General features: G+C 45.9%; 1 protein-coding gene across 1 annotated transcript; it reads left to right on the top strand.

Moving 5' to 3' along the window:
• Positions 1-22,594: 22,594 nt before the first annotated feature.
• Positions 22,595-256,125, top strand: LOC106580990 (protocadherin-16). Its single transcript, XM_045703726.1, is given in 29 exon segments — positions 22,595-23,063; positions 48,569-50,404; positions 211,465-211,653; positions 213,824-214,055; positions 214,767-215,003; positions 218,635-219,254; positions 219,793-219,936; positions 220,137-220,413; positions 221,435-221,622; positions 221,781-221,877; positions 222,112-222,269; positions 226,209-226,694; positions 228,855-229,218; positions 235,154-235,393; positions 236,413-236,538; positions 237,790-237,999; positions 238,124-238,419; positions 238,686-238,936; positions 241,393-241,525; positions 241,643-241,829; positions 243,867-243,980; positions 244,402-244,613; positions 245,579-245,730; positions 245,990-246,120; positions 246,786-246,916; positions 246,918-247,073; positions 247,335-248,002; positions 248,126-248,312; positions 252,057-256,125. Coding segments are annotated over 28 exon segments (9,933 nt in total). The 5' UTR covers positions 22,595-23,063; positions 48,569-48,589; the 3' UTR covers positions 253,989-256,125.
• The last annotated feature ends 8,406 nt before the right edge of the window (positions 256,126-264,531 follow it).

Genomic DNA, 264,531 nt, shown 5'->3' with positions numbered 1-264,531 from the left:
TATTCCTTAGAGTCACACAGTTTATAGTGTTACATTTCCGTGGTGCAAAAGAGCACAGATCTGTGCAAAAGTACTGTAAACCATACTATAATCTGGCATTGAGATTTCATTTGAAACTTCTTTGGAAATCTGCAATAGAAGGAGGTTAATGCATTGTTCAGTTTACAAAACTAGTTAAACAATCACACATTTTGTGAAGACATTTTTTTGATGAAATTAAACAGCCAGTTTACTTTGAGATTTACGGTAGTTTTTACACAGATTTGAACTGTTTAGCAGCATGAAAATGTTGCCCATAATATTGTCTGTCTGGCAGTAGAGGTCTGATGCATTGAGACGATGCAGCTGTAAGGCCACAGAGAGGCTACACCACGCAGCGGAAGACTATGGCCCACTAACATTAAACAAGAGAGACATTGAGGCCCCAATAAGAGTCATTTATTTTCATAGGCTTTATAGAATATAAATGTCGTCCATTCAGATCGTGTAGCTATGTGCCACAGAGGAAGCCCTTTTAAAGCTAGTTAATAGAACTTAGTCGACATTTCCATTTTCCTGGATGTTGTCTTTGACTACATCCCAAATGGCACCCTATTACTTGTATAGTGCACTACTTTTGACCAGACACCTATGGGCCCTGGTCAAAAGTAGTGCACTACATAGTGAAAAGGGTGCCATTTGGGGCACATACTTTGTCCATGCCCTCAATCGGGGTCAAACTAGAGGCTAGTGATGTGATTTATTTTTCAAGGTAACATGAGCAGTATTTTGGTTAGGCTCCATTGGGGATAGAGACAATAATAATTATACTACAGCTTTAAGGAGTGATTTCTTTGCCATGTTTAAAGCAAGGAAAACTGATTACTGCTATTTCCTTTAAGAATTGTTGTGGAAATGGGGAAATTGTTATTTATATTTGTGGTGTCAAATGCTCATGATATGCTGTCACCTGGAGAGACAGAGAGGGAGAAAAAGAGAAGGAGAAAGAGAAGGAGAGAGACAGAAAGAGATTAACAGTATTATGGAGAAGATTACCATTACCTGTCAATTACTCTGTATAAGGCCTCCAGTCTCTGCTATCTGTAGACAACCTCCAGACATTACTTTACCATCTGTAGTTTCCTTTACCTTACGTTGCTGGAGTCAGAGACACACACTTACACTCCCACAGTTTACTATATCATTATATAGTAAACTGTAGTATACTGTATACTACACTATATATACACAAAAGTATGTAGACACCCCTTCAAATTAGTGGATTTGGTTATTTCATCCACGCCCGTTGCTGACAGGTATATAATATCGAGCACACAGCCATGCGACCTCCATATGAAAACATTGACAGTAGAATGGCCTTACTGAAGAGCTCAGTGACTTTCAACATGGCACCGTCATATAATGCAACCTTTCCAACAAGTCAGTTCGTCAAATTTCTGCCCTGCTAGAGCTTCCCCGGTCAACTGTAAGTACTGTTATTGTGAAGTGAAAATGTCTAGGAGCAACAACGGCTCAGCGTAAAAATTGTCTGTCCTTGGTTGCAACACTAACTACCGAGTTCCAAATTGCCTCTGGAAGCAACGTCAGCACAAGAATTGTTCAGTGAGAGATTCATGAAATGGCTTTCCATGGCTGAGCAGCCGCACACAAGACTAACATCACCATGTGCAATCCCAAGCGTCGGCTCGAGTGATGTAAAGCTCGCCGCCATTGGAGTCTGGAGCAGTGGAAAAGCGTTCTCTGGAGTGATGAATCACGCTTCACCATCTGACAGTCCGACGGACGAATATGGGTTTGGCTGATGCCAGAAGAACGTTATCTGCCCCAAAGCATAGTGCCAACTGTAAAGTTTGGTGGAGCAGGAATAATGGTCTGGGGCTGTTTTTCATGGTTCGGGCTAGGCCCCTTAGTTCCAGTGAACGGAAATCTTAATGCTACAGCATACAATGACATTCTAGACGATTCTGTGCTTCCAACTTTGTGGCAACAGTTTGGGGAAGGCCCTATCCTGTTTCAGCATGACAATGCTCTGTGCACAAAGCGAGGTCTATACAGAAATGGTTTTTCGAGATCGATGTGGAAGAACTTGACTGGCCTGCATAGAGTCCTGACCTCAACCCCATCAAACACATTTGGGATGAATTGGAATGCTGACTGCGAGCCAGAACTAATAGCCCAGCTTCAGTGCCTGACCTCACTAATGCTCTTGCGGCTGAATGGAAGCAAGTCCCAAGAGCAATGTTCCAACATCTAGTGGAAAGTCTTCCCAGAGGAGTGGAGACTGTTATGCAGCAAAAGGGATGCCCATGATTTTGGAATTTTGGAACGATGTTCGACGACGTCACGTTGGCATAAATGGTCGGTAGACAGGCGCAGGAATGCGTAATAGGGGCTTTTATTTCCCAAATGACCACGTGCCGTGTAAAGGTAAAGGGACGAAGACCAAACAAACACTATACAAACACAGGGTTGAGACCCAAACAAAAGAGCGAGGAGCACCTCAAATAAATACACAATCGCACAATGATTAACACACGGGACGAGACTCGTAATCATCAACACAATACAAGTGGCACGAAAGCCAAAACAACACAGCACAGGTACTCACACGACCAACAGACATTGTAACAATAATTGACAGGACAATGATGAACAAAAGGCACACTTATACAATTACTAATCAACTAGGAATAGGGACCATGTGTGTGTAATGACAGTTCCGGCGTGTAGAATCCCTCGATCATGTGTAGTACTTACTATATAATTTTGTAGTATACTGTAGAATACTATACTACACACTGTAGTATCCCTCGGTCATGTAGTGCTTACTATATAATTGTGTAGTATACTGTAGAATACTATACTCCACACTGTAGTAACCCTTGATTATGTTTAGTACTTACTATAAAATGTTGTAGTATACTGTAGAATACTATAGTAAGTACTACAGTATTATCCACAAAATAACACTGTCGTAAATAATACAGTAATGTCTGCAAAAACACAACAGTTTTAATTATATTAATACTACAGTATTTCATTTGCATATACCCCATCCATTCCTTTCCTCCATATCTCAATTTATGCCACCCATGAGTGTAGTATAGACCATGTATTGTGCAAAAGCTCTAAACTACTTACCTACACTCTTAGAAAAAAGGGTTCCAAAAGGGTTCTTCGGCTGTCCTGATAGGAGAACCCTTTTTGGTTTTAGACAGCACCTTTTTTTCTAAGAGCGTACAGGTTATAGAAAATGTGCTCTTTTAGTATTTGTCCAGTAGGTTTCTTCAAGGAGAAATAAAAACACTACACTATACTACGGTCAAGTCCACAAAAACACTACAGTGAATGCTATAGTATATAAATCTAGTAATACTACAGTATTTATACCATATTATAGTATAGTATTTTTTCATGGGGGGAATGTGTGTTTGCTAGTATGCGTGTTCATAGCACTCTTGGAGGACGTCAGTAATGGTAATAAACATTGAAATAAACATAGGGATATTTCGTGTATTTGATGACAGGTTTAGATGAACTGTAACCACGGACAGAGCTCTTCCTTCCCAGAAGCCTTTGGAGTGGTTTGTTTTGATCCTTTTGAGTGGGCGGGACATCATCTGTCTCCAAGCCAGGATTGGACCACAGTACTGGTACGTAGTCTGTCATACTCAGCTACAATAGGTCCCCTGTTGGATTGTTGGTTCAGTCCATATTGTACAAGGTTTCCATTCCAGACCCAGATGTGAACTTCCCCTAGACTGAGGAATAGCTACATGCTCACTAGCATGCTCACGGGACACTTGTTTCTGCCGCTGCGCTCTTTGTGTGTGTGTGTGTGTCCGTGTCTGCATGCGTGGGTGTGTGCGTGCGTGCATGTGGTTTCACACACACTCACACCACTGAGAATGAATGGTGACAAGCTACAAAGGGTTTTCAGGAGAGAAGTTTGCCTCTTGTGCTTTCAAAGGCAGATGGTGTGGAACGGGCACCTCCTAACACATACATGAAGGATGGCTTATTTACTGTCTACGCTGCCCACACATTGCAGGCCTACATTGTAGCTCTGGAACATTGAACAGTTCTTTTTTTTATGAACTGGAATTAAATGAAAGTGTAATTTCCCCTTGGTATTTGACTCTGGGATTAAATCAGTCAGCTAGGCAGACATGGATTAAAACATTATTTTAAATCATTTCAAATACTTTATCTGGGCTTGATTGAGTTTGCCTAGCGAAATGGAACCAATAGAGTGGTCATAATCAATAGACAAGTGCAAACCCTGCCACCCTGCACCCCATGCAGGCTAAAGCAATCGCTAAAAGTATATGAAAGAATGCAAATAGTATTTGAGCCCATGCAGGTGTGAAGCCAGGCTGTTGTCCCCAGCTGCTCAGTAAAGAGCTATTTATCATTTCTCACCATTCACTCCTTTCATCTCCTCTGTTTCTCATTATGTTAATGTATGACCATGACCATGTGTGTATCCCAAATGGCACCCTATTGCCTATAATAGTGCACTTTATTGTGCACCCTGGGGGCCCTGGTCAAAGGAGTACACTATACAGGGAAAAGGGTGCCATTTGGGATGCAGGCCCATGTGTGTCACGTGACCTGAAAAACAATGTGTTGCTTGGTGAGGTTAGGAAAACAACCCTTCTAGAGGGCTGATGTGTACGTCTCCTCTCCCTTCCGGCCAGAGACGAAGAAATCCTCATGGGCATTTCTTTCCTTGACCATAGTCAAATAATTAGCACTATTCTGGGGTTTTATGGTTAGTATTGATGGGATGTTTGGCTCTTTTTACTGACTCTGATCTTTTTTACTTTTTCAGTCAAAAGAACGAATCTTTCAACTAATTTAATTCATTTGGGTCAGTAATGCCCAGAGCACGTAGGATACCCTACTGGCGAACGACGAACCGAAAACTGGAAAGAGTCATGATTCTACGAGCCTCTTGTTCACATGTCGTTCACCAGGGGGCTTTTTTGAGCTGTCATTTGTGACTGAGACTTGTAAAAGTGTGCTTTAACCAATATACATTTGTTGATTGTTAGGCATGCAAATAATAGCATCTACTGATGGACTAAAATAAAGTGGGACCGCATACACTGCCTCTGCTCAACAAACTCCAACTCGAGAATAAATCATTTGGGGGGGCTACAGTTTGCAAATTATATTGTGCTTATCACTCTCACAGCAGTTTTGCTGACGAAACCACTCCATGGTGAAGGCAGTTTCTGATTAACTCCACCAACGCAGAGGAGGGCCCTACCCATCACAGACTAGGAATGTCCTGGCCAGGACAAACTCTGGGCCCTAGTCATGGTGAGTGTAATTCCAGCAGATGATCCTGAGTGCTTTAGATAGGATGATCTGTCCAGTAGCGTGCTCATGATAACTGAAGGGATATCATATTCAGCGATGGCACAGGGAGGACAGGGAGTTGATGACTTTGGCTGGGGCCTAATGTCTCTGGGAACACACATCAAAACAACTCCAGCCTCCTCTGTCTGTGAACGCACATCAAGGCTGCGTCCCAAACCCACCCTATACCAGCCAACCAAACCATCACAGCAATGACCTCACCACTCCACTCCACTGCTGGTCAGGGCCATAACTACATACGAAGAGACCGAGGTCCGGATCTCAGTAATTTTTTTGAATAAAAATAGTGAACATAGTCTGAGTCTCAACTTACTGTTGAGACTTAGAATAGTAGAATACACAAGGTGCAATTTCAAAACTTAGTTGTGCTTCAGCAGTTTTCCTCTTGTTATGTAGTTGAAGTCGGAAGTTTACATACAGTTAGGTTGGAGTCATTAAAACTCATTTTTCAACCACTCCACAAATTTCTTGTGAACAAACTATAGTTTTGGCAAGTCGGGTAGGACATCTACTTTGTGCATGACACAAGTTTTTTTTCCAAAATTGTTTACAGACAGATTATTTCACTTATAATTCATTGTATCACAATTCCAGTGGGTCAGAAGTTTACATACACCAAGTTGACTGTTTCCTTCAAACAGCTTGGAAAATTCCAGATAATGATGTCATGGCTTTAGAAGCTTCTGATAGGCTAATTGACATAATTTGAGTCAATTGGAGGTGTACCTGTGGATGTATTTCAAGGCCTACCTTCAAACTGCTTGACATCATGGGAAAATCAAAAGAAATCAGCCAAGTTCACAGAAAAGGAATTGTAGACCTCCACAAGTATGGTTCATCCTTGTGAGCAATTTCCAAACGCCTGAAGGTACCATGTTCATCTGTACAAACAATAGTACGCAAGTATAAACACCATGGGACCACGCAGCCGTCATACCGCTCAGGAAGGAGACGCGTTCTGTCTCCTAGAGATGAACGTACTTTGGTGCGAAAAGTGCAAATCAATCCCAGAACAACAGCAAAGGACCTTGTGCAGATGCTGGAGGAAACGAGTACAAAGTATCTATAGCCACAGTTAAACGAGTCCTATATCGACATAACCTGAAAGGCCGCTCAGCAAGGAAGAAGCCACTGCTCCAAAACTGCCATGAAAAAGCCAGAGTACGGTTTGCAACTGCACATGGGGACAAAGATCGTACTTTTTGGAGAAATGTCCTCTGGTCTGATGAAACAAAAATAGAACTGTTTGGCCATAATGAGACTCGTTATATTTGGAGGAAAAAGGGGGACGCTTGCAAGCCGAAGACCACCATCCCATCCGTGAAGCACGGGGGTGGCAGCATCATGTTGTGGGGGTGCTTTGCTGCAGGAGGGACTGGTGCACTTCACAAAATAGATGGCATCATGAGGCAGGAAAATGATGTGGATATATTGAAGCAACATCTCAAGACATCAGTCAGGAAGTTAAAGCTTGGTCGCAAATGGGTCTTCCAAATGGACAATGACCCCAAGCATACTTCCAAAGTTGTGACAAAATGGCTTAAGGACATCAAAGTCAAGGTATTGGAGTGGCCATCACAAAGCTCTGACCTCAATCCCAAAGAAAATTTGTGGGCAGAACTGAAAAAGCGTGTGCGAGCTAAGACGCCTACAAACCTGACTCAGTTACACCAGCTCTGTCAGGAGGAATGGGCCAAAATTCCCCCAACTTATTGTGGGAAGCTTGTGGAAGGCTACCTGAAATGTTTGACCCAAGTTAAACAATTTAAAGGCAATGCTACCAAATACCTATTGAATGTATGTAAACTTCTGACCCGCTGGGAATGTGATGAAATAAATAAAAGCTGAAATAAATCATTCTCTCTACTATTATTCTGACATTTCACATTCTTGAAATAAAGTGGTGATCCTAACTGACCTAAGACAGGGAACTTTTACTAGGATTAAATGTCAGGAATGGTGAAAAACTGCGTTTAAATGTATTTGGCTAAGGTGTATGTAAACGTCCGACTTCAACTGTATGTCACTCACTGACATTCACTCAATTAGCCTATGTCAGTTATTATTTTTTTTAATGATAAATGAGTCTTGTTAGACTAGCCAGCTATCTAAATGTGTAGTAGGCCTAAATGTTTAGTAGGCGAAATTACCGACCGGGCATGCAGGGCATGTGCCCAGGGGCCCTGAGCTCCAGGGGCCCCCCAGTGATTTTGTTAGTCACTCTCTCAGATATCATATTAACATGGCATAAATCATGGCAAAATGTGCAGAATTACAAGAAATTAGCTTAAAAACTGCAAAAATGTATCTCTACCCAATAGAAAAATGTGTAGAATTGCAACAACAACAAAAATATCTGTAAAGCAAACTAATTTGTTTACTTTTTGTTAATGAAATACTTTCCTGCTAACAGATCCCTCTGTACGTATTACATTATAGTTTTAATCCCGGTGCTGAGTTAATGTGAGTTAATGTGAGTTAATGTGTAGCGGCTAATTGTATAGCTAATAGGCTATGTGTTTGTAGATCGACTGAGGTGAAGGAAGCTACAGCAACACGTGATAATGGCTGGGCAAATTTTTGCTTGTTTTTTTGCAGTTCTCCAAATAGCATTTTTGAGTTTTTAAATTGTATAAAAATGCAGTAAATGAGCTTAAACTTTCTAAACATTTCTTGAATCACCCCCTTGTCCGGACCTCACTGAAACTCAGACCCTGGTTACAGCCCTGCTGCTGGTGAAAATAGAGTTTCCATTGATGCATGCTTATTATTGCAGAGCATCCTCTTCCTCCTATAGAGTCATCCTCTTCATCCCTCAGCACGATGCACATGAACACATATCCCAAACATTAGCTGTGCACCACTTGTGTGGTCTGAAGGTGGGATGTTAGTGAGAGCATCACTGTCTGGAGATCCCCTTGTCTGAATGACTGTAGGTTAGGTCTGTCTGTCTCTAAAGATTAAAGGATGGGTCCAAACAAAGGTGCGTCTGAAGTATCCTATTCCCTACATAGTGCACTATGTATTGAATAGGGTGCCATTTGGGACGCACACCAGGTCTCGGGGGGATGACCTCATAGGCCAAGTAGTGGGTGTTCATTACCATGCCAACTCCCGTTGTCATGACTTTGTTCTTGCTGATTGACTGAGGACAATCAGCACTTTCCAGACTCTGTGGAGTGACGTTTCAAAGAGTCTCTAGTAATGAGATTAGTGCCATCTTTCTCTCTATGTTCTCCCTGTTTTGGTCCCTGGCAAAGAAATATTTGCAAGAACAATTTAATTGTTTTGTTAGGGAATTCCTAAGCCAGTCTCTGAAAGGGGACTGCATTCCAGTGCTAGACTGCTAGACAACAGAATACATTTCAGTGCAAGACTGCTAGACAACAGAATACATTCCAGTGGTAGACTGCTAGACAACAGAATACATTCCAGTGCTAGACTGCTAGACAACAGAATACATTCCAGTGCTAGACTGCTAGACAACCGAATACATTGCAGTGGTAGACTGCTAGACAACAGAATACATTACAGTGGTAGACTGCTAGACAACAGAATACATTCCAGTGGTAGACTGCTAGACAACAGAATACATTGCAGTGGTAGACTGCTAGACAACAGAATACATTGCAGTGGTAGACTGCTAGACAACAGAATACATTACAGTGCTAGACTGCTAGACAACAGAATACATTACAGTGCTAGACTGCTAGACAACAGAATACATTACAGTGCTAGATTGCTAGACAACAGAATACATTACAGTGCTAGACTGCTAGACAACAGAATACATTGCAGGAGGAGAATAAAAGGGATCTGCATCAGAATCGTACTCAGACTCAGAACAAAGTCCCTGGAATGTTAGTGTCAGAAAATATAGATATTTGATTTTGTAACGCCCAGGCCATAGAGAGGGGTTTTTGTTCTTTATTTTGGTTAGGTCAGGGTGTTACATTGGGTGGGTGTTCAATGTTCCTTTTTCTATGTTTTTGTATTTCTTTGTTTTGGGCCGTGTGTGGCTCCCAATCAGGCACAGCTGAAGCTCGTTGTTGCTGATTGGGAGTCACACATAAGGAGCATGTTTTTCCTTTGGGTTTTGTGGGTAATTGTTTCTGTTCAGTGTGTTTCCTGTCAGTACTGTTTGGCTGTCGGTTTTCTCATTTTGTTTTGTATAGTGTTCTCTTTGTTTGAATTGAATGTCAAGATGAACACTAACTCCGCTGCACCTTGGTCTCTCTCTCACGACAGCCCTTACAGAATTACCCACCACAAAAAGACCAAGCAGCGGAGAAGAGGGCAGATGGAAGTCAAGGAGGACTATTGGAAGCAGCGCGCTCGGGAGGAGATGGCATCCTGGTCGCTGGAGGTGTTGGAGTCAAGGATTGACTGGACATGGGAGCAATTGCGGGACCATTGTGACAACCTGCCTGGGAGGCAGGTAGAGCCCGAGAGGCAGCCCCCCCCAAAATGTTTTTGGGGGGGGCACACGGGGAGTGTGGCAGAGTCAGGTTGGAGACCTGAGCCAGCTCCCCGTGCTTACAGGAGGCAACGTAGTACTGGTCAGGCACCGTGTTCTGCAGTAAAGCGCACGGTGTCCCCAGTACGCGTGGAGAGGCCGGTGCGTTACATCCCAGCTCCTAACATCTGCCGGGGGAGATTGGGCATCGAGCCAGGACGGGTTGTGCAGGCCGTGCGCTCTAGACCTCCTGTACGTCTTCAGGACCCGGTCTATCCTGTGCCTGCACCCAGGACCAGGCCTCCAGTGGGTCTCCCCATCCTGGTCAGTCCTGTGCCTGCTCCACGGACCAGGCCTCCAGTGGGCCTCCCCATCCTGGTCAGTCCTGTGCCTGCTCCACGGACCAGGCCTCCAGTGGGTCTCCCCATCCTGGTCTCTCCTGTGTAGCCTCCACGGACCAGGCCTCCAGTTGGTCTCCCCATCCTGGTTAAGCCTGTGCCTCCTTCTCGGACCAGGCCTCCAGTGGGTCTCCTCATCCTGGTTAAGCCTGTGCCTCCTCCTCGGACCAGGCCTCCAGTGGGTCTCCCCATCCTGGGCCGTCCTGTGCCACCTCCCAGGATTAGGCCTCCAGTGGGTCTCTCCATCCTGGTCCGTCCTGTGCCACCTCCTAGGTCCAGGCCTCCAGTGGGTCTCCCCATCCTGGTCCGTCCTGTGCCTCCTCCTAGGTCCAGGCCACCAGTGGGTCTCCCCATCCTGGTCCGTCCTGTGCCTCCTCCTAGGTCCAGGCCTCCAGTGGGTCTCCCCATCCTGGTCCGTCCTGTGCCACCTCCCAGGACTAGGCCTCCAGTGGGTCTCCCCATCCTGGTCCGTCCGGTGCCACCTCCCAGGACTAGGCCTCCAGTGGGTCTCGCCAGTCCGGAGCCGCCAGAGCTGCCCGCCAGTCCGGAGCCGCCAGAGCTGCCCGCCAGTCCGGAGCCGCCAGAGCCGCCCGCCAGTCCGGAGCCGCCAGAGCCGCCCGCCAGTCCGGAGCCGCCAGAGCCGCCCGCCTGTCCGGAGCCGCCAGAGCCGCCCGCCTGTCCGGAGCCGCCAGAGCCGCACGCCTGTCCGGAGCCGCCAGAGCCGCCCGCCTGTCCGGAGCAGTCAGAGCCGCCCGCCAGCCCGGTGAGTCCTGTGCCTACGCCTAGGGCCAGGCCTCTTTCATGTCTCCCCAGCCTGGTGAGTCCTGTGCCTGTGCCCAGGGCCAGGCCTCTTTCATGTCTCCCCAGACTGGTGAGTCCTGGGTCAGTGCCGCCGGAGCCGCCAGGGATGCCCACCAGCCGGGCGCAGCCAGGGACGCCCGCCAGCCATCGCCGCTCGCCAGCCAGGCGCAGTCATCACCGCCCGCCAGCCGGGCGTAGCCATCGCCGCCGGGCGTAGCCATCGCCGCCCGCCAGCCGGGCGCAGCCATCGCCGCCCGCCAGCTGGGCGCAGCCATCGCCGCCCGCCAGCCGGGCGCAACCAGGGTCGCCCACCAGACCTTCGGCGCGGCCAGGTGCGCCACCTAAGAGGGCGACGCCAAGGGTGGAACAGAGGCCACGTCCCGCACCTGAGCCGCCGCCGTAAGAAGGCCCACCCGGACCCTCCCCTTCAGTGTCAGGTTTTGCGGCCGGAGTCCGCACCTGGGGTGGGGGGGGGGGTACTGTAACGCCCTGGCCATAGAGAGGGGTTTTTGTTCTTTATTTTGGTTAGGCCAGGGTGTTACATTGGGTGGGCATTCTATGTTCCTTTTTCTATGTTTTTGTATTTCTTTGTTTTGGGCCATGTGTGGCTCTCAATCAGGCACAGCTGAAGCTCGTTGTTGCTGATTGGGAGTCACACATAAGGAGCATGTTTTTCCTTTGGGTTTTGTGGGTAATTGTTTCTGTTCAGTGTGTTTCCTGTCAGTACTGTTTGGCTGTCGGTTTTCTCATTTTGTTTTGTATAGTGTTCTCTTTGTTTGAATTAAATGTCAAGATGAACGCTAACTCCGCTGCACCTTGGTCTCTCTCTCACGACAGCCCTTACAGGTTTATCGTTGCTAAATTACCACCAAAGCTTATCTAATTGGACTACAAGCATCATTTCACTAGCCTGAGTGCCAGTCTGTTTTTGCTATCATGCAACTCCCTGTCACTCATTGTTATGCCAAACATGGCTTGACAATAACAGCAATGGAGTTGGCAAGAGCACAAACAGATCTGGGACCAGGTTATCATTTTAATAAGAGTTCGATTTTGACTGGACAAGTTGGAGGAGCCTGGTTGGAATTGATCCTGGCTGACTGAATGACTGGCTGTTTTCTGCATCTGAAAACCCCCACAGCCAGTCTGTCTGCCTCCAGGTGCATCACATATAGCCACTTCCCTGGACGAGAGAAATGGTTTCCCAGTTCCCACTGATAGTTGGATATCCTCATCCTTGGCGAGGTTCGTAGTGTATAGATGGATAGTGTAGCGGTTCTGCCAGTCCTTGCTGCTGCCAAGAGGAGGGCACTGACTGAGTGTGAAGAATCAGACCTCAGCAGACTAATGGATGTGCTCACTACACCATATTCTCTAAATAGTCTACTACATTGGTCAAAAAAGTAGTGCACTATATAGGGAATAGGGTGCCATTTGGGATGTAACGGAAGACTGAAGGAGGGTGTGTGTTTGGGGGATGGGGAGGTGGAGGGGGTTAGCAAAAAGGCCCAAGGCAATTTCCTGGTTCCGCCTGGCCTCCAGCCACCTGCAGTCTCCCGTGGATACGGCTGGTAGCAGCCCAGGGTCGCAGACACCATCATGACGCTAGTTCAAGGCAGTGGCAGAGACATAGACATTGTAAGTTAACTTCTAATTGTTTCTGAGAATAATAGCACGGTCCAGTAGTACATAACCAATTTACAGTATATTGTATGGTGGTAGGTGTCACTGATAGATCCAGAGAAGGAATTGAACACAGTTAACACCCTGTCATTAACAGGTAAATGAGGGAGTAGGATATAGATGAAACTTTGTGAGGGGAAATGGGGAACACTGTATGTCCGGAGGGAAGCAGAATAAAGGGCAGAACACAGCAGCTGACACAGTGTTTATTTATATAGCACTGTATATCTTGTATAAACAGGGAGAGGGTGTTTCATGCATGTATTTGATACTGCAGTCTATAGTCTTTGAAGCCATGCTGGCTGTGGGGCCTGGGGAGACCAGTGGTGGGGTTAAGAGGAGATCTGTGTGTGTGCAGCATGTGTGTGTTTGTGTGATCTCCATATCTTTCCAACTTTAAGTCAACCCTGACTTGGCTCACAATGAGTGGTGCAGCAGTCTAAGGCACTGCATCTCAGTGCTAGAGGCGTCACTACACACCCTGGTTCGATTTCAGGCTGTATCACAACTGACCGTGATTGGGAGTCGCATAGGGCGGTGCACAATTGGCCCAGCGCTGTCCGGGTTAGGGTTTGGCCGGGGTAGGCCGTCATTGTAAATAAGAATTTGTTCTTAACTCACTTGCCTAGTTAAATAAAGGTTCAAATAAATAAATAAATAAATAGTCTCCCTTTTTCTCCATCCCATATTAACAGATAATACAAGAAATGAAGTTAGCCGGCTAGCTGGCATCACAGAGCTATGGCTTCAGAGAGGGTGTGTGTCTGTGAACGATTGTAGTACCACCACCCCAGGTCGTGTAAAAGGATCTTTCATATAAATCTGACTTCCTTTCATGTCCTGCTCTGCTACAGCAGGCTGAAGGAAAGATACATATTTAGTTTGCCCAGGGCAGACTTAGACAAACATTATGGGTATGTCCCAAATGGCACCCTATTCCCTACAAAGTACACTGCACCATATTCCCTATATAGTGCACTAATTTTGAACCCTGGTCAGAAGTAGTGCACTATGTAGGGAATAGGGTACTATATGGGATGCAACCGATGACTCATATGATGATGGACAGCTACTGTTTTTATCCTCTCTGAGGTTAACCACTCTTCAGGGTAGGATGAGGGACTTTTGCCCTAGTGAAGAAGAAGAAGAAGACTTGAGGCCACTGTTAGTAAGAGATCAGACTTCTCAGAAATGGACAAACAAAACCAATTACCTTTGTTTTTTAGTGGGTTGAATTGAGGTATTCCATTGTTTTGCTGTGTGCACAGAGTTTGTATGTCTAGCACGCTCCTCAGTCAATGGTCAGTCTCCAACATTTCAGCACGAGTTTAGTAGCTTTCTGTACACATTAAAAGAGATTTATTGTAGTATTTTCCAGAGGAAGGATCCAGAAACCCTAAACAGAGACTCTTTAAAAGCACTTCTTCCTGAAGATGATGAACCAGAAGATGATGGAGAGGCAGGAATGATACGCAATCTAATGGAAACCACCTGTGAACTCTGTTTCTGTCTGTGCCCTCCTTTTCCCTATTACCCCACTCTGAACGCCTACACACACACACGTGCAAAGCAAGCAAGCAGGCACACATGCACACACACATACAGGCATGCATACGCACACACGCACACGCACACCATAAGTCTACTGATCATGCCATTCCAAAATGAACCTGCTCTGGAAGTTTACCCACACAAACGTGTCAGACTTCATGTTAATATATTAAAGATCCAATTTCTACCCATGCCTATATCCTCGCCATGTGTGTGTGAAGTGTTTATATTTCACACACCCCCCAAAAACAGAGATGAAAGAGCAAGTGTGTGCTGTATTTATCCACACAACCTGCCACACCAATACGTCTGAGAGTGCATCCCAAATGGCACCCTATTCACTATATAGTGCACTACTTTTACCCAGAGCCCTTTGGCCCTTGGTCAAAGCAGTGCACTATATAGTGAATAGAGTGTTATTTGGGACACAGCCCACATGGTTCTCACAGCTATTAAGAGGACAATAACAGACCCAGGCTCAGGTTACCTCATAACCAACAGTGTTCTGGGGGGAACCAACCGTCCACCCCCTGCTTCTGCTTAGTGTTTCGTCTTTGTTAATAAAAGTCTGCATGCACGCACACAAAATCACACACACACACACGCCACGGTACCCCAATAGAGCGGATGGGGGCCCCCAAAATCAGAGGGATCAGGAACTAAATGGTCCAAACCTGGACTGGGACTTCTCACCGTAATAGTGCTGTAGCTAGTCACTGGACTGGGACTTCTCACCGTAATAGTGCTGTAGCTAGTCACTGGACTGGGACTTCTCACCGTAATAGTGCTGTAGCTAGTCACTGGACTGGGACTTCTCACTGTAATAGTGCTGTAGCTAGTCACTGGACTGGGACTTCTCACCGTAATAGTGCTGTAGCTAGTCACTGGACTGGGACTTCTCACCGTAATAGTGCTGTAGCTAGTCACTGGACTGGGACTTCTCACCGTAATAGTGCTGTAGCTAGTCACTGGACTGGGACTTCTCACCGTAATAGTGCTGTAGCTAGTCACTGGACTGGGACTTCTCACCGTAATAGTGCTGTAGCTAGTCACTGGACTGGGACTTCTCACCGTAATAGTGCTGTAGCTAGTCACTGGACTGGGACTTCTCACCGTAATAGTGCTGTAGCTAGTCACTGGACTGGGACTTCTCACCGTAATAGTGCTGTAGCTAGTCACTGGACTGGGACTTCTCACCGTAATAGTGCTGTAGCTAGTCACTGGACTGGGACTTCTCACCGTAATAGTGCTGTAGCTAGTCACTGGACTGGGACTTCTCACCGTAATAGTGCTGTAGCTAGTCACTGGACTGGGACTTCTCACCGTAATAGTGCTGTAGCTAGTCACTGGACTGGGACTTCTCACCGTAATAGTGCTGTAGCTAGTCACTGGACTGAAGGAGAGTAGTGGGCTTACTAATCACAACACACTCATAAACCCACAGCTTTCAGTGTCTGCATCCCATGTGGCACCCTGTGAGCCCTGGTCAAAAGTACTATATATAAATTCTATATATACAGAATAGGGTCACATTTGGGACACAACGCTAAAAGCTGTTGGTTTATGAATGTGTTCTGACTAGTTATACCATAGTGTTTATAGGACAGTTTAATGAACCTCCGAAACATTGAGAAAGAAATCCTCAACATGGACAGACTGGCTGACCCACCACCTCTATGGACCAATGAACTTGCTATAGTTAACCACAGGAAGCATGGAGAAATATTTGTGGATTGTGTAAATATTTGTCAGTTTGTGTTAAGGCTGTGTAAGGGAGGCGAAGTCAGGTGCAGGAGAGCAGAGTAGAGTAAACAGGCGCACTTTTATTCCGTTCAACAATAGGCACAAAAAATGACATAAGTACCCAAAACCACGGAACATAAATTATAAAAGTATCGTGCGTGAACATACACCATTAACAATGAACAATTACACACAAAGACATGATGGGGAACAGAGGACTAAATACATGTAGATTGATTGGGGAATGAAAACCAGGTGTGTATAGAACAAGACAAAACAAATGGACATATGAAAAATCGAGCGGCGATGGCTAGAAAGCCAGTGACGTCGATCGCCGAACGCCGCCCTAACAAGGAGAGGAGCCGACTTCGGTGGAAGTCGTGACAGTTTGTGTTCAGCCAGGTGTGTGGGGGGTTATAGCAGAGATAGTCCATCACCAACCTTCTCTGGTTGTAGTTATGGTGGAGAACCAGAGAGTGCCATGTGTTATGTTTATGTAGACCCGAATCAAAACTACGTCCCAAATGGCACCTTATTTTGTGCACTACTTTTGACCCCATGAGTTTAGTCAAAAGTAATGCACTACATATGGAATAGGGTGCATTGTGGGACGCAAGCACTGAAAATATTGCTAAATCCGGAATATGCTGAAAACTACTGTTTGCGAGACCTGTTTTATAGTCATGTTTGGTATTACCCCTAAAGACAGAACTGATACGATGTTTGTATACAGCAGGATAGAATGTCAGACAACCCAACAACAAACAGATTTAAAAATACATTATAATTGGGTCTTTTCACGCAAGATTTGCTCTGATACTGTCAGTATGTGTTTGTATTTAGATTTATTTTATACGGAACACAATTTAATACATTCCGTTGAGTACTGTCAGCACTGGTTATTTCCCAAATGGCATCCTATTACCTATATAGCACAGTACTTTTGACCAGAGTCCTATGGGCCCTGGTCAAGAGTAGTGCACCAAATAGGGAATAGAGTGCCATTTGGGACACAGCATTGCTAGATACAATGCTCAAACAGCGCCTGCTCTGTTTCACAATAAACCCAGTTAACAGAGAAAGGCTGCATGTCTCTGTCTAGTTCTGCCAAGCACAGGTTTCCAATATGTGATGATGATCACAACAATCTTTGGTCTATTGTGTGCTCATACCCCTCTCAAATATAAATATGAGATGACTCAAAGCAACGCTCTGTGGGTTTGTTATGAGGACAGTGATACCGTATGTACAGAAGACAGACTCCAGTTGCCTCCCAAATGGCCCCCTTTTCACTATAAAGGGAATACGGTACCATTTGGAACATAGCCTCTATCTCATTTTACCGCTCAGTCTGAAATCAGGGCTGGTCTGCTGCATGACATTTCCTTACTGTTATGACTCTCTCTGCCAAGCGGCCTGTCACGAACTTATTAAAGGTACAGTCAGCTATTGGTACATCCATTTTTTTTTTAACTTTTAAATGAATTATGTATAGAGGTTGATTGTGAAGAAAATAGGCTAACTACATGTCTCAACTGTCTTACCCATCAGAGCTCAAAATATAAGCTTGTTTTGCAATTGTAAACAAACACTGTAGAGCTTTAAAACATGCTTAAAACTATTATTTTGAGCTCATGGATGGTCATTCCTGACATCCATAGCTCTGTCTATGAACTTGAGAGGGGTTACATTTCTTACATCCCTCAGCTGTTTACCAAAATAAGTTGCAGTGCTGCCGGATTTATTCTTCTTCTAATCGTCTACTGCAGTTTTAATTTCCTCTCCTGATGAAGCTGGCTAGGCTATTTCTCTCTGGTACTTCCAGATAGTCCATAGGAACCAGGCTCTGTGGTCTGATGTCTAACCCCTGGTCAGATGTTACAGAAATAGCCATCACACCGTCATTACCCCAACCACAGCCCTGTGATGTGGACAACACCGCACTAAAGAGTAGAAAAGCAGATCTCTACTCTATTACATTATAGCACATTGATCTTCCTTCCAGAGTGTGTGTGTGTGTACATATGTGTGTGTGCACGTGTGCATGTGTGTGTGTGTGATCCTCAGTGATGCAACACACAGCCCTCTGCTCTCAATACATCTCTGCCTGATAAGGACGAGGCTACCACTATGGTGGCCTAGCAACCGTCGACCACTAAGGAGCCACCACTGTGTATGAAAATGGAACAGAATATTTATCTTATAGAAGTTGCTGTGTGACAGGGGCATCACGTAAAACACGAGTTGTTATGAAAGATGGAGAACCCATCAGTAGCAAAGTGATTAGGACGAAACTGCAACGGCACTGACTGTCCTATGTTTATACATTATAGTATGCGTCCCAAATTGCATTTTTTACCTATATAGTACACTACTTTTGACCAGGGCCCATAGGGCATTATGTATGGAATAAGGTGCCATTTGGGATGCAGTATAGTTTTAGGGAGGCAGAGCCACAAGATTCACTATTGCAATATGGGGAGCATGTTAGTGCAATAAATATTTACCCCTTAAATGATGGTAATGAAAAGATGGTCATTGTTGTAGGTGTATGGAAGGTTGTCAGTGCATTTCAATAAATGCTATTGAGAATATTTGTTTTGGAATTAGTCAGGTCTCAAGGTGTTTACAGTGTTACTGGGAAAACACACTATTGAATGATTTGACAGGATAGCAGAGAGGAGAGAGAGAGAGAGGGTAGAGAGAAGGAGGGAAATGGAGAAGGAGAGACAGAGATAAATGAGAAGGCAAGAAGAGAGGGGCAGACAGAGACAGAAGAGTGTGTGAGAGAGAGAGTGAAAGACACAGAGAGAAACAGAGAGATATTAGAAACGGAGAGAAAGGAGAGCCAGACAGAGAGACAGAGAGCTGATACTATTTGGTTGCATTATTGCCCTCCAGTGTTCAGCCACATTCAGGCACATTGTAAACATCTGTCCTCCTCTATCTACTGATAGATGTCTCCAATCAGATCGCTGTCATCTTACAAACTAACAACAAACCCAACAGGAGATGTATCTGTTGCTGCTGTTGCTCTTTTACACCAGCTTAGTTACCTCCAGTTCTAACTGAGGCATGCAATAGTCCTCCCTCCTGTGAGGAGGAGGGTAGTCCATTAAGGCCTCCCAAATGGCACCCTATTCCCTACATAGTGCACTACTTTTGACCAGGGCCCACAGCGGCAGCGCCAAAGGACTCTGGTCAAAAGTAGTGCCCTATGTAGGGAATAGGGTGCCATTTAGGATGCAGACCATATAGTCTGTATGCAGCCCAGTTGTGAGTCTGTTTTGAATAAAGGTCCCCTCAGTGCAAGGCTCTGACAGGTTGTTGGTAGAGACTAGAGAGGAGGAGCACATTAAAGAACTTGGCTGGATACTGGGATTATTAGCCAGGTAATGTAATAGAACACATGTGCAGTGATGTATGTGTGTTTAAGGTCCAAACCCATCACAGCTAGCTAGGAAAGACCCTCGACCCAGTTATCTAAAGAAGAAGAGTATGCAAAGGAAGTTTAGATGTTATGTTGTAAACTGGTGCAAATGTGATAATGTGTTGATGATTTTGTAACGGCGATGTTTTGAGGAACTAAGTTCACGTGATGAGCTTTGTTTGTTAGCTTTCCAGAGCTACTGCCTAGCTCAGTGGGCTAACAGTCTTGAGGCATGCAGAGGATCTGGGTTCAAAGCCAGTCCGTTGGTTTGTCTATTAGAACAGGGAAGTAGATGACTGTGTAGAGTGATATAATGTTTTGTTGATGAGGATAAATGTAGGAGGATGTTATTTTGTTATTACCGAGTTTAATTTGACAGATGATCTGGGCCAGATTCCGTCTGAAATGTTTATTATTTTCCAACTTGAGTATTAACAAAAATGTATTGAAATATATTTAAAAGAAAACCCTTTGAGTCATAAGGAAGACATGAATACAACAGCCCTGCATGTCCTGTCCAGCAGAAGACACATCCAAATCCAATAATTTATTTTCTTTTATGATCCAACATTTACTATACCGCTGTGCGTGACTCTCTCTGTGTGTGTGTGTGTGTGTGTGTTTGCGGGTGTGTGTGTGTGTGTGTGAGAAAGAGAGTGCCTGTTTGTCGTTGCCAGCTCCTTCTCTCTTCCAAACACCGTTCATATAAATAAACTGAGCGGTGTGTTTTTCAGGATAACTTCATCTTCTATTTTAATACCCCTAAGCATATACCATCTCAATCTAGTAAACACATTGAGACATATCCTCTTGATCTCTCTCATGATAAAACATAGTTACCATCTGCAGACATACCAGGTAGACAGCTGTAATAATTATTTAAGCCTTTTAGTTGTTCTTGAGATGTGGCCAAGCGCAAACTGATCTTCAGTTTCTGTTTTCAGACGGCCAGATAGTGAGAATACATTTCATTTGAATGTATAGCGCCACATAAATGAATGGGAATATATGGATGTGTCTCCATAGTAGGAAATAACTGAAGACTATGTTCACAGTATTGGCAGCTAGAGGAGTTAAGCTTGGGACACAGATGAAAACAGATGAAACTTTTGTGACTATTCAGACCTGGATGTTCACAGTCAAGACATGTCAAGCAGCTGTCACAGGAAGGGAAGTGAATGAATTCCAACCCACGGTTCCTCGTCCATACTCTTATGATCGACAGGTTGGGATTTTAAAAGGACTGTTTCTACTGATTGATAGTATATTAAGGACCCAAGGCGAGACACAGGAAGCAGATGGTTGAGCTCCGATATTTATTAATCCAAGGGGTAGGCAAAAGGTAGGTCGGGGACAGGCGAAAGTTCATAAACCAGGTCAGAGTCCAAAACAGTACCAGACAAAGGGCAATCTCGAGGTCAGGCCAGGCAGGGGTTCAGTAACCAGATCAGTCCAAACAGTACAAGGGGATAGGCGGGCTTGAAGACATAACAGGCAGAGTGGTCAGGCAGGCGGGTTCGGAGTCAGGACAGACAAGGGTCGAAACCAGGAGGACTAGCACCAAAAGAGACCCGGAAAAATAGGAGCAAGGAAAAACACTGGTTGACTTGGCAAACAAGACAAACTGGCACAGAGAGACAGGAAACACAGGGATAAATACACCGGGGATAATAAGCGACACTAGGAGGGGGTGGAGACAATCACAGGGACAGGTGAAACAGATCAGGGTGTGACATAGTACCAGGAAGGGATTCAAGTGATCCAAGGCCATGTCTCTGGCTCTGGAGAAGATAAAATCATGGCTCTTCCAGAGAGAAGACTGGATTAGCAGTGGTGTAAAGTACTTAAGTAAAAATACTTTAAAATACTACTTAAGTCGTTTTTTAGGGTATCTGTACTTTACTTTACTATTTATATTTTTGACAACTTTTACTTTTACTTCACTACATTCCTAAACAAAATGATGTATTTTTCACTCCATACATTTTCCCTGACATCCAAAAGTACTAGTTACATTTTGAATGGTTAGCAGGACAGGAACATTTTATAATTCACACACTTATCAAGAGAGCATCCCTGATCATTCCGACTGCCTTTGACCTGGAGGACTCACTAAACACTGCTTCGTTTTAAATGATGTCTGAGTGTTGGTGTGCCCCTGGCTATCTGTAAATAAATAAAAATGAGAAAATATAAGGAATTTGAAATGATTTTTACTTGTACTTTTACTTTGATACTTAAGTATAGCAATTACATTGACTTTTGATACCTAAGTATATTTAAAGCCAAATACTTTTAGACTTTTTCTCAAGTAGTATTTTACTGGGTGACTTTCACTTTTACTTGAGTCATTTTCTATGAAGGTATCTTTACTTTTACTCAAGTATGACAATCGGGTACTTTTTCCAACACTGTGGATCAGGAACCTAGAGTGGTATCATAGTCTGTGTCCCAAATGTCACCCTATGCATAGTGCATAACTTTTGATAAGCACCCTATTTCCTTGGTAGTGCACTACTTTAGACCAGTAGTCCAATATATAAAGCATAGGGTGCCATTTGGGACATAACCCAGTAGTCTGGCTCTCTCTTCTCTCTGTTCTTTATTTTATAACAGGGATGTGTCTGTCTGGGCATTCTACATATTCTATTGAAGTCGTTCACACCCTTTATTGTCTGAGAGGGAAACCCCTTCTGTTCTCATAACAATGTCAAACTTGTCATGGAGGTCTACTGTAGCATAATTTTGGTATGGTCCAAATGCCCCTTTTCTTTTTCAGTGATGATGTGTAATATTTGTTGATGACAAATATGTTGTTAATGACAAATATTTTGCTAATCAATTACATAATTGTGTTTCTGAAACATTGAATTTACTTCACTATGCCAAAAAGGTCCTTTACCGAATAAAGCTGGGTCAGAGTAGCCCAATCAGCTCATCAGGTTTGAGATATTTAGAACCCAAAGACATTCTGATGATATACACTTCCCTTTTACATAGCTTGGTGGCACCAGAGTTCAGAATTCTCCACCTCTCCTCTCTTCTCTGCTCTCTCCGTGGCATCTCTTTAGCACAGCGCTGTCAAACAACATAACCGTACACTTCTTCACTTGTTGAGTAAATTAGCCCAATCTGAAGGAGGGCCGTCCATAGCAATAGAGAGGTGTCGGGTTTCACTCCGTGCACCGGGAGGCAGCAGCTGCTCTGCAACTAGACGCTCCAAGTAACGGTTAGTGTGGATGCTGTCCCGATGCGGAGAAGTTGATAACGTTCTGACTACAACATTTAAACCAAAGAAAGGAAACGTTCGCGTAAAAAGTTATTTTGAATTGCCTATCCCTCGTTACCTGACAAGGAATAGGGTACAGAAGAAATCACAAGAGGAGGTTGCTGGAGAGAAAACGCGTTCTCCACCCAAAAGGATACTTTCTGAAGGATAACGCTGTCTTTCTGAAATGGATATTATTTAGGGGGGTTTTGACTTTAATTTAGATTTGTACTCTTGTCTTTTTTACTCCACAAGGGATTTGTTTGAAGAAGCGACCGTTAATAGTTGGGATATTTGCTAACAGACGTGCGTGCGCTCAAAGAGGCAGAGAAGAAGCAGATGAATGTAAGTCCCTGTTGCGGTGTTTTACTACAGTCGAATGTCTGTCTCACCTCGCTAGATGAAGACAACGTGGTAATAATTATACATTGTTGAGATACATTTGATACATTGTTGCGATACGTTCATACATTGTTATACACTGAACTAGTTGCATGGACGTTTTATTAGGCTAAAGCTTGAGAGTACATCTTAGCACGGTTGTCATGTCCAGAATAGAGACTATTTTCAAGCTTGGAGGCTTTTAAAGCTGAATAATTTATTTTGTCTTGTTCTTTTTCTTCTTTTTAATACACTTTTTGTACTCTTGGGTCCAAAGTGCAAAAATAAGGTTTGTAGAATTGACTCCAGGAAATTAGTTTAAACATCTTTATTTGGGGTATTTGACGCTGATATTTTATACAGTTATCACGTTTACTCTCAACTTAATTTTTACACTTAAATTGATTTATATTTGAAAACTCAGCAGGACCTATGGACGGGACAGCTCTCAGTGATGTTTAGGTCTTGTCACATTATGTATAGGCTGATGATTATCCCGACTAGTGAAACTGCTATCGACAGGCAGGCAGAACGGTGGAACCGCTGCCTGAATAGTGATTCTCATTTTAACCCAAACCATCTGGCCCTGACAGAGTGCTCTCCTCTCCTCTCCGCTGCTCTCTAACTCTGGGATTTTGCTTCCCTCTGTGGGGGCAAGCACTTATTTCAGACGGCATAACACTAGGCTTCTGCTGCCAACTCTCCACGAGGGGGGAGCTTTAAGTCTTGGATGTAGAATGGAGAAAAGAAATATGCATATGTAGGCTATTTAACAATAGGCCCTACATTATATTGCATTGTATGCGAGAAAAGAGAACACGAGGACAATGTTCCCCTATCATAGACTGTAGGATCTATAGCTCTAGCTGAGGTCCTAAACTGTAGGTTATCATAAACTGTAGGATCTATAGCTCTAGCTGAGGTTCTAAACTGTAGGTTATCATAGACTGTAGGATCTATAGCTCTAGCTGAGATTCTAAACTGTAGGTTATCATAGACTGTAGGATCTATAGCTCTAGCTGAGGTCCTAAACTGTAGGTTATCATAGACTGTAGGATCTATAGCTCTAGCTGAGGTCCTAAACTGTAGGTTATCATAGACTGTAGGATCTATAGCTCTAGCTGAGATCCTAAACTGTAGGTTATCATAGACTGTAGGATCTATAGCTCTAGCTGAGATCCTAAACTGTAGGTTATCATAGACTGTAGGATCTATAGCTCTAGCTGAGGTCCTAAACTGTAGGTTATCATAGACTGTAGGATCTATAGCTCTAGCTGAGATCCTAAACTGTAGGTTATCATAGACTGTAGGATCTATAGCTCTAGCTGAGATCCTAAACTGTAGGTTATCATAGACTGTGGGATCTATAGCTCTAGCTGAGGTCCTAAACTGTAGGTTATCATAGACTGTAGGATCTATAGCTCTAGCTGAGGTCCTAAACTGTAGGTTATCATAGACTGTAGGATCTATAGCTCTAGCTGAGGTCCTAAACTGTAGGTTATCATAGACTGTAGGATCTATAGCTCTAGCTGAGGTCCTAAACTGTAGGTTATCATAGACTGTAGGATCTATAGCTCTAGCTGAGATTCTAAACTGTAGGTTATCATAGACTGTAGGATCTATAGCTCTAGCTGAGGTCCTAAACTGTAGGTTATCATAGACTGTAGGATCTATAGCTCTAGCTGAGGTCCTAAACTGTAGGTTATCATAGACTGTAGGATCTATAGCTCTAGCTGAGATCCTAAACTGTAGGTTATCATAGACTGTAGGATCTATAGCTCTAGCTGAGATCCTAAACTGTAGGTTATCATAGACTGTAGGATCTATAGCTCTAGCTGAGGTCCTAAACTGTAGGTTATCATAGACTGTAGGATCTATAGCTCTAGCTGAGATCCTAAACTGTAGGTTATCATAGACTGTAGGATCTATAGCTCTAGCTGAGATCCTAAACTGTAGGTTATCATAGACTGTAGGATCTATAGCTCTAGCTGAGGTCCTAAACTGTAGGTTATCATAGACTGTAGGATCTATAGCTCTAGCTGAGGTCCTAAACTGTAGGTTATCATAGACTGTAGGATCTATAGCTCTAGCTGAGATCCTAAACTGTAGGTTATCATAGACTGTAGGATCTATAGCTCTAGCTGAGATCCTAAACTGTAGGTTATCATAGACTGTAGGATCTATAGCTCTAGCTGAGATCCTAAACTGTAGGTTATCATAGACTGTAGGATCTATAGCTCTAGCTGAGGTCCTAAACTGTAGGTTATCATAGACTGTAGGATCTATAGCTCTAGCTGAGGTCCTAAACTGTAGGTTATCATAGACTGTAGGATCTATAGCTCTAGCTGAGGTCCTAAACTGTAGGTTATCATAGACTGTAGGATCTATAGCTCTAGCTGAGGTCCTAAACTGTAGGTTATCATAGACTGTAGGATCTATAGCTCTAGCTGAGATCCTAAACTGTAGGTTATCATAGACTGTAGGATCTATAGCTCTAGCTGAGATCCTAAACTGTAGGTTATCATAGACTGTAGGATCTATAGCTCTAGCTGAGATCCTAAACTGTAGGTTATCATAGACTGTAGGATCTATAGCTCTAGCTGAGATCCTAAACTGTAGGTTATCATAGACTGTAGGATCTATAGCTCTAGCTGAGATCCTAAACTGTAGGTTATCATAGACTGTAGGATCTATAGCTCTAGCTGAGATCCTAAACTGTAGGTTATCCTATTTCAACATTTTGAACTTTTTGAAAAAACTTTCCAAGCAAAAACGAATTATGTAACAAAAAATGACACATCGATAGAACTACATATTTCTAGCTGCCCTTGCTTTGCCAGTTAATATCATTTAAGACATTTTAAAAGAAGTCAAAGAGTCACACAATCACACACCACTAATATGATTATAACAAAAACACATCAAACCTTTAAAGCGATCGGTCGTGGTTTTCCAAAATGATTGAGAAAGTAATATTATGTTTTAGATTAGAATTCAAATCTGTGGTAGGCTACCCGTCATGGTCCATACTGTTTTAGATTAGAATTCAAATCTGTGGTAGGCTACCCGTCATGGTCCATACTGTTTTAGATTAGAATTCAAATCTGTGGTAGGCTACCCGTCATGGTCCATCCTGTTTTAGATTAGAATTCAAATCTGTGGTAGGCTACCCGTCATGGTCCATACTGTTTTAGATTAGAATTCAAATCTGTGGTAGGCTACCCGTCATGGTCCATACTGTTTTAGATTAGAATTCAAATCTGTGGTAGGCTACCCGTCATGGTCCATCCTGTTTTAGATTAGAATTCAAATCTGTGGTAGGCTACCCGTCATGGTCCATCCTGTTTTAGATTAGAATTCAAATCTGTGGTAGGCTACCCGTCATGGTCCATCCTGTTTTAGATTAGAATTCAAATCTGTGGTAGGCTACCCGTCATGCTCCATCCTGTTTTAGATTAGAATTCAAATCTGTGGTAGACTACCCGTCATGGTCCATCCTGTTTTAGATTAGAATTCAAATCTGTGGTAGGCTACCCGTCATGCTCCATACTGCTTTAGATTAGAATTCAAATCTGTGTTAGGCTACCCGTCATGGTCCATCCTGTTTTAGATTAGAATTCAAATCTGTGGTAGGCTACCCGTCATGGTCCATACTGTTTTAGATTAGAATTCAAATCTGTGGTAGGCTACCCGTCATGGTCCATACTGTTTTAGATTAGAATTCAAATCTGTGGTAGTCTACCCGTCATGGTCCATACTGTTTCAGATTAGAATTCAAATCTGTGGTAGGCTACCCGTCATGGTCCATCCTGTTTTAGATTAGAATTCAAATCTGTGGTAGGCTACCCGTTATGGTCCATACTGTTTTAGATTAGAATTCAAATCTGTGGTAGGCTACCCGTCATGGTCCATACTGTTTTAGATTAGAATTCAAATCTGTGGTAGGCTACCCGTCATGGTCCATACTGTTTTAGATTAGAATTAAAATCTGTGGTAGGCTACCCGTCATGGTCCATCCTGTTTTAGATTAGAATTCAAATCTGTGGTAGGCTACCCGTCATGGTCCATCCTGTTTTAGATTAGAATTCAAATCTGTGGTAGGCTACCCGTCATGGTCCATACTGTTTTAGATTAGAATTCAAATCTGTGGTGGGCTACCCGTCATGGTCCATACTGTTTTAGATTAGAATTCAAATCTGTGGTAGGCTACCCGTCATGGTCCATACTGTTTTAGAGCACATTTTCATTGGCAGCGTCACCATAACCAACAGCATCAATCTCAACCAATTAGTTTAATAATACTCTCTCCACCTGTCAAATAATTCCCTAGGGTGTCACTCCACTGTATTTGGTGTCCTTCCCAAATGGCACCCTATTCCCTATATAGTGCACTTTATAGGGCACTGGTCAAAAGTAGGCTAGTGCACTATATAGGGAACAAGGTGCCATTGGGTCTTTTTTTCTTTCCCCTCTCTCTACAAAACATTCCTCTCAAATTGTTTTATCCATGTAATTCTATTGTTGGCTGGGGTGTAATGCTGTGCCATTGTGACATTATTCAGTGTTCGTCCTGTACTACAATCTGACAGTCAGAAGGTTGTAGTAGGTTATGTTCATTACAGTGTCAACAGGGCTCTGTTTATTAGGGTGTGAAGGGAATCACTGAGTTCCTTGCAATCCTTTCACAAATGTCTAATTAATTAATTTGATCTGAATTGGGTTCCATATCCCTAAACAGGTTGTTTGCACTTGAAATGGCACCCTATTCTTTTATAGTGCATTACTTTTGACCAGAGCCTACAGGTCTCATCTCATAGGCTCATAGCCCATATTCTCTGACCATAAGACTCTGGTCTAAAGTAATGCACTAGATATGGGGAATAAGGTATCCTTCCGGACTCAGCCTCTATCTGTTAGTATGCTGGTTTCCATGGTGCTCCTGAGTCATCCTCCTTCTCTATTGTCCTGGAGCACTGTCTGGAAGACCAGTATGCTGACGTTCCTCCCTTCTTTTCTCTCTCTCCTCCCTCCTTCCCTCTCTCTCCACCCATTCATCAGTTAAATCACTATGTTGGGGTTTTCCCTCCTGGGTGTCAGTGTTGTGTCAAAGCACCCTGCAACACGTTGTGGTTGTTGTCACATCGTTGTCACATCGTTGTCACGTCGTTGTCACATCGTTGTCACGTCGTTGTCACATCGTTGTCACGTCGTTGTCACATCGTTGTCACGTCGTTGTCACATCGTTGTCACATCGTATCCATTTTGAGGGGAGGGCCAAGGCACATTCCTGGTCCTCATCGATAATAATAATAGTTGAGGTAACAATGACAGTCATTAGCCCCCGCTGCTGAGGAATGCCAAATATATCTCATATCAGTGAAGCTCCATGTGAGATAGATAGCTCATTGTATCATTTGGTGTTCTCTTATAGAAACAGAGGGCATGCCAAAAGTCTGTGCTAGCTCACTGAGTTAAAGCCTACAGGATCTTTGGAGGCATGAGTGCTAGGTGCATCGTCTAAGAGTGCTTTGATGATGGGCCATTCATTTCCTGAATATGATTTTGCAAGCAGCCATTGGTTACATCTGATGTGTTCCAATCAAAGGAGACTAAAGCCAAGGAAAGAGTTGTGCTAAAGCCAATCACAGTAGAGTGGCTGGACTGAGGAGAAAAACTGTATACAGTTTACAAAGAAAACAGTGATGGAAATGATGCAGAATTGTTGGATGAAACCGCAGCCGAAATCCTCGGAGGGGCTTTTATGACAATCCAATGATTATGTCATCAGTCATGTCCCAGAAGATCCATGATGAAGTAATTATTTGACTCTATTTTCAGTGTGCCTGGGGTGATGATGAGCATGAAGGGTTTATAACATACTGTATGGAGGGAATGAACACAACAGCATGCCAGAGCCAAGACTTTCTGATTGATTTCCTGGTTGTTGTTTTTTACAGCCGTAACAGAGAAGTATATATTAACATCGTGTGAAGGCTAACTACAGTAATAACAGAGGTATGCAGCTACATTGTACTTTGAAAGTGTCTAGCTCAGTCTTTGATGGTCATATCTACTTGGCAGTCTCTAGTCTTGGTCTGACACAGCAAAGCCAATCATTTATGGGTGTTCTGGTTGTTTTTGTCAGGATTGTTGTAACAACACAGCCAGAAAACGTTCCTCTAAGACTGACCAGGCAGGCCCTAGAATGCATCCCAAATGGCACATAGGTCCTGGTCAAAAGTAATGTACTAGATAGGGAATGGGTGCCATTTGGGACGCAGACCTTGTTTTGGCTCCTGGTGTGGTTTGTCATAGTTTTACTGGCCCCTGGTGTAACAGAGCATGTTTCCCCCAAGACAGAGAGTCGTGGAGCATCTGCTCAGTAGACGAGTTGGCCAGTGGAGCCAGTGGAGCCTTTGTGTCTCTGGACTGGCTTTCCCATCATGGACCAGGGGTGAGGGGTGTGTACAGTACACACACAAACACACGCAGGCTAGTGGTTTCAGGAGACTCTACCTACCTACAGTACCTACAGCTAGGTGTTTATAGGCCCATCATCGTCAGTGTTTCAGACACTTAGATTGAAGTTAAGATTAGACAATGATTTCACAAGGCATGATCTGCTTAGCATGTGTCTGTTATGATAGTATGATGCCAAACATCTGTTAGTATGAACTATGAATGGTTGGTAGTAAGTTCATCTTTAGAACATCTACCTCTCCCAACGTCAGCAAAACAAAGGAGTTGATGTTGACTTCAGGAAGCAGAGGAGGTAACATGCCCCGATTCACATCAATGGGACTGCAGTAGAGAGAGTCATGAGTTTTAAGTTCCTCTGTGTCCACATCACAGAGGACTTGTCATGGACCAACAACACCACCACCATCTTGTCAAGAGGGTGCAAAGCATCTCTGCTCGTCCTGACCGGCTGTATCACGGCCTGGTACGGGAATTGCTCCTTCCATGACCTCAAGGCCCTCCAGCAGGTGGTGAAGACGGCCCAGTTCATCACTGGGACGGTGCTCCCACCCATCCAGAAAATCTACTTGAAACGGTGTCTGAGGAAGACCCACAGCATCATCCAGGACCCCACACACCCCAGCCACGAGCTGTTCACTCCCTTACTGTTGGGCAGACTGTATCGGATCATGAGGTCTGATACCAACAGGCTCAGAGACAGTTTCAATCTGCAAGCCATCAGACTGCTGAACACTTGAACTGGACTGACCACCTGCTCTGATTCTCCACACCTTAGCACACATGCACTCACTCATGCACACACCCACACAGACATACACACACAGACACATACACTCATGCTACCAGACTATTATTATACTGCTTAGTTATTACACTGGCCTCCATCCCCCCTTCCCCCAAACACTTGTAAATATTGGACTATACATTGTGTATTATACTTATACTAAAATGTTTATTCTATTCTACTGAGCCATTTACTTTATGTTCGTATTCTTATCTTTTATTATTTATTGTTGTTGCATTGTCAAAAGGAACCTGCAAGTAAGCATTTCATTGGACGGTGCATACCATGTGTATCCTGTACATATGACTAATACAACTTGAAACTGAAACTGAGAAGATGCTAGAAGATAAATAACAGACCTATCTAAGATGTCACAACAGATAACTTCGGTCAGTTGCGTTTAACATCAGTTAGTATGACACAGTCTATTACAGTAGTATGAATTGCACAGTTTATATTTGATGACGAGATTAGTTCATCTTGTGATTGTGTTAACTAGGGATAATAACAGACCTATATGTTGACACAACAGATAACTGTAGTAATAGCTAGCTAATGAAGCTGCCAGTTGAGGACTTGTGAGGCGTCTGTTTCTCAAACTAGACACTCTAATGTACTTGTCCTCTTGCTCAGTTGTGCACCGGGGCCTCCCAATCCTCTTTCTATTCTGGTTAGAGCCAGTTTGCGCTGTTCTGTGAAGGGACTAGTACACAGTGTTGTACGAGATCTTCAGTTTCTCACATGGAATAGCCTTCATTTCTCAGAACAAGAATAGACTGACGAGTTTCAGAAGAAAGTTATTTGTTTCTGGACATTTTGAGCCTGTAATCAAACCCACAAATGCTGATGCTCCAAATACTCAATTAGTCTAAAGAAGGCCAGTGTTATTGCTCCTTTAATCAGCACAACAGTTTTCAGCTGTGCTAACATAATTGCAAAAGGGTTTTCTAATCATCAATTAGCCTTTTAAAATGATAAACTTGGATTAGCTAACACAACGTGCCATTGGAACACAGGAGTGATGGTTGCTGATAATGGGCCTCTGTACGCCTATGTAAATATTCCATAAAAAATCATCTGTTTCCAGCTACAATAGTCATTTACAACATTAACAATGTCTACACTGTATTTCTGATCAATTTGATGGTATTTTAATGGACCAAAAAAATAGCTTTTCTTTCAAAAACAAGGAAATTTCTAAGTGACCCCAAACTTTTGAACGGTAGTGTAGGTAGTCAATTGGCCCCTTGACCTGCCCCTTCCCTGGCCCCTTGATCTGCCCGTGTGGAAGCACTTTGTCTGCTGCCCAAATTGCACCGTATTTGTTTTATACTAGTGCACTACTTTTGGTAAGAAATTGTGCACTATAAAGGGAATAGGGTGCCATTTGTGACACATCCCTGACTCTCTGGTCTCCATTGCCACAGTATACAGAAATGTGGCACCTTCGAATGTGGCTCCAGACAGCTCTGTTTCAGCTCAGCCTCAATATACAGTATTCAGAGTGTTTGTGTAGTTTTACTTCATGCATGTCATGTTAATATCCATTCAGTCCGGATTAACAATTCACTCTGTGGTTTCCTTTGTGGAGAGACTCTGGCGCCCCAATTTGCCCCATGCTCCCCTCCCAGCCAAACACTCGGCTCTTCAAGGCTCAGAAGTTTTATTGGAATTAGCTGGTGTCTTGACATGGAATTTGAAGATCATTTTCAGGATTTGTGATCATACTGTCCTGGCTGGTGACTAGCTTTGATTATTCTGTGTCGGCATCCCAATTGGCACCCTATTGCATATAGTGTATCCCAAATGGCACCCTATTACCTATTATATATGGTGCACTACTTTGAACAGAGCCCAATCAGCCCGAGTCAAAGTGTAGGGAATAGGGTGCCATTTGGAACACTGCCTGAGTGTGAAATCTACTCTGAGTTTAGACCTACTGATAAAGCACGGTTCAGAAACAGACCTGTACTTAGTTGGAACAAAGTGTTTTGAAGAGATACGGGGATAATCGGGGGAATATCTTTGAACTTGTGCTTTGACTAGCTTTACTTTTGTTTAACGGAAATATCTCTTATCAAACATCTGTTATGATGAGGTTTGAGTTTTTCCAAGATTAAAGGAAGTTAAGATTAAGATTTACAAGATTAAATGAAGTTCTTATATGAGTCTCATTGATCATCTTATTCCCAAGCACTGCTTTACTTCTGCTAAATATTTCACTTTCTTCTTCTCTCCTATGAATTATTCACAAAACTATGAACAAATATTGTATTTACAGAGATAAGCCTATATCATATCTCAGTAATCTCTGTTATGTGATTGCAGCATTGAGAGGCTTAATCAGTAATAATTGCATGTTCTTACACTTGGAAGAATTGGACGCCTCTCAAGTCGTTGTCTGTTCGCACATTCTTACACTGATACCCCAACACACACACACACACACACACACACACACACACACACACACACACACACACACACACACACACACACACACACACACACACCCCTACCTATATTTACAGTACTGTACATAGCTACTAGAGGTCGACCGATTATGATTTTTCAATACCGATACCGATTATTGGAGGACCAAAGGCCGATACCGATTAATCGGACGATTTTTTAAAATTTTGTTTGTATTAATGACAATTACATCAATACTGAATGAACACTTATATTAACTTAATATAATACATCAATAAAATCAATTTAGTCTCACAAAATAATGAAACATGTTCAATTTGGTTTAAATAATGCAAAAACAAAGTGTTGGAGAAGAAAGTAAAAGTGCAATATGTGCCATGTAAAAAAGCTAACATTTAAGTTCCTTGCTCAGAACATGAGAACATATGAAAGCTGGTGGTTCCTTTTAACATGAGTCTTCAATATTCCCAGGTAAGAAGTTTTAGGTTGTAGTTATTATAGGAATTATAGGACTATTTCTCTCTATACGATTTGTATTTCATATACCTTTGACTATTGGATGTTCTTATAGACACTTTAGTATTGCCAGTGTAACAGTATAGCTTCCGTCCCTCTCCTCGCTCCTACCTGGGCTCGAACCAGGAACACATCGACAACAGCCACCCTCGAAGCAGCGTTACCCATGCAGAGCAAGGGGAACAACTACTCCACGTCTCAGAGCGAGTGACGTTTGAAACGCTATTAGCGCACACCCCGCTAACTAGCTAGCCATTTCACATCGGTTACACCAGCCTAATCTCGGGAGTTGATAGGCTTGAAGTCATAAACAGCACAATGCTTGAAGCATTGCGAAGAGCTGCTGGCAAACGCATGAAAGTGCTGTTTGAATGAATGCTTACGAGCCTGCTGGTGCCTACCATCGCTCAGTCAGACTGATCTATCAAATCATAGACTTAATTAGAACATAATAACACACAGAAATACGAGCCTTTGGTCATTAAAATGGTAGAATCCGGAAACTATCATTTCGAAAACAAAACGTTTATTCTTTCAGTGAAATACGGAACCGTTCCGTATTTTATCTAATGGATGGCATCCCTAAGTCTAAATATTGCTGTTACATTGTACAAACTTCAATGTTATGTCATAATTAATTACGGCCTTTGTTAGGAATAAATGGACTTCACACAGTTCGCAATGAGCCAGGCGGCCCAAACTGCTGCATATACCCTGACTGCTTGCACGGAACGCAAGAGAAGTGACACAATTTCCCTAGTTATAAGAAATTCATGTTAGCAGGCAATATTAACTAAATATGCAGGTTAAAAAATATATACTTGTGTATTGATTTTAAAGAAAGGCATTGATGTTTATGGTTAGGTACATTGGTGCAACGACAGTGCTTTTTTCACATGTGCACTTGTTAAATCATCACCCGTTTGTCGAAGTAGGCTGTGATTCAATGATAAATTAACAGGCACCGCATCGATTATATGCAACGCAGGACACACAAGATAAGCTAGTAATATCATCAACCATGTGTAGTTAACTAGTGATTGTGTTAAGATTTATTGTTTTTTATAAGATAAGTTTAATGCTAGCTAGCAACTTACCTTGGCTCCTTGCTGCCCTCGCGTAACAGGTAGTCAGCCTGCCACGCAGGCTCCTTGTGGAGTGCAATGTAAGGCAGGTGGTTAGAGCATTGGACTAGTAACCGGAAGGTTGCAAAAACGAATCCCCGAGCTGACAAGGTAAAAATCTGTCGTTCTGCCCCTGAACAAGGCAGTTAACCCACCGTTCCTAGGCCGTCATTGAAAATAAGAATGTGTTCTTAACTGACTTGCCTAGTTAAATAAAGGTGTATAAAAAAATATATATATATAAAAAAATCGGTGTCCAAAAATACCTATTACCGATTGTTATGAAAACTTAAAATCGGCCATAATAAATCGGCCATTCCGATTAATCGGTCGACCTCTAATAGCTTCCTCAATTACCTTGCACCCCTGCACATCGACTCAGTACTGTTTTTTTACTCTTTATTTTTATTCGGTATTCATGGTGTATTTATTCCACGTGTCACTATTCAAATGTTTTATTTAAATGTTTATCTTATCTTTAACTCTTCATTGTTTGAAAAGTAAGTAAGCATTTCACTGTTAGTCTATACCTAAAATATTATTATTTGAAATAGCACCCTGTTCCCTAAATAGTGTACTACTTTTGACCAGGGCACATACCCCATAGGGCTCTGGTCAAAAGTAGTGCACTATCTGGGGAATAGGATGCCATGTGGGACACAATCGTGGTTCAGGAGATGAAACAGGCTGGTAGTAGATGGATCATCTGGGATTGTTTCATCTGTGGGCAGCGCTGCTGTTCACTCTGTTTGACAGTGGCCTTTATTTCAGATTGTTTAGCTCTGAACTCTGGCACCCTTCTGTGACGTGGAGACTCAGGCTAATGGAGGACGGCAGCAGCGTTTGTTTAGACAGATTATGTGTCTCAGATCTGCTTCCCAAATATCACCCTGTTCCCTATTTAGTGCACTACTTTTGACCAGGGCCCGTCAAAAGTAGTGCTCTATGTAGAGAATAAGGTGCTATTTGGGACGCAGCCAGAATGTGACCCCTCTCCCACTGAAGGACTGCGGCACAGTAAAGACTCATTCTGCTTTCAGCGATGTGAAATCAATTGGTGCAAGCAGGTTAATAACACTTAAAGGTTATTTAAAAAACCTGCTTTTATTTGAAAATGAGGCATGTTTTCCATTCACAGTGCAGTCCAGAGCAGATACTGCGGCAGTTAACAAAGTAGCCGTGTCCATATTTTCTTTAGCCTTGAACTGGGCCATTTTCTATAATTAGGGGCCACATGTGCTGTGTGTGTGTGTGTGTGTGTGTGTGTGTGTGTGTGTGTGTGTGTGTGTGTGTGTGTGTGTGTGTGTGTGTGTGTGTGTGTGTGTGTGTGTGTGTGTGTGTGTGTGTGTGTGCGTCCGTGCGTATGTCTGAGCGTGCGTGTGTGTGTCTGTGCATGCGCTCGGTAAGTGTGTTGCTTTGCTGTGAGATTAGACAGCAACAGTTGAGGATCACCTGCAAAATAGGTGGTCATTATTTAACAGTACAGGTAATGTTCAAGACTGAATCATGATACAAAATACATTGTTTATGAAAAATAGTAGACAAAAACACTTGGTTGAAAAACAATAAACCTAGTTGGCCAAAATAGTAATATTATCTTGAGGACAAAGGCTATGCCCATGAACTCACATACCCGAGCATAATATGTAAGAGCTATTTATTTATTTTACCTTTATTTAACCAGGTAGGCAAGTTGAGAACAAGTTCTCATTTACAACTGCGACCTAGCCAAGATAAAGTAAAGCAGTTCGACACATACAACAACACAGAGTTACACATGGAGTAAAACAAACATACAGTCAATAATACAGTACAAAAACATGTCTATATACAATGTGAGCAAATGAGGTGATGTAAAGGCAATAAAAAGGCCACGGTGGCAAAGTAAATCCAATATAGCAATTAAAAAACACTGGAATTGTAGATTTGCAGTAAGTGAATGTGCAAAGTAGAAATACTGGAGTGCAAGGGAGCAAAATAAATAAATAAATACAGTAGGGGAAAAGGTAGTTGTTTGGGCTATTTATAGATGTGCTATGTACAGGTGCAGTGATCTGTGAGCTGCTCTGACAGCTGGTGCTTAAAGCTAGTGAGGGAGATAAGTGTTTCCAGTTTCAGAGATTTTTGTAGTTCGTTCCAGTCATTGGCAGCAGAGAACTGGAAGGAGAGGCGGCCAAAGGAGGAATTGGCTCTGGGGGTGACCAGTGAAATACACCTGCTGGAGCGCGTGCTACGGGTGGGTGCTGCTATGGTGACCAGCGAGCTGAGATAAGGCGGGACTTTACCTAGCAGGGTCTTGTAGATGACCTGGAACCAGTGGGTTTGGCGACGAGTATGAAGCGAGGGCCAGCCAACGAGAGCGTACAGGTTTCAGTGGTGGGTAGTATATGGGGCTTTGGTGACAAAACGGATGGCACTGTGATAGACTGCATCCAATTTGTTGAGTAGGGTGTTGAAGGCTATTTTGTAAATGACATCGCCGAAGTCGAGGATCGGTACGATGGTCAGTTTTACAAGGGCATGTTTGGCAGCATGAGTGAAGGATGCTTTGTTGTGAAATAGGAAGCCAATTCTAGATTTAACTTTGGATTGGAGATGTTTAATGTGAGTCTGGAAGGAGAGTTTACAGTCTAACCAGACACCTAGGTATTTGTAGTTGTCCACATATTCTAAGTCAGAACCGTCCAGATTAGTGATGCCGGGTGGGTGGGCAGGTGTAGGCAGCAATTGGTTGAAGAGCATGCATTTAGTTTTACTTGTATTTAGGAGCAGTTGGAGGCTACGGAAGGAGAGTTGTATGGCATTGAAGCTCGTCTGGAGGGTAGTTAACACAGTGTCCAAAGAAGGGCCAGAAGTATACAGAACGGTGTCGTCTGCGTAGAGGTCGATCAGAGACTCACCAGCAGCAAGAGCGACATCATTGATGTATACAGAGAAAAGACTTGGCCTAAGAATTGAACCCTGTGGCACCCCCATAGACACTGCCAGAGGCCCAGACAACAGGCCCTCCGATTTGACACACTGTACTCTATCGGAAAAGTAGTTGGTGAACTAGGCGAGGCAATCATTTGAGAAACCGAGGCTGTTGAGTCTGCTGATGAGGATGTGGTGATTGACAGAGTCGAAAGCCTTGGCCAGGTCAATGAATACGGCTGCACAGTATTGTTTCTTATCGATGGCGGTTAAGATATCGTTTAGGACCTTGAGCGTGGCTGAGGTGCACCCATGACCAGCTCTGAAACCAGATTGCATAGTGGAGACGGTACGGTGGGATTCGAAATGGTTGGTGATCTGTTTGTTAACTTGGCTTTCAAAGACCTTAGAAAGGCATGGTAGGATAGATATAGGTCTGTAGCAGTTTGGGTCAAGAGTGTCCCCCCCTTTGAAGAGGGGGATGACCGCAGCTGCTTTCCAATCTTTGGGAATCTCAGACAACACGAAAGAGAGGTTGAACAGGGGTTGGGGTTGCAACAATTTCGGCAGATAATTTTAGAAAGAAAGGGTCCAGATTGTCTAGCCCGGCTGATTTGTAGGGGTCCAGATTTTGCAGCTCTTTCAGAACATCAGCTGACTGGATTTGGGAGAAGGAGAAATGGGGAAGGCTTGGGCGAGTTGCTGTGGGGGGTGCAGTGCTGTTGACCGGGGTAGGGGTAGGGGTAGCCAGGTGGAAAGCATGGCCAGCCGTAGAAAAATGCTTTTTGAAATTCTCAATTATAGTGGATTTATCGGTGGTGACAGAGTTTCCTATCCACAGTGCAGTGGGCAGCTGGGAGGAGGTGCTCATATTCTCCATGGACTTTACAGTGTCCCAGAACTTTTTGGAGTTTGTGTTGCAGGAAGCAAATTTCTGCTTGAAAAAGCTAGCCATGGCTTTTCTAACTGCCTGTGTATATTGGTTTCTAACTTCCCTGAAAAGTTGCATATCACGGGGGCTGTTCGATGCTAATGCAGAATGCCACAGGATATTTTTGTGCTGGTTAAGGGCAGTCAGGTCTGGAGAGAACCAAGGGCTATATCTGTTCCTGGTTCTAAATTTCTTGAATGGGGCATGCTTATTTAAGATGGTGAGAAAGGCATTTTTAAGGAATAACCAGGCATCCTCTACTAACGGGATGAGGTCAATATCCTTCCAGGATACCCGGGCCAGGTCGATTAGAAAGGCCTGTTCGCTGAAGTGTTTCAGGGAGCGTTTGACAGTGATGAGTGGAGGTCGTTTGACCACTGACCCATTACGGATACAGGCAATGAGGCAGTGATTGCTGAGATCTTGGTTGAAAACAGCAGAGGTGTATTTAGAGGGCAAGTTGGTTAGGATGATATCTATGAGGGTGCCCGTGTTTATGGCTTTAGGGTTGTACCTGGTAGGTTCATTGATAATTTGTGTGAGATTGAGGGCAACAAGCTTAGATTGTAGGATGGCCGTGGTGTTAAGCATGTCCCAGTTTAGGTCACCAAGCAGCACGATCTCTGAAGATAGATGGGGGGGCAATCAGTTCACATATGGTGTCCAGAGCACAGCTGGGGGCAGAGGGTGGTCTATAGCAAGCGGCAACAGTGAGAGACTTGTTTTTAGAGAGGTGGATTTTTAAAAGTAGAAGTTCAAATTGTTTGTGTACAGACCTGGATAGTAGGACAGGTTATCTCTGCTGTAGATTGCAACACCGCCCCCTTTGGCCGTTATATCTTGTCTGAAAATGTTGTAGTTAGGGATGGAGATTTCAGAGTTTTAGTATAGTAACAGCAAGGTCTGAGCATCTAACTTCCTACAATTCTGCACATTGTGCCATGGGGCAAAGACAAACATTTGCAATTGTATAACTAATCATGCTATTCTACACATTTTGCCATGAGGCTGAGAGAAAATGTTGCTGTTTTAAAGCTAATTTCCTGCATTTCTACACATTATTGCCATGGGGCAGAGAGAAAAATGTGCCGTTTTACAGCTACTCTCATGCTATTCTAGGGGCAGTAGGTAGCCTAGTGGTTACAGCGTTGGGCCAGTAACTGAAAGGTTGCTAGATCAAATCCCCGAGCTGACAAGGTAAAAATCTGTTGTTCTGCCCCTGAACAAGGCAGTTAACCCACTGTTCCTAGGCCGTCACTGTAAATAAGAATTTGTTCTTAAATGACTAACCTGGTTAAATAAATTAAAAAAAACATTATGAGAAGAAATCCAAGTGTTACATAAAAAGCAGTTTCCATAGATAGAGGACTCATCTTTATATAGGTGACATTATAGCATCTGTAACAGCATTAGCAGCGCCATTGAGGCTGCAACCCATAGGAATCACCACCCAGTTGACTACTTTAAAATGGCGCTGACCATGCTAAAATTACCTTTAGGCCACTAGAGGACTCTATCATTCTCTATGGCAGCTTCCTTGATTGAGGAGACTGAGCATCCTAAAAGGACCTGCCCTATCCTCTCATTTAAACCCATGCATCACCTAAACAGGTACATTCTCAATAATAGTGATTAACACACTTGCAATGGCAATAGTATGGCACTTGTTTTACATAATAATGGGCAACAATTAGCACGTCAAATAATGACATAATATGCATAGACACTAGAGTTTACAATAAACAATGAAAACACCCCGAAACGGGAGAAACCAACTAATGAGCAGGGTTGGGTAGGTTACTTTCTTAATGTAATCCGTTACAGTTACTGCATACCTGTCCAAAATTGTAATCAGTAATGTAACTTTTGGATGACCCAAAATCTGTAACGTAATCTGATTACATTCTGTTACTTTTATATTACTTTCCCCTTAAAAGGCATTAGAAGACAACAAAAATGTATGTTACCAATCGAATGGCATATATTATAGGATAAATCAATGTTAAAGTTTACATAGCTGGCCATATACAGATGTAAAATGTTACTTTATGGGTTGGTTATGTAGGCTTATTCTAACCCATCGCTTTCTACTACATATAATAAAACGATTAGTCTATCAGAATTCCAGTCATTCCAATAAATGTTATTCCCCTTGATCTTCAAGAATAGGACCTGGAAATATGGAAGTATAGGTTAGCCAAATTGTTTTACCTGAGTATAACCCCGAAACTAAGGACTTATTAGCCAGCCCTACTCTGTTGTTTATGATTTTGTTGTCATGGAGGACTGATTGGGCTCATTGATTCGAGTTGAAAATAGTGATCTCTGACTTGAGGTCAGACTCACTCAGGTGGAACAAACTTAAACTTGCACCTTTTTTCAATGCTGATTTGAAGAAATGCTGTCAATGCTGTCATTGAGATAACAGAGGCGTGTCAAAGATTTTTTTTCGCAAACATCCTTTCGTCATTTAAAAGTAACCCTCGAAGTAATCATCTACTTTTCAAAAGTATCTGTAATCTGATTACAATATTTTGGCTGGTAACGTAATGGATTACAGTTACCGTTTTTTGTTGTTGTAATCCCTTACATGTAACGGTTATTCCCCAACCCTGCTAACGAAAGTGGCGCAACCTAAAGCTGTAGGAAACCAGTTCAGCAGCCATGGTGAGTAGGCCTAGAGAAGTTGGTGATACCAATCAAAAGAAATACAAACACTAAACATTTATAAATAAATAAAATGAAAACCAGACTCTTGCTTTTGTGTTCTTATATAATACAAAGCATAATGTTTGAATGAATATCAGGTTAGGAAATGTTTGTAGGCTACCAACAAATCTGAACATTTGTGCGGGGAAACTGAAGGGAAACGTCCCCACCTGGGGATAGCTCTCAGGCACATCATCACGCTCGTTAAGTAATACATCAGAGGTAACGTTTTATAAAGTTTGGAGTAGCTAAGTGTTGTTGGTGTAAGATAAGTGGCTTTAGCTAGAGGTTGATGATTGTAGGCTTTTATTCCTGCATGGTGCTTGATGCGGCCTCCAACTACTTCCTGCTAGGGATTCTGTGGGTGATTTGATTAGAGTAGGCCTAATTCCTCCAGAGTAAACACCTCCTGTGAACTCAGAGAGTGATTCTGTTTAGCATATATGCCTACTAAGACCCAGAGACTATAGTAAAGCAGGAACCATAAAAGTAAAGCTCTGTTAGAGGGAAAAACAGAGTGCGTTCCAAATGACACACCTATTCCCTACATAGTACACTACATTTGACCAGAGCCCTATGCACTATATTGGGAATAGGTCTGGTCAAAAGTAGTGCAGAGTATAGGGAATATAGTGCTGATATGTAGCCAGGACCTGCTGACATGCTTGGCTCAGTTGAGGGGATTTAAAGGGACCTGGGTTAAAACAAGCCTGACCATGTAAAACTGTAAACAAACTGAAACATAGTACATGAAGTATCAACATTAGTAGGGTTTTTGGGCAAAGTTCACACACTAATGCTATTAGACATGATATGAGTATTGAGTCAGTGTATTATTAAATTGGTTGGTTTGAAAGGACATACAGTGCCTTTGGAAAGTATTCAGATCCTTTGACTTTTTCCACATTTTTGTTACGTTACAGCCTTATTCTAAAATGGGTTAAATAGTTTTTTTTTCTCTCGTCAATCTACACACAATACTCCATAATGACAAAGCAAAAACGGTTTTTTATGTTTTGCAAATGTATATAAAAAACAATGAAATATGACATTTACATAAATATTCAGACCCTTTACTCAGTACTTTGTCGAAGCACCTTTAGCAGCGATTACATCCTTGAGTCTTCTTGGATATGACACTACAAGCTTGGCACACCTGTATTCGGAGAGTTTCTTCCATTCTTCTCTGCAGATCCTCTCAAGCTCTGTCAGGTTGGATGGGAAGCATCACGGCACAGCTATTTTCAGGTCTCTCCAGAGATGTTCGATCAGGTTCAAGTCTGAGCTCTGGCTGGGCCACTTAAGGGCATTCAGGGATTTTCCCCGAAGCCACTGCCGTGTTGTCTTGGCTGTGTGCTTAGGGTCTTTGTCCTGTTGGAAGGTGAAACTTCACCCCAGTCTGAGGTCCTGAGAGCTCTGGAGCAGGTTTTCATCAAGAGTCTCTCTGTACTTTGCTCCGTCCATCTTTCCCTCGATCCTGACTAGTCTCCCAGTCCCTGTCGCTGAAACCATCCCCACAGCATGATGCTGCCACCACCATGCTTCACATTAGGGAGGGTGCTTGGTATTCAGGCCAAAGAGTTGAATCTTAGTTTCATCAGACCAGAAAATCTTGTTTCTCATGGTCTGAGTCTTTAGGTGCCTTTTGGCAAACTCCAAGCGGGCTGTCATGTGCCTTTTACTGAGATGTGGCTTCCGACTGGCCACTCTACCATAAAGGCCTGATTGGTGGAGTGCTGCAGAGATGGTTGTCCTTCTGGAAGGTTTTCCAATCTCCACAGAGAAACTCTGGAGCTCTGTCAGAGTGACCATCGGGTTCTTGGTCACCTTCCTGACCAAGGCCCTTCTCCCCTGATTGCACAGTTTGGCCGAGGGGACAGATCTAGGAAGTCTCTTGGTGGTTCCAAACTTCTTCCATTTAAGAATGATGGAGGCCACTGTGTTCTTGGGGACCTTCCATGCTGCAGAAATGTTTTGGTACCCTTCCCCAGATCTGTGCCTCAACACAATCCTGTCTCGGAGCACAATCCTGTCTCGATTTCAAGTCTCATAGCAAAGATTGATGAGGATTTGTATTTATTTAATTCATTTTAGAATGTGTTTATTTATTTTTATTTAACCTTTATTGAACTAGGCAAGTCAGTTAAGAACAAATTCTTATTTACAATGACGGCCTACCCCGGCCAAACCCTAACCTGGACGATGCTGGGCCAATTGTGCGCCGCCCTATGGGACTCCCAATCATGGCCGGTTGTGATACAGCCTGGAATCTAACCAGGGTCTGTAGTGACGCCTCTAGCACTGAGATGCAGTGCCTTAGACCGCTGTGCCACTCGGGAGCACCAGAATAAGGCTGTAACGTAACAAAATGTGAAAAAAGTCAAGGGGTCTGACTACTTTCTGAATGCACTATATATGTAAGGTATTTTTCTTAGGTTAGGTCTCAAATGGCACCCTATTTCCTACATAGTGCACTTTTTTTGACCAGGGCCTGTACACTATATAGGGAATAGGGTGCTATTTGGGACACAACCTTAGTGATAAAGATGAAAGGGGGGCACTTTTAACTCTGGCTCTCTGTGCGCTTTGCTTGCCAACCTCTGTATTAGACCATCAACATCTTTATTACTGTACTCTGAAGTCGTGTGGTGCCAGACAGACTTCTCTTTCCCCAAGGCTCAGGCCTGTATTTCTTTCCTCCCATAAGGCTCCTAGCTGGCTCCTAACTGGCCTGTATTCTGGATTCCCCTTTGGCGTGTTTCAAAGCCCCTGGCAGCAGCATAGCTACGTTGTCCCCCCTCTGCTCTCTCCCTCTGCTCTCCAGACTACAGGGAGGGAGAAACATCTTTGATCAGCTAGGTAGCTCTCTGTTTGTCTAGCTAGCAGCTAGTAGAACCCAAACCCCTTATCCCTGCCAGTCAGCCAGTGGGGGAAACCATAAGTGTTTTCCACATACCGTTATATATTTAATTGAGCATTTAGTAGAAGAATAAGGAACATTGTTAGAGCTATAAAGCCATAGTACTATGCTGAGTTAGTGTGTCGTTTGTGACTTTATGTTGTGCTTAATCTGGCATCATACAGTTAGAGCTATAGTAGAGCTGTAGGACCCAGGCTGGTGGCTGGGCCTGCTAGATCTATTAGGCTGCAGCAGAGTGGTCCTCCAGCCACAACACACACACACACTCACACACACACACACACACACACACACACACACACACACACACACACACACACACACACACACACACACACACACACACACACACACACACACACACACACACACACACACACACACACACACACACACACACACACACACACACACACACACACACACACACACAACCAGACCAAGACCAGAGCCTGCATTAGTTCTGCCGTGGCATTCAAAGATTCCTGTCTCCTTAAAAGTCATAATTTGTGCCTTTGAAAAAACACCTAGAAGTCCTGCCTCAGCTTTTCTATAAAGTAAATCATTATTGCTTGAAAGTACTTCCATGTTGGCAGCACAATGGACATCTCTGTGGACGTGAATTGTACCTAATATATGGAGCAACTCCAGACTCTGCTATTAGTGGAGAATTAGTAGAGAAAGCTTTTAAAATCCTGGCCAACTAACATCGCTGTACCCCATTGTTGAGCTTCAGCTCTACAGTAGAAACCATTGAGATTAGGTCTCTGGTCATAGTGCACTATGTAGGGAATAGGGTGCCATTTGGGATGGAACATAGGCAACAGATACAGTGAACAGATCCTTGTTGTGAACTGCTTCACTGTCTTCGCAGGCACTCAACTAGATGAAATTACAAGCCATGCAGAGATAAAGGAATGTAAAGCAAAGGGTTCAGCATGTCAAATGTAATATCTTAGCCATAGAAAGAGGGAAATAAACAGTACGCTACAACTTCATAACTCTGCTGTCTACACACAAAAACTGTCACTGAAGAATGCCCTGACTGTAGGTTTTCACCACAGAACTAGAATGAGTTCTGTTTTTATTTCATTCCAATTCCATGGTTTTCTTCTATCTTTAGTGTGTACTGTGTTTTTGTATGATGGCTCACAATCACGACTGACTGAAATTAGTCTTGGAATCCCATCTAGAGGAGGAACGCTTCCAGCACCCATGATTAGAGCCAAGCCAAGAGAGGAGAGAGGGGAAAAGAGGGAGGAGATGAGAGGAGAGGAGGGCAGGGGAGAGGGCAGACCGCAAGGAGCCCTACTGCTCTCCTCTTTCGCTCTCCACTCCTCCTGTTCTCCTCTCTTCTGCTCTGCACTGTTCCCTCGCTCACTCTGTCGCACTGTCACCACCACGGACCAGACACACACACACGTACACACACGTACACACACACAGACACACACACGACACACAGATAGGCTACTCACACGCACCTGTGTGCAAAGACACGTATGCACACATACATGCATCCCACATGCATGCACAAATCCACTTTCCAACATACATTCTCACATGCTCCTAGTCACTCACAGACACATACATGTAGTACTCAAGGATATTTCCCTCAATATTACAATACTGCCACTAGGGGGAGTCTGGTAGGCCTCTACTAATATTCTCCTACAGTAAAAAACTTGATTCCTCAACATATAATAAAACTCCTGTTTTCATGTTCAGAGTTTTTCCGGAGAACACTGAAGTTGATTTTATTTTTGCAGGGCAAAATAAATTAGTTGTGAATTTGATTTACTTAAACAGAATCACTGACAACTAGAAATGATCCTCTTGTTATGAGAAACAGACAATAATGACTTGTTTTCCAGAGACACATTTAGTGGTTTTGGACTATTCTGCTCATTCAGACAGCCCACATTGCTTCATAGTGTCTCACAACAAATTACAGTCATCAACAGTTGGGATATTCCCTGCCAAAACTGTGTTATCTATAATGTGAAACAGTGTCGTCGTCCCAAATGGCACCCTATTCCCTATATGGGCCCATAGGGTTCTGGTCAAAAGTAGGACACTATGCAGGGAATAGGGTGCCATTTGGGACATAGCCGGTGTAATTGCTCAATTGCACAGTATCTCTTCTTCAGTGTTGTAGAAATCTTCTTTTTGTGTGGCAATCCATATCATCCTCATTCTCACTGTTACACTTTGTGGTTGTTCAAATGTAGTGCTCTCTTGGCTGTTATGTCTTAAATAATCAGAGAACTACAGAGAGAGTCAGGACTTACTGTTAAGGATGTCCCCCTGAACAGTTCACTGTACTATCAAAAGTTATTTCTGGCCCTTAGACCTCTTATGTATACATTAGAATATATCTGATGACTTTCCACAATTTCTAACTTCCACTTTTCCACCTTTTATGTCAAGAAATGCTCAGCTCAGAAAACAGACATTTGGCCCCTTTTTACCTTCCATGCACTTTATTTAACAATATTTCTTTAAAGTATTCTTTGTTTTTATTCCATACAGAGCCACCATGGAGGTAACCATTGAGTCTTGTAAAAAGGTTAGACCCATCACAGAGACTAAGGCAATAGCAGAAAATGTGCTCTCAATATCCGCCAAATGTATGGATTCAGAATCACTTGTGTGTAGTGAAATATAGGTTACAGGAGCCAAGAAGACACTTTTACTTCTGACATAATTACCTGATTTGCCAAAGGTGTAATTTATAAAAGGCGGCTGACGGACATTTCAGAAGTTTCATGAACCGTTTTAAGGGCATATATCACAGGGAAATGGCAGGAGTTTTATGCTTTCAAAACACCACCTGTCTCCACTCAGCTTCCATTCTCCATTAAGACAGGGGAGTTTTACACCTCTCAAAACAAGTGGATAAAGTAGAGTGTTTTCTCTCTGTCGCTATAACACAGCTTTACTTTTTCAGGCCCCGGTTTACTCTCCACACATTGAGCTGGGGAGGACATTCCTCAAGTTAACATCCCCATAGAAATATGGGCTCAGGGACCACTCAATATTGTAAAGAGCCTTTCAAACACGGTCCCTCTATAAGAGCTCACACCCAGTCTGTCTGTGAGTACTCGTCAACGTTCTTGTAAATCCAGCAGTCTCACCTTCCCCAGAATTGGTTTCATACAGGCAAACATATACCCTGGTTCAAGATGTGCATGTGCTTTAGCAAACTGTTTAAATAGAGATGATTCGCACACGCGCACACGCACACACACACACACATGCACGCACACACACACAAACACACACCAACACACAAACACAGAGTATCTCTAGAGGGTAGTGTTACAGACCAGAGAGCCTGGCTGGACCTGTCTCTCTCTCTGATTACGCTGAATGTTGAGACCATAAACCGTCTCCCTCTGTGGTTCTAACGAACGCCTGCAGGAGATCTGGCTTCAAATACTATTCAAAATCATTTCAAATACTTTATCTTCACTTGATTAAGCTGGCCTAGCTTACTGGACCAATAGAATTGCACCATAACTGCAAACCATGCCCACCTGCTTTTCAAGGCAGGCTAGATCAAACGCTCAAAGTATTTGAAAGATTTCAATCCATGTGGTCTGGTCTGTGGTTTGGTCTGTGGTCTGGTTTGTGGTCTGGTCTGTGGTCTGGTCTGTGGTCTGTGGTCAGGTCTGTGGTCTGGTCTGTGGTCTGTGGTCTGGTCTGTGGTCTGGTCTGTGGTCTGTGGTCTGTGGTCTGGTCTGTGGTCTGGTCTGTGGTCTGGTCTGTGGTCTGTGGTCAGGTCTGTGGTCTGGTCTGTGGTCTGGTCTGTGGTCTGGTCTGTGGTCTGTGGTCTGTAGTCTTGTCTGTGGTCTGTGGTCTGGTCTGGTCTGGTCTGTGAGCTGGTCTGGTCTGTGGTCTGGTCTGTGGTCTGGTCTGTGATCTGTCTGGTCTGTGGTCTGGTCTGTGGTCTGGTCTGTGGTCTGGTCTGTGGTCTGGTCTGTGGTCTGGTCTGTAGTCTGGTCTGTGGTCATGTCTGTGGTCTGGTCTGTGGTCTGTGGTCTGGTCTGTGGTCTGGTCTGGTCTGTGGTCTGGTCTGTAGTCTGGTCTGTGGTCATGTCTGTGGTCTGGTCTGTGGTCTGTGGTCTGGTCTGTGGTCTGGTCTGGTCTGTGAGCTGGTCTGGTCTGTTGTCTGGTCTGTGGTCTGGTCTGTGATCTGTGGTCTGGTCTGTGGTCTGGTCTGTGGTCTGGTCTGTGATGCAAGAGATCTATTATATGCACTGTGGTTGGGACCACAGCCTGTAGAGCATATGGAAAAACGGACCTTAAGGCATTTTCCTGAATTTTTACACAGCTCACCAAATATACAGAAAAAGCCTGTCCCCTTCCTTTGTTAAGCCAATAAAAAGCACTCAGCTTTTGTTGCTGGATCAGGTTATAAGAGGAGCCAGGAATGTTTCCTGATTACATGACCTGACCAGGACAAACAGTCGAGAGGTTTTCTTGGGCTGACTCCCAAATGGCACCTTATTTCCTACATAGTACACTACTGACTCTGGTCAAATGAAGTGGACTATGTAGTGAATATGGTGCCAAATGGGACGCACACATTGTCAGGAAGTAACGATCAGTACAGCACACGCTAACATATTTCCCATCTCTCTGTGTCCCTCTCAGGTTTAGGAAGAAGCCATCAGAATGAAGACCGAGGCCAAGGGTTTGGGGCGGTCTGTGTCAAGGTCGCTGCAGGATGAGGGCCGGTGGAGCCGAGGGGTCCTGCTGCTGGCCTACATCCTCCTGGAGCTGATCACCGTCCACTCCTCCACCGTCCTGGGGAACCTGGAGCTCCAGCTGGATGAGGAACAGCCAGCCGGGACCATTGTAGGGGACATCAGTGCTGGGTTACCGCCTGGCGTCACCGCAAGTCTTTACTTCATATCAGACCATGAGGGCACCGGGGTGGGGAGTGACCTGGACATAGATGAGAGCACAGGCATCATCAAGACAGCCAAGGTGTTGGACCATGAGCTGAGGGACCGGTACAACTTCATTGCAGTGACTATGACGGGCTTGACCATTGAAGTGACAATCACGGTGAATGACATCAATGACCACGCTCCCACGTTCCCCCGGAGGAGAGCGGCGTTCAAGATCCCGGAGATGACGGCAGTGGGAACCAGGTTCCCCCTAGAGCCGGCGGTGGATGGGGACAAGGGTCAACTGACTACCCAGGGATACCTTATCAAAGACGGGAACCCCGGCCAGGCTTTCCTCCTGGAGACCCGGAGAGGATCCAACCAGGTTCTCTATCTGGACCTGGTGGTCAACACTCTTCTGGACAGTGAGACCAGACCGTCTTATACTTTATCCCTGGAGGCGTTCGATGGAGGCTCCCCTAAGAGGACTGGTCAGATGGTGCTAGATGTGACGGTTCAGGATATCAACGACAACGCTCCAGTCTTCAACCAGAGTCGCTACCACGCCATTATCTCAGAGAATCTGCAGCCGGGTAGCAACATCCTCCAAGTCTTTGCCTCTGACGCTGACCAGGGAGACAACGGCCTGGTTCTCTATGAGATCAACCGCAGGCAGAGCGACCCGGAGCGCTACTTCGTCATCGACTCGCGTATGGGTGTCATCACACTCAACAAGCCGCTGGACTTTGAGATGCGGAGGGTCCACGAGCTTGTGGTCCAGGCGAGGGATAACGCCACGCAGCCCGAGGTTACCAACGCCTTCGTCACAATCCACGTCCGGGACTACAATGACAACCAGCCCACCATGACCATCATCTTCCTCAGCGAAGACGGCTCCCCACAGATCTCCGAGGGCGCCCAGCCTGGCCAGTACGTCGCACGCATCTCCGTCACCGATCCGGACTACGGAGAATACGCCAATGTCAACGTCTCCTTGGAAGGAGGGGACGGAAAGTTTGCCCTGACCACCAAGGACAACATCATCTACCTGATGTGTGTGGACCAGATCCTGGACCGAGAGGAGAGGGACACATACGAACTCAGGGTGATGGCTACAGACGCAGGCACCCCTCCTCTCAGGGCTGAGTCCTCCTTTACGATACAAGTCACTGACGTTAACGACAACCCTCCTCTGTTTGATCAGCAGGAGTACAGGCAGGCCATACCTGAGGTGGTGTTCCCAGGGAGTTTCGTATTGCAGGTCACGGCTAGAGACAATGACCAGGGGCCCAATGGAGACATCACATACAGCCTCCTCCAGGATGGCCAGGCCGGCCAGGATGAGAACCAGGCCCAGTGGTTCACCATAGACCCAGTAACAGGGATCATCACCACGCTCTCCCAGCTGGATTACGAGTCGCAGCCCAGGCCAAGTGTGACTGTGGTGGCTACAGACGGAGGGAGGCCTTCCCTGTCCTCCACAGCTCTGGTCCATGTGGTACTGCAAGATATTAACGACAACGAACCTGTGTTCGGTAGCAACTTCTACAACGTATCCATCAAGGAGAACACGGCCGCTGGGTCCTGCATCCTACAGGTAGGAAGGACATTGTCTATTCTGTTTTTCTAGTCAACCTGTCGACAGGTAAATCTCACATGCGAAAGTTTCAGCATTTTTAATTGCGACGACTAAAAGTCTTGAAAGCCTTATCACCTGCATCTTGATCATGTGAAGTCCTATATCTGTAACTTGTATTCAAGCTGCTAGTTTTTTCATATACGAGCTGGGAAATACCAAATACCAAATGAAGACTATATTGGAAAGAGAACTACCCTTGAGGGTTGAGAGCGGTCTGAAGTTCTGAACTCATTTTTAAGGGAAATGGAGAGACCATTACTTAGAGGAGAAATATTACACAGATAGAAAATCGTTTGGTGGATTTTGCTGAAGTATTGTCAGCCATTAAGTGTTATTTTAATGTTCAATCTGTTTAGATTGGATTGTAGAGGATAAGAGAGTTTAGAGTGGAGAAAATGAAGTGAGGGAGTTTAGGTTGGAGAAAGGCTAAGGATGTGTCCCAAATGGCACCCTATTCCCTATTTATAGTGCACTACATATAGTACCCTACATGGGTAATAGGGTGCCATTTGGAAACATACTAAGTGAGGCGTTTACCTGGTGTCTGCAGAGCTGGAGGATCTCTTCTCTTCTGGCTGTCCTCTCCTTCACCTCTCCAAGGTTTCCAAGGTAACTGAGACAGTGTAAAGCCCCTCTGACAGCTGAAGACAAAAGATGTTTCCACTTTATTTACCTAATTCAGCTGCAGGAGGACAGGGTAGGGCTTTATCTGACAAAAAGACATGTCACATGTCAAACCTCAACAAAAGACACCCCCAAAAAATGGGTATGGTAGACAAAAAAAGAAGCAAACCATTGACAATTCGCTACAGGGCCTCCAGGCCAGATCCCACCGCGGGGTCAAAACCGTAATTACGCCTCATTAAGAGGTATCGTTTTCTCAGGTTGTTGTTGCGTCTGTTATGAGAAAAAGACCATTCGTTTTTTGTTTTCTGCTTTTTATCAGTGTCTGTTTCTTCCAGACTTCAAAGTTTCTGTTGCTGCTGCAGCAATCAGACACTAACACACAGGAGGTCTGGGGGAGAGAGGGAACTGTTCATTTAATTCCTGTTTCACAAGCATCTGTGTGCCTGAGATGGGGCTGAGACGGCCAGGGTTTGGATGAGTTGGGGTTGGGTTTAAGAGAGAGGGGCTGGGGCTGGGGCTGAGACGGCCAGGGTTTGGATGAGTTGGGGTTGGGTTTAAGAGAGAGGGGTTGGGGCTGGGGCTGAGACGGCCAGGGATTGGATGAGTTGGGGTTGGGTTTAAGAGAGAGGGGTTGGGGCTGAGACGGCCAGGGTTTGGATGAGTTGGGGTTGGGTTTAAGAGAGAGGGGTTGGGGCTGAGACGGCCAGGGTTTGGATGAGTTGGGGTTGTATTTAAGAGAGAGGGGTTGGGGCTGAGACAGCCAGGGTTTGGATGAGTTGGGGTTGGGTTTAAGAGAGAGGGGTTGGGGCTAGGGCTGAGACGGCCAGGGATTGGATGAGTTGGGGTTGGGTTTAAGAGAGAGGGGTTGGGGCTGAGATGGCCAGGGTTTGGATGAGTTGGGGTTGGGTTTAAGAGAGAGGGGTTGGGGCTGGGGCTGAGACGGCCAGGGATTGGAAGCTTTACGCTGGGCTGAGTGATGTGCAAACGGGATCTATGCCCAGTGACTGCCCCAGGGAGAGGGAAGGGTGAGGGGGAGAGGGAGTAAGATTTGTAAGGGAGAGGGGGAGATGGAGGCAGGGAAGTGTGGGAGAGAGGGAACTAGAGGGAGAGAGGGGAATAGAGGGAGGCCCAGTGCTTGACTTGAGCAGGCGAGTACTGGCACCTTTTCTACTGCTTGAGCTCCTGTTTCTCATATATCATTTTAGCTCAAAACGTATTGTGGAGGTCCTGCACCTAAAGATAAACAGTACCGGCACCCAACATGAGAACCGGCACCTGTTTCAGTCCAAGTCAAGCACTGGGGCACCAGAAGAATAACAGCTGAGACAGGGGCAGTGGTTGTATGGGAGGTCTGTATCTCAATTATACATCTATTGGCAGAAAGGATGAGAACAGAGAAATAATGTACTGGTATTGGTTATGGGTCAGAATATTTATGATGTCAAGCACTTCTACGTTATTCTATCATCTTTTCCTGCTCCATCAGCAGCCTCCAGGCTCCCAGCATGCAACACTTCTTCAAAGCCAGCCACTCTCTGGCCTGTCTGTTTGTGTGTGTGTGTGTGCGTGTGGTGCCTCCCTGGCCTGTCTTAGTCCTGCTTGGCGGCTGTAGACGTGTAGTTGGCGTGCCATGTGAGGCCAGACGGCTTGGCTCTGGGTGTGTGTGTGTCTGTGCATGTGTGTTCAGGGTGCCAGCAGCTTCACATCCCAGCGTCTCAGCGAGACATCTGACGACCAACCGACTGCATTTTCTCTATGTGCAAGAAATTCCCATTGCACATTTTTCCACACACTCAATACTGTCCAACAGTCGTTACAATAGGGGTATTGTGATCATCAGTCCAGCATTTTGAAGTGGGTAAGGTTTAGGGTTTCTGTTCCCTCTATGTTTCTCTAACAGCAGTTCATGATTAGTCATAACACACTCTGTCTCTCTCTCTCTCTCTCTCTCTCTCTCTCTCTCTCTCGCTCTCTCTCTACCTAAGAGAGGTTGTCACTTACTCTCTGCGTCAACTATATAAGGAATACTTATATAGTTATAATTAGGTGTTGTGCAAAAATATCATGAATGAAAATAATAGTTTTCCACCTCAATTAAAGTGACAAGTCTTAAACCTATTAGCAGTCATCAATCTGGTAATGTAATAGGTCAGATATATGGGGGAAAACAGGTCGCCTCACGGAGGGGAAATAGGGAATGACATGAGGAATAACATGTTAAAGACCAAGAACTGCATTATGGACTGGACTCCACTTTATGACATTCCATGTATTTTCCCCTATAAGCATCATGCCCTTATTGGTACCTGCTTTAAATTGTGTCTGTGTCGCAAATGGCACCCTATTCCATAATTAGTGCACTAGTTTTGACCAGAGCCCATTGTGTAGGGGATAGAGTTTATTTAGGATGCACACTGTGTTGTCTTTATAAGGTAGTTGGTGATTGGAGAGATTGAAACATGCAGTGATTGGCTATACAGTACCTACAGTAGGTCTGTGTTGTGTAGGGCCCACAACACACTGCTAGGGCCCACAACACACTGCTAGGGCCCACAACACACTGCTAGGGCCCACAAACAACACACTGCTAGGGCCCACAACACACTGCTAGGGCCCACAACACACTGCTTTGTATTAATGCATTGGATTTATATAGCTCAAAGTGCTTTACATTAGAGGATAGAAACACAGTTCATACGTGTGTTCATACCCTATGAGTGGGTTAGTCTCAGATGCTTATTTAATCCCCTTGTATTCCATAATGGAACATACCAGTCAGCCTTGTATTCCATAATGGAACAATACCAGTCAGCCTTGTATTCCATAATGGAACATTACCAGTCAGCCTTGTATTCCATAATGGAACATTATCAGTCAGCCTTGTATTCCATAATGGAACATTATCAGTCAGCCTTGTATTCCATAATGGAACATTATCAGTCAGCCTTATATTCCATAATGTAACATTATCAGTCAGCCTTGTATTCCATAATGGAACATTATCAGTCAGCCTTGTATTCCATAATGGAACATTACCAGTCAGCCTTGTATTCCATAATGGAACATTATCAGTCAGCCTTGTATTCCATAATGGAACATTATCAGTCAGCCTTGTATTCCATAATGGAACATTATCAGTCAGCCTTGTATTCCATAATGTAACATTATCAGTCAGCCTTGTATTCCATAATGGAACATTATCAGTCAGCCTTGTATTCCATAATGTAACATTATCAGTCAGCCTTGTATTCCATAATGGAACATTACCAGTCAGCCTTGTATTCCATAATGGAACAATACCAGTCAGCCTTGTATTCCATAATGGAACATTATCAGTCAGCCTTGTATTCCATAATGGAACATTATCAGTCAGCCTTGTATTCCATAATGGAACATTATCAGTCAGCCTTATATTCCATAATGTAACATTATCAGTCAGCCTTGTATTCCATAATAGAACATTATCAGTCAGCCTTATATTCCATAATGTAACATTATCAGTCAGCCTTGTATTCCATAATGGAACATTATCAGTCAGCCTTGTATTCCATAATGGAACATTATCAGTCAGCCTTGTATTCCATAATGTAACATTATCAGTCAGCCTTGTATTCCATAATGGAACATTATCAGTCAGCCTTGTATTCCATAATGTAACATTATCAGTCAGCCTTGTATTCCATAATGGAACATTACCAGTCAGCCTTGTATTCCATAATGTAACATTATCAGTCAGCCTTGTATTCCATAATGGAACATTATCAGTCAGCCTTGTATTCCATAATGGAACATTATCAGTCAGCCTTGTATTCCATAATGGAACATTATCAGTCAGCCTTATATTCCATAATGTAACATTATCAGTCAGCCTTGTATTCCATAATAGAACATTATCAGTCAGCCTTATATTCCATAATGTAACATTATCAGTCAGCCTTGTATTCCATAATGTAACATTATCAGTCAGCCTTGTATTCCATAATGGAACATTATCAGTCAGCCTTGTATTCCATAATGGAACATTATCAGTCAGGCTAGGACAAACACACACACACACACGCGCGCGCACACACACACACACACACACACACACACACACACACACACACACACACACACACACACACACACACACACACACACACACACACACACACACACACACACACATACAAACACACCCTCACACACACACACACACACACACACACACACACACACACACACACACACACACACACACACACACACACACACACACACACACTGTAGTGGCTGAATGAAAGGGCTGCAGAATGGGAGCCACAGTGTCACTGTATTCCCCTGCAGCCGGAGGTGTGTGTTTGTGGAGGACCCTTCTCTGTGACCAGGGTCTATTCACAGGACTCTCTCAGACAGGACATGAGCCTGGGCAGTGGGGGGCAGCTCTACTCTATACTGGAGACTTCATAGAAGTAGAAAGAGCTCTTTCAGTTTTGGCAGCTGCAGAATTGGTACATTTGGTCAAGATTCCCTTTGTAAATGAATTGAATGGAGGGAGGTAAGAGTGGATGGGTGCTTGTTAGCCCTTTGAGTCTTGAGTACATCATTAATCTGGACCAAGGCTGTGTCCCCAATGGCACTCTAGTCCCTATATATTCCCTATCGGTCCAGGTCAAAAGTAATACACTATATATAGGGAATAGGGTGCCATTTCTGTCTAACTCAAATTCATTGAGCTCTGAACAGAGTCCGCTGTATTTTGTGTTTGACAGAGAGCTGCTTTATCTGATCCATCTTTCGTGTTTATTTATGACTGATTCTGTAAATAACCAGTACTTCACAAGAAGCACATCGCCTTTCTATTGAATCTCTCTCTCTCTCGCTCGCTCTCTCTATCTCTCTCTCCTTCTCCTCTCTCTCCTTCTCCTCTATCTCTCTCTCTCTCTCTCTAGCACTCTCTCCTTCTCCTCTCTCTCTCTCAGGCGCTCTCTCCTCTCTCCTCTCTCTCTCTCTCTCTCTAGCGCTCTCTCCTCTCTCCTCTCTCTCTCTCTCTCTCAATCTCTAGCGATCTCTCTCCTCTCTCTCTCTCTAGCTCTCTCTAGCTCTCTCTCTCTCGCTGTCCTCTCTCTCTCGCTCTCCTCTCTCTCGCACGCTTTTTCTCTCCTCCTCTCTCTTTCCTCTCTCTCTCTTCTCTCCTCTCCTCTCCTTAAGGGGCTTTATTGGCATGGGAAACATATGTTTACATCGCTAAAGCAAGTGATATAGATAATAAACAAAAGTGAAATAAACTATCTCTCTCTCTCCTCTCTGCCTCTCTCTCTCTCTCTCTATCTCTCTGTCTCTATGTGGGGGTAAGAATCGGCCCTCTGTCTGTGTGTTTTTGGGGGGTTGGTATGGCTCCAGCGGTAAGACGAGAGTGGGTCCCCTGGCAGCGCGAGGGGAAATGAGGCCCAACGAGCGCCGGCCGCTGGCACAGTTGGCGGAGGTGACACAGGCGGGGGGGGCTTCCTCGTCTGTCTCTCCTCCTGTTTCACTCCGTCCCTTCCCCCATCTATCCCTCTCTCCCTTCCTCCACCCCCCACTCTCTCCATCCTCATTCTCTCCATCGCCTGCCTCCCTCCCTCCTTGTCTTTTTCACCTCCTGGCCTCCATCTCTCCCTCCACCCCAACCTCAATCTGATCTCCCTTCAGACCTCAGTAGCTGGGTGTGAGGTCAGTCTATACCCATCACCACCTCGGCAGTTTAACCCACCACCCCCATAGTCAGGGAGAGAATGGTCTGTCATTGCAAGGGCCCCCTTCAGCAACCCCATGGCAACCAGAGAAGACCACTGATTGCTGCAAGATAATATATATACTTTTTTGGCGTTTTGTCTGTTGGATTGGCGCTGAGCTGAGAGTCAAACTTGTGAGTTTATCAGTTTCCTCTGCAGTCAGAAAGGTTCCTGTCTGAACCGTGCTTTGGCACACGTCCGTCGGAGTGAACTCAGAGGCCTCCCCTCTCACTTGACCTGGCCTTGAAAAGACATCACCGATACTGGCTGGCCTGCCATGTCTCATCCCTTGACTCTGATTGGTGTGGTTTGATAGACAAAGCTCACAGTGATTCTGAATAGGAAACATATAGCTAGCCTTATATCTGCCTCGTTGCACAGAGGATTTTCCAATGAATATTTTTGGTTCAGGATGATTAGAAATGTCACTCATTCCACTGATTTGGAAGACAGGAAAGGAGAAGAAGAGAGGAGAAGAGAGGAGGAAAGAGGAGATGAAGATAGGAAAGGAGAGGAGAAGAGTAGAGAGGAGATGATAGTCTCAGTGAACTCCATGCCTGCCAACATAAAAACACACCATCTGTGGGACCTTCTAAGGGACAACTATACTGTTGAGATTTGTTCATCAGAACTCCACTTCACTGAGCCATTGATATTTCAAAGTGTTGTTCCTCAGCATTAGTGTTTCGCCCAAAGCCACAGATGTACTGTAGTGTCACGGTGGGTTCTGGACTGTAACCTGATGGTTGGATCAGGACCACAGAGCCAGGACCAGACCTGATGGTTGAACCAGACTGTAGTGTTAAGTGCCAGCCAGGCAATATATGGTTCATTAGGTTCAGCCCTCCTACCATATGTTCCCTGAAGGCTCAGATCAATCACTTCATCTCCATTTTTCACATCTGATTTGATTCGGTAGAAGCTTCTTGTTTTCTCGGCAATCTGCAGATGCTTTTATTCAAAGCAATGTCTCTGTTTCTACGTACTTGAACTTGGTGCTGCAACACTTTTTGATCTCCTCCTCAAACCCACAGATTCTGTTTTCAATGTCTCGGTCACAGTTCTTTATCTGGGACAAAAGACCTGCCTCTCCCAGCTGGATTTAGTCTCCAGCTAACATTTACATTTCACTCCGTGACAAGAGTCACTGACTCAAAGCAACAAGAGGGTAGAACACAGGTCCCTTCACTGTAATGGGAATAGGGTGCCATTTGACGTAGACACTGGGTTGTATGGAAGCAGGCGTTTTGACTTCCAGGCGTTTTGACTTCCAGGCTGCCTGGCTCACTCTCCCTGCTGCACAGACAAAAACAGAAGTCTGACTGCACCTGGAGTCTAGCAAACCAAAGCAACCTTGTCCAATGCAATGAATTGGAGGCTTTGAATAAGACACCTGGACAATCCATCATTTCCCCCAGTCCTCCTGTCACTCACTCTCTCTTCTCTCTGTACTGAAATGGGTTCAAACCCAGTAGGCTTTATGCTTTATGTACTGTATATTCTATTGTCCCCAGGATACAACCTGTGGGCTAACTGTATTGTCTACTGTGAGATTTACTTAACTAAGACCAGTGAAATTACCAGTTTTAGGGTGGTATTTTTATACATGAACCATATAATCAATTTTCCAACTGTAGTTTTTCTGAAGAGGGCTGGGGACAATCTAAATGTGTTGTTGTCTGTTTTAATGTCAGTGTTCTCTGGTCTCCCTGTGAGACTGGTTTGAGGCCGGGTTAGCCCCAGGCTTGCTGACACACACGCACGCACGCACAGACAGACAGACAGACAGACAGACAGACAGACAGACAGACAGACAGACAGACAGACAGACAGACAGACAGACAGACAGACAGACAGACACACACACACACACACACACACACACACACACACACACACACACACACACACACACACACACACACACACACACACACACACACACACACACACACAGGCTAGCTGACTCCGTTTTTGGTCCCCTTTCCCCTGATAACCACTTTGCTGCTCTGCGGTGACTGGCTGTGTGGTTTTCACAGTATTTACAGGGAAAGGACAAAATTGCAGGAAACTGGGATGTACTACTTAACTTCTTTGGGATAGGGGGCAGTATTTTCACATCCGGATGAAAAGCGTGCCCAGAGTGCCTGCTAAACTGCCTGCTAGTCAGGCCCAGAAGCTAGGATATGCATATTATTAGTAGATTTGGATAGAAAACACTCTGAAACTGTTTGAATGATGTCTGTGAGTATAACATAACTCATATGGCAGGCGAAAAACCTGAGGAAAAATCCAACCAGGAAGTGGGAAATCTGAGTTTTTCAAGTGATTGCCTATCCAATATACAGTGTAAATTTAGTCAGATTGCACTTCCTAGGGCTTCCACTTGATGTAAACAGTCTTTAGATCGTTGTTTCAGGCTTCTATTGTGAAAGGGGAGTGAATAAGACCAGTCACAGTAACTGCCTCAGCTGAAAGCCTTTAGCTGTTGATTGTGCGTGGCCGTGAGTGTGAGCTCAGTTCCCTTTCCTTTCTAAAGACAAAGGAATTTTCCGGTTGGAATATTATTGAAGATTTATGATAAAAACACCCTAAAGATTGATTATATACATCGTTTGACATGTTTCTACGAACTGTAATGGAACTTTTTTTACTTTTCGTCTGGACTTAGTGTCCGCGCCTTGTACATTTGGATTAGTGAACTAAACGCGCAAACAAAAAGGAGGTATTTGGACATAAAGATGAACTTTATCGAACAAAACAAACATTTATTGTGGAACTGGGATTCCTGGGAGTGCATTCCGATGAAGATGATCAAAGGTAAGTGAATATTTATAACACTATTTCTGACTTTTGTTGACTCCACAACATGGCGGGTATCTGTATGGCTTGTTTTGGTGGCTGAGCGCTGTACTCAGATTATCGCATGGTGTGCTTTCACCGTAAAGCTTTTTTGAAATCTGACACAGCGGTTGCATTAAGGAGAGGTTTATCTATAATCCTATGCATAACACTTGTATCTTTCATCAAAGTTTATGATGAGTATTTCTGTAAATTGATGTGGCTCTCTGCAAAATCACCGGATGTTTTGGGAGGCAAAACATTACTGAACATAACGCGCCAATGTAAACTGAGATTTTTGGACATAAATATGAACTTTATCGAACAAAACATACATGTATTGTGTAACATGAAGTCCTATGAGTGCCATCTGATGAAGATCATCAAAGGTTAGTGATTAATTTTATCTCTATTTCTGTTTTTTGTGACTCCTCTCTTTGGCTGGAAAATGGCTGTATGTTTTTTTGTGACTAGGCGCTGACCTAACATAATCGTATGGTATGCTTTTGCCGTAAAGCCTTTTTGAAATCAGACACTGTGGCTGGATTAACAAGAAGTTTATCTTTAAAATGGTGTATAATACTTGTATGTTTGAGGAATTTTAATTATGAGATTTCTGTTGTTTTGAATTTGGCGCCCTGCAATTTCACTGGCTGTTGTCGAGGTGGGACGCCATCCCACATATCCCAGAGAGGTTTTAATGTGTTCGCAAATGTAATACTTCCTTGAGAACATTGCTCCTGGGCCGAGCGGGACGGTGTGGAGCGGGGGCATTGGAATGAGCATAAACACTGATGCACACTGTCACGTCCTGGCCAGTATAAGGGTTAATTATTATTGTAGTTTGGTCAGGACGTGGCAGAGGGTATTTGTTTTATGTGGTTCAGGGTGGTGTGTTAGTTAGGAGGGCGTTTGATTGATTATTTCCGGGTTTTGAGTTATGGTCTATGTTTATGTATTTCTATGTGTAGTCTAGTGAGTGTGTTTCTATGTTGAGTTAATTGGGGTGGACTTCCAATTGAAGGCAGCTGTTTGGTGTTGCCTTTGATTGGAAGTCCTATATTAGTTGGGTGTGTTTGTCTTATATTTGTGGGAGATTGTTTTTGCATTGCGTGTTTTTTGTGAGCCTGCAAAACTGTCATTTGTCGTGCTTATTGTTTTCTTGTTTTTTTCGTGTTCAACGTTCGTTAATAAATTAAGAAAATGAACACCAACTCTGCTGCATATTGGTCCACCTTTTCAGACGACGATTTCGCTATATCGTCCTCCGACGAAGAAAGCCGTGACAGAATCTCCCACCAAACCAGGACCAAGCAGCAGAGGAAGGAGCAGAGGAATTGTGATTTGGACAATCGGGAGAGATGGACATGGGAGCAGGTTATGGCCGGAGAAGGCCCATGGAGTAAGGCTGGTATGGACCGGGAACGTTTCCGAGGGACACGACTGGCGTATAAGCACGAGAGGCACCGCCAATAATTTTTTTGGGGGGGGCACACGGGTAGTTTGGCTAGGCCTAGGAAGAGCCGGAAGCCAGCTACCCGTGGTTATATGGAGGAGCGTATGAGGTGGAGAGCGCCATGTTTCGCTGAGGAGCGCACTATCTCACCCATACGCACGCACATTCCGGTGCGCGTTATTCCGCCCCTCGCAGGTGCCGTGCTAGAGCGGGTATCCAGCCTGGTAGGAGGATGCCTGCGCAGCGCATCTGGTTGCCGGTACGCCTCCGAGGACCAGGCTACCCAACTCCCGCTCTACGCACGGCTACCATCAGGCCCCTGCACAACCCAGTCCGCCCTGTACAAGCACCCCGCTCGTGCAGGGCTACTAGTTCCATCCATCCAGGACGGGTTGTGCAGTAGGTAAGATCAAGACCGCCTGTGCGCCTCCATAGCCCTGGGTTTCCAGCTCCTGTCTCTCGTGCGGACCCGGAAGTGCGTCAACCCAGTCCGACTCGTCCTGTTCCCGCTCCCCGCACTAGCCTGGAGGTGCGTGTTCCCAATCTGGTACGCCCAGTACCAGCACCACGCACCAGGCTTCAAGTGCGTAAACCCAGCCTCGCCAGTCAACAGTCACCAGAGCTGTCCGCCAGTCAACAGTCACCAGAGCTGCCCGCCAGTCAACAGTCACCAGAGCTGCCCGCCAGTCAACAGTCACCAGAGCTGCCCGCCAGTCAACAGTCACCAGAGCTGCCCGCCAGTCAACAGTCACCAGACTGCCCTGAACCGCCGGAGTGGCCAGACTGCCCTGAACCGCCGGAGTGGCCAGACTGCCCCGAACCGCCGGAGTGGCCAGACTGCCCCGAACCGCCGGAGTGGCCAGACTGCCCCGAACCGCCGGACTGGCCAGACTGCCCCGAGCCGCCGGACTGGCCAGACTGCCCCGAGCCGCCAGACTGCCCCGAGCCGCCGGACTGGCCAGACTGCCCCGAGCCGCCGGACTGGCCAGACTGCCCCGAGCCGCCGGACTGGCCAGACTGCCCCGAGCTGCCGGACTGCCCCGAGCTGCCAGACTGGCCAGACTGCCCCGAGCTGCCAGACTGGCCAGACTGTCCCGAGCTGCCAGACTGCCCAGACTGTCCCGAGCTGCCAGACTGCCCAGACTGTCCCGAGCTGCCAGACTGGCCAGATTGCCCCGAGCTGCCAGACTGGCCAGACTGCCCCGAGCTGCCAGACTGCCCAGACTGCCCCGAGCTGCCAGACTGCCCAGACTGCCCCGAGCTGCCAGACTGCCCAGACTGCCCCGAGCTGTCAGACTGCCCAGACTGCCCCGAGCCGCCAGACTGGCCAGACTGCCCCGAGCCGCCAGACTGCCCCGAGCCGCCGGACTGGCCAGACTGCCCCGAGCCGCCGGACTGGCCAGACTGTCCCGAGCTGCCGGACTGCCCCGAGCTGCCAGACTGGCCAGACTGCCCCGAGCTGCCAGACTGGCCAGACTGCCCCGAGCTGCCAGACTGCCCAGACTGCCCCGAGCTGCCAGACTGCCCAGACTGCCCCGAGCTGCCAGACTGCCCAGACTGCCCCGAGCTGCCAGACTGCCCAGACTGCCCCGAGCTGCCAGACTGCCCAGACTGCCCCGAGCTGCCAGACTGCCCAGACTGCCCCGAGCTGCCAGACTGCCCAGACTGCCCCGAGCTGCCAGACTGGCCAGACTGCCCCGAGCTGCCAGACTGCCCAGACTGCCCCGAGCTGCCAGACTGCCCAGTCTGCCCCGAGCTGCCAGACTGCCCAGACTGCCCCGAGCTGCCAGACTGCCCAGACTGTCCCGAGCTGCCAGACTGCCCAGACTGTCCCGAGCTGCCAGACTGCCCAGACTGCCCCGAGCTGCCAGACTGGCCAGACTGCCCCGAGCTGCCAGAGTGGCCCGACTGCCTAGAACGGCCAGAACCGGAGCCACCTCCTGATATAGGTGGGTTGGGGAGGGGGGGTGTAGCACAGTGCCGTCGTTGACGGCAGCCACCCTCCCTTCCCTCCCTTTTAGTAGAGGGGAATTTTTTTGTTGTTGTTTGGGGTTGTGTTTTTTGGTTTTTTTTTGTTTTTTAAGGTGCTTCCGGGGTTAGCACCTTTAAGGGGGGGGTACTGTCACGTCCTGGCCAGTATAAGGGTTAATTATTATTGTAGTTTGGTCAGGACGTGGCAGAGGGTATTTGTTTTATGTGGTTCAGGGTGGTGTGTTAGTTAGGAGGGCGTTTGATTTATTATTTCCGGGTTTTGAGTTATGGTCTATGTTTATGTATTTCTATGTGTAGTCTAGTGAGTGTGTTTCTATGTTGAGTTAATTGGGGTGGACTTCCAATTGAAGGCAGCTGTTTGGTGTTGCCTTTGATTGGAAGTCCTATATTAGTTGGGTGTGTTTGTCTTGTATTTGTGGGAGATTGTTTTTGCATTGCGTGTTTTTTGTGAGCCTGCAAAACTGTCATTTGTCGTGCTTATTGTTTTCTTGTTTTTTTCGTGTTCAACGTTCGTTAATAAATTAAGAAAATGAACACCAACTCTGCTGCATATTGGTCCACCTTTTCAGACGACGATTTCGCTATATCGTCCTCCGACGAAGAAAGCCGTGACACACACTCCCTTTTATCTGTCTCTCTGTCTCCAGGAGGGCAGTTTTCATTAGACAGAACAGTTTGTCTGCCTGCCAGTCTGCCTGTCTGCCAGTCTATCTGTCTGTCTGCCAGTCTGCACTAGAGTTCTCATCGGGCCTGAAAATTCGAGCCTGGTCCGGCTCAAGTTCGATGAGCTGAATCCAACACCACAGAAATTAAATGAGCCTGAACCCGAAAAAAAGCCAGATTTCTAGAACAGTATATTGACTTTAAATGGTGTTGAGAACAATGTGGCGGAGGTAGGCGGCAGTTGAGTGAAGAGACGATGAAACAGCCATTGGGCCTAGAAAAAGCACGGAGAGGAAACTCACCTTCGTTATGATTGACTGATTGACGAAAATATTGGGATAAAGTAGGCTAATGCAATTGAAGGCATGTATCAAATTGTTGCTTACTGAAACACCAAAAGTCATATATAAGCTACTAATTTAAAGCAATAGTCGTGAGGGGTCACCTAGATGATCAGTTCAGCACCGTTTTGATTGGGACAGCGCCATTGTGCTGCTTTGGGACTCGTCTTGATAAATCAATCGAAGTCAGGTTTTTAGTTTTGACTGAATCTCCTTTGGGATATTTGGGTCCAGGCTGGGAAATGTTAGCTAAGTTGAGGTGAGTGCTAATGATCATCTTTATTCTAGATTGCTCATAGATTAGCTGATCAGAAAATGTTTCTCCATGTTATGTAGCTTAACAGGTGGATCTTGCTCATCACTCGCGTAGCAGCCTGTCCTACTCCTGACCAAAAGCCTGTGACTTGTCTCATAACCAATCAAATAGATTTTGTTTCACTGTTTCTCTGTGTATATTTGGTTAATTGATCTGATACTGAGATGAACTTCCTGTTGTTTTCTTGTGGATCCCTTGAGCCTATTCGTATCGCAATTAGAAAAATTTCAATCATTACAAAAATATGTTTTTTCGTGGCCACACATTTCTCTGGCCCAGCCAATACTGGAATCCTGGCTCCACTAGTGTCTGCTGCGGCCTAGTAGGCTAAAAGGGTTGTCTTAACACAGCACAGCAAGCTTGAAACCCGCCAGGTCCGAATTCATTCACAGAATTTGAGTTTAGAATTTTAGTCTGCCCTGCTGTAGTATCTGTAGAAGGATGTGAATCAAGGCTGTGAAAGAGAAAAGAAGAGAGGAGAAGAGACAAAGAAACCAGAGAGGTATCCCCAGAGGGACAGCCAGGACAAAATCTCAGAGTCAGCGGCAGGATCCAGCTGTGGAACCTTCCTCCTCTGTCTGCTCTGTTTCTCCTCTCCTCTGTGTGGGATGAAGGAGTGGAGAGGGGGAGGAAGGATGGGAGGAAGGATCCCCTTTATTCCCCCCTCTCCCGCCCTCTTTCTCCCTCCCTCTCTCCCCATCTCCCTCTCTGCTCTCTTCTCTTCCCTTTCCACTTAACTTTCCTTCTTATCTCTTCCGCATTTCCTTTTCCCACACCCTATAGTATCCCCTCCATTCCTCCTCCCTGCGATCGTATTGCAGGGTTCCACTTCAGAAGTGTATCTCCAGAGTGGTGAGCTGTGGAGGGGAGCAGGTGAGAGGGCCATCTGCTAGCCCAGGATACTGAGCCCTGGCTGGGGCAGTGGCGGTTCTAGACCATTTCAACTGGGGGGGCCAAGCTGGGGCCAGTTGTACTGTTAGAGGGGCCAGTTACATTAGACGTTATTGTTGTCATATCGTTTTCTTCACGGCATCGCAGGCATTAGCAGGCAAAAGACCATGTTCATAATCATCATCGTTGCCACTGTCTAATAACGGATGTAAAAAAAGAACGATAGCAAAAATTTGTTATGTAAAAATTATTTAATACTCCACATTTAGGGGGGCTACAAGGGGGTCCAAAATTGTTGTCACAGGGGCAGTGCCCCCCCCACCCAGAGGTCAGCACACCTCCCCCTGGGCCTCAGCCAGCCTTGGAGGTGAATTAACCAATTAAGAGTCCCGGGGTTGGGGATGGGGTGTAAATGACCACAGAATGAGGTCAGACTGCAGGTGAGTATTAGGAAACTTTCCCCCAGTGTTGTGCTCTGGCTTTACAGACAGAGACTCTTGTGTTTCACCTTGATGTAAAGACAGGGTTGGTTCACTGTGCTCACTGTCATCCTCCCCCTCCTCCTCCTCCTCCTCCTCCTCCTCCTCCTCCTCTGAGGTGCTGGGACAGGGAGAGACTGGCATGGCTAAGGACTGCATGCCAAGCCTTCTGTTCTAACAGCTAGTTGTAGTCCTCTAGTACATGTGCCAGGCAGTTGGCAGTGGTACTGTGGAACACTGGGGGTGAGGAAGCCTTTCTGCTCAGGATGTCCATCCCCTCCTCCCTAAAGCAAATATGTGTAAACCCTCCCTCCATCCATCCACTCTGAGAGACAGAGACTCTATAGATCAAAAGAACAAAGAAACCATACCAGGGAAAGTCAAATAATAGCCAACTGTACTGTGTGGTATGTTGATAACGTGTTAGTCTTGGGATGCGTATAGGAGGATATGTTATTGCAGGCATATTGGGTTCTGTGTTCATGGCAGAATTAGCCTGTCCTACAGTATGTGTTATATATATATATAGGCTGGCCTAAAACATCTCAACTGCCGAACAGCAAATTGACTCCATATCCAGAAGTTGACTGTTAGAAAGAATGCATCCTGACATGTGCCAGCAACCTCAGCCCCCATCAGCCCCTGCTCTACAGCACTGTCAGTTGAAATAATGAGGCAGAAGAATGTGTGTGTTTGTGTTTATGTGTGCGGTGCATGTGGTGGGTGTGTGTGTGTGCTGCAAGCAGCAAGCCTGTGGAAACAGGGACAGAGCATTCAGCCAGAGAAGGGTGTGGTCAGTTCCTCTTCTCTCAGCTCACAATTAGAGGAGTGAAGGGTTTAGAAGTCATTTAGACTCATTATGTCTAGAAAGGTGGCTGGGAGTAGAGTAGGTAGTCAGTGGTCTGGTCCGTGGTAAGGAGTGGTGGTAGGTAGGGACTATCATCGGAGAGGTACACACACACGCATACACACACGCATAAACACACGCACTTACGCACACACACACACACACACACACACACACACACACACACACACACACACACACACACACACACACACACACACACACACACACACAGAAACACAGTTTGAAGCGTCTGTAAATATTCCTTAGTGTAGCCTCTCTCTGTGTGGTCATGCTGGAAGTGTGGGACCAGAATGTAACACTATTTAACTGTAGGATGTTTCACACATCCTTAACTGTAATAACACTATGAGATAACCCACCTTCTGTTCAACACATTGTCCAAATGGCATCCTATTCCCTTTATAGTGCACTACATTTGACCAGAGCCCTATGGGGAATCATTTAGAATGCAGACATTGATTCCCAGTGATTATCATACCTGAACTGCTCTTTCACCAATCTTCATTAGAACACTGTTGTCTCTCACAATGCCATTGGGGAACTAACTATTCTGGTTCGGTACTATTGGACTAGCGAGTAGCCTATTGAATTATTTTATAGATGATTTAGCTACTGGTGAGGCAGATACACAAACATTGAGAGGGAGGGAGAGAGACAGAGAGCTAGAGAGAGAGAGAGATGAAGAGAGCTAGAGAGATATGGAGAGATTGAGAGAGTTAGGGAGAGAGATGGAGAGAGATGAAGAGAGCTAGAGAGATATGGAGAGATTGAGAGAGCTAGGGAGAGAGATGGAGAGAGAGAGAGAGATATGGAGAGAGAGAGAGATAGGGAGAGAGATGAAGAGAGCTAGAGAGATATGGAGAGATTGAGAGAGCTAGGGAGAGAGATGGAGAGAGAGAGATATGGAGAGAGAGAGAGATAGGGAGAGAGATGAAGAGAGCTAGAGAGATATGGAGAGCTAGAGAGATATGGAGAGAGCTAGAGAGAGAGAGAGAGAGATGAAGAGAGCTAGAGAGATAGGGAGAGAGATGGAGAGAGCTAGAGAAAGAGGGAGAGAGCTAGAGAGAGGGAGAGAGAGAGAGAGATGAAGAGAGCTAGAGAGATAGGCAGAGAGAGATCTAGAGAGATAGGGAGAGAGATGGAGAGAGCTAGAGAGATAGGGAGATAGATGGAGAGAGCTAGAGAAAGAGGGAGATAGATGGAGAGAGCTAGAGAGAGGGAGAGAGAGAGAGAGAGAGATGAAGAGAGCTAGAGAGATAGGCAGAGAGGGATGGAGAGAGCTAGAGAGATAGGGAGAGAGATGGAGAGAGCTAGAGAGATAGGGAGAGAGAGAGCGAGAGAGAGAGATATGGAGAGAGCTAGAGAGATAGGGAGAGAGATGGAGAGAGCTAGAGATAGGGAGAGAGATGGAGAGAGAAAGAGAGATAGGGAGAGAGATGGAGAGAGCTAGAGAGAGAGAGAGAGAGCGAGAGAGAGAGATATGGAGAGAGCTAGAGAGAGAGAGATGGAGAGATATGAAGAGAGCTAGAGAGATATGGAGAGAGCTAGAGAGATAGGGAGAGGGAGAGAGAGAGCGAGATGGAGAGAGCTAGAGAGAGAGAGAGAGAGAGATGAAGAGATATGGAGAGAGCTAGAGAGAGAGAGATGGAGAGATATGAAGAGAGCTAGAGAGATATGGAGAGAGCTAGAGAGATAGGGAGAGGGAGAGAGAGCGAGATGGAGAGAGCTAGAGAGAGAGAGAGATGAAGAGAGATAGAGAGATAGGGAGAGAGCTAGAGAGATAGGGAGAGAGATGGAGAGAGCTAGAGAGATATGGAGAGAGCTAGAGAGAGAGAGAGAGATGGAGAGAGCTAGAGAGAGGGAGAGAGAGAGATGAAGAGAGCTAGAGAGATATGGAGAGAGCTAGAGAAAGAGGGAGAGAGATGGAGAGAGCTAGAGAGAGGGAGAGAGAGAGATGAAGAGAGCTAGAGAGATAGGCAGAGAGAGATCTAGAGAGATAGGGAGAGAGATGGAGAGAGCTAGAGAGATAGGGAGAGAGAGATGGAGAGAGCTAGACAGAGGGAGAGAGAGAGTGATGAAGAGAGCTAGAGAGATAGGCAGAGAGAGATGGAGAGAGCTAGAGAGAGATGGAGAGAGCTAGGGAGAGGGAGAGAGAGGGAGAGAGCTAGAGAGAGGGAGAGAGAGAGAGATGGAGAGAGCTGGAGAGAGAGGGAGAGAGAGAGCGATGGAGAGAGCTAGAGAGAGCTAGATAGAGAGAGAGAGCGCTGGAGAGAGCTAGAGAGATAGGGAGAGAGAGCTGGAGAGAGCTAGAGAGAGAAGGAGAGAGCTAGAGAGAGATGGAGAGAGCTAGAGAGAGACGGGGAGTGAGAGAGCTAGAGAGAGAGAGGGAGAGAGAGATATGGAGAGAGCTAGAGAGATATGGAGAGAGAGAGCTGGAGAGACCTAGAGATAGAGAGAGAGATGGAGAGAGGAGAGAGAGAGAGAGAGAGAGATGGAGAGAGCTAGAGAGAGAGGGAGATGGAGAGAGAGAGAGAGGGAGGGAGAGAGAGATGCAGAGAGCTAGAGAGATGGGGAGAGATAGAGATGGAGAGAGCTAGAGAGAGAGGGAGAGAGCTAGAGAGAGATGGAGAGAGCTAGAGAGATAGGGAAAGATGGAGGGAGGTAGAGAGAGAGGGAGAGATAGAGAGAGCTAGAGAGAGGGGGGAGAGAGAGAGAGAGAGAGATAGAGAGACCTATAGGGAGAGAGAGGGAGAGCTAGAGAGATGGAGAGAGCTAGAGAGATGGAGAGAGTTAGAGAAAGAGAGAGGGAGATGGAGAGAGCGAGAGGGAGAGAGAGAGAGAGATGGAGAGAGCTAGAGAGAGAGAGGGAGAGAGAGAGAGAGAGATGGAGACAGCTAGAGAAAGGGAGAGAGAGAGAGAGATGGAGAGAGCAAGAGAGAGAAGGAGAGAGAGGTAGAGAGAGAGAGAGAGAGAGGGAAGGAGAGAGAGATGGAGAGAGCTAGAGAGAGAGAGATGGAGAGATGGAGAGAGCTAGAGAAAGGGAGAGAGAGATGGAGAGAGATGGAGAGAGCTAGAGAGAGAAGGAGAGACAGAGAGAGAGAGGGAGGGAGAGATAGAGAGATGGAGAGAGATAAACCACACAGAAAGGGATGCTTTGGGACCTACATAGTTTTAAGTCGTGGCTGCCCTACTCTCTGTCTCTGTTAGCTTCAGACAGAGAGGCACCCAGCCCTCACTCCTCCCTACACACACACACACACACACACACACACACACACACACACACACACACACACACACACACACACACACACACACACACACACACACACGCACACACCTAGTCTGCTGCACTCATCTCACTGTCAATCCACTATCTTCTTATAACCTCCCCATCATATACCCACTAGACTACACCATCCGTCATAATGTTGGGAAACAACTATCTTTATTGTCCTTTATCTGTCCGTTAAGCATTGTGTTTCCACTACAGATTATAGTTGAGCCTCACAGAGTAGCTATCTGTCTGGTTGGAGACCCATTCCTTGTGAGTCTTCAGTTGAGATTTAAACATTTCATTTTCAGAGTACAGCCTAATGGTCATGGGTTCTGATGCTTCATTCACATGCTTCCCCACATGCTTCATCACATGCTTCAGCACATGCTTCATCAAATGCCCTCTCACATGCTTCATCCATAGAATTAGATTGAACTTGTTCCGGTGCTGCGGATACTGCTGACAGTGTAGGTGACACTGCTGTTCCTTTTAGCTGTTGAAAGGATAAATGTGTGTTGACCTTGTTGTGAGGAGTATCGAATACAGTCGAGCTGTAGCTGTAGGTAGAGGCTGTGTCCCAAATAGCACCCTATAGGCCCTGGTCAAAAGTAGTGCACTATAAAGGGAATAGGGTGCCAATTGGGACGCAGCTTAGAGAGTGAGTGGGAGCAGAGAGCATAGCAGAGTTGTTGGAGCTGGATTATAACTGCTGTAATTAGGGTCGGTGCAGCAGGGCCCTGGATTCTGTCTTCCTGTGTGATGTGGTATCAGAGAGGGGAACAAAGAGTGAGTGGGTGTGGAATGGAGAGAGAGAGAGGGATGAAGGGAGGAGAGGAAATGCAGTAATTGCTGCCCTAGATGTAGTTTCAGATTGCCTCTCTAGTGGAGTGCACCTGTGGGATATGAGGCGTCAGCCAATAGGGAGGGAGGGAGGGAGGGAGGGAGCAGGGTGCAAATTTACAGCTCCTGGCGCCCAAACGTGCATCAAGGAAAGTGTTCCTGTACTGTTCTGCTGCTTCACTGCCATGAGCCCTGTTTCTCTCCTCTTCTCCACCAGGGAAGGACCACTTTAGGTCTTATCTTGGAATGTGAGAGAAAACCAGTGACCTCACGTTCCCTTGTTTTTCCTGAGAGCAATCTGTCCAGGGCTTTCTTTAAGAGCTGGTGTGTGTGTATATGTGTGTTTGCCTGAGTGGCACAGGAAGTTGGTGGCACCATAATTGGGGAGGACGGGCTCGGGGTAATGACTGGAGCGGAATGAGTGGAATGGTATCAAATACATCAATCACACAGTTACCAGGTCTAGAAACCTCTCCTCTCCTCCCAGGTAATATTACACTTTCTATGATATTACTGCAGGCCATTCCATTTGCGCCGTTCCAGCCATTCTGATGAACCGTCCTCCCCTCAGCAACCTCCACTGGTGTGTGTGCAGCACTCCTCAGAGGAGGTCCTCATTGAGCTGCTGTCCTGCTAGCCTTCCTCCGTGTGTGGTTGTTTGTGTGTATTTGTCAGTCCGTCTGCATGTTGGCTTCAACAAAGCTCCATTCCCGACAGATCTGACAGGCCCGACCCGAGGCAGTATCAGAGATGTTGGAGAAACAAGAGATCCCAGAGAGTTGTTAAGACGCCAGCGCCTGCTATAATATCATAGACTGTAATATTACCTGGGAGGAGAGGTCTCCAGACATCTGGTTCTGGCCTGCCTGCACTCCAAACTGGCTTGGCCAACTCTGTCTGTCCGTGTCCCAAATGGCACAAACATTCCCTTGGGCCCTGGCCAAACGTAGTGCACTATAAAGGGAATAGGGTGCTGTTTGGGACACAGACTGTCTGTCTTTCAGGGTGATTGAGCGGTGGAGGGCTGGAGGAGAGTGCAGATGAAAAGTGGTCTAATGTATTCTAATCATCGTCCCTCAGATTAAATTACAACACTCTTTAAATCCTAGTAAAATACACAGACACACACAGACACACACAGACACACACAGACACACACAGACATAGATCTGTCATCCTGCTGTAACATCTGTTCTTTAAACCAGTGTTATATTGGATGGATCTGTGCTTCTTTACAGCCCAGTCACCTTTACAGTTCAATCATCTAGACATACCTTCCACAGGACGTTGTCTCTCTCTCTCTCTCTCTCTCTCTCTGTGTGTGTGTGTGTGTGTGTGTGTGTGTGTGTGTGTGTGTGTGTGTGTGTGTGTGTGTGTGTGTGTGTGTGTGTGTGTGTGTGTGTGTGTGTGTGTGTGTGTGTGTGTGTGTGTGAGTGTGAAAGGGGTGTGAGACATAACGAAAAAGATTGTTTCTCCCCTGGCTTGGCTGTGGATAATGACGTGTTATCTCATTCAACAGGACTCTGTGTGTGTGTGTGTGTGTGTGTGTGTGTGTGTGTGTGTGTGTGTGTGTGTGTGTGTGTGTGTGTGTGTGTGTGTGTGTGGATATGAATGAGCTCAGCGTTGTGTGTAGACCTGCCCAGCCAGGTCCCTTTGTGTCTGATGTTCAGACATAGACTGTGATTGCCAATTTCCACTATCAACTCAACTACCGGCTCTTAGAGTCTGATTGGGCCTGAGTGCAGAGTGGATACCGTGTGTGTGTGTGGATACCATGAGTAATAGACAACGTGATTTCCCCTTTGTTTGTTTGAAGTCAGGGCACAGCGGAGAACCATTGGCTCTTTCAGTAAGAAATGCCCTTGACAGACATGTCAGCATTGTTGGAAACAGGACACCTTTTCTCTCTCACAGGCTGTGGTCTAGGTAGGAAGTGCACTGAATGAATGGTTGGCTTTAGAGACGTCTGAGTGAAAACTGCCCTGATTGGACAGACGTGCCAGCAATGTTGAACCAGGACACATGTGCCGTTACATCATCCTCCCGGTCCAGCTCAGATGTCCAATAGCACTTAAAGATGAACGACCTTTGGCCATATCAGGATAGAATCTAGTGGGTTAACAGTGATTGCGGGTGAGGTGTGTAGCAAAAACAATGTGTGATGAAACAGCTGAAGAGTATAAGAGATACCGTATATAAGATGTATATAAGATGGAACACTGCCGGTTACTTGTTATTCACAGCAGCAGATAATAGTCTCAGGCTGGAAAGCTGAGTTTTATTGTGATGTGCCAGCTAGGATGAATCAACGTGGGTTAAATCATTGTCAGCTCCAATCTCTCTCTCTCTCTCTGTCTCTGTGTGTAACTCCAGTCTCAGTCTACCCCCCTGCTTCTGGCAGCTTCCCTATCATCACAGCCAGTATTATCTTTATTGTATAGACCTTTCTTTCTTCGTTTGACTTCAACTGTGTCTTATACTCCTAATTGGTCTAGTAATGTGTCTCTGTATTTGTTATTCTCTGAAACTAGTAAGATGTGAATAGTCTTTGAATTATGTGGTTTAGGAGCGTCTCGCTTTGTATTAGCTACATTTATAACTGGAGAGGCTTCTTTCTCTCTCTCTCTCTCTCTTTCTATCTCTCGCTCTCTCTCTCTCTCTCTCTCTCTCTCTCTCTCTCTCTCTCGCTCTCTCTCTCTCGCTCTCTCTCTCTCTCGCTCTCTCTCGCTTTCTCTCTCTCTCGCTCTCTCTCTCTCTCTCTCTCTCTCTCTCTCTCTCTCTCGCTCTCTCTCTCTCTCGCTCTCTCTCTCTCTCTCTCTCTCTCGCTCTCTCTCTCTCTCGCTCTCTCTCGCTTTCTCTCTCTCCCCTGAGGGAACACCCACTTCCTCCCCACATTTCACATTCTGCCTTCAGTTGGTCACCTTGCTTCAACATCATGTGGCCTAAAGAACTGCAAATACAACCAACTGTCCTTCCCTCCTCTTCTCTCAGTAGGAACATTATCAATCTAATGAACTCTGCTACTGTAGTGTTTACTTTGCCTTTCACTGTGCCCACACACTATAGGCTATGTGTGTTAGTTCACAATACTGTTGTATATAAGAGATAATGTATGTGTGTGTGTGTGTGTGTGTTAGTTTAAGCAATGTGCAGTGAGCAGTATAGTGAGATAGTGTCTGGATGGTACAGTGGTCTGATAGGATTCAGTCTGAGCTATAGGTGGATGTAAAAAGGGATACAGGGGGGTACAAGGGGATGTAAGAAGGGATACAGGGGGGTACAAGGGGATGTAAGAAGGGATACAGGGGGGTACAGGGGGATGTAAGAAGGGATACAGGGGGGTAAAAGGGGATGTAAGAAGGGATACAGGGGGGTACAAGGGGATGTAAGAAGGGATACAGGGGGGTACAGGGGGATGTAAGAAGGGATACAGGGGGGTACAAGGGGATGTAAGAATTGATACAGGGGGGTACAAAGGGATGTAAGAAGGGATACAGGGGGGTACAGGGAGGTGTAAGAAGGGATACAGGGGGGTACAAAGGGATGTAAGAAGGGATACAGGGGGGTACAAAGGGATTTAAGAAGGGATACAGGGGGGTACAAAGGGATGTAAGAAGGGATACAGGGGGGTACAAAGGGATGTAAGAAGGGATACAGGGGGTACAAGGGGATGTAAGAAGGGATACAGGGGGGTACAGGGGGATGTAAGAAGGGATACAGGGGGGTAAAAGGGGATATAAGAAGGGATACAGGGGGGTAAAAGGGGATGTAAGAAGGGATACAGGGGGGTACAAAGGGATGTAAGAAGGGATAGGGGGGGTACAAGGGGATGTAAGAAGGGATACAGGGGGGTACAATGGGATGTAAGAAGGGATACAGGGGGTACAAAGGGATGTAAGAAGGGATACATGGGGGTCCAGGTGGATGTAAGAAAGGATACAGGGAGGTACAAGGGGATGTAAGAATGGATACAGGGGGGTACAGGGGGGATGAAAGAAGGGATACAGGGGGATGTCAGAAGGGATACAGGAGGGGTACAGGGGGGTGTAAGAAGGGATACAGGGGGGTACGGGGGGGTGTAAGAAGGGATACAGGGGGTTACAGGGGGATGTAAGAAGGGATACAGGGGGGATACGGGGGGGATGTAAGAAGGGATACAGGGGGATGTAGGTGTGGGATACAGGGGGGTACGGGGGGATGTAGGTGTGGGATACTGGGGGGTACGGGGGGATGTAAGAAGGGATACAGGGTGTACAGGGGGGATGTAGGGGTGGGGTACGGGGGGATGTAGGTGTGGGATAGCTGCCTGTGTTTCTAGAAGGAAGTATTTTCTGTGCTGATAGCTCTCTCCTCCCTGATTGAGAATGGAGGGTAAATGGAATCTAATCGTGCTGGCAGGCACTTCATTAGGGCAGCCCTGATCAGTTATCAGGACCCCTGAGAGAAGGGTTACAGGGTTAACTAGGGCTGTGTTTCAAACGACACCCTATTCCCTATATAGTGCACTGCCTTTTACCAGAATTAGTGCACTATATAGGGAATAGGGTGCCGTTTGGGACACAAACAGGGTTATTAGGGTGAGCTGAGCCAGGGGAAGTCCCTACTGCCCAGAGCTACTGCCAGACAGGAAGCAGAGACACAGCACAGAGGGAGGATTGGGCAGAATGAAAGAGGGAACAAGAGAGATAGGGAAAGAGGGAGGAGAAAGATGGTGGACTACCCTCTATGTGTACCACTGACAGTGTTTGTGTTTGTGTGTCTGTTTCACCCCCACAGACCTCTAAGCTCACTACTCAACAGTGATAAAGTATACAAGATTCAGCTGATTGCTTAGTTTATAAATACTCACACATACATCTGAATAAATGTGCCCTCTCTTGCACCAAGCAGAGTTGTATATAAAGTATTCTGATCCTACAGAGAGAACCATTGACACACAGAGCCCTGAGGGACGTAGCCTGCTGAGCTAACACTTCACCGCTATCTATACTGAGAATCACACACTCTGCTGCTGCCATGCCGAGCCTCCTTACCATTCAAATCCACAGGGTTCTTGTTTATCCCTCGTTTTTGCCTTCCTCGTTTCCCCAGTCACCATGGAAACCACCACTTCAACTTCAATTTCATCCAGCTTTTCTCTTTCACACCATGAGGTACAACCACCCCCCCTTCCCACCCCCCTCTCTCCCTCCGTCTGTCTCTGTCTCCTGCTCTCCATCTTCCTGTCACTTTTTCTCTATTTGTCTCAATCACTTTCCAGTCACTTTCCAGTCAAATCACTTGATCCACTCATCTCCAGTGTGCCAGCCACTCATCCCTACTTCCTGTACTCTCTCTCTCTCTCTCTCTCTCTCTCTCTCTCTTTCTCTCTCTCTCTGTCTCCTTTCCCAGTTTCCATCCAGAATCTTCCCAAATCATTTTTCTCTTTTGTTCTGTGGCCCAACGCTGGTCTCCCACCATGGCCAGCAGAGTGTGTGATGATGAATGACTCTCAGTCATTTGAGACATGGCAAACATAGATGAATGGTCACATTGAAAGCCTTCCTATCCCTGACATATGTACAGTAATTGTTAGGCTTTAAATCACACTGCAACCACTAGCTACAGGTCTACAATCTATAGTTGTGCGATAGTCTTGCCTACCAGCATCCCGGAGTCACCTCTTCACTGTTGAAAAACGGTGTTTTGCGGATACTATTTAATGAAGCTGCCAGTTGAGGACTTGTGAGGCATCTGTTTCTCAAACTAGACACTCTAATGTACTTGTCCTCTTGCTCAGTTGTGCACCGGGGCCTCCCACTCCTCTTTCTATTCTGGTTAGAGCCAGTTTGCGCTGTTCTGTGAAGGGAGTAGTGCACAGTGTTGTACAAGATCTTCAGTTTCTTGGCAATTTCTCTCATGGAATAGCCTTCATTTTTCAGAACAGTAATAGACTGACGAGTTTCAGAAGAAAGTTCTTTGTTTCTGGCCATTTTGAGCCTGTAATCGAAGCCACAAATGTTGATGCTCCAGATACTCAACTAGTCTAAAGAAGGCCAGTTTTATTGCTTCTTTAATTAGTACAACAGTTTTCAGCTGTGCTAACATAATTGCAAAAAGGATTTTCTAATGCTCAATTAGCCTTTTAAAATGATAAACTTGGATTAGCTAACACAACGTGCCATTGGAACACAGGAGTGATGGTTGCTGATAATGGGCCTCTGTACGCCTATGTAAATATTCCATAAAAAATCATCTGTTTCCAGCTACAATAGTCATTTACAACATTACCAATGTCTACACTGTATTTCTGATAAATTTGATGTTATTTTAATGGACATTTTTTTGTTGTTGTTGCTTTTCTTTCAAAAACAAGGACATTTCTAAGTGACCCCAAACTTTTGAATGGTAGTGTATGTATATATATATATATATATATATATATATATATATATACATCAGCCTCTGTCCATCTCCTCTCTCTCTCTCGATATATATATATATATATATCGAGAGAGAGAGAGGAGATGGACAGGCTGTATATATATATATATATATATATATATATATATATATATATATATATATAGCCTCTGTCCATCTCCCTCTCTCTCTCTCGATATATATATATATATATATATCAAGAGAGAGAGAGGGAGATGGACAGAGGCTGTGCAGCAGCTTGCATGCCAGTCAGTGTGTTGTGTTACCTCCCTGTGTATAGAGAAGGGGTCCCTGCATGGTTTGGCTCTGATGTCTCTGCTCTGGATGCAGTAGGAGAGGGTTGTATGAGGATGGAGCCAATACACACAAACAGAGATGGTTTCTGGTCTGGGGGCTAGCTAGAGTCACAGCTTCAATCCAGGTTTAAAGGACGTCACGCTGCTTGCTTAGCGAGTACCACTTCCTCCCGATTCGGCCCATAACTGGCATGAACTCGGGACCTCTGCCATGCTAGCACATGTGACCATCCTCCTGAAGCGTCTTACCAGTCGGCGCCATGCGAAATGCGTGCTATTTGCTTGCGCAAGTGGGGAAACTTCAAGTTGAGGAGTAGGTTTCACACATCCCCATGTGCAGCGTTTCTTACTGAGTGGAAATGGAAATGTCTTGCGGGGTAAAATCCCATCCACTGTTTGTGTGTGAGTGGTCTTTCAGTTCTAGCAGTTATTGGTCTTGGATCTGTCCAGATTTCCTGCAGCGTTGTCCTTTAGAACCGTGTAATCTATAATCCCACCAGGCTACCAGGGCTCCATCAGAATTATCAAGGTTGCATCCCAAATGGCACCCTATATGGTGAACTACTTTGGACCAGGGCCCATCAGACTGTGGTTAAAAGTAGTGCACGGTATAAGGGTTGGATGTTATTCTGGACACAGACCCTGTTCTGGTAGTGATTCTACAAGTGTTACCCTCCTCGTTCATTGTTATACCTCGCCTGGGAGGGAGGTAGTAATTCTGTTCTCTAGGTGCCCTGGAAGGTTATGCTTTCACAATCACTTTAGAGTTAACGCTTCAAAAGGGGCTGCATGCTCTCTGAGTTCTGCTACATAAGTTAGTAGTGTTGAGAGTCCCCTTCAGCTAATATATACAGCATAACCCCACACAGAATTATAGTATTGTGTCCCAAATGGCATCCTATTCCCTATTTAGTGCACTACTTTTGACCAGAACCGTATGGGCCCTGGTCAAAAGTAGGGCCACTACATAAGGAATAGGGTGCCATTTTGGACATAACCTAGCATTAAATACCACATAGGAGTAGCATTCAAGGGCCAGTGAGCCATAGAAGACTGTAAAGTCTGAGACTAGCTACGAATTGTGTGGCATAACATTTTCCACTCTTAATGGATTAATATTTTTTACATACTCCCAGTTTTCAGTTGCCCTGCGATTCTCTTTCGTGATGGCAGTTAACTAAGATTGTGTCCCAAACGGAACCCTATTCCCTATATAGTGCATTACTTCTGACCAGAGCCCTATGGGAATAGGGTGTCATTTGGAACGCTACCTAACTGACTGGCCTGCTGCAGCTGTAACTGCTGGAGCTTTGATATAAGTTGTGTTTTACTGCCGTGGCTCTTTAGCGTGAGGCAGAGTTAAAGCACTGAGATTTTTCACCGCCAGCCATGCGTCCATCAGTCTGTGAAGTTGTTCTCTGGTCGGTGTAATGGGCCTTGTTAAGGAAGAGACCGCTGGTGGTGGTGGTGGCATTAGACCCTCTGCTGCAGGGGGACCAGGCAGGTCTTGTGTGTGTGTGTGTGTGTGTGTGTGTGTGTGTGTGTGTGTGTGTGTGTGTGTGTGTGTGTGTGTGTGTGTGTGTGTGTGTGTGTGTGTGTGTGTGTGTGTGTGTGTGTGTGTGTGTGTGTGTGTGTGTGTGTGTATAGTGTATAGTGTACATGTAAGTATCACGTTTCAGGGAAGATGCAGACAGTGTTGAAGTAACAAAAGTGTATTACTGGAACAGGGGGCAGGCAAAACAACAGGTCAAGGGCAGGCAGAGGTCAATAATCCAGTGTGGTGGGACAAGGTACAAAACAACAGGCAGGCTCAGGGCAGGCAGAATGGTCAAAACCGGGAAAACTAGAAAGCAGGAACTTTAGAAAAGACAGGAGCAAGGAGGAAACCGCTGGTAGGTTTGACGAACAAAACAAACTGGCAACAGACAAACAGACAACACAGGCATAAATACACAGAGGATAATGGGGAAGATGGGAGACATCTGGAGGGGGGTGGAGACAATCACAAAGACAGGTGTGTCAGAGATCTTCAGCGGAAAGTACGGTGTGTGTGTGTGTGTGTGTGTGTGTGTGTGTGTGTGTGTGTGTGTGTGTGTGTGTGTGTGTGTGTGTGTGTGTGTGTGTGTGTGTGTTCAGACTGACCTGGGTTGGCCTTGAGTTACAGTAGTTTCCACTCTGTGCTGCAGGCTGCCTGGAAGTCTGTCTTTAAAAGTGGGCAGGGTAGGATGCCAGAGGAAATTAACTCCATGGCATCTGTGTGTGTGTGTTTTAGCATCACTGTGTGTGTGTGTGTTTAGCATCACTGTGTGTGTGTGTGTGTTTAGCATCACTGTGTGTGTGTGTTTAGCATCACTGTGTGTGTGTGTGTGTTTAGCATCACTGTGTGTGTGTGTGTGTGTGTGTTTAGCATCACTGTGTGTGTGTGTGTGTGTTTAGCATCACTGTGTGTGTGTGTGTGTTTAGCATCACTGTGTGTGTGTGTGTGTTTAGCATCACTGTGTGTGTGTGTGTTTAGCATCACTGTGTGTGTGTGTGTTTAGCATCACTGTGTGTGTGTGTGTTTAGCATCACTGTGTGTGTGTGTGTGTGTGTGTGTGTTAGCATCACTGTGTGTGTGTGTGTGTTTAGCATCACTGTGTGTGTGTGTGTGTGTGTGTTTAGCATCACTGTGTGTGTGTGTGTTTAGCATCACTGTGTGTGTGTAAGAGAGAGGATGACAGTGAGGAAATTGCAGCTCAAACTGCTCCATCTAATTCCAGCCTTTCAAATCCCATCCAGACTCTCTGAAGAAGACAGCAGTTCTTCCTGTCTCAAACCCTATTTCCTACATAACGCACTACTTTTGACCAGGGCCCATATGTCTCTTATCAAAAGTAGTGCAGTTTATAGGGAATAGGGTGACATTTGGGAGACATTGCATGTTTGTCTATCAACAGGATATGCTTTTCCATTGGCCGGTGTCACAGCAAATGAAGCAAACATTTCCTAGATGTAAATGCCATTCTCCTGAGAAAATTATTCAAATGTATTCAGAATCAATCATTCAGGATGTCCTCCAAATGTGTGTGTGTGTGTGTGTGTGTGTGTGTGTGTGTGTGTGTGTGTGTGTGTGTGTGTGTGTGTGTGTGTGTGTGTGTGTGTGTGTGTGTGTGTGTGTGTGTGTGTGTGTGTGTGTGTGTGTGTGTGTGTGTGTGTGTGCCCTTCTCCAGAATACATAATGTAGTGTCTCAACCTTATTGAGACACCGGGCTCATTTGGTTATAGTTGTCAGGGTAACCACAGGTGATGCTGGGAGGTTTTTTCTACAACAGGTCTGCAAGGCGTTTCCTTGTGACTGCATTCTGATCAAATATTCTGGCAGCCTTCTTATTTGTATGTCAATTACATCCTTCACTGTGAAATTGTATAATTGACTTTTGACTTAAACCTTTTGCATGCAAGTCCATTGCAATGTGTCAACCCACGGTTTGGTGAACTCTCAAGCCTTTTTGTATGAACTGTATCTCTATCCTAAGTCTTGCCACTTGAAGCTGTAACATGCTCAGTTAGGCGCCAGGAAGGTAGATAAAAACAAATTCTCTGTCGATGTTGATGTTGATGTGATGCAAGGTTCTTTATTCTGAACCAGTCTAGACCCTTTTGACTCTTTGAGACGGTTTTGTTTCCAAGCTGTTTGGAGATGCCAGAGAGGCTGCCACAGTGTTTATTAGTAGAATGTCCTGGCTGCTATACTATCCTGTTCTGTTCTCTAGTAGAATGTCCTGGCTGCTATACTATCCTGTTCTGTTCTCTATAGAATGTCCTGGCTGCTGTACTATCCTGTTCTGTTCTCTAGTAGAATGTCCTGGCTGCTATACTATCCTGTTCTGTTCTCTATAGAATGTCCTGGCTGCTGTACTATCCTGTTCTGTTCTCTATTAGAATGTCCTGGCTGCTATACTATCCTGTTCTGTTCTCTAGTAGAATGTCCTGGCTGCTATACTATCCTGTTCTGTTCTCTATAGAATGTCCTGGCTGCTGTACTATCCTGTTCTGTTCTCTAGTAGAATGTCCTGGCTGCTGTACTATCCTGTTCTGTTCTCTAGTAGAATGTCCTGGCTGCTATACTATCCTGTTCTGTTCTCTATAGAATGTCCTGGCTGCTATACTATCCTGTTCTGTTCTCTATAGAATGTCCTGGCTGCTATACTATCCTGTTCTGTTCTCTATCAAATGTCCTGGCTGCTATACTATCCTGTTCTGTTCTCTATAGAATGTCCTGGCTGCTATACTATCCTGTTCTGTTCTCTATAGAATGTCCTGGCTGCTATACTATCCTGTTCTGTTCTCTAGTAGAATGTCCTGGCTGCTATACTATCCTGTTCTGTTCTCTAGTAGAATGTCCTGGCTGCTATACTATCCTGTTCTGTTCTCTATAGAATGTCCTGGCTGCTATACTATCCTGTTCTGTTCTCTATAGAATGTCCTGGCTGCTATACTATCCTGTTCTGTTCTCTAGTAGAATGTCCTGGCTGCTATACTATCCTGTTCTGTTCTCTAGTAGAATGTGCTGGCTGCTATACTATCCTGTTCTGTTCTCTATAGAATGTCCTGGCTGCTATACTATCCTGTTCTGTCCTCTATAGAATGTCCTGGCTGCTATACTATCCTGTTCTGTTCTCTAGTAGAATGTCCTGGCTGCTATAATATCCTGTTCTGTTCTCTATAGAATGTCCTGGCTGCTATACTATCCTATTCTGTTCTCTATAGAATGTCCTGGCTGCTATACTATCCTGTTCTGTTCTCTAGTAGAATGTCCTGGCTGCTGTACTATCTTGTTCTGTTCTCTAGTAGAATGTCCTGGCTGCTATACTATCCTGTTCTGTTCTCTAGTAAAATGTCCTGGCTGCTATACTATACTGTTCTGTTCTCTAGTAGAATGTCCTGGCTGCTATACTATCATGTTCTGTTCTCTATAGAATGTCCTGGCTGCTATACTATCCTGTTCTGTTCTCTAGTAGAATGTCCTGGCTGCTGTACTATCCTGTTCTGTTCTCTAGTAGAATGTCCTGGCTGCTATACTATCTTGTTCTGTTCTCTAGTAGAATGTCCTGGCTGCTATACTATCCTGTTCTGTTCTCTATAGAATGTCCTGGCTGCTATACTATTCTGTTCTGTTCTCTAGTAGAATGTCCTGGCTGCTGTACTATCCTGTTCTGTTCTCCAGTAGAATGTCCTGGCTATTATACTATCCTGTTCTGTTCTCTAGTAGAATGTCCTGGCTGCTATACTATCCTGTTCTGTTCTCTAGTAGAATGTCCTGGCTGCTATACTATCCTGTTCTGTTCTCTATAGAATGTCCTGGCTGCTATACTATCCTGTTCTGTTCTCTATAGAATGTCCTGGCTGCTATACTATCCTGTTCTGTTCTCTATAGAATGTCCTGGCTGCTATACTATCCTGTTCTGTTCTCTATTGAATGTCCTGGCTGCTATACTATCCTGTTCTGTTCTCTAGTAGAATGTCCTGGCTGCTATACTATCCTGTTCTGTTCTCTAGTAGAATGTCCTGGCTGCTGTACTATCCTGTTCTGTTCTCTAGTAGAATGTCCTGGCTGCTATACTATCCTGTTCTGTTCTCTAGTAGAATGTCCTGGCTGCTATACTATCCTGTTCTGTTCTCTAGTAGAATGTCCTGGCTGCTATACTATCCTGTTCTGTTCTCTAGTAGAATGTCCTGGCTGCTATACTATCCTGTTCTGTTCTCTAGTAGAATGTCCTGGCTGCTATACTATCCTGTTCTGTTCTCTATAGAATGTCCTGGCTGCTATACTATCCTGTTCTGTTCTCTAGTAGAATGTCCTGGCTGCTATACTATCCTGTTCTGTTCTCTATAGAATGTCCTGGCTGCTATACTATCCTGTTCTGTTCTCTAGTAGAATGTCCTGGCTGCTATAATATCCTGTTCTGTTCTCTAGTAGAATGTCCTGGCTGCTATACTATCCTGTTCTGTTCTCTATAGAATGTCCTGGCTGCTATACTATCCTGTTCTGTTCTCTAGTAGAATGTCCTGGCTGCTATACTATCCTGTTCTGTTCTCTATAGAATGTCCTGGCTGCTATACTATCCTGTTCTGTTCTCTAGTAGAATGTCCTGGCTGCTATACTATCCTGTTCTGTTCTCTAGTAGAATGTCCTGGCTGCTATACTATCCTGTTCTGTTCTCTAGTAGAATGTCCTGGCTGCTGTACTATCTTGTTCTGTTCTCTAGTAGAATGTCCTGGCTGCTGTACTATCCTGTTCTGTTCTCTAGTAGAATGTCCTGGCTGCTATACTATCCTGTTCTGTTCTCTAGTAGAATGTCCTGGCTGCTATACTATCATGTTCTGTTCTCTAGTAGAATGTCCTGGCTGCTATACTATCCTGTTCTGTTCTCTAGTAGAATGTCCTGGCTGCTGTACTATCCTGTTCTGTTCTCTAGTAGAATGTCCTGGCTGCTATACTATCCTGTTCTGTTCTCTAGTAGAATGTCCTGGCTGCTATACTATCCTGTTCTGTTCTCTATAGAATGTCCTGGCTGCTATACTATCCTGTTCTGTTCTCTAGTAGAATGTCCTGGCTGCTGTACTATCCTGTTCTGTTCTCTAGTAGAATGTCCTGGCTGCTATACTATCCTGTTCTGTTCTCTAGTAGAATGTCCTGGCTGCTATACTATCCTGTTCTGTTCTCTAGTAGAATGTCCTGGCTGCTATACTATCCTGTTCTGTTCTCTAGTAGAATGTCCTGGCTGCTATACTATCCTGTTCTGTTCTCTATAGAATGTCCTGGCTGCTGTACTATCCTGTTCTGTTCTCTATAGAATGTCCTGGCTGCTATACTATCCTGTTCTGTTCTCTAGTAGAATGTCCTGGCTGCTATACTATCCTGTTCTGTTCTCTATAGAATGTCCTGGCTGCTATACTATCCTGTTCTGTTCTCTAGTAGAATGTCCTGGCTGCTATACTATCCTGTTCTGTTCTCTAGTAGAATGTCCTGGCTGCTATACTATCCTGTTCTGTTCTCTAGTAGAATGTCCTGGCTGCTATACTATCCTGTTCTGTTCTCTAGTAGAATGTCCTGGCTGCTGTACTATCCTGTTCTGTTCTCTAGTAGAATGTCCTGGCTGCTATACTATCCTGTTCTGTTCTCTAGTAGAATGTCCTGGCTGCTATACTATCCTGTTCTGTTCTCTAGTAGAATGTCCTGGCTGCTATACTATCCTGTTCTCTATAGAATGTCCTGGCTGCTATACTATCCTGTTCTGTTCTCTAGTAGAATGTCCTGGCTGCTATACTATCCTGTTCTGTTCTCTATAGAATGTCCTGGCTGCTATACTATCCTGTTCTGTTCTCTAGTAGAATGTCCTGGCTGCTATACTATCCTGTTCTGTTCTCTAGTAGAATGTCCTGGCTGCTATACTATCCTGTTCTGTTCTCTATAGAATGTCCTGGCTGCTATACTATCCTGTTCTGTTCTCTAGTAGAATGTCCTGGCTGCTATACTATCCTGTTCTGTTCTCTATAGAATGTCCTGGCTGCTATACTATCCTGTTCTGTTCTCTATAGAATGTCCTGGCTGCTATACTATCCTGTTCTGTTCTCTAGTAGAATGTCCTGGCTGCTATACTATCCTGTTCTGTTCTCTAGTAGAATGTCCTGGCTGCTATACTATCCTGTTCTGTTCTCTAGTAGAATGTCCTGGCTTCTATACTATCCTGTTCTGTTCTCTAGTAGAATGTCCTGGCTGCTATACTATCCTGTTCTGTTCTCTATAGAATGTCCTGGCTGCTATACTATCCTGTTCTGTTCTCTATAGAATGTCCTGGCTGCTGTACTATCCTGTTCTGTTCTCTAGTAGAATGTCCTGGCTGCTATACTATCCTGTTCTGTTCTCTAGTAGAATGTCCTGGCTGCTATACTATCCTGTTCTGTTCTCTATAGAATGTCCTGGCTGCTATACTATCCTGTTCTGTTCTCTAGTAGAATGTCCTGGCTGCTGTACTATCCTGTTCTGTTCTCTAGTAGAATGTCCTGGCTGCTATACTATCCTGTTCTGTTCTCTAGTAGAATGTCCTGGCTGCTATACTATCCTGTTCTGTTCTCTAGTAGAATGTCCTGGCTGCTATACTATCATGTTCTGTTCTCTATAGAATGTCCTGGCTGCTATACTATCCTGTTCTGTTCTCTAGTAGAATGTCCTGGCTGCTGTACTATCCTGTTCTGTTCTCTATAGAATGTCCTGGCTGCTATACTATCCTGTTCTGTTCTCTATTAGAATGTCCTGGCTGCTATACTATCCTGTTCTGTTCTCTATAGAATGTCCTGGCTGTTATACTATCCTGTTCTGTTCTCTAGTAGAATGTCCTGGCTGCTGTACTATCCTGTTCTGTTCTCCAGTAGAATGTCCTGGCTATTATACTATCCTGTTCTGTTCTCTAGTAGAATGTCCTGGCTGCTATACTATCCTGTTCTGTTCTCTAGTAGAATGTCCTGGCTGCTATACTATCCTGTTCTGTTCTCTAGTAGAATGTCCTGGCTGCTATACTATCCTGTTCTGTTCTCTATAGAATGTCCTGGCTGCTATACTATCCTGTTCTGTTCTCTATAGAATGTCCTGGCTGCTATACTATCCTGTTCTGTTCTCTAGTAGAATGTCCTGGCTGCTATACTATCCTGTTCTGTTCTCTATAGAATATCCTGGCTGCTATACTATCCTGTTCTGTTCTCTAGTAGAATGTCCTGGCTGCTATAATATCCTGTTCTGTTCTCTATAGAATGTCCTGGATGCTATACCATCCTATTCTGTTCTCTATAGAATGTCCTGGCTGCTATACTATCCTGTTCTGTTCTCTAGTAGAATGTCCTGGCTGCTGTACTATCCTGTTCTGTTCTCTATAGAATGTCCTGGCTGCTATACTATCCTGTTCTGTTCTCTAGTAAAATGTCCTGGCTGCTATACTATACTGTTCTGTTCTCTAGTAGAATGTCCTGGCTGCTATACTATCATGTTCTGTTCTCTATAGAATGTCCTGGCTGCTATACTATCCTGTTCTGTTCTCTAGTAGAATGTCCTGGCTGCTGTACTATCCTGTTCTGTTCGCTAGTAGAATGTCCTGGCTGCTATACTATCTTGTTCTGTTCTCTAGTAGAATGTCCTGGCTGCTATACTATCCTGTTCTGTTCTCTATAGAATGTCCTGGCTGTTATACTATCCTGTTCTGTTCTCTAGTAGAATGTCCTGGCTGCTGTACTATCCTGTTCTGTTCTCCAGTAGAATGTCCTGGCTATTATACTATCCTGTTCTGTTCTCTAGTAGAATGTCCTGGCTGCTATACTATCCTGTTCTGTTCTCTAGTAGAATGTCCTGGCTGCTATACTATCCTGTTCTGTTCTCCAGTAGAATGTCCTGGCTGCTATACTATCCTGTTCTGTTCTCTATAGAATGTCCTGGCTGCTATACTATCGTGTTCTGTTCTCTATAGAATGTCCTGGCTGCTATACTATCCTGTTCTGTTCTCTATCGAATGTCCTGGCTGCTATACTATCCTGTTCTGTTCTCTAGTAGAATGTCCTGGCTGCTATACTATCCTGTTCTGTTCTCTAGTAGAATGTCCTGGCTGCTATACTATCCGGTTCTGTTCTCTATAGAATGTCCTGGCTGCTATACTATCCTGTTCTGTTCTCTATAGAATGTCCTGGCTGCTATACTATCCTGTTCTGTTCTCTAGTAGAATGTCCTGGCTGCTGTACTATCCTGTTCTGTTCTCTAGTAGAATGTCCTGGCTGCTATACTATCCTGTTCTGTTCTCTAGTAGAATGTCCTGGCTGCTATACTATCCTGTTCTGTTCTGTATAGAATGTCCTGGCTGCTATACTATCCTGTTCTGTTCTCTAGTAGAATGTCCTGGCTGCTATACTATCCTGTTCTGTTCTCTATAGAATGTCCTGGCTGCTGTACGATCCTGTTCTGTTCTCTATAGAATGTCCTGGCTGCTATACTATCCTGTTCTGTTCTCTATAGAATGTCCTGGCAGCTATACTATCCTGTTCTGTTCTCTATAGAATGTCCTGGCTGCTATACTATCCTGTTCTGTTCTCTAGTAGAATGTCCTGGCTGCTATACTATCCTGTTCTGTTCTCTATAGAATGTCCTGGCTGCTATACTATCCTGTTCTGTTCTCTAGTAGAATGTCCTGGCTGCTATACTATCCTGTTCTGTTCTCTAGTAAAATGTCCTGGATGCTATACTATACTGTTCTGTTCTCTATAGAATGTCCTGGCTGCTATACTATCCTGTTCTGTTCTCTAGTAGAATGTCCTGGCTGCTATACTATCTTGTTCTGTTCTCTAGTAGAATGTCCTGGCTGCTATACTATCCTGTTCTGTTCTCTATAGAATGTCCTGGCTGCTATACTATCCTGTTCTGTTCTCTAGTAGAATGTCCTGGCTGCTATACTATCCTGTTCTGTTCTCTAGTAGAATGTCCTGGCTGCTATACTATCCTGTTCTGTTCTCTAGTAGAATGTCCTGGCTGCTATACTATCCTGTTCTGTTCTCTATAGAATGTCCTGGCTGCTATACTATCCTGTTCTGTTCTCTAGTAGAATGTCCTGGCTGCTATACTATCCTGTTCTGTTCTCTAGTAGAATGTCCTGGCTGCTATACTATCCTGTTCTGTTCTCTATAGAATGTCCTGGCTGCTATACTATCCTGTTCTGTTCTCTAGTAGAATGTCCTGGCTGCTATACTATCCTGTTCTGTTCTCTAGTAGAATGTCCTGGCTGCTATACTATCCTGTTCTGTTCTCTATAGAATGTCCTGGCTGCTATACTATCCTGTTCTGTTCTCTAGTAGAATGTCCTGGCTGCTATACTATCCTGTTCTGTTCTCTAGTAGAATGTCCTGGCTGCTATACTATCCTGTTCTGTTCTCTAGTAGAATGTCCTGGCTGCTATACTATCCTGTTCTGTTCTCTAGTAGAATGTCCTGGCTGCTATACTATCCTGTTCTGTTCTCTAGTAGAATGTCCTGGCTGCTATACTATCCTGTTATGTTCTCTATAGAATGTCCTGGCTGCTATACTATCCTGTTCTGTTGTCTATAGAATGTCCTTGCTGCTATACTATCCTGTTCTGTTCTCTATAGAATGTCCTGGCTGCTATACTATCCTGTTCTGTTCTCTATAGAATGTCCTGGCTGCTATACTATCCTGTTCTGTTCTCTATAGAATGTCCTGGCTGCTATACTATCCTGTTCTGTTCTCTAGTAGAATGTCCTGGCTGCTATACTATCCTGTTCTGTTCTCTAGTAGAATGTCGTGGCTGCTATACTATCCTGTTCTGTTCTCTAGTAGAATGTCCTGGCTGCTATACTATCCTGTTCTGTTCTCTAGTAGAATGTCCTGGCTGCTATACTATCCTGTTCTGTTCTCTAGTAGAATGTCCTGGCTGCTATACTATCCTGTTCTGTTCTCTAGTAGAATGTCCTGGCTGCTATACTATCCTGTTCTGTTCTCTAGTAGAATGTCCTGGCTGCTATACTATCCTGTTCTGTTCTCTAGTAGAATGTCCTGGCTGCTATACTATCCTGTTCTGTTCTCTAGTAGAATGTCCTGGCTGCTATACTATCCTGTTCTGTTCTCTAGTAGAATGTCCTGGCTGCTATACTATCCTGTTCTGTTCTCTATAGAATGTCCTGGCTGCTATACTATCCTGTTCTGTTCTCTAGTAGAATGTCCTGGCTGCTATACTATCCTGTTCTGTTCTCTGGTAGAATGTCCTTTGCCACCACCGTGGGACTGTCTGTGGGACGCGTCCCAAATGGCACCTCATTCCCTATCGTCAAAAGTAGTGCACTACATAAGAAATAAAGTCCCATTTGGGACGCAACCAATGTCTGTGGAGGCTGCGGAGGCTGTTGACGTGAGACAGGGTCTTTGTGATGGTAAACTGCTTCCTGAAAGCTGAAAGCTGGGGACCCCCTGCGAGACAGCCAACAGATCCACATTGTACGTGGACTGACTCGACATGTGGGATTAGCTGGTTAAATACAGTGACCTTTTCCCTTCTAAAGTAAAATGGTGACATTTAGAATACACACCTCAGAATACAGACAAAGCCTTTTCAACTCAACACTCTTCTTTCTTCTCCCAGAGCGTACTTGACAATCTGTGAAGAGAACACAGTCCTGCATGTTGATCAGATCATTGTGATACAGAGGGGTTTCTCCAGGGCGTCTAGTATCACACTATTCCATATAGTGCCATTTGGGATACATGCACTAGCTTTGTTTGATGAAGGAGTTTATTGAGTTGTTACTGTAAAGTAAAGTCCATGGCCACATGATGCAGAAGGCTTGAGATGCGTTACAGTGTATACACAGATCATCCACTCACTGCCAAGCCAGAGACACACAGCAAGAGAAAGAGAGAGACCTTGCTGTCTTGGCTGGTGTTGCTGCAAAATAAATACTGCTGAAAAGAAGGGGAAAAGAAAGAGAGAGAGGGTTGGGATCCAAACCAGAAACTAACGCCATGTTGTTTTTTTCACTTTCCTCTGTCACGCAGAGGCTGAATCACTGCTGAGAGGGATGAAAAAGAAAGACAACATGAGAGAGGGAGAGAGGTAGAGAGAGAAAAAGAGACATAGAGAAAAAAGAGAAAGAGGAGAGAGAGAGAGAGAGAGATAGAGAGAGAGAGAGAGAATGGAATAAAAATAGTCAGGGAAGGGAGCTGGTGTCTGGATGAGGCCGCCCACTAACCTCAACGGCGCCACACTCCCTGGCTCACCCCGGGTCTCCACAGGGAGGGGTCCCACCTCACACACATCTGGCTGCAAATGCTGCTCTCTCTCTGGGTACGGGGGGTCGCAAGGAGGGGGCCTCCGGTGCCTCTGGAGACTGCTCTCTCTCCCTGGCTCTGGGGCCTCTGGAGACTGCTCTCTCTCCCTGGCTCTGGGGCCTCTGGAGACTGCTCTCTCTCCCTGGCTCTGGGGCCTCTGGAGACTGCTCCCTCTCCCTGGCTCTGGGGCCTCTGGAGACTGCTCTCTCTCCCTGGCTCTGGGGCCTCTGGAGACTGCTCCCTCTCCCTGGCTCTGGGGCCTCTGGAGACTGCTCTCTCTCCCTGGCTCTGGGGCCTCTGGAGACTGCTCTCTCTCCCTGGCCCTGGGGCCTCTGGAGACTGCTCTCTCTCCCTGGCTCTGGGGCCTCTGGAGACTGCTCTCTCTCCCTGGCTCTGGGGCCTCTGGAGACTGCTCTCTCTCCCTGGCTCTGGGGCCTCTGGAGACTGCTCGCTCTCCCTGGCTCTGGGGCCACTGGAGACTTAACATTGAGAAGTGACAAAGGCAGCGCCCTTAATCACACTCTCCCCTTATGGATAAAAAGTAGTGCGCTGAAGTGACAAACTCTGTGTGAGACTCTCAAAGCTGGACCCACAGATAGAGCTGGGGACAGAGGAGTTAGTAGTTAGTTGGTTTAGATGTGGTAGATCCACAAGCTGCAGAGCCAGTTCCATAGCCAGGTACTGTACGTGGCTGTGAGGAGGTGTCATGTGTTACTTACTGGAGGGTGAACTAGCTGGACTGTTGCTGACTCATAGGCCAAGTCCCAAATGGCACCCTATACCCTACTGACACATTAGAATAACTTCTAACCTGGGGAGGCAGCACTGCTGAGGACTGGAGGGGGTCTTACATAAATCACACAGCAGTGTGTGTGTGTGTGTGTGTGTGTGTGTGTGTGTGTGTGTGTGTGTGTGTGTGTGTGTGTGTGTGTGTGTGTGTGTGTGTGTGTGGAACAGACACACACCAGGCGGGACACCACTGAGCTCAGACACACACACACACACACACACACACACACACACACACACACACACACACACACACACACACACACACACACACACACACACACACACACACACACACCAGGCGGGACACCACTGAGCTCAGAGACACACACACACACACACACACACACACACACACACACACACACACACACACACACACACACACACACACACACACACACACACACACACACACACCTGGCGGGACACCACTGAGCTCAGAGACACATATACACACACACACACACACACACACACACACACACACACACACACACACACACACACACACACACACACACACACACACACACACACACACACACACACACACACATACCTGGCGGGACACCACTGAGCTCAGAGATGCATTCCTTTATAACACTGTCACTTCCTGTTTCAGTTCCCTGGAGGACTCACACTTAGAGAGCAGGGTATGGACACATCATCTCTCCTGCGTCCCAAATGGCACCCTATTCCCTTTACTGTGCACCGGGCTCTGGGCAAAAGTAGTGCACTCTAAAGTTAATAGGTTGCCATTTGGGATGCAACACTCATCTCACAGAGGTCTCAGAGAGCAATGCAACTGACCACTAAAACAGACTAATGTACCCCATTATAATACCTACATAAAACATTGAATCCGTTTAATTCTAATTTTACGCCATACCAACAGTACTTATTGACCTTGTAAGTACCTTATACTGTAAGTATGACTATCATACTATACAGCTGACACAGCCATGGTTTGAGATGAAAATGTGCTGCATACTGTCTGAACCCAGCAGAGAGACTGATAGGAAGTCAGCCTTGTAGATGTTGAAATACAGGAGGAGGGAAGAAGAGAGGAACAGTGGGATGAGCGAAACAGACAGATGAAGAAAGAGAGAGGAAAAGGCAGACCCCAACATGCTTCTTCATCTGGAATGCATTTCAAGGAAAAATGATTTTAAGTGGATTAAGGAGACTGTACACAGAAATTGTTTTTTTTTCATTCCTCAGCTCCAAAAAATCTGGATCGCATTAGTTTTTTATGGACACTATTTCATTTCTCTGCATTTGTCAACTTTCTGTTGGAGCTGGGGGTGTATGCTGTACTGTATGAATACAGTCAGAGCTGGGGGTGTATGCTGTACTGTATGAATACAGTCAGAGCTGGGGGTGTATGCTGTACTGTATGAATACAGTCAGAGCTGGGGGTGTATGCTGTACTGTATGAATACAGTCAGAGCTGGGGGTGTATGCTGTACTGTATGAATACAGTCAGAGATGGGGGTGTATGCTGTACTGTATGAATACAGTCAGAGATGGGGGTGTATGCTGTACTGTATGAATACAGTCAGAGATGGGGGTGTATGCTGTACTGTATGAATACAGTCAGAGATGGGGGTGTATGCTGTACTGTATGAATACAGTCAGAGATGGGGGGTGTATGCTGTACTGTATGAATACAGTCAGAGATGGGGGTGTATGCTGTACTGTATGAATACAGTCAGAGATGGGGGTGTATGCTGTACTGTATGAATACAGTCAGAGATGGGGGTGTATGCTGTACTGTATGAATACAGTCAGAGATGGGGGTGTATGCTGTACTGTATGAATACAGTCAGAGATGGGGGGTGTATGCTGTACTGTATGAATACAGTCAGAGATGGGGGTGTATGCTGTACTGTATGAATACAGTCAGAGATGGGGGGTGTATGCTGTACTGTATCAATACAGTCAGAGATGGGGGGTGTATGCTGTACTGTATGAATACAGTCAGAGATGGGGGTGTATGCTGTACTGTATGAATACAGTCAGAGATGGGGGTGTATGCTGTACTGTATGAATACAGTCAGAGATGGGGGTGTATGCTGTACTGTATGAATACAGTCAGAGATGGGGGGTGTATGCTGTACTGTATGAATACAGTCAGAGATGGGGGTGTATGCTGTACTGTATGAATACAGTCAGAGATGGGGGTGTATGCTGTACTGTATGAATACAGTCAGAGATGGGGGGTGTATGCTGTACTGTATGAATACAGTCAGAGATGGGGGTGTATGCTGTACTGTATGAATACAGTCAGAGATGGGGGTTGGAGATGATGTTTTATTTCCCCCTGAAAAATGAGGCAAACACATGATGTATAATTAGATGGTGAAGAAACGGGACATATATTTTGCTAAACCACAGGGAATTTGCTGAAGAGTCTCAGTGCACAGTTCTTCTGGGTTAAAGCTTTGTAAACAGAGCTTACTCTTTGTAACCAAATGTTTGCTAGCTCACAGACTTACTTCTGGAATCTTTATGAATGCACTTTCAAATATGCTCTAGTAACATTGGCCTCTTCTCTGTAAAAAAGCAAGGACATGTTCAAGTTGGGAAAGTGAAACAACTTGTAGGACATATTGGTTTATGTCCCAAACAGCACCCTATTCCCTATATAGTGCCCTATTGGCCCTGGTATATATAGTGCACTATAAAGGGAAAAGGGTGCCATTTGGGATGCACAGATTGTAACCCAGGGAAGTTATGTTCCCAGTTCCTCCATTTCATTCATTAAAAACTCCCCACCTTCCCTACCTCCACCAGCCACCACCTCCAATATGGCTGGATGAAGTTTTCTCTTGCTGATGTTGCATTTCCGCTCAAACTTAACCAGCCTCTAAAGAGCATTTCTCTCTGCTGTCTGTGTCTTAATGGCTGTAACTGTTAACTGTTCAACCACATAATGCCTCTTTTTGGGCGACTAGGAGGCTCTTTGTCTCCGCTAACATTCTCACTAAATGTGTAAGTGGCTGCATCCCAATTGGCACCCTGTTCCCTTTATAATGCACTACTTTCAACCAAGGAACAGGGTGCCATTTGGGATGCTACACTGTGTCATGATGCTCAGCTCACGGCTCAGCTCATGGCTGGAACATTAAGAGTGATTGAGATAAATCATGAGATCATGTGACGTTACTGTTCTTCATTTGGAGTGGTCCCTGATATCACTACTGCACTCTAACACCCCTCATCTGGTAACAATAGCTGCTAGCTGCTTCAGCCACCCAAAGCCCCTTCCATCAAGCACACACACATTCATGCATTCACGCACGCACGCACGCACGCACGCACACACGCACGCACATACACGAACACACACACACACACACACACACACACACACACACACACACACACACACACACACACACACACACACACACACACACACACACACACACACACGCAACTGGCTGCAGTGAAATGTAAAGTGTAAACCCGGAGAGAGAATAAACGTTCTGGAAGATCAGAAAGGAATCTGTTGTAAACGCTGTACATGTATTTTGAGATGAACGCAGCAGAGCTTTTACATGAAACACCTTTTGTCCTGTTGGAGAAACTGTTGGCTATTAGTGCACTACTTTTGACTAGGGCACGTAGGGTGCACTATATATTGAACAGGGTGCCATTTGGGACACAACCGCTGTCTGCTCATTACTCCTATGATAACAGTGGAATTAGGGCTAAATGAGTTGATCTAATTCATACACACAACATTGGTTCTGATTGCTCTGCCTTTCATGTCCAACCAGACTGTCACCGCACTGTGTTTGGTTTAGGAGGAGAGAAAACAAGCACCAGATTGTTGAAGGCCCAATGCAAACAGTGTCCTAGGTGCTGTAGTGTGTATGCATGCATTGGGAATGATTGTTGCCAGATTAGAGAACATGTATGTTTGACTTCAAAGGACTAGACTGAATGTCTATGTGTGGATGCTTCTCAAAATCATCACTCATTGTAACCATATTTACCGATGAATGCATTGTGAATGATTGTTGCCAGATCAGAGACTTTGTATGTCTTGCTTTGGAGCGAATGTTTTTTTTTCTCAAAATCATCAGACATTGCAACCATATTTACCTACCCATGCATGCTAGCTCATTCCATACTTGTGTGGATGCGGATTGATGACTGTAATAACACAGGTTGAAAAGAGGATAAGACGGCCCTCAGCTATCTACCAGACATAAAACAAATCATATCCGCTCATCTTAGAGGACTTAAGAACACAGATAGAAAGTAAGACTAGCAGTCTGTCTGAACTACAGATGAAAAGAAAGCTCTGAGCACTCTATCGTCCGGTCTCGCATGCACACACACACACACACACACACACACACACACACACACACACACACACACACACACACACACACACACACACACACACACACACACACACACACACTGCCTTCCTGCCTCCTGTCCTGAGCCCGGAGTTGTCCCATCAGAAAGTTGGAGGTCAGAGGTCAGGTCAGGGCAGGCCCAGAGGATTATGGGATGCTTAATGTCTCAAAGCCCTGGTTATGTTCCAAATGACACGCTATTCCCTATGTAGTGCACTACTTCTGACCAGGGCCCATAGGGAATAGGGTGCCGTTATGGGATGCAGCCTGAGAGCCCTGCATGGCTGCTGGCCGGTCTGACAGTCACCAGGAAATGAAGAGTGTCTATATAAAGCCAGTTATAACGAGTCAGACAAAGACAGCAGGCGAGAGCAGAGCAGGCCAGGGAGGCATTCACTCCCTCACTCCCCGTGTCAACAGGCCAGACTGGAGATGGAGAGATGGACATAGAAAGGGGGGGGGCAGAGAGAGCGAGAGGGAGAACAAAGTGAAAGAGATAGGAGGACAGAGAGAGAATGTGGGAGGACAGAGAGAAAGTGAGAAAGGGCGAAAGAGAGAGAGAGAGAGAATGTGGGTGGACAGTAAGAAAGGGAGGACAATTTCTCAGCTGTTGAAACATGAGTGGTCTGTCAGTTTTTTCTGCTTATTGAATATCTCCAGTGGAAGTGAGAGTGTGAGCTCTGAGGGGTTAGACTGAGCTGTGACAGACAATATGAGACTACACCAACATGAACCACACCAGCTCTGGAATCTTCTCTCTCCTCCTATGGATCCTTGTCCCTCTCCCTCTCTACAGTCAGTAAAAGAAAGCAATGGCACTCCACATTGCTTAAATTCTATTGTGTTGTTAATGAATGTATTATTTAATTTTATAAAACATTTTTGTTAATGTTTTTAAATTGATATCTGACTTGAGAGCAAGAGGGAGAGAGAAGGAGAGAGAAGGTGAGGGAGAAAGAGAGCATTATTAGTTTCCGTTGTGTAATACCACGACTGAGTGGCTGGAGCAGGGTTAAGTCTCTCTGGAGGAGTCCTGCACAACTCAGCTGCTCTCTGCCTCTCTCTCAGCGACGGTGTGTGTGTGCTTCAGTGTAGTTTTGATAGGTCGTTACAGGATGTTTCTGTGCTACGTCCAAAATGGCACCCTATAACCTGCATACGTTTGACCAGGGCTTGCAGACTGTGTGTCAGGCTGGTTATGTTATGGTTCTATGGCTGGAGGTGCTGAGTGTTCCATTAGTATCAACACCAAACCGTTAAAGCAGCCCAGCAGCAATGGCACATTATCTACACACTGATGCACACTTCAGGCTGTATCCTGCCAATCAAAGATCTGCATGTGACTGATTAACAGAAAGTCATTTAGCAACTCAACAGAATTAGTTTGAGTGAGACACCACTACAAAGCTGTGTAGTATCTAAGTATGTGACTGTACTCTGATACAGAAGCATCGGGCCTCTCAGTGAGCACGTTAAGACCCTGTCCCTCTGTCTCCAGTCAAAGCCCAGAGGAACGCTCGCTCGTCTGTGTACCACGGTGTGTAAGTTCACAGCTAATGGGAAAACACTGTCAGTGTAAATGTTTCAACATGACATCTCTATTTCCACTCAGCTCTACCTCATTAACAGATCTCTGTCTCGTAGTTTCTGCCCTTTGCTCTGTTTCTGCTTCTTCTGTCTCCATGTTAGAGTGAAAACCTCTCCTCTCTTCTGTTGTTTTGGCTTCGGTCACGTCTTCTCCATGTCCCCGTGGTGTGTCTCTAAGTGTGTGCCTGCGTGTGTGAGAGTGTGTATGTCTGCGTGTGTGTGTGTGTGTGTGTTTGTGCCTGGTCTCCTCCACTTCCCTACATCCCTGTCCGGCAGTCCTCAGGTTGTTTGTGAAACAGGAGACCTGGAGTCCTGCGGGACGAAACAGAGAAGACGAGGGCTGCACCTCCCCCCTCACCTCCCTGGCCCCAGTGGTCCCTTATGGCCCCTAAAACACTGGGCTTCTTCTTCTAGAGTGTGAGTGTGTGTGTGTGCATGTGCGTGTGTGTGCTTGCGTGTGTGACCATGTGTGTGTGTGTGTGTGTGTCTGGGAGGTAGATGTCACACTGAGTTAGTCCAGCAGACTGCCTGGGTCCGGCTAGACCGGAGAACAATATTTTTCTTAGATTGTCCCTGAGTGGTGGTAGCCTGTGGAAGGGCATACTGGTCTAGCTCCTTTACAGTCCCCCTCTCTTTCCATCTCTACCTCCCTCCAACTCTAACTCTCCATCCATCCCTCCTTCCCTCCACCTCTCATCCCTCTCTCCACCTCTCTATCCCCATCTCATCCCTCTCTCCACCTCTCTATCCCCATCTCATCCCTCTCTCCACCTCTCTATCCCCATCTCATCCCTCTCTCCACCTCCCTATCCCCATCTCATCCCTCTCTCCACCTCCCTATCCCCATCTCATCCCTCTCTCCACCTCTCTATCCCCATCTCATCCCTCTCTCCACCTCTCTATCCCCATCTCATCCCTCTCTCCACCTCTCTATCCCCATCTCATCCCTCTCTCCACCTCCCTATCCCCATCTCATCCCTCTCTCCACCTCTCTATCCCCATCTCATCCCTCTCTCCACCTCCCTATCCCCATCTCATCCCTCTCTCCACCTCTATCCCCATCTCATCCCTCTCTCCACCTCTCTATCCCCATCTCATCCCTCTCTCCACCTCCCTATCCCCATCTCATCCCTCTCTCCACCTCCCTATCCCCATCTCATCCCTCTCTCCACCTCTCTATCCCCATCTCATCCCTCTCTCCACCTCCATATCCCCATCTCATCCCTCTCTCCACCTCTCTATCCCCATCTCATCCCTCTCTCCACCTCCCTATCCCCATCTCATCCCTCTCTCCACCTCCCTATCCCCATCTCATCCCTCTCTCCACCTCCCTATCCCCATCTCATCCCTCTCTCCACCTCTCTATCCCCATCTCATCCCTCTCTCCACCTCCCTATCCCCATCTCATCCCTCTCTCCACCTCCCTATCCCCATCTCATCCCTCTCTCCACCTCCCTATCCCCATCTCATCCCTCTCTCCACCTCCCTATCCCCATCTCATCCCTCTCTCCACCTCCCTATCCCCATCTCATCCCTCTCTCCACCTCCCTATCCCCATCTCATCCCTCTCTCCACCTCCCTATCCCCATCTCATCCCTCTCTCCACCTCCCTATCCCCATCTCATCCCTCTCTCCACCTCCCTATCCCCATCTCATCCCTCTCTCCACCTCTCTATCCCCATCTCATCCCTCTCTCCACCTCCCTATCCCCATCTCATCCCTCTCTCCTGCTCTTTCTTTTATTCACATTTTTCTAAAGTTTCAGCACCACCAGTGCTCAATGAATACTGCCTCTTTTTCCTCAGACTGCTCCTACTCTACCATGCCTACTGTTATCCTGTATCTACAGGATGCACCAGTCTGACTGTCTGTGTTCCCAGTGCAGCTAGAGGGTTAGCTGTGTGCTACTGTCAGTGTACCAGGTCTTATCTTCAGGTCTGTGACTTCTGCACCACCATTAGTGGTAATATATTTCAGTTGTGTTTCAGGGCTCTCACATTACCTTCTATTGGACTTTTCCTCTCTGTCCTCAAGCAGTTGTGTTTCAGGGCTCTCACATTACCTTCTATTGGACTTTTCCTCTCTGTCCTCAAGCAGTTGTTTTTCAGGGCTCTCACATTACCTTCTATTGGACTTTTCCTCTCTGTCCTCAAGCAGTTGTGTTTCACGGCTCTCACATTACCTTCTATTGGACTTTTCCTCTCTGTCCTCAAGCAGTTGTGTTTCACGGCTCTCACATTACCTTCTATTGGACTTTTCCTCTCTGTCCTCAAGCAGTTGTTTTTCAGGGCTCTCACATTACCTTCTATTGGACTTTTCCTCTCTGTCCTCAAGCAGTTGTGTTTCAGGGCTCTCACATTACCTTCTATTGGACTTTTCCTCTCTGTCCTCAAGCAGTTGTGTTTCAGGGCTCTCACATTACCTTCTATTGGACTTTTCCTCTCTGTCCTCAAGCTGTTGTGTTTCAGGGCTCTCACATTACCTTCTAGGAGGAGGGACTGAGGCAGCTATACTATTCTGGAATACATTAAGAATCCATTGACAACAATAAACCATATGTTTTCTTGGAAGGAGAGCAAGGCAGTGTTTCAGTTGAGTGACATTTTTCTTGTCTAAATTGTTCTCGACAGAAATATCTGGGATGTCCCACATCTACTTTCAAGGCTGGGAGTACCATAGCATGTAGAATCAAATAACGCTGGCTAGAATGAAAAGAGAGAGAACTTGTTTCATTGTGAAGCCAGTGAATTCCATAGCATGTGAAATGAAAGAATGAGAGACATAGCCCCCCACCTTCCTACCCCCTTGCACACCCACTCTCCCATCCCTACACCCCTCGTCCCTCAAACCTAGACAACCATGATATGAAATCCAATAACTCCCTTGCAATGGTACATCACAAAATATTTTCCTTGGGCCCATGTATGAGCAGTGAGAAAGGTGTGAATGGTGTGGTGAGATATGATGTGGGTTGTAGCCTGCTGAGAGGGTGGGTGGTGGGCTGGGTGGTGGGCTGGGTGGGCTCTCTAGGCATGCAGCTGTCTGGTGGTGGTCTCTCTCTTTCTCCCTCCCACCTTTTCTCTTTCCTTCTTTCTCCCTCCTCTCTCTCTCGCTTTTCTCTTTCTCTCCTCTCTCTCTTCTCTCTCTCTCTCTCTCTCTCTCTCTCTCTCTCTCTCTCTCTCTCTCTCTCTCTCTCTCTCTCTCTCTGTGTCTCCCTCTCTTTGCCCATCTGCCTTTAGACTCGGTCCAGGTGGGAGTATCTGTGAACTCGACACTATGTGGGGTGCTGGGGGGTCGAGGGGAGAGGGACACACTTCGGGTGCCAGCTTTAGCAGGCATTCCATCAACACCAGCATGTCTGCTGTCAACTGGACTAATCTGCAGCCAACAGTTGTAAAAATAGGGTGTTATTTTTCGCCGGGATCACTAGTGGGATAGCTGGGTCTCAGTCTCAGGGTTGGCTGGTGGGAGATTGGGGGGGAAGTCATGGGGTATAATCCCCCAGTTGTTCCCCTGATTGAAAAGCAAATACATCTTTCATCGCTGCTGTCATAAAATCTACCGCTTCTCAAAGCCCTATAATTAACAGTTCTATAAATAACAGTACCTCTGCCTACCAAATGGGACCCCATTCACTACATAATGCAAAAGTAATGCACTATATAGGGAATAGGGTGCAATTTGGGACACTAACTAGGCCTACTACTGATATTGATTATTGATATGACTTAATATGAATATATGAATAATATCTACATTATTAATGTGAGTTTCAATGCTACTGCTGCTACTACTGCTATGAATGGTACATTAGCAGGAGTGATAACAGTAGTATGTGTAGTAGATGTGGGGAAGAGAGTAAACATACTGCATATTTTATGTCCTGGAAGACACTGTCAGACAGACAGGAGGGTGTGAGGTTTAGGATGTGATGATGTTTAAGATGTGATGATGTTTAGGATGTGATAATGTTGAGGATGTGATAATGTAGAGGATGTGATCATGTTTAGGATGTGATCATGTTTAGGATGTGATCATGTTTAGGATGTGATCATGTTTAGGATGTGATCATGTTGAGGATGTGATAATGTTGAGGATGTGATTATATTGAGGATGTGATAATGTTGAGGATGTGATAATGTTGAGGATGTGATAATGTTGAGGATGTAATAATATTGAGGATGTGATAATATTGAGGATGTGATAATATTGAGGATGTGATAATATTGAGGATGTGATTATGTTGAGGATGTGATTATGTTGAGGATGTGATTATGTTGAGGATGTGATAATATTGAGGATGTGATTATGTTGAGGATGTGATTATGTTGAGGATGTGATTATATTGAGGATGTGATAATATTGAGGATGGGATTATGTTTAGGATGTGATTATGTTGAGGATGTGATTATATTGAGGATGTGATAATATTGAGGATGTGATTATGTTGAGGATGTGATAATATTGAGGATGGGATTATGTTTAGGATGTGATTATGTTGAGGATGTGATTATGTTGAGGATGTGATAATATTGAGGATGTGATTATATTGAGGATGTGATAATATTGAGGATGTGATTATATTGAGGATGTGATAATATTGAGGATGGGATTATGTTTAGGATGTGATTATGTTGAGGATGTGATAATATTGAGGATGGGATAATGTTTAGGATGTGATTATGTTGAGGATGTGATTATGTTGAGGATGTGATAATATTGAGGATGTGATTATATTGAGGATGTGATTATATTGAGGATGTGATTATGTTGAGGATGTGATTATGTTGAAATGTGATTATGTTGAGGATGTGATAATATTGAGGATGTGATAATATTGAGGATGGGATTATGTTTAGGATGTGATTATGTTGAGGATGTGATTATGTTGAGGATGTGATAATATTGAGGATGGGATTATGTTTAGGATGTGATAATGTTTAGGATGTGATTATGTTGAGGATGTGATTATGTTGAGGATGTGATAATATTGAGGATGGGATTATGTTTAGGATGTGATTATGTTGAGGATGTGATTATATTGAGGATGTGATTATGTTGAGGATGTGATAATATTGAGAATGTGATTATGCTGAGGATGTGATTATGTTGAGGATGTGATAATATTGAGGATGTGATTATGCTGAGGATGTGATTATGTTGAGGATGTGATAATATTGAGGATGGGATTATATTGAGGATGTGATTATATTGAGGATGTGATTATGTTGAGGATGTGATTATGTTGAAATGTGATTATGTTGAGGATGTGATAATATTGAGGATGTGATAATATTGAGGATGGGATTATGTTTAGGATGTGATTATGTTGAGGATGTGATTATGTTGAGGATGTGATAATATTGAGGATGGGATTATGTTTAGGATGTGATAATGTTTAGGATATGATTATGTTGAGGATGTGATTATGTTGAGGATGTGATAATATTGAGGATGGGATTATGTTTAGGATGTGATTATGTTGAGGATGTGATTATATTGAGGATGTGATTATGTTGAGGATGTGATAATATTGAGGATGTGATTATGCTGAGGATGTGATTATGTTGAGGATGTGATAATATTGAGGATGTGATTATGCTGAGGATGTGATTATGTTGAGGATGTGATAATATTGAGGATGGGATTATGTTTAGGATGTGATTATGTTGAGGATGTGATTATGTTGAGATGTGTAGCATTTGGTGACAGAGCAGCTTTAAAGGCTCCTGTTATCTAGTTCTTGATCACCATGACAGGTGGACAGGGCCTGTGCTTAGGGGTTACATTCTTAGAAAAAAAGGTGCTATCTAGAACCTCAAAGGGTCCCCATAGGAGAACCCTTTGAAGAACCCTTTTTGGATCCAGATAGAACCCTGTGGAGTTCCATGTAGAACCCTTTCAACAGATGGTTCTACCTGGAACCCAAAGAGTTTTACCTAGAACCAAAAAGGGTTCTACCTGGAACCAAAAAGGGTTATCCTATGGGGACAGCCAAAGAGTGTAGGGGTCAAGGGTTAGAGGTCAGGTGCTGGCCAGATGTAGGCCCATTGACTCTATTAGCCCTTCGGAACACCCCTAAATCAGAAGACCATTCACTAGAGTTAACCAGTCAACACGCGTCGGGATAGACTTCTCTAGTGCTGTCTCTATATATCTCCGTCCACAATAAAACCCAATTAGCTCAATTTCATGGTAGAGCATTCTGGTCTTTGTGAGTTTGTAAGTTATATATCAGCATAAATACAAATGATTCAACCCAGACCAAGCCAAGCTGTATGTGAACTGTAGGGGTTAATAATACAATTTAGAGTAGAAATGCTGAGATGGCAGTTTTCCCCCTCTTTTTCTCTCCTGCATTCGCTCTCTCTCTCTCTCTCTCTCTCTCTCTCTCTCTCTCTCTCTCTCTCTCTCTCTCTGTCTCTCTCTCTCACCCCATTCTCTCTTCCCCCCTCTGTCTCTCTCCTTCTCTCTCTCACTCTCCTTCCCTCCATCTCTTTGACAGACCTGGGCTGTTTTTGCCATTAATCACCCAGGGCTCAGCATGGTGGAGCTGGGAGCTGGGAGCTGGAGGGTTGGAGGCTGGAGAGGGGTTTGGGCAAATCAAATCAAATCTTACTGGTCGCATACACATATTTAGCAGATGTTATTGCAGGAGTAGCGAAATGCTTGTGTTCCTAGCTCCAACAGTGCAGTAGTATTTAACAATACACAACAATACACACATCTAAAAGTAAAATAAATATTAGGACGATCAATGTCAGAGTTGGGAATATAAATATAGATGTATATGATGGGATGTATAGACATTATGGACAGTATATGGATAGAATATGTAGTATATCTGTAGAATATGTAGTACATGTACAGCAATAGTTAAATAGGATAGGCCTTGACTAGAATAGAGTAAATACATATGAAGTGGGTAAAACAGTAAACCTTATTAAAGTGACCAGTGTTCCATGTCTATGTACATAGGCCACCAGCCTCTAAGGTGCAGGTTTGAGTAACCAGGTGGTCGCCGGCTAGTGACGGTGTCTAAAGTTCAGGGCATGGTGCTGGGTGGAGGCCGGCTAGTGGTGACTATTTAACAGTCTGATGGCCTTGAGATAGAAGCTGTTTATCAGTCTCTCTGTCCCAGCTTTGATGCACCTATACTGTCTCTGACTTCTAGATGGTAGCAGGGTGAACAGGCTGTGGCTCGGGTGGCTGAGGTCCTTGATGATCTTCTTGGCCTTCCTGTGACACCGGGTGCTGTAAATGTCCTGGAGCGCAGGCAGTGTGCCACCGGTGATGCGTTGGGCAGACCCCACCACCCTCTGGGGAGCCCTGCGGTTGTGGACGGTGCAGGCGGTGATACAGCCTGACAGGATGCTCTCAATGGTGCATCTGTAGACGTCTGTGAGGGTCTTAGTGGCCAAACTGAATTTCGGGGGGTGGGGGTCAGACAGGGGGTGGTGGGGGCTGAGGGGCTATGTCAGAGAGCAGCTTTGGGTCTTATTCTATTTCTCAAAGCACAGACATCTGTGACAATTCATGCAACTATAAGGTGAAAATCTTGTGAATAAATGTTGTAAGTGCTGTAAGGCTTTGGATGGAGCTAAGATGATGAGACGACAGAGGTAGACACGGATAGAGGTGGAGCTGGAGAGACAGAGCCTGCCGAGATAAAGAGAAGAGAAGACAGGGTGGAGAATGAATCAAGGGACCCTGGAGGAACAGATGACTTCACCAGAGAAAGAGAGGGGAGATGGAGATTAAAGGAGAAAAGAGGGGATAGATTGAGGTTAGGAAGAAAAGAGGGGATAGATTGAGGTTAGGAAGAAAAGAGGGGATGGATTGAGGTTAGGAAGAAAAGAGGGGATAGATTGAGGTTAGGAAGAAAAGAGGGGATAGATTGAGGTTAGGAAGCCTGTGCTGTGCAGAAGACTGTGTCTGAATAAAGCGATAGGCTCTTTGAAATATGTTCTTTCCAGCACTACTATACAAGCAATCTCTGAATTTAATGACTCATGGTGTCATCTGCAGTCATCATCCAGAGGTGAAAGAAAAGGTTAGAAAGTTCATGTGAAACGATTTTAGGACCATGTGACTTTGCCTAACTCTACAGGTATGTATTCATAACGCGCCTCAGAGTAGGAGTACGAACTAGGATCAGGTCCCCGTGTCCATGTAATCATGTTCATAATTATTTAAAAGGCAAAACTGATCCTAGATCAGAACTCCTACTGTAATGTGCTTTATGAATACTGGCCCATTGACAATACCAGTCATCTCAGACATTCTAGGTTCAGATAGTTGTTCTACACACTTCTCCTGTCCCTCCCCCTTCCCTCCAGTCCCCTACCATTCTCCTATCCCTCCCCTTCCCTCCAGTCCCCTACCATTCTCCTGTCCCTCCCCCTTCCCTCCAGTCCCCTACCATTCTCCTATCCCTCCCCCTTCTCTCCAGTCCCCTACCATTCTCCTATCCCTCCCCCTTCTCTCCAGTCCCCTACCATTCTCCTGTCCCTCCCCCTTCTCTCCAGTCCCCTACCATTCTCCTATCCCTCCCCCTTCTCTCCAGTCCCCTACCATTCTCCTGTCCCTCCCCCTTCCCTCCAGTCCCCTACCATTCTCCTGTCCCTCCCCCTTCTCTCCAGTCCCCTACCATTCTCCTGTCCCTCCCCCTTCTCTCCAGTCCCCTACCATTCTCCTATCCCTCCCCCTTCCCTCCAGTCCCCTACCATTCTCCTATCCCTCCCCTTCCCTCTAGTCCCCTACCATTCTCCTATCCCTCCCCCTTCCCTCCAGTCCCCTACCATTCTCCTATCCCTCCCCCTTCCCTCCAGTCCCCTACCATTCTCCTGTCCCTCCCCCTTCTCTCCAGTCCCCTACCATTCTCCTATCCCTCCCCCTTCTCTCCAGTCCCCTACCATTCTCCTGTCCCTCCCCCTTCCCTCCAGTCCCCTACCATTCTCCTGTCCCTCCCCCTTCTCTCCAGTCCCCTACCATTCTCCTATCCCTCCCCCTTCCCTCCAGTCCCAGTACCATTCTCCTATCCCTCCCCCTTCTCTCCAGTCCCCTACCATTCTCCTATCCCTCCCCCTTCTCTCCAGTCCCCTACCATTCTCCTATCCCTCCCCCTTCTCTCCAGTCCCCTACCATTCTCCTATCCCTCCCCCTTCCCTCCAGTCCCCTACCATTCTCCTATCCCTCCCCCTTCTCTCCAGTCCCCTACCATTCTCCTGTCCCTCCCCCCTTCTCTCCAGTCCCCTACCATTCTCCTATCCCTCCCCCTTACCTCCAGTCCCCTACCATTCTCCTATCCCTCCCCCTTCCCTCCAGTCCCCTACCATTCTCCTGTCCCTCCCCCTTCTCTCCAGTCCCCTACCATTCTCCTGTCCCTCCCCCTTCTCTCCAGTCCCCTACCATTCTACTATCCCTCCCCCTTCTCTCCAGTCCCCTACCATTCTCCTATCCCTCCCCCTTCCCTCCAGTCCCCTACCATTCTCCTGTCCCTCCCTCGTCTCTCTGTCTCTTATCCTCCAGCTTCATATCCTGGCCCTGCCTTCCAGATCTCATTGTTGTGTCTGTGTCAGAGACCCCAGGCCCACCTAACCCTAAACAGCCTGCCTGGCACTGTGAGAAAGCCTTGCCAAGCTATTGGGTTAGCTTTTGAGCACCACATCGATCACATTAATGAAAATGACCATCTAGAGAGGAAGGAGGAAAGGGAAGCCATTGTCCCAAATGGCACCCTGTTTCCTATGTAAAGACTACATTTGACTAGAGCCCATTGGACCCTGGTCAAAAGTAGTGCACTATATAGAGTATAGAGTCCCATTTGAGACAACCAAAGTGTTTACTAACAGGATTTCAACTAACCATGCCAGCCGTTGCTAATATGTTGGCTGGAACCCACTATGTTAGCAGTAGTATTGGCAGTGGGACTGCTGGAGTGTTCTGTCTGGGTTGTAGTAATGCTCCTTTCTCACAACACCGTCTAATTCATAAAATAGGGAAATGGTCATCCAATTATATGGCTGAAAACAAAAGGGACTTGTGGCAGTGGAGTACTACTATACAGTGTGTTTAGACTAGCAGACCACTAGCAGCAGCAGCAACCAAGGCAATGCTGTGTCCCAAATGACACCCTATTCCTTACTTAGTGCACTACTTTTGACCAAAGCCCCATGGGTTACATTGTCGTCACTCTGGCTAAACTGTTTCCAGCGGTTGTCCTCCATTTCCAGTTTGCCAGCCAGAGCCTCTCTCACACCTGCAGATTATGGCAGAGTTCCAGACGTCATAGAGACTGGAACAATCAGAACAGCAGTAGTTAGAGAAGTAACCATGGTTAACAGGCTTTTAACTGGCTTGGGGATGTGTGAGTCTCTCTCTCTCTCTCTCTCTCGCTCTCTCTCTTTCCCACTCTCTTCCTCTCTCTTCCATTACCTTGGCTGTATATGTAAACATTTGATATAATAGCTAGCCTGTTGGAGTGTGTATTAGGACACAGTACCTGTCTGTCTACAAGTTAACGATACAAAGACTTCCATTGTGTCCAGCACATCTTCATCATCAGTGCTGTGGCTGAATGGCTGGGTGACCCTGGGGGAATGTTTGACCTCTGTCAGGAGATGTTAGAGGTGATTAAACCACTAGGCTGAGGAAAGAGACTGGCAGGTGGGCTATAGCAGTCAGTAGGGGGGAGAGGAGTCCCTATGGACCATGGAACTAGATCTCCTACTGTGTGTGTGTGTGTGTGTGTGTGTGTGTGTGTGTGTGTGTGTGTGTGTGTGTGTGTGTGTGTGTGTGTGTGTGTGTGTGTGTGTGTGTGTGTGTGTGGTGGGGGGAGGGGGGAGGGTGTGTGTGACGTTTTTACAGATTGCTTGTGACAATGAAAAAATATAGTATATTGAGAAATAGTGTTAGCCTGGACATCCAGATTTTGCCAGAAGGAGTGTAAATAGCTGAATTAATTATCAGACAAACAAACAAATCATTCATTCATCCTCACTCAGTAAAACATTGCCATGTGCAATAATGACCTTAAATGACCATGTCATTTCTTGAAGATATCCAGGTTATTGTATTGTTTTGGGCCAACTCATTTCAATACTATTCATGCTCTAGGTAGTCCTGGGAATAGAGGTTTGTAGTGCTGTTTTTCTAACATGGTAGCTGGCAGGCAGAATGGCCCTCTGTTCCCTATGTAGTGCACTACTTTTGACCACGGCCTGTTGGGCTCTGGTCAAAAGTATTGCACTATATAGGGAATAGGATGCCATTTTGGGAACCAGCCTGGGTCTATTCTGCTGTGGGCCTGCTGAGATAAGAAGGTAAGAAGTCTTTGATTTGAGGTAAATCCAGGTAATAGTTTCCAGCTAGCTACGTTCAGGACAGAGGAAGGAAGAATAATCTGGTCACATTGGTTCTGCCACCTGCATAGACCCTTAGCCCTGCAGCTGTCAATCTGAAGCAGGAGATTGTGTGTTCAAACAGCTTCCAATGACAAATTGACAATGCTTTCCTGTGTTGTAGCCTAGTGGTTAGAGTGTTGGGCCAGTAACAAAAAGGTTGCTAGATCGAATCCCCGAGCTGATAAGGTAAAAATCTGTCGTTCTGTCCCTGAGCAAGGCAGTTAACCCACTGTTCCCACATTTCAGTTGAATGTATTCAGTTGTACAACTGACCAGGTATCCCCCTTTCCCCTTGTAAAGCAATTCAATGCTTCTCATGTTCTCTCTCTCTCTCATTCATACATGTGCATACATGCTTTCTATTAAAATAGAGCATTGCGTGGGCCTCAACATTATCTACCAAAGCGAAGGCTTTGCTAGATAAGGGACACGCCAAATAAAATGTAATCAGTGTGAGTGAATGTATGGTCGTTAATTTGTGGTCCAGAATGTCCCTCTTCGAGGTTCTTAAGTCTTCATTGAATTTGGGCAAAGCATGAAATTCACTTCATTTTCCTTAGTGGATTAGAAAGAAGTTGTTGTTGTGTGTGTGTGCATGGTGGCATGTGTGTGTGTGTGTGTGTGTGTGTGTGTGTGTGTGTGTGTGTGTGTGCTAAGCATTTCAGCAGTTTTTCCTACAGTCTCCCCTAGGCACACACACACTTCCATGAACCTGCTCTCTGGAGTTATCGATACATCTAGGAAACTGTTATCAATACATCTGGAACACTATTTAACATGCCCTAAGAACAAGCAGCACTTTAATGTAACCACTTTAAAGGTCATTTGATCATGTGCTGTATTGCTTCTTGTCGAGAGCAGCGTACATTCTATTCAAGGCTGATATTGGTTTCAATATTTATCTTGTGTTACACATTTCTCGTTCCCCAAGTGCACCTCTGGAACACAGTCAGAGAGTGAATGCCAGAGAGTGAGTTGAGGAGAAATAAGACAGAAAGAGAGAGAAGTTTGAGGAGGAATAAGACAGAAAGAGAGAGTGGGTTGAGGAGAAATAAGACAGAAAGAGAGTTGAGGAGAAATAAGACAGAAAGAGAGAGAGGGTTGAGGAGAAATAAGACAGAAAGAGAGAGAGGGTTGAGGAGGAATAAGACAGAAAGAGAGTTGAGGAGAAATAAGACAGAGAGAGGGTTGAGGGGTAATAAGAAGGAAAGAGAGAGAGGGTTGAGGAGAAATAAGAAAGAAAGAGAGAGAGGGTTGAGGAGCAATAAGACAGAAAGAGAGTTGAGGAGAAATAAGACAGAAAGAGAGAGAGGGTTGAGGAGAATAAGACAGAGAGTTGAGGAGAAATAAGACAGAGAGAGGGTAGAGGGGTAATAAGAAGTAAAGAGAGAAAGGGTTGAGGAGCAATAAGAAAGAAAGAGAGAGAGGGTTGAGGAGAAATAAGACAGAAAGAGAGAGAGAGTTGAGGAGAAATAAGACAGAAAGAGAGAGAGGGTTGAGGAGAAATAAGACAGAAAGAGAGAGAGAGTTGAGGAGAAATAAGACAGAAAGCGAGAGAGAGTTGAGGAGAAATAAGACAGAAAGAGAGAGAGTTGAGGAGGAATAAGACAGAAAGAGCGAGAGGGTTGAGGAGAAATAAGACAGAAAGAGAGAGAGAGGGTTGAGGAGAAATAAGACAGAAAGAGAGAGAGAGTTAAGCAGAGTTATTGTATTCCAGTATAACAACACCAACTGGGTTGTTAGAAACAGATCACATCACAGTAGGATGTTTGAGTGTAAGTCCATGCTATTTCCCGGATTTTAGGAATTGGTGCTTTTTACACTTTGACATTTTAAAACAAACATTGTGTAGTGTCTAAATCCCAAATGGCACACTATTCCCTACATAGTGCGCTATTTCTGACCAGAACTCTGATCATTCTATAAGTAGTTTATAAAAATATATAAAAATGTAACCTTTATTTAACTAGGCAAGTCAGTTAAGAACTAATTCTTATTTACCAAAAGGCAAAAGGCCTCCTGCAGGGACGGGGGCTGGGATTAAAAATACAAAAATAAATAAAATATAAATATATGACAACACACATTATGACAAGAGAGACAACACAACACTATAGGGAATAGCGTGCCATTTGGGATGCAACCAGTGGGTATGACAATAGAAAGCGTCCCAATCCGAGTCTTAAACAACATGCTTTTTATGTGTATCTTGCCAGATCCGGGGTTGTTTTTCACTTTTGACCAGCAGAGTGGATCCAGACAGAGGCCCCTGTTGTAGAGCTGCCTGCCTGGGCCCCTCGCTCTAACAGCAGCAGCTAAGACAAATGATCTCCTTCCATACTGCTGCTCTGATCTGGATGGCATCCCAAATGACACCCTATTGCCTTTATAGTCCACTACTTTTGACCAGGACCCATCAGGCTCTGTTCAAAAGTAGTACACTATGTAGGGAATAGGGTGCCATTTGGGACTGAGGCCTAGGCGGCCGGGCAGACTGCCCATATACATGACTACTGCCTCCATCAGCGACAGCAGGCTGCAAACGTGTGTGTGTGTGTGTGTGTGTGTGTGTGTGTGTGTGTGTGTGTGTGTGTGTGTGTGTGTGTGTGTGTGTGTGTGTGTGTGTGTGTGTGTGTACGTGTACGTATGTGTGTGCCTGTGTGCATGTGTGTGTGAGTGCCTGTGTGCATGTGTGTGTGAGTGCCTGTGTGCATGTGTGTGTGAGTGCCTGTGTGCATGTGTGTGTGAGTGCCTGTGTGCATGTGTGTGTGAGTTCCTGTGTGCATGTGTGTGTGAGTGCCTGTGTGCGTGTGTGTGTGTGTGTGAGTGTGAGTGTGAGTGTGTGTGTGTGTGTGTGTGTGTGTGTGTGTGTGTGTGTGTGTGTGTACGTATGTGTGTGCCTGTGTGTGTGTGTGAGTGCCTGTGTGCGTGTGTGTGTGTGTGTGTGTGTGTGTGTGTGTGTGTGTGTGTACGTATGTGTGTGTGTGTGTGTACGTATGTGTGTGCCTGTGTGTGTGTGTGTGTGTGTGAGTGCCTGTGTGCATGCACTGACGTTTAAAGGGAGCCATATCAGTTCCCCAGTAATAGTAAAAGATGAAGAGAGTGAGGAGTGGAGAAGAATGGATTGGACACTACCCCCTCCATTATTGCTGTGGAATGTAAACCTGATATGTGTATGTTTGCTGAGTATGACTTCACAAGGTTGTCTACTGTAGCTAATTCACTGGTGCTCGGTATGCTCTAATAGATGAGCCAACTGTGTGTCTTATAGGCAACCAAGGCCATATATACACTTGAACGGATTTTAGTGGCACCCTATTCCCCTATTTAGTGTGCTTCTTTTGACCAGGGCCCATAGGGCTCTATAGGGAATAGGGTGCCATTTGGGACACATACTTTCTATGTACATGAATTACTTCCAACAGAAATATTTCTTGCTGTATGTTTCCCGTGATGAACCTTAGTGAACCTCCTTCTGGGTCAGTCTGCTCATGGATCCCACCCAGGACTTTATGAAAGGCATATGGCTGACGCTACGGTTAGACGTTACGGTTAGACGTTGGGCTGATGTGTATGTGTTGTTATTTTGTCATTTTATTGGGGTTGAGTGTAGACTCTCACCTTTAGAAGCAATATTATGTAATTCCTGTGACAGAGTAAAATATAAAATATTTTCCTATGCGTTAATCAACTGAGACAAAAGAGGAAAACACTGTGATTGTATGTTTGTTATAGCTAACTAAGCAGTTTTAATCGTTGCGTGGTGTTGGTTTCCTTACCTTCTGACCTTGCTCTTGTTATGTTTGAGACTCAGCCAGCTGTGTATTGGACATGGATGGCTGTTGCTAGTTATCATTCCATTCAGTGTGTTTGTTTCAACTTGTGTTTTTACACCATCTGATAAATCAATTGAGTTTTTTGTAGTGTGGTACAGTGATACAGTACATCCTCTCCTCTCCTCTCCTCTCCTCTCCTCTCCTCTCCTCTCCTCTCCTCTCCTCTCCTCTCCTCTCCTCTCCTCTCCTCTCCTCTCCTCTCTTCTCCTCTCCTCTCTTTGAGTCTAATCCTCTCCTCTCCTCTCCTCCCCTCTCCTCTCCTCTCCTCTCCTCTCCTCTCCTCTCCTCTCCTCTCCTCTCCTCTCCTCTCCCTCTCCTCTCCTCTCCTCTCCTCTCCTCTCCTCTCCTCTCCTCTCCTCTCCTCTCCTCTCCTCTCCTCTCCTCTCCTCTCCTCTTCTCTCCTCTCCTCCTCTCCTCCAGTCTAATATTCTCATTAGAGTATCTGGACTAGCAGAGAAACGTGTTTTCACATCCGATGTGTGACATCACCACCATGTATCAACAGCACCTAATAAACAGACAGGCAGCGCCTGAGGATTGTCTGGCTGGGAGAGTCCTAATGGACACACACACACACACACACACACACACACACACACACACACACACACACACACACACACACACACACACACACACACACACACACACACACACACACACACACACACACACCATCCTCTCTCTGTCTCTAGTGACAGTGATATAAGGGAACATGAGTGCTGACTGTTCACAGTAATAATTGGAAAAAGTTAAAAGATAAACAAATGACAAAACTAATGTGCTGTTTTGGTTCAAAGTGCTGCTATTTAGTTCTGCAGTTTCCAGAGTCTGTGTATGTACACCAGATCCAGTCTTTAGCTTGGAATGCATCCCAAATTGCCCCCTATTCCCTACATAGTGACTATATAGTGTACTAGTAGTGCACTATATAGTTGAATAATGCTCCATTTGGGATGCTGCCAGAGCTTGGGCTTTACACTGAGGAGTCTGCATGCGTACCATGCGGTGCCATACACATAAACCCAGATTAATTCTGCCATCAAAGATCTTCCGGAATGTCTTATTAACTCAGTTCCACTGAGTCCTGCCTTAATCAAACTCCCCATTATAGCACAAAACAAAGAGCATCTAATGTACAGCCAGGCCAAGTCAGTCGCTAGTCAGCTAAAAGGTCTTAAAGTCAACTCAAGGCTGTGTCCCTAATGGCACCCTATTCTCTATATTGTGCACTACTTTTGACCAGTGTGCACTACAGGTGAAAGGGTACCATTTGTGACGCAGCCTAAAGCCGTGAGACGTCTGGTTGGCAAAATGTGTTTTACAACAGCTCTGACCTGTGACCTCCAACACAAAGGCCACACAGCAGGGAGAGAATAGCACGGCCACATATAACAGCCAGATTTGATCTCCCATATAAACAGTTGTGTGCGTTCAGCTATCAAGGAAACGGACAGGAAAGAACTGTGTTTTCCTTGGGAACTATATTGTCTATGGTGAGTCAGCAACGTTATACTGAAATAAAGTCAAATGTTTTTCACTATGATGGAAAGGGACAGGGAATGTTTCTCTGTGGCTTTGGATTTATTGTTGTAATATGTCTCCCTCCCTCCCTCCCTCCCTCCCTCCCTCCCTCCCTCCCTCCCTCCCTCCCTCCCTCCCTCCCTCCCTCCCTCCCTCCCTCCCTCCCTCCCTCCCTACCTACCTACCTCCCTCCATCCCTCCATCCCTCCCCTACCTCCCTCCCCCCACCTCCCTGTCTTCTGCACATTGACATCCGATCAGAAGTCTGAAACCAGAACAAGATGTCTAAAGCTGTCACAGCAGGCAACACTTGATCAGAGATACATTCTCTGTATTGTACATAGTTATGGGCACAGAAACATGAAGGGAACTGGCGGACTGTGGTATTATCATTAGAGGTCAACCGATTAATCGGAATGGCCGATTAATTCGGGCTGATTTCAAGTTTTCATAACAATTGGAAATCGGTATTTTTGGACACCGATTGTGGCTGATTTTTTCTTTTTACACCTTTATTTAACTAGGCAAGTCAGTTAAGAACACATTCTTATTTTCAATGACAGCCTAGGAACGGTGGGTTAACTGCCTTGTTCAGGGGCAGAATGACAGATTTTTACCTTGTCAGCTCGGGGATTCGTTTTTGCAACCTTCCGGTTACTAGTCCAACGCTATAACCACCTGCCTTACATTGCACTCCACGAGGAGCCTGCGTGGCAGGCTGACTACCTGTTACGCGAGGGCAGCAAGAAGCCAAGGTAAGTTGCTAGCTAGCATTAAACGTATCTTATAAAAAACAATCAATCTTAACATAATCACTAGTTAACTACACATGGTTGATGATATTACTAGTTTATCTAGCGTGTCCTGCGTTGCATAAAATCGATACGGTGCCTGTTAATTTCTCATCGAATCACAGCCTACTTCGCCAAACGGGTGATGATTTAGCACTGTCGTTGCACCAATGTGTACCTAACCATAAACATCAATGCCTTTATTTAAAATCAATACACAAGTATATATTTCTAAACCTGCATATTTAGTTAATATTGCCTACTAACATGAATTTCTTATAATTAGGGAAATTGTGTCACTTCTCTTGCGTTCCGTGCAAGCAGTCAGGGTATATTCAGCAGTTTGGGCCGCCTGGCTTGTTGCGAACTATGTTTATAATCTACCTATTAGCCCAGCATCTTCAGCATTGATGTGTCTGAGTCATCATTCAGTGCACTCTAACCCCTCCTATAGAATGCTGAGGCTGAGAGAACACAACCCCAGTGAGACCAGGCTCCTAAGCTATGTGTCAGCTACAGTCAGCTATAGTGTCAGGCAGCAGAGCACTGACAAGGGAGAGATGCTGCTTGGATGGGAAGTAAAATACAACTTAGACATCAGTGAATTGGTTGAATGTCATGATATAAATGTTGTTGACGAAGTACTGGGTTGGCTATTATTGTTCTATATCAGTGTGACAGTGTTGTAACTCTGATACGGTTGGACACGAGGTAGTCTCCCTGACAGACATTCATAGTTTACAATATCAACCTCCAGTTGACATGAAATCGTTGTCTTAACTGGCACTTTAGTCCCTACATAGTTCACTATTTTTGACCAGAGCCTTATGGGTCCTGGTCAAAACTAGTGGACTACACCGGGAATAGGGATGTCATTTGGGACACAGATGAAGGCTAATGAGAATAGTCACGAGGAGATTAGGCTTGGTTCTGGACAACAGGTGTCCTCTTCATCAGCCTTTTAATTACACCCCCCCCCCCCCCCCCCCTCTCCCCAGTGTCACAGCCCCTCTCAGTGTCCTAGGGGACATGACCTGGCCAAAGCCCCCCAGTCTGGCTATGCACTCTGTTTATTTGTTTATTATGACACTGAAGCCCCTCTGTGAGGAGAGAAGGAACAGTGGTGCTGGCTGTGTGTACTCCGCTCTGATAGTGAGGAGAGTGAGTGTGTGTGTGTCTGTCTGTGTGTCCTCTGGATCCTCCCGTCCCTCTCTGGTCTTGCACCTGGTGATCTAATCCCCTTGAGGACCAAACTGATCTCAAGCTGATCTCCTTATCGTTTCCCTCCAACACAGTCCCAGCCATCTCTCTCTCTCTCTCTTTCTCTCTTTCTCTCTCTCAATTCAAAGGACTTTATTGGCACAACATATGTTTCTTTCTCTTTCTTTCTCTCTCTCTCTCTCTCTGGTCTTGCACCAGGTGGTCTCCGCTAGACCCCCCTCCATCACTCCCCACCTCCTCTAGATGAAATATAATCCCCTTGAGGACCAAACTGATCTCAAGCTGATCTCCTTATCGTTTTTCTCAGTATTCTCTCTCTCTCTCTCTCTCTCTCTCAATTCAATTCAAAGGACTTTATTGGCACAACATATGTCTCTCTCTCTCTCTCTCTCTCTCCTCAAAGACCCTACCATGTGACAGCAGAATATTTAACCCATCAAATGATCTGAAGTTCTAACTGGCCAGTGTTCTGGTCCAGAGTTCTACAGATCCCATGATTCTGACATGAATCCTCTCCCCTCCCCTTCTTTGGTTGGTCAAACTTTGTGGTCGTTTCACTTTTTCCACCATTAACACTTTCACAGGCCAGGGAGCTCTGGGTTTCTGTAGAAAGCCAGTCTAATCCATCATTAGCCTGAATAAAGGAGTTTAGTAAAACACTGCCTGGGCTTGTAAGACAGCTAAAGCTAGGATGTATGTGGTCCAACAGGATTAAGGGAAAGGGGTTGTATAGCATTTTTCAAACTTTTCTTCAACGTTTGGGACAACACAGACAGTGTTCATTTGGTCTGTAGTCTAGTCCATGTGGGACTGGGACTGAGACAGGCTGGCTGTCAGCAGGAAAAGTCTGTAGTCTAGTCCGTGTGGGACTGAGACAGGTTGGCTGTCAGCAGGAAAAGTCTGTAGTCTAGTCCGTGTGGGACTGAGACAGGCTGGCTGTCAGCAGGAAAAGTCTGTAGTCTAGTCCGTGTGGGACTGAGACAGGCTGGCTGTCAGCAGGAAAAGTCTGTAGTCTAGTCCGTGTGGGACTGAGACAGGCTGGCTGTCAGCAGGAAAAGTCTGTAGTCTAGTCCGTGTGGGACTGAGACAGGCTGGCTGTCAGCAGGAAAAGTCTGTAGTCTAGTCCGTGTGGGACTGAGACAGGCTGGCTGTCAGCAGGAAAAGTCTGTAGTCTAGTCCGTGTGGGACTGAGACAGGCTGGCTGTCAGCAGGAAAAGTCTGTAGTCTAGTCCGTGTGGGACTGAGACAGGCTGGCTGTCAGCAGGAAAAGTCTGTAGTCTAGTCCGTGTGGGACTGAGACAGGCTGGCTGTCAGCAGGAAAAGGGAATCGTTGTGAAGCTGGTGGTGATTAAGTCCTACTACACTTTACCACACACACACACACACACACACACACACACACACACACACACACACACACACACACACACACACACACACACACACACACACACACACACACACACACACACACACACACACACACACACACACACACACACACACACACACACACTGGGAACATGGGCTTGGATGATAAGAATAGTTTTCTCTGACTCAAGCTTTACTTCTCTCCCCCTTTTCTTCTCTTGTCCTTTCCTCTTCCTCGTGTTGGAACTCCTCTTCAGTTTACTATGTAATCTGAACATACACTGTACCTCTATTCCGCCCCCAAAGAGCACTTTGAATTAGAGATGTGACTGACTAGCTTTCCTAGTCTTCTGCAGTACTCAGACAAATACAAGACTCCTCCAATTCTGAGTGGTTTGCAGGTTTTATGCTCACATTAAGTTTTGCATTGAGATTTTAACAGAAAATAACATTTAGTCATTAACACATAAACGGTCATATCTTAAAAACAGAACTGGGGGCTACCAATGATGACCATGTGGTTTCAGTAATGATGATGTAGTAATGGTCATGTAGTAATGTATTAATGGTCATGTATTTTCTGCAGTGCTGTTGGTGTCCTTTTAATGTGGTTTGATTTCCTTAACCATAGTTTCTCTGAAAAGACAGCATCAGCAGTTTTAAAAAACCATAATATGGTTCAAGACCATAATATTACTTCCTGTCAGGCAGAAAGATGGTTATATGTACTGAGGTCCACAAGGATCATGGAATTTTCCCATGCCACATGTAATCCTACCAAATGCTTATGTCCCAATTTGAAGATTTCCCTGAGAAAGTTGAAAGCGCCAGCTGAGTTCAGTAGCATCACAGAACAGAGACAGATTCAGACTGATATGTGAGAAGTGATGGTAGAAGATCTGATATATGACAGGATTAATGACAGAGGTTTCCACTAACACAGTAAAGCAGAGATAAGCAAAACTAGTATTGTAAAGCAGAGATAATCAAAACTAGTATTGTAAAGCAGAGATAGTCAAAGACAGTATAGTAAAGCAGAGATAATCAAAGACAGTATAGTAAAGCAAGAATAACCAAAGACAGTATAGTAAAGCAAGAATAACCAAAGACAGTATATTAAAGCAGAGATTGACTATGCACCACATGGAAGTCATGTGTTACTTTACATTTACATTTTAGTCATTTAGCAGACACTCTTATCCAGAGCAACTTACACTAGTGAATGCATACATTTCATACAATATTATTATTATTTTTCCCGTACTGGTCCCCCGTGGGAATCGAACCCACAACCCTGGCGTTGCAAACACCATGCTCTACCAACTGAGCCACACGGGACTTCTCTCTTCGCTCCCATCATCTTCATACATGCCTTCATTATCACCTTCATACATTCTTCATTATCACCTTCATACATGTCTTCATTATCACCTTCTCCCACCCGGACCCCTAATGAAATCTCAATATGGCTGCTGGTGCTGCTGGTGCTGCTGCTATCTCCAGTACTACAGGCCTTGGATGTAGTTCCTTCCATCCAGCCTATAGATATACACTGACAGTTTTATATCAGGACAAGGGCCCTGCAAAATTCTGAACCCTTCAGAAGTTCAGCCAACAAAGCAGCCAGACACGAGGTACCCAGGCTGCTAGTCATGTAACAGGTGCTTCAAAGGAGTATGGTTGTACTTCCACTTCTGATATGAAGACCATATGAACAGTCAAGAAATGGCTGATAGCTTTATTATGCCAAGGAAGATCTTCCAACTGTGTTATCACTTTATTGCCTTATGGTATTGTGGTAACAACAGCACATAAAGAACATCATACAGAGAGAGAGAGAGAGAAAGAGTGGAGGGAAAGAGAGAGAGAGAGAGAAAGAGAAAAAGAAAGAGTGGAGGGAAAGGATGGTGTGACCTTTCTGGAATGTGGTTTCCTTTTCCCCATCCCAGAGAAGATGCATCTGCCATGCCTCACCTTTGACCTCTTAGTTTCCTACCGACACCCCAAGCCACGCAGAGCATGTGCAGTGTTTATGGACATATTCAATCTCTCCATATTCCAGTCTGTTGTCCCTACTTGCTTCAAGATGTTCACCATTATAGACAACAGAGAAAGCACGCCCCTATCCACATTGATGGGACCGCAGTGGAGAGGGTCAAAAGCTTCAGGTTCCTCGGTGTGCACATCACTGACGACCTGAAATGGTCCCTTCACACAGACAGTGTTGTGAAGAAGCAGCACCTCTTCAAACTCAGGAGGCTGAAGAAATCACAAACTTCTACAGATGCACCATTGAGAGCATCCTGTCGGGCTGTATCACCGCCTGGTACGGGAACTGCACCGTCCACAACCGCAGGGCTCCCCAGAGGGTGGTGGGGTCTGCCCAACGCATCACCGGGGGCACACTGCCTGCCCTCCAGGACATCTACAGCACCCGGTGTCACAGGAAGGCCAAGAAGATCATCAAGGACCTCAGCCACCCGAGCCACAGCCTGTTCACCCTGCTACCATCTAGAAGTCAGAGACAGTATAGGTGCATCAAAGCTGGGACAGAGAGACTGATAAACAGCTTCTATCTCCAGGCCATCAGACTGTTAAACAGTCACCACTAGCTGGCCTCCGCACAATACCCTGCCCTGAATCTTAGTCACTGTTACTAGTTGGCTACCACACGGTTTTCTACCCTACATCTTAGAGACTGCTGCCCTATGTACATACAGTCATTGAACACTGGTCACTTTAATAGGGCGGCAAGTAGCCTAGAGCGTTGGGCCAGTAGAGCGTTGGGCCAGTAACCGAAAGGTTGCTAGATCGAATCCCCGAGCTGACAAGGTAAAAATCTGTCGTTCTGCCCTTGAACAAGGCAGTTAACCCACTGTTCCTAGACCGTCATTGTAAATAAGAATTTGTTCTTAACTGACTTGCCTAGTTAAATAAATAAAATTATCTCGCATTCTTTATTCCCTCTCCTGTCAGGTGACCCCCCCTCTCCTGTCAGGTGACCTTCTTTCCCCCTCCATCTTTATTCCCTCTCCTGTCAGGTGACCTCCTTCCCCCTCTCCTGTCAGGTGACCTCCTTCCCCCTCTCCATCTTTATTCCCTCTCCTGTCAGGTGACCTCCTTCCCCCTCTCCATCTTTATTCCCTCTCCTGTCAGGTGACCTCCTTCCCCCTCTCCATCTTTATTCCCTCTCCTGTCAGGTGACCTCCTTCCCCCTCTCCATCTTTATTCCCTCTCCTGTCAGGTGACCTCCTTCCCCCCTCTCCATCTTTATTCCCTCTCCTGTCAGGTGACCTCCTTCCCCCTCTCCATCTTTATTCCCTCTCCTGTCAGGTGACCTCCTTCCCCCTCTCCATCTTTATTCCCTCTCCTGTCAAGTGACCGACCTCCTTCCCCCCTCCATCTTTATTCCTTCTCCTGTCAGGTGACCTCCTTCCCTCTCCTACATGGTGAACTCTCTGTCTGTTAGTCAGTTTGTCTGTTAGATATTGGTCACCTGACAGACAGACTGACTAAACTCTCCTATCAGAAACAGAGGCTGTAAAATACAGTCAGTTTGTCTGTCAGTTGACCCTGGTTTACCCTGGTTAATGTTTCCCCAGTGATCAAACTGCCATCTGTTGTAACTGATATAGTCCCTAGAGACGGGAGTCACCACGTTCCTCACCCAGCAACACAGGTCACTCCTGAGTCCCAGGAAACTCTCTTTTGGGAATGTCAGCATTTACCCGTTAAATATGTGCGTTCCAAATGTCACCCTATCCCCTATGTAGGGCACTACTTTTGATCAGGGCCCCATAGGGGTGGGATGCAGCCACTGTCTCACATTTCATTATTAACCTGGGTTAGGGAAAGGGTGCTCTGTCTTAAAATGGTATCATGAATTACTCCATTACTTGCAAATTGTCTAGACCAATATGCATTACAATACGTAATTTGTGATATTGTACAAAGGCGAGCACAGCGACAAAAACTGAGATAAAGGCTTGAACCATGTGGATGGTTTCACCCCCTAGACTGATGTGTTTCTAGGCAGACAGACAGACATGGTGTCATCTGGTGTGGGATTCAATCTGTGTTGCCTGCTTCATGTTCACGCTGCTGTAATTCAATCAAACAACCATTAGGCAGATTGGAGAAGTCCCTCGGGACTGTGTGTGTGTGTGTGTGTGTGTGTGTGTGTGTGTGTGGAGGTGAGTAAGGAGGATATGGATGGTTGTGGGTTTTCATAAGGATCTAAGTGCTGTAGTCTTTCTCCAGTCTAATATAACTCCATGCAGATTCTCTGTGGTTCCAGGTTTACCATGGTTTACCATTGCTTGTAGGTCCATTCCTGCAGGAAATTGTTTTTCTTTGAAGTCTTGAGGAATGGAATCCTTCTCTTTATGACTTTTGGTCTCATAAATGTGAACCGTTCTTCTCAGTAAATGTTATTGTGATCAGTTTCCTGTGATAGATCTGTTTTATCTCATGCTTTAAGCTGAAGGAGAATATCAAGTATTCTATGAAATATAAAACTAGCAGCTGTTTCTATCCCTGCTTCTTCAAAAGACAACAGAATGTATCCAGAATGTGCCTGTCAGCAGGATAGATGGTTAAGAAGAGACACTTCTAGTATTCTCCTCTGGATGTAAAGTGAGAGGAGAGAAACAGCACCATCAGCACACAGAAAACCTACGTCCCAAATGGCACTCTATTTTCTACGTCGTGGACTACTTTTGACCAAAAGTAGTGCACTACTGTATATAGATGATAGGGTGCCATTTGGGACGCAGACAGGGACTAACAGGCTGAGGTTACGATGATGTGAGGTTACCGAGACACTGTTAGGTTACCACGATGATGGAGTGCTCTCCTGGGAAATTGATAAGAAACAATCCATTATCTATATAATCTACATTATCAGTGGTCCCCTCTGGGTTATGGATCTGAGAATAACCATACTGTTCTGATTCATGATCTACGTTATCAGTAGTGTGTTAGGGATCTGAGGTTAACAATAACCATGTTGTTATTGAACAGTGTAGTGTCTCTCTTTAACTGTTACAATAGCAGCAACAGGCCAGTCAGCTAGCTAAGACCCATGTTGGAGGTGATGAGTGGAGGGAGATAAGGAGATGATGACCCGTTCACACAGACTGTTGGACTGGATGTGTGTTTCAATAGTTATAATGTGTCTCAGCTGTGTGTGTGTGTGTGTGTGTGTGTGTGTGTATGTGTGTGTGTGTGTGTGTGTGTGTGTGTGTGTGTGTGTGTGGCATGCGCACGTGTGCACGCATTCATGCCTTTGTTTGTCTGTACATTTGTGTGTGTGTGTGTGTGTACGTGTCACATTGGCCATGGCAGCAGTGTATCCAATATCTAAAGGATACAGGGCTCCATCACCACAGAGTATCGTACTGTATGATATTACTACATCTTGTCTTTAAGCTGCAGTCCCTGGGTGCATCCCACATGGCACCTTATTCCCTATAAAGTGCACTTCTTTTAACCAGAGCTGGTCAAAAGTAGTGCACTATAAAGGGAATAGGGTGCCATTTGGGACAAAGCCCCGGTCCAATAAAGAGATGACTTCATGCGGTCAGTTTGATGATAATCTGTGGTTCTGGGAGGAAGACTTGAGTGTGTCTCTGTTACACAAGCATCTTAATGGAAGACTTGACCTTAGTACAGTCTTTAATTACTAACCCAGAACAACATGGAGAAGGGCAGAAATACATACTGAACTGGCAACATGAAGTAGAGTGGAAATACATACTGAACTGGCAACATGAAGTAGAGTGGAAATACATACTGAACTGGAAACATGAAGTGGAAGGGAAATACATACTGAACTGGCAACATGAAGTAGAGTGGAAATACATACTGAACTGGCAACATGAAGTAGAGTGGAAATACATACTGAACTGGCAACATGAAGTGGAAGGGAAATACATACTGAACTGGCAACATGAAGTGGAAGGGAAATGCATACTGAACTGGCAACAATGAAGTAGAGGGGACAACATACAGACTGAACTGGCAACATGAATGAGGGACGGGGGGATACAGACTGAACTGGCAAAATAAAGTATGGGTGAAATGCATACTGAACTGGCAACATGAAGTGGGGGGAACATAAAGACTGAACTGGCAACACGAATGGAGGGGGGAGGTAGAATACACACTGAACTGGCAACATGAAGGAGGGAAGAAATAAAACTGAACTGGCAACATGAAGGGAGGGATACAGACTGAACTGGCAACATGATGTAGGAGAGGAACTACAGACTGAACTGGCAACATGAAGGGGGGGATAGACTGAACTGGCAACGTGATGTAGGAGGGGAACTACAGACTGAACTGGCAACATGAAGGGGGGATAGACTGAACTGGCAACGTGATGTAGGAGGGGAACTACAGACTGAACTGGCAACATGAAGGTGGGGAAGACTGAACTGGCAACGTGATGTAGGAGGGGAATTACAGACTGAACTGGCAACATGATTTAGGAAGGGAAATACATACTGAACTGGCAACATGAAGTAGAGTGGAAATACATACTCAACTGGCAACATGAAGTAGAGTGGAACTACAGACTGAACTGGCAACATGAAGTAGAGTGGAACTACAGACTGAACTGGCAACATGAAGGGGGGATAGACTGAACTGGCAGCGTGATGTAGGAGGGGAACTACAGACTGAACTGGCAACATGAAGGGGGGGATACAGACTGAACTGGCAATGTGATGTAGGAGGGGAACTACAGACTGAACTGGCAACGTGATGTAGGAGGGGGAACTACAGACTGAACTGGCAACGTGATGTAGGAGGGGAACTACAGACTGAACTGGCAATGTGATGTAGGAGGGGAACTACAGACTGAACTGGCAACATGAAGGGGGGATAGACTGAACTGGCAACGTGATGTAGGAGGGGAACTACAGACTGAACTGGCAACATGAAGGGTGGATAGACTGAACTGGTAACGTGATGTAGGAGGGGAACTACAGACTGAACTGGCAACGTGATGTAGGAGGGGAACTACAGACTGAACTGGCAACATGAAGGGGGGATAGACTGAACTGGCAACGTGATGTAGGAGGGGAACTACAGACTGAACTGGCAACGTGATGTAGGAGGGGAACTACAGACTGAACTGGCAACGTGATGTAGGAGGGGAACTACAGACTGAACTGGTAACGTGATGTAGGAGGGGAACTACAGACTGAACTGGCAACGTGATGTAGGAGGGGAACTACAGACTGAACTGGCAACGTGATGTAGGAGGGGAACTACAGACTGAACTGGCAACGTGATGTAGGAGGGGAACTACAGACTGAACTGGTAACGTGATGTAGGAGGGGAACTACAGACTGAACTGGCAACGTGATGTAGGAGGGGAACTACAGACTGAACTGGACTCCACAGCGTAAATAGTGTGATTTAAAGACTGTTTGTAGTTTCTAGAGGCACACTTAGCTGTGGTTAGTCCATTATGAATGTGACTGGCCCTAACCACTTTAAAATGGAATCTGCAGTAGGGGGAAACAGCGCCTCTGGCCTCCCCACCACCGATGTTATTGTTTTTGTTGCCCAGCTAAGGAGCGTTGTGCAGCATGATAAAATAATGTAACTACATATTGTGCTCTTCTATCGCAATTATGTCAGAGGGGAAAAACAGTGTTCATTGTTTGGAGTAACTTCCTTGCTGTTGTAATATCTCAAACGGACGTGGCAGTTTCACCATTTAGGATTCCTGCTTTAAGTATTATCCTGTTAGTGTGTCTCTGTTACACAAGCATCTTAATGGAAGATGGCAGAGATACTACACACACACACACACACATCACACACACACACACACACACACACACACACACACACACACACACACAGAGAGAGAGAGAGAGATGAAAGAGCAGGGATGTGTGCAGGGTAAGAGGTCAAGGAAGGACAGCTGGCTGTTTGGTTGACCTCTGACCTCACATGTTATTCAGACCCCTACCACTTCGCTCCCTTTTGTGTGACGGTTGAACACACACACACACACACACACACACACACACACACACACACACACACACACACACACACACACACACACACACACACACACACACACAACGTGCAGAACACACACACCGTGGAGAATACACACACCATGGAGAATACACACACCCTAGAGAATACACACACACTAGAGAATACACACACTGTGGAGAATACACACACCCTAGAGAATACACACATTGTGGATAATACACACACCCTAGAGAATACACACACTGTGGAGAATACACACACCCTAGAGAATACACACACCCAAGAGAATACACACACCCTAGAGAATACACACACCCTAGAGAATACACACAACCTAGAGAATACACACACCCTAGAGAATACACACACCCTAGAGAATACACACACACCTAGAGAATACACACACTGTGGAGAATACACACACCCTAGAGAATACACACACTGTGGAGAATACACACAACCTAGAGAATACACACACTGTGGAGAATACACACACCCTAGAGAATACACACACTGTGGAGAATGCACACACCCTAGAGAATACACACACTGTGGAGAATACACACACCCTAGAGAATACACACACTGTGGAGAATGCACACACGCTCGCGAATACACACACTGTGCAGAATACACACACCCTAGAGAATACACACACTGTAGAGAATACCCACACCCTAGAGAATACACACACTGTGGAGAATACACACACACCTTGCAGAACACACACATACCATGCAACGCACGCATGCATACACACACACACACACACACACACACACACACACACACACACACACACACACAATACACATGCTAGAAACACGAGCATTTCTCCAAACCCACAATAACATCTGCTAAACATGCGTATGTGACCAATAACATTTGATTTGATTTGATTTTGTAGAACACACACACACACACACACACACACACACACACACACACACACACACACACACACACACACACACCATGCAGCAGCATAAGGGGGAGTGGGGAGTGTGTTTCCATGCCTCCCCCATTCTGCGTGGGTGACACTGAGCTGTGGTGTCTCAGCTGTAGCAGGGAACCTGTCAGCTGTAACCACCACATATGGTGGCTAATACCTCCACATCTGTTCAGGAGTATCATTGGCATATGATTGCACCCACACAGTTAGTGATGCCGTAGGTATGGGTCACTCCGTGTAAGGGTATGTTGTGTGCTGTTCTTAAATATTGTGTTTTGTTTTCAGTCTGTCTACATGAATGTCTGCATGTTGTAAGACAAATGCAAGACAAATAAATAACTTATTTTACTGATATAGTAAAGTGGTCATAATCATCATCTAAGTAATTATGGTTATGGTGACGCCTTTCTGTTGGGAAACACAGCAGACGTGGTATGACTTCAATAATGTGTTGTTTTCCATCACCATGGAGAACTCAGGGACTGTCTGAATCATATCCACTCTGGTCTACGGTAATGTATGACAAACTCTACAAAGATTCACAACAGTCTTATCAGAATATGGACACACGCGAGGGAGAGAGGGAGGGAGGGAGGAAGAGAGAAAGAAAGGAGTAAAGACAAAGAGGTAGAAAGAGAGAGGGAAAGAAAGAGGGAGAGAGACAGAAAGAGAGGCAGAGAGAGACAGAGAGAGGGAGAGAGAGACAGAAATAGACAGAGAGAGGGAGAGAGAGCTCTGTGTACATCTGTTAAAAACAATGAACAACAGGCCTTGTTTTGTTTGTGTGGTCAGTGCCAGATGTGATACACAGAAGCGTATCTTGTGATTTTGGGGAAAATTCCATCTTTGCTTTCCTGGTAAACATTTGACTATTGTTAAGAATGATTTGATTTAATTTTGTATATGATGGCAGCATAGTCTTTGAGAAACTGGTAGTTTTAACGGTATACAGGTCCTGACAATTTTATAGAAGAAACAATCTTGTGTGCTTTACAACTACTGAAGGTGGTTTGGGGTTACCATGCCACCCTAGAAGGAGCACTGGAGAGTCCCTTCTCTCACTGTCCTGTTGTGCTGGAACCAGGATTAAGTTGTGAAAATATAGCTAAGGATAGATGTTCAGTTAAGCCTTTGATTTACAGAGCCTGCAGTGTTAGTACGGGTTCTGTACTCTCCTGTAGGCTTTCAGCACTCTTCACTAGATACTGTACAAACACAGAGCTCTACCCCTCCCCCTCTCCAAACCCCTCTCTCTCGCTCTTTACCCCCCCCCCCACCTCTATATATCTCTCTCCACAGCTGCACCAGCTGGCCAGGTAATTAATACAGCAGCATATTGCAGGTCCGGACACTCAGTGATAACATCCATATCCTATTTAATTATTCTATCGCTGTACAGAAAGCAGGAAATGTCATCATTCAGTGGAGCCTGACTTTGGGTTAAGCGCTCCTGTAGTGTTCTTGGATAGCAGCTGAGGTGGAACTGAGGTAACCTTAAACAGATTGTACTGTAGGGCTGTGTCCTAAATTGCAACTTATTACCTACACTGAGGATACAAAACATTAAGAACACCTTCCTAACACTGAGTTGCACCCCCTTTTGCCCTCAGAACAGCCTCAATTCGTTGGGACATGGACTCTACAAGGTGATGAAAGCGATCAACAGGGATGCTGGCCCATGTTGACTCCAATGCTTCCCACTGTTGTCATGTTGGCTGGATGTCCTTTGGGTGGTAGACCATTCTTGGTACACACATGGAACATGGAACTGTTGAATGTGAAAAACCCAGCAGCGTTGCAGTTTTTGACATAAACCGGTACGCCTGGCACTTACTACCATACCCCGTTCAATGGCACTTCAATCCTTTGTCTTACCCATTCACCCCCTGTATGGCACACATACACAATCCATGTCTCAATTGCCTCAAGGCTTAAAAATCCTTCTTTAACCTGTCTCCTCCCCTTCATCTACACTGATTGAAGTGGATTTAACAAGTGTCATCAATAAGGGATCATAGCTTTCACCTGGATTCACCTGGTCAGTCTATGTCATGGAAAGAGCATGTGTACTCAGTGTATATACTGTAGTGCTCTGGTCAAAAGTAGTGCGCTATGTAGGGAATAGGGTGCCATTTTGGATGCTACCTAGGAGTTAAAATGGCAACATTAGCTTTGCTTGTAATATAAATCAAACTTAGTAAGCCCTTCTATCTTTCAAATAGATTTGATTGATTCAATGTTTCTAGGTTTCTTTTAGTAGGTTGCGTGTCATTTTGTTTAATTACTAAAGTCTGTGGAGCTGCAGGGAGAAACAACATGAAGTAATTACATACTACCTTCTCTATACTTTACACCACATACACGCACGCGCACGTACACCAGACAGGCGGAATGTTTTTGATGAACCACTTGAAGAGGAGCAGTAGATGTGTATATAGGAGAAAATATAATTACTCTGCCACCTAAATATTTTGCTGAAAACTAAATAAATACTCTTGGAGTGGAGTACATTGCTTTGGAGTCCTAACTGAAGCTTTCTTAGATATTCTTCTGATGCTCAGTGTTGGGGAGTAGTGTACATATACTGTACGTCCACTGGTAATTTACCTACATTTTGTAGTAGCTTGGTGGTAGTTCAACTAAATTCAAATCTCGGTAGTGTTTTCCAAGTTTACTTTGATATGATGGTTATTATATCAATATTTGAGCATAAAAGCATTTCCACCGACATTCATTAATTTTAGCAACACAAAAAGATTCCACCTTGTCTAGTGCATTTGGTTTTGTCAACATTTGGAAAGTTTACTGAACATTTTTCTGTTTCCATCAGGCCTGTTATGACATTTTTTTTATCCATGTTTTTTATTTTTCTTTCACCTTTATTTAACCAGGTAGGCAAGTTGAGAACAAGTTCTAATTTACAATTGCGACCTGGCCAAGATAAAGCAAAGCAGTTCGACAACATACAACAACACAGAGGTACACATGGAGTAAAACAAACATACAGTCAATAATACAGTAGAAAAATAAGTCTATATACAATGTGAGCAAATGAGGTGAGATAAGGGAGGTAAAGGCAAAAAAAAGGCCACGGTGGCAAAGTAAATACAATATAGCAAGTAAAACACTGGAATGGTAGATTTGTAGTGGAAGAAAGTGCAAAGTAGAAATAAATAATGGGGTGCAAAGGATCAAAATAAATAAAATAAATAAATACAGTAGGGGAAGAGGTAGTTGTTTGGGCTAAATTAGATGGGCTTTGTACAGGTGCAGTGATCTGTGAGCTGCTCTAACAGCTGGTGCTTAAAGCTAGTGAGGGAGATAAGTGTTTCCAGTTTCAGAGATTTTTGTACTTTATGTACAAAATGTACAATGTACTTTACTCTCATAAATATCTTAGATGGAAATCTGGTTACTGTAATAGATTTCCATTAAAATGGAAAAAAATAGCTTTTTAGAAACTGAAAAACTAGCTGTTATTGGCAGAGAGGTTTGGAACTCTCTATGTTATTGGTCTATTAACCAATTTACTGAATGGTGATGTCACCATGGAAACTCAAATTCCCGCCCATGAAAACCTGATGATTAGAAGTTCCTGTGTAGATTGTATTTTCAACCAGCATTTTTTTTCTCACACTTTTACAGTGTTAGTTTCATCAGCTGTTGTACACAATGATAAAAAAAAACACAGAATATTGAGTGCACTGGGTCTCCAGAAGGATCTGCTCTTTCAATTTGTGGTCTATGCCATTTGAGATTTAGATATGATAATTTACCACAATGTAGTTTGGATGTAGTGAACTACTTTTTCTAACTTTAGTTAAGTAAGCTATGTTTTTCTTAAGGGTAGCTTTAGTGTAGCTTAACTTCTTCTAGTGTGAAGTAATTGGCAACGTGGTAAACTATATTTTCAGACTAGCTTTACCCAACACTGCTTAAGCTCTTTGTGAAAACTCTGAGAGAACTCGGATAGAACTGAGAGAAGTGAGGGAACTCTGAGAGAAGTGAGAGAACTATGAGAGAACTCTGATAGAAGTGAGAGAAGTGAGAGAACTATGAGAGAACTCTGATAGAACTGAGAGAAGTGAGAGAACTATGAGAGAACTATGATAGAAGTGAGAGAACACTGAGAGAAGTGAGAGAACTATGAGAGAAGTGAGAGAACACTGAGAGAATTGAGAGAACACTGAGAGAAGTGAGAGAACTGTGAGAACTCTGTGAGAACACTGAGAGAAGTGAGAGAACACTGAGAGAAGTGAGAGAACTCTAAGAGAAGTGAGAGAACACTGAGAGAAGTGAGAGAACTGTGAGAACTCTGTGAGAACACTGAGAGAAGTGAGAGAACTGTGAGAACTCTGTGAGAACACTGAGAGAAGTGAGAGAACTCTAAGAGAAGTGAGAGAACACTGAGAGAACTGTGAGAACTCTGTGAGAACACTGAGAGAAGTGAGAGAACTCTAAGAGAAGTGAGAGAACACTGAGAGAAGTGAGAGAACTGTGAGAGAAGTGAGAGAACTCTGAGAGAACTCTGTGAGAGAACTGTGAGAACTCTGTGAGAACACTGAGAGAAGGGAGAGAACTCTGAGAGAAGTGAGAGAACACTGAGAGAAGTGAGAGAACACTGAGAGAAGTGAGAGAACTCTGTGAGAACTCTGAGAGAACTCTGAGAATTCTGTGAGAACACTAAGAGAAGTGAGAACTCTGAGAGAAGTGAGAGAACTCTGAGAGAAGTGAGAGAACTCTGAGAGAAGTGAGAGAACACTGTGAGATCACTTAGAGAAGTGAGAGAACTCTGTGAGAAGTGAGAGAACACTGAGAGGACTGAGAGAACTCTGAGAGAAGGGAGAGAACTCTGCGAGAAGTGAGAGAACACTGAGAGAAGTGAGAGAACTCTATGAGAACACTGAGAGAACTGAGAGAACACTGTGACAACACTGAGACAACTGAGAGAACACTGAGAGAACTGAGAGAAGAGAACCCCAGTAGAAGAGATAACTACAAGATGAGAGGTGAAATTATGGTACCTGGTGTTCTCTTCCTAACTGTGGCCAGATCCTCTCTGTGAGGATGGGAAAACAAGCTGTTGCTCACTGTTGGCAGGGCACACAGTGTTTGGAAAAGCAGTTATTTTGTGTGTGTGTTTGAAAATAAATGTCTGTTTACTTACAATTACGCGAGCCAATGAAACAGATCCAAACAGTTCTAAACAGTTCTAAAAGTGCGCGCGTGTATGCGTGTGTGTGGACGGACCATCTCTACTACCAGAATGTGTTTCTATACAGCAACCAGGGTCTGGCCCTGGTCTGTAGCAGAGTAGGAATGACCTCCCATGGGTCTGGACAGAACTAGTGTGTGTGTGTGTGTGTGTGTGTGTGTGTTTGTGTTAATGACCTCCCACAATGCATACACACTCTTAACTACACACACAACTACACACACTGCATACACACGGCTTACAAACTCCAACGCACACTGTATACACACTCCAGCAAACTCCAACACACTCTCTTACAGACACTGTATACACACGCTACAACACAGACTGTATACACACGCCAACACATTTCTGTACACACTGTATACATACGGCTTACACACAGCATACACACTCCAGCCCAGAGCCCTGCCCAGGACCAGGCAGCTCCATTTGTCTCAGTGATTACGTCCTAAATGGCACCTTATTCCCTATGTAGTGCACTACTTTAGACAGGGTCAATAGGGCTCTGGTCAAAAGTAGTGCACTATATAGGTAATAGGGTGCCATTTGGGAAGTTAACCGTGTTTATGGAAAGGTGACAAGGCCTGTTTATGTGTTGGGTTCCAGTGGTTCCAGTAGGATGATGTGGGGCCCAGAGCCCCTCTCTCTCTCTCTCTCTCTCTCTCTCTCTCTCTCTCTCTCTCTCTCTCTCTCTCTCTCTCTCTCTCTCTCTCTCTCTCTCTATGCCTCTCTCTCTCTCTCTCTCTCTCTCTATGCCTCTCTCTCTCTCTATGCCTCTCTCTCTCTCTATGCCTCTCTCCTTCTCTCTCTTGCTCTTTTTTCGCACTCTGGCTCTCTACCCCAGTACTTTCTCCCTCCCACTATTTTTCTATATCCCTTCCTCCCTCTCTCCTCACCATCCCTCCAGGCTCCAGACTCTAATGAAACCTCAGCTCTTCATCTCTCCTCTCGTTTCATCTCTCTAAGCCCAGGAAATGGAACTGGGAAAGTGTCCCGCATGGGAGATGTCCAAAACACATGATCTGCGTCTGAAAGGGCACTATTTTCCCTATATAGTGCACTACTTTTGACCACGGCCAATAAAGCTCTGTTGGGAAGTAGTGCACCATAGAGTGCCATTTCGGGCGCACCCAGGGAGATTTTCTGGTCTGTTTTAATGGTGGAGATTTCCTGGTCTGTTTTAATGTTGGAGATTTCCTGGTTTGTTTTAATGGTGGAGATTTCCTGGTTTGTTTTAATGGTGGAGATTTCCTGGTCTGTTTTAATGGTGGAGATTTCCTGGTTTGTTTTAATGTTGGAGATTTCCTGGTCTGTTTTAATGGTGGAGATTTCCTGGTCTGTTTTAATGGTGGAGATTTCCTGGTCTGTTTTAATGGTGGAGATTTCCTGGTCTGTTTTAATGGTGGAGATTTCCTGGTCTGTTTTAATGGTGGAGATTTCCTGGTCTGTTTTAATGGTGGAGATTTCCTGGTTTGTTTTAATGGTGGAGATTTGAGCCCCAGTCAGTGTTAGTGACGCTGAGACATTCATTGTAATTGTCCTTCAGAAGGAAAACAGTCATTAGAGCAGACAGTGTCAGAGCAGAGACTGACTATTGTTGTGTTACCATGATTCATAGGGAAGCTTGGTGCTAAACTAAACTAAACTAAACTACATATCTGAACTTGCTAGTTTTCACATGCAGGGAGAAGCAGCCATGATGGGAAACCACTTCTTTGACAGTATGGTGTGGCCAAAGATCCTGATAGTAAAAGATTCTGGTTTAACCTGGAATCATACGTTTGTGTTCCAACTCAAATTGCTAGGCGGTGTGTTTATCACAATCTAACCTTTTCTTTACAGTCGTTGAATTCACAACTACCTTTCCTGTTTATTTTTATTTGTTGTTTCCTAATTATTACACTTCACATTCAAAGGACATATTTATGTGGAAAGTAACAAACAAACAAAGACATGACCAAAATACACAACCAAATCTTTCTCCCCATTGCCAAGGTATTTCTGAACAATTAGCTATTGTGTTCACATTTAACATTTAAGATAATGAAACTAATTGTCCTCCTCTTAGCCTCACTCACTTTAGATGTAAATAAATCATCCCAGAACCAAACCTCAAGATATTAATTTACAAATCAGTACATAATCAAGTACCATATTTACACAGTAACACAAATTACATAATGCTGTGGTTTCTCTGCATGGCTATACCAGTTTCGACTCTCTCTTTCGGTCACACTTTATTTGGATAGTCCAGATTGTCTATCTGCAGATGCTATACTGATGGTCATAACAAACTATCTGTTGATAAGCAATTGCTTGCTAAAGTTACGGTTAGGGTTTAGAATTAGGGTTAGGGCTAGGGTTAGTGTAAGGGTTAAGTTTAGGGTTAGGATAAGGGTCAAGGTTAGGGCTAGGGTTAGGGTTAGTAGATAGTTATTTGAAATGTTACTGATAGTCTGTAGATAATAAAATAAAATGTTATTGGTCACATACACATGGTTAGCAGATGTTAATGCGAGTGTAGCGAATTGTTTGTGCTTTTCGTTCCGACAGTGCAGCAATATCTTTACATTTTTAGTCATTTAGCAGACTCTCTTATCCAGAGCGACTTAGAGTAGTGAATGCATACATTTTGTTCCGTACTGGTCCCCAGTGGGAATTCGAACCCACAACCCTGGTGTTGCAAACACCATGCTCTACCAACTGAGCCACACGGGACCACATATCTGACAAGTAATCTAACAATTTCCCAACACCTACCTAATACACACAAATCTAAAGGGGTGAATGAGAATATGATCATATAAATATATGGATGAGAGATGGCCGAGCAGAATAGGCAAGGTGCAATAGAAGGTATAAAATACAGTATATACAGTTGAAGTCGGAAGTTTACATACACCACAGTAAGTCCTATATCGACATAACCTGAAAGGCCGCCCACCTTCTCCACTGCTGTCCCTTCGACGTGGATAGGGGGGTGCTCCCTCTGCTGTTTCCTGAAGTCCACGGTCATCTCCTTTGTTTTGTTGATGTTGAGTGGGAGGTTGTTTTCCTGACACCACACTCCGAGTGCCCTCACCTCCTCCCTGTAGGCTGTCTCGTCGTTGTTGGTAATCAAGGCCACTACTGTTGTGTCGTCTGCAACTTGATGATTGAGTTGGAGGCGTGCATGGCCACGCAGTCATGGGTAAACAGGGAGTATAGGAGGGGGCTGAGCACTCACCCTTGTGGGGCCCCAGTGTTGAGGGTCAGCGAAGTGGAGATGTTGCTTCCTACCTTCACCACCTGGGGACGGCCCGTCAGGAAGTCCAGGACCCAATTGCACAGAGCGGGGTTGAGACCCAGGGCCTCCAGCTTGATGATGAGCTTGGAGGGTACTATGGTGTTGAATGCTGAGCTGTAGTCAATGAATAGATAGTCTGTAGAGCATCTACAGATGGACTATCCAAATAAAGTGTTGCCTTCATTTCTCCCCTCTGGGACTGCAGCCTCCACATCCATACAACAATGAAAAGGTACAGTAGTTTACTGTTGTCCTGGGAACCAGTATAGCTAAACACATCTTTACTGCTCAACTTTATAATCACTCCCAATCAGAGAGGAAAATATTCTAACCCCTCTCACCTTGTGGGTGTCTGCGTGTCAGTAGCATTCCCACACTGTTCCTGTGTTTCTCCTAAAACAGCCATTGGGTTTTATTGTAAGTACCTTGATGATATATTACTGCTGTTTTCTCCCCATTCCTGTTTTCACGATGCCATGGCCCAGCCGACCTACGCAGCATGGCGAGGTGCCCACTCAGGGTCTTTAGTGGCACACACACACACACACACACACACACACACACACACACACACACACACACACACACACACACACACACACACACACACACTTACACAGGGAAGTGGGAAGATGGCGCTGCCTGCCAAGTGCCTGGCAGGACCAGTGGTGCCCCAGCAGCTGAGAATAGTATACCCATGTACTATATACACAGACATCTTAAATACACCCGCATAATACACTATTTCTGGCCATATTTCTATGTAAAGGAAATACATTAGCACTGACACTGAAAACACCCCCAAAAGTATGGATGACATCTGAACGCTAAGGGATCTGTTTAATATTACATACTGTACACACACTGTTCCTTTAAAAACCCTGTCATCCTCTTGGTACACTGCGATTCTTATCAGGATAATATGACTAATATGTCCAGCACTCAAGCAATTTAAAAACACCTGTGGGTAATGTTATAGTGTAGTGACCTGAAACCTCCTTCTCCTGAACTTATAACTTCTCATAATACACATAATTACTGATCGCCAGTCTCCCATTCATTCAAGTACCTCCTGCTCTTTCAATAACACACACAGAGAAACCCAGACAGAGTGGCTGTTTTGGAGTGGTTCAGTGTCTCTATAAACACTGTAAAAACTCTGTTCATCTATGATGATGTGGTGATGATTACAACCCACCTCCAAACGTAAACAGTATCAGCCTGCCTTTACCGCTCTGCTCCCTCATAATGTAATCACTGTCTGGCAGGGAGAGAGGGAACTCAATCAGGGTGGGTGCGTTGACCAACGTTGGTCACCGCCTTTCAAAGTGTGTTGCATTATGGGTATAAAAATTGTCTGACTTGCGACTACATGTCGACTGCATGACCTTTACAACAACCATGTGATCAAAGGTCACGAATTTTCTACTGTAGTCGAATAAACATTTGATGCAGTTGATCCTCACCAACTGTATCTTGTAGTCAGAACCAAAGCAGTGTGGAAGAAACCTTCTGTTTTTTTGGAAGCAAAAGACACTACATGCTCATAAATGGTTGATGTCGCCACCTACTGTATCATTGGTTATTATCAATGCATGTTTACTATTTTGGGTGGGTGACTATTTAGAGCTTAAATACAGATTTATCCTTACATCCTATAATTACGTAGGCCTACATGGGATCCACATTTCTAACATAAATAAATGAAATATTCTACTTGGCCATATACTGTTAAAATCTCTATCCGGCACAGCCAGAAGAGGACTGGCCACCCCTCAGAGCCTGGTTCCTCTCTAGGTTTCTTCCTAGGTTCCTGCCTTTCTAGGGAGTTTTTCCTAGCCACCGTGCTTCTACATCTGCATTGCTTGCTGTTTGGGGTTTTAGGCTGGTTTTCTGTACAGCACTTTATGACATCGGCTTATGTAAAAATGGCTTTATAAATACCTTTGATTGATTGATTGACTTGCGACAATATAGCAACAAAAAAAATTCACCTTTATTTAACCAGGTAGGCCAGTTGAGAACAAGTTCTCATTTACAACTGCGACCTGACCAAGATAAAGCAAAGCAGTTCGACAAAAACAACAACACAGAGTTACAGACCAACAAACGTACAGTCAATAACACAATAGAAAAATCTATGTACAGTGTGTGCAAATGTAGAAGATTAGGGAGGTAAGGCAATAAATAGGCCATAGAGATGAAATAATTACAATTTACCATTAACGCTGGAGTGATAGATGTGCAAGTAGAGATACTGGGGTGCAAAAGAGCAAGAAGATAAATAACAATATGGGGATGAGGTAGTTGGGTGTGCTATTTACAGACTGGCCGTGTACAGTGATCGGTAAGCTGCTCTGACAGCCGATGCTTAAAGTTAGAGAGGGAGATATAAGTCTCCAGCTTCAGAGATTTTTGCAATTCGTTCCAGTCATTGGCAGCAGAGAACTGGAAGGAAAGGCAGCCAAAGGGGGAGTTGGCTTTGGGAATGACCAGTGAAATATACCTGCTGGAGCGCGTGCTACGGGTGGGTGTTGCTATGGCGACCAGTGAGCTGAGATAAGGCGGGTCTTTACCTAGCAAAGACTTATAGATGACCTGGAGCCAGTGGGTTTGGCGATGAATATGTAGCGAGGGTCAGCCAACGAGAGTATACAGCTCGCAGTGGTGGGTAGTATATGGGGCTTTGGTGACAAAACGGTTGGCACTGTGATAGACTACATCCAGTTTGCTGAGTAGAGTGTTGGAGGCATTTATCTAGATACTGTATTGTAATGTTGTGTCCCATGTTATAGCCTACAATTAGTCTTGTCTGTAATATTGTTGTCACCAAAAAAATCGAATTTGTTGATTGTCTATTAAGTGTGAATAAAATTGAGTACATATTGTAGTAAACTACACATGGATTATTGTAGGGGCTTAATCTGTGTCCAGGTAAATGGCCCTGAATGATCAAGTACCCCAGACACCAGTCGTGGGGTCAATATCAAGTGCATCTGCTTGGCATATTGTTTACCCAGTAACTTATCTGAACTGATGTACATGTAGTCTAATCCTTTTCATATTGTTTACCCAGTAACTTATCTGAACTGATGTACATGTAGTCTAATCCTTTTCATATTGTTTACCCAGTAATTTATGTGTACTGATGTACAGTACCAGTCAAAAGTTTGGACACACCTACTCATTCAAGGGTTTTTCTTTATTTTTTTTTTACTATTTTCTACATTGTAGAATAATAGTGAAGACATCAAAACTATGAAATTTTTTTATTTAACTAGGCAAGTCAGTTAAGAACAAATTCTTATTCACAATGACGGCCTAGGAACAGTGGGTTACTGCCTTGTTCAGGGGCAGAACGACAGATTTTTACCTTGTCAGCTTTGGGATTCGATCTAGCAACCTTTCCGTTACTGGCCCATCGCTCTAACCACTTCGGCTACCCTCCGAAATAACACATATGAAATCATTGTGTAACCAAAAAAGTGTTAAACAAAATATATTTTATATTTCAGATTGTTCAAAGTAGCCACGCTTTGCCTTGATGACAGCTTTGCACATTTTTGGCATTCTCTCAACCAGTCACCTGGAATGCATTTCAATTAACAGGTGTGCCTTGCTAAAAGTTAATATGTGGAACTTCTTTCCTTCTTAATGCATTTGAGCCAATCAGTTGTGTTGTGACAAGGTAGGGGTGGTATACAGACGATAGCCCTATTTGGTAAAAGACCAAGTCCATATTATGGCAAGAACAGCTCAAATAAGCAAAGAGAAATTACAGTCCATCATTACTTTAAGACATGAAAGTCAGTCAATCCGGAAAATGTCAACAACTTTGAAAGTTTCTTCTAGTGCAGTCGCAAAATCCATCAAGCACTATGATGAAACTGGCTCTCATGAGGACTGCCACAGGAAAGGAAGATCCAGAGTTACCTCTGCTGCAGAGGATAAATTCATTAGTGTTACCAGCCTCAGAAATTGCAGCCCAAATAAATGCTTCACAGAGTTCAAGTAAAAGACACATCTCAACATCAACTGTTCAGAGGAGACTGCGTGAATCAGGCCTTCATGGTCTAATTTCTGCAAAGAAACCACTACTAAAGGACACCAATAAGAAGAAGAGACTTGCTTTGGCCAAGAAACACGAGCAATGGACATTAGACCGGTGGAAGTCTGTTCTTTGGTCTGATGAGTCCAAATTTGAGATTTTTGTTTCCAACCGCCGTGTCTTTGTGAGATGCAGAGTAGGTGAACAGATGATCTCTGCATGTGTGGTTCCCACCGTGAAGCATGGAGGAGGAGGTGTGATGGTTTGGGGTGCTTTGCTTGTGACACTCAGTGATTTATTTAGAATTCAAGGCACACTTAACCAGCATGGCTACCACAGCATTCTGCAGCGATATGCCATCCCATCTGGTTTGCGCTTAGTGGGACTATCATTTGTTTTTCAATAGGACAATGAGCCAACACACCTCCAGGCTGCGTAAGGGCTATTTGACCAAGAAGGAGAGTGATGGAGTGCTGCATCAGATGACCTGGCCTCCACAATCACCCGAATTCAACCCAAATTGAGATGGTTTGGGATAAAGTTGGACCGCAGACTGAAGGAAAATCAGCCAATAAGTGCTCAGCATATGTGGGAACTCCTTCAAGACTGTTGGAAAAGCATTCCTCGTGAAGCTATTTGAGAGAATGCCAAGAGTGTGCAAAGCTGTCATCAAGGCTACTTTGAAGAATCAAACATTTAAAATATATTTTGATTTGTTTAATAAATTTTTTTTTGCTTACTACATGATTCCATATTTCCATATTCTCATTCTAGTAGCCTATCATTAACTACCTGCTTATATTTAGAGAAAACCATCACAAAAGTACAAAACAAGTCTTTTGAATGTTAGAAAGAGCTTTGGCTCGTATCTAATGTCCTTATCATCAGGATATTCATTCCTTGAACCATGTTTATCATGTTCAGCTTTGTGTAGGAGAATTGGACATTTTCGTCTACTTTCGGATTATCACTCAAACGCTCCCAATGTCAACCCTACAACTAGGAGAGAGGGGGGGGGGGGGCTAGTAGAGGTCTGTGCAACACCACAGATCTGGCTACCTCTGCTGCTCTAAGGACCAGAACAGTCAGCCTGACTGTAAACTGCTGACCTCAGCCGAGCTTTACCCTACATCTGCAATGGACCTCTATTCCATATATACATTAGTGCACTACTTTTGACCACTGGGCACAGACGTCAATTCAACATCTATTCCACTTTGGTTCAAAGTAATTTAATTGAAATGACGTGGAAACAATGTTGATTCAACCAGTGTGTGCCCAGTGGGAGGACTCTTATCAAAGATAGTGCACTATATTAGGAATATGTCTATGTATATCTATGTCTACAGTATATCCACAGCCTGGAGCTGTCTCTATGTGTTTGTAATTCTATATGTACAATATACAACCAACTGTTTTTCCGTGCAATTGTAAAGCCCTGAAAGACCAGTATTGCAGAACGGGAAAGATTTGCTTTCATGATCTGCCAAAATGTCAGAAGAGACAAGACAATCCAAATCTGATGTCTGGCATGTGGTGGTATACATTACATTACATTACAAGTGATTATGTGTCCTGCTTTCAGTTGACCACCAAATAACATAATTAGCATGAGGTTGCACGGCACTTTATTCTGAATATTCCTCTTGCGGAATATGAATCCATATCAAAGATGCTTGGTGTTTAGTCTGTTAGGGAGATTCAAACTAAGTGACACTCAAACTGCTTTGGTGGCGACTGCAGAACTACACAAACCTCCCCCGCTGTCCCACTGCCAGTAACCACCCACAGGAGTTTGGAAGATTGCAAAACAACAGGGCTCTACCAGTCCATACACCAGACCTGGCGAACGCTGAGAGGAGAGGAAGAGAATGGAGAGAAGGAAAGGGGAGTGGAGGGGAGAAGAGAGGAAGATAAAAGAGGAGAAACCTCAGTGTCGTCGAAGGTGGTCTCCCTTTTGTGTTCTCTTCCAACACATCAAAAGGTTCTGTTGATCCGTAGGAACTAGAAACCCTATCCACCCTGTGACTCACTTTGCTTACTGCTTACAAAAAAATCCATCCTGCCATGATCTTTGCTCCGATCTGAACTGACACGTTGTGTTGCGTGTTAGAGGCAGCCAGTCCATGTAGAGAGGATTGGTGCTGACAGACACACACAGACAGACAGCTGGCCTGGGTTTAAACCACCCCAGACTGCCCAGCATCCACCTCCACCTCCTTAACTTCTCCTCTACAACCCAGCAGAACCAGGAAGGAGTCTATAATGCCTGCCTGACCTGGGTTTAGAGTAGGAGGTGGGGAGGTGGACAATAGATGGGAGCTCAGAAGAGTGGACCCAACCCAGGCTAGCTGACATCCAGTGGTCGTATGGAGCAGGATGGTCATGGATGTGCTGTGCTACCCTGCAGATCGTCCCAGAGTTTGTTCCAGCCAGCCATTCCCCTCCTCACCTCCCCTGGCTGTTCTGGAGCCAAGCTGGGCCCTGGGCCTGTCGAGAGAGAGGGTGAGACTGGGGCAAGTTGGGCCGTGGAGCAGAGCATAGAGGGGCAGGGGGTTTTTGGGCGGTGGAGCCTGGAGCCTGGGTGGGAGTTGGGTGTCTAATGGTAACCATCCCCTGTCTAGGGATCAGCAGTGATGTGGGCTAGCACCACACTGCAGCTGCCAGCCTGCCTGCCTGCCTGCCTGCCTGCCTGCCTGCCTGCCTGCCTGCCTGCCTGCCTGCCTGCCTGCCTGCCTGCCTGCCTGCTGGCCGGCCGTGGGTGGGGAGGTAGTGGATTAGGGTTAGGGTTAAGATGAGTGGTGTGGAGTGATGGGGTTGGTAACCATTGGTAATATTAAACTCTAGGTATACGACAAGGCACCCCAACCAACCACTCTGGTTACTAACCCCAGGTATATGACAAGGCACACCCCTCCCCCTCTCTCATTTCAAATCCTAACGTCCACATCTGGGTTTGGTCTTGTCAGTCAAACGATTACCCTGCCACGCTCTGAACTCAAACACTCCAGCTAGTAATGTTCTTGATGTTTTCTTTCCCTGGGCTGAACCAGTGAGCAGTGTGTGTAAGGAAATAGCGGCAGGCTTGTTTCTCCCATCTGACCCATTGTAAATAAACAGGTTAATACCCAGAGCAGAGACCAGCCGTGTGTGTGTGTGTGACCAGCCCTGAGTCACTGAGGACCCTCTGTCCCTCCAGCTTCTCTGGGTTAAACTCCATTCCACAGCCAGCTCTATATCTCCAGTTGAGGTTTTGTCATATTTATTTTTCTAGTCATAGTAAAACCTTCCTTGAGATCTTCTTTGCATTTTGGCGAGTAGGTCCACTTTAGCCCTGTATGGATGTGACAGGATTACACATGCGCACGCGCGCACACACACACACACACACACACACACACACACACACACACACACACACACACACACACACACACACACACACACACACACACACACACACACACACACACACACACACACACACACACACACACACACACACACAGCTTGTGTATCCAGCCTGCAGGTCGTTCCCAGGACCCCCGCCATCTCTTACCCTTCACCCCCCCTGCCCCCCTCTGCACCCTGTCTTTGAGGTGGAAATTGCAAATGGTTTTATAACATTTTAAGTCGGAGCCACAAATCAAATCCGTCCAGAGAGAGTTTCCCTTCAGGGGCTGCTTGGTCTTAAGTCAAGTACTGGCCATGGGGTTAGTGGCACTACATGACTGTTAAAACACACCTGGATTCATCCCAAATGGTACCCTATTCCTGTCATAGTGCACTACTCAAAAGTAGTGGACTATATAGGGAATAGGAGTCCATTTAGGATGTAGCCCTTGAGTTACTTCCAAGGTGCTCACCTTAGTCACATTCCACATGGTGATGTAAAGTAACTTGTTCATGCTACTCCAGTACACACAACTTACAGCTGTCACATCACTATAAGGTAGAAACTGCTGTGATGATTGTGTATTGTTTGTTCAAATTAAATAAAAGGTCCCACTGGATATCATAAGGTGAATGCACCAATTTGTAAGTCGCTCTGGATAAGAGCGTCTGCTAAATGACTTAAATGTAAAATGTTATTTGTCACATGCATCGTAGACAACGGGTGTAGACTAACTACTTTTCCATCAATACAGAGTTAAAGATAAGATACAATATAAAAATAGAAATAGTGAAACAAGGAATAAATACACAGTGAATAACAAATAAAATAATGAATAAAAATAACATGGCTATATACAGGGAGTAGAAAATAACATGGCTATATACAGGGAGTAGAAAATAACATGGCTATATACAGGGAGTAGAAAATAACACGGCTATATATAGGGAGTAGAAAATAACATGGCTATATACAGGGAGTAGAAAATAACATGGCTATATACAGGGAGTAGAAAATAACATGGCTATATACAGGGAGTAGAAAATAACATGGCTATATACAGGGAGTAGAAAATAACATGGCTATATACAGGGAGTAGAAAATAACATGGCTATATATAGGGAGTAAAATATAACATGGATATATATAGGGAGTAGAAAATAACATGGCTTTATATAGGGAGTAGAAAATAACATGGCTATATACAGGGAGGAGAAAATAACATGACTTTAGGGAGTAGAAATAACATGGCTATATACAGGGAGTAGAAAATAACACGGCTATATACAGGGAGGAGTAAATAACATGACTATATATAGGGAGGAGAAATAACATGGCTATATACAGGGAGTAGTAAATAACATGGCTATACATAGGGAGGAGAAAATAACATGGCTCTATACAGGGAGTATAAAATAACATGGCTATATATAGGGAGTAGAAAATAACATGACTCTATATAGGGAGGAGAAAATAACATGGCTACATATAGGGAGTAGAAAATAACATGGCTATATACAGGGAGCAGAAAATAACATGGCTATATACAGGGAGCAGAAAATAATATGGCTACATATAGGGAGGATCAAATAACATGGCTATATACAAGGAGTAGAAAATAACATGGCTATATACAGGGAGTATAAAATAACATGGCTACATATAGGGAGTAGAAATAACATGGCTATATATAGGGAGTAGAAAATAACATGGCTATATACAGGGAGTGGATAATAACATGGCTACATAAAGGGAGGAGAAAAATAACATGGCTTTAGGGAGTAGAATATAACATGGCTCTATATAGGGAGTAAAAATAACATGGCTATATATAGGGAGTAGTAAATAACATGGCTATATATAGGGAGTAGAAAATAACATGGCTATATATAGGGAGTAGTAAATAACATGGCTATATATAGGGAGTAGAAAATAACATGGCTATATATAGGGAGTAGAAAATAACATGGCTATATACAGGGAGTATAAAATAACATGGCTATATACAGGGAGTATAAAATAACATGGCTATGCCTTTCTAAGGTCTTCGAAAGCCAAGTTAACAAACAGATTACCGACCATTTCGAATCCCACCGCACCCTCTCCACTATGCAATCTGGTTTCAGAGCTGGTCATGGGTGCACCTCAGCCACGCTCAAGGTCCTAAACGACATCGTAACCGCCATCGATAAGAAACAATACTGTGCTGCCGTATTCATTGACCTGGCCAAAGCTTTTGACTCTGTTAATCACCACATCCTCATCGGCAGACTCAGTAGCCTTGGTTTCTCAAACGATTGCGTCGCCTGGTTCACCAACTACTTCTCTGACAGAGTTCAGTGTGTCAAATCGGAGGGCCTACTGTCTGGACCTCTGGCAGTCTCTATGGGGGTACCACAGGGTTCAATTCTTGGGCCAACTCTTTTCTCTGTATACATAAATGATGTCGCTCTTGCTGCTGGTGAATCTCTGATCCACCTCTACGCAGACGACACCATTCTGTACACTTCTGGCCCTTCTTTGGACACTGTGTTAACAACCCTCCAGACGAGCTTCAATGCCATTCAACTCTCCTTCCGTGGTCTCCAACTGCTCCTAAACACAAGTAAAACTAAATGCATGCTCTTCAACCGATCGCTGCCTGCACCTGCCCGCCTGTCCAGCATCACTTCTCTGAACGGTTCTAACTTAGAATTTGTGGACAACTACAAATACCTAGGTGTCTGGTTAGACTGTAAACTCTCCTTCCAGACTCACATCAATCATCTCCAATCCAAAGTGAAATCTCGAATTGGCTTCCTATTTCGCAACAAAGCATCCTTCACTCATGCTGCCAAACATACCCTCGTAAAACTGACCATCCTACCAATCCTCGACTTCGGCGATGTCATTTACAAAATAGCTTCCAATACCCTACTCAACAAGCTGGATGCAGTCTATCACAGTGCCATCCGTTTTGTCACCAAAGCCCCATATACTACCCACCACTGCGACCTGTACGCTCTCGTTGGCTGGCCTTCGCTTCATAATCGTCGCCAAACACATTGGCTCCAGGTCATCTACAAGACCCTGCTAGGTAAAGTCCCCCCTTATCTCCGCTCACTGGTCACCATAGCAGCACCCACCTGTAGCACGCGCTCCAGCAGGTATATCTCTCTGGTCACCCCTAAAGCCAACTCCTCCTTTGGTCGTCTCTCCTTCCAGTTCTCTGCTGCCAATGACTGGAACGAACTACAAAAATCTCTGAAACTGGAAACACTTATCTCCCTCACTAGCTTTAAGCACCAGTTGTCAGAGCAGCTCACAGATCACTGCACCTGTACATAGCCCATCTATAATTTAGCCCAAACTACTACCTCTTCCCCTACTGTATTTATTTATTTTATTTATTTTGCTCCTTTGCACCATATTATTTATATTTTATCTCTGAACTTTCTTCAAACTACAAATCTACCATTCCAGTGTTTTTCTTGCTATACTTTATTTACTTTGCCACCATGGCATTTTTTTGCCTTTACCTCCCTTATCTCACATCATTTGCTCACATTGTATATAATCTTATTTTTATTTTTATTTATTTATTTATTTATTTAATTTATTTTTTCTACTGCATCATTGATTGTATGTTGTTTTACTCCATATGTAACTCTGTGTTTTTGTATGTTGTCGAACTGCTTTGCTTTATCTTGGCCAGGTCGCAATTGTAAATGAGAACTTGTTCTCAACTTGCCTACCTGGTTAAATAAAGGTGAAATAAAAAATAAATAAAAATATATAGGGAGGAGAAAATAACATGGCTACATATAGGGAGGAGAAATAACATGGCTTTTTATAGGGAGGAGAAAATAACATGGCTCTATATAGGGAGTAGAAAATAACATGGCTATATATAGGGAGTAGAAAATAACATGGCTATATATAGGGAGTAGAATATAACATGGCTATATATAGGGAGTAGAAAATAACATGGCTATATACAGGGAGTAGAAAATAACATGGCTACATATAGAGAGGAGAAAATAACATGGCTACATATAGGGAATACCAGTACCTACTAGATGTGCAGGTAATTGAGGTAGCTATGTACTGTACATATACTGTAGGTAAAGGATAAAGTGACTAGGCAACAGGATATCAGCAGTGTATGTGGTGACAACAGGATAGCAGCAGTGTATGTGGTGACTATAGGCAACAGGATATCAGCAGTGTATGTGGTGGCAACAGGATATCAGCAGTGTATGTGGTGACTATAGGCAACAGGATAGCAGCAGTGTATGTGGTGGCAACAGGATATCAGCAGTGTATGTGGTGACTATAGGCAACAGGATAGCAGCAGTGTATGTGGTGACAACAGGATATCAGCAGTGTATGTGGTGTCTATAGGCAACAGGATAGCAGCAGTGTATGTGGTGGCAACAGGATAGCAGCAGTGTATGTGGTGACTATAGGCAACAGGATAGCAGCAGTGTATGTGGTGACTATAGACAACATGATAGAAGCAGTGTATGTGGTGACTATAGGCAACAGGATAGCAGCAGTGTATGTGGTGACAACAGGATAGCAGCAGTGTATGTGGTGACTATAGACAACATGATAGCAGCAGTGTATGTGGTGACTATAGGCAACAGGATAGCAGCAGTGTATGTGGTGACAACAGGATAGCAGCAGTGTATGTGGTGACTATGGACGACAGGATAGCAGCAGTGTATGTGGTGACAACATGATAGCAGCAGAGTATGTGGTGACTATAGGCAACAGGATAGCAGCAGTGTATGTGGTGACTATAGACAAAAGGATAGCAGCAGTGTATGTGGTGACAACAGGATAGCAGCAGTGTATGTGGTGGCAACAGGATAGCAGCAGTGTATGTGGTGACAACAGGATGGCAGCAGTGTATGTGGTGACTATAGGCAACAGGATAGCAGCAGTGTATGTGGTGACAACAGGATAGCAGCAGTGTATGTGGTGACTATAGGCAACAGGATAGCAGCAGTGTATGTGGTGGCAACAGGATAGCAGCAGTGTATGTGGTGACTATAGGCAACAGGATAGCAGCAGTGTATGTGGTGACAACAGGATAGCAGCAGTGTATGTGGTGACAACAGGATAGCAGCAGTGTATGTGGTGGCAACAGGATAGCAGCAGTGTATGTGGTGACTATACGCAACAGGATAGCAGCACTGTATGTGGTGGCAACAGGATAGCAGCAGTGTATGTGGTGACAACAGGATAGCAGCAGTGTATGTGGTGACTATAGACAACAGGATAGCAGCAGTGTATGTGGTGACTATAGACAACATGATAGCAGCAGTGTATGTGGTGACTATAGGCAGCAGGATAGCAGCAGTGTATGTGGTGACAACAGGATAGCAGCAGTGTATGTGGTGACTATAGGCAACAGGATAGCAGCAGTGTATGTGGTGACAACATGATAGCAGCAGTGTATGTGGTGACTATAGGCAACAAGATAGCAGCAGTGTATGTGGTGACTAAAGGCAACAGGATAGAAGCAGTGTATGTGGTGACAACAGGATAGCAGCAGTGTATGTGGTGGCAACAGGATAGCAGCAGTGTATGTGGTGACAACAGGATAGCAGCAGTGTATGTGGTGACAACAGGATAGCAGCAGTGTATGTGGTGACTATAGGCAACAGGATAGCAGCAGTGTATGTGGTGACAACAGGATAGCAGCAGTGTATATGGTGACAACAGGATAGCAGCAGTGTATGTGGTTACTATAGGCAACAGGATAGCAGCAGTGTATGTGGTGACTATAGGCAACAGGATAGCAGCAGTGTATGTGGTGACTATAGCCAACAGGATAGCAGCAGTGTATGTGGTGACTATAGGCAACAGGATAGCAGCAGTGTATGTGGTGACTATAGACAACAGGATATCAGCAGTGTATGTGGTGACAACAGGATAGCAGCAGTGTATGTGGTGACTATAGGCAACAGGATAGCAGCAGTGTATGTGGTGACAACATAATTGCAGCAGTGTATGTGGTGACAACAGGATAGCAGCAGTGTATGTGGTGACTATAGACAACAGGATATCAGCAGTGTATGTGGTGACAACATGATAGCAGCAGTGTATGTGGTGTCTATAGGCAACAGGATAGCAGCAGTGTATGTGGTGGCAACAGGATAGCAGCAGTGTATGTGGTGACAACAGGATAGCAGCAGTGTATGTGGTGACTATAGGCAACAGGATAGCAGCAGTGTATGTGGTGACTATAGACAACATGATAGAAGCAGTGTATGTGGTGACTATAGGCAACAGGATAGCAGCAGTGTATGTGGTGACAACAGGATAGCAGCAGTGTATGTGGTGACTATAGACAACATGATAGCAGCAGTGTATGTGGTGACTATAGGCAACAGGATAGCAGCAGTGTATGTGGTGACAACATGATAGCAGCAGAGTATGTGGTGACTATAGGCAACAGGATAGCAGCAGTGTATGTGGTGACTATAGACAACATGATAGAAGCAGTGTATGTGGTGACTATAGGCAACAGGATAGCAGCAGTGTATGTGGTGACTGCTATAGACAACATGATAGCAGCAGTGTATGTGGTGACTATAGGCAACAGGATAGCAGCAGTGTATGTGGTGACAACAGGATAGCAGCAGTGTATGTGGTGACTATGGACGACAGGATAGCAGCAGTGTATGTGGTGACAACATGATAGCAGCAGAGTATGTGGTGACTATAGGCAACAGGATAGCAGCAGTGTATGTGGTGACTATAGACAAAAGGATAGCAGCAGTGTATGTGGTGACAACAGGATAGCAGCAGTGTATGTGGTGGCAACAGGATAGCAGCAGTGTATGTGGTGACAACAGGATGGCAGCAGTGTATGTGGTGACTATAGGCAACAGGATAGCAGCAGTGTATGTGGTGACAACAGGATAGCAGCAGTGTATGTGGTGACTATAGGCAACAGGATAGCAGCAGTGTATGTGGTGAAAGGCAACAGGATAGCAGCAGTGTATGTGGTGACTATAGGCAACAGGATAGCAGCAGTGTATGTGGTGACAACAGGATAGCAGCAGTGTATGTGGTGACAACAGGATAGCAGCAGTGTATGTGGTGGCAACAGGATAGCAGCAGTGTATGTGGTGACTATACGCAACAGGATAGCAGCACTGTATGTGGTGGCAACAGGATAGCAGCAGTGTATGTGGTGACAACAGGATAGCAGCAGTGTATGTGGTGACTATAGACAACAGGATAGCAGCAGTGTATGTGGTGACTATAGACAACATGATAGCAGCAGTGTATGTGGTGACTATAGGCAGCAGGATAGCAGCAGTGTATGTGGTGACAACAGGATAGCAGCAGTGTATGTGGTGACTATAGGCAACAGGATAGCAGCAGTGTATGTGGTGACAACATGATAGCAGCAGTGTATGTGGTGACTATAGGCAACAAGATAGCAGCAGTGTATGTGGTGACTAAAGGCAACAGGATAGAAGCAGTGTATGTGGTGACAACAGGATAGCAGCAGTGTATGTGGTGGCAACAGGATAGCAGCAGTGTATGTGGTGACAACAGGATAGCAGCAGTGTATGTGGTGACAACAGGATAGCAGCAGTGTATGTGGTGACTATAGGCAACAGGATAGCAGCAGTGTATGTGGTGACAACAGGATAGCAGCAGTGTATATGGTGACAACAGGATAGCAGCAGTGTATGTGGTTACTATAGGCAACAGGATAGCAGCAGTGTATGTGGTGACTATAGGCAACAGGATAGCAGCAGTGTATGTGGTGACTATAGCCAACAGGATAGCAGCAGTGTATGTGGTGACTATAGGCAACAGGATAGCAGCAGTGTATGTGGTGACTATAGACAACAGGATATCAGCAGTGTATGTGGTGACAACAGGATAGCAGCAGTGTATGTGGTGACTATAGGCAACAGGATAGCAGCAGTGTATGTGGTGACAACATAATTGCAGCAGTGTATGTGGTGACAACAGGATAGCAGCAGTGTATGTGGTGACTATAGACAACAGGATATCAGCAGTGTATGTGGTGACAACATGATAGCAGCAGTGTATGTGGTGTCTATAGGCAACAGGATAGCAGCAGTGTATGTGGTGGCAACAGGATAGCAGCAGTGTATGTGGTGACAACAGGATAGCAGCAGTGTATGTGGTGACTATAGGCAACAGGATAGCAGCAGTGTATGTGGTGACTATAGACAACATGATAGAAGCAGTGTATGTGGTGACTATAGGCAACAGGATAGCAGCAGTGTATGTGGTGACAACAGGATAGCAGCAGTGTATGTGGTGACTATAGACAACATGATAGCAGCAGTGTATGTGGTGACTATAGGCAACAGGATAGCAGCAGTGTATGTGGTGACAACAGGATAGCAGCAGTGTATGTGGTGACTATGGACGACAGGATAGCAGCAGTGTATGTGGTGACAACATGATAGCAGCAGAGTATGTGGTGACTATAGGCAACAGGATAGCAGCAGTGTATGTGGTGACTATAGACAAAAGGATAGCAGCAGTGTATGTGGTGACAACAGGATAGCAGCAGTGTATGTGGTGGCAACAGGATAGCAGCAGTGTATGTGGTGACAACAGGATGGCAGCAGTGTATGTGGTGACTATAGGCAACAGGATAGCAGCAGTGTATGTGGTGACAACAGGATAGCAGCAGTGTATGTGGTGACTATAGGCAACAGGATAGCAGCAGTGTATGTGGTGGCAACAGGATAGCAGCAGTGTATGTGGTGACTATAGGCAACAGGATAGCAGCAGTGTATGTGGTGACAACAGGATAGCAGCAGTGTATGTGGTGACAACAGGATAGCAGCAGTGTATGTGGTGGCAACAGGATAGCAGCAGTGTATGTGGTGACTATACGCAACAGGATAGCAGCACTGTATGTGGTGGCAACAGGATAGCAGCAGTGTATGTGGTGACAACAGGATAGCAGCAGTGTATGTGGTGACTATAGACAACAGGATAGCAGCAGTGTATGTGGTGACTATAGACAACATGATAGCAGCAGTGTATGTGGTGACTATAGGCAACAGGATAGCAGCAGTGTATGTGGTGACAACAGGATAGCAGCAGTGTATGTGGTGACTATAGGCAACAGGATAGCAGCAGTGTATGTGGTGACAACATGATAGCCACAGTGTATGTGGTGACTATAGGCAACAAGATAGCAGCAGTGTATGTGGTGACTATAGGCAACAGGATAGAAGCAGTGTATGTGGTGACAACAGGATAGCAGCAGTGTATGTGGTGGCAACAGGATAGCAGCAGTGTATGTGGTGACAACAGGATAGCAGCAGTGTATGTGGTGACAACAGGATAGCAGCAGTGTATGTGGTGACTATAGGCAACAGGATAGCAGCAGTGTATGTGGTGACAACAGGATAGCAGCAGTGTATATGGTGACAACAGGATAGCAGCAGTGTATGTGGTTACTATAGGCAACAGGATAGCAGCAGTGTATGTGGTGACTATAGGCAACAGGATAGCAGCAGTGTATGTGGTGACTATAGGCAACAGGATAGCAGCAGTGTATGTGGTGACTATAGGCAACAGGATAGCAGCAGTGTATGTGGTGACTATAGACAACAGGATATCAGCAGTGTATGTGGTGACAACAGGATAGCAGCAGTGTATGTGGTGACTATAGGCAACAGGATAGCAGCAGTGTATGTGGTGACAACATAATAGCAGCAGTGTATGTGGTGACAACAGGATAGCAGCAGTGTATGTGGTGACTATAGACAACAGGATATCAGCAGTGTATGTGGTGACAACATGATAGCAGCAGAGTATGTGGTGACTATAGGCAACAGGATAGCAGCAGTGTATGTGGTGACTATAGGCAACAGGATAGCAGCAGTGTATGTGGTGACAACAGGATAGCAGCAGTGTATGTGGTGACAACAGGATAGCAGCAGTGTATGTGGTGGCAACAGGATAGCAGCAGTGTATGTGGTGACTATACGCAACAGGATAGCAGCACTGTATGTGGTGGCAACAGGATAGCAGCAGTGTATGTGGTGACAACAGGATAGCAGCAGTGTATGTGGTGACTATAGACAACAGGATAGCAGCAGTGTATGTGGTGACTATAGACAACAGGATAGCAGCAGTGTATGTGGTGACTATAGACAACATGATAGCAGCAGTGTATGTGGTGACTATAGGCAACAGGATAGCAGCAGTGTATGTGGTGACAACAGGATAGCAGCAGTGTATGTGGTGACTATAGGCAACAGGATAGCAGCAGTGTATGTGGTGACAACATGATAGCAGCAGTGTATGTGGTGACTATAGGCAACAAGATAGCAGCAGTGTATGTGGTGACTATAGGCAACAGGATAGAAGCAGTGTATGTGGTGACAACAGGATAGCAGCAGTGTATGTGGTGGCAACAGGATAGCAGCAGTGTATGTGGTGACAACAGGATAGCAGCAGTGTATGTGGTGACAACAGGATAGCAGCAGTGTATGTGGTGACTATAGGCAACAGGATAGCAGCAGTGTATGTGGTGACAACAGGATAGCAGCAGTGTATATGGTGACAACAGGATAGCAGCAGTGTATGTGGTTACTATAGGCAACAGGATAGCAGCAGTGTATGTGGTGACTATAGGCAACAGGATAGCAGCAGTGTATGTGGTGACTATAGGCAACAGGATAGCAGCAGTGTATGTGGTGACTATAGGCAACAGGATAGCAGCAGTGTATGTGGTGACTATAGACAACAGGATATCAGCAGTGTATGTGGTGACAACAGGATAGCAGCAGTGTATGTGGTGACTATAGGCAACAGGATAGCAGCAGTGTATGTGGTGACAACATAATAGCAGCAGTGTATGTGGTGACAACAGGATAGCAGCAGTGTATGTGGTGACTAAAGGCAACAGGATAGCAGCAGTGTATGTGGTGACAACAGGATAGCAGCAGTGTATGTGGTGGCAACAGGATAGCAGCAGTGTATGTGGTGACTATAGGCAACAGGATAGCAGCACTGTATGTGGTGGCAACAGGATAGCAGCAGTGTATGTGGTGACAACAGGATAGCAGCAGTGTATGTGGTGGCAACAGGATAGCAGCAGTGTATGTGGTGACAACAGGATAGCAGCAGTGTATGTGGTGACTATAGACAACATGATAGCAGCAGTGTATGTGGTGACTATAGGCAACAGGATAGCAGCAGTGTATGTGGTGACAACAGGATAGCAGCAGTGTATGTGGTGACTATAGGCAACAGGATAGCAGCAGTGTATGTGGTGACAACATGATAGCAGCAGTGTATGTGGTGACTATAGGCAACAGGATAGCAGCAGTGTATGTGGTGACAACATGATAGCAGCAGTGTATGTGGTGACTATAGGCAACAGGATAGCAGCAGTGTATGTGGTGACTATAGGCAACAGGATAGCAGCAGTGTATGTGGTGACAACAGGATAGCAGCAGTGTATGTGGTGGCAACAGGATAGCAGCAGTGTATGTGGTGACAACAGGATAGCAGCAGTGTATGTGGTGACAACAGGATAGCAGCAGTGTATGTGGTGACAACAGGATAGCAGCAGTGTATGTGGTGACAACAGGATAGCAGCAGTGTATGTGGTGACTATAGGCAACAGGATAGCAGCAGTGTATGTGGTGACAACAGGATAGCAGCAGTGTATGTGGTGACAACAGGATAGCAGCAGTGTATGTGGTGACAACAGGATAGCAGCAGTGTATGTGGTTACTATAGGCAACATGATAGCAGCAGTGTATGTGGTGACTATAGGCAACAGGATAGCAGCAGTGTATGTGGTGACTATAGACAACAGGATAGCAGCAGTGTATGTGGTGACAACAGGATAGCAGCAGTGTATGTGGTGACTATAGGCAACAGGATAGCAGCAGTGTATGTGGTGACAACATGATAGCAGCAGTGTGTGTGGTGACAACAGGATAGCAGCAGTGTATGTGGTGGCAACAGGATAGCAGCAGTGTATGTGGTGACAACAGGATAGCAGCAGTGTATGTGGTGACAACAGGATAGCAGCAGTGTATGTGGTGACTATAGACAACAGGATAGCAGCAGTGTATGTGGTGACAACAGGATAGCAGCAGTGTATGTGGTGACTATAGGCAACAGGATAGCAGCAGTGTATGTGGTGACAACATGATAGCAGCAGTGTATGTGGTGACAACAGGATAGCAGCAGTGTATGTGGTGACTATAGGCAACAGGATAGCAGCACTGTATGTGGTGACAACAGGATAGCAGCAGTGTATGTGGTGACAACAGGATAGCAGCAGTGTATGTGGTGACTATAGACAACAGGATAGCAGCAGTGTATGTGGTGACTATGACAACATGATAGCAGCAGTGTATGTGGTGACTATAGGCAACAGGATAGCAGCAGTGTATGTGGTGACAACAGGATAGCAGCAGTGTATGTGGTGACTATAGGCAACAGGATAGCAGCAGTGTATGTGGTGACAACATGATAGCAGCAGTGTATGTGGTGACTATAGGCAACAAGATAGCAGCAGTGTATGTGGTGACTATAGGCAACAGGATAGCAGCAGTGTATGTGGTGACAACAGGATAGCAGCAGTGTATGTGGTGGCAACAGGATAGCAGCAGTGTATGTGGTGACAACAGGATAGCAGCAGTGTATGTGGTGACAACAGGATAGCAGCAGAGTATGTGGTGACTATAGGCAACAGGATAGCAGCAGTGTATGTGGTGACAACAGGATAGCAGCAGTGTATGTGGTGGCAACAGGATAGCAGCAGTGTATGTGGTGACTTAGGCAACAGGATAGCAGCAGTGTATGTGGTGACAACAGGATAGCAGCAGTGTATGTGGTGACTATAGGCAACAGGATAGCAGCAGTGTATGTGGTGACTACAACAGGATAGCAGCAGTGTATGTGGTGACTATAGGCAACAGGATAGCAGCAGTGTATGTGGTGACTTAGGCAACAGGATAGCAGCAGTGTATGTGGTGACTAGGCAACAGGATAGCAGCAGTGTATGTGGTGACACAACAGGATAGCAGCAGTGTATGTGGTGACTATAGGCAACAGGATAGCAGCAGTGTATGTGGTGACTATAGACAACAGGATAGCAGCAGTGTATGTGGTGACTAAGGCAACAGGATAGCAGCAGTGTATGTGGTGACTATAGGCAACAGGATAGCAGCAGTGTATGTGGTGACATAGGCAACAGGATAGCAGCAGTGTATGTGGTGACAACAGGATAGCAGCAGTGTATGTGGTGACTATAGGCAACAGGATAGCAGCAGTGTATGTGGTGACTATACAACAGGATAGCAGCAGTGTATGTGGTGACAGGAACAGGATAGCAGCAGTGTATGTGGTGACTATAGACAACAGGATAGCAGCAGTGTATGTGGTGACAACAGGATAGCAGCAGTGTATGTGGTGACTATAGGCAACAGGATAGCAGCAGTGTATGTGGTGACTGGCAACAGGATAGCAGCAGTGTATGTGGTGACTCAACAGGATAGCAGCAGTGTATGTGGTGACAACAGGATAGCAGCAGTGTATGTGGTGACCAACAGGATAGCAGCAGTGTATGTGGTGACTATAGGCAACAGGATAGCAGCAGTGTATGTGGTGACAACAGGATAGCAGCAGTGTATGTGGTGACGGCAACAGGATAGCAGCAGTGTATGTGGTGCAGCAACAGGATAGCAGCAGTGTATGTGGTGACTATGCAACAGGATAGCAGCAGTGTATGTGGTGACTATAGGCAACAGGATAGCAGCAGTGTATGTGGTGACAAGCAACAGGATAGCAGCAGTGTATGTGGTGACAACAGGATAGCAGCAGTGTATGTGGTGACTATAGGCAACAGGATAGCAGCAGTGTATGTGGTGACAACAGGATAGCAGCAGTGTATGTGGTGACACAACAGGATAGCAGCAGTGTATGTGGTGACTATGGCAACAGGATAGCAGCAGTGTATGTGGTGACAACAGGATAGCAGCAGTGTATGTGGTGACTATAGACAACAGGATAGCAGCAGTGTATGTGGTGACAACAGGATAGCAGCAGTGTATGTGGTGACTATAGGCAACAGGATAGCAGCAGTGTATGTGGTGACAACAGGATAGCAGCAGTGTATGTGGTGACAACAGGATAGCAGCAGTGTATGTGGTGACAACAGGATAGCAGCAGTGTATGTGGTGACTATAGGCAACAGGATAGCAGCAGTGTATGTGGTGACTTAGGCAACAGGATAGCAGCAGTGTATGTGGTGACTATAGGCAACAGGATAGCAGCAGTGTATGTGGTGACTATAGACAACAGGATAGCAGCAGTGTATGTGGTGACTATAGGCAACAGGATAGCAGCAGTGTATGTGGTGACAAACAGGATAGCAGCAGTGTATGTGGTGACTATGAACAGGATAGCAGCAGTGTATGTGGTGACTAGCAACAGGATAGCAGCAGTGTATGTGGTGACACAACAGGATAGCAGCAGTGTATGTGGTGACTATAGGCAACAGGATAGCAGCAGTGTATGTGGTGACAACAGGATAGCAGCAGTGTATGTGGTGACTATAGCAACAGGATAGCAGCAGTGTATGTGGTGACAACAGGATAGCAGCAGTGTATGTGGTGACAACAGGATAGCAGCAGTGTATGTGGTGACAACAGGATAGCAGCAGTGTATGTGGTGACAACAGGATAGCAGCAGTGTATGTGGTGACTTGCAACAGGATAGCAGCAGTGTATGTGGTGACTGGAACAGGATAGCAGCAGTGTATGTGGTGACAACAGGATAGCAGCAGTGTATGTGGTGACAGAAACAGGATAGCAGCAGTGTATGTGGTGACTATAGCAACATGATAGCAGCAGTGTATGTGGTGACTATAGGCAACAGGATAGCAGCAGTGTATGTGGTGACAACAGGATAGCAGCAGTGTATGTGGTGACTATAGGCAACAGGATAGCAGCAGTGTATGTGGTGACAACATGATAGCAGCAGTGTATGTGGTGACAACAGGATAGCAGCAGTGTATGTGGTGACTAGGCAACAGGATAGCAGCAGTGTATGTGGTGACAACAGGATAGCAGCAGTGTATGTGGTGACAACAGGATAGCAGCAGTGTATGTGGTGACAACAGGATAGCAGCAGTGTATGTGGTGACTGGCAACAGGATAGCAGCAGTGTATGTGGTGACAACAACAGGATAGCAGCAGTGTATGTGGTGACAACAGGATAGCAGCAGTGTATGTGGTGACAACAGGATAGCAGCAGTGTATGTGGTGACTCAACAGGATAGCAGCAGTGTATGTGGTGACTATAGGCAACAGGATAGCAGCAGTGTATGTGGTGACATAGGCAACAGGATAGCAGCAGTGTATGTGGTGACTATAGACAACAGGATAGCAGCAGTGTATGTGGTGACAACAGGATAGCAGCAGTGTATGTGGTGACTATAGGCAACAGGATAGCAGCAGTGTATGTGGTGACAACATGATAGCAGCAGTGTATGTGGTGACTATAGGCAACAGGATAGCAGCAGTGTATGTGGTGACAACAGGATAGCAGCAGTGTATGTGGTGACATAGCAACAGGATAGCAGCAGTGTATGTGGTGACTATAGGCAACAGGATAGCAGCAGTGTATGTGGTGACAACAGGATAGCAGCAGTGTATGTGGTGACTAACAACAGGATAGCAGCAGTGTATGTGGTGACAACAGGATAGCAGCAGTGTATGTGGTGACAACAGGATAGCAGCAGTGTATGTGGTGACTATAGACAACAGGATAGCAGCAGTGTATGTGGTGACAACAGGATAGCAGCAGTGTATGTGGTGACTATAGGCAACAGGATAGCAGCAGTGTATGTGGTGACTAACATGATAGCAGCAGTGTATGTGGTGACGCAACAGGATAGCAGCAGTGTATGTGGTGGCAACAGGATAGCAGCAGTGTATGTGGTGACTATAGGCAACAGGATAGCAGCAGTGTATGTGGTGACTGGCAACAGGATAGCAGCAGTGTATGTGGTGACTATGACAACAGGATAGCAGCAGTGTATGTGGTGACTATAGGCAACAGGATAGCAGCAGTGTATGTGGTGACAATAGGCAACAGGATAGCAGCAGTGTATGTGGTGACAACAGGATAGCAGCAGTGTATGTGGTGACAGGCACAGGATAGCAGCAGTGTATGTGGTGACAACAGGATAGCAGCAGTGTATGTGGTGACTATAGACAACAGGATAGCAGCAGTGTATGTGGTGACAACAGGATAGCAGCAGTGTATGTGGTGACTATAGGCAACAGGATAGCAGCAGTGTATGTGGTGACAACAGGATAGCAGCAGTGTATGTGGTGACAATGCCAGGATAGCAGCAGTGTATGTGGTGACAACAGGATAGCAGCAGTGTATGTGGTGACAACAGGATAGCAGCAGTGTATGTGGTGACTATAGGCAACAGGATAGCAGCAGTGTATGTGGTGACAACAGGATAGCAGCAGTGTATGTGGTGACAACAGGATAGCAGCAGTGTATGTGGTGACTATAGGCAACAGGATAGCAGCAGTGTATGTGGTGACTAGCAACAGGATAGCAGCAGTGTATGTGGTGACTATAGGCAACAGGATAGCAGCAGTGTATGTGGTGACAACAGGATAGCAGCAGTGTATGTGGTGACTATAGGCAACAGGATAGCAGCAGTGTATGTGGTGACAACATGATAGCAGCAGTGTATGTGGTGACAACAGGATAGCAGCAGTGTATGTGGTGAAGGCAACAGGATAGCAGCAGTGTATGTGGTGACTATAGGCAACAGGATAGCAGCAGTGTATGTGGTGACTATAGGCAACAGGATAGCAGCAGTGTATGTGGTGACTATGGCAACAGGATAGCAGCAGTGTATGTGGTGACTATAGACAACAGGATAGCAGCAGTGTATGTGGTGACTATAGGCAACAGGATAGCAGCAGTGTATGTGGTGACACAACAGGATAGCAGCAGTGTATGTGGTGACAACAGGATAGCAGCAGTGTATGTGGTGACAACAGGATAGCTGCAGTGTATGTGGTGACAACAGGATAGCAGCAGTGTATGTGGTGACTATAGACAACAGGATAGCAGCAGTGTATGTGGTGACAACAGGATAGCAGCAGTGTATGTGGTGACTATAGGCAACAGGATAGCAGCAGTGTATGTGGTGACAACATGATAGCAGCAGTGTATGTGGTGACAACAGGATAGCAGCAGTGTATGTGGTGACTATAGGCAACAGGATAGCAGCAGTGTATGTGGTGACAACATGATAGCAGCAGTGTATGTGGTGACTATAGGCAACAGGATAGCAGCAGTGTATGTGGTGACAACAGGATAGCAGCAGTGTATGTGGTGACAACAGGATAGCAGCAGTGTATGTGGTGACTATAGGCAACAGGATAGCAGCAGTGTATGTGGTGACTATAGGCAACAGGATAGCAGCAGTGTATGTGGTGACTATAGGCAACAGGATAGCAGCAGTGTATGTGGTGACTATAACAGGATAGCAGCAGTGTATGTGGTGACTATAGGCAACAGGATAGCAGCAGTGTATGTGGTGACAACAGGATAGCAGCAGTGTATGTGGTGACAACAGGATAGCAGCAGTGTATGTGGTGACTATAGGCAACAGGATAGCAGCAGTGTATGTGGTGACAACATGATAGCAGCAGTGTATGTGGTGACAACAGGATAGCAGCAGTGTATGTGGTGACAACAGGATAGCAGCAGTGTATGTGGTGACGCAACAGGATAGCAGCAGTGTATGTGGTGACAAGCAGGATAGCAGCAGTGTATGTGGTGACAACAGGATAGCAGCAGTGTATGTGGTGACGCAACAGGATAGCAGCAGTGTATGTGGTGACTATAGGCAACAGGATAGCAGCAGTGTATGTGGTGACAACAGGATAGCAGCAGTGTATGTGGTGACAACAGGATAGCAGCAGTGTATGTGGTGACAACAGGATAGCAGCAGTGTATGTGGTTACTATAGGCAACAGGATAGCAGCAGTGTATGTGGTGACTATAGGCAACAGGATAGCAGCAGTGTATGTGGTGACTATAGACAACAGGATAGCAGCAGTGTATGTGGTGACAACAGGATAGCAGCAGTGTATGTGGTGACTATAGGCAACAGGATAGCAGCAGTGTATGTGGTGACAACAGGATAGCAGCAGTGTATGTGGTGACAACAGGATAGCAGCAGTGTATGTGGTGGCAACAGGATAGCAGCAGTGTATGTGGTGACAACAGGATAGCAGCAGTGTATGTGGTGACAACAGGATAGCAGCAGTGTATGTGGTGACTATAGGCAACAGGATAGCAGCAGTGTATGTGGTGACAACAGGATAGCAGCAGTGTATGTGGTGACAACAGGATAGCAGCAGTGTATGTGGTGACAACAGGATAGCAGCAGTGTATGTGGTGACAACAGGATAGCAGCAGTGTATGTGGTGACAACAGGATAGCAGCAGTGTATGTGGTGACTATAGACAACAGGATAGCAGCAGTGTATGTGGTGACTATAGACAACAGGATAGCAGCAGTGTATGTGGTGACACAACAGGATAGCAGCAGTGTATGTGGTGACACAACATGATAGCAGCAGTGTATGTGGTGACAACAGGATAGCAGCAGTGTATGTGGTGACAACAGGATAGCAGCAGTGTATGTGGTGACTATAGGCAACAGGATAGCAGCAGTGTATGTGGTGACTATAGGCAACAGGATAGCAGCAGTGTATGTGGTGACTATAGGCAACAGGATAGCAGCAGTGTATGTGGTGACTATAGACAACAGGATATCAGCAGTGTATGTGGTGACTATAGGCAACAGGATAGCAGCAGTGTATGTGGTGACAACGGGATAGCAGCAGTGTATGTGGTGACAACAGGATAGCAGCAGTGTATGTGGTGACAACAGGATAGCAGCAGTGTATGTGGTGACTATAGACAACAGGATAGCAGCAGTGTATGTGGTGACTATAGGCAACAGGATAGCAGCAGTGTATGTGGTGACAACAGGATAGCAGCAGTGTATGTGGTGACTATAGGCAACAGGATAGCAGCAGTGTATGTGGTGACAACATGATAGCAGCAGTGTATGTGGTGACTATAGGCAACAGGATAGCAGCAGTGTATGTGGTGACTATAGGCAACAGGATAGCAGCAGTGTATGTGGTGACTATAGGCAACAGGATAGCAGCAGTGTATGTGGTGACAACAGGATAGCAGCAGTGTATGTGGTGACAGACAACATGATAGCAGCAGTGTATGTGGTGACTATAGGCAACAGGATAGCAGCAGTGTATGTGGTGACAACAGGATAGCAGCAGTGTATGTGGTGACTAGACGACAGGATAGCAGCAGTGTATGTGGTGACAACATGATAGCAGCAGTGTATGTGGTGACTATAGGCAACAGGATAGCAGCAGTGTATGTGGTGACTATAGACAACAGGATAGCAGCAGTGTATGTGGTGACAACAGGATAGCAGCAGTGTATGTGGTGACAACAACAGGATAGCAGCAGTGTATGTGGTGACAACAGGATAGCAGCAGTGTATGTGGTGACTATGGCAACAGGATAGCAGCAGTGTATGTGGTGACAACAGGATAGCAGCAGTGTATGTGGTGACTATAGGCAACAGGATAGCAGCAGTGTATGTGGTGAAGCAACAGGATAGCAGCAGTGTATGTGGTGACTATAGGCAACAGGATAGCAGCAGTGTATGTGGTGACAACAGGATAGCAGCAGTGTATGTGGTGACAGACAGGATAGCAGCAGTGTATGTGGTGGCAACAGGATAGCAGCAGTGTATGTGGTGACTATCGCAACAGGATAGCAGCACTGTATGTGGTGGCAACAGGATAGCAGCAGTGTATGTGGTGACAACAGGATAGCAGCAGTGTATGTGGTGACTATAGACAACAGGATAGCAGCAGTGTATGTGGTGACTATAGACAACATGATAGCAGCAGTGTATGTGGTGACTATAGGCAACAGGATAGCAGCAGTGTATGTGGTGACAACAGGATAGCAGCAGTGTATGTGGTGACTATAGGCAACAGGATAGCAGCAGTGTATGTGGTGACAACATGATAGCAGCAGTGTATGTGGTGACTATAGGCAACAAGATAGCAGCAGTGTATGTGGTGACTATAGGCAACAGGATAGCAGCAGTGTATGTGGTGACAACAGGATAGCAGCAGTGTATGTGGTGGCAACAGGATAGCAGCAGTGTATGTGGTGACAACAGGATAGCAGCAGTGTATGTGGTGACAACAGGATAGCAGCAGTGTATGTGGTGACTATAGGCAACAGGATAGCAGCAGTGTATGTGGTGACAACAGGATAGCAGCAGTGTATATGGTGACAACAGGATAGCAGCAGTGTATGTGGTTACTATAGGCAACAGGATAGCAGCAGTGTATGTGGTGACTATAGGCAACAGGATAGCAGCAGTGTATGTGGTGACTATAGGCAACAGGATTGCAGCAGTGTATGTGGTGACTATAGGCAACAGGATAGCAGCAGTGTATGTGGTGACTATAGACAACAGGATAGCAGCAGTGTATGTGGTGACAACAGGATAGCAGCAGTGTATGTGGTGACTATAGGCAACAGGATAGCAGCAGTGTATGTGGTGACAACATGATAGCAGCAGTGTATGTGGTGACAACAGGATAGCAGCAGTGTATGTGGTGACTATAGACAACAGGATAGCAGCAGTGTATGTGGTGACTAACATGATAGCAGCAGTGTATGTGGTGACTATAGGCAACAGGATAGCAGCAGTGTATGTGGTGGCAACAGGATAGCAGCAGTGTATGTGGTGACAAGCAACAGGATAGCAGCAGTGTATGTGGTGACATAGGCAACAGGATAGCAGCAGTGTATGTGGTGACTATAGACAACATGATAGCAGCAGTGTATGTGGTGACTATAGGCAACAGGATAGCAGCAGTGTATGTGGTGACAACAGGATAGCAGCAGTGTATGTGGTGACGACAACAGGATAGCAGCAGTGTATGTGGTGACTATAGGCAACAGGATAGCAGCAGTGTATGTGGTGACAACAGGATAGCAGCAGTGTATGTGGTGACTATAGGACAACAGGATAGCAGCAGTGTATGTGGTGACAACAGGATAGCAGCAGTGTATGTGGTGACTATAGGCAACAGGATAGCAGCAGTGTATGTGGTGACTATAGACAACAGGATAGCAGCAGTGTATGTGGTGACAACAGGATAGCAGCAGTGTATGTGGTGGCAACAGGATAGCAGCAGTGTATGTGGTGACAACAGGATAGCAGCAGTGTATGTGGTGACTATAGGCAACAGGATAGCAGCAGTGTATGTGGTGACAACAGGATAGCAGCAGTGTATGTGGTGACTATAGGCAACAGGATAGCAGCAGTGTATGTGGTGCAACAGGATAGCAGCAGTGTATGTGGTGACTATAGGCAACAGGATAGCAGCAGTGTATGTGGTGACAACAGGATAGCAGCAGTGTATGTGGTGACAACAGGATAGCAGCAGTGTATGTGGTGAGGCAACAGGATAGCAGCAGTGTATGTGGTGACTATACGCAACAGGATAGCAGCACTGTATGTGGTGACGCAACAGGATAGCAGCAGTGTATGTGGTGACAACAGGATAGCAGCAGTGTATGTGGTGACTATAGACAACAGGATAGCAGCAGTGTATGTGGTGACTATAGACAACATGATAGCAGCAGTGTATGTGGTGACTATAGGCAACAGGATAGCAGCAGTGTATGTGGTGACAACAGGATAGCAGCAGTGTATGTGGTGACTATAGGCAACAGGATAGCAGCAGTGTATGTGGTGACAACATGATAGCCGCAGTGTATGTGGTGACTGGCAACAAGATAGCAGCAGTGTATGTGGTGACTATGGCAACAGGATAGCAGCAGTGTATGTGGTGACAACAGGATAGCAGCAGTGTATGTGGTGGCAACAGGATAGCAGCAGTGTATGTGGTGACAACAGGATAGCAGCAGTGTATGTGGTGACAACAGGATAGCAGCAGTGTATGTGGTGACTATAGGCAACAGGATAGCAGCAGTGTATGTGGTGACAACAGGATAGCAGCAGTGTATATGGTGACAACAGGATAGCAGCAGTGTATGTGGTGACTAGGCAACAGGATAGCAGCAGTGTATGTGGTGACTCAACAGGATAGCAGCAGTGTATGTGGTGACTATAGGCAACAGGATAGCAGCAGTGTATGTGGTGACTATAGGCAACAGGATAGCAGCAGTGTATGTGGTGACTATAGACAACAGGATATCAGCAGTGTATGTGGTGACAACAGGATAGCAGCAGTGTATGTGGTGACTATAGGCAACAGGATAGCAGCAGTGTATGTGGTGACAACATGATAGCAGCAGTGTATGTGGTGACAACAGGATAGCAGCAGTGTATGTGGTGACTAAGACAACAGGATATCAGCAGTGTATGTGGTGACAACAGGATAGCAGCAGTGTATGTGGTGACTATAGGCAACAGGATAGCAGCAGTGTATGTGGTGACTATAGACAAAAGGATAGCAGCAGTGTATGTGGTGACAACAGGATAGCAGCAGTGTATGTGGTGACAACAGGATAGCAGCAGTGTATGTGGTGACAACAGGATGGCAGCAGTGTATGTGGTGACTATAGGCAACAGGATAGCAGCAGTGTATGTGGTGACAACAGGATAGCAGCAGTGTATGTGGTGACTTTAGGCAACAGGATAGCAGCAGTGTATGTGGTGGCAACAGGATAGCAGCAGTGTATGTGGTGACTATGGCAACAGGATAGCAGCAGTGTATGTGGTGACAAAACAGGATAGCAGCAGTGTATGTGGTGACAACAGGATAGCAGCAGTGTATGTGGTGACTATACGCAACAGGATAGCAGCACTGTATGTGGTGGCAACAGGATAGCAGCAGTGTATGTGGTGACAACAGGATAGCAGCAGTGTATGTGGTGACTTAGACAACAGGATAGCAGCAGTGTATGTGGTGACTATAGACAACAGGATAGCAGCAGTGTATGTGGTGACTATAGACAACAGGATAGCAGCAGTGTATGTGGTGACGGCAACAGGATAGCAGCAGTGTATGTGGTGACAACAGGATAGCAGCAGTGTATGTGGTGACGCAACAGGATAGCAGCAGTGTATGTGGTGACAACATGATAGCAGCAGTGTATGTGGTGACTATAGGCAACAGGATAGCAGCAGTGTATGTGGTGACAACAGGATAGCAGCAGTGTATGTGGTGGCAACAGGATAGCAGCAGTGTATGTGGTGACAACAGGATAGCAGCAGTGTATGTGGTGACAACAGGATAGCAGCAGTGTATGTGGTGACTATAGGCAACAGGATAGCAGCAGTGTATGTGGTGACAACAGGATAGCAGCAGTGTATATGGTGACAACAGGATAGCAGCAGTGTATGTGGTTACTATAGGCAACAGGATAGCAGCAGTGTATGTGGTGACTATAGGCAACAGGATAGCAGCAGTGTATGTGGTGACTATAGGCAACAGGATAGCAGCAGTGTATGTGGTGACTATAGGCAACAGGATAGCAGCAGTGTATGTGGTGACTATAGACAACAGGATATCAGCAGTGTATGTGGTGACAACAGGATAGCAGCAGTGTATGTGGTGACTATAGGCAACAGGATAGCAGCAGTGTATGTGGTGACAACATAATAGCAGCAGTGTATGTGGTGACAACAGGATAGCAGCAGTGTATGTGGTGACTATAGACAACAGGATATCAGCAGTGTATGTGGTGACAACATGATAGCAGCAGAGTATGTGGTGACTATAGGCAACAGGATAGCAGCAGTGTATGTGGTGACTATAGACAAAAGGATAGCAGCAGTGTATGTGGTGACAACAGGATAGCAGCAGTGTATGTGGTGGCAACAGGATAGCAGCAGTGTATGTGGTGACAACAGGATGGCAGCAGTGTATGTGGTGACTATAGGCAACAGGATAGCAGCAGTGTATGTGGTGACAACAGGATAGCAGCAGTGTATGTGGTGACTTTAGGCAACAGGATAGCAGCAGTGTATGTGGTGGCAACAGGATAGCAGCAGTGTATGTGGTGACTATAGGCAACAGGATAGCAGCAGTGTATGTGGTGACAACAGGATAGCAGCAGTGTATGTGGTGACAACAGGATAGCAGCAGTGTATGTGGTGGCAACAGGATAGCAGCAGTGTATGTGGTGACTATCGCAACAGGATAGCAGCACTGTATGTGGTGGCAACAGGATAGCAGCAGTGTATGTGGTGACAACAGGATAGCAGCAGTGTATGTGGTGACTATAGACAACAGGATAGCAGCAGTGTATGTGGTGACTATAGACAACAGGATAGCAGCAGTGTATGTGGTGACTATAGACAACATGATAGCAGCAGTGTATGTGGTGACTATAGGCAACAGGATAGCAGCAGTGTATGTGGTGACAACAGGATAGCAGCAGTGTATGTGGTGACTATAGGCAACAGGATAGCAGCAGTGTATGTGGTGACAACATGATAGCAGCAGTGTATGTGGTGACTATAGGCAACAGGATAGCAGCAGTGTATGTGGTGACTATAGCAACAGGATAGCAGCACTGTATGTGGTGACAACAGGATAGCAGCAGTGTATGTGGTGGCAACAGGATAGCAGCAGTGTATGTGGTGACAACAGGATAGCAGCAGTGTATGTGGTGACAACAGGATAGCAGCAGTGTATGTGGTGACTATAGGCAACAGGATAGCAGCAGTGTATGTGGTGACAACAGGATAGCAGCAGTGTATATGGTGACAACAGGATAGCAGCAGTGTATGTGGTTACTATAGGCAACAGGATAGCAGCAGTGTATGTGGTGACTATAGGCAACAGGATAGCAGCAGTGTATGTGGTGACTATAGGCAACAGGATAGCAGCAGTGTATGTGGTGACTATAGGCAACAGGATAGCAGCAGTGTATGTGGTGACTATAGACAACAGGATATCAGCAGTGTATGTGGTGACAACAGGATAGCAGCAGTGTATGTGGTGACTATAGGCAACAGGATAGCAGCAGTGTATGTGGTGACAACATGATAGCAGCAGTGTATGTGGTGACAACAGGATAGCAGCAGTGTATGTGGTGACTAAAGGCAACAGGATAGCAGCAGTGTATGTGGTGACAACAGGATAGCAGCAGTGTATGTGGTGGCAACAGGATAGCAGCAGTGTATGTGGTGACTATAGGCAACAGGATAGCAGCACTGTATGTGGTGGCAACAGGATAGCAGCAGTGTATGTGGTGACAACAGGATAGCAGCAGTGTATGTGGTGACGCAACAGGATAGCAGCAGTGTATGTGGTGACAACAGGATAGCAGCAGTGTATGTGGTGACTATAGACAACATGATAGCAGCAGTGTATGTGGTGACTATAGGCAACAGGATAGCAGCAGTGTATGTGGTGACAACAGGATAGCAGCAGTGTATGTGGTGACTATAGGCAACAGGATAGCAGCAGTGTATGTGGTGACAACATGATAGCAGCAGTGTATGTGGTGACTATAGGCAACAGGATAGCAGCAGTGTATGTGGTGACAACATGATAGCAGCAGTGTATGTGGTGACTATAGGCAACAGGATAGCAGCAGTGTATGTGGTGACTATAGGCAACAGGATAGCAGCAGTGTATGTGGTGACAACAGGATAGCAGCAGTGTATGTGGTGGCAACAGGATAGCAGCAGTGTATGTGGTGACAACAGGATAGCAGCAGTGTATGTGGTGACAACAGGATAGCAGCAGTGTATGTGGTGACAACAGGATAGCAGCAGTGTATGTGGTGACAACAGGATAGCAGCAGTGTATGTGGTGACTATAGGCAACAGGATAGCAGCAGTGTATGTGGTGACAACAGGATAGCAGCAGTGTATGTGGTGACAACAGGATAGCAGCAGTGTATGTGGTGACAACAGGATAGCAGCAGTGTATGTGGTTACTATAGGCAACATGATAGCAGCAGTGTATGTGGTGACTATAGGCAACAGGATAGCAGCAGTGTATGTGGTGACTATAGACAACAGGATAGCAGCAGTGTATGTGGTGACAACAGGATAGCAGCAGTGTATGTGGTGACTATAGGCAACAGGATAGCAGCAGTGTATGTGGTGACAACATGATAGCAGCAGTGTATGTGGTGACAACAGGATAGCAGCAGTGTATGTGGTGGCAACAGGATAGCAGCAGTGTATGTGGTGACAACAGGATAGCAGCAGTGTATGTGGTGACAACAGGATAGCAGCAGTGTATGTGGTGACTATAGACAACAGGATAGCAGCAGTGTATGTGGTGACAACAGGATAGCAGCAGTGTATGTGGTGACTATAGGCAACAGGATAGCAGCAGTGTATGTGGTGACAACATGATAGCAGCAGTGTATGTGGTGACAACAGGATAGCAGCAGTGTATGTGGTGACTATAGGCAACAGGATAGCAGCACTGTATGTGGTGGCAACAGGATAGCAGCAGTGTATGTGGTGACAACAGGATAGCAGCAGTGTATGTGGTGACTATAGACAACAGGATAGCAGCAGTGTATGTGGTGACTATAGACAACATGATAGCAGCAGTGTATGTGGTGACTATAGGCAACAGGATAGCAGCAGTGTATGTGGTGACAACAGGATAGCAGCAGTGTATGTGGTGACTATAGGCAACAGGATAGCAGCAGTGTATGTGGTGACAACATGATAGCAGCAGTGTATGTGGTGACTATAGGCAACAAGATAGCAGCAGTGTATGTGGTGACTATAGGCAACAGGATAGCAGCAGTGTATGTGGTGACAACAGGATAGCAGCAGTGTATGTGGTGGCAACAGGATAGCAGCAGTGTATGTGGTGACAACAGGATAGCAGCAGTGTATGTGGTGACAACAGGATAGCAGCAGTGTATGTGGTGACTATAGGCAACAGGATAGCAGCAGTGTATGTGGTGACAACAGGATAGCAGCAGTGTATGTGGTGGCAACAGGATAGCAGCAGTGTATGTGGTGACAACAGGATAGCAGCAGTGTATGTGGTGACAGCAACAGGATAGCAGCAGTGTATGTGGTGACTATAGGCAACAGGATAGCAGCAGTGTATGTGGTGACAACAGGATAGCAGCAGTGTATATGGTGACAACAGGATAGCAGCAGTGTATGTGGTTACTATAGGCAACAGGATAGCAGCAGTGTATGTGGTGACTATAGGCAACAGGATAGCAGCAGTGTATGTGGTGACTATAGGCAACAGGATAGCAGCAGTGTATGTGGTGACTATAGGCAACAGGATAGCAGCAGTGTATGTGGTGACTATAGACAACAGGATATCAGCAGTGTATGTGGTGACAACAGGATAGCAGCAGTGTATGTGGTGACTATAGGCAACAGGATAGCAGCAGTGTATGTGGTGACAACATGATAGCAGCAGTGTATGTGGTGACAACAGGATAGCAGCAGTGTATGTGGTGACTATAGACAACAGGATATCAGCAGTGTATGTGGTGACAACATGATAGCAGCAGAGTATGTGGTGACTATAGGCAACAGGATAGCAGCAGTGTATGTGGTGACTATAGACAAAAGGATAGCAGCAGTGTATGTGGTGACAACAGGATAGCAGCAGTGTATGTGGTGGCAACAGGATAGCAGCAGTGTATGTGGTGACAACAGGATAGCAGCAGTGTATGTGGTGACTATAGGCAACAGGATAGCAGCAGTGTATGTGGTGACAACAGGATAGCAGCAGTGTATGTGGTGACTTTAGGCAACAGGATAGCAGCAGTGTATGTGGTGTCAACAGGATAGCAGCAGTGTATGTGGTGACTATAGGCAACAGGATAGCAGCAGTGTATGTGGTGACAACAGGATAGCAGCAGTGTATGTGGTGACAACAGGATAGCAGCAGTGTATGTGGTGGCAACAGGATAGCAGCAGTGTATGTGGTGACTATCGCAACAGGATAGCAGCACTGTATGTGGTGGCAACAGGATAGCAGCAGTGTATGTGGTGACAACAGGATAGCAGCAGTGTATGTGGTGACTATAGACAACAGGATAGCAGCAGTGTATGTGGTGACTATAGGCAACAGGATAGCAGCAGTGTATGTGGTGACTATGACAACAGGATAGCAGCAGTGTATGTGGTGACTATAGGCAACAGGATAGCAGCAGTGTATGTGGTGACAACAGGATAGCAGCAGTGTATGTGGTGACTTAGGCAACAGGATAGCAGCAGTGTATGTGGTGACAACATGATAGCAGCAGTGTATGTGGTGACTATGGCAACAAGATAGCAGCAGTGTATGTGGTGACTATAGGCAACAGGATAGCAGCAGTGTATGTGGTGACAACAGGATAGCAGCACTGTATGTGGTGACAACAGGATAGCAGCAGTGTATGTGGTGACAACAGGATAGCAGCAGTGTATGTGGTGACAACAGGATAGCAGCAGTGTATGTGGTGACTATAGGCAACAGGATAGCAGCAGTGTATGTGGTGACAACAGGATAGCAGCAGTGTATATGGTGACAACAGGATAGCAGCAGTGTATGTGGTGACTATAGGCAACAGGATAGCAGCAGTGTATGTGGTGACTATAGGCAACAGGATAGCAGCAGTGTATGTGGTGACTATAGGCAACAGGATAGCAGCAGTGTATGTGGTGACTATAGACAACAGGATATCAGCAGTGTATGTGGTGACAACAGGATAGCAGCAGTGTATGTGGTGACTATAGGCAACAGGATAGCAGCAGTGTATGTGGTGACAACATGATAGCAGCAGTGTATGTGGTGACAACAGGATAGCAGCAGTGTATGTGGTGACTATAGGCAACAGGATAGCAGCAGTGTATGTGGTGACAACAGGATAGCAGCAGTGTATGTGGTGGCAACAGGATAGCAGCAGTGTATGTGGTGACTATAGGCAACAGGATAGCAGCACTGTATGTGGTGACAACAGGATAGCAGCAGTGTATGTGGTGACAAAAGGATAGCAGCAGTGTATGTGGTGGCAACAGGATAGCAGCAGTGTATGTGGTGACAACAGGATAGCAGCAGTGTATGTGGTGACTATAGACAACATGATAGCAGCAGTGTATGTGGTGACTATAGGCAACAGGATAGCAGCAGTGTATGTGGTGACAACAGGATAGCAGCAGTGTATGTGGTGACTATAGGCAACAGGATAGCAGCAGTGTATGTGGTGACAACATGATAGCAGCAGTGTATGTGGTGACGCAACAGGATAGCAGCAGTGTATGTGGTGACAACATGATAGCAGCAGTGTATGTGGTGACTATAGGCAACAGGATAGCAGCAGTGTATGTGGTGACTATGGCAACAGGATAGCAGCAGTGTATGTGGTGACAACAGGATAGCAGCAGTGTATGTGGTGGCAACAGGATAGCAGCAGTGTATGTGGTGACAACAGGATAGCAGCAGTGTATGTGGTGACAACAGGATAGCAGCAGTGTATGTGGTGACAACAGGATAGCAGCAGTGTATGTGGTGACAACAGGATAGCAGCAGTGTATGTGGTGACTATAGGCAACAGGATAGCAGCAGTGTATGTGGTGACAACAGGATAGCAGCAGTGTATGTGGTGACAACAGGATAGCAGCAGTGTATGTGGTGACAACAGGATAGCAGCAGTGTATGTGGTTACTATAGGCAACATGATAGCAGCAGTGTATGTGGTGACTATAGGCAACAGGATAGCAGCAGTGTATGTGGTGACTATAGACAACAGGATAGCAGCAGTGTATGTGGTGACAACAGGATAGCAGCAGTGTATGTGGTGACTATAGGCAACAGGATAGCAGCAGTGTATGTGGTGACAACATGATAGCAGCAGTGTATGTGGTGACAACAGGATAGCAGCAGTGTATGTGGTGGCAACAGGATAGCAGCAGTGTATGTGGTGACAACAGGATAGCAGCAGTGTATGTGGTGACAACAGGATAGCAGCAGTGTATGTGGTGACTATAGACAACAGGATAGCAGCAGTGTATGTGGTGACAACAGGATAGCAGCAGTGTATGTGGTGACTATAGGCAACAGGATAGCAGCAGTGTATGTGGTGACAACATGATAGCAGCAGTGTATGTGGTGACAACAGGATAGCAGCAGTGTATGTGGTGACTATAGGCAACAGGATAGCAGCACTGTATGTGGTGGCAACAGGATAGCAGCAGTGTATGTGGTGACAACAGGATAGCAGCAGTGTATGTGGTGACTATAGACAACAGGATAGCAGCAGTGTATGTGGTGACTTGACAACATGATAGCAGCAGTGTATGTGGTGACTATAGGCAACAGGATAGCAGCAGTGTATGTGGTGACAACAGGATAGCAGCAGTGTATGTGGTGACTATAGGCAACAGGATAGCAGCAGTGTATGTGGTGACAACATGATAGCAGCAGTGTATGTGGTGACTATAGGCAACAGGATAGCAGCAGTGTATGTGGTGACTATAGGCAACAGGATAGCAGCAGTGTATGTGGTGACAACAGGATAGCAGCAGTGTATGTGGTGGCAACAGGATGGCAGCAGTGTATGTGGTGACAACAGGATAGCAGCAGTGTATGTGGTGACAACAGGATAGCAGCAGTGTATGTGGTGACTATAGGCAACAGGATAGCAGCAGTGTATGTGGTGACAACAGGATAGCAGCAGTGTATGTGGTGACAACAGGATAGCAGCAGTGTATGTGGTTACTATAGGCAACAGGATAGCAGCAGTGTATGTGGTGACTATAGGCAACAGGATAGCAGCAGTGTATGTGGTGACTATAGGCAACAGGATTGCAGCAGTGTATGTGGTGACTATAGGCAACAGGATAGCAGCAGTGTATGTGGTGACTATAGACAACAGGATATCAGCAGTGTATGTGGTGACAACAGGATAGCAGCAGTGTATGTGGTGACTATAGGCAACAGGATAGCAGCAGTGTATGTGGTGACAACATGATAGCAGCAGAGTATGTGGTGACAACAGGATAGCAGCAGTGTATGTGGTGACTATAGGCAACAGGATAGCAGCAGTGTATGTGGTGACTATAGGCAACAGGATAGCAGCACTGTATGTGGTGGCAACAGGATAGCAGCAGTGTATGTGGTGACTATAGGCAACAGGATAGCAGCAGTGTATGTGGTGGCAACAGGATAGCAGCAGTGTATGTGGTGACAACAGGATAGCAGCAGTGTATGTGGTGACTAAGACAACAGGATAGCAGCAGTGTATGTGGTGACGCAACAGGATAGCAGCAGTGTATGTGGTGACTTAAACAGGATAGCAGCAGTGTATGTGGTGACTATAGGCAACAGGATAGCAGCAGTGTATGTGGTGACAACAGGATAGCAGCAGTGTATGTGGTGACTATAGGCAACAGGATAGCAGCAGTGTATGTGGTGACAACATGATAGCAGCAGTGTATGTGGTGACTATAGGCAACAGGATAGCAGCAGTGTATGTGGTGACAAACATGATAGCAGCAGTGTATGTGGTGACATATGAACAGGATAGCAGCAGTGTATGTGGTGACTATAGGCAACAGGATAGCAGCAGTGTATGTGGTGACTAAGGCAACAGGATAGCAGCAGTGTATGTGGTGGCAACAGGATAGCAGCAGTGTATGTGGTGACTTAGAACAGGATAGCAGCAGTGTATGTGGTGACAACAGGATAGCAGCAGTGTATGTGGTGACAACAGGATAGCAGCAGTGTATGTGGTGACAACAGGATAGCAGCAGTGTATGTGGTGACTATAGGCAACAGGATAGCAGCAGTGTATGTGGTGACAACAGGATAGCAGCAGTGTATGTGGTGACAACAGGATAGCAGCAGTGTATGTGGTGACAACAGGATAGCAGCAGTGTATGTGGTTACTATAGGCAACAGGATAGCAGCAGTGTATGTGGTGACTATAGGCAACAGGATAGCAGCAGTGTATGTGGTGACTATAGACAACAGGATAGCAGCAGTGTATGTGGTGACAACAGGATAGCAGCAGTGTATGTGGTGACTATAGGCAACAGGATAGCAGCAGTGTATGTGGTGACAACATGATAGCAGCAGTGTATGTGGTGACAACAGGATAGCAGCAGTGTTGTGGTGGCAACAGGATAGCAGCAGTGTATGTGGTGACTATATGCAACAGGATAGCAACAGTGTATGTGGTGACTATGGCAACAGGATAGCAGCAGTGTATGTGGTGACAACAGGATAGCAGCAGTGTATGTGGTGACAACAGGATAGCAGCAGTGTATGTGGTGACAACAGGATAGCAGCAGTGTATGTGGTGACAACAGGATAGCAGCAGTGTATGTGGTGACTATAGGCAACAGGATAGCAGCAGTGTATGTGGTGACAACATGATAGCAGCAGTGTATGTGGTGACAACAGGATAGCAGCAGTGTATGTGGTGACTATAGGCAACAGGATAGCAGCAGTGTATGTGGTGACAACATGATAGCAGCAGTGTATGTGGTGACAACAGGAAAGCAGAAGTGTATGTGGTGACTATAGACAACAGGATAGCAGCAGTGTATGTGGTGACTATAGGCAACAGGATAGCAGCAGTGTATGTGGTGACTATAGGCAACAGGATAGCAGCAGTGTATGTGGTGACTATAGACAACAGGATATCAGCAGTGTATGTGGTGACTATAGGCAACAGGATAGCAGCAGTGTATGTGGTGACAACAGGATAGCAGCAGTGTATGTGGTGACAACAGGATAGCAGCAGTGTATGTGGTGATTATAGGCAACAGGATAGCAGCAGTGTATGTGGTGACAACATGATAGCAGCAGTGTATGTGGTGACAACAGGATAGCAGCAGTGTATGTGGTTACTATAGGCAACAGGATAGCAGCAGTGTATGTGGTGACTATAGGCAACAGGATAGCAGCAGTGTATGTGGTGACTATAGACAACAGGATAGCAGCAGTGTATGTGGTGACAACAGGATAGCAGCAGTGTATGTGGTGACTATAGGCAACAGGATAGCAGCAGTGTATGTGGTGACAACATGATAGCAGCAGTGTATGTGGTGACAACAGGATAGCAGCAGTGTATGTGGTGGCAACAGGATAGCAGCAGTGTATGTGGTGACTATATACAACAGGATAGCAACAGTGTATGTGGTGACTATAGGCAACAGGATAGCAGCAGTGTATGTGGTGACAACATGATAGCAGCAGTGTATGTGGTGACAACAGGATAGCAGCAGTGTATGTGGTGACAACAGGATAGCAGCAGTGTATGTGGTGACAACAGGATAGCAGCAGTGTATGTGGTGACTATAGGCAACAGGATAGCAGCAGTGTATGTGGTGACAACATGATAGCAGCAGTGTATGTGGTGACAACAGGATAGCAGCAGTGTATGTGGTGACTATAGGCAACAGGATAGCAGCAGTGTATGTGGTGACAACATGATAGCAGCAGTGTATGTGGTGACAACAGGAAAGCAGAAGTGTATGTGGTGACTTAGACAACAGGATAGCAGCAGTGTATGTGGTGACTATAGGCAACAGGATAGCAGCAGTGTATGTGGTGACTTAGGCAACAGGATAGCAGCAGTGTATGTGGTGACTATAGACAACAGGATATCAGCAGTGTATGTGGTGACTATAGGCAACAGGATAGCAGCAGTGTATGTGGTGACAACAGGATAGCAGCAGTGTATGTGGTGACAACAACAGGATAGCAGCAGTGTATGTGGTGATTATAGGCAACAGGATAGCAGCAGTGTATGTGGTGACAACAGGATAGCAGCAGTGTATGTGGTGACAACAGGATAGCAGCAGTGTATCTGGTGACTATAGGCAACAGGATAGCAGCGTGTATGTGGTGACAACAGGATAGCAGCAGTGTATGTGGTGACAACAGGATAGCAGCAGTGTATGTGGTGACAACAGGATAGCAGCAGTGTATGTGGTTACTATAGGCAACAGGATAGCAGCAGTGTATGTGGTGACTATAGGCAACAGGATAGCAGCAGTGTATGTGGTGACTATAGACAACAGGATAGCAGCAGTGTATGTGGTGACAACAGGATAGCAGCAGTGTATGTGGTGACTATAGGCAACAGGATAGCAGCAGTGTATGTGGTGACAACATGATAGCAGCAGTGTATGTGGTGACAACAGGATAGCAGCAGTGTATGTGGTGGCAACAGGATAGCAGCAGTGTATGTGGTGACAACAGGATAGCTGCAGTGGATGTGGTGACAACAGGATAGCAGCAGTGTATGTTGTGACTATAGACAACAGGATAGCAGCAGTGTATGTGGTGACAACTTGATAGCAGCAGTGTATGTGGTGACTATAGGCAACAGGATAGCAGCAGTGTATGTGGTGACAACATGATAGCAGCAGTGTATGTGGTGACAACAGGATAGCAGCAGTGTATGTGGTGACTATAGGCAACAGGATAGCAGCAGTGTATGTGGTGACAACATGATAGCAGCAGTGTATGTGGTGACAACAGGATAGCAGCAGTGTATGTGGTGACTATAGGCAACAGGATAGCAGCAGTGTATGTGGTGACTATAGGCAACAGGATAGCAGCAGTGTATGTGGTGACTATAGGCAACAGGATAGCAGCAGTGTATGTGGTGACTATAGACAACAGGATATCAGCAGTGTATGTGGTGACTATAGGCAACAGGATAGCAGCAGTGTATGTGGTGACAACAGGATAGCAGCAGTGTATGTGGTGACAACAGGATAGCAGCAGTGTATGTGGTGACTATAGGCAACAGGATAGCAGCAGTGTATGTGGTGACAACATGATAGCAGCAGTGTATGTGGTGACAACAGGATAGCAGCAGTGTATGTGGTGACTATTGGCAACAGGATAGCAGCAGTGTATGTGGTGACAACAGGATAGCAGCAGTGTATGTGGTGACAACAGGATAGCAGCAGTGTATGTGGTGACAACAGGATAGCAGCAGTGTATGTGGTTACTATAGGCAACAGGATAGCAGCAGTGTATGTGGTGACTATGGCAACAGGATAGCAGCAGTGTATGTGGTGACAACAGGATAGCAGCAGTGTATGTGGTGACAACAGGATAGCAGCAGTGTATGTGGTGACAACAGGATAGCAGCAGTGTATGTGGTTACTATAGGCAACAGGATAGCAGCAGTGTATGTGGTGACTATGGCAACAGGATAGCAGCAGTGTATGTGGTGACTATAGGCAACAGGATAGCAGCAGTGTATGTGGTGACAACAGGATAGCAGCAGTGTATGTGGTGACTATAGGCAACAGGATAGCAGCAGTGTATGTGGTGACAACATGATAGCAGCAGTGTATGTGGTGACAACAGGATAGCAGCAGTGTATGTGGTGGCAACAGGATAGCAGCAGTGTATGTGGTGACAACAGGATAGCAGCAGTGTATGTGGTGACAACAGGATAGCAGCAGTGTATGTGGTGACTATAGGCAACAGGATAGCAGCAGTGTATGTGGTGACAACAGGATAGCAGCAGTGTATGTGGTGACAACAGGATAGCAGCAGTGTATGTGGTGACAACAGGATAGCAGCAGTGTATGTGGTGACAACAGGATAGCAGCAGTGTATGTGGTGACTATAGACAACAGGATAGCAGCAGTGTATGTGGTGACAACAGGATAGCAGCAGTGTATGTGGTGACTATAGGCAACAGGATAGCAGCAGTGTATGTGGTGACAACATGATAGCAGCAGTGTATGTGGTGACAACAGGATAGCAGCAGTGTATGTGGTGGCAACAGGATAGCAGCAGTGTATGTGGTGACTATAGGCAACAGTATAGCAACAGTGTATGTGGTGACTATGGCAACAGGATAGCAGCAGTGTATGTGGTGACTATAGGCAACAGGATAGCAGCAGTGTATGTGGTGACTATAGACAACAGGATATCAGCAGTGTATGTGGTGACTAGGCAACAGGATAGCAGCAGTGTATGTGGTGACAACGGGATAGCAGCAGTGTATGTGGTGACAACAGGATAGCAGCAGTGTATGTGGTGACAACAGGATAGCAGCAGTGTATGTGGTGACAACAGGATAGCAGCAGTGTATGTGGTGACTATAGACAACAGGATAGCAGCAGTGTATGTGGTGACAACAGGATAGCAGCAGTGTATGTGGTGACTATAGACAACAGGATAGCAGCAGTGTATGTGGTGACAACAGGATAGCAGCAGTGTATGTGGTGACTAGGCAACAGGATAGCAGCAGTGTATGTGGTGACAACATGATAGCAGCAGTGTATGTGGTGACAACAGGATAGCAGCAGTGTATGTGGTGGCAACAGGATAGCAGCAGTGTATGTGGTGACTATATACAACAGGATAGCAACAGTGTATGTGGTGACTATAGGCAACAGGATAGCAGCAGTGTATGTGGTGACAACATGATAGCAGCAGTGTATGTGGTGACAACAGGATAGCAGCAGTGTATGTGGTGACAACAGGATAGCAGCAGTGTATGTGGTGACTATAGACAACAGGATAGCAACAGTGTATGTGGTGACAACAGGATAGCAGCAGTGTATGTGGTGACTATAGGCAACAGGATAGCAGCAGTGTATGTGGTGACAACATGATAGCAGCAGTGTATGTGGTGACAACAGGATAGCAGCAGTGTATGTGGTGACTATAGGCAACAGGATAGCAGCAGTGTATGTGGTGACTTTAGGCAACAGGATAGCAGCAGTGTATGTGGTGACTATAGGCAACAGGATAGCAGCAGTGTATGTGGTGACTATAGGCAACAGGATAGCAGCAGTGTATGTGGTGACAACGGGATAGCAGCAGTGTATGTGGTGACAACAGGATAGCAGCAGTGTATGTGGTGACAACAGGATAGCAGCAGTGTATGTGGTGACTATAGACAACAGGATAGCAGCAGTGTATGTGGTGACAACAGGATAGCAGCAGTGTATGTGGTGACTATAGACAACAGGATAGCAGCAGTGTATGTGGTGACAACAGGATAGCAGCAGTGTATGTGGTGACTATAGGCAACAGGATAGCAGCAGTGTATGTGGTGACAACATGATAGCAGCAGTGTATGTGGTGACAACAGGATAGCAGCAGTGTATGTGGTGGCAACAGGATAGCAGCAGTGTATGTGGTGACTATCTGCAACAGGATAGCAGCAGTGTATGTGGTGACTTGGCAACAGGATAGCAGCAGTGTATGTGGTGACAAAACATGATAGCAGCAGTGTATGTGGTGACAACAGGATAGCAGCAGTGTATGTGGTGACAACAGGATAGCAGCAGTGTATGTGGTGACTTGACAACAGGATAGCAACAGTGTATGTGGTGACAACAGGATAGCAGCAGTGTATGTGGTGACTATAGGCAACAGGATAGCAGCAGTGTATGTGGTGACAACATGATAGCAGCAGTGTATGTGGTGACAACAGGATAGCAGCAGTGTATGTGGTGACTGGCAACAGGATAGCAGCAGTGTATGTGGTGACAACATGATAGCAGCAGTGTATGTGGTGACAACAGGAAAGCAGAAGTGTATGTGGTGACTATAGACAACAGGATAGCAGTAGTGTATGTGGTGACTATAGGCAACAGGATAGCAGCAGTGTATGTGGTGACTATAGGCAACAGGATAGCAGCAGTGTATGTGGTGACTTAACAACAGGATATCAGCAGTGTATGTGGTGACTATAGGCAACAGGATAGCAGCAGTGTATGTGGTGACAACAGGATAGCAGCAGTGTATGTGGTGACAACAGGATAGCAGCAGTGTATGTGGTGACTATAGGCAACAGGATAGCAGCAGTGTATGTGGTGACAACAGGATAGCAGCAGTGTATGTGGTGACAACAGGATAGCAGCAGTGTATGTGGTGACAACAGGATAGCAGCAGTGTATGTGGTTACTATAGGCAACAGGATAGCAGCAGTGTATGTGGTGACTATAGGCAACAGGATAGCAGCAGTGTATGTGGTGACTAGCAACAGGATAGCAGCAGTGTATGTGGTGACAACAGGATAGCAGCAGTGTATGTGGTGACTATAGGCAACAGGATAGCAGCAGTGTATGTGGTGACAACATGATAGCAGCAGTGTATGTGGTGACAACAGGATAGCAGCAGTGTATGTGGTGGCAACAGGATAGCAGCAGTGTATGTGGTGACAACAGGATAGCAGCAGTGTATGTGGTGACAACAGGATAGCAGCAGTGTATGTGGTGACTATAGGCAACAGGATAGCAGCAGTGTATGTGGTGACAACAGGATAGCAGCAGTGTATGTGGTGACTTGGCAACAGGATAGCAGCAGTGTATGTGGTGACAACATGATAGCAGCAGTGTATGTGGTGACAACAGGATAGCAGCAGTGTATGTGGTGACTATAGGCAACAGGATAGCAGCAGTGTATGTGGTGACAACAGGATAGCAGCAGTGTATGTGGTGACAACAGGATAGCAGCAGTGTATGTGGTGACTTCAACAGGATAGCAGCAGTGTATGTGGTGACTATAGGCAACAGGATAGCAGCAGTGTATGTGGTGACATAGGCAACAGGATAGCAGCAGTGTATGTGGTGACTAAGACAACAGGATATCAGCAGTGTATGTGGTGACTATAGGCAACAGGATAGCAGCAGTGTATGTGGTGACCAACAGGATAGCAGCAGTGTATGTGGTGACAACAGGATAGCAGCAGTGTATGTGGTGACTATAGGCAACAGGATAGCAGCAGTGTATGTGGTGACAACAGGATAGCAGCAGTGTATGTGGTGACAACAGGATAGCAGCAGTGTATGTGGTGACTATTGGCAACAGGATAGCAGCAGTGTATGTGGTGACAACAGGATAGCAGCAGTGTATGTGGTGACAACAGGATAGCAGCAGTGTATGTGGTGACAACAGGATAGCAGCAGTGTATGTGGTTACTATAGGCAACAGGATAGCAGCAGTGTATGTGGTGACTATAGGCAACAGGATAGCAGCAGTGTATGTGGTGACAACAGGATAGCAGCAGTGTATGTGGTGACAACAGGATAGCAGCAGTGTATGTGGTGACAACAGGATAGCAGCAGTGTATGTGGTTACTATAGGCAACAGGATAGCAGCAGTGTATGTGGTGACTATAGGCAACAGGATAGCAGCAGTGTATGTGGTGACTATAGGCAACAGGATAGCAGCAGTGTATGTGGTGACAACATGATAGCAGCAGTGTATGTGGTGACAACAGGATAGCAGCAGTGTATGTGGTGGCAACAGGATAGCAGCAGTGTATGTGGTGACAACAGGATAGCAGCAGTGTATGTGGTGACAACAGGATAGCAGCAGTGTATGTGGTGACTATAGGCAACAGGATAGCAGCAGTGTATGTGGTGACAACAGGATAGCAGCAGTGTATGTGGTGACAACAGGATAGCAGCAGTGTATGTGGTGACAACAGGATAGCAGCAGTGTATGTGGTGACAACAGGATAGCAGCAGTGTATGTGGTGACTATAGACAACAGGATAGCAGCAGTGTATGTGGTGACAACAGGATAGCAGCAGTGTATGTGGTGACTATAGGCAACAGGATAGCAGCAGTGTATGTGGTGACAACATGATAGCAGCAGTGTATGTGGTGACAACAGGATAGCAGCAGTGTATGTGGTGGCAACAGGATAGCAGCAGTGTATGTGGTGACTAAGGCAACAGGATAGCAGCAGTGTATGTGGTGACTAAGGCAACAGGATAGCAGCAGTGTATGTGGTGACTGGCAACAGGATAGCAGCAGTGTATGTGGTGACATACAACAGGATAGCAGCAGTGTATGTGGTGACAACAGGATAGCAGCAGTGTATGTGGTGACAACAGGATAGCAGCAGTGTATGTGGTGACAACAGGATAGCAGCAGTGTATGTGGTGACTATAGACAACAGGATAGCAGCAGTGTATGTGGTGACAACAGGATAGCAGCAGTGTATGTGGTGACTAAGGCAACAGGATAGCAGCAGTGTATGTGGTGACAACAGGATAGCAGCAGTGTATGTGGTGACAACAGGATAGCAGCAGTGTATGTGGTGACGAACAGGATAGCAGCAGTGTATGTGGTGACAACAGGATAGCAGCAGTGTATGTGGTGACTTAGGCAACAGGATAGCAGCAGTGTATGTGGTGACTAACAACAGGATAGCAGCAGTGTATGTGGTGACTATAGAACAGGATAGCAGCAGTGTATGTGGTGACAACAGGATAGCAGCAGTGTATGTGGTGACGCAACAGGATAGCAGCAGTGTATGTGGTGACTATGCAACAGGATAGCAGCAGTGTATGTGGTGACTAAGCAACAGGATAGCAGCAGTGTATGTGGTGACTAAAACAGGATAGCAGCAGTGTATGTGGTGACTATAGGCAACAGGATAGCAGCAGTGTATGTGGTGACAGCAACATGATAGCAGCAGTGTATGTGGTGACTAAGAACAGGATAGCAGCAGTGTATGTGGTGACTATAGCAACAGGATAGCAGCAGTGTATGTGGTGACTAAGAACAGGATAGCAGCAGTGTATGTGGTGACTATGGCAACAGGATAGCAGCAGTGTATGTGGTGACAACAGGATAGCAGCAGTGTATGTGGTGACTATAGGCAACAGGATAGCAGCAGTGTATGTGGTGACAGCAACAGGATAGCAGCAGTGTATGTGGTGACAACAGGATAGCAGCAGTGTATGTGGTGACAACAGGATAGCAGCAGTGTATGTGGTGACAACAGGATAGCAGCAGTGTATGTGGTGACTTAGACAACAGGATAGCAGCAGTGTATGTGGTGACTATAACAGGATAGCAGCAGTGTATGTGGTGACTATGGCAACAGGATAGCAGCAGTGTATGTGGTGACAACAGGATAGCAGCAGTGTATGTGGTGACAACATAGCAGCAGGTATGGTGACAACAGGAGCAGCAGTGTATGTGGTGACAACAGGATAGCAGCAGTGTATGTGGTGACTAGGCAACAGGATAGCAGCAGTGTATGTGGTGACTAGGCAACAGGATAGCAGCAGTGTATGTGGTGACTCAACAGGATAGCAGCAGTGTATGTGGTGACGCAACAGGATAGCAGCAGTGTATGTGGTGACTTAGGCAACAGGATAGCAGCAGTGTATGTGGTGACAACGGGATAGCAGCAGTGTATGTGGTGACTAAGGCAACAGGATAGCAGCAGTGTATGTGGTGACAACAGGATAGCAGCAGTGTATGTGGTGACAACAGGATAGCAGCAGTGTATGTGGTGACTATAGACAACAGGATAGCAGCAGTGTATGTGGTGACTTCAACAGGATAGCAGCAGTGTATGTGGTGACTATAGGCAACAGGATAGCAGCAGTGTATGTGGTGACAACAGGATAGCAGCAGTGTATGTGGTGACTTAACAGGATAGCAGCAGTGTATGTGGTGACAACAGGATAGCAGCAGTGTATGTGGTGACTAGGCAACAGGATAGCAGCAGTGTATGTGGTGACTATAGCAACAGGATAGCAGCAGTGTATGTGGTGACTATAGGCAACAGGATAGCAGCAGTGTATGTGGTGACGAACAGGATAGCAGCAGTGTATGTGGTGACATAGGCAACAGGATAGCAGCAGTGTATGTGGTGACAGGCAACAGGATAGCAGCAGTGTATGTGGTGACTATGGACAACAGGATAGCAGCAGTGTATGTGGTGACAACAGGATAGCAGCAGTGTATGTGGTGACGAACAGGATAGCAGCAGTGTATGTGGTGACTACAACAGGATAGCAGCAGTGTATGTGGTGACAACAGGATAGCAGCAGTGTATGTGGTGACTATAGGCAACAGGATAGCAGCAGTGTATGTGGTGACAACAGGATAGCAGCAGTGTATGTGGTGACTATAGGCAACAGGATAGCAGCAGTGTATGTGGTGACAACAGGATAGCAGCAGTGTATGTGGTGACAACAGGATAGCAGCAGTGTATGTGGTAACAACAGGATAGCAGCAGTGTATGTGGTGACAACAGGATAGCAGCAGTGTATGTGGTGACTATAGACAACAGGATAGCAGCAGTGTATGTGGTGACAACAGGATAGCAGCAGTGTATGTGGTGACTATAGGCAACAGGATAGCAGCAGTGTATGTGGTGACAACATGATAGCAGCAGTGTATGTGGTGACAACAGGATAGCAGCAGTGTATGTGGTGACTATTGGCAACAGGATAGCAGCAGTGTATGTGGTGACAACAGGATAGCAGCAGTGTATGTGGTGACAACAGGATAGCAGCAGTGTATGTGGTGACAACAGGATAGCAGCAGTGTATGTGGTTACTATAGGCAACAGGATAGCAGCAGTGTATGTGGTGACTATAGGCAACAGGATAGCAGCAGTGTATGTGGTGACAACAGGATAGCAGCAGTGTATGTGGTGACAACAGGATAGCAGCAGTGTATGTGGTGACAACAGGATAGCAGCAGTGTATGTGGTTACTATAGGCAACAGGATAGCAGCAGTGTATGTGGTGACTATAGGCAACAGGATAGCAGCAGTGTATGTGGTGACTATAGACAACAGGATAGCAGCAGTGTATGTGGTGACAACAGGATAGCAGCAGTGTATGTGGTGACTATAGGCAACAGGATAGCAGCAGTGTATGTGGTGACAACATGATAGCAGCAGTGTATGTGGTGACAACAGGATAGCAGCAGTGTATGTGGTGGCAACAGGATAGCAGCAGTGTATGTGGTGACAACAGGATAGCAGCAGTGTATGTGGTGACAACAGGATAGCAGCAGTGTATGTGGTGACTATAGGCAACAGGATAGCAGCAGTGTATGTGGTGACAACAGGATAGCAGCAGTGTATGTGGTGACAACAGGATAGCAGCAGTGTATGTGGTGACAACAGGATAGCAGCAGTGTATGTGGTGACAACAGGATAGCAGCAGTGTATGTGGTGACTATAGACAACAGGATAGCAGCAGTGTATGTGGTGACAACAGGATAGCAGCAGTGTATGTGGTGACTATAGGCAACAGGATAGCAGCAGTGTATGTGGTGACAACAGGATAGCAGCAGTGTATGTGGTGACAACAGGATAGCAGCAGTGTATGTGGTGGCAACAGGATAGCAGCAGTGTATGTGGTGACTATAGGCAACAGGATAGCAGCAGTGTATGTGGTGACTATAGGCAACAGGATAGCAGCAGTGTATGTGGTGACTATAGGCAACAGGATAGCAGCAGTGTATGTGGTGACTATAGACAACAGGATATCAGCAGTGTATGTGGTGACTATAGGCAACAGGATAGCAGCAGTGTATGTGGTGACAACAGGATAGCAGCAGTGTATGTGGTGACAACAGGATAGCAGCAGTGTATGTGGTGACAACAGGATAGCAGCAGTGTATGTGGTGACAACAGGATAGCAGCAGTGTATGTGGTGACTATAGACAACAGGATAGCAGCAGTGTATGTGGTGACAACAGGATAGCAGCAGTGTATGTGGTGACTATAGGCAACAGGATAGCAGCAGTGTATGTGGTGACAACATGATAGCAGCAGTGTATGTGGTGACAACAGGATAGCAGCAGTGTATGTGGTGACAACAGGATAGCAGCAGTGTATGTGGTGACAACAGGATAGCAGCAGTGTATGTGGTGACTATAGGCAACAGGATAGCAGCAGTGTATGTGGTGACAACAGGATAGCAGCAGTGTATGTGGTGACAACAGGATAGCAGCAGTGTATGTGGTGACAACAGGATAGCAGCAGTGTATGTGGTGACAACAGGATAGCAGCAGTGTATGTGGTGACTATAGACAACAGGATAGCAGCAGTGTATGTGGTGACAACAGGATAGCAGCAGTGTATGTGGTGACTATAGGCAACAGGATAGCAGCAGTGTATGTGGTGACAACATGATAGCAGCAGTGTATGTGGTGACAACAGGATAGCAGCAGTGTATGTGGTGGCAACAGGATAGCAGCAGTGTATGTGGTGACTATAGGCAACAGGATAGCAGCAGTGTATGTGGTGACTATAGGCAACAGGATAGCAGCAGTGTATGTGGTGACTATAGGCAACAGGATAGCAGCAGTGTATGTGGTGACTATAGACAACAGGATATCAGCAGTGTATGTGGTGACTATAGGCAACAGGATAGCAGCAGTGTATGTGGTGACAACGGGATAGCAGCAGTGTATGTGGTGACAACAGGATAGCAGCAGTGTATGTGGTGACAACAGGATAGCAGCAGTGTATGTGGTGACAACAGGATAGCAGCAGTGTATGTGGTGACTATAGACAACAGGATAGCAGCAGTGTATGTGGTGACAACAGGATAGCAGCAGTGTATGTGGTGACTATAGGCAACAGGATAGCAGCAGTGTATGTGGTGACAACATGATAGCAGCAGTGTATGTGGTGACAACAGGATAGCAGCAGTGTATGTGGTGACTATAGGCAACAGGATAGCAGCAGTGTATGTTGTGACAACAGGATAGCAGCAGTGTATGTGGTGACTATAGGCAACAGGATAGCAGCAGTGTATGTGGTGGCAACAGGATAGCAGCAGTTTATGTGGTGACTATAGGCAACAGGATAGCAGCAGTGCATGTGGTGACTATAGGCAACAGGATAGCAGCAGTGTATGTGGTGACTATAGGCAACAGGATAGCAGCAGTGTATGTGGTGACAACAGGATAGCAGCAGTGTATGTGGTGACTATAGGCAACAGGATAGCAGCAGTGTATGTGGTGACTATAGGCAACAGGATAGCAGCAGTGTATGTGGTGACTATAGGCAACAGGATAGCAGCAGTGTATGTGGTGACAACAGGATAGCAGCAGTGTATGTGGTGGCAACAGGATAGCAGCTGTGTATGTGGTGACTATAGGCAACAGGATAGCAGCAGTGTATGTGGTGACAACATGATAGCAGCAGTTAATGTGGTGACAACAGGATAGCAGCAGTGTATGTGGTGACAACAGGATAGCAGCAGTGTATGTGGTGACAACAGGATAGCAGCAGGGTATGTGGTGACAACAGGATAGCAGCAGTGTATGTGGTGACAACAGGATAGCAGCAGTGTATGTGGTTACTATAGGCAACAGGATAGCAGCAGTGTATGTGGTGACTATAGGCAACAGGATAGCAGCAGTGTATGTGGTGACAACAGGATAGCAGCAGTGTATGTGGTGACAACAGGATAGCAGCAGTGTATGTGGTGACAACAGGATAGCAGCAGTGTATGTGGTTACTATAGGCAACAGGATAGCAGCAGTGTATGTGGTGACTATAGGCAACAGGATAGCAGCAGTGTATGTGGTGACTATAGACAACAGGATAGCAGCAGTGTATGTGGTGACAATAGGCCAGGATAGCAGCAGTGTATGTGGTGACTATAGGCAACAGGATAGCAGCAGTGTATGTGGTGACAAACATGATAGCAGCAGTGTATGTGGTGACAACAGGATAGCAGCAGTGTATGTGGTGGCAACAGGATAGCAGCAGTGTATGTGGTGACAACAGGATAGCAGCAGTGTATGTGGTGACAACAGGATAGCAGCAGTGTATGTGGTGACTATAGGCAACAGGATAGCAGCAGTGTATGTGGTGACAAACAGGATAGCAGCAGTGTATGTGGTGACAACAGGATAGCAGCAGTGTATGTGGTGACAGGCAACATGATAGCAGCAGTGTATGTGGTGACAACAGGATAGCAGCAGTGTATGTGGTGGCAACAGGATAGCAGCAGTGTATGTGGTGACTATAGGCAACAGGATAGCAGCAGTGTATGTGGTGACTATAGACAACAGGATAGCAGCAGTGTATGTGGTGACAACAGGATAGCAGCAGTGTATGTGGTGACAACATGATAGCAGCAGTGTATGTGGTGACAACAGGATAGCAGCAGTGTATGTGGTGGCAACAGGATAGCAGCAGTGTATGTGGTGACTATAGGCAACAGGATAGCAGCAGTGTATGTGGTGACTATAGGCAACAGGATAGCAGCAGTGTATGTGGTGACTATAGGCAACAGGATAGCAGCAGTGTATGTGGTGACTATAGACAACAGGATATCAGCAGTGTATGTGGTGACTATAGGCAACAGGATAGCAGCAGTGTATGTGGTGACAACGGGATAGCAGCAGTGTATGTGGTGACAACAGGATAGCAGCAGTGTATGTGGTGACAACAGGATAGCAGCAGTGTATGTGGTGACAACAGGATAGCAGCAGTGTATGTGGTGACTATAGACAACAGGATAGCAGCAGTGTATGTGGTGACAACAGGATAGCAGCAGTGTATGTGGTGACTATAGGCAACAGGATAGCAGCAGTGTATGTGGTGACAACATGATAGCAGCAGTGTATGTGGTGACAACAGGATAGCAGCAGTGTATGTGGTGACTATAGGCAACAGGATAGCAGCAGTGTATGTTGTGACAACAGGATAGCAGCAGTGTATGTGGTGACTATAGGCAACAGGATAGCAGCAGTGTATGTGGTGGCAACAGGATAGCAGCAGTGTATGTGGTGACTATAGGCAACAGGATAGCAGCAGTGCATTTGGTGACTATAGGCAACAGGATAGCAGCAGTGTATGTGGTGACTATAGGCAACAGGATAGCAGCAGTGTATGTGGTGACAACAGGATAGCAGCAGTGTATGTGGTGACTATAGGCAACAGGATAGCAGCAGTGTATGTGGTGACTATAGGCAACAGGATAGCAGCAGTGTATGTGGTGACTATAGGCAACAGGATAGCAGCAGTGTATGTGGTGACAACAGGATAGCAGCAGTGTATGTGGTGGCAACAGGATAGCAGCTGTGTATGTGGTGACTATAGGCAACAGGATAGCAGCAGTGTATGTGGTGACAACATGATAGCAGCAGTTAATGTGGTGACAACAGGATAGCAGCAGTGTATGTGGTGACAACAGGATAGCAGCAGTGTATGTGGTGACAACAGGATAGCAGCAGTGTATGTGGTGACAACAGGATAGCAGCAGTGTATGTGGTGACAACAGGATAGCAGCAGTGTATGTGGTGACAACAGGATAGCAGCAGTGTATGTGGTGACAACAGGATAGCAGCAGTGTATGTGGTGACAACAGGATAGCAGCAGTATATGTGGTGACTATAGGCAACAGGATAGCAGCAGTGTATGTGGTGCTATCCAGTAGTAGCTGTGTGTATGTGTGTGTGTGTGTGTGTGTGTGTGTGTGTGTGTGTGTGTGTGTGTGTGTGTGTGTGTGTGTGTGTGTGTGTGTGTGTGTGTGCACATCTTATGTGCGTGTGGCGTATGTAGTGTGTGTTTTGGGGTGTCAGTGTAAGTATGTGTGAGTGTGTGTGCATAGAATCAGTGCAAGAGAGTGTCAACGCAGGTAGTGTGGTTAGCCATTTGATTAGCTATTTAGCAGTTTAGTTTAGAAGTCTTAAGTCTTCGGGGTAGAAGCTGTTCAGGGTCCTGTTGGTTTCAGACTTGGTGCATTGCTACCGCTTGCCGTGCGGTAGTCAGAGAGAGCAGTCTGTGGCTTGTGTGGCTGGAGTCTTTGACATTTCTTTGGGCATTCCTGCCTGGTATTGAGTTCCTGAATGGCAGGGATCTCAGCCCAAGTGATGTACTGGGTTGTACACACTACCCTCTGTGTACGTTGGCTGTGCGGTCGGATGCCAAGCAGTCATACCAAGCGGTAATGCAGCCAGCCAATGGTTCAGCTGTAGAACTTTTCAGCCTCCTGAGGGGGAAGAGGCATTGTTGTGCCCTCTTCACAACTGTGATGGTGTGTTTGGATCATGATAGATCCTTAGTGATGTGAACACCGAGGAACTTGAAGCTCTCTACCCGCACCACTGCAGCCCCGTTGATGTGAATGGGGGCGTGCTCGGCCCTCCGTTTCCTGTAGTCCACCATCAGCTCCTTTGTCTTACTGACGTTGAGGGAGAGGTTGTTGTCCTGTCACCACACTGCCAGGTCACTGACCTCCTCCCTATAGGCTGTCTCATCATCATCGGGGATCAGGCCTACCACCGTTGTGTCATCGGCAAACTTAATGATGGTGTTGGAGTCGTGGGTGAACAGGGAGTACTAAGCACGCTCCCCTGAGGTGCTCTCTTGTTAAGGGTCAGTGTGGCGGATGTGTTGTTACCAACCTTTACCACCTGGGAGCGGCCTTTCAGGATGTCTAGGATCCAGTTGCAGAGGGAAGTGTTCAGTCCCAGGGACCGTAGCTTAGTGATGCGCTTCAAGGGCACTATGGTGCTGAACTCTGAGCTGTAGTCAACGAACAGCATTCTCACATTGGTGTTCCTTTTGTCCAAGTGAGAAAGGGCAGTGTGGTGTGCAATAGAGATTGCGTCATTTGTGGATCTGTTGCAGTGGTATGCGAATTGGAGTGGGCCCAGGGTGTCTGGAAGTATAGTCTTGAGCCATAACCAGACTTTCAATGCATTTCATGGCTACAAATGTGAATGCTACGGGGCGAGAGTCATTTAGAGAGGCTACCTTTGTGTTGTTGGGCACAGGGGCTATGGGGGTCTGCTTAAAATATGTAGGTATTACAGACTGGGTCAGGGAGAGGTTGAAAATGTATGTAATGTACTCACATCGGCTATGGAGAGTGTGATCACACAGTCTTCCGGAACAGCTGATGATCTCACACAATGGTTCAGTGTTGCTTGCCTCTAAGCGAGCGTAGAAGGCATTTAGCTTTTCTGGTAGGCTCATGTCAGTGGACAGCTCGTGGCTGCGTTTTCCTTTGTAATCCGTGATCATTTGCAAGCACTGCCACATCCACCGAGCATCAGAGCTAGTGTAGTAGGATTCGGTCTTAGTCCGTATTTATAATGTTTCAGGTAAGATCCAAGTGCAGACGGTCTTGAAGTAACAATGTTTATTACATCAACAGGGGCAGGTAAATGACAGGTCAAGGCAGACAGGTGTCGATAATCCAGAGTGGTGGAGCAAAGGTACAGGACGGCAGGCAGGCTCAGGGGCAGGTCAGGCAGAGGTCGGTAATCCAGAGTAGGGGCAACGGTACAGGACAGCAGGTAGGCTCAGAGTCAGAGGCAGGCAGAGTGGTCAGGCAGGCATGCTCAGAGTCAGGACAGGCAAGGGTCCAAACCAGAAGGGCGAGAAAAAGAGAGACTGGGGAAAAGCAGGAGCTGAGAAAAATGCTGGTTGACTTGACAAACAAGACAAACAGAGAACACAGGTATAAATACACAGGGGATAATGGGGAAGATGGGTAACACCTGGAGGGGGTTCGAGACAATCACAAGGACAGGTGAAACAGATCAGGGCGGGACAGTATTGACGCTTTGCCTGTTTGATGGTTTGTCCCGCTCCTTGATAGTGGCAGCTCTAGCCTTTAGCTCAGTGTGGTTGTTGCCTGTAACCCATGGCTTCTGGTTGGGATATGTACGTACGGTCACTGTGGGGACGACGTCGTCAATTCACCTATTAATGAAGTCGGTATCTGATGTGGTAAACTCCTCAATGCCATCAGATGAATCCTGGAACATATTCCAGTCTGTGCTACAAAACAGTCCTGTAGTGTAGCATTTGCTTCATCAGCCCACTTCCGAATTGAGTGTGTCACTGGTACTTCCTGTTTGAGTTTTTGCTTGTAAGCAAGAATCAAGAGGATATAGTATGGTCAGATTTGCCAAAAGGAGGACACATTTTTCCCTCCCCAGGACCCCTTCTTCCCCTTAAATGACTTGCTGCTTTAATCACTCCCAGATGGGGATGCCAGATAAAACACACACTGGCCGTTACAGAGAGAGGAAGATGACAGGAGAGAGAAGCGATAAGAGGAGATAGCGAGAGGACAAAGGAAGAGAGGAGAGAAAGTTAAACCTTACCCTCCATCCCCTCTTTGCACTCTGCCTCCTAGTGTCATTATACCCTGTCTTCCATATTAACTCTCCCCCTACATAGGCTGGGTTTAAATAGGCAGCCCAATTATTATATTTTTCCCACTAATTGGTCTTTTGACCAGTCAAATCAGGTCTTTTCACATCAGATATTTTTCAGAGCCGATCTGAATGGTCAACAGAAAAAATATCAGAATTGGGCTGCCTGTCTTAATGCAGCCATTGTGGACTAGCCCTAGTCAGAAGTAGTGCACTATGTAGGGAATAGGGTCCAGCCCAGCCTCGGCAGGTTTATGTCAACACTACACAGTGGAAAATAAAAAGAGCAAGTTCATGAAACCACTGTTATTCTAGTAACCAATGCCTCAAGGTATCGCTAAAGCTAACTCAGACAACTCCATGGCTTAAGACTGCAGAATCCATAGATACTCATGAGAAATTAGGGTCTTGGGTTTTTCCTAACCCTGGCTGAGTCCCAAATTGCACCCTATTCCCTTTATAGTGCACTTCTTTCGACCAGGGCCCATTTGGGAGGTAGACCTTAAGACCCAACAACACTATCTGATCCAACCTATAGTGAGGTCAACACTGAATTTAGTAGTCTGGTCAGGCTGGGATAAAGTGTCATTGATCTATCATTGAAAGCTCACACAGCTCTGTCAGTCAGCCAGTCAGACAGCCAGTCATGTCAGTCAGTCAGTCAGTCTGTCAGTCAGTCAGAGCCAGTCATTCAGTATTAATAAATAGTGATCGCCTGGTTGCATGCCCAGACCAGCAAGGACAGTTGGAAATAATTGAAATATTGAGAGGACAGAGCCTGATGATGATAATGTTTTGGCATGGTGGCAGTATGACAGTATACTTCTTGGAGGGGAGAGAGAGAGAGGACAGAGCCTGATGATGATAATGTTTTGGCATGGCGGCAGTATGACAGTATACTTCTTGGAGGGGAGAGAAAGAGGTCAGTGCATGATGATGATAATGTTTTGGCATGGTGGCAGTATGACAGTATACTTCTTGGAGGAGAGAGAGAGAGGTCAGTGCATGATGATGATAATGTTTTGGCATGGTGGCAGTATGACAGTATACTTCTTGGAGGGGAGAGAGAGAGCGGTCAGTGCATGATGATGATAATGTTTTGGCATGGCGGCAGTATGACAGTATACTTCTTGGAGGACAGAGAGAGAGGTCAGTGCATGATGATGATAATGTTTTGGCATGGTGGCAGTATGACAGTATACTTCTTGGAGGAGAGAGAGAGAGGTCAGTGCATGATGATGATAATGTTTTGGCATGGTGGCAGTATGACAGTATACTTCTTGGAGGAGAGAGAGAGAGGTCAGTGCATGATGATGATAATGTTTTGGCATGGCGGCAGTATGACAGTATACTTCTTGGAGGAGAGAGAGAGAGGTCAGTGCATGATGATGATAATGTTTTGGCATGGCGGCAGTATGACAGTATACTTCTTGGAGGAGAGAGAGAGAGGTCAGTGCATGATGATGATAATGTTTTGGCATGGCGGCAGTATGACAGTATACTTCTTGGAGGGGAGAGAGAGAGAGGTCAGTGCATGATGATGATAATGTTTTGGCATGGCGGCAGTATGACAGTATACTTCTTGGAGGGGAGAGAGAGAGGTCAGTGCATGATGATGATAATGTTTTGGCATGGTGGCAGTATGACAGTATACTTCTTGGAGGGGAGAGAGAGAGGTCAGTGCATGATGATGATAATGTTTTGGCATGGCGGCAGTATGACAGTATACTTCTTGGAGGGGAGAGAGAGAGGTCAGTGCATGATGATGATAATGTTTTGGCATGGTGGCAGTATGACAGTATACTTCTTGGAGGACAGAGAGAGAGGTCAGTGCATGATGATGATAATGTTTTGGCATGGCGGCAGTATGACAGTATACTTCTTGGAGGACAGAGAGAGAGGTCAGTGCATGATGATGATAATGTTTTGGCATGGCGGCAGTATGACAGTATACTTCTTGGAGGGGAGAGAGAGAGAGGTCAGTGCATGATGATGATAATGTTTTGGCATGGCGGCAGTATGACAGTATACTTCTTGGAGGACAGAGAGAGAGGTCAGTGCATGATGATGATAATGTTTTGGCATGGCGGCAGTATGACAGTATACTTCTTGGAGGGGAGAGAGAGAGAGGACAGAGCCTGATGATGATAATGTTTTGGCATGGCGGCAGTATGACAGTATACTTCTTGGAGGAGAGAGAGAGAGGTCAGTGCATGATGATGATAATGTTTTGGCATGGCGGCAGTATGACAGTATAGTTCTTGGAGGAGAGAGAGAGAGGTCAGTGCATGATGATGATGATAATGTTTTGGCATGGCGGCAGTATGACAGTATACTTCTTGGAGGGGAGAGAGAGAGAGGTCAGTGCATGATGATGATAATGTTTTGGCATGGCGGCAGTATGACAGTATACTTCTTGGAGGACAGAGAGAGAGGTCAGTGCATGCGGGCTGAGTAAAGACGCTAACTGATGCTGACATATATATGATGTTTTACTGAGATGCCATAATGCAGACAGATTCATTATAATAGACATCTGGACGGACCAGAGCACTTCACAAAGCTGGGAATGCGTCCCAAATGGACCCCTATTCCTTAGTGCACTACTTTTAACCAAGGCCCATCCATCTATTCCCTATATAGTGCACTACCTTTAGCCAGGGCCCATCCCTCTATTCCCTATATAGTGCACTACCTTTAGCCAGGGCCCATCCCTCTATTCCCTATATAGTGCACTACTTTTAGCCAGGGCCCATCCCTCTATTCCCTATATAGTGCACTACTTTTAGCCAGGGCCCATCCCCCTATTCCCTATATAGTGCACTACTTTTAGCCAGGGCCCATCCCCTATTCCCTATATAGTGCACTACTTTTAGCCAGGGCCCATCCCCCTATTCCCTATATAGTGCACTACTTTTAGCCAGGGCCCATCCCCCTATTCCCTATGTACTGCACTACTTTTAGCCAGGGCCCATCCCTCTATTCCCTATATAGTGCACTACTTTTAGCCAGGGCCCATCCCCCTATTCCCTATATACTGCACTACTTTTAGCCAGGGCCCATCCCCCTATTCCCTATATAGTGCACTACTTTTAACCAGGGCCCATCCATCTATTCCCTATATAGTGCACTACCTTTAGCCAGGGCCCATCCCTCTATTCCCTATATAGTGCACTACTTTTAGCCAGGGCCCATCCCTCTATTCCCTATATAGTGCACTACTTTTAGCCAGGGCCCATCCCTCTATTCCCTATATAGTGCACTTCTTTTAGCCAGGGCCCATCCCCCTATTCCCTATATAGTGCACTACTTTTAGCCAGGGCCCATCCCCCTATTCCCTATATAGTGCACTACCTTTAGCCAGGGCCCATCCCCCTATTCCCTATATAGTGCACTACTTTTAGCCAGGGCCCATCCCTCTATTCCCTATATAGTGCACTACTTTTAGCCAGGGCCCATCCCTCTATTCCCTATATAGTGCACTACTTTTAGCCAGGGCCCATCCCTCTATTCCCTATATAGTGCACTACTTTTAGCCAGGGCCCATCCCCCTATTCCCTATGTACTGCACTACTTTTAGCCAGGGCCCATCCCCCTATTCCCTATATAGTGCACTACTTTTAGCCAGGGCCCATCCCTCTATTCCCTATATAGTGCACTACTTTTAGCCAGGGCCCATCCCCCTATTCCCTATGTACTGAACTACCTTTAGCCAGGGCCCATCCCTCTATTCCCTATATAGTGCACTACTTTTAACCAGGGCCCATCCCTCTATTCCCTATATAGTGCACTACCTTTAGCCAGGGCCCATCCCTCTATTCCCTATATAGTGCACTACCTTTAGCCAGGGCCCATCCCCCTATTCCCTATAGAGTGCGCTACCTTTAGCCAGGGCCCATCCCCCTATTCCCTATGTACTGCACTACTTTTAGCCAGGGCCCATCCCCCTATTCCCTATATAGTGCACTACCTTTAGCCAGGGCCCATCCCTCTATTCCCTATATAGTGCACTACTTTTAGCCAGGGCCCATCCCTCTATTCCCTATATAGTGCACTACTTTTAGCCAGGGCCCATCCCCCTATTCCCTATATAGTGTACTACTTTTAGCCAGGGCCCATCCCCCTATTCCCTATATACTGCACTACCTTTAGCCAGGGCCCATCCCCCTATTCCCTATATAGTGCACTACCTTTAGCCAGGGCCCATCCCTCTATTCCCTATATAGTGCACTACCTTTAGCCAGGGCCCATCCCCCTATTCCCTATATAGTGTACTACTTTTAGCCAGGGCCCATCCCCCTATTCCCTGTATAGTGCACTACTTTTAGCCAGGGCCCATCCCCCTATTCCCTGTATAGTGTACTACTTTTAGCCAGGGCCCATCCCCCTATTTCCTATATATAGTGTACTACTTTTGACCAGGACCCTTATCCCTATGGTGCATGACTCTTGTCCAGGGCTCTGTTCCCTATATAGTGTACTACTTTTGACCAGGGCCCATAGGGACTTATGAACCGTTAGTTAGTAATCCGCAGAAGAACTCCCATCAGCCATTAGTTCTGTAATTATCAGGAATAAGTGAACAAGTCAGAGGTCCCAAAGGGGGAATCATTGCCCCTATTAGAAAAAACACTTAGATTAGACTACGTGATTTAATTATGAGGCATGGTGGGTGTGTGTGCAACGCTCATTTTAGGGTCTGTTATCTGATAAAGTGCAGTGGGAGAAATGTTTACTCAAAACATTATGTTTTTTCATCGCATCTCCTGCCTATGTACTAGTCCTACTCGGTGGACAACTACAGTGGTCACGTCTCAGTGAGCCTTCCTTCCACCAGACTGCTAGAGGGCCCGACCTGGGCCTCCGGGCCCCGTGTAATGCTCTGTTCCTGTGTGGGCACAGGGGGCCCATCCAGACCTTCAGTCAGAATGCAGAGCCAAAAAGAGTGGAGACCGCGGTCTGGCTTTCAAATCCTGCTTTTCTCTCTCTCTCTCTCTCTCTCTGTCTCTCTCTCTCGTTCTCTCTCTCTCTTGCTCTCTCTTGCTCTTTCTCTCTTGCTCTCTCTTGCTCTTTCTCTCTTGCGCCCTCTCTCTCTGTCTCTCTCTCGCTCTCTCTCTCTGGGGAGCCCTGGTAGAACCAGGAGTGAGCAGCTGGGAACTCGTTTGAGCATCATATCGTCAGTCTTTAATCCTCCTCCTCCTCAATACACAGATGCAGAGGGCTGCATTCAGACATGTACAGTAGTTAGATACATACAAACAATACAGTACTAACAATCCTGACCAGAAATGTGCATGATGTGGTTAGATGTACTGCAGTACAGTATACAGCAGTGGGATGGAGCCCAGGAGGTAGTTTTTCCTATGTGGTGTTTATATTTCCATCAACAGTGTGTGGCCTGCTTCTCCTCATCCCTCTCTTCCTCCCAATCTTTCTCCCTCTTCCTCTGTGTTCATCTCTCTTACCACCAAGCTGGTGTGTGTGTGTGTGTGGTGGTGGGGGGGGGAGCTGTATCATGGTGGGGAGCTGTGATTCTGCTGTGGGTTGTTGGACTGAGTACCTGCTGCTTTGGAGTGAAGGCTCAGTGAAAGAGGTTGAGAACTGGGGGAGGATTCCCTCTCTCTTCTCCTCCTACACCCCTCCTCCCTTCATCCTCTACCTCTCTCCTTGTCAGAAGTGATGCCAGGACAATACAGCTGGGAAAGCTCATAGGGGTTCATTGTCCAGCATCCCTCTCTCTCCCTCTCTCTCGCTCTCTCTCTCTGTTTCTCCCTCCCTCTCTCTCTCTTTGTGTTTGTGCTTTCCTGTTTCTCTGTCTGCTAACTGTCTCAATATCAATCCATCCATATATCACTCTAATGAATCTGTCTCATTAACAACACGTGGGATATTGACCATTTGTGGTGAGAAGAAACTAGTCTGGGGAGTGTCATTCTCAGAACAATAATGTGTGCTGTCATCCTAATGTGTATTGTATAATGCAGGGATGGGCGGCACGCGACCCCCCTTTCGAAGGCCGTTGAATCAATCCCCCCCAAAAAGTTGTATAAAAACAAATGTAGGAACTCAGTCAGGCTCTCAACTTACTATTGCAAGTTAGAATAGTACCATACACAAGGTGCAATTGAGATATTTGGTTGTGCATTTTTCTCTTGTTATGTCAGTCACTGATAGTCAGTTAATTAGCCCATTTCAGGAAAAAATGATTTTTAAGTTAGCTGGCCGCTAAACTATCTAAACTTGTTATTATGGTTGAATTACTGGCCGAGGGAACTCCACTGATGTTGTTACTCAGTCTCACTCGGATATCATATTAAAAACGGCAAAGAATTCTGTCCACCCTATGGCAAAATGTGTAAAATTGCAGGAAATGAGTTATAAAATTGCAAAAACTTCTCTCCACCCCATGGCAAAATATATAGAATTGCAGCAAACTTGCTTTAAAACTGCAACATTTTCTCTACAACCCATGTAAAAATGTGTAGAATTAATTGCACAACATCAACTCTAAACTTAAAAAATGTATTTCCACTGTCAAGAGGAGGGCCACTAAAATATTTTGTTTACAATGTGTGTGTGTGTGGGTATAGGATGGATGTGGCCCCTCTTGTCCATCCCTGGTATAATGGATTGTAGAACGATGGCTATCTGATGGGTATAGACTGCAATGTTTTAAACGCATGTGCACAAACACGCATGTGCACGCACACACGCAGTCACAGATCCTGTACCTTGCCCCACAAAGTCCACTGTATCCCACTGGGCACACACTGGTTGAATCAACATTGTTTCCACGTCATTTCAATGAGTAGATGTTGAATTGATGTCTCTTTATGTGCGTCCCTCAGGGATAGATGTCAGTTCCTGTTGAACATTTACACTGAGGGTGCCACCCTATTCCAAATGTTGTGCACTTCCCTCTCCCTCCCTCTTCCCCCCTCTCTCTCTCTCTCTCTCTCTCTCTCTCTCTCTCTCTCTCTCTCTCAGAAGAAAATATTACTCATGTAGCTTGAGGCAAAACCACCCAATCAGGGCCTCTGCTGCCAAACCAAACAGACCAATGATGGAGTACGTGTGCAGCGGCATACCAACTGGCCAATTAACACACACATCAGCCAGAGGCTCCACCCACACAAACATACTAGCTAAAATATATTACCCAACAGGAGTCCAACATCAGTGGAGAGGGAGACAGAGAACGAGAGAGAGAGATACACTCTGTGTTGCCTCTGCTCCAGACCTCTACTCCAGATCTCTGTTCCAGTTCTGTTCACACTGGAGTCTGTTTCAGGACTATGTAATGGTAGTAGCAGGGTTATACGAGGTCACGCATACTGTACTAACAGTTTGTAGAACATTCATAGTTTACAACAGTCATTGTGTAGAGAGGGAAAACATAAGGGTGGTCAATCCAAGCCCTCGTTCAGTCAGTCAGTCTTCCCACCAGTTCTCAGTGTTCTGTTCTGTAGGGAAATGTATTTCTATAAATAGTTCCCACCCAGAGCTGGGACGTGTTCTCCTCAAGGCCAACATGGCTTCTTCTGGCTCCTTCTACAGGGACCAACCACAGAGTGAGAACCAGGGTGGGCCAGGACAGAACAGAACACAGACAGAGGATGCGTCCCAAATGGCAACCTATTTATAGTGCACTACACTATGTAGGGAATAGGGTACCATTTGAGAAGCAGACAGGGCATCCAAACCCTTCAGGCACATTAGACTATAAGTGTAGAGCAGAAATGTACCATCTCCTCTTCTCTCTCCCATGACTCTCCAGCCAGAGAGAGATTGTGCGACAGTGTTGACTGGAAAGAAGGCTCCACACAGCAGGAACCTGATGGGTGAACTGAACCCAAACCGCACAGTGCCCCAGTTATCTTTGGATCCTCCTTCAGTATGTTTAACTGAGTTCCCAGCCAAAAGTGAATCTCTCCCCAAACTCTTTCTCTTCTCACTCTCTCTCTTTCCCTCTTTCCTTCTCCCTCTTGCCTGTGTCTCCTCACTCCGCAGTCTCTCTCTCTCTCTCCCACTCACTTTCCACCTCCCTCTCTCCAACCCCAGTCCTCCTATCTCCGCCTCGCTTCATAAGACATCTCCACCAGGCTCTAGTCTACTCTCACACTGAGTAGAGTGAGAACTCTGCTGGCTTCCAACCATCATCTAACAACTCTCCTGCCTTTGAACTTCTAATCCAATAAAAAGGGAATGTTTGCACAACACAGCAGCACCACAGTGGACAGAGCAGAGACCCAGCGGAAGAGGAGAGAAGCCTGAACAATATAAAACAGACTCAGAGGATCACAGTACCAGGCTGAGGACACATAGGGCTCTGGTCAAAATTAGTTCACTATGTAGGGAATAGGGTACCATTTGGGATGCAGTCAGAGTATGAGTACAGCAGAGGTCACTGTAGAGGGGTCAGAAGATGGTGATATCCGATACCTGTTAATTTTACATGGGAAAGTGTGAGAACTCTTCTAGCCTGGTTACCAGGTCTAAATGTAGTTCTCTTCTAGCCTGGTTACCAGGTCTAAATGTAGTTCTCTTCTAGCCTGGTTACCAGGTCTAAATGTAGTTCTCTTCTAGCCTGGTTACCAGGTCTGTATATAATTATCTTCTAGCCTGGTTACCAGGTCTGTATGTAGTTCTCTTCTAGCCTGGTTACCAGGTCTGTATTGTATGTAGTTTTCTTCTAGCCTGGTTACCAGGTCTGTATGTAGTTCTCTTCTAGCCTGGTTACCAGGTCTGTATTGTATGTAGTTTTCTTCTAGCCTGGTTACCAGGTCTGTATTGTATGTAGTTTTCTTCTAGCCTGGTTACCAGGTCTGTATGTAGTTTTCTTCTAGCCTGGTTACCAGGTCTGTATTGTATGTAGTTCTCTTCTAGCCTGGTTACCAGGTCTGTATTGTATGTAGTTCTCTTCTAGCCTGGTTACCAGGTCTGTATGTAGTTCTCTTCTAGCCTGGTTACCAGTTCTGTATTGTATGTAGTTCTCTTCTAGCCTGGTTACCAGGTCTGTATGTAGTTTTCTTCTAGCCTGGTTACCAGGTCTGTATTGTATGTAGTTCTCTTCTAGCCTGGTTACCAGGTCTGTATTGTATGTAGTTCTCTTCTAGCCTGGTTACCAGGTCTGTATTGTATGTAGTTTTCTTCTAGCCTGGTTACCAGGTCTGTATTGTATGTAGTTTTCTTCTAGCCTGGTTACCAGGTCTGTATTGTATGTCGTTTTCTTCTAGCCTGGTTACCAGGTCTGTATTGTATGTAGTTTTCTTCTAGCCTGGTTACCAGGTCTGTATGTAATTCTTTATCCAACACCTGTGATTGACTCATTGTCAACGAAATTCAAGAACAAAAACATTTGGATGAAGCACACAAAGCCCTAGCTGTTGTTTATAAGCGTTTGAACAAGACAGCAGCTGATTGGCTAATGTCTACAGTTTGTATTGGGTGAGAGTTCACTCACCTTGTGAGAGTTCAGAGTTCAGCTTCACAGACACCTGGCTGTGTCCCAAATGTCATACCTGTACCCTATTCAGTGCATCATTTTTGATCAGCCCACTATATAGGGGCCCTGAGCCTTATTCCATTAGCTAGAGGAGACTGTAACTGTACTCTATGATGGAAACCATGGATTCAAGATGGAAATGTATAACACAAAACACATACATCCCTGCCAAGACTTGAACTGAGCTGCACTGTTGGTTAACGTAAGTACAGTATGTGTTCACCGCTGTGACTGTGGGTGTGTCCCAAATGACACCCTATTCCCTATGTAATGCACTACTTTTGACCAGAGCCCTATGGGGGAATAAGGAATAGGGTGCCATTTGGGACGCATTCTGTATAAAGGGAAGGAACGGTCTGGCTCTGATTATAATTATACCAACACAACAGCAGATACCAGATTGACATTATGACATGGTGAGTGGACATCAATCTTCATCACATGGTTTTTATTAGTCTTAACACATTGTGAGTGATTTACACCTCCCCCTCATCTCTCTCTCTCTATCTCTTTCACTCTCTCTCTCCCTCCATCTCTGTTTCTCTATCTCTCTCACTATGTATGATGTACAGCAGCTCCTTCCATCAGGACTTTATGAAGACTTTTAATGAACGCCAGAGAGGTTATTTTATTGGGTTAATCCTCCTCGTCACTCCGGGTTGTCTGTCTGTCTGTGGTTTGGCTAATTATTCTGTCTCCGTCAGAATGAGGCTGCATTATGTGGAGATGTGATATACTGTCATCTGAAATGGCATCCTTTTTTCTATGTAGTGTACTACTTATGACCAGGGCTCATAGGGCACTTTGTAGGGAATGGGGTGCCATTTGGGACACACATCTCTAGACAGGCAGACCTAGTCCTCAGACTCAGCTCCAGGGCTCCAGCCCCATGTCACTGATATGCTGTTATTAACCGAGAATGAAAGAAGAATAGAGATTCCAGGTCCCTGAGAGTTGAGATCATTCTGATTGCTTTCCTCAGGCGTAGCATTGTGAACGTTTAGGGTTCTATATCATTTCCATTGTACCTTCATTATAGTACAAAAAAAAACGAATCTGCCTTTGGAGCTAAGTATATGCTTACGTCGAGAGGGTTTCGTTTAGAGCAGGGTTATTATAGTCAAACATAGGATATCCACTGGATATGTTTGTCAATGTGTGTTTCCCTGAACTCAAGCGTGGAGAGATTGTAGATAACAGTTGGATCAGTACATCTGTCTCTATCATGTACAACAGGCATCAGGCTGGTGAGAGCATGCTGAACTGGAGGTGAACCTGTCCACATGCCTCCTATTACTCCTGATATCTTCACAACATACTACAGCCTCAAAGCTCGCAATCTTTACTGTTCTCTCTCTCTCTCTCTCTCTCTCTCTCTCTCTCTCTCTCTCTCTCTCTCTCTCTTTCTCTCTCGACCAGATTAGTATTCAGATGTTGTGTCCAATCACCTCTGAGGCAGAGCTGTGGTGTGTGAGCTGTGGTTGGTGCTGTGCGCTTCTTGTCTCTCGGCAGTCATGTAGAATGTTAATTCATTAGTTCACCATTCACAACGGGCCTGCACTCTCTCTGTCTCTTTCTCTCTGTCTCTCTCTCTCTCTCTCTCTCTCTGGTCACCCTATCCATCTCTCTGGTCATCCAATCCATCTCTCTGGTCACCCTATCCATCTCTCTGGTCATCCTATCCATCTCTCTCTCTGGTCACCCTATCCATCTCTCTGGTCATCCTATCCATCTCTCTGGTCACTCTATCCATCTCTCTGGTCATCCTATCCATCTCTCTGGTCATCCTATCCATCTCTCTGGTCACCCTATCCATCTCTCTCTCTGTCACCCTATCCGTCTCTCTCTCTGTCACCCTATCAATCTCTCTGGTCATCCTATCCATCTCTCCGGTCATCCTATCCATCTCTCTGGTCATCCTATCCATCTCTCTGGTCACCCTATCCATCTCTCTGGTCACCCTATCCATCTCTCTCTCTGTCACCCTATCCGTCTCTCTCTCTGTCACCCTATCAATCTCTCTGGTCATCCTATCCATCTCTCTGGTCACTCTATCCATCTCTCTGGTCATCCTATCCATCTCTCTGGTCACTCTATCCATCTCTCTGGTCATCCTATCCATCTCTCTGGTCATCCTATCCATCTCTCTGGTCACTCTATCCATCTCTCTGGTCATCCTATCCATCTCTCCGGTCACCCTATCCATCTCTCTGGTCACCCTATCCATCTCTCTGGTCACCCTATCCATCCTCTCTGGTCATCCTATCCATCTATCTCTCTGGTCATCCTATCCATCTATCTCTCTGGTCACCCTATCCATCTATCTCTCTGGTCATCCTATCCATCTATCTCTGGTCACCCTATCCATCTATCTCTCTGGTCATCCTATCCATCTCTCTGGTCACTCTATCCATCTCTCTGGTCACTCTATCCATCTCTCTGGTCACCCTGTCCATCTCTCTGGTCATCCTGTCCATCTCACTGGTCATCCTAACCATCTCTCTGGTCACTCTATCCATCTCTTTGGTCACTCTATCCATCTCTCTGGTCACCCTATCCATCTCTCTGGTCATCCAATCCATCTCTCTGGTCATCCTATCCATCTCTCTGGTCATCCTATCCATCTCTCTGGTCACTCTAGCCATCTCTCTGGTCACTCTATCCATCTCTCTGGTCACTCTATCCATCTCTCTGGTCACTCTATCCATCTCTCTGGTCACTCTATCCATCTCTCTGGTCACCCTATCCATCTCTCTCTCTGGTCATCCTATCCATCTCTCTGGTCATCCTATCCATCTCTCTGGTCATCCTATCCATCTCTCTGGTCACCCTATCCATCTCTCTGGTCACTCTATCCATCTCTCTGGTCACCCTATCCATCTCTCTCTCTGGTCATCCTATCCATCTCTCTGGTCATCCTATCCATCTCTCTGGTCATCCTATCCATCTCTCTGGTCATCCTATCCATCTCTCTCTCTGGTCATCCTATCCATCTCTCTCTCTGGTCATCCTATCCATCTCTCTGGTCATCCTGTCCATCTCTCTGGTCACCCTGTCCATCTCTCTGGTCATCCTGTCCATCTCACTGGTCATCCTATCCATCTCTCTGGTCATCCTATCCATCTCTCTGGTCATCCTATCCATCTCTCTCTGTCACTCTATCCATCTCTCTCTGTCACTCTATCCATCTCTCTGGTCACCCTATCCATCTCTCTAGTCACTCTATCCATCTCTCTGGTCACTCTATCCATCTCTCTGGTCACCCTATCCATCTCTCTCTCTGGTCATCCTATCCATCTCTCTGGTCATCCTATCCATCTCTCTGGTCATCCTATCCATCTCTCTGGTCACCCTATCCATCCATCTCTCTGATCACTCTATCCATCTCTCTGGTCACCCTATCCATCTCTCTCTCTGTCACTCTATCCATCTCTCTGGTCATCCTATCCATCTCTCTGGTCATCCTATCCATCTCTCTGGTCATCCTATCCATCTCTCTCTCTGGTCATCCTATCCATCTCTCTGGTCACCCTATCCATCTCTCTGGTCACTCTATCCATCTCTCTGGTCACTCTATCCATCTCTCTGGTCATCCTATCCATCTCTCTGGTCACTCTATCCATCTCTCTGGTCATCCTATCCATCTCTCTGGTCACTCTATCCATCTCTCTGGTCATCCTATCCATCTCTCTGGTCATCCTATCCATCTCACTACTTGAAGAGATATTCTTCACCTTGCTCAGCTTGTCATATGTTATTCTTGGGGCCATGAGTTTTTCTCAACCACATGACCTACCCAGGAATAACTCCAGGTCCTGGTAATACTGTTCATCCAGTCTTTGCAGCCACAGGCTAACTCTTCTCGCTTCACTCTTTGGGTTAGGAGACCTTCACTGTTTTTGTGTCTGACACTCTTTTTAATGCTATGCTACAGGAGAGTGTTTTCCCTCCAGCTTCGGTATTGCTGCTGTACTGTAACTGTGTTCATGTGAGAGTAGCGAACTCCATAGCCTCTACCTCTGAAATCATAGTTCCATTCTTTCCCCTCAACTGTAAATCCCAGGTGCATTCTACCAGTTCATTTGTCAGCCCTCATATCATAAATATTTTATGTGAGTATTGTACAGGTGCCATTTTTTATGACGGTGGTATGGGCTAGGAAAATAAACATTCCTCCATGCCTGGTTGTGGCTGAAATGGAAAGTGACGTTTGGGTCTCCTCATATAGCTCGCTCTCACTTTCACTCTCTCACACACACACACACACACACACACACACACACACACACACACACACACACACACACACACACACACACACACACACACAAATCAAGCCTTCTCCTACTGCCACGACTAGCTCTCAGTGTTTAACCTGTCCAGGTTCTGTCATGCTAATGTGGTGAGAACAAGAGCAACAGTGCAGTAGTTATAAATACAGTGCCTCCTGCCAGATAATATAATGTTGAAGTAAAGCTACAGGTCCAGAGGGCTGCTGTGTTTTAACAGAGATGCTCTCCTCTCCTCAACAAGCTCCCGGTCTCTGTGCCCTCCCGTGGTTTACTATCCATCTCGTTGGTGTGTGTCTCTCTCTGCCAACATCACAGGCTCTCTCACTAGCTCTCTCAACGTCCTTTGGCTGTCGTTAGGCCAAACACACACACACACACACACACACACACACACACACACACACACACACACACACACACACACACACACACACACACACACACACACACACACACACACACACACACACACACACACTGCTCAGAACCGAGTCCCCCGACCACCATGTGCTACAGGATACATACAGAACAGAGATCCTGTTTCAGCTGAGAATCATCATCACTTCTAATGAATGGTTTCCATCCTCGTACACTCACAGGAGCCAGGCCAGGACAGGAGCCAGGGCCAGGTCAGGACAGGAGCCAGGGCCAGGTCAGGACAGGACAGGACAGGAGCCAGGGCCAGGACAGAACAGGACAGGAGAAAGGCCAGGCCAGGCCAGGACAGGAGCCAGGGCCAGGACAGAACAGGACAGGAGTAAGGCCAGGCCAGGACAGGAGCCAGGGTCAGGACAGAACAGGACAGGAGTAGGGCCAGGCCAGGACAGGAGCCAGGGTCAGGACAGAACAGGACAGGAGTAGGGCCAGGACAGAACAGGACAGGACAGGAGTAAGGCCAGGCCAGGAGCCAGGGCCAGGACAGAACAGGACAGGAGTAAGGCCAGGCCAGGACAGGAGCCAGGGCCAGGACAGAGCAGGACAGGAGTAAGGCCAGGCCAGGAGCCAGGGCCAGGACAGAACAGGACAGGAGTAAGGACAGAACAGGACAGGAGCCAGGGCCAGGACAGAGCAGGACAGGAGTAAGGCCAGGCCAGGACAGGAGCCAGGGCAGGCCAGGGAAGTGTGTGCTATTGATAAGCATGGCTGGCTGTATTTTCCTTGGCCCAGTCCCTCATAGCTCTCTCCTAGCTGCCCTCTTAGACATAGAGCAGCCATACTGCATTAGAAGTACACATTGGAGACTCTATTTCATTTCATCAACTTCTCCTTTCCTTCCCAGAGAGATCCCCCCTTTTTTGAAGAGATGGAAGGAAAGAGAGAACTCTAATCAACTTGTGAGGCTTAACCCCATCTGTAATCTCTTTCTAGCTGCAATCCCGAGCCAACACTTGCAAACGATTACCCTGCCAGTACCCAGGAGGCTCTCTGATTGGCTTGTTTGGTTAGTGTAATCCAGGGAGCTGCAACAGTCTCCTTTCCTCCGCTGGCTGGTGGCAGGCTGGGTGGGGAGTTGGGCTGAACTGAGTGGAGGCTGTCTGTTGTGAACTCACCAGCCCCAGCTCTCTCTGTACGTAGAGGTGAGGGGTATTAGAACCAGACGCTGAGGGTTAGAACGTTAGAGTTATAATGTGGTGAGGCAGAGAGGCAGTGAGGCGTGCTGTGGGGGGTACCCTCCTGCTCCACAGACCTCCCTCCCCATCCCCCCTTCCTCCCTGTCACTGGGCTGTTCAGACAGTCGCCACTCCACTCCTGGACCAGCCTGGCTGTCTCTACTGCTGGCATCTCTCCCGGCTAAACACAGGCAGGGCTGGAGAAGTCATCCTCTCCTCCTCTCCCTCCTCTCCTTTCCTCTCCTCTCCTCTCCTCTCCTCTCCTCTCCTCTCCTCTCCTCTCCTCTCCTCTCCTCTCCTCTCCTCTCCTCTCCTGTCCTCTCCTCTCCTGTCCTCTCCTCTCCTCTCCTCCCTCCCTCCCTCCTACCCCCAGTGCCTCGCTCTACCAGAGGCGGTTTGGCTTGTGCTCTAACTCAGATAAACAACACAGATGAGAAGTAAAGACTCACTCCAACAGCACCTGGTGTCCTATACTATCCTGTACTGTACTGTACTGTCCTATACTATCCCGTACTGTACTGTACTGTACTGTCCTATACTATCCTGTACTGTACTGTACTGTCCTGTTACTGTACTGTCCTCTTACTGTGCTGTACTGTTACTGTACTGTACTGTCCTGTCCTGTTACTGTACTGTCCTGTTACTGTACTGTCCTATACTATCCTGTACTGTACTGTACTGTCCTGTTACAATACTGTACTGTCCTGTACTGTCCTGTTACTGTACTGTCCTATACTATCCTGTACTGTACTGTACTGTCCTGTTACTGTACTGTCCTGTCCTGTTACTGTACTGTCCTGTTACTGTACTGTCCTATACTATCCTGTACTGTACTGTACTGTCATGTCCTGTTACTGTACTGTCCTGTCCTGTTACTGTACTGTACAGTTACTGTCCTGTCCTGTTACTGTATTGTACTGTTACTGTCTGGTTACTGTACTGTACTGTTACTGTCCTGTACTGTTACTGTTACTGTCCTATACTATCCTGTACTGTACTGTACTGTCCTGTTACTGTTCTGTCCTGTTACTGTACAGTTACTGTCCTGTCCTGTTACTGTACTGTACAGTTACTGTCCTGTCCTGTTACTGTATTGTACTGTTACTGTCCGGTTACTGTACTGTACTGTTACTGTCCTGTACTGTTACTGTTACTGTCCTATACTATCCTGTACTGTACTGTCCTGTCCTGTTACTGTACTGTACTGTCCTGTTACTGTTCTGCCCTGTTACTGTACTGTACAGTTACTGTCCTGTCCTGTCCTGTTACTGTATTGTACTGTTACTGTCCTGTTACTTTACTGTACTGTTACTGTTACTGTCCTGTACTGTTACTGTCCTGTACTGTTATGTACTGTTACTGTCCTGTACTGTTACTGTCCTGTACTGTCACTGTCCTGTTACTGTCCTGTACTGTACTGTACTGTTACTGTCCTGTACTGTACTGTTACTGTCCTGTACTTTTACTGTCCTGTACTGTTACTGTCCTGTTACTGGCCTGTACTGTACTATTACTGTACTGTACTGTACTGTTACTGTCCTGTACTGTACTATTACTGTACTGTTACTGGCCTGTACTGTACTATTACTGTCCTGTACTGTACTGTTACTGTCCTGTGCTGTGCTGTTACTGTCCTGTACTGTACTGTTACTGTACTGTACCTGTCCTGTACTTTTACTGTCCTGTACTGTCCTGTACTGTTACTGTCCTGTTCTGTACTGTTACTGTACTGTTACTGTTACTGTCCTGTCCTGTTACTGTCCTGTTACTGTCCTGTACTGTTACTGTCCTGTACTGTTACTGTATTGTACTGTACTGTTACTGTCCTGTACCGTACTGTTACTGTACTGTTACTGTCCTGTACTGTATTGTACTGTACTGTTACTGTCCTGTACCGTACTGTTACTGTCCTGTACTGTTACTGGTCTGTACTGTTACTGTTACTGTCCTGTACTGTTACTGTCCTGTACTGTATTGTACTGTTACTGTCCTGTACTGTTACTGTCCTGTCCTGTACTGTTACTGTCCTGTCCTGTACTGTCCTGTACTGTCCTGTTACTGTCCTGTCCTGTCCTGTTACTGTCCTGTACTGTTACTGTATTGTACTGTTACTGTCCTCTACTGTTACTCTCCTGTCCTGTATTGTACTGTTACTGTCCTGTCCTGTTTTGTACTGTCCTGTCCTGTATTGTACTGTTACTGTCCTGTTACTGTTCTGTACTGTTACTGTCCTGTCCTGTCCTGTACTGTTACTGTCCTGTCCTGTTACTGTCCTGTATTGTCCTGTACTGTCTGGTACTGTACTATGCTTTACTGTCCTGTACTGTACTGTCCGGTACTGTACTATGCTTTACTGTCTGGTACTGTCCGGTACTGTTACTGTCCTGTACTGTTACTGTCCTGTCCTGTACCCTTACTGTCCTGTACTGTTACTGTCCTGTCCTGTACTGTTACTATCCTGTCCTGTACTGTTACTGTCCTGTACTGTTACTGTCCTGTCCTGTACTCTTACTGTCCTGTACTGTTACTGTCCTGTCCTGTACTGTTACTATCCTGTCCTGTACTGTTACTGTCCTGTACTGTTACTATCCTGTCCTGTACTGTTACTGTCCTGTACTGTCATGTTACTGTGCTTTACTGTGTTTGTTCTCGTTCATACTAGTGGTACTATCCAAAAGGATCCTACAGGGTATATACTCAAATACATTGGTCTAGAAAAGGTCATTTTCCGAGGACAAATTGTGTGCTTTCTTCAGCTGTCCAAAAGTAGTTTATGGAAGTGGAATAATTGCATTTTTTAAAGTCAACATCGTGTCCTCCAAGAGTTGCTGAATATTTCCTTATCAGTCTAGCTCCTAGCTGAATATTTCCTTATCAGTCTAGCTCCTAGCTGAATATTTCCTTATCAGTCTAGCTCCTAGCTGAATATTTCCTTATCAGTCTAGCTCCTAGCTGAATATTTCCTTATCAGTCTAGCTCCTAGCTGAATAGTTTCCTTATCAGTCTAGCTCCCAGCTGAATATTTCCTTCAGTCTAGCTCCTAGCTGAATATTTCCTTATCTGTCTGGCTCCCAGCTGAATATTTCCTTATCAGTCTGGCTCCCAGCTGAATATTTCCTTATCAGTCTAGCTCCTAGCTGAATATTTCCTTATCAGTCTAGCTCCCAGCTGAATATTTCCTTATCAGTCTAGCTCCCAGCTGAATATTTCCTTATCAGTCTAGCTCCCAGCTGAATATTTCCTTATCAGTCTAGCTCCCAGCTGAATATTTCCTTATCAGTCTAGCTCCTAGCTGAATATTTCCTTATCTGTCTAGCTCCCAGCTGAATATTTCCTTATCAGTCTAGCTCCCAGCTGAATATTTCCTTATCAGTCTAGCTCCCAGCTGAATATTTCCTTATCAGTCTAGCTCCCAGCTGAATATTTCCTTATCAGTCTAGCTCCTAGTTGAATATTTCCTTATCAGTCTAGCTCCCAGCTTAATATTTCCTTATCAGTCTAGCTCCTAGCTGAATATTTCCTTATCAGTCTAGCTCCTAGCTGAATATTTCCTTATCGGTCTAGCTCCTAGCTGAATATTTCCTTATCAGTCTAGCTCCTAGCTGAATATTTCCTTATCAGTCTAGCTTCTAGCTGAATATTTCCTTATCAGTCTAGCTCCTAGTTGAATATTTCCTTATCACTCTAGCTCCTAGCTGAATATTTCCTTATCAGTCTAGCTCCTAGCTGAATATTTTCTTATCAGTCTAGCTCCTACTGTAGGTGTATTCTTGTGTCTTCCTCTCTATAGGTGTAACAGTGAACGTTCCCCTTAAGACAAACTGTCTAACTCATAAATCCTCTTCTTTTATCTCCCTCTTTCCAGGTGACAGCGACAGACGCGGACGGCGGCTCCTTCGGCCTCATCAGCTACTCTCTGGGATCAGGCATCAACAGTGCTGTCCCCTCCCAGTTCTCTGTAGGGAAGGAGACAGGACAGATCTGTACCAACGTGGCTCTGGACAGGGACCAGGGACCAACCAGCTACGACTTTACTGTCACAGCCGTGGACGGGGTGAGTCTCCTACTGTATCTCTTCTTCCCTCTATTTACCCTCCACTATCAATCTCTCCCTCCACCTTCCTCAACCTCTCCCTAACAAGTCCAGCAGTGGACAGGGTGAGTCTATGTTCTCTTCAAACTCTCCTCCTTTCTTCTCCCTCCCTCCACATCTCTCCACCCTCCTCTCTCTATGGCTACATCCCAAATGGCACCGTATTCCCTACATAGTCAATTCCCTTTGACCAGCCCCCTATGGAATAGAGTGCCATTTGGCACATAGTCTGTCTCTCCCTGTGAGTACATTAAACCCCTGACAGTGATCTCTTAAAGCAAGTGTTTATCACAGCAGGGCTAAAAGAAGAACAACTCCAGCACCCTGGGAATATTGATGCTTCCAACAATTGTATGGATCTTTTTAACCGACATTTCACAGCAGGGTTCACAGCAGACATATAGCTAGCAGAACCCTAGCTATTAGACGCAGCTATAGAACCAGAGCCAGGATAGCTAGGAGAGAGGGGAGCAGCTCCCCAGCCAGGCAGAGCAGAACACAGCAGAGCAGAAAGTCTTTCATTAGTGCAGACAAATAAAAGAGTCTGAATGACTCTTCCTGGCAGGGCTGGGCTGTGAATGACTCTACCTGGCAGGGCTGGGCTGTGAATGACTCTACCTGGCAGGGCTGGGCTGTGAATGACTCTTCCTGGCAGGGCTGGGCTGTGAATGACTCTTCCTGGCAGGGCTGGGCTGTGAATGACTCTTCCTGGCAGGGCTGTGCTGTGAATGACTCTTCCTGGCAGGGCTGGGCTGTTAATTCACCTCTCCCTGGCAGGGCTGTGCTGTGAATGACTCTTCCTGGCAGGGCTGGGCTGTTAATTAACCTCTCCCTGGCAGGGCTGTGCTGTGAATGAGTTTCCCTGGCAGGACTGTGCTGTGAATGAGTTTCCCTGGCAGGACTGTGCTGTGAATGAGTTTCCCTGGCAGGACTGTGCTGGGAATGAGTTTCCCTGACAGGACTGTGCTGTGAATGAGTTTCCCTGGCAGGACTGTGCTGGGAATGAGTTTCCCTGGCAGGACTGTGCTGGGAATGAGTTTCCCTGACAGGACTATGCTGTAGCGCCACACGCTAAATCCTACTTGAAAGTAAAAGGGTAGAAATGAAAGGAAATTACTGCAGTCATGGTAAAATAATCAGAGAAGAGAGAGAGAGAGAGAGAGAGAGAGACAGACAGACAGACAGACAGACAGACAGACAGACAGACAGACAGACAGGATAAAGAGAGAGAGAGAGAGAGAGAGATAGAGAGAGGGAAAATCCTCCAACGTCAGGCAGACAGACAAACAGACAGACAGGAACACAAGTAGGCAGACAGACAGAAACAGACAGACAGTCAGACACGGAGTCAGACAGACAGACAACACAGGCAGGCAGTAAGTCAGACACAGAGATACATGCAGACAGTGAGGCAGACAGACATATAGTCAGGCAGTTAGGCAGGTAGGCAGGCAAGCAGATGGACAGATAGACAGGCATGCAAGGAGACAGGCAGGCAGCCGTAATATTTAATAAGTTAGACCGCTGCTCCCTCCTCCTCCCTCTCACTAGTCCGACCAAATGAAAAGCCTGCTCTGTATTCTGTTCAGAACAAGCCACCAGGGAAACAGAGCTCTATGCTCTGTGGCGGCGGTAGCGAGCCCTCTCACCCCACACAGATCCTGACAGATTGCTGTTTCCCTGGACAAGCTATCAATCCATATCCCTCCACCAACCTGCCAGGACTAGATTGTAGAGTCAGAGGTTTTTAAACAGGGTTCCTGCTGATTTTAACCTGCTCTATTAATGTGGTCTAACTCTTCTTCTCAGGTTTTTTACCACTTTGTCCTGCTGATATACAACAGCATGTGAAGTCTAGTAGAACAGAGGGCTTTTTGTCCTTAGAAAAGGTGCAAACCCAATACCTAACTCACTTCAGCTGGGGTTTGATATAAAGGGGGAAAGGTGCTCAGGTTAACTGAGGCACATTGAAATCAAAAACATTCCTACCCCAGGACACTGTGGTGACCTTTCTAGAAAATTCACCAACATCAACAAACCAACACAGAATGGCACATGACACATCTAACACATTCCAATGAGCGTTGTCTTTTAGATCCATTGATAGATTTTCCTTTCTGTTTCCCTGCAGGGCGGTCTGAACTCCATGGCCTATGTCAGGGTTGACCTGCTGGACATCAACGACAACAGACCAGTCTTCTACCCTGTGAGCTACGCCGTCAGCCTCAGCTCCCAGAGTGCACCTGGCACCTCTGTCGTCAAGGTTACGGCCCTTGACCCCGACACTGGGGAGAACGGGAGGGTCACGTACCGAACCGTCCCCGGGGGCAACTCCCCCTTCTTCACCCTCAACAAAGACACAGGTTGGTGTTTTACTGTAATACAGCTTTAACTATGAACAAAAATAAACAGGTTGGTGTTTTACTGTAATACAGCTTTAACTATGAACAAAAATAAACAGGTTGGTGTTTTACTGTAATACAGCTTTAACGATGAACAAAAATAAACAGGTTGGTGTTTTACTGTAATACAGCTTTAACTATGAACAAAAATAAACAGGTTGGTGTTTTACTGTAATACAGCTTTAACTATGAACAAAAATAAACAGGTTGGTGCTTTTTTTTGTATTTTAGTATTTTTTTAATTTTTACCCTTTTTCTCCTCAATTACGTGGTAGTTTGGTGGTTACAGTAGTTAGTCTTGTCTCATCGTTGCAACTCCCGTACGAACTCGGGAGAGGCGAAGGTCGAGAGCCGTGCGTCCTCAGAAACACAACCCAACCAAGTCACACTGCTTCTTGACACAATGCCCACTTAACCCGGAAGCCTGCAGCATCAAGGTGTCGAAGGAAACACCGTATACCTGGCGACCGTGTCAGCGTGCACTGCGCCCGGCCCGCCACAGGTGTCGCTAGTGCGCGATGGGACAAGGACATCCTTGCCGGCCAAACCCTCCCCTAACCCGGACGACGCTGTGTGTACAGTATGTGTGTGTCCGTCCTCATGTCTCTGTGTGTGTGTATTTGGAGCTGTGTCTGACCTTGACCACTGTGTTTTGTGTCCTTTCTCCGCCAGGTGTGATCTCCCTGTCCCGATCGCTGCATGGCAAGGCCAACACGGTGATCCCCATGGTGGTTTCAGCCCAGGACGGAGGGGGTCTGGTAGCACTGGTCAACGCCCGGGTCAACATCAGTGTGGTGGCAGGCCTGGTGGCGCCCCCTGTGTTCGAACACAGCCAGTACAGCTTCACTGTGTCTGAAGACGTATTGCGAGGGACTGAGGTTGGCATCGTACAGGCCATCAGTAATAACGGTGGGTGTGACTTGGAATTGGAACTTATGATTGGTTAAGGACTGATAACATCTGTTTAAAAGCATGCATGTTTGTGTGGGGTGGGTATATGTGTGTGTGTGTGTGTGTGTGTGGGGGGGGTGTGTATGTGTGTGGGGGGGTATGTGTGTGTGTGTGGGGGGGGGGTGTGTGGGGGGTGTGTGGGTAGGTGTGGGGGGGGTATGTGTGTGTGTGGGTGGGTATGTGTGGGCAGTATGTGCTGAAAGGACTCACTGGGGTGTTCTGTGCTTCCTGTACCAATTGTCCAAATAGGCAGTGAGCCACTGTACACACCTAGTTTAGAAATCACATTAATCACAAATTCCATCCCAGCACATTGTTTTTATAATCATTACTTTGGATATTTAGGGCTCTGTCGTAGTGTAAAAGACTTGACAAATGACTGAGGGGGGAGTATATTGTAACTGAAGTGGTCTCTGTCTGGTCCTGGTCTCCTCGTCTGGAGTGGCTCTGGATCTTGTCAACTCGCTTCAAAAGATACAAATAAACTCCCACACACACAATGGCATCTGTATTCACTGTCACCAACCAGCTCCAAGTTCGTAACAAAAAGGGAGACAACGTGGAGATATATTTATTAACTAAAGTAAACTAAATACAATTAACAATGGTGTGTGTAATCAGTAGTGTAAGGGAGTGGTTGCGTGCATAAATGTGATAATGAGGGGTGTTGAAAGGTGCCAACGCAAATAAACAAAACAGCCACAACCAAAATCTATCAGTGTGTCTGCATGGAGAGAGTCTCCCCAATGAATGGGGAAGAGGTGTATTTATACTGGGACACACCCGAGTCCAGGTGTCCCATTTCGCTGACAACCCTCCCGGCTCCGCCCCCGACATCCTATTAAGGAAAACAAGAGCAAATAGAAAGAATTCGCCTCACCCCCCCATAAAACCGGGGACCAACAAGGACCCCGGAACACCATACCAGCCTCTGCGTCCCAAATTGACCCAGCCTCTGTGTCCCAAATTGACGAGGGGGTACATGTTCACACTTCCACTTGCCCCAGCCAACCTCGTTCCCCCATAGCTCAGCAACCGTTGTGCACAGGAAGCAACCTTTAAGAGGAAAGAAGAAAACGAGACCAGAAGGGAACAGACAAGAGCGACAGAACAGGACAATACCAAACAATGGTCAGTCACATAAACATTCAGGAACAGGGTGAACAAGAGAGCGGGTCAGCAACAAGCTCCAACGAGAAGAACATCTCAGGGTCCTTCTCATTAAATTAAACATCAACATAACAGAATTTTAGACGTTTATCACTAATTTCAACCTTATAGTGTTCAGCGATCTTCAACAGCTGTTCTTTAGTACATAATTCTAACAGTTCCTCTGATGGAAAGTGAATGAACTCATCTCCATTAGATGCCATAGTCAGAAGTAAATCATAAAAAAATTATCTCGCTCCTCCCCTCAGCTGAGCACACCAGACCGGACCACAACAAGAGAACTGCCAATCACACTGGGCACCACAGCAGAGAGATGAGATACATATGGAGCTTCCCCAAAACCTACAGTAACTCAACCCTAGTCTTCGTGCAGATTTGCGGTGGGTAATTACGCACTGTAGCCTGCTGGCAAGGAAATGTACCCCCCAGCACGCTGGCAGATTCCCCGAAGCCACGGATGTGCCCCCGAGACAACTGCTCAGTCCACAGACACCACACAAAAACAACAAACAAAATAACCATGCCCAACGTATTCCAAAGTGAAACACATCGCTAAGCCTAACAGAGGAAAAAGAAAGGCTATAGCTCCAGGTAGTAAGTGTCACTACCCTACCCAAATCTCCCACTGAGGTACACAGCCGATTGTACTCACCTTCTCAGACCGATGTCCCAACAGCAAGTAGAGCAAGAGTCTCCAGCCTGGGCAAGGGCCTGGAAACTAACCAATGTACTCTCTCCAACGCAGCACACAACCAACTATCCACCGCAGTGGCAAGTTTACCAAACAAACAAAGGCAACCAACACTGGGCACCAAACATTACAACTCAAACAAGCTGTAACAAAAAATGCAAACAAAGCACCTACAGAGTTTAACATTAACTCCACGTTTTCTCCCAAAGACAATACCTTCAAGATCCCGGACGAGCCCAAACACAATACCTTCAAGATCCCGGACGAGCCCAAACACAATACCTTCAAGATCCCGGACGAGCCTAAACACAATACCTTCAAGATCCCGGACGAGCCCAAACACAATACCTTCAAGATCCCGGACGAGCCCAAACACAATACCTTCAAGATCCCGGACGAGCCCAAACACAATACCTTCAAGATCCCGGACGAGCCCAAACACAATACCTTCAAGATCCCGGACGAGCCCAAACACAATACCTTCAAGATCCCGGACGAGCCCAAACACAATACCTTCAAGATCCCGGATGAACTCCCACTTGTCACGAACCAGCTCCAAGTTCGTAACAAAAAGGGAGACAATGTGGAGATATATTTATTAACTAAAGTAAACTAAATACAATTAACAATGGTGTGTGTAATCAGTAGTGTAAGGGAGTGGTTGCATGCATAAATGTGATAATGAGGGGTGTTGAAAGGTGCCAACGCAAATAAACAAAACAGCCACAACCAAAATCTATCAGTGTGTCTGCATGGAGAGAGTCTCCCCAATGAATGGGGAAGAGGTGTATTTATACTGGGACACACCCGAGTCCAGGTGTCCCATTTCGCTGACAACCCTCCCAGCTCCGCCCCCGACATCCTATTAAGGAAAACAAGAGCAAAGAGAAAGAATTCGGCAGACAGAGCGGAAGGGTCGTCACATCAGACACATGCACTAACTCATGCACACACCCACACAGAAATACACTCATACACATACATTCATGCTACTATACACACACATCACAAATGCTACTGCCAGACTCTTATTATGATTGCTAAATACTGCACAAATAAAACACTTGTCCCCCAATCCCCCCTTCTGCAATACACGTGTAAATATTGGACTATAAATTGTGCCTTCCTGTATTATACTTTTATGATCTTTTTTTAACCCCTTTTTCTCCCCAATTTCATGGTATCCAATTGGTAGTTACAGTCTTGTCTCATCACTGTAACTCCCGTACGGACTCGGGAGAGGCGAAGGTCGAGAGCTGTGCGTCCGCCGAAACACAACCCAGCCAAGCCGCACTGCTTCTTGACACAATGCCCACTTAACCCGGAAGCCAGCCGCACCAATGTGTCGGAGGAAACACCGTACACCTGGCGACCGTGTCAGCGTGCACTGCGCTCGGCCCGCCACAGGAGTCGCTAGTGCGCGATGGGACAAGGACATCCCTGCCGGCCAAACCCTCCCCTAACCCGAACGACGCTGGACCAATTGTGCACTGCCCCATTGGTCTCCCGGTCGCGACAGAGCCTGGACTTGAACCCAGAATCTCTGGTGGCAAAACTAGCACTGCGATGCAGTGCCTTAGACCACTGCGGCACTCAGGAGGTGTTGTTGCATTGTTGAGAAGGAACCTGCAAGTATGCATTTCGTTGGACAGTGTATACCATGTGTATCCTGTACATACAGGATAATAATAATACATTAAACTTGAAACTTCCCCTGTCTGTTCCCAGGCGTTCCCAGTAAGGACATCCTGTACAGCATCTCCTCTGGAGACCCTGCTGGCTACTTCACCGTGGACCCAGAGAGCGGAGCCCTGCGGACCAGCCTTCCCCTGGACCACGAGGCCCAGCCTTCTCTAACCCTGGAGCTCCAGGCTCGTAGCGGCAGCCCCCCTGCCTTCGGTCAGACCCACGTCCACATCACCATCCAGGACATCAACGACAACACCCCTGTCTTCCTGCCCTCCTCTTCTGAGTCTCTCCTCCTCCCGGAGCACACAGGGATGGGGACCATGGTCTACCGCGTCCAGGCCCAAGACCGGGACTCCGGTATCAATGGCCAGGTGACCTTTGACCTTTCCTCCACCGCAACCTCAAGCGGAGGTCAAAGAACCTTTTCCATGGAGCGCAGCACGGGGGAGATCCGGCTGGTTGGCGAGCTGTCGTACGACGTAACGCCACGCTATGACCTGACGGTGACAGCTAAAGATGGTGGTGCTCCCCAGCTGAGCTCTACCATGATGCTTGTGGTGCACGTCCAGGCGGAGAATGACCAAGGTCCCGTGTTCGACACCCTGACCTATCGCGTGGAGCTGAGGGAGAACACGCCGCTCAGCACACGCTTCCTACAGGTATGTTCAGTAGATTGTTCAACTAACTGTCAACAACATTTCAACTAACTATTCCTAACCGTAACCCCAGCAAGCTGTTATGTATCAACAGAGTTGCAGTTGATAGGTTGTTGATAGTTTGAGTATCTGTAGATCGTCTACAGGGAACTATCCAAATAATGTGCAAACCTTTATCGTCACCAAGAGGAAAACTGTCTTGGAAACAATTCTGCTGTATATAAGAAAATGATATTGAGGGCGGGTTTCCCAGACCCAGACTACAGTAATCCTATCCTGGAATAGAAACAATTAGAATTTCCATTGAAATGGTTATGTTTTCCAAAATAGGCTTCATCTGTATCCGGGTAACCGTACCAATATCTGCTACACTTCATGTATACTGTTCATCTACAGGTTGAAAGGGGAACATTGTCTTGGACATATTTTGCTGTATATAACAATAGACATAATATCTCACATATCAAACCGAACGGTCAGTTCTCTGATGTTTTGGCTGTATATGTATTTTTGATTAAGTACTTAATTCATCCATCTACAGGTGCGAGCTCTGAGCCGGGACACTACGGGTTCAGGCTCCTCCTCTCCACTGGCGTTCCACCTGAGACCTGACGGAGACGCAGCAGGGTTTGGCATCGCAGTAGACAGCGGCTGGCTGTTTGTGAAGAGCGCCCTGGACAGAGAGGTGAGGGACATGTGACAGGAAGATATATGAACCTTTCCAGACCCGCACACTGAATGCTCCTTTAAGCCACTTTGATTGACATTGATCATGTAGATCTCATTCATGTTGACATTAGACTTCTTTACAGACCTGAAAACATCTGACTAACTTTCATTTATAATGTAATGTCCCTTTAATGTGCATCCATGACCTTTGCCCAGGTGAAGGACATGTACATGTTGATGGTTCTGGCCACGGCGGGCCACGGGCAGCTGAAGAAGACAGGCAGTGCCACGGTGAGAGTGTCGGTGACCGATGAGAACGACAACTCTCCCCGTCTGATCCAGGCGAGGGCTTTCCTGGCCGTGAGAGAGAACCTTCCAGTGGGTTCAGGTTTCGGGCGGGTGTTGGCTACAGACCGCGACACGGGCCTCAACGGCAGGCTCAGTTACAGACTCCTACACCCAGACAGACACTTCCAGATCAACTCACACACAGGTAGTTCAAAGACTGCTAATGAATGGAATAAAGAAAGATACACTGAGTGTACAAAACATTAAGAACACCTTCCTAATATTGAGTTACACTCGAAAGTGTTCCACAGGGATGCTGGCCCATGTTGACTCCAATGCTTCCCACTGTTTTATCAAGGTTGGGTGGATGTCCTTTGGGTAGTGGACTATTCTTGATACACACGGGAAACTGTTGAGCATGAAAAACCCAGCAGCGCTGCAGTTCTTGATAAAAATCGGTGCGCCTGGCACCTACTACCATACGCCGTTCAATGGCACTTTGTCTTGCTCATTCACCCTCTGAATGGCACACATACACAATCCATGTTTCAATTGTCTCAAGGCTTAACAATCCTTCTTTAACCTGTCTCCTCCCCTTCATCTACACTGATTGAAGTGGATTTAACAAGGGACATCAATAAGGGATCACAGCTTTCACCTGGTCACCTGGTCTATGTTTTGTACACTCAGTGTTTAACAACTTTATATTTACCATAGGCACTTCAGACACACAACACTACAGTTTACATGGCCATTCATCCTGACTCCTTCTCCTACTGCAGACCCCTGGCCTTTCCTTGGCCTGTCCTTGGCCTGTCCCTGGCCTGTCCCTGGCCTGTCCCTGGCCTGTCCCTGGCCTGTCCCTGGCCTGTCCCTGGCCTGTCCCTGGCCTGTCTGTTCTCTGTGATAGTAAATCAGGTTATCTGCAGTGTTGAGGGTCCTGCTGGGCCCTAATTGGCCTGCTGTGACTGTGGGACTGTGTGTAGCTGCTCGCCTGGGGCTGATCATTCTAACCTCCACTGCAGCTGTTCAGGTTCCTGCCATGCCTTTGTGTGTGTATGTGTGCGTTTGTGTATGTTTGTGGGTGCGTGTGTGCATGTGTGTGTTTGTGTGTGATCAAAGACTACTGTCTCTCCCTTTAATTTGTCTTCATTACTCCTCTCCCTCCTATCTCTCTCTTTCTCTCTCCCTCCTCCATCCCTGTGTCCTCTCCCTCTCTCCCTCAGGTGAGATCAGTACCCGTGTAGGTCTGGACAGGGAACAACAGAGTAGTTACCAGGTGTTGTTGGTGGTTCAGGATGGAGGTACTCCCCCGCGCAGCGCTACAGGGACAGCCTTTATCACCGTCCTGGATGAGAACGACAACACTCCCTCCTTCAGACACAGCCAGCCTGGCAGAGGACTGACCATGCAGGTAATACTGAGGCTGCGTCTCAAATGGCACCTTATTCTATATATTATACATTACTTTTGACCAGGGCCCTTAGAGGATGGGATCTTACATGATATGTTAGTGGTCAGCGTTGAGAAGAAAACAAAGTCACCGTTTTATCTTATGCTTTCCTTCTGTAGGTGATGGAGGGTCAGGCGTCAGGTCTACTGCTGGGGAAAGTACAGGCCAATGACCCTGATGAGGGAGAGAACGGCACTGTGTACTACTCCATGTCAGGTGAGAGAGGGATGGAAGGAGGGAGGGAGGGAGAGAGAGGGAGGGAGGGATTGTGTGTGAGTTAATGATTGAAGATTACATTTTGTTAATGCTATTTTCTGCCATTGAGTGATTATGTGAGGAATGCATTGTTTTCTTCTGGCATTGTTTCCAAAAAGACTCTGTAACAATTTATATCTGCACTTCTCACTCACTCTTTCACTCTCTTTTTCTCCCTCCCTCCCTCCTCTACAGGTCCCAGAGCAGAGCGTTTCTCTCTGAACCCTACTACAGGTGAACTGCGTTCCTCCTCTCCTCTGAGTCGCTCTGACAGAGCTGAGTACAGCTTCACTGTGACCGCCACTGACCGAGGCCAGCCATCTCACAGCTCTACCTGTACACTACACATACAGGTAAGACCCCTACCTCCTAACCCCTAGCCCCTACCTCCTTCCCTCTCACAGCGCTACCTGTACACTACACATACAGGTAAGACCCCTAGCCCCTACCTCCTTCCCTCTCACAGCGCTACCTGTACACTACACATACAGGTAAGACCCCTACCTCCTAACCCCTAGACCCTACCTCCTTCCCTCTCACAGCGCTACCTGTAAACTACACATACAGGTAAAACCCCTAGCCCCTACCTCCTTCCCTCTCACAGCGCTACCTGTAAACTACACATACAGATGAGAGCTCTGCCTCAGATTGCTATCTCCTATGTCATATACCCTATCTCCTATCCCCTACCACCTTCCTTCTCACTGATCTAGCTGTATCCTAATAGTAAAGGTCAGAAAACTACTAGATCAACACCTATCTATCAAATATCCCACATTAAACTAAAGTACTGAGAAAAGTACTAAGTCAAACTTGCTCTTGATGTCTGGCTCCTCACAACAAAGTTGTTCCAAATAGACATGTCAAGCTGAGTTCTGACAACCTTCCCTCCTTTTCCACCCTCCTTTATCCTCCTCTGTGACTTTTCAAAAGGGGAATTTCTCTTTGAGTAAAAGATGGAAAACTAGGTATGAATCAAGTGCTCCCATCTGGCCCATGATGATCACCAGCTGTGATTCCTCTGATCAAGGCCATACTGAATGACTTCAACACTTTTAATACAGTAGCCCCGCTTCAATACAACACCACCTGGGATGTGCACCCACATAAAATACATCATTCAAGTTAATTTAATTAATATTTAATGTACAACTAAATAGTGACCGGCCAGGCTAGCACAATGGAAGGAACTCTGTAGCTGTAAATCCAATGTGCATCCCAAATGACACCCTATTCCCTGTATGGTGCACTTCTTTTGACCAGTGCCCTATGTAGGGAATGGGTGCCATTTGGAACACAGACCCAGAATCTTTAAGGTTCCAGGAAAATAGAAGGGTCTTGTAATGGCTGCAGTAAAACAGCTTCGCTGGGTTACTTTTTTCTAAAAATGTTTCCTTCCCTCATTTCTCCTGTTCTTCTGATGTAAGAATGTGAGTAATAATTAGTGTGTAATAGGATTAAACAGGGTTGTGTTGTTCTTGTCTGTTGACGCGTTTCTATCACGTCATCATTTCAGACCCTCACACCGTCCAAGACAAGTACAGCAGTAGGGAAAGGATATGATCTCACTAATTCTAACGATTGGTAACGCTCAATTTGCCGCCTAATGTGGAGTTAATTCACAGTTTGTCATATTATGTTTCATAAAGAGCATGGGCTGTTTAGTGACTGCCAACATAGTGGTGCTGTATAGTGTAACTGGTTTATCGAGGTATTGTAGGCTGTAATGAATTAAGCATCAACAAGGATTTGTTGAGAAGAAAAATGGATAAGCGCACAAAACTATTTTATTTTCCTTCCTCTCTCTCTTTCTATCTCTCTCTCTCTCTCTCTCTCTCTGTCTCGCTCAGATCTTTAAACCCTGTGACTCCATCCCCTGCTTAGAGCTGAACTGAAAAACAGGATTATTAGAACAATGTGTCATATGTGTAACTTCTGGTGCCTGTTTCCATACGAAGGGAGCGATGCGTCAAAGCCGAGGTCTTTCATGTTCTTCTGATTGGTCATCAAGGGAGGTGTAAAAACAGTACTGTAGACGACCGAGCCCTGCCTGCTGCAGCGAGATCTGAAAGATCACAAAAATGTCCTTTTCCGATTATTATTACTTGTATCCTTTATTATTTTTCCTGGCAGTGACATGCCTATCTGTTTAAATGTGATTAGCGCTAGCAGTTTGTAAAAAAAACTCTTAAAACGTTCAGTTTCTTTTATTCCTAATGATGAAATAGAGTTGGTTGAAATCTGTTCCTGGTTCACAGCGTCCTGTTTAATATTTTGATTCTTTAGTGTTGTATTGGAAAATGTAGCTCCAACTGCCACTAGGTATTATAAAGATCATTATTAGGCACATTCAGTACATTCGGAAAGTATTCAGACCCCTTGAATATTTCCACCCTGTTACGTTACAGCCTTATTCTAAAATAGATTCAATATTTTTTTTACCCCATCAATTTACACATAATGACAAAGCAAAACAGGTTTTTAGAAATTTGCAAAAATTAAATAAAAATACCTTATTTATATAAGAATTCAGACCCTTTGCTATGAGACTCGAAATTGAGCTCAGGTGCATCCTGATTCCATTGATCATCCTTGAGATGTTTCTACAACTTGATTGGAGTCCACCTGTGGTAAATTCAATTGATTGAACATTATTTGTAAAGGCAAACCCCTGTCTATATAAGGTCCCACAGTTGACAGTGCATGTCAGAGTATAAAACAAGCCATGAGGTCGAAGGAGTTGTCCGTAGATCTCCGAGACAGGATTGTGTCAAGGCACAGATCTGGGGAAGGATACCAAAAAATGTCTGCAGCGTTGAAGGTCCCCAAGAACACAGTGGCCTCAATCATTCTTAAATGGAAGAAGTTTTGAACCAAGACTCAAGACTCTTCCTAGAGTTGGCCGCCCGGGCCAAACTGAGCAATCGTGGGAGAAGGGCCTTAGTCAGGGGGGTGACCAAGAACCCGATGGTCACTCTGACAGAGCTCCAGAGTTCCCTTGTGGAGATGGGAGAATCTTCCAGAAGGACAACCATCTCTGAAGCAGTCCACCAATCAGGCCTTTATGGTAGAGTAGCCAGACGGAAGCCACTCCTCAGTAAAAGGCACATGACAGCCCGCTTGGAGTTTGCCAAAAGGCACCTAAAGGACTCTCAGACCATGAGAAACAAGATTCTCTGGTCTGATGAAACCCGAGATTTAACTCTTTGGCCTGAATGCCAGCACGTCTGGAGGAAACCTGGCACCATCCCTACGGTGAAGCATGGTTGTGGCAGCATCATGCTGTGGGGATGTTTTTCAGCAGCACTTGTCAGGATCGAGGGAAAGATGAACGGAGCAAAGTACACAGAGATCCTTGATGAAAACCTGCTCCAGATCGCTTAAGAGCGCAGACTCAGGCGAAGGTTCACCTTCCAACAGGACAACGACCCTAAGCACATAGCCAAGACAACGCAGGAGTGGCATTTGGGACAAGTCTCTGAATGTCCTTGAGTGGCCCAGCCAGAACCCGGACTTGAACCCATCCAAATATCTCTGGGAAGACCTGAAAATAGCTGTGCAGCGACGCTCCCCATCCAACCTGACAGAGCTTGAGAGGATCTGCAGAGAAGAATGGGAGAAACTCCCCAAATGCAGGTGTGCCAAGCTTGTAGCATCATACCCAAGAAGAATCAAGGCTGTAATCGCTGCCAAAGGTGCTTCAACAAAGTACTGAGTAAAGGGTGTGAATACTTATGTAAAAGTGATATTTCAGTTTTATTTAATTTCTAAATTTGCAAACAAATCTAAAAACCAGTTTTTTCTTTGCCATTATGGGTTATTGTGTGTAGATTGATGAGGGAGATTTAAAACAAATCCATTTTAGATTAAGGCTGTAACGTAACAAAATGCGGAAAAAGTGAAGGGGTCTGAATACTTTCCGAATGCCCTGTAGCATGAGTTTGCTGACTGTTGATATACAGCTATCTTGCTAAATTGATTATCATTAACTGTCATGATATTCATAGTTGCTAATAATGTCCCTCAACAGTTAATAGATTGTTTGGAGATCCCAGTTATATGAAACATTGATTAGCTAGCTACTAATTTCGTCCTCCAGCCGGCTCTCCCAATTGAGCCTGGTGATGAAGTTAGCTAGCTACAAGCTTTTATTTATACATATATATTGAATTATATATTGAATAAATTGATGATATACAGTATGCTAACCACATCCCTGTCTGTCTGACCGTAGGTCCTGAGTGGTGTATTGAGGATATATGCTTACCAAATTCCAATCTCTCTGTCCACAGGTCCAGAGTGCGAGCAGAGTTCCTTCCAAAGCCAACTCCCTCTCCATGTCCTTCAACTCCGTCGAGGAGGCCACACCAGGCTCTATGATTGGCTCTGTGAGGTCACATGATGGCTTTGAGCTCCCTGAGGCTGGTCAGGTGACCTACACGGTGGTGGGTGGGTCAGACCGAGACGGAACGTTCATGGTGGACCGTCAGACAGGTGACGTGTACCTGGCGAGGGAGCTGGATTACGAGCGCTCCGCCCGCTACACACTACAGATAGAGGTGGACGACTTCTCCAAGACGTTACCCAGCAGCCACCTGGTGCAGCTGGACATCGAAGTGGAGGACAGCAACGACCATGCACCCCGCTTTCCGGAGGACCCCGTTACCGTGGTGATACCTGAGAACATGGAGCCTGGGGCGTCCATCTACACCTTCCAGGCCTCGGACCAGGACGGATCAGGGCCCAACAGCCTGCTGACCTACTCCATCCTGCACCAGGTAGGGTTAGGAGGTTAGGGTTAGGAGTAGTGATGCACCGATCTTACATTTTTGGCCGATACCAATATCCAATATTTTCATTGCCAAAAAAAAACTATACCGATAACCGATATTTAACATTTGAGTGGCCTTTTAAGCATTCTAGTACAGTTAAATAGTTAATACACACACATGGACGCAGCTGTCTAAGGCATCTCATCTCAGTGCAAAAGGCGTCACTACAGTCCCTGGTTCGAATCCAGGCTGTATCACATCCGGGAGTACCATAGGGCGGTGCACAATTGGCCCAGCGTCATCCGGGCCGTCATTGTAAATAAGAATTTGTTCTTAACTGGTTTGCCTAGTTAAATAAAGGTTACACACACACACACACACACACACACACACACACACACACACACCACACTGACCAAAAAGTTATTTTGTTGGCATTTACGTATGTCCCCATTACCAGTAAAACATAATCAAAATCTATTTCTTTCACTTACTTGCTGTGTTGTTTCGTTCATTTGTTCAGTCTCAACTAGGATTTCATCATACATGTCAAGCAGTGAAGTTTCAGCTCTGTCTGTCTGTGGCCTTCTCTTCCTCGGTGCACACTGTCACTGTGTCCATTTCCATCTTGTCCAGCTGTATGTAACATTTCACGTAAACCCCGTTTCTTGTCTGCAGCGAAGTAGCGGTTCTTGTACCTAGCATCGAGCATGGTGGCGACACAGTAAAGAGAGAATGCCACCGAATCGCTTGTTCACAGCCTGTGTCGCTAGTTTTGTTGAGCAGGCGTTTCAATGCCATGACAGAGGGTATCACATCTGCTGCAGGCGCAGTTGATACGTTTTTTGTTCGATGAGTCACTTGTTTGATTGGAGCTAGCTAGTGTGTTCATGTTTCCAAGTTTCAAACATGTTCTCAAATGCCATTGAAATGGCAGCAGTGGTATGACAACCAGCACATTCATGAGCATGAAATATGACTTTCCTCAGTACAAAATCCTCGACGACCCACTGTGCTGTCAGACTCAGCATGCTCATGGGGCTGACATCGCTGGTCTAAATGTCAGTCGTGAATCTAATAGTAGTGACGCCCATAGCAAGTAGCTTATGGATGTGCGTTTCAAAAATACTGTGCAACTCCGGTAGGGCAACATCTGAAAAATAGCGCACTTGGTAACGTTAGTATGTACCGCTGCTCGACCAGTCAGCGAAAGCCAACATCACCCACGACAGAGAATTGTTGATTGTCAAGGTCAATGAATTCCATTATCTTGTTGTTAATGGATTTCGCCTTTGAGTTTTTCACTGACATTTTCTTACTCTTTCAAATGACTACTCGACTTGTTGACTGCTCGATCCACACAGCAGACATTGTGGGCTAGGTTATGAATGCTGTGTTGCACGTGTAGCGCAAAATTTTATGTGGCGTCATTACGTCATGTAACTACGTTATATAGCTATGCACGTCAGCTTTGACATCGGTTTTGCACATCGGCATTAAACTAGACATCAGGCCGATGTTGATATTGGCATTTTTAGATAATATCGTCTGATTCCGATATCTTCACCGATATATTGTGCATCCCTAGTTAGGGGGTTAGGGTTAGGAGGTTAGGGTTAGGAGGTTAGGGTTAAGACCCACAGGTTAGAGAAGCAAATCAGTAACAGGAACGTTGCTGTTTCAAATTCCAGACCAGTCGTGAAAGTTGGAGATGAACTCACTGGCAAATAGACCATCACCTGCCATTGTGCCCTTGAGCAAGGCACCTAACCCCATAAACTAGCGGTTTAGGGAGTAGAGCAGAAGAATGATTTATCTCTGCAAATGGATTAATAAAGTTATGTTCTCTTCTCCTCTGTTTCAGTACCCTGGACTAATAAAGTTATATTTATTCTAGTCTGTTTCAGTACCCTGGACTAATAAAGTTATATTTATTCTAGTCTGTTTCAGTACCCTGGACTAATAAAGTTATATTTATTCTAGTCTGTTTCAGTACCTGGACTAATAAAGTTATATTTATTCTAGTCTGTTTCAGTACCCTGGACTAATAAAGTTATATTTATTCTAGTCTGTTTCAGTACCCTGGACTAATAAAGTTACATTATATTCTAGTCTGTTCCAGTACCTTGGACTAAAAACATTGTATTTAATTATACTATGTTCCAGTACCCTGACCTCACTGACCTCCTGGCCCTTGACCCTTCCACTGGCGTCCTGACCCTGGCGCAGGAACTGGACCATGAGGTCACTTCCTCCCTTATCCTGGTCGTCCAGGCAACAGACTCCGCCCTGAACGCCAGCCAACGGCGCTGGGGCTCGGTGACGGTGAGGGTGTTTGTGACAGATGAGAATGACAACGCTCCAGTGTTCAGCTCGCCATCCGCGGTTAGCGTCATGGAGGACCAGCCTGTGGGCTTCGTGGTTCTCTACGTTGTGGCGCGAGATGCCGACCAGGGGGAGAACGGACGGGTCAGCTACTTCATCGAGACTGGCAACGCTGGAGGGACGTTCAGCCTCAACCCTAATACTGGTGGGTCATGTAAACAACTCCTAGTATAATGAAAGTGGTTTGGAAGCTCAAAGAAAAGGTAACCTAGTCTGAGACCTGAAGAGATTTGTTAGCTCCCCAATCTAATGCCTAAGTTTTAGCTCAGCTGGATATCACAGCCTTGTGGCACACAGACAACCGGGTTAAAACCTGGTCGGTAACACTGGCATGCATTATTGTTTTCTCACCAGAACAATCATGTAGTTACCAGCTGTGCTGTGAACACATGGTGTGATGTCAGAAGGCCATTGGTACCACATTCCCAGCTTCCATGTGGTTGGGTCTGTGAGAGAGTCTCATAAGTTTCAACCTATAATCAGGCCCCAGCAAATTTAAAACAGTATAAACAGGGACGTGTGAAGAGATGTCGTGTGAGAGACGAATCAGAGTTAACGAAGTTACCCCGGTACATTGGGTAGGCCTGTCTACCTGAGCGCTAAGCTCTACCACAACCAACACTACTGTAACAAATAACACCGCTGTAAGTAACCATCCAGCTATCTGGCCTCAGTTTAACAACTTTTTCCACAGCAGAAGGCCGCAGCAAGGAGAGGCTGGCAGTAAACACACACTGCTAGACACGCAACGGGCAGGGCTGCCGTGCTGTGCTGAGATTACACACACACACACACCAGGCCTGCCGTGCAGTGCTGAGATTAGGGCTTCCCTCTCCTTCTCATTACCTGGCCCTGGGAGCAGAGGACGAGAGAGGGCACAGCACTGACTCATTTCAGATTCATGCTTTAATGAGCCGCAACCGTCAAAGAGAGAGTGAGGCGGGAGGAGAAGGAAGGAGGAGGGGGGTGTTGGTTCTGTTTTAAGTTGTTGGGTTTGTTGTTTTCTCTCAGGATCTCCGTACGCTCTGAGATAACTAGCCCCTGAGCCTTTAGTATGGTCAGAGTTAGTGGCTGGAATAGTTTCAGCCGCTGTGACTCCTCAGTGATCCCATCCTAAGCCTGGTCACTAACAGCACATGGGTAGGAGGAGGGGAGAGAGAGAGAGAGGGAGAAAAAGAGAGAGAGAAACATGGAAAACCTATTTTGGATGTTTCCAATTCCAGTCTGTTTGGCTTACGTATATGCATGGTTGTATTATAGTAGAGCAGTCACAGTTCTAAAGACTGGGGTGAACTAAGGTAAAGGGGCGGCAGGGTAGCCTAGTGGTTAGAGCGTTGGACTAGTAACCGAAAGGTTGCAAGTTCAAATCCCCGAGCTGACAAGGTACCAATCTGGCTCCCACTGTTCCTAGGCCGTCATTGAAAATAAGAATTTGTTCTTAACTGACTTGCCTAGTTAAAATAAGTAAAAGAAGATGTTTCCTTGCTCTCACATGTTTTTTCTCATGTTAGACACTATTAGTTTCTTCTATTAATCAAATGAGTCTAGGGAACAGCGTCGTCTTACACAAGTTGATGAAAAAGAACAATGAAAAACTTTCAGGGGCGGATTCTCAGACCTAGATCAAGCCATCTATAAGGACAAAAAGATCATCCCATACAGAACGCTCAACACACGTAGTTGGATGTAATATTTCCATTGAGCCCAGAGGAGGGGGAGTTAGGAGACACCCATCCTCCACCCAGAAGGATCCAAGGTTTCCATGATCTGTAGTAGGCTTCTCCTACACAGCTCCCTGTTGTGCTGGTGTATTGAGAACATAACCAAAACAGAATGTATAGAGATGGGGCCGTTTCTCCTGTCATCATAGACCCTGGCCTGGGCTGGTTGGCAGGACAGGACAGGAGCAGACCAGGTGGTCAGAGGATTAACTCATGATATTAACTGTCATTATACTGTCTAACTACATTTACGTTTACATTTACGTCATTTAGCAGACGCTCTTATCCAGAGCGACTTACAAATTGGTGCATTCACCTTATGATATCCAGTGGAACAACCACTTTACAATAGGGGGGGGGGTTAGAAGGATTACTATATCCTATCCCAGGTATTCCTTAAAGAGGTGGGGTTTCAGGTGTCTCCGGAAGGTGGTGATTGACTCCGCAGGCCTGGTGTCGTGAGGGAGCTTGTTCCACAGTTTTGACTGGGCTGAGCGGGAACTGTGCTTCCGCAGAGGTAGGGGGCCAGCAGGCCAGAGGTGGATGAACGCAGTGCCCTTGTTTGGGTGTAGGGACTGATCAGAGCCCGAAGGTACGGAGGTGCCGTTCCCCTCACAGCTCCGTAGGCAAGCACCATGGTCTTGTAGCAGATGCGAGCTTCAACTGGAAGCCAGTGGAGTGTGCGGAGGAGCGGGGTGACGTGAGAGAACTTGGGAAGGTTGAACACCAGACGGGCTGCGGCATTCTGGATGAGTTGTAGGGGTTTAATGGCACAGGCAGGGAGCCCCGCCAACAGCGAGTTGCAGTAATCCAGACGGGAGATGACAAGTGCCTGGATTAGGACCTGTGCCGTACTCTGCGAATGTTGTATAGCATGAACCTACAGGATCGGGTCACCGCCTTGATGTTAGCGGAGAACGACAGGGTGTTGTCCAGGGTCACGCCAAGGCTCTTAGCACTCTGGGAGGAGGACACAATGGAGTTGTCAACCGTGATGGCGAGATCATGGAACGGGCAGTCCTTCCCCGGGAGGAAGAGCAGCTCCGTCTTGCCGAGGTTCAGCTTGAGGTGGTGATCCGTCATCCACAGTGATATGTCTGCTAGACATGCAGAGATGCGATTCGCCACCTGGTTATCAGAAGGGGGAAAGGAGAAGATTAATTGTGTGTCGTCTGCGTAGCAATGATAGGAGAGACCATATGAAGATATGACAGAGCCAAGTGACTTGGTGTATAGCGAGAATAGGAGAGGGCCTAGAACTGAGCCCTGGGGGACACCAGTGGTGAGAGCACGTGGTGCGGAGGCGGATTCTCGCCACGCACCTGGTAGGAGCGACCTGTCAGGTAGGACGCAATCCAAGAGTGAGCCGCGCCGGAGATGCCCAACTCGGAGAGGGTGGAGAGGAGGATCTGATAGTTCACAGTATCAAAGGCAGCAGATAGGTCTAGAAGGATGAGAGCAGAGGAGAGAGAGTTAGCTAACTACCTGCATAGCTGGATCCAGTTCAAGATGGGCACCACACACACACGCATATCTGCACGCACGCACACACACACACACACACACACACATATATATATACACACACACACACACACACACACACACACACACACACACACACACACACACACACACACACACACACACACACATATATACTGAAACCATATTAAGATGGCCGCCCTCTCTCTGTGACACACCTGATAGATCTTGACAGCTTCCTGTTTTTATCCTCATGGCCGACCATGGGGTTCCTTGGTTCCTGATTGGTGGGCGAGGGGTGGAGCCGGGGTCAACGTGTCTCACACACCACAGGAAAGCCCAGAAGACCAAACAGCAAATAGTGTGTGCGTGTAGGTGTTATCAAAGTCTCAAAAGAGGGACTGAGTCACACACACATGCAGTTGTAATCGCTCCTTTAATGGTTCCCAGCAGTCTGAGGTCGTATTTTTTGTTGGTGTTTTGTTTCTGCCTAGGCTTTCATGGGAATAGATCCACACACACACAGATGACAGGGTGGACTGGGTGGACAGGGTGGGTGGGTGTAAGTAAGTAAAGCTCTTGGCAAGGAGCAACGCTTGGCCTCCGACGGAGAGGGAGGAATGACTGATGAAAGATGAAGCTAGCAGAGAAGTGAAGCTAGCTGTGAAAGCTGAAGCTAGCGGAGTTGTGAAGCTGGCAGTGAAATTTTAAGCTCGCAGTGAAAGTTGAAGCTAGCGGAGTGTTGAAGCTACCAGTAAATGTTGAAGCTAGCAGAGAAGTGAAGCTTGCAGTAGAAGTTGAAGCTAGCAGAGTTGTGCTGGACAGAGAGCATGGGGACCTTTTTAAAGGGTGTGACTGCACACTAGGTAGGGAGAGGGACTGGCTGAATCTGTGTCCCAAATAGCACCTTGTATCCCAGCTAAGTTCACTACTTTTGACCAGGGCCTATAAGGCCCTCTCCACTCCCTAGGCTCTCTCTTCATCCTGGAATCTGTATCATCTCCTCTCCTCCACCCCAAGCTCCTTCTCTAACCCCTCTCCTCTCCTCCACCCCAGGCTCCTTCTCTAACCCCTCTCCTCCACCCCAGGCTCCCTCTATAACCCCACTCCTCTCCTCCACCCCAGGCTCCCTCTCTAACCCCTCTCCTCTCCTCCACCCCAGGCTCCCTCTCTAACCCCTCTCCTCTCCTCCACCCCAGGCTCCCTCTCTAACCCCTCTCCTCCACCCCCAGGCTCCCTCTTTAACCCCTCTCCTCTCCTCCAGGCTCCCTCTCTAACCCCTCTCCTCCAGGTTCCCTCTCTAACCCCTCTCCTCCACCCCAGGCTCCCTCTCTAACCCCTCTCCTCCACCCCCAGGCTCCCTCTCTAACCCCTCTCCTCTCCTCCAGGCTCCCTCTCTAACCCCTCTCCTCCAGGCTCCCTCTCTAACCCCTCTCCTCTCCTCCAGGCTCCCTCTCTAACCCCTCTCCTCCACCCCCTGGCTCCCTCTCTAACCCCTCTCCTCCACCCCCAGGCTCCCTCTCTAACCCCTCTCCTCCACCCCCAGGCTCCCTCTCTAACCCCTCTCCTCCACCTCCAGGCTCCCTCTCTAACCCCTCTCTCTCTCCTCCAGGCTCCCTCTCTAACCCCTCTCCTCTCCTCCAGGTTCCCTCTCTAACCCCTCTCCTCCAGGCTCCCTCTCTAACCCCTCTCCTCTCCTCCAGGTTCCCTCTCTAACCCCTCTCCTCTCCTCCACCCCAGGCTCCCTCTCTAACCCCTCTCCTCTCCTCCACCCCAGGCTCCCTCTCTAACCCCTCTCCTCTCCTCCACCCCAGGCTCCCTCTCTAACCCCTCTCCTCCACCCCCCAGGCTCCCTCTCTAACCCCTCTCCTCTCCTCCAGGCTCCCTCTCTAACCCCTCTCCTCCAGGTTCCCTCTCTAACCCCTCTCCTCCACCCCAGGCTCCCTCTCTAACCCCTCTCCTCCACCCCCAGGCTCCCTCTCTAACCCCTCTCCTCTCCTCCAGGCTCCCTCTCTAACCCCTCTCCTCCAGGCTCCCTCTCCAACCCCTCTCCTCTCCTCCAGGTTCCCTCTCTAACCCCTCTCCTCCACCCCCTGGCTCCCTCTCTAACCCCTCTCCTCCACCCCCAGGCTCCCTCTCTAACCCCTCTCCTCCACCCCCAGGCTCCCTCTCTAACCCCTCTCCTCCACCTCCAGGCTCCCTCTCTAACCCCTCTCCTCTCCTCCAGGCTCCCTCTCTAACCCCTCTCCTCTCCTCCAGGTTCCCTCTCTAACCCCTCTCCTCTCCTCCAGGTTCCCTCTCTAACCCCTCTCCTCTCCTCCACCCCCAGGCTCCCTCTAACCCCTCTCCTCCAGGTTCCCTCTCCAACCCCTCTCCTCTCCTCCAGGTTCCCTCTCTAACCCCTCTCCTCCACCCCCTGGCTCCCTCTCTAACCCCTCTCCTCCACCCCCAGGCTCCCTCTCTAACCCCTCTCCTCCACCCCCAGGCTCCCTCTCTAACCCCTCTCCTCCACCTCCAGGCTCCCTCTCTAACCCCTCTCCTCTCCTCCAGGCTCCCTCTCTAACCCCTCTCCTCTCCTCCAGGTTCCCTCTCTAACCCCTCTCCTCTCCTCCAGGTTCCCTCTCTAACCCCTCTCCTCTCCTCCAGGTTCCCTCTCTAACCCCTCTCCTCTCCTCCACCCCCAGGCTCCCTCTAACCCCTCTCCTCCAGGCTCCCTCTCTAACCCCTCTCCTCTCCTCCAGGTTCCCTCTCTAACCCCTCTCCTCTCCTCTCCTCCAGGTTCCCTCTCTAACCCCTCTCCTCTCCTCCAGGTTCCCTCTCTAACCCCTCTCCTCTCCTCCAGGTTCCCTCTCTAACCCCTCTCCTCTCCTCCAGGTTCCCTCTCTATCCTGAAGCCCATTGACCGGGAGGAGCAGGTCCTGTTCAACCTGACCATTGTAGCCCAGGACCACGGGGTACCAGCGCTCTCATCCAGCCAGCTGCTGTCTGTCCAGGTCATCGATGTGAACGACCAGGTGCCCTGGTTCCAGGAGAACCAGTACCAAGCCCAGATTACAGAGAACCAGCCTGCAGGAACCACTGTTCTGGTGGTGTCGGCCTCCGACCTGGACCAAGGTGAGAGTGGCTTGAGCTCAGTAGGCTAACACAGGAGATCCCGTCGTTACATACATAGTATACAGCACTGACAAGCACATGACTGCATTACCTTCATCATATACAATATGTTATGGTGGCTTTCTTTATGACATAGTAATATACAAAGTACACATGATGACACGCAGTTCTTCTACATATTTGCTGTACTGTTTCTTTAAAACAATAGAACTCAGTGTCAGCCAGCAGAGCCTTTTGTTCTAAGTGTTGATCCTCCATGTGTTCAACGAATGTTTACATCATCAGCACCGTCAGTAACAGTTGCTTTTAATTGAAGACCGTGTTGGTGGACGGTGAGTGTGTGTGTCTGTCTGTGTGTGTGTGTGTGTGTGTGTTCACATTCCCCTGGAGTTAGTCAAGAGCACATAAACCAGAAGGATTATAAAGTTTCTCTCCAGGGTGATTAGTGGGGTAAGGTGATGGTGCCAGAGTCTTTCTCTGTTAGCACGCTATCACACACACACACACAACACAACACAACACACACACACACACACACAATCTCCTAGCCTCCGCCCGCCCCGTGCAGCCCAGCCACCCGCTTACACAGCAAAACCAACTATAAACAAATAAAAACAGGAATGATGCTGTGTTTGCTCTTTTAGGTGAGAAAAATAAGTTTCGTTTTTTTCGCAAACACTTATTTGCGAATGTTTTCAGAGCCCTGGGGTAGAGAGGGTTCAAAGTATAACATGACTGAATGGAATAGGACTCTGAAAAGTGTTCATTTGACTTGCACAGCCGGCTCCAATCCGTCTCCCTACCACATCCCCTTGGCCCTAACACTTTGATGTTTGCAAACTGTATCTGTAAGATGGAAGCTCCACCACTACTACGGTGTTAATACCTATTCAGACCCTTCCGATTTTCAGAACATTGAAGGGTAAGGGCCAAGGGGATGGTGTGGGCTGCTGACAGATAGTATTAGGGTTAGACTTCATATACTCCTTCTCTCTTTTTCTCTCTCTCTCTCTCTCCAGGTACCAACGGCCAGGTGACATATGGAGGCATCTCTGACGAGGGTTTTAGCATCCACTCAGCTACAGGTGTTATAACCACCACTAAAGCCCTGGACAGAGAGGCACAGGAACAATACACACTGACAGGTAACTGGCTCTGACCATAACATCTAACCCTGACCCTTAACCCATAACCCCTCAGCCTAACTCCTGGCCCTAACCCTAACCCTGATCCTTAATCCTAATCCTAACCATTAAAGCCCTGGACAGAGAGGTCTAAAAACTGTACACTCTGACAGGTAACTGTCCCTTTATATGAGTAACCCACACTCTTAGAAAAAGGGGTTCCAAAAGGGTTCTTCGGCTGTCCTCATAGGAGAACCATTTTTGGTTCCAGGCAGAACCCTTTTTGGTTCCAGGTAGAACCCTCTGTAGAAGGGTTCTACATGGAACCAAAAATGGTTCTACCTAGAACCAAAAAGGGTACTTCCTGGAACCAAACATAGTTATTCAAAGCCCTGCCACACTGCTTTACAATAGAGGTATGATAGCCCTACCACACTGCTTTACAATAGAGGTACGGTAGCCCTGACACACTGCTTTACAATAGAGGTACGATAGCCCTGCCACACTGCTTTACAATAGCCCTACCACACTGCTTTACAATAGAGGTACGGTAGCCCTACCACACTGCTTTACAATAGCGGTAGCCCTGCCACACTGCTTTACAATAGAGGTACGATAGCCCTGCCACACTGCTTTACAATAGAGGTACGATAGCCCTGCCACACTGCTTTACAATAGAGGTACGGTAGCCCTGACACACTGCTTTACAATAGAGGTACGATAGCCCTGCCACACTGCTTTACAATAGCCCTGCCACACTGCTTTACAATAGAGGTACGGTAGCCCTGACACACTGCTTTACAATAGAGGTACGATAGCCCTGCCACACTGCTTTACAATAGAGGTACGATAGCCCTGCCACACTGCTTTACAATAGAGGTACGATAGCCCTGCCACACTGCTTTACAATAGAGGTACGATAGCCCTGCCACACTGCTTTACAATAGAGGTACGATAGCCCTGCCACACTGCTTTACAATAGAGGTACGATAGCCCTGCCACACTGCTTTACAATAGAGGTACGATAGCCCTGCCACACTGCTTTACAATAGAGATAAATGAACAAGCCAACATTCCAAACTGGCCATGTTTTTCTAATTCTGTTTTTATGGGATACATGAGTGGTGCAATGGTAATGTTGGTGTTATTTTCTCTCCAGCTCTCTCTGTCTAAAATCTCTCTAAGAAACACAATATGATTTAGTTAATAAAAACATAAACTCTTTTAGACTGCTGAAGCCTTGTTTAATTCCTAATCTTCCCTTTTGTCCAGTGTATGCCCGAGACGGTGGCGTGCCTCCTAACTTTGCCCGGGCGTCAGTGAAGATCCAGGTGTTGGATGAGAATGACAACGCCCCAGCGTTCAGTAGACTGTACTACAGTCTGGAGGTGCCTGAGAACATGGAGCCTGTTGAGCTTTTCACCCTCAGAGCTATTGACCTGGACACTGGGGACAGCGGAGAGATGACCTACAAGATCACAAGTAAGAGCCAACTACTTGTAGATCACAGGAGTCCAATTTAATTCATAATTGACTGATTGATTGATCCTTTCGCCCCTCCTCCTCTCTTCCTCTTTCCTCCTCTGTTTCTCCCTCTGTCTTCTAGCGGGCGACCCATCAGGTGACTTCCATGTGGACAGGAAGTCAGGTGTTCTCTCCACCTCCAGACCACTGGACAGGGAACGTAGGGCCAGGTACAGTCTGACAGTGACAGCCCTTGACGGGGGCTCTCCAGCCCTGAGCAGCACAGCCACAGTAGAGGTCACTCTCCTGGATGTCAACGACCACAGCCCCCAGTTCACCAGCCCCAGCTACACCGCTGACCTCCCTGAGGATGTTTCTATTGGCTCCCTGGTGCTGGAGGTCTCTGCTACTGACCTGGACCAAGGGTCTAACAGCCAGGTACACAGACTGAAGTCATAGGCTGCGTCCCAAATTACACCCTAGTCCCTACATAGTGTACCACTTTTGACTAGAGACCTATGCCTCCTGAGCCCCCTGAACGTTTGCCAAATGTAGCATAACACTTTTGCCACCCCTTATGACATTTTGCTAACAAATGGAAGCCATCTATCTAGACCTTCAAAGGGTTAATGAAGGCCTCATTAAGCCATAAAAGTTATGTTACTTTTTGTAATCTAATCTACTGTAATCTGTTCTAATCCCAGGTGCTGTACTTCCTGTCGCGTGGCTCCCAGGGCATGTTCATCATTGACCAGCACACGGGGCATGTCATCACTGCTGCTCCGCTCGACCGGGAACGAACCACGTCGTACACTTTCGATGTCTGCGCCATAGACTCGTCCCACGCCAGCCCTCGCAACTCCACCGCCACGGTCACCGTGTATGTGCAGGACGTGAATGACAACGCTCCATTCTTCATCCAGGACCCCCTGGTCCTCAACATCTCAGCCTCCAGGTAGGTAGCCTAAAGGTTAGCGATGCAGGACAATGGCAGGAAGTTTGCTGATTCAAATCCCATGTCCGACAGGGAAGAATCTGGGTTGGACTGGGCTGGCATCTGGAAGGTTTATCTGTACAGTTTTGTCTTTCACATGTCTTCTTTGTTACAATTTAAATAAAACATTTATTAAAAGGGTTTTTGGCATGCCATCACCTACTGTTGTGTGTCTTAGATGCCATCACCTACTGTTGTGTGTCTTAGATGCCATCACCTACTGTTGTGTGTCTTAGATGCCATCACCTACTGTTGTGTGTCTTAGATGCCATCACCTACTGCTGTGTGTCTTAGATGCCATCACCTACTGTTGTGTGTCTTAGATGCCATCACCTACTGTTGTGTGTCTTAGATGCCATCACCTACTGTTGTGTGTCTTAGATGCCATCACCTACTGCTGTGTGTCTTAGATGCCATCACCTACTGTTGTGTGTCTTAGATGCCATCACCTACTGTTGTGTGTCTTAGATGCCATCACCTACTGTTGTGTGTCTTAGATGCCATCACCTACTGTTGTGTGTCTTAGATGCCATCACCTACTGTTGTGTGTCTTAGATGCCATCACCTGCTGTTGTGTGTCTTAGATGCCATCACCTACTGTTGTGTGTCTTAGATGCCATCACCTGCTGTTGTGTGTCTTAGATGCCATCACCTGCTGTTGTGTGTCTTAGATGCCATCACCTGCTGTTGTGTGTCTTAGATGCCATCACCTGCTGTTGTGTGTCTTAGATGCCATCACCTGCTGTTGTGTGTCTTAGATGCCATCACCTGCTGTTGTGTGTCTTAGATGCCATCACCTGCTGTTGTGTGTCTTAGATGCCATCACCTACTGTTGTGTGTCTTAGATGCCATCACCTACTGTTGTGTGTCTTAGATGCCATCACCTGCTGTTGTGTGTCTTAGATGCCATCACCTACTGTTGTGTGTCTTAGATGCCATCACCTACTGTTGTGTGTCTTAGATGCCATCACCTACTGTTGTGTGTCTTAGATGCCATCACCTACTGCTGTGTGTCTTAGATGCCATCACCTACTGTTGTGTGTCTTAGATGCCATCACCTGCTGTTGTGTGTCTTAGATGCCATCACCTACTGTTGTGTGTCTTAGATGCCATCACCTGCTGTTGTGTGTCTTAGATGCCATCACCTACTGTTGTGTGTCTTAGATGCCATCACCTACTGTTGTGTGTCTTAGATGCCATCACCTACTGTTGTGTGTCTTAGATGCCATCACCTACTGTTGTGTGTCTTAGATGCCATCACCTACTGTTGTGTGTCTTAGATGCCATCACCTACTGTTGTGTGTCTTAGATGCCATCACCTACTGTTGTGTGTCTTAGATGCCATCACCTACTGTTGTGTGTCTTAGATGCCATCACCTACTGTTGTGTGTCTTAGATGCCATCACCTACTGTTGTGTGTCTTAGATGCCATCACCTACTGTTGTGTGTCTTAGATGCCATCACCTACTGTTGTGTGTCTTAGATGCCATCACCTGCTGTTGTGTGTCTTAGATGCCATCACCTACTGTTGTGTGTCTTAGATGCCATCACCTGCTGTTGTGTGTCTTAGATGCCATCACCTACTGTTGTGTGTCTTAGATGCCATCACCTGCTGTTGTGTGTCTTAGATGCCATCACCTGCTGTTGTGTGTCTTAGATGCCATCACCTGCTGTTGTGTGTCTTAGATGCCATCACCTACTGTTGTGTGTCTTAGATGCCATCACCTGCTGTTGTGTGTCTTAGATGCCATCACCTACTGTTGTGTGTCTTAGATGCCATCACCTGCTGTTGTGTGTCTTAGATGCCATCACCTGCTGTTGTGTGTCTTAGATGCCATCACCTACTGTTGTGTGTCTTAGATGCCATCACCTACTGTTGTGTGTCTTAGATGCCATCACCTACTGTTGTGTGTCTTAGATGCCATCACCTGCTGTTGTGTGTCTTAGATGCCATCACCTACTGTTGTGTGTCTTAGATGCCATCACCTGCTGTTGTGTGTCTTAGATGCCATCACCTGCTGTTGTGTGTCTTAGATGCCATCACCTACTGTTGTGTGTCTTAGATGCCATCACCTGCTGTTGTGTGTCTTAGATGCCATCACCTGCTGTTGTGTGTCTTAGATGCCATCACCTGCTGTTGTGTGTCTTAGATGCCATCACCTGCTGTTGTGTGTCTTAGATGCCATCACCTACTGTTGTGTGTCTTAGATGCCATCACCTACTGTTGTGTGTCTTAGATGCCATCACCTACTGTTGTGTGTCTTAGATGCCATCATGCCACCCCTAAACTGCACAACGGGCATCGTAGTATGGCTGCCCTATGCTCCAACCTCCCTCTGTATGTGTCTTTCGGAGGGGTTCGAATAAAAGCAGAAGACACATTTTAGTTGGACATCCATGTTTTTCTTCTTCTCCAGTGTCTCCTCCCATCGCGTCCTGGCCACCATGCGGGCAGAGGACCGTGATTTTGGGGCCAACGGCTCACTGTTCTACCGCTTCGCCAGCCCTGTCCGAGGCTTCACCATCAACTCTCTGACCGGGGACATCCAGGTGTTGTTACATTATTCATCAGGGTATTTGTGTCAAATACCCACTTAAGGGATGGCTTGCTTAGGGAGCCTTAAGACAAAAATAATTTTCATTAATTGATGAATTCATTCATCCCAGGCTACAGAGAAGCTGCAGACACTGACCCAGGGCCAGAGGACTCTGATCGTAGAGGCTATGGACCAGGGCAGCCCAGCCCAGTCCTCTCTAGGGGTGGTGGTCATCTACATCAGAGAACAGACCTACAGGGGGATCCGCTTCTCACGCCACGCTAGAGACGTCAGCCTGCAGGAGAACGCCGCCAAAGGTAGGAACAGGGGATTTTTCTTTGATTCAAAGTCTGTGATATTTAAGCAATAAGTCCCGAGGGGGTGTGGTATATGACCAATATACCACGGCTAATGGCTGTTCTTATGCAGGACACAACGCTGAGTGCCTGGATTCAGCCCTTAGCCGTGGTATATTGGCCATATATCACAAACCCCCGAGGTGTCTTATTGCTATTATAAACAGGTTACCAACATAATTAGAGCAGTAAAAATAAGCGTTTTTTTCATACCCGTGGTATACCACGGCTGTCAGCCAATCAGCATTCAGGGTTCGAAACACCCAGTTTATAATAATGTGTATATATTTTGTTGTGAGTCTGAGGTGTGTATGATGTAAGTAATCAGTGTGATAATGAGGTGTGTATAATGTAAGTAATCAGTGTGAGACTGAGGTGTGTATAATGTAAGTAATCAGTGTGAGACTGAGGTGTGTATAATGTAAGTAATCAGTGTGAGACTGAGGTGTGTATGATGTAAGTAATCAGTGTGAGACTGAGGTGTGTATAATGTAAGTAATCAGTGTGATAATGAGGTGTGTATAATGTAAGTAATCAGTGTGATAATGAGGTGTGTATAATGTAAGTAATCAGTGTGATACTGAGGTGTGTATAATGTAAGTAATCAGTGTGAGACTGAGGTGTGTATAATGTAAGTAATCAGTGTGATAATGAGGTGTGTATAATGTAAGTAATCAGTGTGAGACTGAGGTGTGTATAATGTAAGTAATCAGTGTGAGACTGAGGTGTGTATGATGTAAGTAATCAGTGTGATAATGAGGTGTGTATAATGTAAGTAATCAGTGTGACTGAGGTGTGTATAATGTAAGTAATCAGTGTGAGACTGAGGTGTGTATAATGTAAGTAATCAGTGTGATAATGAGGTGTGTATAATGTAAGTAATCAGTGTGACTGAGGTGTGTATAATGTAAGTAATCAGTGTGAGACTGAGGTGTGTATAATGTAAGTAATCAGTGTGAGACTGAGGTGTGTATAATGTAAGTAATCAGTGTGATAATGAGGTGTGTATGATGTAAGTAATCAGTGTGAGACTGAGGTGTGTATGATGTAAGTAATCAGTGTGAGACTGAGGTGTGTATGATGTAAGTAATCAGTGTGATAATGAGGTGTGTATAATGTAAGTAATCAGTGTGATAATGAGGTGTGTATAATGTAAGTAATCAGTGTGATAATGAGGTGTGTATAATGTAAGTAATCAGTGTGATAATGAGGTGTGTATAATGTAAGTAATCAGTGTGAGACTGAGGTGTGTATAATGTAAGTAATCAGTGTGATAATGAGGTGTGTATAATGTAAGTAATCAGTGTGAGACTGAGGTGTGTATAATGTAAGTAATCAGTGTGAGACTGAGGTGTGTATAATGTAAGTAATCAGTGTGAGACTGAGGTGTGTATGATGTAAGTAATCAGTGTGAGACTGAGGTGTGTATAATGTAAGTAATCAGTGTGATACTGAGGTGTGTATAATGTAAGTAATCAGTGTGAGACTGAGGTGTGTATAATGTAAGTAATCAGTGTGAGACTGAGGTGTGTATAATGTAAGTAATCAGTGTGAGACTGAGGTGTGTATAATGTAAGTAATCAGTGTGATAATGAGGTGTGTATAATGTAGGTAATCAGTGTGAGACTGAGGTGTGTATAATGTAAGTAATCAGTGTGATAATGAGGTGCGTGTGTTTAGAACACAGTGTGATAGTGAGGTGTGTGTGTGTGTTTAGAACACAGTGTGATAGTGAGGTGTGTGTGTGTGTTTAGAACACAGTGTGATAATGAGGTGCGTGTGTTTAGAACACAGTGTGAGACTGAGGTGTGTATAATGTAAGTAATCAGTGTGATAATGAGGTGCGTGTGTTTAGAACACAGTGTGAGACTGAGGTGTGTATAATGTAAGTAATCAGTGTGAGACTGAGGTGTGTATAATGTAAGTAATCAGTGTGATAATGAGGTGCGTGTGTTTAGAACACAGTGTGATAGTGAGGTGTGTGTTGTCCTCCTCCAGGTACCGCCGTGGTGCAGACTCAGGCCCAGTACCCTGATGGATCCCGTAGTGGCATCAGTTACAGCATCTTCAGCGGCAACACCCTACACTCCTTTGGAATCAGCTCCTCCACTGGTAAGCCACTGGGGTGGGGAATTATATAAAAACCCATGTTGACAAAAAGTGCGTAAAACACTTTTTTTTTTATTCACTGTATGAAAAAGGTGTGTAAAAAAAGTATTTACGTGTGTTTACACTCTACATCCCTGATGCATATCATGAATATCCATTGCCCAATTGGTTCTCAGCCCCTTTGTTATTGTTCTAACCAGGTGAGCTCTGTCCTTGTTATTGTTCTAACCAGGTGAGCTCTGTCCTTGTTATTGTTCTAACCAGGTGAGCTCTGTCCTTGTTATTGTTCTAACCAGGTGAGATCTGTCCTTGTTATTGTTCTAACCAGGTGAGATCTGTCCTTGTTATTGTTCTAACCAGGTGAGATCTGTCCTTGTTATTGTTCTAACCAGGTGAGATCTGTCCTTGTTATTGTTCTAACCAGGTGAGATCTGGGTACAGAGCTCCATGGGGCTGGACTATGAGGAGACCCCTAGACTCCGCCTAGTGGTGAAGGCTGAAACGGCATCCTCCAGTTCCTTCATGGCGGTCAACCTGATCCTTCAGGACGTCAATGACAACCTGCCACGCTTCCAGTTGCAGAACTATGTAGCCTACATACGAGAGGCACAGGGATATAATTTCCCTATCATACAGGTAGGTACACTAATGAGCGTGCACACACTGGTGCATGCTGCACGCAGACACACACAAACAAACACACCTGTATTATGCTTGGCTATAGGTGGTGTGAGATTGTGGGCTAGAAAACGCTCTACATTCAGGCGGTAGAGATCTGGATAGTTTCAGTAGTTCTGAGAGGTGACTGTCTGTTCCTATGCCTATACTGCAGTGTGTTTCCAACGTCCCAGTTGAGTATATAAAGGGAAAGGGAAAGAGGGGATACCAAGTCAGTTGTACAACTGAATGCATTCAACTGAAATGTGTCTTCCGCATTTAATCCAACCCCTCTGAATCATAGAGGTGCGGGGGGCTGCCTTCATCCACATCCACGTCTTTGGTGCCCGGGGAACAGTGGGTTAACTGCCTTGCTCAGGGGCAGAACGACAGATTTTTACCTTGTCAGCTCAGGGATTCGATCCAGCAACCTTTTGGTTACTGGCCCAACACTCTAACCACTCAACTGTATGCTGTATGAAACCACGGCCATTTAGAACCTTCTTATAAACTCTCGTTCCACTGTTCCAAGTCTAATATTCATCACCAGGTCCTGTTACTCTTCCACAGCTGTTGTAAATCTGTTCTTTGTTTTGATTTATTTCCTCTCTAACCTTTGACCTCTGGTCATGTGACTTCCTGTCTGTCCCCAGGTGTTGGCAGATTATTATTGTTTTTGATATTTTTTCTATTGCGTTCAAAAACAAAACAAAACAACATTCAAAACAATGAACAGCAGGGGAAGGGTGAACAACAGCCAATGACAGCAAAATCCGTTTCCTACACAATAAAACAGATTGTAAATGGCTAACCATAAACACAAGTACACTTTGCTTTTAAAACTAAAGAAAACCAGTGATATCAGAAGACAATGCTTTTTTTGGTTTAGATTTTCTTTCTGACCTCTGACCTCGGTCATGTGACTTCCTGTCTGTCCCATGCAGGTGGTGGCTGATGACCTGGACCAGGGCCAGAATGGTCAGGTGACCTACAGCCTGAGGTCGTCGTCTCTCAGCGGCCTGTTCAAGATTGACCCGCTGACCGGAAGCATCACCACCGCCGCTATCATGGACCGAGAGATCTGGACACAAACCAAGTGAGGGGCAGGGCCTTGTTCACAATCTGCCTGCCATGTGGTTTCCCTAAGCGGGCTAACCTTTGTTTTCAGTCTATAATTACTCTCTCTGTTCCTATACTCTCTTTCTCTTTGTATTGGAAACTAAATATCTGTCATGCTCTGGGCTACAACAGGTTCTGATGTAAGACAGCAGGAGATGAAAGGTTCTGAAACCTGAAACAAAAGATAAGAACCAAACTCCAACTGACAGTTTCTTTTTTCATTTCCATGGCACCAGGCTGGTTGTTACGGCAACGGACCGGGGCACACCACGATTGGCCGGCTCGGCGACCCTCACGGTGATAATCGTGGACCTCAATGACAATAGTCCTACAATCCCCTTGCCGCGCGAGATCAGAGTGCCAGAGAGTAAGTCAATGATCCGCGGGTCTCAACTGCAGACCCGGGTTGAAATATTATTTTAATTAATTTTAAATACTTTAGCTCGGCTTCGCAAAAGTGCAAACCTCACCCAACTGGTACATCAGGCAGGCTAAAGCAAACACAAAGTATTTGAATGGTTTGAGATAGTATTTGAACCCAAGTGTGTTTAACTGACATCCTATTCACTATGTAGTCCTCTACCAGGGGGTATATGTATCAAGTGTCTAAGACATTTGAGACGCAGTCATTTTAACAGTGAACCTTTAGTCCACTGATCTTATCACTGATCCTCACTCCTCTCTCTGGCAGCACTCAGCAGCTCTCAGTGATAAAACTGACCCTTTTATGAGTCGTTCTGAAGCCAAGTTCCCCTCTGTTCATATCCTGTTGTACATATGACGTCTACAGTTTCCTGTATAAAATATCCAATTCAGAAAAAAAAAGAAATCAGAAGTGTGCAATATATTCCTAAAAGCAACATGATGTAAAAGGATATGTTATGTGCTGGGAGCTGCTTCTATGGCTATAGTGTTGTTCCCATATAACAATCTCCCAAACCCTGTTCTCTCTCTCTCTCTCTCCCACGCTCACTCTCTATCCCCCTGTACTATCCCCTCCCCCCCTTCTCTCTCGCTCTCCTCTCCCTCCAGACACTCTGATTGGCTCGGTAATAACCCAGGTGACTGGAAACGACGTTGACTCAGGCCCAACCCTGTCCTACACCCTCCACCTGGACCCGTCCTCCCAGGGCGTGTTTGGGATCCATCGCTACGGGGGGCGGGGTGTCTCTGACCGCCCCTCTGGACTACGAGGAGAGGACCTGGTACACGCTGACTGTCAGGGCAACTGACTCCAAACACCAGACTGAAGCTAACCTCACCATACTGGTGGAGGATGTGAATGATAACGCTCCTACTTTCACACAGGATCTTTACCAGGTAGTCTATCCTCTAACCGGCCTCCACTAGCCTTGGAAAATCTGTGTTTGTGTTGGCAGGATGCAAGGATGCCATAAGAGACGATGAGATCTATTTATCTGGATTTTTCTATGTACATACAGATCAATAATGATGCTGTGTGTGTATGTATCTATTTTCCTCATTTAGTTTACTAACCCAGATTCCTGGTACCATTAACCATTAACTTGCCTGTCCAACATGCCTCAACTATTCTGAATATGTCCCTGATGTGTTTCCCAGGTGATTCTGGCAGAGCACTCCCCAGCTGGCAGTGCAGTTGTCACTGTGACAGCCACGGACCGAGACTCTGGAGAGAACGGCCGCGTCACGTACAGAGTGATGTCATCAACCCGGGACATCTTCTACATCGACCCCAGCAATGGTACCCTGTTCATCACCCAGCAGGCAGAGTTTGACTCTGAGAACCCTTCTATCCTGGTAGTAATAGAGTCCAGAGACATGGGAACACCAGCCCTCTCCTCCACTGCTACTGTACAGGTCCAGGTGACTGACGTCAACGACAACGCTCCCGTCTTCCACCAATCAGAGTACAGAGCCACGGTGTTGGAGGACGGCCTTCCGGGCGCCACCATCCTGACCCTGGAGGCGGCTGACGGCGACGCGTCACGCGACAACTGCGGCTTCGACTTCACTATAGCCAGCGGAAACGCAGGCAATGCCTTCCAGATCGAGAGCAGCGTACGCTTCTTGGAAGGACGGGGCTTCCAGACAGTAGGCAGCCTGGTATTGACCGGTGAGGGGCTGGACTTTGAGACGGTGTCCAGTTACAACCTGACCGTGGTCGTGTCAGACCGCGGCGTGCCCCAGAGGAGCTCGGCTGTCTCTGTGCTGATCAGTGTGACGGACACTAACGACAACCCTCCGGCGTTCAGCAGGGCAGAGTACAGGTAATTTGGTACTTTGTTGTTTGTTAAATGTCCTTAATTACTCTATTACATGTGTTTGCACTGGGAAACCAAATGTCATGTTTTTTGTAAAAGTGACTAATAAAAACACCTTGAACCCTGCAGTGTGGTGCTGAGTGAAGGAGCAGCCACAGGGACTGAGGTCCTCAGCCTGTCTGCAACAGACCCAGACTCCCCGGCCGTAGGGAAGGTGCAGTACCTGATCAGCTCTGGGGATGAGACGGGTATGTTCCAGGTAGACCGCTGGACCGGAGCCCTGAGGCTGCAGAGACCACTGGACAGCGAGAGACAGGTACCAAGGCACTTCCTGGCTTGTTATGTGCCCCAAATGGCACCCTATTTCCTATATAGACCACAACCTTTTAAAGAGCCCTATGGGCCCTGGTCAAAAGAAGTGTACTACATAGGAAATAGTTTGATACAGAAATAGACAAAGACTTGGTCATTGGTTATCAAATCAAACTTTATTTGTCACATGCGCCAAATACAACAAGTGTAGACCTTACCGTGAAATGCTTACTTACAAGCCCTTAACCAACAGTGCAGTTCAAGAAGAGTTAAGAAAATATTTACCAAATAAACTAAAGTAAAAAATACTAAAAAGTAACACAATAACATAACAATAACGAGGCTATATACAGCAGGTACCGAGTCAGTGTGTGGGGTTACAGGTTAAAGGCAATTTGTACATTTATTTTTTTATTTTACCTTTATTTAACTAGGCAAGTCAGTTAAGAACAAATTCTTATTTACAATGACAGCCTAGGAACAGTGGGTTAACTGCCTTGTTCAGGGACAGAACGACAGATTTTTACCTTGTCAGCTCGGGGATTCGATCTAGCAACCTTTTGGTTACTGGCCCAACACTCGAACCACTAGGCTACCTGCCGCCCAAATGTAGGTAGGGGTGAAGTGACTATGCAGAGATAATAAACAGTGAGTAGCAGCAGTGTACAAAACAAATGGAGGGGGGGAGGGTTCAATCTAATAGTTTGGTGGCCATTTGATTAATAGTTCAGCAGTCTTATGGCTAGGGGTTAGAAGCTGTTAAGGAGCCTTTTGGTCCTACAGTTGGCTCTCCGGTACTGCTTGCAGTGCTGTAGCAGAGAAAACAGTCTGTGACTTGGGTGACTGGAGTCTCTGACAATTTTATGGGCTTTCCTCTAACATTGCCTAGTATATAGGTCCTTGTTTGCAGGAAGCTTGGCCCCAGTGATGTACTGGGTCGTACGCACAACCCTCTGTAGCGCCTTACGGTCAGATGCCGAGCAGTTGCCATGCCAGGCGGTGATGCAACCGGTCAGGATGCTCTCGCTGGTGCAGCTGTAGAATTTTTGAGGATCTGGGGACCCATGCCAAATCTTTTCAGTTATCTGAGGGGGAAAATATTTTGTTGTGCCCTCTTCACGACTGTCTTGGTGTGTTTGGACCCTGATAGATTGTTGGTGATGTGGACACCAAGGACCTTGAAACTCTCGACCCGCTCCACTACAGCCCCGTTGATGTTAATGGGGGCCTGTTTGGCCCACCTTTTCCAGTAGTCTACGATCAGCTCCTTTGTCTTGCTCACATTGAGGGAGAGGTTGTTGTCCTGGCACCACACTGCCAGGTCTCTGACCTCCTCCCTATAAGCTGTCTCATCGTTGTCGGTGATCAGGCCTACCACTGTTGTGTCATCAGCAAACTTCATGATGGTGTTGGAGTCATGTTTGGCCACGCAGTCGTGAGTGAACAGGGAGTACAGGAGGGGACTAAGTACAGACCCCTGGGGGGCCCCAGTGTTGAGGATCAGCGTGGCAGAAGTGTTGTTGCATACCCTTACCACCTGGGGGGCGGCCCGTCAGGAAGTCCAGGATCCAGTTGCAGAGGGAGGTGTTTAGTCTCAGGGTTCTTATCTTAGTGATGAGCTTCGTGGGCACTATGGTGTTGAATACTGAGCTGTAGTCAATGAACAGCATTCTCACATAGGTGTTCCTTTTGTCCAGGTGGGAAAGGGCAGTGTGGAGTGCGATTGAGATTGTGTCATCTGTGGATCTGTTGGTACGGTATGCAAATTGGAGTGGGTCTAGGGTGTCCAGGAGGATGCTTTTAATGTGAGACATGACCAGCTTTTCAAAGCATTTCATGTCTACCGACGTGAGTGCTACGGGGCGGTAATCGTTAAGGCAGGTTACCTTCGCATCCTTGTGCACAGGGACTATGTTGGTCTGCTTGAAACATGTCGGTATTACAGACACTTGCCAGTTGGTCCACACATTCTTTGAGTACACATCCTGGTAATCCATCTGGCCCCGTGGCTTTGTGAATGTTGACCTGTTTAAAGGTCTTCCTCACATCGGCTCCCGAGAGCTTTATCACACAGTCATCCAGAACAGCTGGTGCTCTCGTGCATGCTTCAGTGTTGCTTGCCTCGAAGTGAGCATAAAAGGCATTTAGCTTGTCTGGTAGGCTCGCGTCTGGGTTTCCCTTTGTAGTCCGTAATAGTTTTCAAGCCCTGCCACATCCGGTGTAGTAGGATTCAGTCTTAATCCTGTATTGACTCTTTGCTTGTTTGATGGTTCATCTGAGGGCATAGCGGGATTTCTTGTAGGCATCCGGATTAGTGTCCCGCTCCTTGAAAGCTGCAGCTCTAGCCTTTAGCTCGATGCGGATGTTGCCTATAATCCATGGCTTCTGGTTAGGGTATGTACGTATGGTCACGGTGGGGATGACATTGTTGATGCACTTATTGATGAAGCCGATGACTGAGGTGGTATACTTCTCAATGCCATTGGATGAATCCCAGAACATATTCCAGTCTGTGCTAGCAAAACAGTCCTGTAGCGTATCATCTGCGTCATCTGACCACTTCCGTATTGAGTGAGTCACTGGTACCTCCTGCTTTAGTTTTTGCTTGTAAGCAGGAATCAGAAGGATAGAATTATGGTCAGATTTACCAAATGGAGGGCGGGGGAGATCTTTATATGCATCTCTGTGTGTGGAGTTAAGGTGGTCTAGAGTTTTTTCCCCCCTGGTTGCACATGTGACATTCTGGTAAAAATTTGGTAAAACTGATTTAAGTTTGCCTGCATTAAAGTCCCTGACCACTAGGAGCACAGCTTCTGGGTGAGCATTATCTTGTTTACTTATGGCCTTATAGAGTTGAATGTGTGCGGTCTTAATGCCAGCATCGGTCTGTGGTAGTAAATAGACGGCTACGAATAATATAGATGGTGGATAGTGTGGGCTACAGCTTATGATAAGGTACTCTACCTCAGGCGAGCAATACCTCGAGACTTCTTTAATATTAGATATCGCACACCAGCTGTTACTGACAAAAAGACACACCCCCCTACCCCTCATCTTACCAGACGGAGCTTCTCTGTGCTGCCGGAGCATTGAAAATCCCTCCAGCTCTATATTATCCATGTCTTCGTTCAGCCACGACTTGGTGAAACATAAGATATTACAGTTCTTAATGTCCCATTGGTAGGATAATCGTAATTGTAGGTCATACATTTTATTTTCCATTGATTGCATGTTAGCAAGTAGAATTGATGGCAGTGGGAGTTTACTCGCTCGCCTACGGATTCTCAAAAGGCAGCCCGATCTGCGTCCTCTTTTCCTCCGCCTTTTCTTCACACAAATGACAGGGCTCCGGGCCTGTTCCCGGGAGAGCAGTCTTTCTTGTTGGACCCATTAAAGGAAAAAGCTTCTTCCAGTCCATGATAATCCCAGTTCTGATGTCAAGAAGTTATTTTTGGTCATAAGAGATGGTAGCAGCAACATTATGTACAAAATAAGTTTAAAAAATAAGTTACAAACAACACAAAAATAATGAACAAAATAGCACAATTGGTTACGGGCATGAAAAACATCAGCCATCCTCGTCGGCGTCATCGTAACATAGACTGTTTGTATATTCTGCTGCTGACAATTCATTTCCCTTCAGCGATAAAGAAAGTATTAATCTCTCTCTCCATCTCACCATCTATCTCTCTCTGTCACCCTCTTTCCCTCTCTCTCCCTCCCCCTCTCTATCTCACCCTCCTACTAGGCATCCCATGTGATCATTGTGCAGGCGTCAGATGGACAGGGTCACTATGCGCTGGCTCCAGTCACTGTGGAGGTGAAGGACATTAATGACAACAGACCTTACTTCCCTCTGCCCATCCTCACCGCCAGCGTCAGAGAGAACCAGCCTCACAACACCCTTGTCACCATGCTGCATGCCATCGACCAGGACACAGGAGTCTTCGGACAGCTGAGGTACTACATGTTGGACAAGACTGGAGAGGGGAAAGACGCCTTCCTGGTCAACCAGACGTCAGGCGAGGTCCGGACTCGCTCCACCTTCGACTTTGAGAAGGTGAACTTGTTCAAATTTGTAGCTCTGGCCATGGATGCAGGGAACTACTCTGCCACGGTGACCATCCAGGTGTACGTGATGGGGGAGGATGAGTATGACCCTGTGTTCTCCGACTTAGAGTTCTCCTTCCTGGTTCCTGAGGGGGCGAAGAAGGGCCAGAGCATCGGTCAGGTGACAGCCAGAGACGAGGACGAGGGAGTGGACGGGATTGTTCTTTACTCCCTAGCTGACCCCTCGCCCTACTTCCAGGTCAATGCATCGACGGGTGTGGTTTCCCTGAAGATGGACAGCCACGTCCGACACCTGAGTAGGGCCAAGAGGGAGGTCCGTGTGATGACCCTTGACCTGACGGCCCACAGCCCTCTGGAGACGTCCCGCGTGGCCACCGCCCGCCTCACCGTTGACGTGACTAACACATCCTTCGGCCTAGTGTCGGACATGAACCTGCTGCTGGTCAGTGTGATCGCTGTGTCCCTGGGAGCCATCCTCATCCTCATCTTCATCGCCATGGCTCTGTTCTGTGTGAGACTGAGACGTCAGAAGAAGGAGCAGCAGAGTCGCTGCAGACCTCCAGCCTCTCCCGGCCACGGCACCATGCTACACAAACTAGAGGAGACTAAAGTCACCGGCACTGACCGGAGCGACCGCATCTACCATCAGGCCTTACCAGGGTATGTTTCCGACCAAACAGGGAGTGGTGGGGGAGGGCCATACCCCCGCGGGGGCTCCCTGGACCCATCCCACTCCAGCGGGCGTGGCTCAGCGGAGGCGGCGGAGGACGATGAGATCCGGATGATCAACGAGTACCCCCGTGTCTCCTCCATCTCTTCGTCCATGCAGGAACACATCTCAGCCCGTGGGCCAGACTCTGGTATCCAGCAGGACGCTGACCAGCTGTCTGACGTCTCGTGTGAGCCCAACATTGATGCCAACCAGTGGTTCAAGGCCAAGAAGCTGGCCAGTCTCAGTGGGACTCTTCTGGCTGGCCAGGTGCCTGTCTACCGGGAGGATGGAGGAGGTTATCTGGGGGTAGGGAGGGGGCTGAACATCTCCCACCCTAAAGACTATGCCTTCCCAGTGGATGGTAAACCCGCTGTGGATGGCTCCCTCACAGCCATAGTGGCCAGTGACGAGGAGCTGAGGGGCAGTTATAACTGGGACTACCTGCTGAACTGGTGCCCACAGTTCCAGCCACTAGCAAGCGTCTTCACGGAGATAGCGAGGTTAAAGGATGAGACGGCCACTCCTAACCCTCGCAGACCTCTCCAGCACAAAGCCAAGATGGACCCCAAACCCCCTCGCATTGACCCCCCGCCGCTAATCACCTCCGTAGCCCACCCCGGGGCGAAGACAGTCCCGGTCAAGCCTGCTCCTGTCAAGCCCTCTGTGGGGAGGTCCTCCTTCCCCCACCTGGCCTCCCTACGGAGGTCCCCCATCAGTCACGAGGGCTCCCCCTCCTCAGTAGCCATGTCCCCCAGCTTCTCCCCCTCCCTGTCCCCCCTGGCCGCCCGCTCCCCAGCCATCATACCCTTCGGGGTCACCCAGGGCCCCTCAGCCTCCATGATCAGCACCACTGAACACAGCATGGAGCACAGTGAAGAGACCGAGATGAGGATATAGACTCTATCGACTCACAGGTGAGGATATAGACTCTGTCGACTCACAGGTGAGGATATAGACTCTATCAACTCACAGGTGAGGATATAGACTCTATCGACTCACAGGTGAGGATATAGACTCTATCAACTCCCAGGTGAGGATATAGACTATCGAGTCCCAGGTGAGGATATAGACTCTGTAGAATGAGATGAGGATATAGACTCTATAGACTCTGAGGTACTGGAGATTGGAAGACTGATACTGAGTTATTGTTCGTCAGAAAACAGAAGTGTTGTCTCAATTGACACTATTTAGGTTGCAGGGTGGTACCCCTCCTATTGTGTAATGGTCACAGTATCTGGTGTCAATAGACTGGATCGTACAGTGTACCTTCCATTCTGGCCAGAACACAGAGTGTGGTTAGCACTGTAGTTAAATAATGAAGTAACTCTCAAACCACCAAAGGTGGTAGATACATCATAAACTAATGGGACTCTCAAACTGGACTAGAATCAAAACTGAGACCAAAATGGATGTTGCCTGTTCCTGAAGACTTCCTCTTCCCTCGATCCAATCAGTATCAAGAGAACTAAACTACCCAGGATTTGCACATTCTAACGGGGAGCCATGATGTCAATATTTTGTAGAAGATACCTTTTTTTGTCTATATTTTTATACTGACTTTGGTTTCTGACTAGAAATGGCACTAATTCTGTGCCAGAGGGCTGTTATAGCCTCAGAATATATTTCCATATGTGTATATTTGTAGCTATGTAACAGTATGTTTGAACTGTATGTTGGTTCTATCTCATGTACTTAACCATTAATGTGCTTTTGGAATGAAACAAAGCTCTTTATTTCTATTAGTGTGATTGATTGGGGGGATATGCTGTCATTTCTTGTAAATATTTATTACAGAGGAGTGAAAAAGGAGCTTGCCTTGCTGGAAGAACATGATACCAGTATCAATAAGGTGTTTGGTCAAGAAGCTTTCAAAAATAATCTGGTAGCGTGTTGGATCCCTCTCATACTAATTCAGTGTGCCATATGTGTGTCCCAAATGGCACCTATTCCCTATATAATGTCCTACCTGGTCAAAAGTAGTGCACTATAAAGGGAATAGGCTACCATTTGGGATGCACATCGTCTTTTGAGTCTTGTTTGAAAGGATCAGTCACCCATGTTCTCATGTCCTATACACGTTCCTTTGTTTCTTCCCTCCAGTCTAGTTTAGGTGAACTTGACATCCATTAATCATGTCCTTCCTTTCAGGTGTCCTTAATCCCTTAATCACGATGAGCCTTACAGGTCTACTTGGTATTCTAGTGGCACAGTAGACACAGACAAGGGCAGAACCACTCAGACACAGACAGACAGGGGAGGTCAGAAAGATTATAGAGACCAGCTGCAATATAACTACAAAGTTGTCAGCAATAGAACAAAGAAAAAAAACTATGTCATGTAATTCAGCAGACCGGTCTAGTTGTTATTCTAGAGGCAGTAGAACCATCCAGACAGACAGGCGACAAAACAGCTGACATGAGGTTTGAGTAGGGGTTTTTGGTGTACCTCTGACAGACTGAATAAGGGTTGTGTGTGTACCTCTGACAGACTGAATAAGGGTCGTGTGTGTACCTCTGACAGACTGAATAAGGGTTGTGTGTGTACCTCTGACAGACTGAATAAGGGTTGTGTGTGAACCTCTGACAGACTGAATAAGGGTTGTGTGTGTACCTCTGACAGACTGAATAAGGGTTGTGTGTGTACCTCTGACAGACTGAATAAGGGTTGTGTGTGTACCTCTGACAGACTGAATAAGGGTTGTGTGTGTACCTCTGACAGACTGAATAAGGGTTGTGTGTGTACCTCTGACAGACTGAATAAGGGTTGTGTGTGTACCTCTGACAGAGTGACAGACTGAATAAGGGTTGTGTGTGTACCTCTGACAGACTGTAGCTCACTAAGCTCATCTCAGTATTGATGGGATTCTCTCCAGCATCTTGGACCAGGAGAAGCTTGTAGCAACAGATATTTTCTTAATTTCTTTGCAGGGGATGTTCCACAAAGCCAGATGAATCTCTGAAATACTGCTTTTCAAATCACATGCAGGACTGAAACTAGAAAGAACACTAATAAAAACGGTGTTGTTGAGATTGCTCATCTGTTCTCTCTTAGTTCCTTCTCTGAACTACAGTAATGTAAGTTATTAATACTGTTAGTTTGCAGTATTGTTAGTTTTCACTACGCCTAGAGTTAGGTGTAACTAGATACTAACTCGTGTCTGTTGAGATACCACTTCTTGGTACCAGAATGTAACACCAAACTGAGTCCCAAATGGCACCCTATTCCCTATATAGTACTTTTGACCAGGACCCTATGGGGGTATTTTCCTCCGCAAAAAGAGTGCACTTCCCTATACAGTAGTTCACTAAATAGGGAATAGGGTGTCATTTGGGATGCACCCCATGTAGACCTGCATGACCTTTAGCTCGTAGCTTACTGTCTGTTGTCTGATAGAAAAACAAGTTCAATTTAAGTGGTTTTGGCAGCCTGTACTAAATACCTCTGTGTAAGGTTGTATTTATGGTTAGCTAGCCTTCTGCCATGGACTAAATCGGGAGACTCCATTTTCCTTCATTCGTCACGGTGGAGCTTCTTCCAGGCTGACAGTTTTGGAGTCTTCGTACCGTTTTTAATTGTTAACATGTTAGTTGAAGAAACGTTACCTTTATTGGCTCTGAGAAACTACAGTACATCCTTGAGACACAGAAGCTATGTTCCAAATGGCACCTTATTCCCCATAGAGTGTGCAACAAAAGTAGTGCTCCATGTAGGGAATAGGGTGCCATTTGGAACACACACAGTGATGGAAGCTAATTAGTACTCAGCTCCACTCCAACTTAGAAACCTTTAAAAGTGTTTGTTAAGTCATGTTAAACTGCCCTTAAAACACAAGGCTATTTACAGTTGAAGTCTGAAGTTTACATACACTTAGGTTGGAGTCATTAAAATTCGTTTTTCAACCACTCCACAAATTTCTTCTTAACAAACTATAGTTTTGGCAGGTCGGTTAGGACATCTACTTTGTGCATGGCACAAGTAATTTTTCCAACAATTGTTTACAGACAGATTATTTCACTTATAATTCACTGTATCACAATTTCAGTGGGTCAGAAGTTTACATACACCAAGTTGACTGTGCCTTTAAACAGCTTGGAAAATTCCAGAAAATGATGTCATGGCTTTAGAAGCTTCTATTAGGCTAATTGACATCATTTGAGTCAATTGGAGGTGTACCTGTGGATGTATTTCAAGGCATACCTTCAAACTCAGTGCCTCTTTGCTTGACATCATGGGAAAATCAAAAGAAATCAGCCAAGACCTCAGAAGAAATATTGTAGACCTCCACAAGTCTGGTTCATCCTTGGGAGCAATTTCCAAACGCCTGAAGGTACCATGTTCATCTGTACAAACAATAGTACTCAAGTATAAACACCAAGGGACCACTCAGCCATCATACCGCTCAGGAAGGTGACGCGTTCTGTCTCCTAGAGATGAACGTGCTTTGGTGTGAAAAGTGCAAATCAATCCCAGAACAACAGCAAAGGACCTTGTGAAGATGCTGGAGGAAACAGGTACAAAAGTATCTATATCCACAGTTAAACGAGTCCTATATCGACATAATCTGAAAGGCTGCTCAGCAAGGAAGAAGCCACTGCTCCAAAACTGCCATAAAAAAGCCAGACTACAGTTTGCAACTGCACATGGGGACAAAGTACTTTTTGGAGAAATGTCCTCTGGTCTGACGAAACAAAATAGAACTGTTTGGTCATAATGACCATCGTTATGTTTAGAGGAGAAAGGGGGAGGCTTCCAAGCCGAAGAACACCATGCACAGGGGTGGCAGCATCATGTTGTGGGGGTGCTTTGCTGCAGGAGGGACTGGTGCACTTCACAAAATAGATGGCATCATGAGGCTGGAAAATTATGTGGATATATTGAAGCAACATCTCAAGACATCAGTCTGGAAGTTAAAGCTTGGTCGCAAATGGGTCATCCAAATGGACAATGACCCCAAGCATACTTCCAAAGTTGTGGCAAAATGGCTTAAGGACAACAAAGTCAAGGTATTGGAGTGGCCATCACAAGTCCCTGACCTCAATCCTATAGAAAATCTGTCAGCAGAACTGAAAAGCGTGTGCGAGCAAGGAGGCCTACCAACCTGACTCAGTTACACCAGCTCTGTCTGTAGGAATGGGCCAAAATTCACCCAATTTGTTGTGGGAAGCTTGTGGAAGGCTACCCAAAACGTTTGACCCAAGTTAAACAATTTAAAGGCAAATCTACCAAATACTAATTGAGTGTATGTAAACTTCTGACCCACTGGGAATGTGATGAAAGAAATAAAAGCTGAAAGAAATCATTCTCTTTACTATTATTCTGACATTTCACATTCTTAAAATAAAGTGGTGATCCTAACTGACCTAAGACATGGAATTTTTACATTGGATTAAATGTCAGGAATTGTGAAAAACTGAGTTTAAATGTATTTGGCTAAGGTGTATGTAAACTTCCGACTTCAACTGTATGTTTAAAATTAAGAAGCGTGGATATCATGTTGTTTTGATCTCTTACTTTGTTCATTCATCAGTTTATTTATAAAATTGTACATCCTCTTTCTTCCCGCACGTAGCCCATAATATACCTGTTCCCCACATATCATATATCTCCCCTGATGTGCTAGGTGTTTGTTCTTCTTGTCAAAGTGCCTGATTAAAGTACTTATGTGAACACAATACAATGTAGTGTCTCTATCTCTCTTGTTCTAATTAGCAAAGAGGGGTTGTTAAATATGAGGATCAACTACATTACTAGATGAGAATGGGGATCACTGAGAGCTCTAGTGAATGAAGACCAGATGGGATTGACATAGTCTTTATTGTATTGTTTATGACCAGGGCTGAATGTAAATGTGTTTCCCAAATGGCACCCTATCCCTTATATAGTGCACTACTTTTGACCAGGGCCCATAGGGGCCATCTTTTTCTGGTCTAGTTACACACTAACCTCGTTGTTAGGGGCAGCCAGTCATGGAAATTAAGTGGCAGGGTTCTCCTCCAAACTCAATTCAGACTGCTAGCTACCAGTTCCTGCTTTGTTAGAGGGTTTGTGCTCCTGGTAGGTATATAACTACCCAGCTAGGGGGTTCCATGAGTGAGTCTGATTGAAGCATAAGGGTGGTTTCAATATCTGATGTGTTAGAGGCCAATAAAATATAGGATGCTTTTCACTTTGTGCATTATGCTATTGAAAAACATTGAGGGCCGGTTTCCCGGACAGATACAGTATTAAGCCTAGTCCTGGACTAAAAATCTTGTTCAATAACGATTCTCCATTGAAAGTGATTCTTAGTCCAGAACTAGGTTATAATCTGTGTCTGGGAAACAGCACTGGCTAAGAGTATAAAGTCACCATATAAAGTCAAGTACAGTAGTCTCCAACAACAGTCCCCTCTCTCTCCAACCCATGAAAACCATATATATATACGCTGTCGGCCGCGACCGGGAGAGACATGGGGCAGCACACAATTGGCCCAGTGTCGTTCGGGTTAGGGGAGGGTTTGGCCGGCAGGGATGTCCTTGTCCCATCGCGCACTAGCGACTCCTGTGGCGGGCCGGGCGCAGTGCACGCTGACACGGTCGCCAGGTGTACAGTGTTTCCTCCGACACCTTGGTGCGGCTGGCTTCCGGGTTAAGTGGGCATTGTGTCAGGAAGCAGTGCTGCTTGGTTGGGTCGTGTTTTGGAGGACGCACGGCTCTCGATCTTCGCCTCCCCCGAGTCTGTACGGGAGTTGCAGCGATGAGACAAGACTGTAACTACCATTTGGATACCACGAAATTGGGGAGAAAACGGAGTAACCAATATCAATATGACCATTATGCCAATGTTCTCCACTTGACTTAGTTTTCTAATCTATTTGCAGATCAGTAGCTTACACACGTCCCCCATTCTCTAATATTCCTTCTACACTACATGACCAAAAGTATGTGGACACCTGCTCGTCAAAAATCTCATTCCAAAATCATAAGCATTAATATGGAGTTGGATCCCCCTTTGCTGCTGTAACAGCCTCCACTCTTCTGGGAAGGCTTTCCACTAGATGTTGGAACATTGCTGCGGGGACTTGCTTCCATTCAGCCACAAGAGCGTTAGTGAGGTCGGCACTGATGTTGGGTGATTAGGCCTGGCTCGCAATCAGAGTTCCAGTTCATCCCGAAGGTGTCTGATGGGGTTGAGGTCAGGGCTCTGTGCAAGCCACTCAAGTTCTTCCACACCGATCTTGACAAACCATTCTGTATGGACCTCGCTTTTTGCACGGGGGCATTGTCATTGTTTGGCCTTCCCCAAACTGTTGCCACAAAGTTGGAAGCACAGAATCGTCTAGAATGTCATTGTATGCTGTAGCGTTAAGATTTCCCTTCACTAGAACTAAGGGGCCTAACCAATCCATGAAAAACAACCCCAGACCATTATTCCTCCTCCACCAAACTTTACAGCTGGCACTATGCATTGGGGCACGTAACGTTGTCCTGGCATCTGCCAAACCCAGATCTGTCCGTCGGACTGCCAGATGGTGAAGTGTGATTCATCACTTCAGAGAACGCGTTTCCACTGCTCCAGAGTCCAATGGCAGCGAGCTTTACACAACTCCAGCCGACGCTTGGCATTGCGCATGGTGATCTTAGGCTTGTGTGCGGCTGCTCGGCCATGGAAACCTATTTCATGAAGCTACCAATGAACAGTTATTGTGCTGACGTTGCTTCCAGAGGCAGTTTGGATCTCTAGTGAGTGTTGCAACCGAGGACAGACGATTTTTATGTGCTATGTGACAGTCCCATTCTATGAGCTTGTGTGGCCTGTCACTTTATGCTTGAGCCGTTTTTGCTTCTAGACGTTTCCACTTCACAATAACAGCACATACAATTGACTGGGGCAGCTCTAGCAGGGCAGCAATTTGGCAAACTGACTTGTTGGAAAGGTGGCATCCTATGAAGATGTCACTGAGCTCTTCAGTAAGGCCATTCTACTGCCAATGTTTGTCTATGGAGATTGCGTGGCTGTGTGCTCGATTTTATACACTTGTCAGCAACGGGTATGGCTGAAATAGCTGAATACACTAATTTGAAGGGGTGTTTACATACCTTCGTGTATATAGTGTATGTTATTAGATCATAGCTGTGTCCCAAATGGCACCCTACACCCGTTGCTGGTCAAAAGCAGTGCACTAAATAGGGAATAGGGTGCCATTTGGAATGCAACCATACTCATGAAGATAATGGAAGGACTGTTGAGGAGATCTTCATTTTCTATGCCTGACCTGCTGTGGGTTCACAATGCTTTACTCAGCGAGACGACCTGGTGCTGGCTAACGTTCCTCTAGCCAGGTGCTGGCTGGCGAACACTCCCTTATTCAGGCTGATGAAACAAGGCTGAAACTGGACTGGGGCTAGGCTGCACTCCAGGGATCTGCTCTGCTACACTCCTGGAGATGTAACCCAAACCTTGGCCTGCAGCACTGTATTACACACATACATACACATATGCAAGCACGCACGTCGTACACACACACACACACACAGGCACACAGGCACACATTAACACACACACGGTTAGACAGGTTCATTTATAGTCCTCACAGGGCACTGTCATACAGGGGGGTTACAGAGGGAGGGGTGATGAAACACTGGGCAGGAGTGTAACCATCACAGAGCCTAGCACAACCTGCTGTGATTGTAACATAGACACACACACACACACACACACACACACACATGATGCTATAGATGAGTCATAAGTCAGGAGTGTAGTCATCACACACAGTTTAAATGAGAGACTGAGCAGAACCAAATGAAACGTATCATCTTTACTTCAACAGCACAGTCACTAGAGATGGTAGTTCATACCCGCCGTTCCGCTCACATGCAACAGCACAGTCACTAGAGATGGTAGTTCATATCGGCCCCTCCGCTCACATGCAACAGCACAGTCACTAGAGATGGTAGTTCATACCGGCCGCTCCGCTCACATGCAACAGCACAGTCACTAGAGATGGTAGTTCATACCCGCCGCTCCGCTCACATGCAACAGCACAGTCACTAGAGATGGTAGTTCATACCGGCCGCTCCGCTCACATGCAACAGCACAGACACTAGAGATGGTAGTTCATATCGGCCCCTCCGCTCACATGCAACAGCACAGTCACTAGAGATGGTAGTTCATACCGGCCGCTCCGCTCACATGCAACAGCACAGTCACTAGAGATGGTAGTTCATACCGGCCGCTCCGCTCACATGCAACAGCACAGTCACTAGAGATGGTAGTTCATACCCGCCGCTCCGCTCACATGCAACAGCACAGTCACTAGAGATGGTAGTTCATATCGGCCGCTCCGCTCACATGCAACAGCACAGTCACTAGAGATGGTAGTTCATATCGGCCGCTCCGCTCACATGCAACAGCACAGTCACTAGAGATGGTAGTTCATACCCGCCGTTCCGCTCACATGCAACAGCACAGTCACTAGAGATGGTAGTTCATATCGGCCGCTCCGCTCACATGCAACAGCACAGTCACTAGAGATGGTAGTTCATACCGGCCGCTCCGCTCACATGCAACAGCACAGTCACTAGAGATGGTAGTTCATATCGGCCGCTCCGCTCACATGCAACAGCACAGTCACTAGAGATGGTAGTTCATATCGGCCGCTCCGCTCACATGCAACAGCACAGTCACTAGAGATGGTAGTTCATATCGGCCGCTCCGCTCACATGCAACAGCACAGTCACTAGAGATGGTAGTTCATACCGGCCGCTCCGCTCACATGCAACAGCACAGTCACTAGAGATGGTAGTTCATATCGGCCGCTCCGCTCACATGCAACAGCACAGTCACTAGAGATGGTAGTTCATATCGGCCGCTCCGCTCACATGCAACAGCACAGTCACTAGAGATGGTAGTTCATATCGGCCGCTCCGCTCACATGCAACAGCACAGTCACTAGAGATGGTAGTTCATATCGGCCGCTCCGCTCACATGCAACAGCACAGTCACTAGAGATGGTAGTTCATATCGGCCGCTCCGCTCACATGCAACAGCACAGTCACTAGAGATGGTAGTTCATATCGGCCGCTCCGCTCACATGCAACAGCACAGTCACTAGAGATGGTAGTTCATATCGGCCGCTCCGCTCACATGCAACAGCACAGTCACTAGAGATGGTAGTTCATATCGGCCGCTCCGCTCACATGCAATAGCACAGTCACTAGAGATGGTAGTTCATATCGGCCGCTCCGCTCACATGCAATAGCAGCCTACATTTTTCTGACGGACATCTTGACTGCATCACAAATGGCACACTATTAAGTGCACTAAATTTGACCAGGGCCCATGGGACCTTATTCTTAATATATTGTGCAATGGGCCCTGGTCAACATTAGTGCACTACTGTAAATACGGTATAGGGTGCCATTTGGGCTGCAACCATAGTTCAAAAAGACTCAAATCATAGTCTCTTATTTTCTTATCTTTGCTTTCAAGCACACAGACATTAACAAGTCAGTGTGAGTCTCATGTTGTAATTACTCTGATCTTATCGTTCCTCTCCTCCTGAGAGGTGAAGCTCTTTATATATATGTTGTACGTCTATAGATTCCCACTGAGTTGTTTGAAGCTGTTAGTTTACAACTGGGAAAAAAGCTTTTGAAATGCTGAAACTGGAGAACAATATGCCAATATTTTGATCAGCCCCACAGCTTTGATCATAGACGTTAGGTTCAAAATATTTTTCTTGTTCCTTGAAACCCAGCATGGAATAAAAGGTGCTTAACAAGGCAAACAGTATAGTACCAAACTCCTAGGGTGAGAAGCGCTTCCAAACAAACAGTATAGTACCCTCCAACAGAGTAACATCTATCCAGCAATGCTGTTTTATGACAGGGTTTATGAGGCATTTGTCTGTGAAGTTGCTTTAAGATGCCCACGCATGTAAAACATTTTACTTTATGATGTAATGATGTACAAAACACCAAATGCCACACAAAGGGTAAAGGGTACATTATCACGCTCTTTTGACCTTAAGGGGGACAAGACAGGAAGATCCTCTGTCACCTTTATTCTTAATTTTCTAGTGGGAACTGTTAGCCAGAAATATAAGGTCTACAGATCGATCAGGAAGATCACAAATTAGCAATGTACGCAGATGACGTGATTCTCTACTTAACAAACATACCTTAGTAATTTCACGCCACTATGGATGAAATAAATCAATACAGTGTCATATCTGGGTACAGACTAAATACAGAGAAATACGAAGCAATGACGGTAGGTCAACCAATATCTCAAGAAATCAAAACTAAGTTTCAACTTAAATGGGATCAAAATAAACTGAAATATTTAGGGATTACTACCCCCTAAGAACTGACAAAAACTACAGTAGAACTTTGGAACACTGGAACACCATCTTAAACAGGGCCTTCAAAGATGGACATTAGTACCTTTTCCAATA

Source organism: Salmo salar, chromosome ssa20 (genome assembly GCF_905237065.1).
Source record: "Salmo salar chromosome ssa20, Ssal_v3.1, whole genome shotgun sequence".
In the NCBI taxonomy this organism is placed as follows: Eukaryota; Metazoa; Chordata; class Actinopteri; order Salmoniformes; family Salmonidae; genus Salmo; species Salmo salar.
This window is presented reverse-complemented; position numbering and strand designations above follow the sequence as displayed.